Raw genomic sequence first — 288,358 nt, 5'->3', positions numbered from 1 at the left:
TCCTGTTGCCAAGGGTAGTAGAGCGAGACAGCAGGAACCTGTGGGGAAAAACAACTTCTCAGCATCAGCCACCAAGTTCCTCCTCAGGATACCTTCCGAAGGGCAGCTGCAGAGGAACTCAGAAGGACAAAGCAGCGATGGGACGGCCAGGCAAAACAAACAAACAAACAAAAGCTCAGCTTTATTGCTTTGTTCGTAGACAGCACAGGCAGCAAACTGCCTCCTAAAAGTTGCCATCCAAGGCAGCTACCTGCTTTTCTTATGCAGTGAAAGAGTATTGCATTGATTCTACCCCGTGTATCGCTGGTTGAACGGTATGACTTTTAAGTCATACCTAGGTTTTAAGATGTGCCACAACATTTCAATATTCCTTCATTCATTCGCACTCAGTCAGCTAGTTGGGAGAAAAAAAAATAAATGAATGTCCTCTCCTTTCTGATGCTCTCTCTCACAAAGTTTAATAAAATACCTTACTAAATCAAGGAAAAACATCCCAAAAGAAAACACAGACTTCAAAACTGCCCAATTTGATAGAGAATGGAAATAGCCAGATTGCAGGAAGGGGCAAACTTTCTAATTGTGGAAGGGAGGAATAAGAGTTGTTTATTTGCTTATTAGATTAAAACCAAAGTCACAGTGCTGGCATCGCACCATTCAGAATAGTTACCAAAGTAGGATAAGCTGTGTACATTGGTGGTATCACTAACATCACACATTCTAACTGTGTATGGCCTGGAGTAATTTTTTAAATTAAAAATGCCATGACTCAAACAGGATGTTCTTTTCCTTGCAGCTAATTCTATTGCTCCTGCAATATCCTAGGCTACATAAGGAGGGACATCTTCAACCATTGCAGGGAGGGAAAAAGGTAAATAAAATACTGAGTTCCACTACATCTGACAGTAGGTACCGTTTTTCTGTGAATAGTTTTAAACCCTGCTGATGCTGAAGAATCAACACAGATGATGAAAGGTTACAGAATAATTCCTTTCATTTTGTGAAAGTAGTTATTTCCCTTGATTTTTTATGCTTCCTGCATCTATCTTAATCTACGATGATGAAGATGAGTAATGTTAGGGAAAAAATAGTGTCATTATAAATTCTAAAAACCGAAATTCTTCAAATGCTACTTATGTAAAAAAGGACCAGTTTAAATCAAATCATTAGCTTCTGCTTAAATGTTCAATTAGAAAAGTGTAATAATATGAATGTTTTATGTATTCACAGCTCTTGTCTTCAAATTTAATCTTTCTTCCAGTTTTGCTGTTATTTCTCCCTTTCATAAATGTTGGTTTAATTATTCCCATTTTCTCTTTAGAGGTGAATATACAATCACAGCTAGAAAATCTCCAGTATGTACTACAGTCTGGAACATGTAATAATCTCACAACTAATAGCTACCATCACATGTTTTAGCATCATGCCATAAATCAGAGATTGCCACATTTGAAGTGTAATTTTGTGCTGTTTTGCAAAATTTCTTGGCATTTTTGAAATATATTGGGTGGAAAATGCGTGCTCTAGCTATGTACAACCACAGATGAGGAAAGAAATGTCTTTCCCCAGTTACTAGAGTGCCCCAAAAAAGACCACAGGATACTAAAGGGCAGTGACACTGGTGCAGCTGATGGGATATCTGAGCTGCCTCTGGGATCCAAATGAGAATGCGTTGTTTGAGCAGACGTTGCGGTCCAAAGATTAAGAGAGATTAGGAGAGGGGGGAAAAAAACCAACCCATGGCACAAACTTGCAGAATGAGCAAGCCATTAGCAACAAGTGCTCTGTGGCTTTTTCAACATGGTTTGTTGTTTAAACCCTTGCAAGGGGGGTTGTGCTTGGGAGGGACTAAGCTGAGAGGAGGAGAGTGAGCATCTGCAGTGAAATCTGGAGGAACAATTCTGCCAGCTCATACAGCATCTCCCAGTACCTGTCCCAAGTGCTTCTGCAGCTGCTGACAGGTAAATGATGGACTCTCACACAAAATTAGGTGGACTTTTCTCCCAAAGCCTGATTCTGTTTGAAAAATAATGTTTTATTATTCATTCTGGTTTTGCTGTATATGCTTTAGGTACCATTTTAGCCCTTTCAGTGCAAACAAAAATTTGTAATGGAATCGGGGATAATTTCCTAGGAGTTCAAAATCCCTGAGTAATAGTTTAGATGCAGAGAGGGTCTTTTATCCTTTAATTAATGTTGAAGCTTTTTATAGACTAGATCTTGATATCCACACCTCCCCACTGGACTGCCACAACAGGCTTGCTGGGACCTGTTATGACCTGACATCTGGGCTCGCTCTGAAACGATCAGGAGAGTATCTTTGCTGGATACCTTTCCATGTGCAATGCAGCAGCCCAACACAGTGACTAATGTCTCATTTGCACCACCGGAGCTCTCCTGGTAATTTAATTAAAATTGCCGCCTCCCTCACACTGATTTGGTTTCTGCTAATCAAAACTCTGAATTTATTCTAGGCAAGTTTTATCGTCTTCTCAAATGGTACATATTCTGTAATGACATCTGGCTGCATTTGGCAACTTAATATAGACATCACAACTCTTTTTTGATTAAGAGAGCAATGTGTGGCACAGACTGCCCCAGGCTGCCAAAACCATCAACAAGGAGAAGTTATGGCAAAGTCTATGCAAGTACAGAAAACCTACGTGACCTCTTACACCTGCTGTTATTATTCAGACTGGAGGTTGTGCCATATAGAAACGCTACAGCCACCTGCTACTAGCCCAAGTAACCTTATTTCTTTAGAAAATAGGGTGGGAAGCTACAGTGTGGTGAAGAAAAGCTTTGGGAATGTGACTGTGAGGTATCCCAGGGAGAAGTGGTGGTACCCCAGCATGCAGGGATGATTCACTGGAGCTGGAGCTGCTTGGGTCACCCTCCCCTGCATCTGCTCCTCCTGATCTGCCTTGCTGCGTACCCAGGGCGGCCGAGTACAGTATAGCCCCCTGCACTGTCACCATCCGAATGCAGGCACTAGTATTATAGGTAAAAGCTATAGTATGGGTGAGATCTAAAATTTACACTGGGTCAGTGTGTTTTTATAGTTCAGGCCCCTGGATGCTACTCCCTAAGCAATGTTGAAGGGGCTTCCGTAATCATTCAGTGACACACTCTTTGGCTTCAAACATGCTTTTGCTGCTAGCGAAGCAGGAGTTTGTGGTGTGTCTACACTGAGATAATCAATTTGTCTTGAGCAAGATCCTATGCGATTATCCCAGTTATGTCCGGGATTAAACTTGCAATGTACTCACTGATTTGCTTGCACAAGCTGTAGCAATGTAGTAATGTGACTACATGACAAGTTTAAAAACAACTGTGAGGACTTACCTTTAGGTATAGCACCACTAATTTATGAAGGTGAGAACAACAGTGTAATGTAGACCCTGTGCACTGACTCGTAGCAACCTTTACCAGAATACGGCTGGGTACTTCCAAGATTTGCTGTGAGGAGTTTGAAAAGAGGAAACAAGGGTGTTGTAACTTCTCAGAGATTGCGCTGCCCTTGTCACTAGTTGTGCAAGTAAGTGAATAACAGAACTACTATAGGCTAGAAATTTCCATAGTTACATGCTTCATGGTGCAATTATCACCTATTGCTTTTGCTGTGTATTATTGCTGACTGGCTCAGTAATTGCTGTTGGGATGGACATAAGAAGGCAGGCTTGAGGAAAAAGAGATGCAGGAGACTATAATGGTAGTGGTATAGAATTAACAAAGGATTTATGGCTGTAGGGCTGTTAACAGGATTTAAATCAAGCCATTAATTCGAGACCATCTGCTAAGATTTGCACCTCTTTACTGTACTGAAAATATCCCAGTAGAGGGAACAGGACCAGGTCCTGCACTTGTGAGGTGCTTTCAGACCCTCAACAATAGCAGAGGCTCTGTAAATAGGGCACATTGGCCCCTGCCTCCTGTTTTTTCATCTTAGCACAGCCCATGAACAAAGTTACTTCTTAAAAACTGGCTTAGAGAAAAGGAAGCCTGACCTCTGTATTTTGTCCTATTCTTTTATATTTTTCTTTAGAACAAAAGGAGCATAAGGCTAAGGCCAAAACTGCTTTCAGATGCAAACCTACAGATTGCAGGTGTGGGCAGAGTTTAGCCTGAAATAACTGGAGGCAAAAGAAAGCAAAAAGCCGCTTAAAAATGTGATGTCAGCAGGAGAAAATAGGCTCTGTGGGGCACTGGTTTCCTAAAGCCTTGTTCTGTAATCAACACAGCTCATTACTGTAGCTGTGCATGATGTTGCAAATGGCATTTGGATGAACGCATTTTGTCTTTCCATCATGCTCGCTAGTTAACAAATTGTCTGCCCAAATTGCTGAACCATGCGTATTGTGTCAAAGAAGAGGAAAGCAGCAGATTCCCTTTGTCAGGCTGGACAGCCTGTGCCAAACCCTCGGTCAGTGTTTTTCAACCTTCTTCTGTTCAGACCTCTATGAATTCTCCTGGGGAGGTACAGGACTTTGTATAGATGCCTCTTCCCCCTGCAGTGATAATCATATTGCTTTCCTTTCCCTTCCAGCCTACAGCATACACCTGACTTTCAAAACGTTCAGGGGGAAATAAGACCTTGTAAGCCCTAAGCTGTTGTACAGGCCTTGTTTTGAGGGACAATGCAGGCTGAGGGTGCAGTCTTGCAGGCTGAAACTACATTGTGCCTTCTAGACATAAGAAGGTCTATGGGCCATTTTTGCCCCATTCTGATCGTGGGCTTTCCAGTATAATGCCACCTGTATTACAGCAGTCATTAGAGCAATAAATTAGATTGATCAGAAGTTGCGTTACTGCATACTTCTCTCAGACTTTTCAGCTGTTCAGCTCTATTCACTGTTCCATTCATTGGACTTCTCAAGGGAAATGAAAAGGGTCCCACATTACTTCTTATGTTCAGAAAATTCCACTTAACTGGCTGTGGGGCTGTTGCGTCTCCTTTCTGACATCCAGAAGCACAGAGAGGCCAAGGAGATGTTCAAATTTCACTTCAATCTCACTTGAGGATGAGGAAGAAATGAAAAACAGAATGAGATTATAAACGATATCCCAAACATAAAGGAAAAAGATGACTGAAAGAGGCCTGGCTTTAGGATTTGAATATCTTTTATTTAATATGTAATTTTTTGGTGGTCAGACGCTGTCACAAGTTGCCCAGAGAGGCTGTAGAGTCTCTATCCTCAGAGATATACAAAACTCAACTGGACACAATGCTGGATAACCTGCTCTGAGTGGACCTGCTGGAGCAGATGATTTGGACCAGAATATCTCTGGAGGTCCCTTCCAACCACAGTCACTCTGTGATTCTGTGGTTCTGTGATTTAGATGTTTATTTTTCCATTTTTCTCGAGGGAAGAATTAACTGGAAGAACAAAAGTGAAAGTTAACAAAAGCCTTCCCTTTTTCAGCCTAATAGCGTTAACTTCTACTAACTTTTCTAGCCGTTGCCAACCTTGTCAACGTGAGCAACCCCATTAGCTGGGCTGGATTTTATCAACACCAAAGGTAATTCTTCAGCACATCCAGGCTACCTCTGAGGTTTCCCTTAGTGTGGAAACAGGAGGGCAAGGAAGAAGCACTGATGCACATTCTGGTTCTGTCTCCCCACAGGGTCAGGATTTGGCCAAAGTGCACATCTCACCCAGGACCTAGGAAATGCTGCTGGGATGTTTTATGCAGATGCAGATTTTTCATGCATGAGTGAGGAAGATGTCGTGTACTCACTGAGAAATATGTGTGGGAAGAGGTTTAGTATCCATGCTGAACAGCTGCTCATATTTAAGAAAAAGACAGGACAAGGTTTTAAATGGAACCTGTGCATAATGCAGGTTAGCCCACACAGGAGGTACATATGTGCTTTTAAGGCTAGGATTTAGAAGTCCTGGGCCTCAGGCTCTTTGGCTACATCCGTGAATAGACACACTGCTTGCTCTATCATTTAAGGCACCCTGTTATCCAGTGCAATTTTCAGCATCAGGTTAGGCACCTGAAGATGACGTCCATAAGCAGAGCTGGCTCAAGGCACAGGCAAAATAGGCAAATGTCTGGGTTAGAGCTTGCTGGGGAACAGCTGGCCCCCTGCCATCTCTTTTTACCTGCCCGTGCCCTCCCAAAATTTCACAGAATACTACTAGCACAGCTCTCTCCCTCTGCTTGTGCTGCTAAATGTAATTTTGCGTTTCTGAGGCAATGAAACTCAGTTTTGCCTGACAGCTGAGAGTCCCTAACCCGGCTCTGGAGACAGGTTGGACTGGCTCAGAAAGGGGTCTGCTTAACATCAGCACTGGCATGAGGAGGAGAACTACATGTCCAGAGCCAGGAGTAGGGAGAGGATACAGCCTGAAACAAACCTTTCAGTAGTAGTTAGAGCCACTCAGATCAAAGTTTAACTTCACCTATAGATCCATGCTGATCTCTACCTGGTGAGTGCTTATTCGGGAGTTAGATAAGGCTTCACAAAATTGTTTAAGGCTAAGCTCGGTGAAGGGCTGAGGTTTCTAAAGTTTTAGGCAGCGCTTAAGCATGGAAGTGCAAGACTGCAGTTCTAAAAAGATTTGATACTTGGTTCCCTAATCCAGGAGGTTCCCAGGCTTCAGGCATACATTACTTTTTCACTTCAGAATTATTCAGTGGCCTCTACTCATGCTCTATTGAGGTCTGCTCCCTTCCGGAGGGGATGGGCAGGGATTCCTCACTCACTCTATTCTTGTAGTCCGAGATTCCGGCAGAAGCGAAATCCCTAAACCGGTGGTGGGAGAAGTGCCTCCTTTCTCAGAGAAAACACCCTTGCCTGAGATGCAGAAAACTGCTAGTAGAAATGATGGTGTCACATAGCAACTCATGCTGTTAAAACACTATTAAATGCCAAGAGCTGCCTTAATCCATTTTATGGTCTGATATTCTTATGGCACACGTTTCCCATGTCTGAATTGTGTGTGTTACAGAGGAGACAGATTTAGCGAAAGAAGGAAAAAAAAAAAAAAGGAAAAACAAAACACAAACAAACAAACAAAAGGTTGTTTAAGTTAAAATAGCCTTTGCCATCCTGGAGTCTAGTACTGGGTTGATCACCCTCCCATCCATGGCCTACTGTGGTCCCCCAAGGTCAGTTTGATGCACCCGGTGATGTCTTCTCTCCATGCTACCAAATGTAAGACACCCAAATCAATATATCAGTTTCTATCTGGTAATAAAACATCACATGTATCAGTTTTGCACATGACGTGCATGTGGCAGAAAAAGTCCTATCACAAGTGTACCAGCAGTTTGTAGTACAGTTAGTCAAAGGAAAGTTTAAAGTGAAGAAAAAGGAACATTTCCAGGCAGAGGAGGAAATGGGCTGGACAAGATGAACAAGAAAAAAGGCCTAATATTTCTTCCCCCACCCCAGACATACGTATATAAACAGAAAGAGAGTGATTTCCCCTGCTCGTTGGCTGCTACTCATTTGCTGCATCTCTCTGGGACCACACTCCAAGATGTGGGCAAAGGTACTGTCTTGTTTCTTTGCACTGTAAGATAAACTTTTCTGTTTAAGCTTTTGTATCCTCACTCCATATGTTTCAGTAGGCGTGTATCACACCATGGGATATGTGGTTCACCTGCTTTAAATTACTTCTATACCTCAAGATAATACTGCTTTAGTACAAAGCTGGGTGAGAGCTTACTTGAAATCACAGGTAAAGTTCCCGTCACCATGGCCAGAAAACAGAAATCAAATTGCAACAACGCAATGAAAAGCTACTGGCATAGTAGGAGTGAGCCTGTATCATAATTATAAAGGAGAGAGCAGCACAGTTTGTCGTGTTAACTTAGCAAAACGGAGACCAAGGGGAAATACCATCACTCTGTGTGGATATGCGCAGGGGAGCAGAGGAAGGGCAGGGATGAGGGTAAATGGAATGAGACAATTTCCAAAGAGAGAAAAGAGCTATATTCAGTAATGCAAATATTAAAAAAGCAAGTGTGTATATAGGCTGGTTGTAAATAACATGTGCCTCTACAGGGAGAAGTTTCTAGTGGTTGGAGAAACGAAGTTCTAGATTAGTTTCTGACAGAGATATTAACAGCAGCTAACAGCTCCAGCTAAGAAGCAGCAGTCTGAGTTTGCATAATGGGTCAATGCGCAATGGGAAAGCAAAAGAAAATTAGAGATATAATTCCCAGATCAGCAGGAGCCAGGAACGAGGAGTCACTGCTTTTCAAAGAGGTGAGATCTTGTCTTGGAGAAAAGCTGGGAGTCCAGCTGGTCATGAATTCAATGGGAGCTGGGAGCCAGGAGCAGCAAATGCAAGGTAGGGCTGCCAAGTCCCATCTCTCACTGTGCTCCAAGCTCAGCAAGGCTTGGGATGGTAATTCTGCTATTCGGGGAGATCAAATCTTGCCCCTTTGTGTGGTAGAGGCTGCACTGAATTGAAATGCCAATTCCCCATCGATTTCAATAGCAATGAGAAGGTGCTATAGAAAGCCAGATGTTTTTTGGTTCTATTTGTTTTATATGTGTGTGTGTCTAGATATAAGTATAGAGATATAGATATGATAGAGATAGAGATAGAGATAGATAGAGAGATAGAGACAGATAGAGAGATAGAGACAGATATGATAGAGAGATAGAGGGATGGATGGATAGATAGATAGACAGACAGACAGATATCTTGCAAAGTCACATCACCTGCAGTGCTTACCCTCAAAGATGCAAGTCAGGGAGGAAGCAGCAGAAATACAGAACAGACAAGGACACTGATGAAAGTATAAATAAACTATAAATAACACTGTGGCATTTCTGGGAATAAAAGAAGGAAGAAATCAAACCTTAGTTTTGCTGATGCAATTCGTGTAAGCAGGGGCAGGGCAGCAGAAATGGCCAGCATGCTAAGCAATAGCTCAAAACTGAAAGTAAAAAAACCAAAAACCAAAAAACAACCAAAAAAAACCCACACAGAAAAAAACACTAAAAAGGAAAAAAAAAATTTTTTTCTTTAAATAAAGAGAAATATGTACTTCTTCTTTTTTTTCTTTTTTTTCCCCCTCCCAGACAATTACAGGAAATTTTGCCAATGTGATTCATGGTTTGAATGCAAACCACTTGACAGACCAAGTCATTCAGAGAAGCAAGCGAATGATTCTGGATACTCTTGGAGTGGGGCTTCTGGGTACCAGTACTGAGGTCTGCCACAAAGTGACACAGTACAGCAAGGTAAGGAGTCCACCATTCATAGCATACTCTAAGGTTTAGTTTTAAGAAAAGCAAGGGAAAAATTGCTGTATAAGGGGAAATTTTGTTATGGCAAAATTCTTTTGGGGCTGGGAAGAGAGACGCAGCATTCTTCCCATTGCAGACAGGGAAACTTCATTGCTCGAGTCACTTTTAACTCTGGATGGGCAAAAGTCTGTGTAACACACTGTATGCTAACATCCCCCAGTGCAAACACAATTAAGAATTCCTTCCTTACTTTCACCTACAAGATTTTATTAAAAACATCAGCAATGCAAATGCCATTTATCACTGGACTTCCAAAAATAAGGAACTGTTAAAGGGATGGAGAGTTCGTAGTGGGTTATTTCCAATCCATAAAACATAGTGGTTGTCTGAGGTACGTTGGTCATGTTTCTCCTCCAGTCATGTTCACCTTAAACTAGAGGAGTATTTGGCCTTGAGGAGAAGCCTTCCCAACACAGGAGCTCATCAATGAGGAGGAGCTCAGCCCACTGTTTTATCAGTCAGACCTGCCTAGTTTGACTCAAGCTTGAGAGCTCTGTGTGCCAATAAGTCTCTTCACACAGAGATCCTCCCTTCTCAAACTGTGGTAGTTTGTGCCCTTTTATTTAATTCTGTAAAGATCTCTTCATTGGCTAAAAGATCTGCACAGCAAGAGGAAAAGAGCAGAGCCTGTTACAACATGGGGATACCAGCATCAGGAGGCCATGTGTCATTTACCCAGGGCCTACTAAAATGTAGAAAATCAGAACTTTTAACGGGAGATCCTCCCCAACAAGGTGATGAGGTCATGAGGGAACTGCCGATGGGTGGTGAGAAGCGACATCGACAGTCAGATGTTGTGTGGAGGAACTGAATGGCCAGGTGGATGGTGTTGGTCTACTCCCTGAGGTCTGTTTGGGTGGAAAGGGACATAAACCAACAGGAAACAGAGTTTCTTGTCATACTTTCTGAAAGAACGATATTTTTCTGGTGAAAGGGAACAGTTGGGTCCTGAGAGCAGAAGATCTGAGCTTGGTTATATCAGAGATACAGCGCACATTTATCTTGGGTTCAGACTTCAAATTAATTGATGTCAATTTGTTTCAGATCTACAGCTCAGAGATATCCAGTACCATCTGGGGCCACTTGGATTTCCGACTGCCTCCTCTGTATGCAGCTTTTGTGAATGGAGTTGCTGTAAGGGATGCTCTTTTATTTGCTCTTAAATCACACAAATTGATGCCATTCTTTCTCTAGAGAGAACAGAATGCTCCTAAAATCTTAGTTTACTTTATTCTTCTGCCTGAAGCCTGCTATAAAACTTTCCTAGACTGTTCTCCTAATGTGCTTCAATTTTCTTCCAATGAGACCGAGCTCAAGGTGTAATATATATCTGATCCAACTCAACAGCACCCCTTATCTTTAATGTGGGATTTGGGACTGTTTTCAAAGTTCAGAACTCTACAACTTGTGACAACCTTTCTACAGCCACATTACAAAGAGATACTCTAGCTCTCACTGATTTCACTGGGATCCAAATTTCATGCCAACTGGCAAAGGATAGCTACAGAAAAACACAGACAGATGCACATACACATACGCATATAATATCACAAGGCAGTTTAATCTTCAGTTACACAGTTTGCAAAAGCCAGTTATATATTTTGGACACATACTTTCTCGTTAAAGCAATAACTGACTCCCCAGACATTTGTCTAAATTCAGATTGAGGCTGAAACCATTTGAAATTGAAAGATGCACAAGAGGTGGGGTAGACAAATTTGGCAATTATGCTAAACTAGGGAAGGTGACCAACCAAGGGAATGGTAATATTAAACCTATCTAAATTAGTGTGATGAGATCAGAGGTCCAATTTGACACCTCATTTCCAACGTAGAGAAAATTACCTTGGAAATGAGATCTGGTACCTCTCAGCTCCTAGCAGCCCCCCATGTGATATTCAAATCTGGCTGTCAGCATGTATATGACCATTTCAGTTTACATCCTGGTCACAGGTCAGTTCTAAGTGCTTATTGAAGACGCCAGGAATGCAGCCTACTGGGTATCAGCAACAATTTTCCTTATCCTGCACTACAGGGCATCTTCCCAGCTGGCAGCAAAGTTTTTCAAGGCAGGGACTGAGTTTTCTTCTCTCTATTCAGAAGCGCAGCCCTCAGAAGTGCATATTCCCAGTATTACGAGGCAAGACCTGAGCGCTAGGGAGCCTGACCACCTTCTCAGTTTGCTCTGAAGTAAGACACAGGTTAACAGGTGTGAAAGTTCAGCTTTTCAGGCATTATTATGTTATTAAAAATGCTGTTTGTGGTGCTCTCAAGTCCTTTGGGGTTCTCAAAACTTTGGGGGGGGGTCCAGCAAGCAATACATTGCAAAAACTGACGGCATCGCTGGGAGCAGTTTGCTTCTAGAACATCAGCTGTATGCCATGCTGGAACAGCCCAAAATATTCCCAAGCAGCTGGGCTCTGGGCATGAGAAAGAGGAGGCACCTCTCTCGATGCTCCCAAGGGCTAAGCAGCTCATCTCAATTTTAAGAGTTTGGCTTTGCCCTACTCCCAGCAAGCCCAGGGAGTCTGGTTCCTCATGTGTTCCAATGTGCTGAAAATTCAGGCTAAAGACTTGTATACATTTGCAGGCCTGTGTCTGTGGATGGTTGCACTAGGGAAGTTGTTCTGATGATATAACTTTCAGTTAGCAGTATGGATCCTACAGCTTTAAGGGTGTGAGCCCTAACAGCAGCATCAGGTGCTGCACTGGAGAAGTAATTTCATTATGTTTATACACCGGTTTGGGCGAAGTGAAAACTCACTGTTCATATGGTAGACCTAGAACTGCTGCTTTAATCATACCAGTCTACTTAGATAAGCAAAAGCCTACTGTAGGAAAGAAGAATCACTGTCATACTGGTTTTAGACTGGTGCAACTTGAACTAGAGTTGTATTCCTTTGAAGCAAGATTTGTATTGCATAGCCACTTCTCACGGATCCTTATTGGTAGTAAAGGTCTTTAAAAGAAACGCCTAAAGTTTTGCTTTCTAAGGAAAATCCAGTTCTTCAGTCCTTTTTTATACGAGTTATAGTAGTTTCATTTGACTGAGCCAATCTTGCCAAGTCAGAGTTTATTTCTGATGACAAGTCTGGTTTTCTCTTTCCATTAGGTACACTCCATGGATTTTGACGACACGTGGCACCCAGCCACACACCCATCCGGGGCTGTGCTCCCTGCCGTGATTGCACTCTCGGAGGCCTTTCCCCAGAAGAAAAAAATCTCAGGTCTCGATCTGCTCTTAGCTTTCAACGTGGGAATTGAAGTGCAAGGCAGGCTGCTGCGCTTCTCGGGTGAAGCCAGGAATATTCCAAAAAGGTATACAGAAATGCTTCAAGTAGAAAGTTGTGTGGAAGGTTTTATTTCTCAGTGTTAATACACTTAATTAAATGCAAGGTAAAATACAGCTGGCCACAATCAATCATATTTGCTGTTGTACATCTGGAAATTTAGGAAAGGTTCATCTTAAACATGAAAACACTTACATGACTCCTTACGGCTTAGCTAATAGTGTATGTAGGGAATTCATGTGACTTTTTGAAATATAATAATCAAGAGATCTTGTTTTCTCAGGTTTCACCCACCGACTGTGGTTGGTACGATGGGGAGTGCAGCAGCTTGTGCTAAACTGCTCGCTCTTGACCGGCTGAAATGTAAGAACGCCTTGGCTATTGCTGCCTCCTATGCAGGTGCCCCACTGGCTAACGCAGCAACCCAAACGAAGCCCCTCCACGTTGGCAATGCTGCCAAGCATGGCCTGGAAGCAGCCTGCTTAGCATCCCAGGGCCTTCAAGGAAACAAACAGATCTTGGACATGGAGTCGGGGATAGGTGCCTTTTATACAGATTACAACCCACAGACTCTACCAACCTTGCAGTCCTATCCCTGGCTGTTGGACCAACAAGACGTGGCCATCAAACGCTTTCCTGCTCATCTTGGAACGCACTGGGTGGCTGATGCTGCATCTTCTGTTAGGAGGAAGCTTGTGGAGAGCAGTGGCAACTTGCTCCCCCTTGATAAAATTGAGAAAGTCATTCTCAAAGTCCCAGAGGTCAAATATGTGAACAGACCCAGCCCTACCTCAGAGCATGAGGCTCGACACTCCTTCCAGTTTGTTGCATGCTCTGCTTTGCTGGATGGCAGCATGTCAGTCCAGTCTTTCACCAGTAAGAACATTCACCGTCCAGCTTTACGGGAGCTCCTTTGCAAAACTCAGCTGGAGCACCCCATTGATAACGCACCCAGCTTTGAGAGCCTTTACTGCGAAGTGAGTGTCACGCTTCAGGATGGCAACACCATCAGCGACCGCTGCGACACATTCTATGGACACTGGAGGAAACCTCTGAAAAAGGAGGACTTGGAGGAAAAGTTCCAGTCCAATGCCTCCAGCGTCCTGCCTGCAGAAGCCACAGAAGCCATCATAGAGACCGTGTACAATCTGGAAAAAGTAGAGGACTGTTCAGTATTAAGCATGTTTTTATCAGGACAATCAGCTAGAGTGCTTTCAGAAAAGCTGCGCTTCCTTTGAATGTTCCAACTGACAGCTGCTCACAAAGCAAACACAAAATTCAGGACAAACTCCTATTTAGTGACTCAAGCACTTTTAAATTGGACTCCTGTAACAGAAGAGCCATGCTCAGTCCAATATTGTGTTTTTTGGCTAAGTAAATAATTTAGCGATTACGTGCATGGCTCAGTCAGGCTCAACAGAAGATCCTCTGCTGGAACAGTTGACTTCAATTATCTTTGTACCTCTAGAGGCAGAGCACTGCTTGCGTGTGACACAAAAATTACCCTGCTCTTCTGCCAAAAGAAGTCTGTATGTTCTGCTTCTGCTAAATAACTCCATAAAGGAAATCCAGATTCTGGAGGAGTATGGAAATGCTGTCTCTGTGAGAAACATTGCTGTGAGAAGGACAGAGAACAAAAGCTTTTAAATATGCGTTTCTGTAGATTTAGTTCTAAAGCCTCCTTGAAGAGGCCACTTGCTACGTCAGAGCTTTGACGTTTGTGCTAAAATAAACACGGCATACATACAGAGCAGTAGCACTTGATACTCTGTGAGATGTGAGGCTTTGCTGCAAGGACTGGTCTTGCATTGACAAGGTAAAATAAACCTTAGTGCCCGTCCTGGTCACTCCAGCTGCAGAGCAAGAGGGACAACTCACCACTCCTCATCATAAAAGCGCAATATTTCTCAGTTCCATCTTCTGGCTGCTCTGTGGTATAGGTTTATTCCTGCCGTATTCCTGCTCCAGTTACAAGGTGCTCACTCAACAAGACATGATTAGAGCTAATTAACGATGACAGGTTCAGATTACTTCAAGCACTGCAAAGCATGGGCTACAGTGTTACGACTGACAGAGACCTGTGAGCTCCAGAACGCTTCTTATGCTGAGACAATTAAGTCCATACTATCAACTTACCTTGGTAACGAATTCTGGGAATTTTTAGTTCCTTTAGCAGAACAAAACCTGACCAGATTGTGCTTCTATGAGAGGCTGACGACCTTTGCTCACACTTGAAAGATCCAAGCACATGTTCTAACATATATAAAATGTACCTTCCTTAGGGCATTAACATACGTACGCAAAAAAAAAAAAAAAAAAATCACAAAGTTAATTCATTTTACTAAACCTCAAATTATTTATTAGAGAAAAAGTTGTGTCTTTCCCACAATGTGTTCATTTGCACTTAAGCCTCTTGACTCTTGGTTTATGAAGTCAGTTTATCTAGGGGGCTCTGCAGTAATTTCAGAAGGCCATTAGTTATACTTGCTTAGAGACTTACAAAGGAAGAAAAAAAAAAAAGACATTATTTTATTTTTCCCTTCTGATTAGAAAGCAGAATTTAATTACTCACCTATACTGAAGGTATACAGACTCATTTACAGCTATTTCACCTGCAGCTAGGTAATATTAATAACAAATGTGAATTACTGATAATCATTAGTGATGTGATAAAATCTCATTGGACGAGGAGGGCTCCTGCTATTGCCAGACAGACCAAAAGACCTGACCATGAGGCCTACTAGAAAGTTAATATTAGACCAATAATAGATATCTAGCAGTAATTAACTTTCAATTGTAGAAAAAAACCTATCCTGGAATTGAGAAATCAACCATGGACAGTTGATTATCTAGTGACTATTGCCAAATTTTGTGGATGTGCTTAACCTAAAGCAAACTTTGCTCATTATAATATCATTTTAATCCAAAACCACACCTCCTTGTCAAAGGCTACTCGCCTGCAGGAGAATACCCCTACTCACTGAGCATGCATACTAAGAATAATGTTATATAACTTGTATGTAAATATTGTAACCAATTAGCCCTACAGGAATGCCCTGAGGGCGTGTGTATAGGAATAAGATTTTAAGTGATTGAGACTTTTGTATTGCTGGTATCCTAGTTTTGTCCAGCATCCAGGCTTGTACAACTCTGTAATAAAACCAGTATCTCATCTCTGTGTGAAGAATTTGGCTCCTTTGCACGCACACTGGGTAAAGAACCATATTTTAGGGACAACACTATCTTATCTTATCAAGACTGAATACATTCAGATTCATGAGAAAAAAGGGGTAAAAAAACCCACCGCTACAAGCAACAACTGTCAACGTGTACTTTCTACATTAAAAGAGAAATAAATAGGATACACTTTGCAATAACCATTTGATGTATCGCAGATTAAAACAAACAAAAAAACTCACCAAGAACTGTAAAGATTAATAGTTGCAGTATTTTATTAATACAACCAAAAGAAGCTAATTGCTTATGCTTAGCTGAATTATTTCCCTGCAGAAGTCTGCACTTCCAGTCAGGCAAGTTTCAGGACTTCTTGTACCATTGTTCCAATTCCATCAAAGATTTCATGCAGAGGCGCCTTGCACATGAAAGCACAGGTAGTAACAATTTTATTGGCTTTATCCACGTGGGATTCATTTACGTTTTTGCAAACGTGCTTACATCCAAGCTCTGCTATAGCAGATGCTGTTTCAGCATCAGGAAACCTGTAAATAAAAATATTGTAATTAACATAAAGAGATGAAAAAACTATGAAGTTCTGCCTACAAAACTTGAACGAGATATTTAATAATATTTAAGTGAGTCTCTAGTTGATGATAAGGGAGTCAGACTGCCAGTGCCAGCTTCTCCCCACCCTTACGGACACAAGTGATCTGATTTTTTGAAAACAACATCTGAAATGCAGAGCCACAGTATGTCAGAAGGCACAATTCTGTTTTTTACAATATTTCAATAAGTTTACAGGATGATACCAAATGCAGCCATAACTGATTCTCAAAAGAATGAGAGATGCCAGCTGAACTTGCAGTCATGTTAAGACCTTCATGTAAGGTCACTCCACAGGGATTCTGCAGGGGTTTTTTGCTTGTTTAGGGTGTTTTTTTGCGTGTGTGTTTGTTGGTTTTTCCTGAGGATAAGGGAGGGACAGTGGCAATCCCCCACTACTGCTACTGATATGAAATTCCATTCAGAAGTTTTATCAGAAGTTGACAGTTCTCAAAGCAGCACCGACTTCTACCAGGCCCGGCTCTCATCCGCCTCCCCTAAACTGGCACCAAACCACTATCACCAGAAAAACTTTATTAAAATGGCCACTCGAATTACCACAGGGTACCAAATTTTTTAATGCCAGCTGGCCAGATGCCCAATCTTTATTTGCACATTTGCAATACGAATCATGGTGTTCAAAGTCACTGGTTAAGCAAATTCTGTATCTCAATATGAGCTAAAATCTATCACTATTACCATGAATGTAACGCGAAAAAATAACTTGACACCCTTAGTCACCTGCGGTTTTGCGCAGCTACGCTTCTATAAAAGTCACTTTGTTTTGTCACTTTTAAGATTGACAGATGCGCCATCCAGTGATTCATTAGCACCCACACTGCACAGCGAAGCCAGTGCAGGAGCCTCTGATACCTTCGGTGGCTCACAGACTGATGGCTTAGGCAAGAGATAAGGCCTCCTAGAGTTTTCATACTATTAATTGTAATGTGTCTGTGCATGTTGATATCGTGGATCACAGACCAACGTATTTCTGAATTTAGGGATAAATTTTTCCAACATTGCAGTGCACAAGTCACCTGACCTCACAGATTCAGTCTGTGTGTTCTGTGCCTACTGTTACTATGCAAGTGAAAATTTGAAATTAAATTACACAACGGTTACTGGCACCAGAGATCTCAGACTTTTGCACAGAAGACTGCCTATTTCTTAATCCTAATTCCCACGTAAAATATCTCCATCCACTTCCTTCTTACCTTCCATCTACATTTTTATCTTGGCCAACTGTAACCTCACAACCAGGGAAGACTTTAGCTGCCAGGACTGGCGATATACAGCACAAACCAATGGGCTTTTTAGCACTGTGGAAAGCTTGGAGTGTGGAGTTCACGTGCTCATTGACAGTACAGTCCTTGCCATCTACAGCCCAGGAACACAGGTTCTTTGCTACACCAAAACCACCTAAAGAAAAAAGAAAAAAAGCTCAAATGTTAGGCACTGCTAAAAGCCATTAAATATACCAGAAAGAAGTTCTCCTTTTTTACAGTACAATCATGGCATGTGTAGCACTGTTAAGTTATCATACTGAAAGCTTTCAGCACATGAAACATGATGGGTTTAAAATGTTAAAAGTTTAACTGCAGCATTTTTATACTACGTATGTTATGCAGGCCAGAAAGCTTAATTTTGCTTCAATAAGTAACAAATGGATAAATACAAAACCTCACATTCATTTGCTAGTGACTGGAAAAGCTGCACCATCTGATACACACCCCTTGATAAGCAAGATAGAGATCAGAAGAAAGACCAATTATAGTTAAAAGTAGAAAGTGCAGTTCACGAGAATAATACAAACAGCAGTTTGACTCTACAGCAACTTCACTCTCATGTTTTAGTTCAATACTTAAACAAATATAGGGGAGCTTTTTTCCCACCTAGAATTCTTTTTGGACTTAAAAAAAATAAAGGCTAACATAATAAAAACAAAACAGATATCAGACAAAAAGGAATTGATAACATATGATATTCTGAGACGTATCACTTGTGAATGATAGAAAAATTCAGCATTATTCTTAATAGGAAATTATTTTTTCTAGAAATAGGTTTTAACAATCCTTTACTTGCAATTAATCTTCATTTAATTGTACGAGCAGATTATATTTCATGGCACCTTCATTTGCTGGCTTGATAACCACCAGAATAATCAAAGAAAGAAGGTTACTAGTAAGCGTAACCATCCATTACATTTGATTCCTTATGGAATGTGCACAGCATTAACTTTTCTACAATAAACAAAAAGAAAATTCCATGAGTATTTAAATGGACAACATCAAGTAGCTTTGCATTTTTAATATTTTCCCTTCACCCTTTGCTCACTTTCGAGTGTTATCTGGAATCTCTGAGGCAAGATTTTAATTTTCAAACTTAATAGGGTTTATTTCCCTCTAACAGTTATTACAGCAGCCCCACTGAGCCTGGGTTATAATAGCATGAAATTAACGTGGAAAATATTTGCTAGCCTCTACTCCCTGATAAGTCCTGAAGTCAGCCACTCGTTTTAGCGCTGGAAGTCTGCTTCTCTGCGTTATACACACACTCCCTCTGCTGGCCTTACATCAGAAGACAGCGTAACAACTTCAAAATTAACTGTTAGGCACAGTCGTGAAGGCAATATTTAACAGTACTACGAATACTCTGGCAAGTGATCGTCAGCAAGTCATAATTTCCTCGTGACGCCTTGGTTTCTTCATTTCTAGGATGATTACAATTACCTCCGTCTGAAAGGCAATTTTGTGGTCTATAAATAAAAAACCATCCATAAGCATGTTTAGTATAACTTTATCAGCAGCAGACCAGATACACAATTAAAACAAAATGTACTCATATCTGACAGGGAATATAATCTACTTATCAACCTGCTTGCTTGCCAATAATTTTAGAGGCCCTAAAATTAAAGCATTGCCCTGTAATGTCAAGTTCCAGCCTTAACTTTTCTATTCCGGCCAGTGTTCTTGTCCACAAGTAGGTACTAAAGTTTTCACAATCTTTAGAAAGAAGGAAGGAACGGTGCGATGTATAACTTAACAAAAGAACACTCTGACATTTTAAATTACTGAACTATAAATTAATAAATGAACTGAGATGGCTTGGCAGCCCATGAGAGCTTGCTAAAACATCTTCTCATCCTCAAAAGAAAATAAGTAAAGAGAAAAAAATACATACCTCTCAAATTCAAGAGTGTAATTTATTCTCTAAATGGATTTAAAAACAAAAAGTAATGAAGGCAAAGCAATTATTTGCAACCACGAATGATTTTCTTTTAAAAAACACCTACCAGGGAAAATGACCGCATCGAACTCATTAGCTTTCAGTTCAGCCAAATCCTGAATGTTTCCTCTTGCCAATCTGGCACTTTCAACTAAAACATTTCTCTTCTCTTGCGCTGGACTTCCTTTTAGGTGATCAACTACATCCCTTTGCTCAATATTTGGGGCAAATATCTTCACCTAGAACACAGAGATGAAGCATTGTTTTGAACGTAAACAGAGCTTACAGGTACTGGTGACAATAAAGATCTTTTAATGAAAACAGTCTTTGTTCCTGAAGTCTCTTATCCAAGGGAAGTGGACTCCACAGGATGGATCTATCGCATTAAATATCTAAAGTGACAGATGACATATTAGGATGGGTACACTCAGCCACTCTCCACATCCTGTTCCTGCAGCTTTTTGACAGGAGCACATTCTTACAGCAACGTTAAGCTTGCTGATTTTGCCAGGGCCTGCAGATATCTCCTCCACAGACAACCTCAAGGACAAACAGAGCACCACAATTTATACCAGCAGCCTGGCTGGACACACAGCTGAGCCTGCAGAAAGGCTGCTCTTAACTGTGACAGGATCAGGGTGTTAAAACATGTTTAAAAAAAAAAGTTTAAAAGATAAAGATGTAAACTTTATAAGCATTTCTAGTGCACACAAGTTACTTGTAGCATTATGTTACTACAGTAGCAGGAAGGAAAAACAAAACATAGGAGAACATATTTTGGTTAAGCACAAATGGGGAAAGCTGCGTGAAAAACACATAGCTCTGTGAAAGGTGTTACCGCAGAGGCTGATTTCGCTTCTTTGTTCTGACGCTTGCCTTGCAGACTTCTCAGACCTTGCCGCTTTGGTTAACTTTAGAGAGGACAATTTTGCGGTAAACACGCAGTGTGGTTTTTTTTGTTCATGTGGTGCTGTTGTTACCACCAGACAGCTGAGCGTGGCTACCCACAGACAGAAGGTGACCACCTCCGGCCACCTGCAGCCACCACATCCCGCTCCGGGCTTCTCCGAGGAACCCCCAGTTACCCCAAAAAGCCCAGCGACAGCCAGCAGTAAACAAGGAGGCGAACCCGAGTGAGGGCTGTGGGGAATGGGGAGCAGGGCAGGGCCTCCTGCCTCTCCCCGGTTCAGTGTGTGACCGCTGCTCCTGTCAGGGGGGCACACATGTCTTCGAGGAGAGGGGTGAAAACAAGGAGGGAGGGCTAAGATACGGAGGAGGGTTATGGCTGAATAGGCTTTGTAGTGTGTAGTTTTGGAGGAGAGCGCATCTGGAGTATTGTGTCCAGTTCTGGGCCCCTCAGTTCAAGAAGGACAGGGAACTGCTGGAGAGAGTCCAGCGCAGGGCCACAAAGATGATGAAGGGAGTGGAGCATCTCCCTTATGAGGAAAGGCTGAGGGAGCTGGGGCTCTTTAGCTTGGAGAAGAGGAGACTGAGGGGTGACCTCGCTAACGCTTATAAATATGTAAAAGGTGAGTGTCACCAGGACGGAGCCAGGCTCTTCTCGGTGACAACCAATGACAGGACAAGGGGTAATGGGTTCAAACTGGAACACAGGAGGTTCCACTTAAATTTGAGAAGAAACTTCTTCTCAGTGAGGGTGCCAGAGCACTGGAACAGGCTGCCCAGGGAGGTTGTGGAGTCTCCTTCTCTGGAGACATTCAAAACCCGCCTGGACGCCTTCCTGTGTAACCTCATCTGGGTGTTCCTGCTCCGGCGGGGGGATTGGACTAGATGATCTTTTGAGGTCCCTTCCAATCCCTGACATTCTGTGAAAGCCCACCGTGACGCAGGAGAAGCTCCTATCCCACAAACAGCAGGAGCCGCTGCGGGGCTCGAAGAGACGGGGAAACCCTGTCTCCCCCCCCGGCCCCGCGGAGCCCCTCACGGGCAGCTCCACACACCCCCGGCGCGGGTGCCGGGCAGCGGGGCCCCGCCTCTCCCCGCCGCCCCCCGCTACCTCCGCGCCGCCGCGGCTCAGGTGCACCAGCGCCGCCGAGGCCTCGTGAATCTCGCTGCCGTCGAAGACGCCGCAGCCGGCGAGCACCACGGCTACCCGCTTGCCCATGGCGGCCGCCCCTCAGGCCCGAACACAGGCTGCTCAAGCCGCCGAGCCCGCGCCCCGCCTCCTCCCGCTGCGCCTGCGCCGAGGGGCTGCGGCTCGGCCTCCATCTTGGAGGTTTCCGCGGGGAAGCTGTTCCTCACGGGCGGTTTTTCACCAAGTGAGGGGTTGGACTAGGTGATCTTTTGAGGTCCCTTCCAGTCCTTAACATTCTGTGATTCTGTGTGCTCTCCCCTCCTGCCTACAAAATGTAGGTGGGGACGAAAAACACGGCAAAAAAAAAAAAAAGCTCCTAATTTCCTTTCGAAGTGGGACGGGCCGTATTTTAGGCCTGATTTGTTTTCTGGCGTGCTTACTGCGGCAGAGCAGTGATGCAGAGAAGGTGCTGCTCGGTGGCCCCTGCGATGTTGTCACACATCTGTATTTCTGCAACTCGCCTTAAAGTTGCTCTGCTGCCAGTAGGACCTTGCGAAGGCTCGGCAGGGTACGTGAGAAGAAACTTCTTCTCAGTGAGGGTGCCAGAGCACTGGAACAGGCTGCCCAGGGAGGTTGTGGAGTCTCCTTCTCTGGAGACATTCAAAACCCGCCTGGACGCCTTCCTGTGTAACCTCATCTGGGTGTTCCTGCTCCGGCAGGGGGATTGGACTAGATGACCTTTTGAGGTCCCTTCCAATCCCTGACATTCTGTGATTCTGTGACTATAATGGTGTAATGAATATAGTGCTTTGAAAGACAAAAAAAGAGTGGCATTTGAGTAGAGGCCAGCAGTACTGCTGGGTCCCCGTGCTGTTTGTTTCAACTCGTCAGACACACATACCCCTTTTGGCTCCCATAACCTTGTATTGGCCTCTCGGGAGTGACCACATTTCACCAGGAAAACCAAAGACGTTATTTGGAAAACCAAAACTACCTTCTAGCACCTACTCCCAGCTTATTTGTTAAGGCATCACCCTCAAGAACCAAAGGTCTTCCTTGAGGCAAGGCAGAAGTTCATGCCTAGTCTTTTCTTTAGGACAGAGCACACGAATGCCACACAGAAGACCAGATGTACTTAATTTTAGCAAGGTCCCTTAGCTCTTTAGTCCTTCATTTTTCATCAACTGCTTCTTTTATAAAGTAAGAACCTTGGCCTTACTAATGAAAATCTACACTTTTAGTGGAACAGAAGGATGAAAGGGTAGATCTTCCAGAAAAATGAGAGTGTCTTCCAAAAATTTGGAGTATAGGAATTCTGCAGGGGACACAACAGTGCACAGGCTGGGAAGAGCAAAAATGGCATATGAAAGCAAAGTCTCTTGCTGCAGCAGAATGCATTCAGCTGTATACTGCAAGGTGAGGAGTCTGTGTGGGATGATGTATAGGGAGATTCTTCAACAGAAAAGGGCCAGGATAGGGAAACTCCCTACATAAGAGCAGACTGCTGCCTGCTGGGCAATGCTTTGCTCCAAATAAATGCAGGGCTACAGCAATAATTCCACCACAGCCCATACTCCACCTCCCAACATCGAGCAGGACTGCAGTGCAGCTTCAACTCAGAAAGTCCTTGATTGCCTGACCACCTAATCCACAACCATATGGAAGAAGATCCTTCTCAACTCAAAACACTGGTGGAATTAGAGCTCTGTACAGCACCAAACACCTTATTCTCCAGGCTAAGCAGGACCCCAGAGAAATTCCAGTGGAGCCATCTCAACCCAGAGAAATATGAAATATGTTTGGTGGGAGCGGAGTGGCAGTTCAACGTGCTTTCTGGCACGGGACTCCCTGGGCTCAGCTGCAGGAAAACAGAAAGTTTGATTAGGTTTGGGGATAGGGGAGACGAGAGTCTCCAGAGCTGCAATCCTCCCCACACCTGAGAGGTAGGAAGGGGCTGCTGTGTGGATGGAGTTTAAGTTCAATGCATGTTTGGAGATACGAATGGGTTCCCAAACTCTCCTGTGTGTTAGGGCCAGGGTTAACATTATAGCTGGGGAACTGAGTGCCTTCAGAGCTGGAATTCTCTGCTCCTTTCTGTCCTGACTTACTGACGCCTTCCTGGATGGACCCTGGACCTGAATTGTTGGTAGCCTCATCTCCAGTATTGTTTCTGGCCCTGCCTCTTGAGTGCCTCACATTAGAGGTAGCCTTTTTTCATGGATGGATCTTGGACTCGATTGTGATATGATGTTCCCATTCTACTCAGGTCCCGCTTGTCACACCCCTGTTCCAGCTCCATAACTGCCCTGGCTCTGTGCCATGGTCTAGCTCTAACTTGCTCATGCCATGTCCCTTTCCCAGCTCTCCGACCCTGTGATGGTCCTCTGTGTCTGTCTTAGATCCATGTTTTCATCCCAGCTCATGGCATGTCCCTGCCCTGGCTCTGCATCACCATGCAACAGCACGTGATGACTACTCTCTGGCCTGAGGCCACAGCAACAAATAACAACAAAAGCATTTCACAAGCAGTACAGTTCTGCAGACAGATCGTTGTAAGGTGTGAGGACTCACCTTGATGGGAGAAGAAACTACTGCCAGGGCCCTGAGTGCATTAATAGCCCTTAATTACCTTGGCCAGCCTCAGCTGGGGCCTCCACCCACACTCCCTCTGGCCACTCACCCATGGGCTCCATGTAAACTTAGGCCTGGACATCCAGACATGGCCTGAGCTGTGCTGTTGGTGTATGTGTCCAGTCCTGTCTCTTGTTGTCCAGACATACAGGCTGGTCTTCCTGCACAGACTGTGAGCCTCTGCCACAGGAAGCTTCATCTTCAGTCCTGCCTCCTGGATGGACGTTGGATGCATAGGTAGTCCTGTCTCTTGGCTGGACCCTGGGCTTGACTCTACCTTGCTGTGTCTGGGGCTGCTGGTGGACCCAGCCTACATACCTATTCCCACTCAGAAACTTCAGGACTACATTGTGGTCATTGAGGTCACTGCCCTTGCCTGCACCATGGTCGCCTCTGCTTCTGGCTTGTCCTCCATGCAAAGCAGCCCTACTCCTGCTGTTCCCTGACACCCCTAGAGCTAAGCATAAATGACAAAAGTTGTTATCTGACTTCAGATAAACATGTATTTGAAGTGGGAAAGAGGATTCGCTGCTCTGCTATGTGGCAGCATCCCCAGGAAAGCAGTGGGGAGCCCCTGCTAAGCTGTCTCAGCAGAGCTGTTTGGGAGAGCCCAGGCAGGAGCAGTTTCTGACTTTCTTCACAGTTCTTATCAGACCTTGAGCAACCAGCTACACAATGTGAAGGGGAGAGCACGCCCTGGGCCTTGACATCCTGTGTCCTTCAGGCTTCAACTTGTTGAATTACATTTCTGCCCTGGACCCCAACGCTGTTCTTACTGCTCAGGATTTAAGAAAGATGTTTTCTCTACTGGAAATCGTGCTCTGAAGGCCCTTAGTTGCCTAACAACAGATTTTCAGATTAGCTTAAATTTGCCTTGGATGGCTCTTTGTATTTCACAGACTGCATCCAGTTGACTCATCAATTCACTTATCCCTATGCTGCAGCACATCCCAGAGAGTCTCTCTCAGCTGAAAACTTGTGATGAACTTCATCTGCATCCTTGTCCTGAGCACAGCCCTCATCTTGGCCCTCAGGGTTGAGGAGGACACCTGGGGGAACCCTTAGCCTTACCTTACACAGTCAAAAGGCCCAGCTATTCTCTTTTCCCATAGAAAAAGACATGGCCTTCTCCCACCCCAGTGCACAGTTCAGTTTGCATCTCAGGCTACGTAGCAGAGTAGAGGTGCAGAGGAGTCCTGTATCTGGCTCCTTTTCTCAAGACTTCTCTCACACCCCTCAAAGGTGGGGAGGGTGGACCTCACGTTGATGAACTCCTGTCTTTCAGACTGGCTTCAATGTGACTTCAGGTACTGTGTGTATTTCTTAGTGTGCATCCAGCTGACTCGATAGCTAACATATACCAGGGTAAGTATAAAAAAAACCTGTGAGCAGTAAAACTGCTGGCTGTGTAGTTTTGTCTACTGTCATCTATATATATAATCATAACTTACTTTGGCAGATGTGCAGTTGAGGGTGTAACCACCAGCCAGAGAAGCCCATTTTCATGAGACAGGAGCTGTTACTTCAGGTTCAACAGCCTCTTTGCTGTGACTGTTACAGTGTGATGACTCATACAGATGTTCAGAACCAAACTAGCTGTTCAAAAGCACGACTTTTGGCTGCAGCAGTAGGATTTGTTTTCCCCTTTCTCTCTGTTCCTTCCATCCTGTCACTCTCAAGGGCAGAGCTGGAGAAGACACTGTTCTATAATGGGAAATCACCAAGAGTCTTCTTCATTGTTTCAGGAAATTGTTCCGTTTTCACTAATCAAAAGAAAATGCTTCGAGAAGTAAGAAAAATTTAGGAATCCTGTCAACTCCGGAAGTTGATCTTTGTAGCCATTCTCAAGCTTGCTAGTGGACAAAGATGTAGATCAGCTCTGTGGGTTTATAAATGGCAGTTTGACATGTTTCTGGATAGTAAACGAGACAGCTGCTGAGTCAGAAATTGCTGATGTGAGCTTTTTAGCTCAAGCATGTTTATTCACAAATGTATTAGTTATTTATTTTCTATGTTAAAATACAGTTCACCAGAAAACTTTGATTGTGCGAGAAGAAAAAAAGAGTACTGTGCTGCAAAAGTTTCCCACAGGATGCAATGAAGTGAGATATATAAATGCTACTAAAATGAAAAAAATAAACAAAAACAAAAACAAAACAGTATGCCATATTAGTGATTTTACCTGAAACCTTCAGCAACCACAGCAGTGCCTGAATAGTCTTAGTAGTCCAAACTGCAAACGTATGCTGAGCCAGGGCTAAGAACCAGTCCATACAGTATTTCTAGTTTGGCTAATGAGTAGCTATGGCACCTTCATTATGTCATTTCACTTCCCTGCATCCCAGTTTCATAGAAGGGATAAATTATCCTTCCCTTATTTCAGAAAGTATTTCTGGAGTTACACGTCAAATTCTCTAAAACTAGGAATTACGGCCATATTCCGCACAAACATGTATCTTTTTGAACAGATGAAAGAGCTGGCATTCTGTACTACCCTTATGAGTAATAGCACATTTTATTTTATAAAGAATAAAATCAGAGCTTTACTTTAAAGCAGACACAAATAACATGCATGAGATTGAAATGATATATGGAAATATAGGTAAGTATAGATTATGTATACATGCATGAAAATAATGTATAGTGCTGAATGGCATGGATTTTAAAGATAGGTGTTACAGAATCAGGCAGCAATGAAGTGAGATACAGAAATGTTGCTGAAATTAAGATTTTAATAGCTGCACCATCTTACGGTTTTCGGAACACTTTTAGTATCTCCAGCATTACTGAAACTGATATTCAGCAGCCTATCCTGCATTTTTATGTAAGGCGCAGGGTTTTCCACCTCCAATTTTGTTCGAATATAGTCTAGCGCGGTGCTGACTAGAGAACTGATTGTTCTTTAGGGGCTCATATGCAGTAAGCAGGGATATTTCTCTGCTGCCTGATAGTCAAAAGTCCACAGCACAGTTATTTACCCAGTGAATAGCACACACCAGCGCTTTCACTGCTGATGCCAACTACCAAACTTAGCCTCCTGGACTCCGATGCCAGCATAGCTGGTTTTGAACTCCACAGAGCTGGAAAAAGCTGTGTTTACTGCAGGGCTGCTGGCAGCAAACCTGTCCTCACTGTTTATCTTAGCCGGAGTTCATTTTAAAGATAGTGCTTGCTATCGTTGTAAAAACAAGAGAATAAACTCCTATATAATCACTGTAATGTAAGTTACAACCTGAATAAGTGTTCTGAAATAGGTGATGGGTATACAAAGTTAGCCTGAAGCCCTGAATGGCTTCAGACAAGACCTCTGGGCAGCCAGAAGAGGCTCAGGGCTGTGCGGTTTATCACAGCAGTTTGGTGAGGCCTCATCTTATGGGTACAAACTGGAACACAGGAGGTTCCACTTAAATATGAGAAGAAACTTCTTCACAGTGAGGGTAACAGAACACTGGAACAGGGAGGTTGTGGAGTCTCCTTCTCTGGAGACATTCAAAACCCGCCTGGACGCCTTCCTGTGTAACCTCATCTGAGTGTTCCTGCTCCAGCAGAGGGATTGGACTAGATGATCTTCCGAGGTCCCTTCCAATCCCTGACATTCTGTGATTCTGTGATTCTGTGATCTCATCGTGCTGGGTCCAGGCCCAGAGGTCATCCCTCGTGGTAGATTCTGGTTGTAAGGATGGGCGTTTGATGTGTGTTTTAGATCAGCTCCAAAGCAATGCTTGAAACAACATACCACGCTGTTAAGTAGTACATTAGCTAAATGACAAGAATGCATAGTCATCCGGATCTCCAGAAAACTGAAATTGTAGTTCAATCAAGTTCGGCCCAGAAGGCCAATTGTATCCTGGGCTGCATCAAAAGGAACGTGACCAGCAGGTCAAGGGAGGGGGTTCTGCCCCTTTTCTCTGCTCTGGTGAGACCCCACCTGGAGTCCTGCGTCCAGCTCTGGAGCCCTCAAGACAGCAAAGACATGGGCCTGTTGGAGAGGGGCCAGAGGAGGCCACCAAGATGGTCAGAGGGCTGGAACACCTCTGCTGTGGGGACAGGCTGAGAGAGATGGGGTTGTTCAGCCTGGAGAAGAGAAGGCTCCGTGAAGACCTTATTGCGGTCTTTCGGTATCTAAAAGGGCCTGTAAGAAAGATGGGGACAGACTTTTTAACAGGGCCTGTTGCGATAGGACAAGGGGTAATGGTTTTAAACTCAGGGGAGATTCAGACTAGACATGAGGAAGAAATTTTTTACACTGAGGGTGGTGAAACACTGGTCCACGTTGCCCAGAGAGGTGGGAGATGCCCCATCCCTGGAGACATTCCAGGCCAGGCTGGACGGGGCTCTGAGCAACCTGGTCTAGTTGAAGATGTCCCTGCTCATTGCAGGGGCGTTAGACTAGGTGACCTTTGAAGGTCCCTTCCAACCCAAACTGTTCTATGATTCCAAGAGACGTTTTTAAGGGGTGGTTCAACACACGGTTGGTTTTCCTCTAGAGAAGGAAAACAACCTGCGTTGGGTCCCGTAGCGCGCCGTCACCCTCCCGTCCCACGCCCTGCCGCCCGGGCCCTCCGCGGGCACCACCGGCCGCCCCGGGCCGGGTGGGCGGGCGCGGGGGCGGCTCCTTCCCGCCCAGCCTCCCGCCGCTCTGCCGCCTGCCGGCACCGCCGCGGCCCGGCCCGCAGCCCTGCAGGCCGCGCCGCCATGGGCGCCGCCCGCCACTGCCGCCGGCTGCTGCTGCTGCTGTCGCTGCTGCTGGCGGCGGCTTGGGGGGCATGTTTCTCGGAGGGGCTCCGCTCCCGGCGCTGGCCGGTGCCCTACAGGTGAGTGAGGCGGGGACGGGGCCCGGCGGCCGGGGCGGGGGGTCAGGCACGGCCCTGCGGCTGCCTGCCCCCGCTCGCCTCCTCGGCCCGTCAGCTTCCCGTTTGCTTTGTTTATGTAATTTTTAGACTATAAAGGTCGTGAATAGTTTCCCCTTTTTAATCACGGGGGTATTTTTCGTCTGTTTAGCTCACAGGTATAAGGGAACGGCTGTCGCGTCCCTGGCTCGGAGCCGCGCTCGGCCTGTCAGCAGCGGGACCGCCGCCCCCGGGCTCTCTGCCCTTGCTTCAAAAATGCTCCTGTAATTCCTGTTTTAGCCGCAAGTTGCGATGAGGAAGTCAGGCTATTATTTTATTTATTTATTTAATTTTTAAATTTGACTTTACTTCATGTTCACGGTAAATGACATCGTATAAAATCCGGTTCGCTGCTCCGGAGCTGCCTTGGCTCTAGGAGGAGGCCTGGGGTGCTGCTGGGGAACGCAGGACAGTGCTCGTTACCGCATTTTATTGAAGCAAGTGGCTCCGGCTTTGGCTATGCTGAGGAAATAAGGCTCTTCAGGAGAAGTGTTACGCTTCTGTGTGTATTTTGTGTGGCCTTGCTGTTTGTGAAGTGAGGCGTTGTAGTTTGAACTGCTCTCTAATGCACGCCTGAAGTTTTGCAAGCCTGTTGGGTAATTTCTGGCACTTCAGTTTGTATCGGGTGATGCCTGAAGGAGCTGATCTTGCAGTCACAAGGCACTGGGGCTATCTGGCAAGTTCAGGAGTTGAAAGGCTGGGTCTTGAGATGGTCAAACTTGGAGTACAAGCCTGTCAGTGTGAGACACTCAGAACTGTGGTATTTTAATGTTTTTTAACATGCTTGCTTGTTACCTTCTTGTCAGATGCAAAGTGCAGTGGGAGAGGAAGTTGAAAATTTGAGGTGTGCAGTCTAAAACCAAGACTTAAATGAGTGGCTGGCGTAAGTCTTTGTTTTCTAGCCCTCTGTTCTTTTTCCAGCCGTATTTTGTTACTATTATTGTTTTTTTCCCCTGAATAAAATGAAGGCAGACATGCTTGGAGAAGAAGTCCACAGGGAAGATCAGTGGTGTCTCAGCAGGGCTAATGGCCTTGCTATGGCTCAGAAAGTCTCATGTCCTTGACTCATCTCATGGCTGGGGTATTTGTGCCATTCAGTAGCCCTGGGCGACTGAGTGTGTTAGACTCTCAGGCTGTGGCCTGGGCAAGCTGTGTGCTCCAGTCTGTCTTGGTAACAGGAATATAGGAACCTTGTTTGAAGTGAAATACAGCAAGTGAATTTGAAAGCAATTGGGAAAGGAAGACTTATCAGAAAGGGGTTTTTTTTGCTGTTTGTATATAGTGTGATATGTAACCAGATTCGGTCTTTAGTTCTTGAGATTTAATAGGAATGATGAATGGAAACAGTGATGGTAGGTTCTTAGAGTTCTTTATCTAAATTAGCATAAAGGAATAGAATATTTATTTCTGATATTGGCAAAATTCTAAAGTAAAAATAGCTCTATCTGGGGAGCTCTTACTATAGGGTAGTTTCCCAGAGCAAACTGGTCAGTCCCTGGGTAGACAAACTGTTAGGAGAATGTTTTTGAGGCAGATCTCAAACCATCCTTTATGTGTCGCTACTTTGTGAGTATGTCACCCTTTGTAATCTGCATCATGTCCACTCCTTAGCTACCAGCACTGTGTACAACATGATTTGCATTCACAAGTCTTAAGTCCTGTTTCTGCAGACATGCACCTCAGCAGCCTTATGAACTTGTGTGCTCCAAGTGTTGCAGTGTCTGGATCACAAAATCTGTCTTTGGGGGTAGCTGTGTGCTTGGGCTTTCCCACTCAGGCCCTTGGGAAGCCGTGACACAGTTACTTCAGCCGTGACATTCTGTGTGCTTTTCTTTCTCAACACAGGCGCTTTGATTACCGCCCAAAACCTGATCCATACTGCCAAGCTCGTTACACCTTCTGTCCCACTGGCTCTGCCATTCCAGTTATGAAAGAGGAGGATGTCATTGAAGTATATCGATTACAGACTCCAGTATGGGAGTTCAAATATGGGGACCTACTAGGACATTTGGTAAGGTGATGTTTTTGTTTAACAAAGTTACAGTGGCAAATCCAGCTGAATTCAACTGCAAGTGTCAAGAGTGGGAGCTGTAAGGTTGGGATATACTTGTATGGAAGAGTATTGGAGCACACAGGCTAGGCTATCTATAGGAAAGATACCCAAAGATCAGTGAGTTTCAAACAGAATTCAACTCAGCTAAAGAAAAGAGCGTGACTGATACTGTCGCTGGGTTTGCATGTGTTCCCCCACAGAGCTGCGTATTGAGAATGTTTTGTATACACACATACCATTACATTTTGGGTGTCTTTTTTTCTGTGCTAGCACTGCATCAGGAAAATACATTTATCTGTCGCTTTATGTCAGATGAAATGCTTGCTTAGTGGACAGCTATAGTATCAATAGCTTGTCAGAATGGCTGGTTGCTTTTATGGTTCTGTCTTGGGTGTTGTGATCAGTATTTAATTAAAGTCTGAATTCATGGAGTCATGCAAATATGAAAAAAATCACAGCTTTGATGACATTTATAGCTTTAGCAGTAGCATAATTCAGCTTCAAAGCATGATCCCTAACAAATAAAGAAATACTAGTGAACATGAAATAGCAACATCAAAACCAGGCACGCAGGGTCATAAATGGAAATAGCTTCAAATTTCATTATATTAGTTGTTAAACTAAACTTGAATTTATGTATTTACAGCTTCTAAAATAAATGTTAATCTCATTCCTTTTGTGACTTTCATTTGTAACATCTGTTTTTGGTAGCTCTGTTCTGCTCTTTATTTCTTTCGTACCCTCGTGAGGTTAAGGATTCAAAAGTAAGCTTGAGTTTTGATGATGAGCTCCCACTGAGCATCTGCCTCCAAATAACGAATTTACAATAGATGGATAGACAAGCACTGAGACAGTGTGTCTCTGTAGTAAAAGTATATGCGTGATACAGTCTAGTATGTTGTGCATCGATGCTACTGAATCCAAGATGTTATAGGAACCCTTTCCCCACTTCTCATCCTGTTACACTACAGCTCCCAAGCATCTTAGCTTCTGTACAGGTCAAGCTGGAGTTGGTTTTATGTTAAAATTTTGGCTTTTGGGGCTTTTTTTGTTTGCTTTTCCAGAAAATTATGCATGATGCTGTGGGTTTCAAGAGCTCTCTAACGGGCAAAAACTACACGATGGAGTGGTATGAGCTCTTCCAGCTTGGGAACTGCACATTTCCACATCTCCGGCCTGGCATGGACGCACCATTCTGGTGTAACCAGGGAGCTGCCTGCTTTTATGAAGGAATAGATGATGCGCACTGGAAGGAAAATGGAACTTTAGTTCTCATGACCACAATATCAGGTAGATCTCAGATGCTTTGGATGGTGCTAATATAGTAGAATATTGAGTCAGCCTTGTCTTCATGTAAAGCAGCATCTTTTAATTTATGTTTTGTAGGTTATTCGCAATATTAGTCACCAATGCTAATTTCAAACTGAAATGCTACTTTTATACAAAAAGTGGTATGAGGTTGCTGCCTTTTGAACAACTCACACCGAAGGGTTGTTAAATGAGAATCATTTGGTGTTGCTGTACAAAAACACTTGAGTCTCTTGAGTGTAAAAATAGCAAAACAGCTGATATAGAACCATTATGGACTCTTTTCACATGGCTTCACCAAAACAAAGCCTTCTATTGTGAGGTAGCAGATGACTGACTGCTGAGATAGAAAATCTGGTGAAAATGTGTACATTACTGAGCAAACAAATAGGGCATATTTAGAAATAGTCTCAAAAAAAGAAACCCTTAATTTCCATCTGTCTCATTATGGGTCATAAAAACTGTGCAAATGTCCTCAGTAATAGGTCTCTGTCATATGTTGTAGAACAAAACCAGAATTTAGACCTCTACAGACATCAATGATCACCAAAATAGCTTCCTGGTATATAATGAACCCGCAAATTCTAAAATAAAAAGGTCATTTAAATAAATCTGGGTGGTTACTGTAGTCATACAGTGAATGACTTACAAGCAAAGTTCCCTGAAGAGCTGGAGAGTTGCATTTTGTGTGAACAAAACCACGTATTCTCCTAAATTAGCACAGTGTACAGGGCCCAGCGGAGAGTCAGATTACAGCCAGTGTGGTGCTTTATGTTTGCCCACTTCTACCTTTAGCAGCTTTACTGGACTCAGTCTCTAGATCCAGCGGTGCTAGGAAATTCTAGGCTGTTCTTTAAACAGTGAAATACGCGGAGCTGCTTTCCTGTGAGTTTGTAGCTCATGGCCGAAGTCCTTGATGCCCAATATAGTTGGATTCTTTCGTATGAATACCAAGTTAAATATTTTTTTTCATACAGTTGTGAAACTTGTAATGCTTCCTGCCCATGTGGGTTATGTGATGCCTTAGAAGGGTACGGTTATGCTGGTGTCTTGTGGAGGTGATGTTACGGTCCTCCTTGTTTCTCTTGCTTCACGTTTCCACGAAACTTTTAGGAAGGTAGCATCTCTGAGAGTTTTGAATTGTCTGAATTTGACTAGGAGTCTGAGAGTTACTGTGGAAGGGGGTGAGTGGATGCAAGCACAGATGGACAGCAGCATCATGAGCCAAACTTGCTACCTTCAGAGAGCAGGCAAAAAGCATCCCATCTCTTGGGAGAGGGCTTCAACATCTGGACTGTTTTTGTGAGATCCTGAGGAGCTGTTTGTCAGCGGTGTCAGAGACCACACTGAAGCATTCTCATTTTCTTTTAAAGCCCATCAGCCAGGTTAATGTTACTTAGGGGTATGATTATTTTCTGGAAATAGGGCAGGAATATCCAAAGTCTGTTTTTTGACTGTTCAGGCATCTTCCAACAGATCATAATGGAGCCATGCATTAACCTGTTATATCTTTGTTTAATTTAAGAGGTTAGGGCCAGAACGTCATACTAAGTCCATCTTGGTCTTGTTAGGAGAGGTGAATCCTTTTCAATAACATGCCTTGCAGAATACACACTAGAAAGCTAATCTGGTAGGAATTAGAGATGATAGAAGGGAGTTTCAAGCCCATGTACAGTGTATAGTAAGTACAGTTCTTGATACAGATTAAATGACTTGGTGTTTGATTAAAGTAATGGGCAATTAAAAAAGAAAGTATCCAACACTTTCACTAAACAGAATTATGTGTACTTTGAAGCCCAAAAGCTCTCAAGTGTGGAGTGAAGAGCAGTTACAATGGGGTGGCCTAGAAGGTGAAAGTGCAGAGCTCTAGTTACTCCAAGGTAGTAGCTTTGCACACATCATACCTTAGGGTAAGCGTGAGATGTATTTACTCTGTGATGAAGAGTAGACCCATCAGTCTGACCTTTGCATCTTGGTTTGGAGGGAGATGTGTGTGGCATGCAGTGCTCTGCATTGGCCTGCTGGAACACAACATTGCAGTGAACTCAGACGTGATGCGAGAGGCTGGTTGTTGTGTGCAGGGTGGTGTTGGTGACACAGTTCTGTGCGATGGCTATCACCTCGGTCTCTTGACCTTGCAACAGTCCTGCCTATCTTTCAGCAGGTACCAAGCACAGTTACTGTACCCCCAGCAGTGACACTTGCAGCTGAAGAGAGGTCGTGGCTTGGAACACTGTTGTGATTGCAAGCTGTCATCTGACTGCATCTTCTGATTTATCGCACAAAAAGAATCTGCAAAATTTGGCCGTGCTGTGAGTGTGAGGTGCTAGAGGGATCTGAGTCATAGATGGTTGTACTCTGTGCCCTGACTGAGGAAAGGGAGGGAGGGAAGGGCTAGGCTGAGGTGCAGTGCTGGGACTACGGGAAAAACAAAAGGAAAATTAACCCTGTGCTTCAGCTCAGTTTTGGGGAGGCAGATGCATCACATGTAAGGAGCCACTGGAGGGATGAGCTGAGTTAGAGGTGTCTCACTCATTCCAGTTGTGAAATCATCAAACCACTCCAAACATATTCTAACCAAAAAAATGTTCCACAAGGTGTTTAAGTTTACTGGTTTTCACATCCAACTCATATAATTTGGCTTAGTTCAACTTTGCTGACTGAGGAGCTACTAAAACAGCAGGATGTCTCAGTCTAAGGTTACATAGTCTTCTGTTGTGGAAAGATAAAACTTCTGCCCTGAATTGCTGAATTTAGTTAAAACTTGAGGAACTGCAGAAACACCTTTTGCACTGGTGAGCACATTGTCAACATCTCTTGTAGACTGTACTACCTGCCATGTTTGTCTATGTGGATAAAACAAAATGAGAATTGTTGTGGTTCCCTGATGTTTGGATGTTCTGGCACAGTAGCAGAAAATAGGGCAGAAAAGGGAAATAGAATTTAAATAACTTAGATGTAAATGTAGTTTATTTAGTGGGGTATCACTTCTCCCTCCAATGTGAGCCTTTTGTCTTTGTATGGCTAGCTAAGTTCTAGGTAAACTTTTGCAGGGGAGGGAGGCGAACCTTGAAATAGATGGAAAATATTTTGAGTCATATTTATTACCTTGTTTCTGTAATACTTATTTTTATTTCTTACAGGAACCATGTTTAATGAAATGGCAAAATGGGTAAAATATGACAATGAGACCGGGATTTACTATGAGACCTGGAAAGTTCAAGCAAGTCCTGACAACCAGTCAACAGTATGGTTTGACTCTTACGAATGCTCTAAATTTATACAGAGGACATACCAGAAGCTGGCTGACTTAGGAGCTGTATTTAGGAAGATACAAGCAAACTATACCAGCATAATTTTATTCAGTGGAGAACCTGTTTATTTGGGAAATGAAACATCTATTTTTGGATCTCGAGGAAACAAGACATTGGCAGGAGCTATAAGAGACTTTTACTATCCATTCAAACCTCACCGGACAGTTGGAGAGTTTTTTGTGGATCTTTTAAGAATAATTGATCGTGTCATCTTGAATGGCCAGTTTTACCTCTTCTACAACTTGGAATACTGGTTTTTACCTATGAAGTACCCTTATCTCAAAATAATTTATGAAGAGGTCCCTTTACCTGTTGGAAGCAAAACATCCTTTGATGTGTAATTGCTTACTAAAGAGCCAAACTTGCCCTTATGCCAGGATATCCTAAAGGATTTTGGAGCGCAACCATGAAGGTATTTAAGTGTTGTATGTTTCACTGCTGACTGTCAAAGTGGTGTTGGGAAGGCTTTGCCAGACCACATGAAAGACAACGCCTTTTTTTTCTTAGTACTTGTGTAATATGTTCATGGACACTAAAGCATCTCTGCTTCTGTGTAACCATGGACACCTGCTGCCTGGCTGATGTGGCTCCTATTGGTTCAACTCTACCAGATAGCACCTGGCCACCAACAGAGATGGGACACAAGTCTTACAAGGACCTTCTGGTCTGACCAACTCAACTAATCCATGTGTTGGAGCTAACAAACCTGAGTGCCTAGATGTGTCATTTCCCACAACATGTGCCATAGTTCGGTGTTTCTGTATTTCTTTTGTTTGTCCACCTGGAAACTATGAGCTGCTTTCTGGTTCATGAAGCAGGTGTGCAGCAGGGTGGGAAGGGACAGTGAATCTCTTAGAAGATGGCAGGAGGGGTATCTTGTCACCACTTTGCTTCCTTCACCTGCACTGTAAACACAATACAGATGGCTCTTCCTAAGATTTGTGTTGGAGTTTTCCAGCACAGAAAGAAGGCAAACAGCCTGTTTTGATTTCAACGTTGATGCATAACTGAAGTGTTCTAGCAGTCTCCTGTCTTAAAGTCTACTTGAGGCTTCAGTTAGGTCAGTTGCATAGAAGTAATGTTTATATTCCTTTTATACTTCTTTAAAAAGTATGGAATCCTTAAAATGAAAGCAGCAATGAACTTTGTGGTGTGTCACAGTCATGATTAAAAATAAGCAAGTGTCATGGATTTGCCTATAAAAAGTATGTGCAGCCTCTTACTGGCAGTGATGCTGTGGTGTCCTTGGGTCCTGTTCCTCGTTATGCCTAGAACAGCTTAGCAGCTCGTGCCCTCTAAACCCAGCTGACCAAAGCCAAGGGCAACACTGGCTTTCTGGAGAGCAACAAGGAGCCTGTACGCACAAAAAATACACCTGCAGCAGCATAATCATCTCTGAGTGTACACTGCTTGCCTTGTTTCTCTAAATCAGTTGCAGAATGAGTAGCACTCCTGCAGAGGTTATTACTGCATCATGGCCAGGTAGTTAGTAACACAGGAACCCAGCGCTACAGTTTGATTTGGCTTGAGCTGAATTAATAGTCTGCTCCAACCAAAGAGGGGAGTACACAGTGATTTGATTCAAATCATAAAAATGGCAGAAAATTTAGCTTGTGTTAAAAAAGTCACTAATTAGTTGAATTGTATTGTCACATAAACGGGATGAGCATGAGAGCTTGATTGAGAGGAATGAGGTGATGAGCACACCTCTGTTCTGCAGGGGAAAGCTACTAATTAGTTCTACTCTTATGTGAAACTTCATCTTCTACCTCAGCTTGAAAGATTCTTTGCAGCCAAAGTCACAAGCCTGCACTTCAACCAGCAGAGCTTCAGATGACCCACCAAGAAGGTTATGCAGGAGGCGCTAGGGAAGATAAAGGGGAGCCACAAGCCTGTCTACGGAAGGTGTGTTCTTGTCAATGCATGTTTTTATGACTTTGAACCCCTCAGTAATTGTGAGCTCACATTTATCCTTTCAGGAAAAAACTTCAACCTCAGAAACAGTGTCCCAAGCTCTGAAGGGAAAATAGCATCATGGAACCAAGCTGGTAGAAGCCCCAAAAGCAGCTTCTCTAGCATTTGCTAAAAAGCATTGTAGCATTGATGCAGCTAAGGAGACCTTTTGGACCCTGAAGCAGATGCCACGTTGGGGAGGGTTGTGCTCTCTCCTAGTCAGTAAGAGTCTCTGCTCAGCCTGACAGTGCTGTTCCTTCACTGGACAGCACCACTTGATCTTCGTACAGGACCTAGGGAGCTGAGACACCAAAGTAATTCTTTTCCCCAAATAGTTGAGGTATGTGAAAGCCCCGGAGAGCTGAAAATGGCAAATCTTGAAATACACAGGTAACAGTAGCTGAGTCCTGCATATCAAAGCTGCCTTGTGCAGCTCCTAACAAAGAGATGGGTGTTTGTGGACTGGTAATATCTAGAGAAATTATACAATGACAACTTGATATAGCTGAGTGGTTACAAGAAGTAAAAACCTTCATTTTAAAAAAAGTTGATCAGAACCAATTGATGTCTATATGAAAAAAGTGATAGCTTTTCATGGCTGTGGTCAAATGTAATGTCTTCTGTCAGTACAAGTTTATATCCCTGACTTTTTGTAACTAGATAATGGCCCCTCTCACTTTCCCAATTTAACCTGTGCAATCTACTTAATTTTGCATGTTTTACTCTAATACTCCGGATGGTATAGGGAGCCGCTTCAAGGGGAACAAGTTACATCCCGGCATGTATTAGTTGCAAATTAGAGGAGGTAAATTTCAGGCAACAAAAAAAAGATTAACTGAAAAACGGAACAGTTATTTGTCAAGTCCACTGCATCCCTTCCAGTCAGAAGCAGAAAGCAGCAAGTATTTAAGACAAAATCCGTGAGTATATCCAGCAATAGATCATACTGATGATCATTTGATTCCTTTATGCAGCCACGTGTGTATACAAACCTGCGTCTTGCTCTGAAAGGAAGAGGAACCCTATCTTCAGTATTAAGGTACAAAGTATCAATGTAGTAGTTGTTTTTTAACTTAACAGTTCCTTCTGAGGCCAGTATTTATTCCTTCCATAGGCACAACATTTGAAGAGAGGAATCTTCACTTTCTTTGATTTTCTCAATTTGCGTGTTCTAAGGTTCTGAACAAGGAGCCAACTGTTCAGACTGAACGCACAGCCAGACGGAAATAAACTCCACCAGCACCAACTGCCTTTCTGTAAGAGGTGTTGTTGAAGTTGACTAATTGTCACACTGAAAATATTAATAGTTTCACTAACATTTAGATAACAGCGAGTGCAGTGCTCTCTTGTAGGCAGAATCCAGAATCCCTGAACTAGGCCTCTAGAGACAGATCCAAAGTAACACCGAGGTGATGCGTAGGCTACTTCTGGGAAGTTTAGACAAGCCCAGAATAGATCCATAAAGATGACACTTTTGTCACTTAAAAAGCAAGTGTTAGCAACATCTAACTGGAGAAGGCTTCTGCTCTTCCACTTATGATGGAGTCTAAATTGTAAATCTAAAGCATAAACCCTCCCCCCCCATTAGCTGCTGATTGCAAATTCGCAAAATTATATAGTGAAAATAGACTTCACCAGCCATCATGTTTTCAGCCCAGGGAGAACTGATAGAACTAAAATCATTGAGTCATAGAATGTCCTGAATCGGAAGGGACCCACAAGGATCATCGAGTCCAACTCCTGTCCCTGCATGTGACAACCCCACAGTTCACACCATGTGTCTGAGGGTGTTGTCCAGTCTCTTCTTGAACACTGTCAGGCTTGGGGCCGTGACACCTCCCTGGGGAGTCTGTTCCAGTGCTCCACCACCCTCTGGGTGAAGTGAAGAACCTTTTCCTGATGTCCAACCTAAACCTCACCTGGCACATCTTCCTGACATTCCCTTGGTTTCTGTCATTGGTCACCAGAGAGATTAGCACCTGCCCCTCCTCCTCCCCTTGGGCAGCCATGAGGTCTCCTCTCAGTCTCCTCCAGGCTGAGCAAACCAAGTGACTTCAGCTGTTCCTCATACAGCTTCCCCTCCAAACCCTTCACCAACTTTGTGGCCCTCTTCTGGACACTCCCCAGTAGCTTTGTATCCTTTTTATCCTGTGGCACCCAGAACTGCACACAGTGCTCCAGGTGAGGCTGCAAAAGAATTATTATCTCCAATGTCATGTCACAGTTCAGTTTAGTATTAATGGTAGACTCAGTCATTTGGGTTCTGTGATTAAAAGCTATTACGATGACTGAGACTCCTGTAAGGAATTTTCCAATTGATACCATGCCATCTAAAGTAATATAAAAAAATGGCTATTAAACAGGGAGCATCATCTCCTGGAACAGTCTAACTTGGAGGGCTCAGCTCATGTCACCACTAAGATTCAAGATCCTGTGAAGGGCTCGATGCTGCAGGCCATGGGAGAAGGGACTGTTGTAAAGCCTTCCTCCTTCCTGCTGCATCCAGGCTGTTCCAGAGTGCAGAGAAAAGCTTTTGGGTGCCCCAGCCTTCGAGGGGAAAAAGGAGCCAGCCAACAGGTAGGTCTAACAGGACTTCCAACCCAGATGCTCTGTTAATATCAGAGATTTCAGCTACAGAATTAGGAAATCAACCATTTTCCTCCTTTCCCCCCTTCCAGCCTTTGTTTGGGGGAGGGTTCAGGGATGGCACTTTCTCTCTTAAATCTTGCTCCTTGGGGATAAAGCAGCAAACCTGGTATGCTACATCCACCAAAGTTCTTGCCTTACTAATGTTTAAATCAGGTTTTGACATCCAGGCTGCCCTCTCGCCAGTTTGTTGACTGAAGTTTAGATTACACAGTTCTTTATGTTCTATCCATACAAGACGATACAACATAAAAAGTACAATACAAGGAATCACAAGAATATTTACTCACATAACAAACAATGACAGCTGATCTTTGTGCAGGATTGTGCTAAAATGGGAAACTATGAGTTTTCTGTCATGCTGCAAGACTGGAAGGAACAGGTATTTTCCTCTGAAAGGTCCAAAACTGTCACAGTTTCTCAGCATCTTGCAAGGAAATGCCATCTTATAAAAGCTGAGGTGGAGGACAGAGCAGAAAGCACACCACAGTCTCTCTTTCAAAGCACATGAACTACAACCACCAGTAAGAAAGAAGAAAAACCCAACAAAAACAATGAACAGACGAAGGTTAATCTAAGGCTAATTGTGGTTTCACTGTCCTAGTTTTGATACTATTAAAGTTCAGTCAGATCTCCAATGAACTAGTTTGTACAGTACCTGCATTTTAGAAAAATTAATTTACAGTTTGTAGTCTGAAGTTCTGAGTCCATTTAAGATTTCACAGATTTCCTCATTAAATCAATGCTCCAGTTTTAGGTACAGCAGCAGCACCACTTAACTCTTGCCATTCCGTGTGCAACCAACTAGACCAGCCAAAGATCAAGACAGATCTCTCTGAAGTAGCATAACAAAGTTTAGGTTGTAGTCGGGCCTACTCCAAATATAGAGGCCCAGATGAAGCCAGCTTTACATTCACAGGAAATTAACTTGGTGCACATCAAACCGCAATTGAAAAGATACAGCTAATTTATACCTATGTAGTTAGATCAGTTTGTACATTATTAGTGAAAGTTTCTGCCTAAAAATCCCTCAAAAAAAACCCCACTTAAACAAGTTTGTAGCTTTAGGTAAATCGCAGGAAACTAGAGAGTTAAACAGCTGCTCTTAAATTACTCAACTTTCCACTTTTGATACAATCTCTTATTGTAAACTTGCACAGCTGGCCAGGATTACCCCAGCTGTTCAGCATCAACAGCTTTCAGGAGTAATTTTATATCCAAATACAGAAGTGAGGTAGCACTTGTGTTCAGAGATAAGACTTACCACTGCACACAACTCCTACCCAAAACTGTGTTATCTTCTTCTGAAAACAACAAGAAATAAAGGTGAACCCAGTGAACATTATTTTATACAGCTATAAGACACCTGTGTTTCACAGTATCACAGAATGTTAGGGATTGGAAGGGACCTCGAAAGATCATCTAGTCCAATCCTCCTGCCAGGGCAGGAACACCTAGGTGAGGTTACACAGGAAGGCGTCCAGGCAGGTTTTGAATGTCTCCAGAGAAGGAAACTCCACAACCTCTCTGGGCAGCCTGTTCCAGTGTTTTGTCACCCTCACTGAGAAGAAGTTTCTTCTCAAATTTAAGTGGAACCTCTTGTGTTCCAGCTTGAACCCATTACCCCTTGTCTTACTGTTGGTTGTCACCGAGAAGAGCCTGGCTCCATCCTCGTGACACCCACCCTTTATATATTTATAAACATTGATGAGGTCACCCCTCAGTCTCCTCTTCTCCAAGCTAAAGAGACCCAGCTCCCTCAGCCTTTCCTCATAAGGGAGATGCTCCACTCCCTTAATCATCTTTGTGGCCCTGCGCTGGACTCTGTCCAGCAGTTCCCTGTCCTTCTTGAACTGAGGGGCCCAGAACTGGACACAATATTCCAGATGAGGTCTCACCAGGGCAGAGTAGAGGGGAAGGAGAACCTCTCTGGACCTACTAACCACCCCCCTTCTAATACACCCCAGGATGCCATTGGCCTTCTTGGCCACAAGGGCACAGTGCTGGCTCATGGTCATCCTGCTGTCCACCAGGACCCCCAGGTCCCTTTCCCCTACACTGCTCCCTAATAGGTCATTCCCCAACCTATACTGGAACCTGGGGTTGTTCCTGCCCAGATGCAAGACTCTACACTTTCCCTTGCTATATTTCATTAAATTTTTCCCCGCCCAACTCTCCAGCCTGTCCAGATCTCACTGGATGGCAGCACAGTCCTCTGGCGTGTCAGCCACTCCTCCCAGCTTGGTGTTTATGTTTCTAGTAAACTTTGTGATAGTCTGTGGTACTTGTTATTACTCATATCATGGATTACTTCTTTATTATTCATTTTTTCCAACATGTAGAAGGCAAAGTAAGAATGGTATGAGATATACTAAAAAGGAGCATTGTCACTTTTCCTGAAGATACGTAGAATATAGGCTTGCCTGGGAAGTTTGTTTTATAGCCAAATTATTTGAGCTAAGGATGCTGTAACTGGTGGAAAAAACTGCAGACCTTCAGTGGAAGAGAGAGACAACTGCTTTCAAGTGGTTTTCTTATCCTTAGGACATTCTGGTAATTGTTGCAATACTGTGTCGCATCTGTGAAAGACTTTTTGAAGTCTATGCAAGAAGACAGAGCAGTTCCACTACAACTATGCATAAAGCCTTCAACTACTAACGTGTTCCCCACCTCGGTACCTGACAGAGGTCTCTCTGCAAGCAGCAGAATGCTGAGCCTCTAACACTGAGGGAACTCGGGTACTTTGGTTGCGTCTTGCTTTTTAGTTATTGCCACCACCACATCAGTGAGCAACAGACCGAGTTACCTTGCCAACGTCAGGACACCAGCAGTCAGGGTCCAAAGAGGTTTTAGCTGCGTTACTAATGAGATTGCTTCGCATGTTAGTTTAGTGAAGGCATGTCCTCTTCATCAGATTAGTAGTGTTACTCCACCTTTACCACGCAGGCAATTCCAAGAGTCAGAATATAAAAAAACGCTGAGCTTTTTTACTTTTGTGGACTAAGTATATTGACACCTTTTATACAAATAAAAGCAAATTATGGTATTACATTAATTTAGCAAATTCTAATACAAAAAAAAGCATATTTCATAAAATGCAATTTTAAAGCTCTACAGAAACATACAGCTCCCCTATAAAGATGTCCAGTCTGCTGAGCAATGTTTGCTCAAAATATAGTTATGAACTTAAATAGGCTCATAAGTGTATTACACTTGAACTATACATTTGGAGAAACATTACTGAAATCAGAAATGAAGACAATCTACTTATATTACCAGCACTAGCTGAACAGCTCAGGTGAGAAGCAGCCACCAGGTAAGTGCGACACAGCCCACAGCTGGCACAGCTCTGCCTTGCCAGTGGCTGACCGCGCCTTTCCAACACATTCAGCAGTCGCATGAATACTTTAGTGTTACTGATGAATAATGTAAACCAAAATAACATAACTGTTGGCAGTAAAAAAATGAAGTCACAAGCCACATCCAGATCACAGGCAAAATGTTGCCTACACCACCTACAGATGAAAAACTTTCTTCAATAAAACTGATTTACCAAATATTGAAAACAATTTTTTGTCTATTGCTCTACTTCACGCAAGTTTACTTCTTTTAGGTTTTTAAATATTATGAAATGATTCAACTAGCTGAAGTAAAGGTATACAAATGATCATCTATCATTCACTTTATACATAAACATTTCTGAAACAGATTTACACTATACAATTAGTTTATACAGCTTAAGCAACTGTTACAATGTCATTTCTCTCAAATTGAAAGCAGCCAAAAGGCCTAAGATTTTCGTTAAAAGGTTCTTGCTCACCATTCAGATTTTAACTTCCTTGTCTCACACTGCTCACATCCATGTCATCACATTTAGCACTGCAGGGTTCATTTAATTACCTATACATTATTCCATCTAACAGTATGCTGCAAAACTGGTTAACGTGCAAGAAAAGCTCATCAGCTCCAATGTATTTTTAAATACAACGTATCTACATTTTTCCCCAGAATGCTTTCGCTTCCTGAGCTAGACATAAAATACCTTAAAACAGGTTTAGATGCAGATCTGAAACCCCGTAAACAAACTACGTTAAAACGCATAGAGGGGACCAAAAAACCAAAAAAAACAACCACCACAAAAGAAACCACACCACTTCTGGTAGCTTGCACTACTATTTCTTTGCACTATAATACATTTTAGATGGATCTAATAATCTGTTCAATAAGGTAGTAAACTTATAGTTTAGACAATTAAAATATTATTATTGCATATTGCTCTTGCCTTTTATATATAAGAATGTGTATATTTCACAGCCTACTAAATACTCCTTTTAATCTGGCCTTCTAGGTGGCTGGATTTAGAAATGCTACAGTCTACAACAGAAGTATGCCATTTCAGTGGGGTTTTTTAAGACCAAATCTAATCATGTTCAATACCAGTATCTAAGTCAAAGAAGGGCAGCATATTAAAACTGATATTTTGCAGGTACATTTCAATATTTTAAATACATTTTTTATTTCCATAAAAGTCTGAGGTCATGGTCAATAAAAAAGAACAAATCTAGAATAGAAAACAGATTTGTGCATGGATGAAAGTGGGTTTTGGCGTTATTTCTATTTTTGACTCTGGAGTTCATAAATCGTTTTGGAATGAAAAATTAATTTTCTAATCAAACAATGAAGTAAATTACAGTAAAAACTGTAGTATTAAATAAGCGTATACAGTAAATTGCAATACGGTCAGCTTGGGTTTAAGGTGCTATTCCATCTGCCTGGAAGTCTTTTAAGGACTTTACCACGTGGGCATCATGTCCGGGAACCAGACTCTACCGAGATGCTTTGAAACTTCCCAATGAATCTGCTCTAAGCTGTATTTCTGATCAGGAATCAAAACTTCCTCCATAATAGAAAGCTGAGAGAGACGACCGCCACACATCTTTACAAACTCAACAAAGGCACTGCAAGAGACTTCACACTCTCCTAGGCCAACGGCTGACAGATACTTGCAACGTTCCGCAATACGGATCAGCTCCTCGTCCAGCGGCCGCAATCCGTTGGCGCACACCACCAGTTCAACTAGCCGAGGACAAGTCATCCCAACGCGGCCAAGCACGTCTTTGCTTACCGATCTTCCAAAGTACAGGTGAGTGACAGGTATTTCGTAACGAAAGAACGGGTCAAACTCTTCTTCATACAAGAAAAAATACATTACTAAATTTACTTTAGGAGAGTGCTTGATGAAAGCATCCCAGCTGCTCTTCTGAATTGTGTGGAACTGAGTCTGTCCAGGATTTTCACTGACAGCATCAATGCGCAAGTGTTCTAACCTGACGTGTTTTTCAGAAGACAAAGCAAGCAGTAGCTCATCACTCAGCAGATGGTAGTTCAGCGCCAATTCACGTAAACCATGACACTGGTCAGCCACGCAAAGGATACCTGGGAAAAGAGAACAGTATGGAAAGGGTTACACAGATACATATACTAGTAACTGAACAAGAAACATTAAGAGTGAGTTTGTTTTGTGTGTCAAGAGCGTGCAAAGACCACGTATTTCAACATGCAATCAAGACCTGACTTCAAAACAAAATTGTACTGGGAAACCAGAACATGAATCTTTTTCACATAAGCATGGTCTTGTGACTTCTTTGCATATGTATCTTACCCTGTAGGTACACTATGCGATGACATCGCTATTTTGCTAGGGAAACATAAAGAAGTTAACACATTGCATTGTATACTTTCCCGTGGGAGTTGATTCTCATGTGACCAATATATAAATAGCATACTCTTGACTGTTCTGCCCTGTTGTAAGAGCACATATACTTGACTTCATGTTTGTAAAAGGGGCTTACTCATAATAAAAGTATTTCCCTAGCCTGGTCTAGAAGAACTGCTGTCCTCCTCTGTGGCTGACAAAAGAACCAGGAATGAAATCTGTCACCTGAGAAAGGCAAACATCAAATGAATGCTAGATTTTAATTAAATACAGAAGTTGCTGCTGTCAGTATTTGTTCTTTCTAGCAAAGTATAAATATTGAAATTTGGAAAAGCAACAGCAAAACAGAGCGAAAACACTAAAAATTGGAAGTAGTAATTCCTAGAACAGCCATTTTCAGACTCTTTAATGACTCAGTATAACCTGCTGCTCACAGAAGACAAAGACATTAACAAAAATAATTCAGTTCAGTCTATAAGGTTTCCACTCATCATATTTGCAGCTACAAGCCACGGTACCATACTGCTAACAGTACTTAAAAAAAAAAACCCAGACAAACCACAAACACAAAAACCACCCCAAACAAACAAAAAAACCCAACAACAAACCCCAACCACAACAAACAAAAAACCACAACAACCACCTACAAACAAACAAAAAACATCCCAAAAATAAAAAAGCACACAGGCCTCTGCATTTTCATGCGACCCAGAAAATTGTGTGAAATTCAGGATATGGTCTTTCCATTAATAAAGGAGATGAGAATGTAGCATTTAATATAAAACTGAAAAACCTGAGCTCAATACACTATAGCTTTGACGCAACGGGAAGAAATACAGAAAGACAGCAGTGATTTTAAGATGCAGTTATTAAACTTAAAAGAGAAGCCTATACAGAGCCTAAAAACATCTTCTCAAAAAAACCCCAAAACAACAAACTTGTAAAAATATTGCATGAACATATACATCAAAACAATGTATTTTCTACCTGAGGATCCTCTAGAACACATGCCTTTCTAATTATATCAAATACTGTCATTTCAAATATAAAAAGTTTGTTAGATGAATAAAAAAAGCAGTGTTTGGGTAAATAGAATTTTAACCCAACTCCTATTGCAACTATTTCCTGTAAAAACAGTTTAAATTTACAAGCATTCTCCTTGTTTCATTCAGGGGGCAGGGGATGGCATCCAAGATCAAGCAAAAATCCAGTTGTTGTGTATCTTCTACACATTCCAGAGATCATTTCCAGTCCTTAAATCATAACAGTTATTCTTACAGCAATACTCCACTCCTGCAACACATACTATGACCACTCCCTTTACGCAAACTCAGGCACGCTGCTTCATAATGGCTAGGCCTGTTGACACATAAAATACTTTAAAGAGAGTTTCAAGATTCATATTTTTGTTTCATCACTACACAGTTTCAGAAAACAACTTGCTACAAACTTAGCATCCAAACCAGCTTGTTGTCCAGACTGCCATCCTTCAACAAATAATCCTTGGTAACTGTCAGGGTACATTATTGTCTAGTGCAACACAACACGGGAAGAACGGGGGTTCAACTTGCTGCGGTTTTATATGGGTCTAAGATTGGATATCCACATCACATACTGTCAATGAAATTATGTATCCTGCATATAGAACTGACAACGAATACAGTGTAGACAGTTACTGGAGAGCCTGCCTGGAGCCTGTGCTGTTCACAGAACATCCCCTAAACCTTTGTGACACTGAGAGGTAAATCGCTCTGCCACCACACAGCACAGATTTGCATTAAAAAAAAAACCACACAAAAAAACCCCCCTTGACTAAACTGCTGATGCAGACACACCCCACATGCACCCTTCTCTCCTACCTCCCCATTCAAAGGGAAGCAACCCTCCTACTCTCAAAGCAGAGCAGAAACACAGGCCTTACAGAAACACTTTCAGTTCCCTCTGTTCCGATAGCTAACACTTCAGGTAATAACAGCACATCAATGTGGATTTTAAAAATAACCATTATTTTGTTTCACAAAGTACTGTTGCAGTTCTAATGCGAGTTACGGTTCATATGGTAAACAGCAAGCAGAAGAAACTACCGATATGCTCACAAAGATCAGAAATATATTTGCCTCTGTTTCTCCAGTCCAAGCCCAAATGTGCCTCTTTATTATTGTACAGTAATTTAGGGATTATTTAGAGCATCTTTTGTAAGCAATTCACAGTTTAATATGAATCCTTTTTCTTTATTCCTGCAGTAGTAGAGTCTCTCTTGCACTACTTGCATTAGTCTTCCCTGTCCTTCACTAACACATTTCTTAAGCACTAAACTAGTAACAAGCATTTCCCACCCCCCAACTGCAATTTGAAGGCCTGTTTTACTGTTTTAAGTGCATTGATAAGTAATTAGTTCTCCATAACTCATGGCCCTTTTGGTTCAACTGAAGTTTTTCCACATTTATAGCAGCCTGCTAATTATAATATTCCCTTCAGAAAAAAATCCAAGTCTCAGTGCTCATAGTTTCTCATTTTCCTTCAAGAGTGCCATTTTTTGCAGTCTGCATGCTCCACAGCCAACTATCCACACACTGGCTCATTTAGTTTGTTCCACTTTTTTCTCCATCACAGGGCACACCCATACCCAAAGTAAGCAATCAAGTTCTCCTGCCTTTTGCTGAGCATTCTCAGGATTATTTTCTTTTCCTAGCTAAAAATTACTGCTGAAGGAGCCTGTTCCTCCTGAAGGACATAGTATGGCTCCTGTACTTCTCAGACACAAGGATTCTCAAAATTTAAATCAGAAAAACAGTCTCTCAAGCTAACAATCCCCTATCTACAATCACAAAGCTTTGAAGGAAATAACATTCCAGTTAACACACTGGTGAACACATTGCTGAACAGATCTGCTGCAAAACAAACCAGCATTTTTAGGACTTTTTTATACAAAACCAAACACGAGGTTTTGTTTGAGAGCTACAACTGCCAAAGGTTTTAAGTTCATGCTTTGTTTGTTATCACTAGAGGAACATGCTCTCTGCTACAGTATCATTTTCCACACATATTAGGAGTCCTGCTGGTGACTTTTACATGTGTTTCTACTTATCCTCAGAAGAGGAATTTTACGAAGTTGCCAGCATCTCATTTACAATTCCTCTTCCGCTTCTCAGTGAAAAACTGTTAAGTACTAAGTTGATGGTCTATGAATCAATCTTAAACTTGCTGTGCATTGCATGAATCTTCCAAAAATTCTAATTCCATGAACTTCAACAATCTGAGCGCTTTCCTTCTGATACAAGCTGACTTCATTCTTGCTACAAACACACTCAGAGTGTTAATGAAGTACATTGGGTAACAGCAGAAGTTCTGCACAACTCAGTCTAATCTGCACTTACTCTCCAGCGAAAGATTGAACTGCTTTCTTTCAGGAAGACTAAACCATAATCCAGGACATTGCAACACTCAAAACCCATACATAATGAACTGCAGAAGAGGAACTCTAGTTCCAAATGGCTTAATGATACCGGAATACTTAAATAGTCACTGCAGAAGTAGTGCACTATCAAGTCAATACCTATACTTTTAAGTTCCACAAGAGGTTCGTTTTTTGTTCAGAATGGACATGCGCTATTTATTGTTAGCTCAGAAGTCACAAGGCAAGTGGTGGGATGGATGGACTGAAAAACAGTTGGATTAATATTTTGTCCAGTGGCAGTTGCTGTAGATACCACATTCATCTTCACTCTTACCTCACCCCTGTTTTTTCAGGGCTTTACTGGTTTTAGACAGAATTTAATGCATAAATTAAAAAACCAAAACATACACACCACAAACAAAAAAAGAATCCAAACAAACAAAACACAGTGGCTTACCAGCTGGAGAAACATGAGGACAACTGCTCATTTTCAACAGTTTGAGTGTGTCACTGTTGTTAGCCACCAGCACTTTGAGAGATGGATCATCTACTGGTGTATCGTCAATCTTCAGTGACGAGAGGGATTTGGAGTTTACAAACACCACTGTCAGTGCAGAAATAAAGTGAGACTGGAAAAAAAAAGTTTAAATGAAACAGTAGTATCTGAAATAACAATCTCAATGTTTTTACACTGTACACAACAGTTTCGTAAGTGGTCTATTTAAAAAAAAAATCTATCACTGCTGGTCCTGTATGTCAGTGACAAAATTATTGGAGTGGTAAAGGTCAAAAGGCAAATTATGACTAGAGTTGATTTTGGTTCATTTTGAATATGTGTTTTAAAGGCTACATGTGAATCTATTAGGAACAATAAAAGGAAGCCTGTATTTTAGAAGCTTTGAGGCTGAATAAGACAATAGCATGAATGACCACAAATAATTATTCAGCAAGATGAACAGGACCATAACATACCCCTCCAGTGAAAACCAAGAGAGCTAAAACAGCATTTAGATTAAGAAATAAAACAATATGCAAGAGCTGAAAGGACAAAGTATTTCTAACACACTTAGACTGTGGATTGTTTTCACTATGTTCAGGTTTGCTTACAGTCAAATCCCAAAGCACATCAAAGAAGGAAAAGACGACATATGAAGACTAGTTAAAGATGTGGAAAGCCTCTTTGAAAATTAAGGATTAAAAAGGCATATTCAAGGGAACTACATGACGTGGCTGTGATCACTGCCAAGGATAATTGATAATCCTTCTGTAGCTAACCTTGCTCAAATCCTATAGCCTACTTCCTTTCCTGAGGCTGTCCCGAGTTCTGTGTTGTCCACGTTGTCATCATCAGCAATGACATCACTCAGATCCAGCTAATCGTCTAGTTGTATCTGGCCCTTCTCATACGAGTGGACTGGATTCCAGTATTAGGGCTGCGAGACATCCGAAATGTCACTGCCATAGAACAAGCAGCCCAGGTTACCCCAGCCACTCTTCTGCTCCTCAGCAACAGTAAACTTCTACCTCACTAGCAGGAATTATTGTTTAGAAGCACATGTAAAACATTTGTTGTCTTCTAGACTAGATGCCTTCTAACAAAATCTTATTTTCAGTAAACATGCAAGGTAAAAATCTGACAGAAAATTTCAGAAGCACAGTGCACTTTGCCTAAGGATCTGATATGTGACCGCTTGACAAAGTATTGAAAATCATGATCTGACTGCTTTCTAAAGACAGCTCATTGTTGATACAATCCCTACAGCAAGTCCCATGGATAAAACTCTACCACTCTTTCGATTATAACTGCCTCCTAAAGAGTACCCACAGTCCCACAACACAACTACACAGACATGAATCGTCTGGCCTCCTGACTTGCATCATGTTGCTCACTGTTACATTGAGGTCAATAGACAGGAGGATTTAGAAGAACAAGGTCAGGACTACGTTCTCACATGATGCAGAGAATGAGTGAAACCTTAGTCATCCATCTTAGTACATCATCTCAGTCCTTCCCTTTAATAGAGTCCAGTAATAAAGTTTTCCTTACCAAAGATTCATATTCTTACAATAAAACTTTTTATAAAGTCATAGAAATACTGTATGAACAACTGCCATACTTCGCTATAGAAAAATTTACATACTAAATTACCTTTGGTAAATCCATGAAGCTTGGCCGGGCAGTTGAAATTAGCCCAAGTGTTTTCAGAGAGCAATTCACAAGCTGTGATAAAATATCACAAGCTGCTTCTGCAGACTCCTTGCTACTGTCCACCTTAAAACAAAACAGATTTATTGGTTTAGAAAACACTGCATCGAACATAGTCTTCATGAAAAAGCAGAGTAGGGCAGATGTACTTTTACTTTTTTTTTTTCACTTTACCTTCTGAAATGTGATGTCATAAAAACCCACAAAACACTTCATTGGGAATGCACCAATGTAATTTTCCCGCCCCCCCCCCCAAAAAAGTACATACCAAAACTCCAAGATTATTTGCTACAAATTTGTCACTCTCCTAAATACTCTGGTAAAATTCAGCATGGTGAGAGGGCAACTAAACAGTTTGTTCCAAGACATTTCATCCACATCAAATAATAAGCAATTGGAGGTTCATTTGGGTCAAGAGCCTACCCTAGCTCCTCTTTACACTGTTCCTTATAAAAATGTGGGAATTCTATAAATCCTTTACTGTGTGAAAAAGCTGATTCCTTTTACGATGACTCAGCTCATAACGTAGAGCTGCTGGAGAGTTAAGTGCATTATCAGATGAACCTATAGGATAGGGCCTTCATCATTAATACCACAACAGGTATACAATGGATATCCTGAAAAAAAACCAAACCACTTCACTAGTCAGCTTGTTACACAATTGAATCACATAATGTGCCTCCAGTGGATTTCCCACAACACTCAGATGTTCTTTACAACCTCTTACATACGCTAGGCATGACAGCTTTGCAAACCTATAGAACCATGAAAAGCTTGATCGCAAGATCAATTTTAAGTCTACCATAACCCATGCCACCTTGTCAGCAGTTGATCTAAGTCCAATGAATCTTAACTTTCTGCTTGAACACAAGCTGAAAAACTTAAATTTTCAACAACCAAATCTTTCCTTGCCTACATAAAAAAATCTCAAGTTTTCAGCTTCTTCCTTGTGATTATCCCTGCAACATTCTGCAACACTGTGAAGGGGCACGTGTAAGAAATGACATGGGTATCACCCTACCAGTGAAAAGCATCTGAAATCCTTCAGAAACATTTGGTGCAAAGCAACGTAGGCTGGAGACAGACACAGGAAGGCAACTCCAATACCACGACAAATTTTCTTTATTCAGATACTGATAAAACCCTGCAAACCTTATGATAACCAGTTTACATCTCATATCGCATTAAGTAGTACTGACACACATGATCAGGCAGAGCTGCCCTAGCTACCAACACGCAGATGATTCCTACACTAAAACTGCCAGATCTCAGAACTACTCATCCGTCCACCTTGCTACAAAGTCATTTCCTTTCCAAATTTGTCACATAGCTGATGCATACATAGTCATGACTGTTTCACAGCACCCTTCCAAAACAGTGACATGTAAGCCAATATTAAAGGTTTTCATCTGCTGAAGATAATTCCATGACATTAACAAAGCCAGCTCTGACCGAACCATATTTCTCAGCCAAGTACAATCAGTAGATACCCCATCCTGTGCAAATACCATGTACTTTTTCAGTTAACTGAAATATAGCTGTGTCAAGTACATGCCATGCGTGGAATATCTCATACAATTCAGTACTAAAACTGCTAGCTGCTTACTAGTAAGTACTTAAGTCACTCTTCCTGCATTAGAGGTTTTCTAACCATGAATATTAGATAAAAGTCCCTACAGGATGTGAAACAGGGAAATGTCCGATTTATGTATCCTAATCAAACTTAATTCTGAGGCAGGGACCCACTAGTATTGGAACTGGAGTACATCTGCCCACCCACTGAGGCAGAATTCTAAGCAACCAAGATGCTTCAAGAAAATAAAAAAAAAAAAAGCAGCACCAAATAAAAAATCCCAAGTTAATGGAATTAAGGCAATGAAAATATATGTTCAGAACTGTTATTCCAAGTTTTGGTCCTGAAAATATATTCAAATAAATAAACCTCTAAGCAGATAACCTCTATGCTCATAAGCCCATTTAGAAAACCCATTTCTTCAACATACTAGGCCTGAGAACAAGGCGTACCCCACTGAGAGCTGCCATATTTCTTTTTAAATAACTGGCAATCCTAACCACAAAAATAACACTGTAAGCCTTTCCTAACATTTAGTGATGTTCTTTTCAGCATGTTAAAATCTTTTGATCACAATTGTCAACCACCACTTATCAGTATTTCAATTGCTGACATTAATTAAACCACAGTTCTCATGCTTTGATATTTATACAGATGAACCATCAAAACCGCCTCAAAAGTATCAGAGATATTTCCTTAAAACATTCTAAATAAAATGCCGGAAAAAAGAAAAGAAAAAGAAAAAAGAGCCAAGTTTAACAAATGCTTTTATTTTTATAGGATTACTTTTAAAAAGCCTCCAAAATACACTACCTTGAAGCTTACATACTGCAGGTGATTGGAATGCCTCTTTATTATTTGCTTGATGAGTTCAGGATGTGTAGCCCTCAAATAAGACGTAGCTGGTTGATTCAGTTCAAACTCAAAACACCTCCAGAGATCAGGCATATGAAACACCTGGTTCCAGCTTCGGCAGACCTGAGATGCATGAGCACGATCCAGAAGGGGCAAGTACTGAAATATCTGCAGAATAATGTCTTGAAGCAGGTTTGCCCAGTCGGGACTCTGTGCAGCTACGGTTTTCTCATCTATGACCTTGTGTCTCTTGGATTCTTTCTCAGTTGTCTCCTCAGATGAACTGCTGTTGGCCTCATTAGTTTTCCTTCCTCGTTTCATTCTACAAAAATAATTTTTAAAAAGTTCTATATCTTTTGTAAATGTAGAAGAGCTGGCAACAACAATATTAATAGAAAACTGTGGAGCTGAAAAAGCATGTTTTCCTGTAACCACACTTTCGCAGTTTTTCTTCTCCCCTATATGAAGGACAAAACCTCAAGTAACAATGAATCTGAAGTGGTAATCTAAAAATAACATTACCATCTGAACAGATATCTTTAATATTACTTATTTAATCATTAACAGTGCCAATCCACTTATGAGTCACTCTCCTTCCAGTGCTTCACTTTTGTGTTTGAGAGGACTTTGGACCTAACTTATTTTACTGTTTTGTTGATTATCGCTCTACTTTCCTACTAATGGAAAGATACTTTCTAAACGATTTTGTGAAGACTGACACTGATACTGCTGCCCCAGTCCTATTCACCAGAAACAACATTTGAAACTGTGGATGGTAAAAGACAAGAAAGTAAATAATGAGTGTATACACGTTTGTAGGCATTGCATCTTGCAGATGTTGTGTCTGTCCAATTTATTTTTATTCCCAGAAAGGAAGAAGCTTTTTTTTTTTTTAACTTATTTTTTAAAAGGTTACTTCAACACGCATCTATTTTAAATTAGTATCCTTAAAAATATATTTCATCAAGAATTTTGGTATGCTTTCATTTTTCCAACTAGCTAGCAAACAGGGATTATGAAAGATTTCCAGTAACAGTCTGCAAGTTTAAAAAAAAAAGTTTACAGAAGAGTCAGCAAACCTTCTTCAAAATAATATTAAATTCAGCAAGTCTGAGACAAAAGGTTCTCTCATTAGCAGTAGCATATACTTCTGCCACAGTGGTCACACACACATTCTACCTTATATTACATTATTAAAGAGGAAAAAAACCTCACCACTACATACAGCTGAAATAAATCTAGTGCTGGGTTTTGATCAAAAAGTGTTCTTTTGTACACGCCATCTTACAATTGAACTTAGCATCCAATCATTTATTTTTAAACACCTCAATGCGATGCACATCATGTCCTAAAGGATCCACAAGACCTCACACTAAACAACAAAACACTCACTCTAGTCTCTAAAAAGCTAAGAGAGGTGGGCTGGGCTTGATATGTCTAAGCACCTCCCAGCCCCAGTGATTTCTATAAGATAAACACGGGCTTCATACACAGCGAAATCATTCTGGTTTAACACTCAAATACAATTACACATATAAGATTATCATATGCCCAGTTAATTTGGGAGCTGGACAATTAAGTTTCCCTGCTATGTACCTCAACTAAGTAAAAGTGTAGAAGTCCTTTTTAAAACAAAGTGTAATACGCTAGATATACAAGTGAAAAATTATACTGTTTATCCTCCAATGCATCATACATTATTTTCTCAAAACCAGCACCTCCTTACCTATTTTTAAAACAGTTTAATCCTACCTACTCACATGACAAAAGCAAAGTATTACTTACGGTCTGAAGCTATTCATCAAATGATGTAAACAAACCTGAACATGAAAGACCGAAAAAACAGAATTTGTCTTTTGATTTTTTTCAACTTCATTTTTTAATCCCAGTAGCACCTGAGGGCAAGCAAAAGATGAAAACACTACTGGGCAAAAATCTCTAATTGCTTCCTGAGAACTATTTACTGCGACTCACAGCTCATGACTACGAGACTAAGCAAAACACGACTCCTGTGCTGAAACAAGCTTTACACCAGAGACAGCGACCTGTTGCTGAGCCAGTAACTTCACTGGTAGAGAAGAAAAGCAAGAAATCTGCACAGTGACTTAGAACCATCTGCAACTAACAAAAACAGGAAGGAACTGGATTTTGCAACTGTGAAAACTGAATAATTAAAAAAAACAAATCAAGAAATAGATTAGCAAATCCACTGCAAATCTATAATGTTTGTGTTTGAGATAACTGCTAAGCATAGTTCAAGAATATTATTTGTAATAAGCTAGTCTGAAATGCAGTATTCCTTTAAACTTCAGGCTAAACAGATAGTTCAAACAACTAGGTCATAATGAGCAATTACCATATGCAAGCTATTCACTTGCCAAATTTGGGATTACATGTTTGATATCTTTAAGTCTTTCCAAAGCCATCTTTTGCTCATCTGTAAAAAAATACACAAGGCAACTGTTAGACTGGGCTCTCCAAGTTTTCCTCTACAGAGATCCTGCCTCATCTTTCACTAATGAGGTAATACATGTGCCTAAGTTTTCTAGTATATGTATGCTACTTTTATCACTGCATTAGGGGGTCAAGTTCTGGATTTTCTCCCTTATCACATTATAGGGGCTATTGTGCAGGTACAGTAGAGCTGATTCACATAGACAGCACATATATTATAACTGATCTTTCCAGAAACACAAGCACTAGATCTGACACTTCACTTTTTTTTTTTCTTTTTTTCCTCCTGTTTTAGGAAAAAAAACCTCAGGAGTGAGCTGCCACTGACAAAACTGTATGAATTTTTCAGCTGGAAAAATAACCTCTGTGGCTGGTAGAAGTTGACAAGATCATCAACAGCCAACTTACAAGTTGCACTTCTGAGCTAACTTCGATAAGTTCTAAGTAGTTAATATATGCTAGTTACAGATCAAAACCCACTCCTGAAGTTGTGGGTACTATCTGAGGTTTTTATAGACAGCCAGTGAAGAAAAGAGATGACATGGCCATCACTAGAGCTATAGTGATGATGAATTCCAGGTAAAGTCTTCCAAGAAAATAAGACGCTATATATTCTAAGTGCCATGGCTTGAAAAGTAGGGGATGGGAAAAGACAATTCCAGATAACTTTTTTTTTGTTACTGACATCTTGGATGCTCCTGTAATTGAAAAGAGAGAGTAATCATAAGTTTTCAAAAATATTGCTGTGTGGAACTTTTTCAAAACAGGAAAAAAAAAGCCTAAGCTCAAGACTAAAACCTGATTTTAACAATTACATTACTGTTTTGTCATCTGATTTCTAATTAATTTGTTCAACTAACTTTTGTTATCTTGCTTCAGCTTTTTAAAAACAGAACTGGTTTCAACCTCTTAACATGCCTAACAATAAAACAAATACAAAATTTAAAGAATGCATATTTGTCTACAGAAGTCTGCAGAATAATCTAAAAATTATGTATATAAAAAGGCCACTTAAAAGAGTAAACCTTTCTGCGAATTTAATATAGAAACAGAGAAATGCAATTAGGCAGTTCAGTTCACTCTGTTTTATTTATCTGATAGTCTAAAGCTCTAACCATATTAAATCCAAGGCCCATGGAAATAACTTTTCAACGAGGAAGACACTGATGTGAAATTCCATGTTTATGTATTAGTGTATAGGTAAAACCTATTTTTCAATCAATGATTGTTTATCACTTCTTTAAATACTTGAACCATCAATCTTGCTTTTAACTCCCTCTGGCATACTCAGGACAGACTTATCGTTGATCGTTTTTTCCAAATTGCTGCAACTTTGCTTTAAAAATCTAAGATCTTGACAGAAAGGAGAAAAAAACAAACCAAACAAAATCTCCCAAAATAAAACCAAACCAATTAAACAAAAAAAACCCCAAACAACACTCCCCTCCCCACCCCCAAACCCAAACAAATAGAAAATCAAAACCAACCCCCAAAACAGCCCACAACCCTACTAGGACAGAAAGATGTGCGAAATCGGGATGCCTGACTCCTTAAGATTTTCCAGGTGAATTTCTCAACCTATTATAATAGCTTGTTTCTGAACTCCGCATCTGGGCACAACCCACGCCCCCTTGTTTGCAATACTGTCACGTTCAACCATAACCACATATAGTTCAGTCACCAAGGAGGAGCCAAGCACACGCTTAACGCTGTTTCTACTGCTGAAGAAGGTGCAGACCTTATTCAGAACACAACAGCCGTTAAAAAAACCCAACCAACCAACAACTAAAAACAACCGTTCACGGCTGTTTATACGCCGCTGATAACGCCGGATCACGAACACGCGTAGCTGTGCTCGCTGCGTTGCTTACACCTCAAGTAAGGCTGTTCCTGAAATAAAAGGAGTGCGTGCGCTGATGGGAGGAACGCTCTGAACGAGGGGGGGACCCCCACACAAACCTAATCCCCAATCGCCACGAACGGCCGGCCCTGCTGAAAACAACGCGGGGTTTACAACTTATTACTGTTATGACGGGAAGGCTGCGAGGCAGCCATGCCCTGTGGATGCGGAGGGTGAGTTTTAAGCCCCGCTCCTCCCCGAGAGGCTTCAGCTCGGGGGCGGCTCCTCCCGGCCCAGCCCCAGCTCTGACAGCCCCGAGCCCTGCCGCCCTCACCGCTCCGACCTCCTTCTCCTCCCTGCGTCGGCAGCTCAGCCGGAGTCCGGAGGAAAGTCCCGCCGCGCCGCGCCGCCCACCCCCGCCCAGTCCCTTCACCTGGCGGCTCCCCTGCTGCGCTTCGCATTAACCGGGACTCGGGCCGCGCTGGCGCCTCCGCTCCGGCCACATCAGCTCCCTCCGCCGAAGCCGACCCCAGCGCCTCCTCCGCCCGGCTGTCCCTCCCGTCCCGTCCCACCCGTGTCGATGCTCCTTCCCCTCCCTCCCCCTCGCTCTGTTTACTTCCAGCGGCGGAAGCGACGCAAAGCGGCCAAGATGGCGGCGGGCGCGCCGGGTGACGCGGCGCGCCCCCTCCCTCGCGCTGCAGGCCCGGGCGGGAGGCGGCGCGAGCGAGGCGGGAAGGGGGTGCGCGCGCCTCGGGGGGGCGGGGCTGCCTGTCCCAACGGCCGCTCCGCTGCCGTTATAGGGGCGCACTCACAGAATGGTCGGGGTTGGAAGGGACCTCTGGAGATCGTCTAGTCCAACCCACCTGTAAAGCAGGGTCACCCAGAGCAGATCGCACAGGAGTGTGTCCAGGTGGGTTTTGAATGTCTCCAGAGAAGGAGACTCCACCACCTCTCTGGGCAGCTTGTTCCAGGGCTCTGGCATCCTCAAAGTAAAGAAATTTCTCCTCGTGTTCAGAGGGAACCTCCCGTGCTTCAGTCTGTGCCCGTTGCCCCTCATGCTGTTGTTGGGCACCACTGAAAAGAGCCTGGTCCCATCCTCTTGACAGTCACGCTTGAGATATTTATAAGCATCGATAAGGTACCCTCTCAGTCTTCTCTTCTCCAGGCTGAACAGACCCAGCTCTCTCAGTCTCTGCTCATAAGAAAGGTGCCCCAGACCCCTGATCTGGAGCATCTTTCTGTTATGCGGAACTGGGGCGCCCGCTCCCACTGAGGGCAGCGGCTGCTGGGTGAAAGCTGGCTTGTTCTCTCGTCCTCTTCCTGCCTCCCTGGCTCGGCCAAGACTCTAACCGCTAACCGCCTCCTACCTCAGTGTACGTCCCATCACCAGGCCGCCATTGCTTTGCCTGGCTACTGCACTGCAGGGTGGCAAGGCCCAGGCTGCCTGGAGGCATCCTAGTCAGGTGCTCGCTGGCCAGGAAAGGGAGGAGTGAAATCTAGAAAAAAACAGTAATACTGACAGACGTGCTGGATCTTCATCACCGATAGAGCCAATTGTCTCAGTAATTTGAAAGCCCCATGTCAGGCTAGCCTTTGGAATAAGAGCATAAGTTTTATGAGCACAAGTCTGATGAGGAGCGGTTGAGGGAGCTGAGGCTGTTTGGCCTGGAGAAAAGGAGGCTGAGGGGAGACCTTATCGCTGTCTACAACTACCTGAAAGGAGGTTGTAGCATGGAGGGTGTTGGTCTCTTCTCCCAAGTATCAAGTGATGGGACAAGAGGAAATGGCCTCAAGTTGCACCAGGGGATGTTGAGATTGGATATTAGGAAAAATTTATTCACGGAAAGGGTTGTCAGGCATTGGAACGGGCTGCCCGGCATTGGAACGGGCTGCCCAGGGAAGCGGTGGAGTCACCATCCCCGGGTGTGTTTAAAAGGCCTTTAGACGAGGTTCTTAGGGACATGGTTTAGTGCCAGAGTTAGGTTAGGTTACAGTTGGACTCGATGATCCTGAGGGTCTCTTCCGACGGAAATGATTCTAAATGTAACGGAGAAAGCAAACAGTCAATGTGTCGTCATCACTTAAAAGAGTAAATCCTGCCTGCAATTGCTAACCTAAAGATATATAAATCCTTTCAGTTTTAGGTCAGTCTGCTAGTATAACAAGGAGTGACTTGCAAAAAAACCTGATCATGAACTGCAGACACTACTGATGTTGCAGCCCTAAACATTTTGAAGCCCGCACAATTAGTTGAGTCTTGCTTTAAGACGTATCTCAAGACTGTTAGATAAAGTGTCCTTTAGCTGAGTGTTGCTCATTATATGCTAAAAGGATTGTGTAATGCAATACGCAAATGTGTAACCAATTGGCTCTTTAGGGTGTGAACGTAGTGATAAGATTTTCTATGTAATGCCTTTTACTTTTCTTGCTGGCATGCTGGCTTTATTCCAGCATCCAGATTTGCACATCTCTATAATAAATATCTCATCTCTGTGTGCTAAATTTGGCTCATATGTATGTACACCAGGTAAAGAACCCTGTTTTGGGGACAACAAATGTTTAGTGGGTCCAGTGGGCACTGGGAATGAAGTATTTGATATGCTGCCAGGCAAAGAAGAAAAAGTGACGTGTGACAATTTGCTTGGGTTGCAGATGCCTTATGATGTGTTGTCCCCGTAGATGTGGTGCCTCACGTATAGTTCGTATTTCAGTCCTGTACGTGACTGAAATTTTTAAAGTCGTTAGGATTCCCAAAACTTTATTTTTTTTTGCAAGCTTGAGTAAATTACTGCCTGAATTTTTAGTTTTGGGCTGGTAGGTTACGATCCCAGTTCCTATCATTAAGTTTATTGGAAACAGCCAGATGTGATCCAGTGTTCTCCCCAGTCTTGAAATGGCTTAGAAACAAAGTAACAGTTCTTCAGTGCTCTCTCAAATGCCACCATCCCAGAGTCCTTTGAGAAGCACTTTATAAAAAAAAATTCTTCAAAAGCATTTTCTTGCATACTTAAGTCTTTTAAAAATGAAACTTTTTTTTTTCTTTCAGTTCTTTGAGATTATTTGGGGGAGGGAGGGGGGAAAGACTTGCATAGTAACAGCAGTGATTTTCCTTGAGAAATGTTAGTTTTTATTTTGAATTTCTGTGACAGAATAATATCTTTTCTGGAATTCAGAATGTCTTGAGACATTTACTACAGCTCAGCCATTACAGTTCTGTGTGTTTATAAATCTACATCCAGCCTTCAGCTTTTGAGGAAATGCAACAAAAATCTGGAAATAAAAGGTGGGTTATCACCTCACCTTGAGCAGATTAATGAGCATCTCAGACATGCTTGTAATAGCATGTAATAGCAAATATGTGACTGTGTGACTAATTCAGTTGTACAGAACCTTGGTAGATAATGAGGTGTACTTATGGCTGAAGCCAATACTGGAAAGAAAACCGAAAAAACTGTTTTGCTGTCCCCACCTATAAATGTTTTGTGGCTTCCATTCTCACTGTTGAAGAAGTCTCCTTTCAGCCCCATGTTCTATTCATAACGGCTGGTTCTCTAAAGGTGGGAAGGAAAGAGCCCCTGATAATAGTTTCTGGTAATTACGAGTCATATTTGCAAGGATCTAACTTGCAAGCTGCAGGAGATGCAGGAGAAGAAGGTGGACTGTGACTGCAAGGGGCTGACCTGGACCAGGGGAGAAGGATCTCTTGCTTATCAATGATGCAGAGCGAGCGGCTGAGGCTTCTGGTCATCTCCCTTATTTTTTTCCGGCAACGTTATGCTGATGACCTGATGTGGCTGATCCATGTCATGTGTGGTCAGCTGAAATATCTTTTCTATCTTTTCACCAAGATTCATGGTCTGATAAAATTTTGGTGTCTGCTGAAAGAAAAAAAAAAGGAACATCTTGTGGCAAAAAAATAAATAAATAAAAAAAGCTGGGTCCATTTAGAAGTCTCGGGAGATGTAACAGGGTTGCAATTTCATTATTTTGAGGTAACATTATTTTAAAACCCCTAATGTGTTGTCTGAGTTTAGATGTGTTGACTTACTGGTGGAGACTTATTGCAGTGCCTTGCAGTTCTGTTTTGCTGCCTGATATTTGGAGTAAAGAAAGCTTGCTTCAATGCTTGTGCGTTTATTTGCATTGTTGTAATTGCTTGTGTATTTAGGCATGCTAAGTGTGGGAGAAGAGGACAAGTGCAGAAAGAGCTCTCTGCATCATACCAGGTGGGGTGTAGCAGCCAAAATGAGCAAGAAAGGCAGCTGCAGCCAAATCAGGCCCTGGCCATGGTGCAGAGCACTGCCAGCAGTGTATGTGGGCAAAGCACGATAACTGAGGAGTTTACCACAATTTAATAAAAGAAAACCTATGGGCAGCTGGTGGTGTGGGCACCCTCTCTTGGCAACTGGTGAGCCCCTTGTGGCTCACTCTTGCTTAGCAGGTGGGCAAAGCCATGCTGTTTGTAGAGGCCTTGGACTCTGAGGTAGCTGGAGCTGAGAGAGGTGGCAGCAGGTTAAGAAAGGTCCAAGTAGCAAAGGTCCAAAGACAACATTCAGAGGTTTGGGCTACTCTGTGGAAGAGCTATGTCATTGCCAGCTGTGGCAGGGGACCTGGAAGCTTTAGTTAGTAATCTGAAAATCTTTAACAGATGTGTTTTCAGTATGTGGTTTCTCTGCCTTACTTGTCACTTAACTAAAAACAGATGAGTTTTTGAGAGAGCAGTATTATAATTTAAAAGGTGAAGTTATTTTTATTTGCGTACACTTTTAATAGTATGAGAAAAAGTCCTGGTATGCAGAAACAAGTCTATTGAGGAAACTGTAATTTCCTCAATAGGAAATTTTTTATTTTTCTAGAAAAGAAGGGGAAGCTCTCTGAAGTTTCAGTCTTTCTGGTTGGAGACTCTGCTGGTTTTGTTGAGATAGTTAATTTTATTCATAGTAGTTAGAATATTTTCTTTTTAGTAGCTAGTATGGTCTTTTGTTTTGGATTTAGTGTGAGAATAACGTGATAACACACTGAACTTCCCTGGGACAGAGTAAATGTTTTTGTTCCAGTAGCTAAGCTGTGTTTTGGAGTTGGTTTGAAAAAAATGTGAGAACTCACTGATGTTTTGGCTGTTGCCAAGATCAAGGACTTTTTTAACTTTCAGGCTGCAGGTGCACATGGCAGCAGTGTTAAAGCAGATTGGAGTCATTATTTGGTTTAACTATTATTGGTTTAATAGATGCTGTTCACAATGTCACCTTTATTTGCTCTCAAAATTGTGTTCTGTGATACCTTACTTTTTTTTTTTGTGGGCACATTTATCAGTATGTGCAGTTCATCACCTCTATATGTTGGTTTAAAGTAATTGTTTTGTTGTGCTGCATAGCACTGGCTTACATATGCGTATTAAAGCTGATGGGGTACCTGTATTTGACATTGCCATACCTAGGGAGCCCTCCAGTGGAAACTAAAGAAAATTGCACTTTTTTTTTTTTTAAATTTCAATTGGAAGAGCCGACGTGTAGAAGAGCTCTCTGAGTACACCTTCCCCCTTTTGTTGGGCAAATTACAGATGGTTTTGAGAATTTCGAATATCCTTGAGATGTTGAATATAGCATGTTGGTATTGCTAGGTCTTCTGAATGTGTGTCAGTTCTCCTTCGGTGCCTTGATACCAAGGCCAATCCTAATACAAATGCCAGTGCCCTCTCAGCAATAAGCCTGTTTGGGGTTTTAACTTTATCACTGCTTGCTTGCTAATCATGTTAACTCCTTACGCGCTGGCAGAGACAGCTGAACAGATTTGCAGAGAGACCTACAGAACACGGAGAAAATTCCTATAAACCCAAAAGTTCCTCTACCGAGATGGTGTCAGGTCAACCTATCAATGAGATGGTGCTAACCCTTTCCAGCAGTGTTGTTCTCCTGACAGCTGGTGATCCACGGTCCACGCCATGGAAACGCTCAGTTCTTGTCTGCACTGCCGTTTGCGCAGCTCAGCACGTTCAGCCTGTTTGTATGGAACTCCTAGCCAAAGCCAGGCTATGATACTCCTCTATCAGAGATGCTTCAATAAAAGGCATTTTTTATTGTGTTATCTTATGAAATATAGCAGAGTGATAGGATAGTTTTTACAAATGAAGAAGCCACTTGAGGCATTCATCATCTGGAAAAAAATGTTACATCCAAAGTGACTGAATTTCAACTAGCAGCAGACAGCTTACATGAAACTTTGTGGCAGCAGCACAGAGCAACCATCTCAGGTGCCCCCTCAATCCCAGCAGACTGTGGAGGTGGCCATTACCTGGGAAAACTCCCGGACTAGCTGGTGGGGGACATCTTTGGGTGATTATCGATGACTTGTGATGCCCCATTACACCCGATTGCTGTGCTATTGATTGTAATCAGTTTGTTGTTCTGTATTTGGGTGCATCTATGTATGTGCACCTGGTGGAGATCCTGCCACCTGGAACGCTTGGTAGCACAAGTTCATCACTCCTAGACACCAGCAGTGAGAACACAGGGTGTGACAGCACAACATTTCCAGTATGCCTTGCACTGAAGGATGCTGGGAATCCGTGTTACTACTACTGCACTCTCTGTCACCTGCAATGTCTGGCATGGGTTAAGGAGAGGGCTGTGGTAAAATCCTAGAAGTTTGAGTTGTACCTTGAATAACTGGGTGGTCCTGAAGCTCCCTAGCTAGCCTCTCCTTAGGCGAAACAATGAAATAACTTAGTACGATGTGATTAATGAAAACTGTTTCGCAAGGACCAAGATTATCAGGCCCTGATGGTAACTGGTTAATTGTCTGTGCCTTATTAACTTTTACTGTTCATTTTGTGCTCAGTGGGTGGATACACCCATGACAGTTCAAGCCATTTGTAAACTAATGATTTATGAGCTGAGTAGGAGTAGCGTGGCCCTCGCCTTGGCTAGGAGCTGAGTTTGGTACAAATTAGCTGAACGTGGTGAGCTGTGGCAAACAGGGTGGTGCAAGCAAGAACTGAGTATTTGCATTGCGTGGGCTGTGGCTCAACAGCTGACGGAACAAGCACGTGAGACTGCTGGAGAAGCACACAGCAATCTTGTTGTGGACTGATCTGATTAGTGACCTGTGCTGGCATCTGTCTGTGAATGTCGTGGATGTGACGTGAATGTCTGACACAGCGTAGGAGCAGAGTGTCTGAGGTGCAGCCATTTGGGGAGCTGTGCCGTCTCCCTGAAGTAGCAGTTGGGGACGGTCAGTTGTGCACGTGCGAAACATTTCCCTGACATTGCCTGTCCCTCACTTAGCTCACTTAAAAAACTGAATGTAGCAGTGTCATGTCCTTTCCTCACTGTAATTGTAATTTCCTAAACTAGTTCTCATATTAATCTAAAGTGAAAGAGCTGGAAAACTAAAAAATAGAATTAACTTGTAACTATGGTGCTACATGCAGAAACTTTCTAAAAGGATAGTGGGTCACACACCACAGATTTGCCTGCTGTAAGTAATTTTTCCAGAATTTAAGACCCACAGCGACCTATGTCAAGAACCTATGTAAACCACTTCATATTATGTGTGTTAGTCTTCCACTGTAGTTAATTTGCCTGACTCGGGCACTGCTCCTCCTGCTGCCCCTGTACACTGGGGTGCAGGAAGAAGCTCCTAAAATGGAGAAACAGGAGCCAGGAAGCAATGGAAGAAGATAAGGGGCTTGTCTGTGGTGGATTAGGACAGAAATCAGAACCTGAGAGTCCTGGTGAAGAGCAGCGGGGCAGTGACATGAGGCTTTGAGTATAGATAAGGAGTAGGGGGTGAGGAGGGTGCAGAGTGGTGAAGGAGTGACGTGTCTGAATACTACAACAGGGAGATCCTTAATGAATAGACTGTGTTCTGCTTTCATCCAGCTTCTGGCCTGTCAACACCCTCTCGTACTCTAATCACTGCTTTAATACCACTGATATAATCCAAGTTTACTGCAGTACCTCCCAACACCTATATTCATTCTGATAACCCTATAGCACATTTCTTGTGTAATGAGCAGCGTCCTTAGAACATCATTCTGCACCTTTTACTCTACACGTACCATGCTGAAGTGACTTAGGGTGTGTCCAATATGAGTTCATGGGTTGGAGATACAGGATTGTCAAGTACTGAGTAAGGAACTGACATTTTCAAAAAGACACATAAATCTTTTTAAGGTCTATAGTAGGTCTCTAGGAAATAGCTGGCAATATTAAAACACAAACTGTCAAACCTCAGGCCCTAATGTCTACACTTCACCCATCAGAACGTGGAGCGCTAGGCCAATGGAAGGGCCAAAGATCTTTTTACAAAAACCCATCTTAACTAAGGAACATGGAGCCACAAACCTGGAATAACACTTTGAACCTTGACCTTTCACCCTTCATGTCTTGACATCCTCTCAAAAAAAACCCAAACAAACTGCCTTGGTGCTGAAGATTGTGATGTGATGGGTCCAAAACATTGCTTGTACTTGAGACTGCAAAGTAGGTGATTGTCATGGAGGTGTCCCAAATATAAGTTTAGGTGGACTAGCACTCCGATAACCTAAGATAAAGGTTCGGATATTAGGTTAGGAAATTATTTGGGGTGCAGCAGAATAAGAATGAGGATCCACAGCGTGCATATACGCACTCACAAGAAAACAAGCCAGAGCCCTCTCTGCCCCGTTTTGCCCATAACAGATAAACACTAGCCTACTGCGGCCAGGACTTACACTTGTCTGCCCCAGACGAGGAAGGTACACTTGCCTACCAGGTAAGGACTTACTAAAGCATATATTCAGTAACTTATCACTCACCCACATGCGGAAGTGAGGCGCTCCCAATCCCAGGAGGTTACCTTAGACGGCTTCTCTGTCTAAGGGGAGGGACTCCGGCAGCATGGCAGACCCGCAGCTCCGAGGAGACCACACAAAGGGGAGTCGCCGGCGGGAACCCCATTTATAGTCTGATCAGATCTGGCTGTGGGCATTCCAGAAGATTCTCGGCTTCTCTACACCCCGCCCCCTCGAGTGCAGGCCTTCGAGAAGCTTCTCAGCTTCTCTGGGCTGTGGGTGCTCTTGGCCCCTCCTCTGCTAACGACCCTGTCCACTGACTCTGGGTCTCCACAAAGAGCTATTAGCTGCCCCATTGAAGGCCCCAGTTCTGAGAGTGGGATGGGCAGCTACCAGTGCAACTGCCACACCAGTTCTCAGGGCATGTGGGGGAGGAAAGTGCAACTGCCAACACAGTGATGATGACTTTAACTAACTTTAAAAATGCATGTTGTAGTAGGCATCTACATCTAAGCTATTCAGGTGGCTCCTGTTTTATATCGAGATCAAATGAACCACATCCTGTTCCTCTCCACTGAAGATGACTACAGCTGAAGTAAACATCTATAGTATGGACATAATTTGGACAGGTGAAATCATGCTCTGTTTCTATAAGTGAAGTACAATGTTGGAAGAATCTTGACTCTTCAAGATGCTGAATACAAATCACCACCCCACTGGCTTCCTCCTGATATTCAATTAGAGGGTTTAATGTGGTTTGAAGCTGTCAATGGATTTTTTTGTGGAACGAAGTCCCTCATCATTGCAGGTACATGACCAATCTTTTTCTTGCCTACTTGTTATTCTTTACATCCATTGCAAATTAAGGTTTTTCCTGTACCTTTCCCTCCTGCTATTCATCTGTAGTAATTTGATTTGGTTTCCATTTTTTTTTCTTTCCCCTTTTTCAATATATAATTCCAAACTTGGCCAAGCTGACTGCTTAATACAAGTCATATCCTCTGTTTGCACTAGGATAGCTGCAGATCGTGACGTTAGTCTAGTTGGTTGTTCTAAAGAAAACGTCAACTCCCCTTAAACAAGTTGTTTTTTTTCTTTGCACTTGATTCCCACAGGATCTTACCTAAGACTTCTGCCAATTTACTGTAGATAATTTTCTTTATCTTGTCTTTTCCTTTCAGAATAATGAATGTTGTCACTTTGTACTTGTTTTCATTTGAACTACCTCTCAGTCAGAATAAAATCTAGTAAAGCCAACCTTTTAGTTGCTTTCTCTACTTAGTAGTTTCTTCTACTACATTTGACAACCTTTGTCTGTATGCCGGCAACCTCTCCCACCCCCTGGTCGTTACTGGGCACTCTATACCCTCTCTCAATGAGGGTCACAGGAATTCTTGCATTAAATATCCATTATACCAATAATATAAAATACATTTGATTATAGACTTAAAAATTCCAGCTTCTATTTACTGATACTACTTGCACTAATATTCACATACCTAGGACTGAACCACAATACGCTGCTTCTGTAATTAAGAGAAATTGTACTCCCAAGGTGAGTGTTCTTCCCCAGCTATTCTAACCTGCAGACAGACACATACCTTACAGATGTCTGAAATAAGGTGAGGTGGATCCCACAGTTCCCAGTCTGATAAAAGTCCGCTGACATGTCTGGATGCCATCTACCAATATCTTAACTGTGAGAGCAGTTGTTCATGTCTGCCAGTAAAGCACATTTCATCAAGACAGAAATACTAGAAAAAAGTTCTCATAGAATCACAGAACATCTTGAGGTGGAGAGGACCCATAAGGATCACTAGAGATCTGAAGGGAGAATCTTACAGGAAAAAGTTCTTACTTGAAGTTATATTTTGCTCTCACTATAGAGGAGCAAAGGACTTGGGACTCTTATTAAATGGAATTAATGGCAAAAGACTATTTGTCCTAAAGGTGGGGATGATATATTGCTGAAGATTCTTAATAACTGATCAAAATAATTTATAATTAAGTCTGTTGTGTCTTAAAACATTGTCAGAAACTGAAATGGAATATGAATGTTAGTATGTTTACCCAGCTTTTCTTTAGAAGATGATTTAAGCCGCACTTTTAATGTCTTAAGTACTTGCATAACCACCAGTTTAGCTAATAAACTTTCCTATTTTTTAAAAGAACTTGCTGAAATAATTATGACACCACTCCCACTTTAAAAAACACTTCTGAAAACAGAGGCTTGTACATTCATTAGACTTTCACTGTATAAAAATGTACAGTGGCTTTATTGACATGTACATTCCATTATGTTTACAGCTGCAAGATATGAGGCACACTCAGTATTGCACTTCATTAAAATTTCAGGCTCAAACATAACCCAGAAGTTTAAATGAAACTGCTGTTGTAATTTAATAATTCTTATACAGGACAAACATTGATACCTTTATATACAGCGTGATACTTGTTACATTTATGCCTTCCTAACACAATTTTTTTATAACAGTCTAGGAAATAAACCAGAATATTCCTCTTTCCCATCCCCACTTGTGATGCGTTACAATTGTACAAGATTACAAAAAGTCAGTATACAATAATCAATATTTTTTTCTTTCTTTCTCCTGAAAGCCGGCATTATTCATAGTCCACAGACACACAGATCCTTTAATAGCAATTATTTATTTGTAAATGTCCAATGTTTCCTAGCCGATGACTGTAATGGCCACATGCAAACACCTCACAAGTTTTGATGTCTCGGTTCAAAAAACGTCAATATCTTATAGCAAGAATTATGTACATGGTATTTGGCATCCTTCTTGCACTGTAAATTGTTCCTTTTACCTGGGTTATGAAATGGTCCCGTCCTCATCCCAGCTGGACTTTATTTTCAGGACACTTGAGGGATGAGGGCACCTGTTTTGCTCTGGTTAAAAAAAAAAATGCTAGTCTAAAAAGTGTGAGCATTTCTGCAAACCCCACAACCCAGAGCAAATTCTTCACCAGTGGGTGGATGGACAACATGAAGCGGACATTCCGTTCCTTCAAGTTGTTTGCCTTTGGGACCTACAGTGAATTTAAGAGTGAGGGAAAAAAAAGAGAAGAGATTAAGGCTCGCAGACTCGATGTAAATAAACGTATGTTACATTTCCTCAAAAAACATGCTAAGTGAATGTAATATTATACGAATTTTTAAGGAATATATTAATATATAAAAATAATTTATAAGGAATCAAAAATGGAGGTTTAAAAAACAGCAGATAGAAAGGTGCTTTCACTTAGTTAAATTCAAGCAAACCATCTAAAGGCTTAATAGGCCAAGAGAAAAAAATATCAATTAGATCTCACAAAACATGATCAAAACCTGTTAGCTCCTTAAAACAGTTACATCAAACATTGAAATGGTATTTGAAGAAAAAAGCGAAATGATAAAACCCCACGTAATTATAATAAGTCATATTCAAACTAAAAAAGGCAAAAAGCTTATAAGGAGAATCACTAAAAATAAGTTTCATCTCATTAATCCTGTGGAAGAAATTTGCACATCTAAAAGCAAAACCAACAAATAGGAACAAGAGTTACACTCTGCAGTAACCAATAATTCTAAGGTTATACCAGGAATCGTATTTTTATTTCTTTCATGTAAATATCTTAATAAAAAAAGATCTCACTTTTTTTTTCAACAGCAAGGTAAATAATATGATTGACTGAGATCAAATCAATGGCATATGAAGTTGGAAAGTAAGGCACTGAGGCAACAGTTTGTGCATGACAGGTACCTGAGTACAGGTATATCATTTAATAGTAGTGTGTTAATTTTTTCAGTATAGTTTTGACACATCATTACACATCTGTAATCTGAACTGGTGTAGGTAATTAAAATGTCTTTCCATATCAAAGTAGCTAATGTTTAAAGGATCAGTGTGATGACATTGCCTGTAGTATTGCCAGAAAAGCAAAAAATCAAAAGCATGCATAGAACAAACCCATTCCAATATTATACAAGATAATGAATTTAAAATTTGCATGACTAGCCCTGTGGTTTTGCTAAAAAAAAAAAAACAAACCAAAAAACATCAGCAAGAATCTATAAGAATATCAATTAGAACTGATTACTAATCTCAGAATTCAGTGTGGTAAATTTGCTTTACTAAAATACTACCTGCAGGACAGTGTGGGAGTTCTTCTTTAGGGATGCTTGTCATTCTTTGGAAATCATCATGGCAAGCATTGCAAAAATGCGTTGTCCCAAAACAGAAAAAGACAGCAACGGAACAGCAGTAGCGACATTTGTACTCTAAGAAATCTGTACCGTGTTTGGGACACATCTAAACAGAAAGAAACAAATGCCAATAAACAACGTAGCCACATTGTAACAATCCAAACAACACATTTCTACATTCTGTAATACATTTTAATATTATACAATACATAAAATTACAAATGGGTGTGAATTATTTATTGTACAGCTCAGGTACTCAGAGCTTCAGAACGAACTAAAAACATGAATACAAAGTTCTTTGCTTACCTGAGCCCTTGAAACATCAGAGCATGCACCACAAATAAGCTCTCTTGGATCATAGTCATCTCCTTGTCCAGCTTCAGCATCACAACGAGCTTCGCCACCAAAATATGCCTTAATTTTATATAGAAATGATTGGACATTAAGCCAGAGACAGCTATTATTTTAACAAAGTCAATTTGTAAGGGGGAAATAATGAATAGCAGCCATTACAGTAGTCTCCACTCTGACTCTAGATACATGCTTTTGAGGCACTAAGACAATGTCTCTCAATCTCAGGATAAACGTCAGCAAAAATTGTGCAAGGTACTAGGGTCTACGCAAGTGACTGTAAGGCTTTTGAAACATCATCTGGATGCTCTATAAACTGTGTGTAAGACAGACAAGACTGAGGCTGAGGGCAGCAGAGAAACATTCTACCAGAAGGGATTTTTACTAGCTGAAAGAGTACCAGTTTTTATGCTCATGTGGAATCCCTTATAATTACAATGTTGCTGTTTTCTACAAATTCATGCCACTTTCTCGTCTTATTCTACCAGGACACACTGGGCATAAAAATACACCAAGAAAGACTGACAACTCTGACACATTTCCTCATATACTGACGTGTTTTCACATGGAGTGGTGAGACGAGGCAATGAGTCTCTTCCTTCCTTACCATCTTATTAACTAATTAGACAATGCATAGAATTCTTGCTCTTGGCAATTCTCACCTTTTTTTGCAGTGACTGGGACACAGGGAAAGTGTTCTCAAGGCAATTATGAACAAGGAAAAATTTAAGCAGCCCACCTTCCCCCAAACTCCGCAGAGTAAAACAAAAGGGAAAGCCCTAAAGAATGTAAGTCAGGGAATTAGGTAGCACTTTGAGGTGAACAGGTGCTGGAGGAAGGAAAGAAGTCAGACATTAGCTAGTTGAATGCTGCTATTCAGACATATAGACACAGTACGAAAGGGAATAATGAGATACAAGGGAAGGAATAAAAAGAGGGAAATAAGGACACTGAAATAACTGAGTATTAAGTATTGGAAAGAAAGCGTAATGAAAAACAGGGACAGGAATAAAAACTGGAGAAAGTAATAAAAAGTGTTTTTGTAAGGGAGGCAAAAAAGGGACTAGGCAAGTTGCTTAAGGATAAGGAGTAAAAATTGGTTAACTGTGGGAGGCAGGAACAAAAGTGGACTGAGTAACTGTGTAGTAATGATTCATTACTCCTCTAGCATATGGAAATCAATCCTTTCTCCTCTTATTTTCAAATTATGCACTTAAGATAAAACATGTGCATTGAACATTAAAATTATTGGGATTGCCCTTGAAAGCTATCATGAGATTGCCTTATTCCATTCACTCCTAAAAGAAAATGATGTGATCAAGATGGGCACTAAAAATCAGCTTCAGATGAAAGAAGCAATGGGAGGGATTCAATCATTATCCAAAATTTCTCTAACCACAGTCTCTAGCCATAGATAAAGAACGTTTGTGTCTTCTCCGATGGTGGGGAAATCAGGGATTTTTGTCTTCTGGTCAAGTTTCATATTCTCTACCTGAAGAAATCTGCATATATGAACTAGAGTCCAGCAGGCTGGACCACACATTTCCTCTTTCTTCTTTTTCATTCTTCTAACACACCCGGCCATCATCTCCATAGTTGCTGCACTTCAAAGGCACTCAAGATGCTGACATCTGAACTTGGGCATGATCGGTTATCCTTATCCTCATTCTGAACAACTGCGCTATCACGAATCAAAATTAGAGAAGGCTCTTCCCATCTTTTGAGACTATCACTGGGGAAAACCACAGCAACAGGCTTGCAGTAGTGGGGATTCTTCTGCCCCAGAGCCAGTTTACTGCACTTTCCACCAACTCCCACTTGGGTAAAAGTAATATTTAGGTGGAAACATAGTGAGGAACCCTCCATGTCAAAGAGTCAGAATGAAACCTATGGTTATACTGTTTTAATGTTCATGTAAAGTATGAGCTGGAAGTGGGACAAAAGGATGCTTGGTGTTCTAATGCAGTATCATCTGCACATTCTTCTAAGGTGGCCAGCACCTCAATATGCTTTTGGTTTCTGAGCTGCACTGTAGATACTTTTGAGCTTTACAAGACAAGACACTATGTACATCTAATTTGCTCAACACTTTTTTTGTAATTACCATTTAACGACAATTTCTTTTCCTGCTCCATACACTATATATTAAATATACGTTCCATTCTTTAAGAAATTACTTTTGAAACAATAACATTCATTTAATTTCACAAAGTACTAATTGTCATACCTTTTTGCACTTGTAGCAAACATAATAAGCATATCTGTTCATAGCGTAGCCAGCTGGGTCATTATAAAATCTAACGCCTGGTGTTGTGATGGCCTCACTCTTGTGCAGCCCTTCATACTCCAATCTCATTAGTGCTTTTCTCCTTACATCTTCATAGAGTTCTTTGATTGGATCGAGCAAATCTTTTAATACTGTATGATTGATTTTGTTCTGAAATAAAAAAAATGATTAAAATATCTTGCATCTTTAATACAACAGCTGTGATAATTTGTATTATCATCAAACACAGTGTAATGGATGTCATAAAAACCTAAGAGCTCAGACAATGGTCATTTCAAAAAACAGCTGATATACATGCTTTATTTGCTGCAAAAATAGTAACCAGGAATGCTTTTTATATGGCCTTTTATTGTGTGAAATCATGAATCCTTACAACAGACTGTAACAACCACAGAGGGATGATAAAGGGTACACAAAATATTCGCCACAGCACAGGAATGTTCTGACTGTATCCCTTCTCTGCTTTTGGTCCTTTTTGAGTTCTTGCTTAGCAATTAAGAATAATGACCGACAGTCCTCAATGCCAGGTCTTTATCATTTTATAGTCACAAGCTATTGCCATAAATTATCAAAATAGAGCATGAAGGAAGAAAGACAACATGCAGAAATGGCTGACCTTTCACACATTTCATATTCCTGGGGTTCTAAGGTTCTCTCCTTCCCAGCAGCCACCATATGCTTTTGCTTACAGCAATTATGATTTTGTAGAGTGCAAGAGGCATTTTTAGTAATTTAAGCTGAACTAAGTACCTATATTCTTCAGCTCTGTCCTCATACTGAAAACCCAAGCAGCTTTAAAAGAGGTTAGGAAAAACAGACAAGCCAAGTTTTCTGCTTTAAATAATGTGCATTAAGATTATTTCTTCCCTGTCGGCTGTACTCAAATATTGGGAAATTACAAGCTGATGGAGCTAAGAATAAAACAGCATTAAGATAATGTCTGCATAATGCTTTCTTTCGAAGAGGATCCTTACTTCAGGGAACAGTAGGGGAAGGTAAAAAGATGGATCAATGATACCGTTTCTTCAGTGACATGAGAAATTAAGGAAACAAGTGACGTATACCTAATTTATATTGTAACAAGCAATATAAAATTTAAAAAAAAAGGAAACAAAGCATTAGATAACTTGTTTGACCTAGGCAAGTAAACACATCGCTCATTTACCTTGCAAATAGGACAGGACATAAATCCAAAAGTTATCCTTGGCCCAAGCCATCTGTTTTCTAGGACGCGTTGACAGCATTGCAAATGGAAAACGTGGCTGCAGTCCAGCTTTAGAAAAGAATACATGTCAGGGAACACTGAAGTCATATTAACCACTAAAACAGAAGCAGTTATTTGCTTTTAAGTGGCAACACACGCCAATTCCAAAATTAATTTACTTAAAATCCCAGAAGACCCCTATTTTCTTCTTAAAAAAGAGGAAGAATATAAAATGGTCATTAAAATCATAACCTTTCTACTCCAAAACCACCAGTGGATACATGAAATATATATGAGGTATATCCCTTAATTACCTCAGTTGTTTTTCTCCTTCGTAAAATACCATATATTTTAAATAAAGTAAACTAAATTGACACAATCTGCTTTCTTGAAACAGCAGTAATACCAGAAAAAAAGAAAGCATTTTAAGGAACTTATGTACTGGTTTGGTGTCTGTTTTAAAATTTTTAAGAGCATAATTTGAGGGACTTCATATTTTAACTTATAGCACGCTTAACATTACAACCATAATATTATTCTTAGAAGGGAGGAAAAAAAAAATGAACCTGGATAGCTGGTGCTGCTGAAAGTGCTTCAGTAAAGCAGATCATGCACATGTCATCAGCATCTTGTTTAAGAGTCGTAGCGTTCTTATCGCAGCCGTGCAAGCACGGCAGACAGTGCTCTTCGTTCTTAACGCCTCCGCAGGGATGACCACAGGGCTGTGTCTTGCTGCAGGCAATTTTAGCGTACTCCTATTAAAAGTAAATAATTAATCATTCTTTTTTGCCCCTCCACTGGACAGTTTGATATAGTGTCGCTTTTGGAAGGCTTGCCAGTTTGTGCAATAAGCTGAGATGAAAGAATCACGATTCGTGTTGTCTGCTGCTACAGAAGACTTGGGCAAAACAGCACATTCTGTGTACTTGAAGTAAAACATACTTTCGTTACTTAGGTTACTCCTGAGTAGCAATGGCATAATGAAACCATTATTTTAAGATTTTAATATTGAATTTTGATATAAAGAGAAATATTCTTTAATCCTCCACTTGTACTTTGTATATTAACTGCCTCCTGTGTAAACACTGCTTGCCCTGCATTAACAGCCTTTAAGATATCTGCAGATTTCCATCCTTCAGGAAAGGTATGAAGTAACCCACTCTTAACACATTATCAGCTGATCATTAACCAGCATAAGCACTTTTGGAAGTGATATTATAACCACTTCTAATTCCTATCCCTTGTAAGTAGAAAACTTATAAAAGTTGCCCAGAAGCTAACAATTTAAGCAAATTAATATAACAATAATATAATATATCCAATAGGCTGAGAGACAAAAAAAAACCAAAAAAGGACAAATTTGTGACACAAACAGAAATAAACAGGGTGGGATAAGAAACTGGTCACTCTGCCAATTGTACCAGTAGTGTAGGGCACAAAACCACTCAGGACACATGGATACAGTTGAACAAACCCGCCAAGCCTTAAAGGGTCTGTGCTCACATAATAAACAGGCTGTTACGCAAACTTCTTTCTTCAGGCTTTCTAGTAAACCAGACTTTATGTTGGCAGCCCATATTTTACTTTATACTTGGAACACTAGTGTGAAAACTTGGGATACTTCTGAAGATAATAACGAAACTACCCGGTTTTTTTGGTTGACTATTTGTGTTTGTAGCCTGTAATTAAACCAAACATTTACAAACTTGAAAGTATTTGAATTACAATATAATATTCGAACCTTTTCATATGAGGGGTCTGATTTAAAATGGACCACAGGGATGAACAAGCTTTACTCAAAATAAGGAATCGATTTGATCCTGCAGTCTCTCCTATTTATGTAATTGATGATTGATACTTGTTAACACACACCTGGCAATCTGTGTCAGAACAAACGCTTCCCACTGCTGATAATTCTGTTCCACTCCTACAGCCACAGAAGCGACACGCTTCAGAACTGCTGGTGGTCGGTTTGCCTAAGTCCGCAAAAGTAAGCAAAAAAGAAAATTGTTGTAATGAAACATAAGTGATTGATGTCCTAATAACAATCACAGAAAACAACCAAAAAACCCAGCAATTGTTACACAGACAAACTATTTTATTAACAAACAATTAAAAGCATTGCCCTAAAGCAGGTGAAAACCTCAACTTATTTATTTACTTATTTTTGACAAATGCTCATGGTAAAAGGTAAAAATAATCAGGATAAAGAGCAAGTACTAACAGCTGTGTTTTACCTGTCTGTTCTCTAAACTCCACCATAGCTTTCATAGTTTTAGAATCTGCTAATGCCATCAGCCAGAAAAGTTTGGTCCTACCACAACCCTCGTGGAGATCAACTTTGATAGCTTCTTCTTCTTCTTTAAATACCTGTCGGGTTAACCAAATAGATAATAAATAGCATATCTCTATGTTATTTTAGTCACTGTCTCTCTGGATTTTCATCAGATGTTTTATAGATTCTGCAGAGTTTGCCTACTGCAAGCTATGATTTTTATGCATTCTGTAATTTGTACATATTGCAGAATGGATAAAAGGCTTTGTGTTTTTAAAAGCAAAAATATATAAAATTAACACTGGAGCTAACATGTCTGGGGAACAACAGGGCAACAGTGATCAGAAGAGAGCCACATAACATTTTTTCTAATTTAAAAATATACGGAGCTTGGACTTCATTACTACTATTCAACTCATCCACTAGGCCACAGTATATTAAAAGCACAAGATAACATTAGAAGTCATTACAAATATCTTCACATAAACATGCCAGGTCAGGCTGGACGGGGCTCTGAGCAACCTGATCTAGTTGCAGATGTCCCTGCTCATTGCAGGGGGGTTGGACTAGATGCCCTTTGAGGGTCCTTTCCAACCCAAACTATCCTGTGATTTTATGGCAGTAGTTTATCAAAGCAACATTGATAATTATGGTCTTAATAATATGTACTATATAATAACCATTATATAAGTGTGTAATGTTAATATTTTCAACTTTCATATAAACACACAGTGGATACTCTCAGCTACAATAAGGAAAATGTAAATTTTTTGCAAAATAAAAAAAAGGGCATTAAATGCTTAGGGGACTTTTATACAGTCTCTTTTTTCTCCTAAGTTTTGAAGTCAGTTCCGTTTTCATTCATTCCACCCGCAATGTAATAAAAGTTAGAATTTGCCTTGGTATGGATGTATACACTCAATTTAAACTTTGTTTTAATTCGTACTAGAATCAGGAAAAAAAAGCCATAATTGCTTCACAAAGGAGTTGCGTAAGCAGGTCACAGTAACTTACAGGCTGTCCTTTCTTAGAGGGAGAGAAAACACATTAAAGAGCTGTGTATGACAGAAGTTGGATAAAAACCAGGAAGCTAACAGAAAACAGGAGCCAGGGAACGTGACAATTTAAAATTTAAATTTAGGGGATTAACATTAGAGGTGTAAAGGTGGTGAATAAAGAGTAGAAGTTTAAACATGCTTTCAGAAGTAAATAGGAAAATCTGATAAGTAGCTATTTTGGACAGATTAAGGAGAGATATAAGGATTTCGATAAGAACTTACTTTTTATCAACTGTAATCTGAACAGGCTATATAGGAGAAATCAGAAAAACAAATGAGACTAAACTGTGCTCTGCCATGACAGAAGAACAGACATAGAAAATCATCATCTTAGGATGAGAAAACAGGACAATTTCAAAGGGAATTGCAAAGATTCTGGGTAAGAAAAAGAAGATAACAGATCCACGTGGAACTTCCAGGCTGAGACTACGTTGCAAAAGCTGAGGCACCAAGAAGGAGATCTGCAGAGTGGAACTTGGTGCCAGTGATCTGGAGTTTCCATCATGTGTGCTCTAGACTAGCTGATCCCCTGCGCTGAATGGCCATTACCAGCGTGTCCCTGCATCTATCGTTTTTTTGTTATTTTTATTTTCACCTGAAAGGAGACCAGTTCATGCACCCCAAGGCTGCTCTATGACACAAATCAAAGCACAGTAAGGAAAGAAGGAGATCTGCTTCAAAAGCCTATTCCTGATGCTTACTAAAAAGCAAATGTAGATGCACTCTATGAGAGGGAGAAGAGGAACAATTTTCTTTGAATTATCTTTATTAATGAGGTCTATTGTTTTAGCCTTTGTACAACCATAAGTAGTCAGAGAGAAGGAGGAAAATACAGGACCACAAAAAACAAAAGAAAAATAGTGTCAAGAAAGAGGAAATGTTCAGTAGTTTCAGAAGTAAAGGCATCCTCAACATTCATTTCAATAAGAGAAATAAATATGCCAAGAATAATGCAGTTTCAGGTTTAGAGATGAAGAGGATAAGAAAACAATGCAAAAGAACACTAATTAGCACAGTAAAAAGCAATGTGTAAAAACTCATCTAGGTAAGTCAAAGAGGAAAGACATTTCAGTCCTAAAAACAAAACCAAAAGAAATCAGGAAGTGTTCAAGCTTATGGCTATGACAACGTATTTCTCTGTGAAAAGACAGTGAGAGCTGGAGGAATATTGAAAAGTAAGAGAAGGCTGACATCCCTGGCAGTGTTCAAGGCCAGGCTGGATGGGGTTTGGAGCAGCCTGGTCCAGTCGATGGTGCCCCTGCCCATCGCAGGGAGGTTGGAACTAGATGATCTTTAAGGTCCCCTCCAACCCAAACCATTCTATGATTTGGTAACCAGTAGGAATATTTGCTGTCAAGTGGTCTTCCTGGATATTAAAAAAATGTATATATATTAAAAATGAAGGGGTTGACAAGCACTGACGTGTATGATAGAAGTAGCAAAGGACATATAATTTAACAGGAATAAAGAACCAATGTATACTTAAGAAAGTCTATACAGTTCCTAGGTTTTCCTAAAAATTGTTCCTAAACAATGTCAGAACAAGAAAGAAGAAAGCTGATGTAGCATAAGAGTAAGAATTAGGGACTGCTACAAGATTTTCCAATTTTCTTCAAAAGACAAGGGAGAAGAGAATTTAACTAAAAACAACTAAAAAGAATTAAATGGAAACTAACCTATACCATCTCAAACATAAAAGAAAATACTTTTTCAGATTTGGCTCTTGCTACAGCCTTTTGCTTATGTATTAATTGAGGAAATGCACACCACGTATGCAGTTGCAAACAACATGATGTCACGTATACTCTACCTGTCGCTGGTGAGTTTTTGTTCGCCGATGGAGATGAAGGAATCGGTCACAATCTGTACACAAATTCCCGCAGACGTTACATAAAATGATCGCAGCAGTTTCACCATCATCATGGTTATCACACATTGGCTGAAAAAAATTAAGAAAAAATATGAAATAATTATTTATTAAATCCCTTGATTCCTTTCAGCAGTTTTTTTTATTCTCCAGTCATCTCCCTCAAATTAATAAGGAGGGATAAAGAGCTTGTTTAGACTATATTAGTTGTATTTTTAGAATAATCAGTATATAAACAATTATTCCTGGACACAAGAAGCCTGCATTAGCTATATGATTTCTTCTGATATTCTTCGTCTTATATTTTGCGTGATGCAGCAAAAATGCATTTTTGAACAATATAGTTAAGACATCATTTTCAACTAGTGTGAGAAAAGATTTATGTGGTAACAATGAGTTATGCGAACGTTAACAGAAAAGTTCAGAGATATGAATGCTCAAGTCAGTCAACATGCACGATATTTACTCTTAATTACTTTTATACGGTATGTTTACTCTGCTCAAACATCTAGTCAAAGCTGTAGGTCATCTATAACTTAGAGAATACAGTTGAAGTAACAATCAAAATCCACCATGAAATTAAGTTGCTCTACTGATAAAATTTTTTTTTTAAAAAATCAACACAGTTCTGTTTTGCGGTTCAAAGTATCCGTACAAATAAAATTCAATGACTGATTTTGATTATTCATAGGGATATGTCTGAGAACAAGTTTCCATCATACTTCCATGATATTGCTCATGCAACCTCGAACAGAATCCTTTCAACAGCGCTCTTGGTTCGCAGGGGGACAGTTCACCTCAAAATTTGAATATCCCAGTATAAAGCAGAATTGGGGGAATTTCAGGCTGGGTTCAGTAGCTTGTATCCCTGCTTGATGGTGTCTTGGCTACTCTCCTGACATTTCCAAAGCTCTGAAGAAGCCCCTTGTCTTTTTTAATCACCTCGGAAACCTTTGTGTCTGCTTCCTCCTCTCAGCAGAGCTTTAGTCCTTGCTGCTGCTGAAGTCCTTTCTCTCCTGCATTCTCTTTCTGCTTACACTAAACTGCTTTGGAGGCTCCTTCGCACAAAGCATCCGCACAATATTCCCTTGTCTCCCACAGGGACTTGCCTAACCAAGTTATAAAGAGAACAGCTTCATTATTTTGCTCTTTCCAGATTTGTATATAAAAAAACCATAAGCTTTTTGTGAAACTGAAAAATAGAGATGCAAACTCAATTAATTCATCATATTCTATATTAAATTTGTAAATCCTCTGCGTAAATGGTAGCTATACTGTAATTCAGTTAGAAAGAGTTTGTTTCTCTTTGGAGTAATCGCTCTCTACCAAGATGGGGAACAGGAAGCTATATTATGGAGAAGTTATTATCGAGGAACACGAAAAAATTGACTTTACTATGAGACATGGATCCAGATAGAAACAAAATAGCTCTGAGAGAGAGTGTAGTATTAACTGAGCCAATGGACTCTCAAAAATCCATCCTACAGGTGCTAGGAAGGCCTTGCTCCATCCTGAATGCCAGCAGAATTGCCACCTTATTGTTTTAAGATGGAATATTTGTTTTCTGAGTAGTGCTTGTCTAGAACACAAACATTTCAACCATGTATGCGCAATCTCCATTAGGAACAACAGGAAGGAATAAGGTTAGGCCAAGTCTACCTTTCCCTATCATTACTATAAATTCTTTGACTACTTAACATATCGAAATAAGCACAAAAATAAATTATTTTCCATCTCACCATCTGTTTTTGTTGTCCATCCTTTCCCATCCATCTTCCTGAGGATAGTCTATCAACATGATCCTGATCAAGCACACACAGGGATGCTAAGGCCAGCCATAGCTATTGAAAGACAAGGTAGAATTAAATATTTTAGGAAAAAAATCCTAAATACTAAAATTATACATGTTGGCAGGCAAGAATGTCACTGTTATCTGCAAACTGCATCATAGTTAGCTGAAGCCTGCCCATACAACACAAGCTTTTTCTTTTCCCAAAAGAAATCAAGCCCACAATAAAACTTATTGAACTTTTGGGAACTACCTTCTTTCTTTCAGGTATGTCACTTTATGGTCATAAATACAGTACTTAGCATACGAGACAGAGAAACAGTGAAAAAAGATCAACCAGAGTATATCACAGAGAAATACGGCAAATACAGGCTTGCATATCACTACCAAACATTATGGGATTTGTAGGAGAAGAAGAAATTGAACAACACACACAAAAAAAAGACCCAAACTAACAAAGCTTTAGCTCATTGAGATTGGTTTCCCTGAGTTCTCTCCTCACTGAATGGGGCATTTGAGATTACCTAGAAAAGGGTTCTGAGCTGACTGTTCTTCAGAGGAAGCTTTTCTCTCTTCCTCTCTATTGACTACAGTGAAATCCTAAAGAGATAAGATACATAAAGATAATTTGTTTGCCTGCAGCCCAAGCTCAAAGGCACTTGACAACTGCATTTTGCAATAGTTTTTGATCAAAAGTTTAATTTGAACAAAATGGCTTTTGTTGAAAAAGCTCTATTGGACTACTAACACAGTGACAGCAGGAGCTGGTGGTGCTCCGAGACAGTGTCTTCCAAAGAGCAGAGAATATGTAAGGGGATGAAACGACAACTGGCACAGCCTTGTAAGATGGAAAACAACATGAGCGCCAAATTCTCATAACCATTGCAAACCTTTTCTTTCGCATGTAGTTGTAATGCTTGAGAAGCCAAAATCTGCACTCCCTAAGACAGTAGGAATGTCATAATTTACAAGGATGCTTTTCATGGTATTTCAGGAGATCTATTCATGTTAAGTTAGCCCAAGTTTCTATAAGAGAGTCAAGGAAGAGGCAAAGACAAAGATAAAAAACCACCCCAGGTAAATAATAAAGGGCTCAGCAAATGATTTTCCATTTTGAGACTAACACACAGGTGAGGGTTAGCTTAATTGTCATAGAGAATGTTTGTTATTATTTTCATGATAGCCTTGAGATGTGGCAGCTGATGACTTACAAGTCAAACCACTTAAAATAATCACGCAGGGAACTGGAAAAAGACAGCCGATACCTATTGTGCAATTTTCCACACAGATGATCTCATAAATTTAGTAAAACGCCAGTATCACAAACTTAAAGCAGAATTACCTCAAGGATAAAACCCCAAATGCATAAGCATAACACTTATTCTTCATTACTTGGGACGTACCCAAGACACATACTGAATCAAAATTCCGTTTCTACTGGTGTATTTCTGCCACAAAGAAGAAAACTCAAATCTGCTGTGACAGAGAGAAAGCAAGACTTTTATTCGCATTAACGGTCATTGCTTTAGTTAGGATACCTGTCCATTATGCACACAGCTAGATTTGGAGAATATAAACTGTATGCTGTATGCATTGTTTCCTGAAACAACCTGTAAAAAGAAGTTTTTTCTAAAATACAGGAAGGCTCTTGGATGTGCTCCTACTGCACGGTTACAATGAACTGATGCTAAGTTTAGTAAAGTGCTTACTCTGGTTGTTGCAATGCACCTCACTGGCGATCGGTATTCTTCCTCCATTTTAGTCAGGGCTATGATGGTTTCAGCAATAGCATTCTTTGTCACACGGGACCAAGCTTCCGACAGATGACCCTGTTGAAGAGGAAACTTAATTTATTACAGCTTTTATTAATATTAAGAACAACTAAAACTGTAATTAGACCTACTACATGCAGCATCAGGTTAGGATCTCAAGTTAGAACAGGGAAAGAAGTAATCAGGGATGACTTTGACAAAATCAAGTGTTTTCAAATCAGACAGATCTGGTAACTATTAGCCCTTAAATACCCAGGTGACTGACTGAGGTAGTCTCTGAGCAACTATTGGAATAACTAACTTGGAAGAGGTAGAGGCCATATGATTTGAAGAATGAAAGGGCACAGACCAGCACTGCTGAGGGACGAGAAACACTTTAATTGTAACTCTTAACTAAAGATGGGTCGTGAGATTCTGAAATCTTGCGGCCAAAATCAACAGTAGCAATTGCAGAGAATTCCCATCCAGCTTCAGCAACTTGGAGAAGGGTTCCCCTTAATCTAAGCACAGGGAATGGTTCAGAAAATAGGACTCCAAAGCTGAACATACAGAAACAGCTTTCAAAGGGTAATCACAGAGGAAAATCTGGGTCATTTAGAACATCACACTGAAATAGGTACAGAATTAACGTAAACAAAAACAACCTCCCAGTTAAACTCCTTTCCCCTACACGTATACAAAACCAATTTTTTTTGCCAGTATTGTTTCTGGGAAATAAATGAATCACTTTTTCATCAAAAACACTTTGCCTGAAGCAGATACAACTATGGAAAATTTCAGCCCAGATGGTTAAACAGCTATAAATGTAGATTTCAGCAAGACTGACAGACGTCAATCTTAACACGCAGTCTTAACCAGAAACTCCACGTGTAAAATCTACATACAGTTACGTGAAAACAACACTATTATCTTGCTCCACAGACACTTTTTAGTTTTCAGTTGGAGTTCCGAGTGCTTAAGACTTAAAAATCAGGCTTCTAAGTTTATAATGTAGAAAATTACACACAATTATTGTTTACTTCTTAAACTTCTGGTACAAGCGACTTACTTAAAAGCTTAATTCAATAGTGGATTTCTGTTTAGCAGAATCAGAACTTGGTTCTTACTGCTCCTAGGCTGAGACTCTACCCAGAAGACTACAGCTTTTTCTTCTTGAGATCAACTCACATTTAACAGCTCAACCCAATAACAACTCTAATAGAAAGTAATGAAAAAATCTACTCTTCATTATCAGAAATATTTGAATATCCTCCACACATTTAAAGCATAGAAACTTACTGCTGCCATGTCTTTAATGAGTTTAATAATGATCTCTGAAATCTGTGTAGGTGTTGAACCCTTCATCCACCAGTGGCTTTCACCTCGCCTAATGTAGCTGCAAAAGACATATGGTAATACATGAAATTAACCTAAGTAATTAGTTACTATTTGTCAAAATCTACCATGAAGAAATAGTGCAAATATTCAGCATATAGTAGGTTGTGGGGGTTTTTATTATTATAATTTTTTAAAAATTAAACTCATAACATGACTCAGACTGTCAAAGTGTTATACAATTTTTCCCATTTCTAAATCAAAGTTCATAAAAGACAACATACCAACTTCAAATAATGTAATTATCTTGTGCCTTTAACTTGAGATTATATACATATTTTTAAACGAACCTGGAATTGAAGATCATTGGAAGTGTGACTGTAGTAACTCCTTTGCCTGCAGTAGTGCCAGCTGTCCCTGTTATAGTAGTTCCTTTGGCTTTCAGCTGTACAGTGAGAGCTTTGGCAATGCAGCCCAAAAACATGTCTAAGATACCTAGTTTATTCCAATCTCCTTTTTCTGTGGAGTGAATGATATCACTTATATCTGCTGGTGGAAGAGACTTCACTCCTATAATACTAGCCAGGCGACTCGGGGTTACCTCAGGCAAAACACGTCTTAGTAACGATGTTACCTGGAGAAAAAAATCAGATCACAATTCTTACCAAGACAGCTGGAGTTTTCAAGGAAAATCAAATGAAGTCTTACTTCTTCTGCACAGGTTATTTCAGTAAAAATCTACTTTTTGTACTTAAATCACACCTGTAAGAAATTCTGTAAGGTTTCGATCTTGCTTTTAAGTGTTTATTAATCTACGCAGTGAGACAAGGCTGAAGAGTCCAGAACCAATCTCACTCAAACAATACTTAGTCTTCATATAATAATAAAAATATGTTGATACTGGACTTATCATAACAGTGATACAGATGTTTGTACAACTCTAATTTGCTTGCATGTTGCAGACACGTTACCCACTTGACATAAATTTCATACGTCAGAAACTCCATGGTAGAACCATTAGAGACACTTTAGACTTCTGAAAACAAATACTTGTCTCAGCTACTGAGAATCATGATACTATTCTCCCCTCCTTTAGTTTTTCTTGTGATATCATAACTGGGATATTTTGAAAAGGACAACTGTGCCAATTGCTCTTGATCTAACAGGAGCTGTCTTGAAATTATATGTTCCAACCTTACCAGCTGGTGGAACTGGGAATGAAATTGGCTATAGGATGCAAAATTTGGTCCAAATCAGGATGTATGAAAGCTTAAGGAGTTAACTTTTTATTTCTGATTCCTCAGGCCTCCAATGTTGTCTAGAAAACTGTTTCCATTTTAAGGATGTAAAGGATCCTGCTAGTCACAAGGCAGTGCCAACTTCAGAATCTGAACTTTCATCTTAAAAAAGAGAATTCTTAGTCATTGCGGAAACACCTGACAAACTGAACATACGTAACAGGACATGGATGAATCTGTTGAAAACATGAACTACTGTGAAGAAGCAAGATCCACTGAACGCCGTCAAGTTCAGATTCACTGAAGAATCCTTTGCGATATCGCTCCAAAATGAAGGCCGTGTGCTTACATACAAGACCCCCATTAGGACCCACAAAATGACTAATTGCTCTTGTCCATCCTCCTTCATTTCAGCAACAATCCCCGCCAAGCAAACCGTACGACCCTTTGATGTATGGTTGGAGAAAGCGACTTATCCTGCCCTACTCAAAATCCTTCAGAATAAAGACAAGAAAGGCGAAGAGTAATAATACTCAAAGGCACTTCAGAAGAGTTTGCTGATTTAGGTTCATGATGACATAAGTGTTAATTAAGCAATTTTGGGTTCCTACACCTCTGTCATACTTCTTGGAGACAAAGCATAAAACACTTATGAAAAAGTGAGTTTATTTTAATTTCATAACTGTAGCCTTCATTGACTTCAACACTGTACTTCCTGCAAATAGTTTTATACAATCAAATTGTGGTGGTGCTGGAGTATATATGTATTGATATATCAAACAGTAAAACTTTATCATTTTAACCCCATTCAAAAACAGGGAAAAAAACCTCAAACCTGACATTCAAATTCCAAAAAGAGACACTCTAATTTGCTTTTAAATGGCTCATAAATTTCTATTTGCCCTGTGCTCTTGATTGCAATAAGAAAATGGGTTGCTTTATTTACAGTTCTTCCCTACTTGGAATATAGGGATGATCCGACTATGATTGGGAAAACATTTTTGAAGCGAAAACACAAAATTACATTTCACAAAAAAAAAAAAGTTCCAATATGTATTATACTGTCACGCACACAATTATAGGATTTTAAGGACTTTTTTCTAGGAACACCAAGGTAGAGAAGGAAGCGTTAGCACTCACCTGTCTCTGCACCCTGGGAGAAGCCGTGTGTAGTAACGAGAAGAGATCCTGGAGCAGAGTCAGCTGCTGAGCCAGGTACTGCCGCCCGACGTTGGAGCCACTCAACGCCAGAACCATCGAGAGCAGCTCGAAGCAATAAGCGTCGGACGCCGCGTCTTCGTCGCTGGGCTGGGAGTTGGCGTTCTCCTTGCTGGAGATAGCGTGTTCCCACTCCTCGCGCACCCGCGTCGCTTCCATCCGTATGGCCTGGACTATGTGAGCGCATACCTGTCCAAGCAGAGGCCAAGCACACCAGGAACACTCAAAAACTTTTCAAAAGGGAAAGAGATCATGTTTTATGTACCTCCACAACCGTGTCTTAACATGGAAAGCCTGGTGAAATTTGGCCTGTGCCTAAATTACTTTTCAACATGAATTCATATTGAAGAATAAAATTGAGATTTAAATTCAGAGTAAAGATTAGATAAAATTCTTTAGTATTAAGATGTAAATTTAATACTGAATTTGCTCATCTTCATTCTGGAACATTTCATTGAAGTAAGTCTTTTTTAATTGTAGTTCCTGCCTTTTAATTTGCTTTTCACATAGAAATCAGGTTAAAAAAAAAAAAAAAAAAATCACAGAAAAAACTCCATTTGCTCAACACCCACAAAAGAAAAGGGCTTAGGACTTATTAAAAGACTTATTCTCTTGTTTAGTTTACTATTGATGAAGCTTAAAAAAATTTAGAAACCATGTTTTCATTTTACCAGTAGCTTGTTAAAAAGCGTATGTAAGAGTTTTAAAGTTTGCTAAGATAGGTGACAAAAAAGTAGATTCTGCATGACTTTGTAATCTAACAAGCTTCAAAATGAATCTCATATCTCTTCGATTACTACAAAAATCTTTACAGCAATATTTGTCCCATGATAGGTGTAACAAAGATAATATAATATAGAAGATGCTTTTGTTGGTATATTTAAAGAAATTAAGTATTCAAAAGAAAAATCATATTCTAACTACTGTTTCATGTTAAGAAAAACAAAGATAATTAAGAAAACCACAAACTCAAACCTTCATTGACTGCAGGAGAGAATAATTTAAAGATTTATGCTCTTATTACCTTTTTAGTATTCAGTTTTATCAAACTTAAATACTTTTTGATGACACGAATGGGGAGAAAATGTGCAAAACTAAGAATACAAACCCTGTCAATGAATCTCTCCTGGAAAATTGAGAAGTTCTCCTATTATGCTATTATTATCAGCAAACTTGATTAAGTATCATTTACAACTCAATTCTAAAACTTTTCTTTTTAAATTTACTCTAATAGTTTAAGGTTTTTTTATCATATTAAAATGGATATTTTCTGCGTCAATTTTAGCAGATTTTTCTTATTAAATACACACAATTTAAAATGTAAACTAAAATTCGATTATAAAGAACAACAGGACTGAAAGTGTCCAGTAAAAGGTACTATATTCACTGAAAATGAGCATATTTATTACAACACACAAACATTTAATCCTCAAAGCATTTCAGAATGAACAAACCTGCTTCTGCAAATTTGTCAGTTTGCTCCGGCTGAATATGATCCCTACCATGTGCTCCTTCAGGTCTGCATCTGACGTTGCCTTCATAAAAAGCATATTGAATATTAGATCAAGAGTTTAAACAACATTTCCTAATTACAGTAGCAATTAACAAGAAAAATCAACACATTTGTTCTAAAAGTTTGTAGCTTTTTGTTACAGAGAAGTAATATAAATAGGCAAGATCAACTTAACTATGGTTAATAAATACCTCTTAGATGTATTTAGTTTCTTTTTCTTAATAAGAGGAAATTTGAGCACGAAAGAAAATAATCAATAAGCAAAACAAGTGGAGTATAATCATCTGAGATTCAGCCTCTTCACATAGCTTAATAGAATCACTGATTAGGTCTTTGTAAAGTAGTGCACCGAATGTACTTTTTCTGTTTATATTTTTCACAATAAGAGAAACAGGGAACACACAATTAAGTTACCACACAGCAGGTGCGAGAGAAATACACTTTTACAAAATGAATAATTCAGTTATGGATTCAAGGTACTGGGTAGAGCAAATCTATAGATCATCTGCAAAATGAAATTACTTTCATCGAGGACAGTCCAATTTTGGCTATTAAACATGACAGTCCAGATACAGTGAACTTTTCAGGAACACTTCTTAAACTAACCCTCACTAGAAGACAGGAAAGTATACGAGGTAAAAGGAAACGATTGTGGTTTCTTAATGCTTTTTCTCTAAACATCAACAGAGCCCCTCTTAAGGCATAGGATAACAGGCAAGAAGGACTTTCAGGCTGACCATTACTGCAGGTGTTAAGTACTTCTGTAATTGCAGGCATAATTTGCACCACCATTGCTACAATGCCTCCATTAAATGCATATGCTCCAATTATAATTTATTAATAAAAAAAAACAACAATAATTTTTAAAAAATAAGCAATTGTGACTCATTACTTCTGCTGTGATCTGAAAATTAGGTAGCGTAAGACATACGAAAAAATACTGAAAATCATCCTGGATCATATTTTCAGCAAAGTATTATTGACAGAATACAAATAAATACATTGTGTACTTTTTCTTCTCCTTCTGGGGAAGACAACAGTGCTTTTTCTTCTTGTTCTGGGGTTGGCTCAGCATCTCCAGAGATGAGCTTTCCAAATACCTGGAGGAAAGACAGTGACAATTCGCTTATCTCAAAGCCAAACTTGTGAAAATGTGACATTTTACATTAAAACATAAAGCACTGAAAGTCTACGATTTATAGTAACTTTCACCATATAACACATCATTAAAATCCCACCTGGGATGTAATTAGTCGGAATACTCGCAGCGTCTCAGATTCACAGTTTCTTTGCTGAGCTACACTTGCAGAAATCTGTCCTGCTATCTTAATGCTTTCACCATCTTTCCATCCAAGAATTTTCACTTGTCGAACTCTTAGTGTGTTCTCTGGGCCCTTCAATTCAATTTTGATGATGTGATTATCACCTCCAGGAAGTTCACTTGTCACCCAGCCAATATGTCTTGAATCCAAGTCTACCTATTAAACAGAAATATAACAATGGGAACTGACATTACATCAAACAAAAAGTCACCTACCTCTAAAAAAACTCAATCATACATCACTAGAACCAATACAGTGCTATGATATTTTCATCCTGAGCAGTAAGATTATCATGTTTAATTATAAGAATATTCCACCTCATGAATTCAGATTTAAAAAGTCTCAAAAAAATTATATAAAGCCATTAATTTTTTGTCTTTAAAGCCTATTAGAAAGAGTGGCCTATCGATCCCTTTTATCCTCTAAGCAGTGGTTCACATATTCAAAAAACACTTTGAACTAATATTTACTCACTACTTCTAATTTAAAAAAAAAAAGCCACCATAATTTAACTAAAAATATAACACAGAATTATCAGTAGTTAAGTTATTCATCCCTATTCACATAAACCCCTGCCAAGGAAATTTCAACTGTGGAAGTCAATGTCTGATACTCTTATCAAGAGATGTAGGACTTCATTGTAAAAAAGACAGATGAACTGTAACAAATAAGTTTATTTTAGAATTTTTTTTTAAAAGAATGTAAATTATGTTATGATTTAAAGTGTGATGTCACTAGTGGAAGCCAAAACCCGAGAGGGTGCACAGTGCCTGACATCATCGCTCAGAGCAACCCGAGTGGGCCGAAGTGACACTTGGACCTGAATGAAGTGAGCCCTCTCAATGACAGAACCTGAGGGATTGGTGGGAAGATGTGCCAGGGGAGATTTAGGTTGGACATCAGGAAAAGGTTCTTCACCCAGAGGGTGGTGGAGCACTGGAACAGGCTCCCCAGGGAGGTGTCACAGCCCTGAGCCTGACAGTGTTCAAGAAGAGACTGGACGAGGCCCTCAGACACATGGTGTGAATTCTGTCACATGCAGGGACAGGAGTTGGACTCGCTGATCCTTGTGGGTCCCTTCCAACTCAGGACATTCTATGATTCTCTCTCATTCTCTCTCATATCCACAGGCTCACTTAAAATCAAGCTAATTATTGTTCTTTCCCATTTCTGTGTTAATTCTCAGTGTCTGCATTGAACTGTGATGCAGCAGACAGACTTTTTTTAATACCATGAGACAGGGTATGCATGAGTTGGGGTATAGTACGTGGGTGTGTTTCAAGATCAAAATCCTGTTGGAGAAGTGTCAGAGGACTGTTCAGCCGAGAAGAAGCAAAGCTGAACCAAGTCCCAGCTGTCTCCTGGGAGTGAAACATCCCTGGAGAAGTGCCTGGGCACCGTGTTTGCACAGACAGACCCAAGGCCAGGGACCAAGCCAACGAGCTGTGTGAAAGATCACAACTCCAGTGCCTGAGCTCTGCTGTGGCCACCTTTTATTTAGCTGGGTAGCCAGGCATAGCAAGTCAGTCTTCTCACAAAAAAACAATCCTTCAAGCAGGGGGGGATGTGTGCCCATCTATATTTTGGGTCTACATGTATAGATTCACAGAGAAATACGCACAAACTTTTATCTGTCTATGTATATACGCACACTCATACTTCACTGTTTAGTATGAGCCCACTGTACCACTGTTGTTTCTTCACATTTGTAACATTTTTTGGAGCTGTATCTTTGCTTTAAATGCTCTCTGAGGATAAGAGGTAGAGCAAAGCAAACCTTCTCTCTGTAATAAGACAATGCTGCTTCTTGAAGAATTTTACCACTGACTGCCAATAATCTGAATCATAAAGTTTGGAGCCCAAAATGCTAACTGCCTGCTTGAAACCTTAAATAACTTTGATGGGTCACATCAGTGTCGCAATACAAAACATTGTTCTCTGTGTAAAAAACGTGCATTGATCCCTTCCAATCCCTAACATTCTGTGATTCTGTGATTTGGCTTAGCAACAGAAGTACAAAGACTGAAACGGTTCTGAACTTGAGCCTCTGGACAGAAGTCTTCAGCTACCTGAAGCTGAGAACTAAAATGGCAGGGTAAAATCTGTGCTATAAACGTGTGTATTAGATCATGTAACTAGAACAACTTGTGTTGAGGGTAAATTATTTATCTTCTCCTTTCTCACGGCGTTCTTCTGCTAACTCTTAAGCAGCATTTATCTAATGAAAAATGATTCCATGAAGAAGATAAAAGGCAATGACAATGCAATACTAAGAAGCCAGGCAGCAGAATATCTAACTGTGTAATACTACTTCATTTCAGATATATTCAAACATAAAAGAACATGAAGAGCTTGTTGGACCTTATAAAACACAACCTAAACAGTCTTTTTTGGAAACTTTTGGCATGATCACTTATCCTTTCAGCTGCAGTAATTAAGAAGAAAAAAAATCTAAGGAACTCTTTATATTACCCTGTTCTGTTTTAGTAAAATCTTGATCAATACTTAGTATATATATGACTGAATTCTGTCATTAATAATACAGTACTTCCAAGAATATTATAAAGCCTGATGTTTGTAAAATAATTTATCTGCCATAAGAAATGGAAACTGTTTAGAAAACCTCTGCTATATGCAGCCAAAAAACGATGGCAATTTTTCAGTGTCAACTGTTAAAATGTTTACCTGCTTTATTCTGCAGAGATCTTCCACTACCTTGCCAGTTAGGAAGGTCATTGAAGTCACTTTGTTCTGCAATAGACAAAATAAGAACAAAACACTTGAACTGAGGACCATTCTGACTATTTCTTTTGTATTAAGAGAGTGCACACATAAAAGAGACAAGTTGTTTCATTACGAATGAAAATTTATAAAGTGATCAAAGCTAAGGACAGAGAATTCCAAAGCACAGCTCTCAAAATACATAACTTGCTCCCTGTATTAAAAGCTGTAGCTCAAGTATATTTGTAACGTTACTGTAGAGATCAATAAACACGAACGGAGCAAGCCTAAGAAATAGTTTGGATTTTATGAAAACTAATTTGAGCGCTTCTACAGAAATTGTGAGGAGGAAAAGTAACTTATGAAATAATTAAATGCTTGAAAATGCATCTGAAATTGAACATCCCACTGAGAATTAAGTTTCGCAGTCTCAAGTTCATGTGAACTGCAAGTTTGGTTGGATTGGCCTCATCATATCAGGTACCGCTTTCAAAACCACAGGAACTGGAAACTTCACTTTGAAACGTGAGCTTCTGAATTAGAATTCAAACTGAACTGGACAAAGAAAACGGTGGTTCTTGACTGATAAAAATATACAACTTTGACTATGCGCCTTCAACGAGCGACTTTTTATTACATTTTCCTCTTACCCCAAGATCTCTGGAATTGTCTACATGAACACACACATAACGTGCATTGATTCCTTTCACACAGTTAATCGTGATGTTTTTAGTTTTGTTTTTGTCTTCGTCTCCTGACTCCCAGAACGTTTCTGTAGACCCATCTGTTAAACTGCCGATCATGGCAGGTCGGCTTGATGTTTTAATGTCAACAATGCTGGTTAGGTCTTTTAGACAAACAACTATACACAGTTCCTGTGAAAAGAAATGAAAATATTTAAAATATCTGAAAGTAAGCCCAAATACAGACATTATTTACAATTTTTAGAACCATACAGACATTTCTGTTCTGAGGAATATGCACTCTGAAGGAATTTGTAATTAATTTGTTTTCAAATTATTCATCCCTTTAAACCAAAGGAAATGTTAATAGTTAACAGCTGAATATATCGGTAAATGCCTTAATGTATTAGTAAATGGATGAAAACACTTCAAGGTATTTAGCAGGAGTATTAATTTGTGGTGCTCAGAATAACAGAAGAAAAAAAAACAGATATAAGCAAGGATTGGAAGGACCTACTCAATGAACCTAATTAACTAACTGAATGAGCTCTAAGAGATTCCCAAACACTGTACTTGCAAATAAGCACTTACAAACACTGATTCAAAATTTAGGTTTGAGTGATATACAGGCTAAGGGTCAATATTTGAACCTCTAAAGCTAAATATGAGAACCTGAATACCAGCAACGAGATCCCAAATTGAGATACACTCAAGGAACAGGACATTACAATAATGTTTTAATTCAAGCAGAACCATCATAGGAAGCACAGGCTGTTCACGACTGATCGCTGCTTGAGAGAGAGGTGTAATACTTGCCTGATTCATGACTTCAAATCCAGACTGGATACTGATACTAAAACTCTCTTCACTATCTCCATCATCAGATTTGGACAAAATATTGTTGATATGATGAAAAACATTGCTCTGGTGCAGGAACTGGTGATCAGATTGTTTGAATTTGAGACTCCAGCACCTGAAAACACATTTAATGGACTCTGAAATTTTGAATATTGTTTAAAGGACATAACCTACCAGTGAAACTATTAATTACATTTTTGATTCTCAAAATATTTTCTATAAACCTTTAACTTCAACTTTTTGCAGGATCTTAAATGTTTCTATGCCCCATTTTGAGGAAGGCAGAAGTAAACTCTTCTTAAAATTTCAACAGTGAATAGAAACATTACTATTCTATTTGTATCTTTGAGACAGATACGCAGGAAAAATGTCAAACAGTTCAAGGATACTATTCAGATGACAGATTTCTGAGCAAAAGGTATTACACTGCCATATGTGCGCACACAGATACTACGGTATTATTCAATAATATGTTTTTTCATAGTGGATGCAGTACAGGATTTAAAAGCAAATACATTTTTCTCTTCAAGGTCTTTTGTAGTATTATTTATATGGAGAAACTCATACATGTGTCTTTTACATATATCCTTCCTATGCATAAGGATAGACATGCTCCTTTTCACACAGGCACATAAAGTCGTTTCACACTTCCTACCTACATTGCAAAATCTTTTCATCTATAATGTTACAACATTTCCAGCCTTTTAAGAACATTCTTAATTCGTGCTTACCTTAAGGCCATTTGCTGTAAAGCACTACCGCTGGGCAGAGACATCATAAGGTCAGAGATTGTCTGGAGAAGGCGATGAAAAGTGTGGGGTAATGGGTGAGCTGCTTCGCCAGCAATTACTATATCTGACAGAGGATGTTCACATACTCTGGTGTCTTTTTCCTAAGATGCAAAACAATTTTATGTTGTTAACAGACTTCCAGAGGAAAAAAAAAGGTTAAATAAATAGAAAGAAGAGCATTTATGATAATTGGTTTAAGAGTAACCGCAACAATCTTTCAAAGCAGTTCCTCTCAGAGAAGTTTTACAATAACGAGATATACATGAACACTAAACAAGGAATTTGGGAAGTATACTGTATACTACCACATATTTCTCATGATTTAAAGATGTGACATTGCATTAATTCGGAAACAAACAAGAAAAAAATAACATATTCCAGCTGTTGATAACTTTTTTGAGCAGCAAAACCTAGCCATAACAAGCTTGCTAATTAAGGTATGGTTATCAGCTGCTTAATTTCATTGGGGCTGTGAAAATTGTGATTCTTGTTCAGGTGTGTCAGTACCAGAGCAGCTGCACACTGGGAGCCACGTTCCACTGGGCAGTGGGTAGGAAGGCAGTGGCAGAGGACCAAAGAGGATGGGGGCCAGTGAGGTGTGTGATGGGGAAGAGTAAAAGAAGAATGAGAAGGAGGTTCTGGTCACCATTTCCTATTTCAGAAGGCAGGGGAAGACTCATCCGTGAAGGACACAAACAGTTTCCCCCTTTTAAAAGAAAATCCGATCCTGCTTGAAGCACAGAACACAGCTGCGTGCCCCAAACATACTGTCATCCAAAGCCAGATTCAAACTTATTTTAAACACATTAAATTATGTATGTATATTCCTGCATGTAGATCTCCCACAGATCTTAACTGCTTGAATGCCTAGAAATGCTATGCTATTGTTTGAAATGAATTTTCGGCATGTGTTTACCTAGACAAGAAGCATCAAACCAGATATTTCTCTGTATTTTCCTGGAGGGTGTAATGTGGTAAAGGCTACACAGCGTATGAAGTAGGAAGCATGAGACTGATTTCTACGCTAAATGTAATCAGAAAATGTTCAAGGCCTAGGTATCTTCCTTCCCCGCAAGGATCCTGTCTACACAGACATCATCCTGCTCCCCAGGTCTCCTCAACAGCTTAGGAATTCTTGCATTTTGTTTTGCTTTAGCAAGGACATTGCCCTTGAACCTGCATCTTATGCGTTAAACCACTTACGGTTCTAGATCTTCATCCCCTGTTTTTACAGAATTCATCACTGGGATTTCTCCCAGTATATTAAAAGAATACGTAAAAATATTTCACATAAGGAAATGAATCCCAGTTGTGAAAAAGCACCAAACTGCCTTGCATTTGTTCCATTGTGTACATGTATTTACATGGATATTTTTAGCATGTGATCAGACTACTGAAGGAAGATGTGATTTGAATATACAACACCTGAGTGATATTTAAGAACTAGCTGAGAACTGTTGCCAGTTTCTTGTATGCAATAAAATGATTCATCCTAGATAAGTGACCAAGGGGAATATTTTTTAAGTGCCCCTTTTATTATATCGAAAGAGAAGCAACATTGCTACCAGAGCAGAAGTGGTATACTTTAACATTCCCTTTTAATGTCCCGTATCTTTCAGTTAGTAATTATCCAAACTACAGCTAAGATAATATTTGTTTATGCTTTTATATAGTAAAGGTTCTCATTTTGGAGGCTGACCAGCATAAGGACCATCAGGAACACATCTCCCTCACTCACATAGTGCTTTTGATGTAGCAGTTGAAATTATTACAAGGCAGAAAATTGTTGGAGCCAAGCACAGAAAGAGATTGTATGAAGATAACGTATCACTCTTCCAAAAGGTAAGACTACACCATTTTACATGCTACATTTTCAGAACTAACTGTACATTTATGTCAAATCACTAAATTAACTATATCTTGTGTATATATAATTACTTATATTATTTTTATATATCTACATATAGAATTACTATAATTAACTTCAGAATTACCCATAGACTTTTCTTAAAGCACTGATAGACACAGCAGACTGAACAACAAAACTCCTCTGAAAAATATTTTCTCATTTCTCTTTTTTTTTGGGGGGGGGGGAGGGGCGGTAAGGAAAAATAAAAAACGGTAAAAAGCAAAAAAAAAAAGAAGGAGATTTTTGTTTATTTTGCTTTGTTTGTGTTTGTTTTTGCCTTTTTTTTTGGTCCATGAACACTCAAAAAATGATGCATTAAAGGACTATAATTCATCAGCACTCAAAACTTGGCAATTTTAGAAGAAAAATTAATTTATCTATGACTGTCAAAAGAGTTCAACTACAATTTAAGGCTAAGAATTTTCATTCTATAATTAAGATTCTGTTTCACAGAGAGAGGATTAACTTTTTTTTGTTACACACAAGAATAGTTCTAAATTGACTGCAAGTATCAACAAATACTGTAATTACGAAAGGAATGCTAAATCTCACTTACTTGTTCTGCATTTTCTTTATTTGATTTATTTTCTTCATCCTCCTCTTCTTCAGGCTCTACAGGTGCAGGAGTCAGGGAAGCCACAAAATGCCATAAAATATCATGAAGAGAAGTTGTTTGAATGACATTACAAAGAAGCCAGTTGAAAGCCTAAAATAAAATACACACACGAGTAGTTACAAATTGGTTAAGCAAACTTGCAGTAAAACCATTTATGCAAGGAGGTGCACTGATGCTTTTGGACAGGAAAATAGTAATGCAGAGGTCTCCAAGTAAGACACATCGCTCTAGCTAAAATGGCTTATTAAAATGACAACTACATTACAGGGGACATAGCAAAGTAATTCACAAGCACCATAGAGAAAAACAAGTTATTTGAAAAAAGCTTTAAAGATGAAAAAGCAAATTTCATATATATTTTCAGAGATTATTATAGGATGAGGTGGTAGCACTCATTATTCAAATTGGTTAACAAAGCAAAGATGCTTTTCCATTTAGAACTCTGCAGGCTGAGATTTGGTTTCTTTATTTGGTCTCTGCCATTGACTGAATTAATCAAAACAATTCAGCTACTTCCAGAAAAAAAAAAAAAAGAAAAAAAAATCAACATAGTGGAGGGAAAAAAGGTTTTTCAAAACTGTAACATTCGTACATTTTTCTAAAATCTGCAATCCTTCTGCACACTGACGTTTGGAAATTTGACGTGTGGTAATTAACAGTAGAGGTGTGTTTTTTACTTTATCTGAGAAAATCCACCCGTATTTTCACATTACAAATGTTTGAAAAATACCCATGATACTGTATTCAAGTTCAGAAGAAACTTCACTAAAGCTTAGTTGAAAATAAAAAACAGCCTCAATGAGGATGCATCTTGAAGCTTTTATTGAAGCAACTGAATGAATGAATTAACGAATCTTTTGGTTACTCAGTCACTATCTACACAACATGGGTAGCATTCATCCATCTCAGAAGGAAGTTGCAAAATATCTATTAATAGATATAACCAGCACAGAAACCATTCTAAAGAAAGAATACTCAGGCCAAGATTTGAAAAAATAATGGCAAGTAAGACCAGGAAGACGCTGAGCAAATGAGAAGACGACAGTATTTTTATAATTTACTTTTGCAGTCTTAATAAAATTCTTTTATCAGACATTTTCTACACAACAGATATGCTATTGAAGAAGGTTTACAGGCAGTATTTTTGTATTCATAACTTAGAGTTAACAATACAAGTGAACTTTTAGAACAGGTTTACTGCACATCACAAAATAATTTTTTTTAATCTATGTAAAAATTCTTTAAATTCTGAGACAGAATTTACAAATGTCTTATTTTAATCCATTAGCAAATCAATACCTCCATGGCAAAGACTCGGCAAGCAGATTTCCGTAAGGCTTGTTTCATTGCTATTTCAAGTCCTTCCAGATCATGATGCTGGATTACAAAAGCCAATACTGGCCACTGGAAATTTCTCTCTCCTTTGGAAAGAGAGCTGTGGGCGGAGATTAACCGAGAAAGTTCAGGAGATGGATGTCTCAGGAGAGAGGACCCCACTTCTATTCAAAAGCATAAAAATATGTAGACATTAGATTCTTCGTGCATTTCGATTTTATAGCAACAGTAAAAATAGAAAGCAACGGAGCAATTTTAGAATTGATATTTTTGTTCTTTTTTTCCTGAGAAACATGTGTTAAAAAAAGCAATGCGGAAAAACAATGCTTTAACTGAGAAAGAAAATACCACTTTAACTTTTAAATCAAGCACAAAAGATGCAGCACAAATTTCAGAACCATAGTAACTCCTAAACTAATCCTATGTGAATTAACAAATAGCTAATGTTTATTAATAAATAGAAATAAAAACCATTACATGGCTTTATAAAAAAATTACATTTGCCTGCAGTTTCCAAGAAGAACTGCAAATCCAACACCATATCTTTGAATATTTTTTCACTGCTTTTGACGATGCTCTTACCTGCATCTCCACTGTTGACTCGTCTCCTAGGGATTGCCTTTACACGTGCTGGCAAAATCGAGTGCTGCTTGTCATATTCCGATGCAACAACTGAATATGATCTTTGAAAGACTGTACGCTTTGCAAGATCTGTATCTGTTATCGGACTGGTTTCCAAACTACAAAGAAATCAGTGACGTTATAGGCCCATTACTGAATATATAGAGTATACGTGAATTACACATAAATACTTAAGTAAAGACACATGCATTTCATAATGACAATGCTACTATATTGTATGAAAGTTTGTCTTATGTACCTAATAACTGTTTAAATGCTGGAAAAGAAGGAACACATATTAGAATTACACATGCTGAAAAAGCATGCAAGTGTTTTATAAACAAATGTAATGATGCACATGGTAAGTTCAAAGAATTTAGGTATTTTTTAGAGAGAATACAAACATTCAGATCATGCCTGAATTGAAGTTTCAGACCAAATTTGCCCTGAGAATGCACGTGAAAACATCTATGGAGTAAATTTTTCATATGCAAGCCAACTGAAATTTAGAACTTTATGTGAAGTAAAAGTTTCTAATATCATTAGCCTTAAAGCCAATTTTCAGTTGCTACGGCTACGCCTCTGACGTGTTTTCCGCCTTACCTTCAGTGGACTTCTTACAGTCTGCAGAAGAACTCCCAGCTTATGCTGCCCCTATAGGCCTCAGGAGACCATGGTGTCCACAGTTTTAATAAAGGAATATACCAATACGAACGATGCACTCTTAAGGAGTTTTGTTAGAAAAGTTCTATCTCTGAAAAGACTACAATTGTAGATTGTAGTATTCCAATAAACTGTTTTTGCAGTCAGTATAAAATATAACAGATGGAAATAAAAACAGATTAAACGCAAGTTTTCTCTTCATTACATCCTCATTATCATATGAGGAATCACTGCTTGACACCTGAGAATACCAATCATCTAAGTTGATTTCGGACTATTATTAAAGTAACAGTAAAAGCCTTTTTTCACCCTGGCAAAACAAAATTCTGTATTTGCTTGAATTCTATCATAGCAAACTTAATGAGATAAGAAACTGGCTTAGCCTGACAGAAACCATCTAGTGCTCTTGGTCCCACACAGCATTAAGTTGTCATTTCTTCAGTGACATTTTTGCTTCCCACAGAAAGAAGCAACAACATTTGCTTCGAAAAATGTAAGGTAACAAAATTCCCTCCTGTTCAAACTTCCCTTCAGAATGAAATCCTGAAAGAAGGATAACAGCTACTGCTTTTGCAAAAGGCCATTAATCTGCACTACAGTCATTGTGTCAAAGAAAAGAAATACAGGGAAACAAATCACTACATTTTCAAGGAGTTTGCATCAGCTACGGTCCTTGGACCATTGCTCTTTAAATCACTTCTTCAGTTCTGGAGATTCTGGAAAAACTGTCTCTACAGGGAAATAATCAGGCCTGGAGTAAGGACTATTGATAAATTTTCCTGAGGTATGCTAAGACTCCTTATCAATTTCTGAACAAACTTTTTTCATATTTAGTTGGTAAATGCAAGACCATTCTAGAGAGAAGCAATTAGTTCGCATTACAGTTAAAAGTTTCAAATTCTATTTGCAAACTTGCATTGCCAGTGGTTGAAAGTATACCTGATATGCTATGATTCACTGGAGATATTTTTCTGTGCCTAGCTTCATAAGATTTTAGCTTTTTTGCTGCCATATCAGAGATTGATCTGGGCTAATCTGATACTTCAGCTACTTTAACTATAGCATTTTTTTTTTTTTTAAATTGGTGTTATCCTAATGCTTTAGCATTTGTATGTAGTACCTAGAATTGCAAGGAAGTACCTTGGGGGCATAGATTTCATGTTACTCTCTGGCTCTTCGAAGACATTAGGGCTTGCATCAGGAGTGACTGAGATGTACGGTGCAGGTACTGAAGTTGAGCGCAGGTACCTCATCTCATCCTGGAAAAGGTTGTCATCCTGGTACCCCACAAAGTTTTCATGATGATGCCTACATCAAATCAGGTTTTTAAATTAGGATTTAGAATTACAAGCTCCCGAAAGACACACACGCACCTAAATCTTTCGCCAACACATTTAGCCAGCCAACGCTATTCATTTATTTTTCACCGAGTACATTTAAGCTGGTTGTGACTTATGAGTGTTAGTGGAAAATATAATGGCATTTTCAAGCAACAGGGAGTGGGGACCACTATCTTTTAGTATTTTTATTAGGTATTTCCATTATGTATTTTAGACAGAAATGTCTATCCATCATAAACATGAGACACTACAGAGAAATCTACTTAGAAATACCAAGTAAGCACAAGTCTCTGGTTTCCTTTTTACTGCTTTTTTTTTTTTTTAACTGTGATGAGAGAAAAGTAGCACGTATGTCTGCTACTAACACACCAAGTTAAACTCTTCAGGAAATTCTAAATTCTTCGGACAGAAACTAAAATGCTGTTAAAAAATATTTAGCATCCAAAAGCTACTCTGGGTATGTCTGACCTTTGGAGCAAATACAGTCTAAGAAATTGAACAAGATCACGGAAAGGGAAGAGGAAGAACAAAGATCATAACGAATGAGGAAAATATGTGTTTTTCTACCTAAGTTTCCATTTAGTTTATACACACGTTTTTTATCCAACAGCATAAATACGTGAGTATTAAAATCAACATTCATAAGTTTCCTTTAATTACCTTGCTAAAGTCTGTAGATAGAGACAAGGCATTTTAATGGGAAAGTCTTCAGAAATTCCTTCCTTGACACTGGGAAGCTGGGACTGGAATGTTTTTGCAGGGTGGTAGCAGAGGATACTGGGCTCAGCAGCGCTACTCAGCGACAGTAAATACAGTGCATTGGCTTTAATCACTTGATGAGCTTCCATAGTTGGCAAGGCACGAGGAGTCTTAACTTGCATTGGTTTTCTCCTAGATTGTTTAATCTAGAAAAAGTTTTAAAAAGCTATATCTAAATTATACTTCTTCACAGGAAAAACTAACAGTGTCACTTACACTGAGGTTGCTTGATTCATCCTGTTATGAAATCTGTTCTATTACTAAATGGCACTTCTATTGCATTCATAAATTTGCAAACTTTTAATGAACAGCTGCAAGTTTTGCAGGCAAAATTCATCCTGAGGCAAACATCAAAAAGCTTCAACAAATTCAGTTTCAAAAATAAAGTTAAATTAGCATTTTTCTGCTTATATTAAAACTTTAACATATTTGGACACTTTAAGCAAGAATTTTAAAAGGGTCATGGAAGACCAATATATGAAGAATTCGTGCTATTCCCATTAAAAACGGCTCTATATTGCCCAGTGTCTGGCATCTCTATCCAATGAGCTGGATGATTAAGATCATTAAAGAAACTATAAACTTAAAAAGTATAAAACAGTACTCGTATTTCAGTAAACAAATAAAACAGAATTCAAAGTTAAATAAACTGAGATGTACTTTTGAAAAAATAGGTACTACATTCAATGCTGCAGTTCTATTGCGATAAAAATAAAATGACTTTATACATTTGAAAACACTACTGTCTGAAGGGAAGATATCAGGTTAGAGGTAATGAGCGATGTTTCTCTCCTATTATTTTAAACCTACCAATGACATAAGTGGATATTCCAAAGCCTTCCAGTCTGAAATTCCAAATTTTTTATACTGGCCCTACCTTATTTTCAAGTTGTGAACACAGTGCTATTAGGCAGACAGACAGCTAAAAATATGAGAAACAGACGAAAATACCTTCTCTCTTGCTGCTGCTTGCTTTTCACGGAGATATTTTTCTCTGCATCGATCGCAAACCAAATACCAAGTGCTTCCTCCAATACCACCATCGCCACAATTACCAGCCCATCCTCCACAAAAGTGCCCGATGCTGTTATAACCTTGACCACCTGCGTAACGCCCACAACCTGCATCGGGGGAAAAGATGAAAAAAAGTTATGTCAAAGAAGGATCATTATTATATATTATATTACTTATTACTGTAAAAGAGGGATGGAGGGGGGAAGGAAGATGCTTGTTTTTTCCTGGCCTAATTTTCTCTTTTTCTGTATCTCTGAACTGACTAAAGAACAAAGTGCCTGTCCATGTGTCCCACCAGTATCCAAAGAATATAAATGCACTGCACTTTTCAAGTTTTTATTATGAACTTGTCCAAAGCATCAACAGCTTTGATTCAGACAGCTAAGTAATAGTACCGTCAGTACTATACATTAGTCAACATCATAATTTAACAAATGTAAAAAAGCTACCCCTATCTAACAAAGCTTAAAAGGGAAAGAAGTGCGTTCCTTTGCTGGTTACTGTTTCTTGGAAAGAATAGAATAGAATCATTTCAGTTGGAACAGACCCTCAGGATCATCGATCATCCATAACCTAACTCTAGCACTATAAGGCCATTGATAATTGCTGAATAATAAAGGACTTTAATTTTGTTTTAACTTCCCATCCAGTGCTAAAATGAGTAGATACAACATCAGCCTGAACTTCACTAACTAGCAAAATAAGTACTTATGTTTACAACCTAGAAAACACATAAATCATTTTGTCGTTAACATGGCTACTTATTACTAGCTATATTGTAGCTAATCCCTTCTATTAGTGACCCCTTTTGTAAAGAAAACACAATTTATATATCTTTTAAATTCAGTTGACTAGCTAAAACAATGGCAAGCTATCACTGATACACCTTATTTCCCTAAAATTAAACAAACTCCTGAAAAAAATTCAGGGACTCACATAGAGAGACAAAATACCAGACTTGGGTTGTATTTGACAATACCAATTGTTTAGAGACTTGAACTGGGTTTTTTTTTTTTTAAGATACATTTTAAACCAAAAAGTTATTGATACCCATTGCTGACACAGCAGATAAATAAAAGTTTTCTACTATTCATAATAGAATAGTAGTAAGAAACTTTTGGCAACACAGAAACTCTAATTAAACAATATCATATTTTAAATTTTACTTCCAATTTTCTCAACACAGCTTCAAGTCCTAAAGTGTAACAAATGGCATGTTTCTGAAGAGCTACTGTAAAGTCAGCTCATTATTTTGGCCTTGTTTCAAACAACTTTCTTCAGCATCTTTGAAAGCCTAGACCCATAACTACTTAAAATTACGTACACAGACATGTAAATAATTTGTAAGTACGTGTATTTGTAATTTCAGTTATATAGTGAACTGTGTTAAAATGTTAGACAAAACTGCCTGACACATTTTCATAACTAATACCAAAAATGTGTGTGTGCAATATATCTTACAGATGGACACAGGAATTCAAAACCATGCAATCTTACCTGGATGAGCTTGTCTCATGTGGTAAGTCACTGGATATGGGTGGGATTCTCCACACAACTCGCAGATGGTGTCTTTTTCGGGTCCTCCCACTGCAAGCTGGGCCATTTCACCAAAAAGATTTCCCCTTGGCCTAGTCTCAACCTTTTCTTTTTTCTTTTTCTCCTTTTTGGTTTTCTTGTTATCTTTGTCACTTTCCTTCTTCTTCAACACCGCACAAGAACCAGGGCTTGGAAAAATCATGTTTTGAGAAGCTGCTTTAATAGTTGCTAAAGAAATATCTTCCCAGAAAGCTACCAAGTGCTGCAGTGTTAATGGCAGAGGAGACTTGGATTTCATTGTGTGATGACTGGATGTTTCAAAGGAGGTAGTTTCAGTTTTGCCATCCTCACACTTTTCATGCAGAGGAGGTTCTTTTAACATTGAGAGGACTTTGTTTTTATTGATGCTACCCATTTTAGATATATCTGGTCCGTGAGGCGAGATGTTGAACATATTAAGGGCAGATGATATTTCCAATGAATGTCTATTTTTCAACTTGGTTTCTTTTTCCTCTGCAGGTTGTTGAGTAAGACTGCTTCGTATTGGCGCATGCTCTTTGGACAGTTCTGGATTAAACTTCAAAAAAGACGAACAAGCCATAGCATCATGAACTATTCCTTCATGCCAAAGAAACGCAGCAAACACAGCTCTAGCACATTCTGCAACAGAAGGTGACATTGCTTGCTTGGCAGGCTCTACAGGCTTGGAGCCATCTCCTTTGAAAAGAAAGCTGGATTTTTCCTTTTTCGGTCTTATGTGCCTACCAGCGCATTTACGGCTCACTTTTGGAGATGCTCTCATGTCCTGCTCATCTTTCAACGGTGCTTTTCCTATGCTGAAATGAACTTTATTAGAACTGTCATCCAGACTTCTGAATTCTGTGTTGTCTTCACAGGTGGTATCTGTAATGCTGTTAGTCTTCAGAGTACTCGACGTACATACTTCGACTACCTCACTGTGAAGATTTTCTTGTACAACATGAGGGGAAGGAGCTCTGTTTTCAGTTTCTGTAACAGGTTTTCCATCTTTTGCAATAATTTTTGGTTTGGGCGAAGTGGACCTCCCCCTTAGGGGTTCTGTTAGGGGTACTTTCTTTTTGCGAAGGGCGTCTGGATCTAACGTGTAAGAATCTGATTTGGAGCGTTCTCGAGGAGGATCAAGCTTTGTTTTTACAGGGGATGAAGCTTTCTGAGGTAGAGTTTTGTCATGGGGTGATGAGGATCGTGGAGAACTAGCACCAGATCTAACAGTTGTAAGTGTCTTTGTCTTCGGAGAAGACGACCGGGTTCCTGGCCCTGGAGATTCAGCTCTCAGACCAGTAGTTGTTCTTCCATCGGTTTTTAGTGTTTGCAAAGTGTTATGATTTGGAGACAAAGACCTGCTGTGAGAGTCTGACCGCAATTTTGCGGCATCTGATTTCAGCATAAGAGACTCACTGGCAGATAATCCTTCTGTACTCCTAGATTTCTTCTGGTCAGCAGTAACTCTATTCATTCGCGCATCAAGCTTAGGTGACCTGCTGTCAGCTCTGTGTTTTGATGACATGTCTGATTTTCCTGCTGGAGAAATCGGTCTAGCAGCTCCCGTGAAATTCATTCGGTCACCTGTTTAGTATATTTTATAATTAAATTATTATATTTTGACAACGATACCTTTAATAATACAGAGCAAAGATTAAAGACCTGAACACAAGATAAAAATCAAACACATGCTTCTGTTCACATCAAAATGAAAGGAAATATACAGAGAATTTTTCCCCCTAGAATGTTTCCAATACGTTTCTTTTCCCAAAGATGTATACAAACGAGTGTTAGGAAATATTTACAGAGAAAATGCTACTACCGAGGTATCAAAAGGCACAGTTCACTATTTCCACAAAACACTAGTAGAGGAAGCAAATGTCAGGAGTTAACTAAATTTACCACAGCTGCAACAGAAACCAGGGATTATTTATTTTCTCTATACATATCAGACTGCAACGTGAAGACTTGCAGAAAGATCAAATGTATTACCAGATTTCTTTAATTCTCAAAAGTCAGGAAACATAAGAAATAAATGCAGCTATAAGGCAAATTGGGTAAGAGGCTTACAAACATGCTTAAAATGATTCACATTGATAACCTGAGGTATCCACCTTTTTAAGATTACAAACTATCAATGTTCTGCTACCTCAGGACAACCTCCTAACAAACCCCACCTTTTTCAACCACTAAGCTAAACCATCAACTTGTCTATGATGTTCTCTTATCTTCATGCATTAATTTATTGTTCCTGTGCACATTGACTTCGTACATATATTGATCTACAGAACTACAGGTAGCTTAATATAAATACATAAAAACCAAGTATATGCAAATAAGTAGCTCATTAAAGCAATCTGCTTCTAATAATTCTGTGAAGACACTCAGTTTTCTCTTGTAGAATTGCATTTTGAAAATTAGGACAAACAATGCTGAAATCACTGGCAAGCAATGGAGTAGTTGTGAATTAAATGTGTCTCTCCACAAAGCATTACGCTGCAAAGTCTTGAATGTATAGTTAAGTCCTTCTGATTCGAATGGGTTTTCATTAGTTATATATGAAGAAGTTTCTCTAGTAAAGTTTGTAGAATTAGGTCGCAGCACTTCAGATTATTTTACTTTTCTAGACACTAAAAGGTTATTTCCACTCATCTGGGGCCATTTTTGGGGAAACAACTATTTGTTACAAAATAAAGTTTCAATTAATGAAAGAATATTTGCATTTGTGGACCTTGATTACTAATGGGAACAGAGAGGATAGGCAGTCCTCTTTTATCTAGTACCTTCAGTATTTAGCTAGAATGTGGGTGTTTATTTCCTTCTCCATAATGGGACCTGAACCAACTTGCATTACGGCATCTGAACCAACTTCTTCCAGTTCTCAATCATGAAGCCTTATCCCTATGCTAAAAAACATACGAGCATGGAGTGATCTCATTTTTTGCTACTGTTACCTCTCACAATACAAAACCAAATGCATTTTCTTGAGCGAAATCTAGGAACCCAGATGTCGCTTCAGGTTACAAAACAATTCTTATTTTGCTACCTACATATTTAAGTAGCTTGCAATAAAACAAACAGCAACAGGCAAAAGTGAAGGATACCTATAATAGAATATTCAACAAGCTTTAAATTTAGGGTACTCTCCTGGCTTTCTAGGACATACGACATGGTAGGAGTTCATACTTCTCCAGGCAGAGAAGAAATATTTTGTCTATCCTCAGGAACAATATGCCAAATGTAAATAGTAGAATATAATAAGAACAGCTCAAACATCATCATAATCAATTTTGAGAGTATAATCTGTCTTTATTCTTTTTTCTTATGTGTTCTATAATATTCTTTTTTTTTTGTGGGGGCGGTGGGGAGGGTGAAGAGGAAGGGAAGAAATAGCATGGCACATCATGGTTTATAAAATGATTGATTGTGCTAAAAGAAAAAAACCTAAAGTTTCTTGAATATCAGTCCAAGCATTTTGCTCATGCCAGCTCAGTTACTCATCAGTTCTACTGATGAGCTATTTTGTGATGTCTACTTTGTGATATATGAATTCATAAATGTAAATTATCATTACTTTAAACACACTTTTCCCAGATGCAAACAAAAAGATGAATGTTAAGGTCTGCCAGATGAGAAAATAATTCAGACAGATCCTTTTACAGAATTCCTCAAAAAGGAAAAAGCAGTGAAAACACAACAATAGCCATCTTAGAGGACATAAGCCACTGCAAGCCATTCAGCAATGTATCAAAGTATATGCATGACTAGAGAATATCAAGCAGGAAAACATTCTAGAGCAAATCTGCTTATGAAAGGCATAGCTTAGCAGTAGCATCCAGCAATAAAAAAATCTAATGTTTTTTTAAAACAATGGTTTGGATTTGCACATATATGGTAAACAATCCTAATTAGCATTCTAGACTATCAGCACACACAAAAAAGAATCCCCAGAATGAAAAACTGCCTAATCATGTGGCAAACTGTTTAATTCATAAACAAAAAAACCCTCAAACCTCTCCATATATTTATCTTTCTTCTTCAATATTTCATTTGCCTACTGTTTAAAAACAGGTGTTATTAGATTAACAGTCCCCCTTCTGTTCGCAAAGCAGAAAGAGTTACACCATGTATCATGAAATTGCTGCAACTCGGGAAGGTAACACTGCCTGGTTACATCAAACAAGCTCCCAACAAATACCAAACTTGAACGTTTACTTTGAAAACGTCATTTTATGAAACGAATGAAATGGAAAGGAATGGAAGGAGCAAAAAAAAAAAAAAAAGTTGAATGCAAAAATCTGAATAACCTTGCTACGTTGGCATGCATACCCACCCTTCAGTTTGTGAGAGAGAGATGAAAGAGCAGAGGCAGGCCCAGCTACATCACTAGTTTTGTAAATACGCTCACGAGAAGCGAGGCAGCAGGATGGAGTTTCTACAGTGGAAAACATTGCACAGAAGCAGCACAGATTCAATGGAAAAAGCAGTAAAGATAAAAACAAGCATTTCAAATGATATGCATCTCCTCTGTTACATGTTCTGAATTCATCGTTTAGACTCCTACGTTAGTTTTGAATGAGAAACGGTTACTTCAAAATGCTTTCCCTGAACTAAATTTTAAAAGAATAAAATATCTCCCTGTGACTTCAGTATTAGTTTCTAGGATCTAAAAATGTAATATGTGTAGATTAGCCAATGAGATTTATGGTTGATTATAAAAACCAGCAGTATCTAGTTTTTAATTGACCTTTGGTTTGAAATGTGAACTTTTAATCAGTAAATTCAGAGATGAATTATTTAAAACTTCCTTCTAGATGACCAATTTCCTCATTCTTTTGAGAAAATGAGTGAACTTTCCAACACAGACATCTAGATGTCTCACCAACCACTGGAAAGAATGAAGAAAATTTACATTAAACCCATCAAAACTATCTGTTTCCAAATCCGAATGCACCTCAGTGTAATATTTCAAAAAACTTCACATATGTAACATGAACAATAGCGTCTCAACACTATTAAGAGCCAAGAGACACAACTAGCAGTAAAAGAGTTTCTATCAAACAGTATAGATACGGAACCAAATCTGTATCAACCCTTAAAATTAATTTTGCCTTAAAAAACAAAACAAAACAAACAAACCCAAACTAAACCAAAGTGAAATTCTGATGTAATCCAAGATAATTTCAGTAGAGAGTCTAGTGACACCAAATCTGTTGGAGGTGCAGCTCCAAATTAAACTTGGAGGATGGTAACAGCAGGGCATTTTAATTTCAAGTCTATCATTTTACTTTCCTATAATGTTGTTTTTAATTCTAACTCCAATTCTTATTCCTTCCTTTAGGAAAAAAAAAAAAAGTCAAAATCTTACTGCATTGATAATTTTGAAGAGAATTTGTATGTTAGAAGATACACTGTTTTAGAGAGATCCTTTTGTACAAATGGAATGAGACAAGTATATCAAAAATAAGTTATTTCAGTTCCTGCACTGCTTAAGATATTGTTTTGTCTGGTACTGCATTTACTAACTTGAACACATAAATATACTAAACCTCTATCTTATGTGATGGGCTATAGTTCTGTAGATTCTACAATGAGAAGGTGTTCATATGTTTAGAAGTAAGAATTTCATTCTTTAAAACAACAGAATATTTTTTATTTTCTCAATCCAGTATTAGCATAAAGAACAGTATTACCTACTTTGACGCCTACAAACGATTTAGAGAGATCCAATACTAACTATGTAGCTTCTGAGTAACAGGATGTCACTCCACCAATTTGTAAAGGTAAAATGCAGAAACAGACATTAGGAGCACAAAGTAGCAGTAGAAGCAATGCTAAAAATGTCAAGTTGATACACTAGCATTTCACTCTACAAATACTTAAATGAAAATTTTACTAAATCCACTTTCAGGAATGCACATTTACACTTTCATTCTATGTCTGAGAATACTTAACACATTTCATATTATTGTAATCTAGTTTACGTTGAACAATGTGCTACTACTCAATCATTTCAAGTGGACTGTGGGTCAAAGAGAACGAGTTTCCCACATAATCTCTTTGCTGCTTTGGCAAACAAGGTATGTCTATTCAGGATAACTGGTCAGTCACAAGGACCAGCTTTTGGTCAGGATTCCTTCTTTTTGAATCATCCTCAAAGACTATAAAGACTTGAAATACCAGGTAGGCAAGGTCCATCTCATGTCACATTTGAATGCAGCAGCATATCTTTAGTCAAGCTCTTTTCTTCAACATGGAAATAGCTCCAGCTTGAAAAGCTACATAACATAGAGACATAAAGGGCATTTCCCTCCCTATGGCAGGATGAAGTCTTCTAACAGTCATGCCTGTTTCCTCTGAGGAAATGCTGGTAAACCAATCCAGGAGGCATGATATACCACCAAGTGGTCCACGTTAGACTTTTTAACTGGTAAAATGCCTCTTTAGAATGGAAATAAGTTAAAGTTTCTTCTGAAATGCTATCACTTTTCTGCGTGGTGATGAACAAAAGCAATGGCCTGCTCTTGCCCTTTTGCCTAGCAATGGATGCCCATTTAAAAAGAATGCATTGCTCTCGTTTGCTGTTACTGATATGGAACCTACAATATGGCTGAATTTCCTCAAGCACTGCAATGTATCTTTTTTCATATCTTGAAAATACCAAATGCCATAGTGGAAGTCGGACGAGGACTTTTTTTTTTTCTCAACGACTAAAAGAATATACTGAAGTCAACAAATGTATGAATATTAAATATTAAAAAGGGAGAAAAGTATTAGATATTGTTATAGTAGGGGAATGAACGAGCGAATGAAAGAAAAAGCTGAAACGCAGTATCATTAGAAAAATATTAGCAATGTTCTTTACCCAAAGTTAGGGTTTGGAGCACCAACACTTGAGCCACTTAAGTTTAATAACTGAAAGAAGCATTCCTGCGCTAGTAGAAAATATAAAAATGATTTTATAATTCGATAGTTTCTAACTACATTTTTTGAAGATGTGATAAGTCAAATTTATTTCTAAAATAAAGCTTGACACAATTTGTGCTCTTCCTCTGAACTTCACCATACCAGTCCCCCAGGGATGGTTTAGGATTGACCTGGACAAATGTATGCTTCATACATACCTTTGATTACCAAATCTGTAAAGCCTAGGGTATGCAACCGTTTAACTTATTAGCTCAGTTTTTCAGGAATGATGCTTCAGCAACACACAGTATCTGAAAAAAAACAGTTAAACCAATACCCTCTAGCTGCTTTACATGATATGGATATGGAAGAGATCAGCCTGCTTGGTTAAGAATATTCTTTCCCTTCATTTTCCTGAAACACTGCCAAGAAGAGTTATGTGCTTCGGATGCGTGCTGGTCTTTTGTCCTCCCTCCGCATTTTAGAGAATGCGGATAGAAGCACGGCAGACAAAGCTAGTGGTTCTAAATGCTCTGTAACTAGCACTTAGAAAGGAACAAAACCAAAAAGAAAGTGGTAGAGCAATACTGAAGGGATGTATCAAGGAACTCCTAACACAAATAGTAGGGGCTGATTGTATATGGTGGGACCATATGCTGGATTGCAGCTCCACAGTATGGACTGGGAAGGAAGCAGCCTGTGAATGTACTGAGCAGCAGCTCAGCACTGCAGCTTCTGCCTGGACTGAGATAAGTCAGGAGCAACAGCTGTGCAGTTGCTCCATGAGCTCCTGGGGCTGCAATGGAAGAGGGACAATGTGACAAGAACATGTTAAGAACCGGATAAAATTCAAGAAGGGCAAGTGTAGGGTCCTGCACCTGGGGAGGAACAACCTCAGGCACCGGTTCAGGTTAGGGTGGGCCTGCTGGAAAGCAGCTTTGCAGAGAAGGACCTGGGAGTTCTGGTTGACAACAGGTTGACCATGAGTCAACAATGTGCCCTTGTGGCCAAGAAGGCCAACGGTATCCTGGGAGGCATTAGGAAAACTGTGACCAGAAGGTCAAGGGAAGTTCTCCTCCCCCTCTACTCTGCCCTGGTGAGGCCATATCTGGAGTAAGAAAGACAAGGAATTACTAGAGACAGTCTAGTGGAGAGCTAGCTACAAAGATGATTAGGGATCTGGAGCATCTTTCTTATGAGGAGAGGCTGAGAAAGCTGGGCCTGGAGAAGAGAAGGCTGAGAGGGCATCTCATGAATGTTTATAAATATCTGAAGGGTATGTATCAGGAGGACGGGACCAGACTCCTTTCAGTGGTGCCCAATGATAGGATGAGGGGCAACAGGCACAGACTGAAGCACAGGAGGTTCCATCTGAACATGAGAAGAAGCTTCTTTGAGGGTGCCAGGGCCCTGGAACAGGCTGCCCAGAGAAGTTGTGGAGTCTCCTCCTCTGGGGACATTCATAATCAGCCTGGACACATTCCTGTGCGATCTGCTCTGGGTGACCCTGCTTTAGCAGGTGGGTTGGACTAGATGGTCTCCAGAGGTCCCTTCCAACCCCAACCACTCTGTGATTCTGTGACAGAAGAGGCTAATAAGGGGGGGTCCCAAAACCTCTTCAGCCTAAAAATCCATTCTTCATTTGCAATAGCAACTTGGATGTGAGAAACATGGCATAAAGGTCTAACATTGGTGACTGCAAGTTCTCACACTTCCCACCCCAAGTTCAGAGTCCAACAGCCAATTGTGAAATTTTGATAACTGATGCTGGACAGCATGGCAAGGTCCTGTCTCCCTGAGTTGTCATGTCTAAGGAGTTTTATGACCCAGCACACACTGCAGTCCTGAGCAAATCTGATACTGACAATCTTCAACTTCTCAGAAGCAAGCATAATCAGGCTGGAGTAATTATAGACTATTTTGTTGAAAAAATCAAGGAAGCAACATAGACAAACTAGCGCTCTTTCTGGGGAGGAAAAAAAATATCCTTATTAAGGTTCCAAGTCACAATACAGCTGTTCCTGAACTCCAGGTAGGTTATGCCATCTCCTAGCATTTTTTGACTTTTAGCTGCGTAGAAGACTGACAAGGAATTAAAATATATAAGAGCATCTTAATTTTGTCTGTCTCTGTGAAAAAGAAAATCTCTCAGCTTTTTCCCCTTGTGTCATGTGTGAAAATTAGCAAAGGAACTAAGTAGGGACAGAACAATCAGCCCTTCAGAGAGTTCTAGCAAATAACACAAAACTTAGTGACACAGTTCCCCCTTCTTTTGTATAATATACCTTCTGTAACAAATTCCTTGACAAAGCACACAGGACTCTTTATTAATTTACCTATTTATGACGTGAAAAGAATAACAGAGACACTTCTCTTTTTTTCAAGCATTATATCTGAGGAAGTGGTTGTCCAAAATGCTAGTATTTCCACGAAACCAGATGCTGGTTGAGATAAGCCCTTTCTCTCTTCCTTACATGAATTTGGAAACCAAACCAAAGCCAAGCACAGAAACCATTCCTCAGAAAGAACAGCTAGCAACAAAAACTCTTCTAAAGAAAAGCTACAACCTGTCACTGGCACAGAGTATGTTTTATAATCAGATTAACAATTTTCTTCCCATTATAAAAACTTAAATTAAGGAAATAATTCTAGAGGACATTCAGCATGATCTTAACTTTCCTCAGAATCATGCTTCCAATAAAACTTCTCCCCAGGAAGACAGATATCTGAGGAAGAACAGAAAATGTAAGTGGTAGACTAAACTTTTTAGGCAGGCTTTCAGTCTAAACTGGTATTTAGTATACAACATCTGTAGCCACAGAAATATAGGCTGGCACAACTTCTTTCAACTATTAGACTATTATTAGTCCCTTTAATATAGCAGTTATTGACTGTAAACATTCATTTGAACTTTTAGAACTTAAGGACAGAGCACATCATTTGAAACTAAAACCAAGACTGTCTAGGGCAAAAATCCAAGTGACTTGATATGGAGCCTTGGGACACATTGTTTAATGGACTTCTAGTTATGTATTTGGTAACAGGAGGCTAATAAAGTGCTATGGAAATAATGAATCAAATCTGTGCACTTAAAAAGAGTTTGTTGCAGTTCTATTACAGAACACATTAAAAACCACAGAGCGGAATTCAACCTGAACAGAACTTTTCTGTCTAAATATTTTTGTTGTGTATATGTCCTGTTACTCTAATTAATCTTATATTGCAAATTAATCCATTACTTCCTAATATGTAAAGCTTCAAGAAATATTGTAGTAACAGGATAATTGCTTAAAATAAAATGTTTAATCTAGAGAGTCTTATTTAAGTTTCAAATACCTCTGATGATTTCCTTGACTATTGAATGAACAACTATACGAATACAGTCTTACAGGCCTCCCTGACAATATTCTGAATGTGGATGTACTTACAATAGAGGATTAGCAAAATTGCAGAAGACTAAGGAAGTTCAAATAGGAAATTTTTCCCTCATCATTCTTAAATTTTGACAGTGAAAAATGTTAATATTTTTCTCCTTTAAGCATAATTTACATTATTTGCATAAAATCTTAAATGAGATAGTAAACTGTTTGGAAGAAAGTCCTTATGTCAAATCACAGTTAGTGCAACACTATAGCAGTTCTGGTTGACGATTTTTGCCCTGCTGATAGGGCAAATAACCACAGTGGTTGTAATCTTCTACTAGGCTAAGATCCCAAATCAGACACAAACTTGAAAAATTTTTCTGGTTTTGTTATTATTTTATTTGGCAGAATACCAGTGCCCCCTCTATCCAACAAAAAAGGCTTCCTTTTGAAACAGGGATCCTTATTAAAACACAAACCATGGATGTAGCTTACTGATACAGTTTACGTGCATCTGTTGTACAGTACAGGTAAATCCATTGAGCAAGATCTTGTTGGGCAGCCAATTAAAAATGTTGACAGTTGCTTTTTTTTCCATACAAGACAGATGTCAACGTTAAAGGACAATCACCTCAAATTTAAAATAAGACAAAAAGCGTTATTTTTGATGCAAAGTTGAATAAGAAACTCTGAGTTTACTACTCTGAACAAGAGAAGAAAACTAAAAGCATTGGGAAAGAATATACAGTTGACAAATTCTAAATGATGGCACTCTGATGTGACTGGCAATCAGCAGCTTTATCTAAGTTTTAGAATACGCTGCTTTCAGGTGTGAGTTTAAGTCCAGCGTAAGTACAGAAGATCACTATCGGAATATTTCCGATAGCCTTTATAAAAGTGAATTAGAGATTTTAATCTAGTTCACACATGAAACACTTCACTGTCACTTCAATATGCTGAGTGGGACAGATCCAGGACTGCACACAGAGACTGAACTGACTGACAGGGTCCCACATGAAGGAACTGAAGCGCTTCTGAAGGACAGTTTGTGGGCGACAGGAGAAGACAAGTATTCCATGACCTCTGCTATACCTGTTCTGTGTACTTACTGCAATATCTGCTATCCATCATGAACATCAAGCTTTTATTTTTCATTAATCAAAAGCTAAACAGTTTCCTGTCCTCCCGTCAGTAACCAGGTTAACTGCTATTGATCTCTAGGTACAAACTTCCGTGTCCATGCCAATCTTATGAGCACCCAACAGGAGACACCAAAGCCTCCCTTATGAGAAGTGCCAAGTTGTCCCAACTTTCCAGCTACATCCCTGAAGTTAGAAGCGATGACAAAAATAGGAATTTAGGAGGCAAGAAAATGTAATAACTATAAATTTACTGCAGTCTGGTTTTGATGTTAAAAAATTACCAACATTTTGTACCATATAAAATATTTACTTTAATTAAAAAATGCAGAGTTGCATACAATATTGGAAATGCACTTTCATGACTTACCTACACTACAGAACACATACAAAAGCAAAATGCTGTCAGTATGGAAATTAAAAGTTGAACAAGCATATTTCTTTAGGAGCGTTACCTCACATGCTTCTGAATCATGAAAAACTCAGCGAAACAAAACCAGAGAGATGCACGGAGGGATGATTAGTAGCTGGTAAAGCAACTGAGAACGGCAATGTCAAAGCTGCAGAAATGGACTGATGAGGCAGGTAAGGCTGACAAACTTACTCTGAAGCTGTGGCTGAGGCTGCTGGAAGGAAAGGGGCTGTCCGAACACAAATGGACTGTGGACTAGGGAAGAGGGAGGTTTTGCAGCTTGATCAAAGATGGAAGGAGCTGGGAGGTTTGGCCGTGACTGAATGGAATTCAGTATGGCACTCAGTTGGTCACCTGTAGTGGGCAAAACAGTCAAAACTACAACCTGTTACTTGTCATTGTCCAGAAAGGCAGAGTAAAATGGTGCTCGATTAAAGTTTAAATGATGATAACAGAGAAAGCTCATAAATCTTATTTAGCCACAAACAACTCTGGTTGTGGCTAAAGGTAAAGATCTCACCCCGTACATGGCAATAATATTACTGAAAAGTACAAGCAGGGTTCTTAAGGATCATGGATAATTTACTGCAATTATTTAAAACATTTCAAAACAGAGATTCATATTTGCCTTGCTAAAAAATGAAGAGCAGCCATAGAAAAAACCAGAAATCCCTAGCATTTACAATAATAGAAACATGCAACAGAACATGCAGAAAAAGATTAGAAAAAATGATGAGAAGGGAGAGATAACATGGATTTAGGCTTTGGCAAGTATATTTCTGTGCCAAGGCTTTGATAAATATTTGCTTGTTTTTGCAAATATTTTTAAAAGTATTCTGCCATGCTGTTTTTCAAGATCAGATTTAAGATAATTTTTAAAAAATAAGTACCACTTAGGAACTGAAACTGGTTTTCTGAAGAACTACACATGTTTGTGTGAGGCAAATAAAGGCCTCCAAAAATTAGCTTGTTACAAACAGTTTTAATTTTTGAATGCCCATTCTCCAAAAACTATGTGAGCATTAGAAATACATGAAGCCTACAGAGTAAAAAAGCAGAGTTTATCGCACCATGTTATAACTTGAAGTATACTTAGTAATATGAGCTGGGAGACACCAGCAGTTTGAGAACATCTCCAATTTGGACCATCACCAAGCAAATCCTAACAGCATCACTTTTTTCTGCAAATTCATATCATTCGGACAGCATTCTAGAAATCCTAATAGAAAAATTAGCAGCTAATACAGACTTTTAACTCACTGATTTTACAACATTTTTAGGCAATGACCAAATGTCATTTCATGGAGAGAAAGACTGGTAGGTGTATTGAATCCTGTATTGCCTAAGAACTCCAAAATTAAATTTTGTGCTTATTTTCTTGATATTCTGGTTTCAAAAATACCAGAAAATAGCTAGAAAGTCTTTCTAAATAATCATCCACAGCTATTAATAAAACAATTTTATTCCACTGTTTGGGAAATAGTATACCTAAAAAAATATTGGAATCAGCAGTTGGGCAGCAATCATTCCTACCTGAATAACCCAGAAGTGATTGACGTTTGACAAAGCACTATTATTCTTAAATACAAACGCCTATTTCCTAAAATGTGCAATTATTTTAAAGGGAAGAACACCTAAGAAGAGGTTGAAAGTCATCTGCCCACAATAATTAACTATGGAGATGGGTAAGGCCATTCATGAGGAATAATAAAGATTTGCCTGCAATGTAGAAGGGCTGGAATAGGGATCACATAGCTAAATCAAACTGAACGATTGTGGGAGTTATGTCTTCTGCCTCAGAGGTTATACCGTAAACACAAACTTATTAAACAAGGATCTTTACATTTTACCAGGAGTTTGAAATGCTCATAGATGGTGACTGAATTTTCATGGAAACTAGTACACCCCTACAGAAGTTCTCTTAACAAACAAGCACCTCCAAAAGATCTGCCTCATTCAGAAATTCCCCAACAGATCGTGCTTGTGCCTTCAGTTTTTTATTTTCCACAAAATTCGAAGCTTCTTGGGCCTCAGAATGCAAAAAGACTGTATATAAAGCAATTATATAGCTGAAGAATTCTATTTCTGGGAAAGTAATTATGATTATTTTTTCAATGTAGTTGCCAACAAATTTCCACTCTTGGGCAATTCAGAAGGAATTACAGGACATGGAATGAATAGTCATCTTGCTGAGTCGCTCACTTGCACTAAACATCACAGCTTGAGGGTATGTCAAGAGAATAATGCACATAAAATGATATGGAATTCAATGTCAGGAGTAGCTTCCAAATTTTCTGTAACTGTTGTATCCCAAATAAACACCTTAGAAACTGTTTAAGATAGGATATAGTAAAAAGAATCACAGTGTCTTCAGAAACTAGAGTGCCTGTTAATGTAGCATATTCATCTCCAAGTATCTTTGGACAACATAGGAAAAAAATTATTTTCCTAATATGCTTCTGCAGAAAAATAATAGATGATACTGCTGCACTATTACACAGTTGACATTGAGAGCCAAGCTGTAATACTGCCTCACACGTTGAATGTCTCAAACACTTCTACTTTTGTGATGCGGCCATTACTTCGAAATGAGTATGGCTGAAGTGGGAAAAGCAGTTCCGTATAAAGCGCTATAAAACAAAAGGGAAAAAAGAAAAGGAAAACACTGACTTTTCCAGCCTTTGTTCAAAAAAAAGAGTTTCCTGTAACAAGGCATGGACAACTATTAACTGCTTCTTTACTCAGTAAAACACTGTGAAATACTATAAAACTATTCCATATTATGAAAATAACAGACTGGAACATTTAAGAATAATTTTTTCCTCATCCTTTCCCCTTTAAAACAAGTCTTAAATCAAGTTATTCTATTTAGGAGACCGCTAAGAATATATGCTGGTGTTAAAAACACATAGCACACCTTACGCCCATGTTCACAGTGACACGGACAGAGTACAGCGATGCAAGAGCAGAATAACTAAACTCTGTGTTTCAAATAATTTTTCGCAATAACATCTGCCTCAGCAAAAGTCACTTCGATATTATTCAGTCTTCTTGATCTAATTAATGAATGAACAGAAGGCACGCAGTTTGAGTTCTTTATGATGGCTTATATATATTCATATCTTGCCAAAAAAATAAACCATGGTTAAAAGAAACAAATATTTTATTGACAGTAAAATTATCAGGGTTTTATTTATTTCCATGCATTTGTAACTGGCATATGTGATTCAACGGTAACTTCAGTTTTACAACTTAAATCTCAAATAGTATCCTTTTACCTCATCACCCTATTAAAGGCACTTAATGTCAAGACAGTGAGAAGTGAGAAATGTTTACAAATGTTTCTCATAATTTTAAAGCCCCTGCTTTCTAAATCAAATAATTTTCATATCTTGTTTTACAAGTATCTGTTTTTCATTTCTGCATTATGCATTACAGTTTTTTTGCCTACCACTATAGAACACCTCAACTATAATTTAAAAATTTTTGATAATCCTTTTTATATGGAGTACTCAGACTGAAAGTGAAGCAGAGAAAAAAGTAGTTACAAAATTTACTACACGTTTTGTAAAACACCTTGCAATTCATCGTACTACTGCTTACGCCTTTTGAAGAACATCAGATAGTGCCTAAAAGAGTAGGAAATGAGTAACAAAAGCATAAGCAAAGTTAAGAAAAACATCATTATTTAAAATGTGAGTGTAAAAACATACCTTTGTTATTTCCAAGGCCGTAATCAAACCCTTGTCCATTACTACAGCTTGTTCCCTTACTGAAAGCTTGTATTGAAAAAGGACTTGGGGGAGGAGTCTGAACATTTTGATCTAGAAGGACTTGCTCTGTAAAAAAACACATCACTTCAGAATTAGACCTTCTTAGCAACCGATTTACATTGGAAAGATGAGTCGCAAGACAAAGGAACAACATTTTTTTTCCACAGATAGCACTCTACCACTCAATTCTCTTCAGAAAGAGAAGCATACCTCTCTTCTTTAGAGCTCTAAAAGTAAAAAGACAGAAGGAAGACTTAATAGTACACCAACTGTTCTATGTTTGACTGAGTTGTTGCCGGCTTTGCCATCATCTGCCACTTAGGAACAGACCTGACACTTTGTTTCTCAGTAACATCACGGCATTCACTGTTTATTCTTTGGACAGCAACTGTTAAATTCATTTGACAATGCAGAGTGACAAACACATAGCAAATAAACTTTTAGTCTTGGCTATCCCCTTTAATAGCTCATGGGACACAAGACATTTTTTCCCCCTGACAGATTCATTAATCAACCGAAACCAGTCTGGTGTCTTGGAGAATATCCACAACTAAACAGCCAAGATAAATGAGAGACAGAATCCACTTGACTGTTTAGAATCTAAACTTTAGATTTAGATAGACATTACCGACTTCATGTGGTCAGAAATAGCATTCCAAGCGATGATCTATAAGAAATAATTCACATGAAATCTTCCAAATGCAGGTTAAAAGCTCAGGTAGGCAACTTGAACAACTTTTTGTTTGTAACTACTAAAATTAATGTTGATTCAATTAAAAAAAAAAAATCACAACTTCTCTAAGAACCATTTATAGAAAATTGCATTTCAGGTCAAAACTGCATTTTGGAGTATAAACTTTTACACAACGCACTCAAACAATAATAAGAAATATAATAAAAATAATTATCAGGGAGCAGGTTGGAAATGGCAACTCTGTTTAAAAAATAAAAGATCTGTAATTTTCTCAATTAGAAGCAACTCTAGATCTTGCTGTAGTGTTTTGGATACCTGCCTACAGACTTGGGCATTCAGTATGACTTGTCTCTGACAGAAAAGCTACTTCTTTCTGAGAATTTCACTATCATTTTATTAAACAAAGAAAATACAAAAGCAACCTGAAAGATTGTATTATTTGTGGATAAAAATATAGACAGTTGCAAATCTAGTTGGAGCTCCTCCAAATCCTAATTATTTCCCTCTAGCAAAAGCATTGAAGCTGATGACAAAGAGTATGCATAATCCATTTCATGGCAAATAAAAGGAATTAGTTTAAATACTTTTCTAGATGTGGCTTAAGTGCATTAGTTTTACTTGGTGCTGAGATGGACTAGGGTCATTGAATACATTGAAATATCTCAGTAATTACACTGATAACTACTTGAATGGCTTTAGCTAGATGCACAAGAGAGCTCTATCTTCACCCTACTTGTAAAATTACAGACTTATCTAGAAAATAATAAAACCAGGCATGTCGAGGCATAGGAGAACTCCTTCAGGTGAGCTGAGACTATCTGTTAAAGAAATAACAGTTTCAGAATACCTCTAGGTAGGCATATGAAGCATTCAGGGTAAAAATAAAGATATTTTAGATCAGTCGTGACAGCCTGTTTGGAAAGAGATCAACAGAAAGGATGACTGACAGTGTGGTGGAAGCAATCAAAAGCTTTGTGTTCTAACATTTTGTTTATGTTTTCGTCTATGATTTCTAGGTCTCACCCAATCTGAACATGAATTATCAGGACAGAAATTCTGCAGTTCAAGAGAATGCAATCATAGTTTGCTAACTAGGGTAATTAACTAACTTGATGTTAATTTTAAATACAGTGTTAAAAAACATGTTAACAGGCTTTTATCAGGATGCTCTGTGACAGAACTAACAAACTTAACAAAATCAAAAGGGACATAAATAACTCATTCTGCTTGGCTTTTCAGAGAGACACAAAATAGACCGAAGAAAGCTAAGAAAAATGCACAACTCCTTATGTAAAAATGAACCCCACAGCTAAAAGAAGACCAGTTAAAATTATGAAACTGATAGAGAAGAAAACATGGGGAAATATTTTAACTGTTCTTTTAAAAAACATTTAAAGAATGTTTATAAACAACTTTGAAGTCCAACTGCATAAAGTAACTCAAACGAAAAAGTGTAAATTAATGTTATACCTGTTTAAAACTCAGTTGCTTCTTTATTTATTTGTCTTGTTTAGATTGCTTATGTTTTTCTAAGTTAATTTAAAAACCAAAACAAAACAACCACTTGCCATCTTCGTGTCGCAGGTACTGGTTTCCACCTCTGTCTCTAGCTAATGACCACGCCTCGCCTTCATCACTTTCACAGAACTCTACCATGCTGTTCTTATCCATCTGCACCCATGTACCTTCTGAATTAGTCACCTGATGCACACACATAAGAAAGCACAATATATTGACTTTTCAGATGATTCAGTAGCTTGCTTCAGCAACTCATTATAGTATCTGAAAAATACACTCATTTTAAAACACACTCATTTCAATCTTTGTATTGCAAAGCAAATGTTAAAAAAAAAGTTTCTTAAATTAAGGCCACAGGCTGAGGCAGATTGAAGGACCAAATCTATTTATGGCACATTCATGGTTAGGAGTATTTCTAAAATATTAGACCTGTTTAAGTTCAGAAGAAGCAAAACACCAACACCACAACTTTAGAACATCCAAACAAGCCTAAATAAAAACTTGAAGGAGGTATTCACAGAAATATGCCTTTCTATTGGTGGCTGCAACAGTAGAATTATAATACCAAGTTATATATGAAAAGTTTGTACAAGTACTAATTTTGTTCCTGACAATATATTTAGGAAATAGCATGACACACTTCATCCTTAAGCCCTTCTTAACCATAAAATACCACAGCTGGACAACTGGGAACAGTAACAACAGTTCAGCAACTGAACAAATGAATACAATCAATACAGAGAAAGAGAATAATTTGTTAATTCGTTGGGTCCTAGAAAAACATTTTTTCAATGAAACAAAATTCTTTCAAAGAATATGACAAAAAAGTAAAACAAGAATCATCATTTTATAAGGAATACTGTAACAGAAATGTATAAGCAAGCATAGGTAACTGCAGTACAATTTTAACATTATTTCAATCAATGCACACATCTAAAAGGCAAAAGACACAATTGCATTAGTATTTATAACATAAACCAAGTTCAAAGGTTAGTGTTTATCACGAGGGTTGGAAAAGCAAACCTGTACAGGGGCAGATTCTTTTGTTGAGTTTATTACTGTTATATACCGGTATCTATGAAGACATGAACTGAAGCTACAAGGATTCGTACCTCGCCCACTGCCTTGACTTTGTTTCCCAGAACTAACATTCCAATTGGGATACCTCTAAGGTTTGGGCAGCTTCTGATGTTGTGACCTGATGGGCCAGTCTTCACTACCTTGTACACTCCAGGTCCACCTCGAAGGAACGGGACATCTTGTTCTTGCATCACTGCTTCCTGTGGGCAGTGTGAATTTAGGTCTTTGAAAAAATCATCAGTATTAGACCTAGATTCCTGAGAAATTTAAGAAAAAGGCAAAACAGAACAGAATAAAACCTATTAATAATACCTTTGAACTCTTTAGATAAGAAATACTTATTTCAAGGCTATAATAGCTACATTTCAGAGCTAAAAGAGATACTAGTTACATTGGTAATTTTAGCATGCAAGAATAAACAACTAACTACTAGTAAATAGCACTGTAACTCTTGAAACAGAAGTAGTATAAACAGAAACCATTTATGTAAAAGGGATATCTCATATCTACAACTAGAGACATTATTTACTCTAACCACTGTCACTAAACTTTGTTTCATACTGACATTTATCAGGATACACACTCATTCCTCCTGCTGAATTTGTGAAAAAGCCTGGGGCTATGTAAAAGGGAATTTGAATATTATCTCTTTCCAAATGATGTGTTTCTTTTTCCATTTCACATTTAGAATATGTTGTTAGTTTAGAGTAGGGGTAAAATTATGACAAAGAGTAACAGCAACACCATAGATTCTTAAACGCACATATAAATATTAGTGCATATTTATTACTTTCATTATGACAATAAGAACGGCCTGCAAATTTATTTCACCTGGTTCCAGTTACAGATGAAATATATACCCAAATCTGAAATGAGAAAACACTTTTTGAGTTTCCTACCAAGAAAAATTGGTAGTTACTAAAAGACAAATATTAGTATAGATTTTTCAGCCAGCCATAGCTTAATAAAAAGGCTATTGTACAGAAAATATGAGGGCGAGAAATAACGCAGTGCACATTTATATCAGAAAAAAGCAAGTGAGAAGGAGGAGTGAGCTTTATTAGGCTTATAATGCAAGTCACAGGTGCTTTTAAAAGACGACCTGAAAGTTAAGAACTAAGTAATGCCCTGTGGGATGAAGCCTGTTCCTATAATTTTATATTTTTTTTAAAAAAAGATCAAGAATAGGCTGAGTATTAATTAAATATTTGTGGCTTTACCCACAAAACTATCATCTTATTAGATGCTGCAACTTACTGTGTACCCTCTAGTAACAGAAAAAAAAATTACGAGTACATTCTTCATCAAAAAGAGAATAAAAGCCTTTGTTATATTACTAGGCCACATCTCTGAAATTCTAATTTGGTTCGTTAAAAAGAAGAGTGCTATTTATGAGTTAATGAAAATGTAATAATCTGCTCTGTTTGGTTTTCTTTTTTTTTTCCTCTCTTCCTAAAGAAAGAGACACAGATACAGCATTGTATGCAAATCTGTAAAAATAATTCAAAGTAAAACAGACGCTAAAGAATATTTAATGTGAAGTTGAGTCATAAGTTACGATCTGAAAACATGAGATACAGTGTGACTGTTCCTGTCATTTAACTCACCTTAGGGGGTAAAGCTTTGGAAGTCCATGAAAAAAAGTCCAAATCCCTTACTCCTTGGCTAGCATTAAAGACATTCTGAGCAACAAAGTTTAAAAAAAAAAAAAAGACATATCAACAAGGAAATGGGAACAAAGAAACATTGGAGGAAGAAGCTCAAAGTACTATAATGCAAACTTTCTCCACAAGTAAATTGACTGGTAGAATGTTTTACAAAATGGGAAAGTTTTGTTTTCCTGACCAAGCCACCTGAGTGCATTGCTCACCATGGCAAATCGTCCATTAAACAAAAACAGTTTAGTATGTCAAAAGCTCAAAATGGATGTAGTGTGTCATGCCATTTACTGAAATTTAGAGCCAGACATTTCTTATAAAGCTTGAGACTTCCTGCAGAGAAAAATCCCACTTTTCTGTTACAATGAAACAGTAGTTGGTCCCACCACAAACCACAGTTTTATAGCAAGGGAGTCTGCTGTTCTGAAAGATAATTTCAGTTATTGCAGGAAAACTGCACATGGACTTTTAGTCACCCAGTCAGAACTGAAAAGACAGAGAAGGGCTAAGCTCACTATTGCTGAAAGCAATTCACTTGCACGGAATGATTTCACCAGCTTGCACAGCAAAATCGCACCCTTCGCCAGAGCCAAAAATTTCAAAGTGCTGTAAGGAGGAGTGCTAAGATTTCATCAGTTTTATAAAATATACAATGCATTTCTAGTTTATTATGAATCATCATAAAGCAAATAGAGCTGCCAGAGAGAGTTCACTAATTTTATAAGCAATTGCCTGTGCTCCAGAAATGAGTGCTGCTGTTCTGTGTATTTGTTCCTCCCACAAAACAGCTAAAATAACATTTTTAAACACTGCAAAACATGAAAAAACACCATCTTTTCTCCATTAACTGGTTTCTACTCATTTTAAAGAAATTTTTACTGTTCCTGTCAAATGAAAGAAATTAATAGTACATAGATAGTAGCATTAATAATCAGTATTTATGACAGAAACCCTTTGGCAAAGCCACCATTTTATCTATATGAACAGAGGTATCAAAATCTTATTTCCTATCCCCATCCTGATAGGGGAACGAAATGAACCCCCTGGACAGCAGTCATATTAAAATGTAACAGTAGTTAAAGAAAAGAGAATGGATCTCTTTAAGCAGGAACAAGCATATAACGCCCTTGGCATGACTCCTCTGTATTCCTTGAAAAAACATTAACGTGTTAAAAGTAAGTAAATCCAAGCTTTATCTCATGATAGAAGTAAATAACCTAGATATACACTGTTTGCACGACTACTGCTTACATCAAGCTGCAGCAATACAAACAATTTGCAATTTTGACAAAAAACAGGGAAATTGTCAAACACCAGCATTTCTTTAGAATTTAGTACCTCTACCCAAAATTATAAGAGGTACCAATGCACTAGTGATATATGTTTTGGGGCCCTGAGGAAGGTGAGGAGGATGTTAGGTAGGCACACTGGCAGAGTAAAGGCTTTACAATTCAACATAAAGCTACGACAACTATAAAAAGCCTACATTTGCTTAATAAGAGTGTACCTCATTGGCATCCAATGTAGTTAAACAGACTAATTATATGACTTTGCAGCGTATCTCATATTTTGTGATGGACATCTATTGTACAGAGAAACATACACTATCCATACCTAAAATATTTAAGTGTATCTCAAAGATTATTTTTGTATCTTATAAAGCCGTATGTATAAAACATGCAAGAGAAACCAATAGCAGTGAAGTGGGACCACACTGGCTTAGCAACACCGAGAAGACCAAACTAGAAGCTCTCCTTTGTCCTGGGAGCTTCGGAGCTTCCTGGCTGTTAGCACACTGTATGCCAGTTTAGATGAATAGATCAGATGTGTAGCACTGCCCTAAGAACCTCATCTACACATCTTTTAAACACCTCCAAGGATGGTGACTCCACCACTTCCCTGGGCAGCGTGTTCAATGTCTGACAACCCTTTCCATGAAGAATTTTTTCCTAATATCCAATCTAAACCTCTCCTGGTGCAACTTGAGGTTACTTCCTCTTGTCCTATCACTTGCTGCTTGGCAGAAGAGACCAACACCCTCCACGCTACAACCTCCTTTCAGGTAGTTGTAGACAGCAATAAGGTCTCCTCTCAGCCTCCTTTTCTCCAGGCTAAACAGCCCCAGCTCCCTCAGCTGCTCTTCATGTCACAAGACAGAAGGAAAAGTAACAACCAGAGAAGGAAGCGGAATATCCAAAATCATAATCTATTAAGACTTATACTCTTCTCCAAAATCACCATCTATTAAATTGACAGTCCCATGATCATATTACCTACAATGGATCGGATGCTCAATTTCAGATCAATGGCTACGTAGCAGCTCCTCGTGAATAGATTTGACTATACAGCTTTTCTTAAGATGATAAATGACCACAGCTCAAACAAATAGTTTGGCAACTACAATGGATCTCTGCTTTCCTATGAACATTTCTCTTCAAATATAATAGCTTTGATCAAAATATACAGAAACAGCATTTTAGGAGATCTAAGATACTCAATATTTGCTGGATCTTAAAATATATGGTAATGTCTACAAAGAAACATAATATGTAAATACAATATATACGCAAGGAAGACATGAGGCTGAAATTAACACTGCTGAAATATTCTAATTTTTCTTTGTTCACTGTTCTATTAATACAAACAGAAAATTCAAGCTTTCTTTAAAAAAATATCCCCAAAGTATATTTTACAAAATGTATCGAGAGATTTTATTTACTTAAGGGATAATTAGAAAAAGCTTGTATGTTTAAATGTGACATGGTTATGTAATCAGAGATGCCAAGTCTGCACACTCATGAGTTGAATAAAAATTTAGTCAAATAAAAGTAATGTGACATTCATTTGAACAGGGAATACGACTCATTCAGCCACTTGGTTTTTCATTTGTAAGAGACTTCCAGTCTGCTCCCTTCTTCTGAAACCAATACTGGTAGAATAGCTTTGGATTCCAAAAATCTTGTATATAAACAGATTATTTTACTATATTCTGCTCACTGTGTCATTCAGTTATCCAAATCAATACAAAAGGATGAGCAGATGTGGAGTATTCCACAATTTAATCTACAGAACCTTTGGTATTTATTACTTAATGGAACATCTTTTGCCACATGAGTCATTCACCTCTAGAGGACTGCAGTGATCAAATCTGACAACTTACAAATACAATTCTTGGACAATTCAGATTAAAGAGAGACATATTTGTGAATATTCTCAACTTCCTTATCACCTTAAAAGAGATTTTATTTCAAAACTTTCTATCAAGAAAGCAGTATCACTTTATGTCATCAGGCTTTAGCAGGAAAAAAAATTAAGATGAGCTACAAAATTCAGGAGCTTAAAAAAGTTTATCAAATTTCATAAAGTTGTGTGATGTATAACACTAAAATAGCATGCAGTGAAGACCAAGGCATTCAAAAGTAAGCCACTGAACCTTGACTTTTGTTTTGTGGCCTTTAAGAAAGAAAATGTTAGTGAACATTTTTTTCCTTTTTCCTCTTATTATTATGAATCAAACGAACAAATCTTAATGCTTAAATATGGTCAGAATGAAATTAAATATTTTCAGGACATGCTAAGTCCTTTCAAAAATTTGAAAATACAAGAGAGAGACAAAAACCTTCAACTTGAAACTCGCTCAAAAAGACTTCTCTTATTATACAGAGCTATATAGTTATAATAGTTGCTTTTGTAAGACTTTTGCTATGTTGGCCACTGGCTGCTTACTAATTTGAAGGTAAGAAAGCATGTGACTTCTACCTTGTGTCATTAAAGACGTAATGTAACTGGTTAGTTAAAAGAAAACTAGGCATATCTACCAGCTCCTAATAGTCTAAAGGGGATCAAAACTAATTCACAGCACCGTTTAAGAAAAAAAATTGATAATATTTTATCTGAACTTCACAGAAGTATGATAATTAGACGTCGTTTTTCACATTTCATTGTACCTGACCTATTTATTCAAATTTGAACTATCAAGATTATATTATCAAGACTGAGTGTTTAGTTATTTATGATAGCCGTTTCCTTTCAGGTTTTTCCCAGGGAGCAGAGTGTATGTTACTCTCTAGAACTAAATGTGTACTAGAGCCATTTGAGATAAGCCAACCAGTAAGTTCTTGATGTACATGACTGCTGATATCAAAACTGTTCCCCTTTCAGCAAGCAAAAAAGTATTAAAAACAGTTAAACTAAGAAACAAAACAAAAATCTAACAGAATATAATATCCATCCAGACTTACACTATTTCCTGAAGTTAACTACTTAGTCAAGGTGAATTTACTATTATCATGGGTGAACATGTAAAATTCAACCGCTGCATACAAGTATTGTCTTGTGAAAATATAATACAGTCATTTTCTACTGAGTATCAATTTCTAAGGCAAAAAATACAAGCAAGATTTTAAGCAAATCTTTTTTCCACGTTTTCATATATTCTACAACAAAATAGATAAATATGCCTGTCGTCACAGTGTTTGAGTGACCGATGGCTGAGGACAGAAATGATTTGCTTCCCAAATGCAATATTGAAGTAATTCCAAAAATAAGAATTTTACTAAAAGAAATCACCAAATAGAATTATGTCAACAAATAATTTGCAGACAAGAAGATGAACAGGAAGGAGATTTGGTCACATCATATAATGCTGTTTGTCAGAACAGGGAATTTCTGAACTGCCAGATGTGGCTCCTACCAAACAACCCAGTTTTACTGTAACTGGGAATATCTCAGTTCTTTTATGAGTGGAAAAATAAACAAGATGACATTGCTGGCTGCAGGTGTTTAATTTGGCCAAATATTTCTGAGCTGTCTCCAACTGCAGCAACGGGTCACTCATGTCAGAAGACAATCCAATCTAAATAGCTGTTTCTGCAATCAGATCTGGTTCTCACATTTTGCCCTGAAGAAATCAAGGTACTGTCTACGCTGACAAATGTAGAAAAACAGACGAGCCAGAAAGGCCTGCATTTTCATAACATTTTTGAGAAACACTGGTTTGACTAATATATTTTTTTCTGTCCTTTTCTTAAAATAAACAAAACTAAAACCCAAACTGTATCTTGTTTCCAGAAAAAATATAACATTTCAATTGTACTGATGGTGATCACCATTAAACTTATCCAGATAAATCACGCTTACTCTTATTACAAATTCCTTTTTTTACTCAGTCTTGATGCTCTGGGATTCTTTGATTAGCAAACAAATAGATAAGAAGGATTCAGGTGTAAAACTCAAAAAATATACACAAAACCCAACAGAGCCTGAAGAACTTTGAGTTTTTAAAAATCCTTCCATTACATTGATTCACTGCAGGGTGCAAGCCTCTTCTGAAATCACAGCATCAGTGGATCATTTTACGGACAATGACATTTTGCATCAGAAACACCTGGTGCAGACAACAATCTTATATAATTATATTTTTGTTATAGCAGTCCTTGAACTTTTGTTTCTTTTCTAGGAGCAGAGGCTTCAACATAAAAAGCCTCGCACCTTTCTACACTCCACCCTCATTACACAATAGCCCTCAAAAATGCAAACACATAAGACAGTATTTAGTAATTACAATATTGTTTACCTCAGTACTCATTTGCAGCCTTAATTAAAGAAAGTCTTGTAATGAGGATAGAGTGTACTTTTGGATATTTTTCAAAGGCACCTTTTACTTACGTCAACAGGTACCAGAAGGCTCTTGCCAAGATGTTGGTTAAAAGAGAGACACCAGGCTTCTGTGTAACCATTCATGTTAGGAACATACTTCTTTATTGTCTCATCATTCAGCCTCAGCCAAACACCATCATCATTATGGATCTATGGGAAACAAGCAACAAAAACGAGCCGTGCCCTCCTGTAACTGTTGCGTAGCTAGTAAGGATTAACAGTCGTCAAACAGACAATAGTAGCAAGGAAGTCATGATCTTCACTACACTGACAGAATGTAAGAAGAGGCAAAGAGGAATATCGACAAAATCAGAATTTCAAAGCAATGGGAGGCATATCTTTTTAGAGGGCAAAGTGCAAAGATAAATTTAAATCAGATCATGCAATAGTAAGAGTAGCTTTGAGAGAAAAGACAAAAGCAAGCCAAGCCTTCATAAATTCCCCACTTGCCATTTTCCACTGCTGATATAACTTAGTAAATTGCATCTGAATTTTTGTGTAGAGTTGAAATAGTAAGTCATGAACAGCTAAATCCTCAGAGAGATTATTGTGAGATTAACTCTAGGAATTTCATTTCCTCATTATCAGTCTTAAAAAGTTTGTTACACAGGTTTTCAAGTAAGTAGATTAAAAGGAAATGACAGCTTGGAAAGCTAAGTTAGTAAACATTTAGATTTTTGCTACTTAAACTCTTATGTTCTTAAGCTGTGTATGTCAACACCTAAACATGAAAAAAACATTATTTGCATGAATTAACTTTACATCTTAGCCCAATTTTCAACAGAAATGTCTAATTAATTACCTCGTCAATGAAAGTGATGGATCCATTGACTTTCACTATGCCTATTTGCTCACTTTGAAGGGAAGGGTGGCTACGAATACGAAGCCCTGCACTGTCCTTGGCCACAAATTTGCGAACCTAAGAGAAGCAAAGGAAGACAGTAAAGTAAGGAAGAAAAAAATTGGAACAGAGCTCTCAAAGAGTAAAAAGAAATAGGTTTAACAGATTCTGAAATGCTAGTGACGAGATGGCAGTCTCAGAGTTACAGTTTGTTGCTAGTTTCCCACGGCTGCTGTGTATAATTCCACTTTTTTACTATAACCAATAAAATATTAAGGTTCAAAAAAGTGCATTGATTCAGTCTTGGAAACATTTCTGTTATACCACACAATATTCAGTAGAAACTTCTGATTCTTTTAACTGCAACCCGCCTCCCTCCCCATTTTGTTCATTCTTGCAAGTTTCAAGGGTTTTGCCTTTTCAAAATCAGTATTTCCAGTAACTAATGAACCTGGGATTACCAGTTCTCATTTGTGCTACCATACCATTCTGTTTAGTCAGCTTTTTGCCCAAAATTTGGATATTTTCTTTAACTAAAGAATTTAAATAGCCATTTAAAAATAGAAAAAGAACAGTTCTACTCTTTATTTTATTTTTTCAACTAGCTATTTCAATAGTTTCTCCCTTTTTCACAGAAAGGTTAGATCAGATGCTCCTTGTTACTAGTTTAATTCACTACAACCCCCAAGATCTCACAGTTTTTCCTCACTATCATTTTTTTCACTGTTCAAACACATTATCAGGCACCTGTCCCATAGAGAACAAACTTAAGCCATCCATTTGGTTTCTGATTTTAAGAAGTGCATATATTCTATGCATGCAGTATAAAAATATTTTTCTTGGAAGGATATTTTCAAACTCCACACATAACACTGAAAAAAGTACCAAGTGAAGTATGGACTTAACATAAAGCACAGAACGATATGGAAAGAATAAACTCAAGAGAAAGTAATGAAAGGTGACAGCAAAATGCATGAATTATTTTTTTCCTAAAGAAATTATTCATTTTAAGAAATAGTATTTATTTTAAGGCGATTAAAAAGGGCAAACAACCAAAAAAATCACCACAGAACCATGTAAAGAATTTCAAATGCAACTTACTCCAAAATGTGCAAGGTTTTGCTTACTAGCAATCCTGTTACTCCTAGGATTTAGATTTCCCTCAACAGGCAAAACTAAGACTTCCAAGGTCCTTGTAAATATATAAGGCTGAATGACTGCTGACAGCATTCTCAACATAGACAAGCCTATAAACAAAGCCTTGTGAATTAGGGATCCCTGCACCATAACCCTCAAATGTCACTTCAGATCAGTTTGCTAGAACTTAGATTAACAACTCGAATTTACAGGAGGAAGAACTCACACTCAAGCTGTGGATACACACAGGCCTGGAAAAAGCATTCTTCCCCTTAGCAGCAGCTAAGTAGTTAATAGAAAACTTGAAGCTGTAACTACAAACTGTTTAGGGATCAGATCCACTGACAGACAATACACTAAAAAACAGATGAAAAATTATCTTATGCTCATTTCTGACCATCATAAAAAGCTTAATTGTCTGAGTTTTCTTTCTGATACAGCACCTCTTTGCTTGGAATATTTCTCGACGGCACAATGATTCAGTAACTGCCCTGTAACACCCCCAGAGTCAGTTCTTCCATGGAGCATACACAAACTGGACCCCGACTAGAAGTGACTAATGCAGAAAGGCACAGCAATTAATAATAATAAAAATCACAGAGTGGTTAGGGTTGGAAGGGAACTCTGGAGATCACCTAGTCCAACCCACCTGCTAAAGCAGGTTTACCCAGAGCAGATCGCACAGGAATGTGTCCAGGCGGGTTCTGAATGTTTCCAGAGAAGGAGACTCTACAACCTCTCTGGGCAGCCTGTTCCAGGGCTCTGGCACCTTCAAAGTAAAGAAGTTTCTCCTTATGTCTAGATGGAGCCTCCTGTGCTTCAGTCTGTGCCCATTGCCCCTCATCCTATTGTTGGGCACCATGGAAAAGAGTCTGGTCCCATCCTCTTGACACCCACCCTTGAGATATTTATAAACATTGATAAGATCTCCTCTCAGTCTTCTCTTCTCCAGGCTGAACAGATCCAGCTCTCTCAGTCTCTGCTCATAAGAAAGGTGCTCCAGATCCCTAATCATCTTTCTAGCTCTCCGCTGGACTCCCTCAAGTAGTTCCTTGTCCTTCTTAAACTGGCAAGCCCAGGACCAGGCACAGTACTCCAGATGCAGCCTCACCAGCCTGTGTAACTCCCTTACAGTGCACAGCAGTTCTCAAGAGCTTTGCTGCTGTGCCTTCTTATTTGGTGAATCTGAAAACAGGTACACCTCTCAGCACAGAAAAGTGCATTGTATAGGATAAAGCAACCTTAACAAGAGAGTTAACAAATTAGGGGATGCAAAAAACCACCCCCTGTCCAGAGCTCTTGGGTTTGGTGTCTTTTTTTGTTTGTTTGGTTTGTTGGTTTTTTTGCAATTGCTACTAGCTACTTGTTCAGTCACATGAGGACAGTAGAAGCAGTCAAAACATGTTAGTGACCAGCCATGCTAGAACCAGTCTTCCCCCTTCCAATGCAGCTAAATTAGGATTGCTTTCTTCTAGTTGGTTCCAACTACCTTCGAATTACACTACCTAGCTTGAAAGACAATGTTTCCCTCAATAGGATGTGGAATAGTATTTCCTGCACATTAATCCAAGTTTCACAGCCAATGAGGGTGAATACAGATCACTATCGATAATCTCCTTTATCAACTTGGATGGATGGGAAAATCAGATTTTCATCTGATTTCAAATAACAGAGAACAAAAAAATACAAAAAATCAATGTATAGTATCCGATACAAATATCATAATATAGTATCCATTTTCACCTTGTGATTCAAGTAAGGTTTGACTACAAAATTGTGATGTTCCACTGTCTCAATGAAAATACTTTGGTGTTTCTACTTGAGAACAGATCACCACTGAGAATGCACTGTTAGCATCCTTTGGCTATAACTATCTGAAATTCAGGGCTGCCAAAGAAGAGGAAGAAGTGCTTAGAGCTCAACTAACCCCTTTTTCTCAGCTAGACACGATTTGATGTATTGGACTGTCTCTGACCAATACGTGTCTAATGGGCATTCTTGGCTTCAGCAGCACTGAGCACGGTGCAATAATTACCTTTCTGTATTATTTATAATACTGCTGTTCATACACAAAGAATTACTCTAAACTGGCTTGTTATGGGATTTCTTATGGCACAGAAGAAAGACGACTAAAAAAAAGGATCTATCATGAAAGGTCTAGTTTATTTTTGCAACAGGCTCTACAGGAAAACGGCTCCTTTTTCACAGAGACTACGCTTGGAACGAGAAGCAAGACACGCAAGCGGAACAACACAGGGAGATGATTAAACACTAGCTAATGCCTCAGAACACCAGTGGCCTAACTTTTGCCAAGTATTTTTAGCTGTCATGAAGACTGTTACGTGATAAAACATAGCAATTATGCATTAACCAGTCGCCTCAGTTCCCATTGTAATAACTGAAAAGAAAGACAGCACATCCATCCAGCGATTTATCTCAATTTAGACGGGTTGTGCCTCTCACTTTGGTGAAGGCAAACAAAACATATGATGATCAGCTTGGACAGAGATATCATTAAGTTCTGCAAGATCAATCTTGTCTGCTAGGATCTGGGAGTTTTAACTAAGATAATGAAGTAACCGGGAAGTCCTTCCTTCCAAAAGAAGGGAGAAAGCCTACAGGTATTATTTTGGGGAGGGGGAAAAAAAAAAAAGGCAATGAAGGATAAAAGATTCTGTGGAAACTAAAGGTAAATTTATTATTATTATTTTGAGGTGTGGATGTAAGGGAAAAGAACCTTGTTAGTGGAAGAAGCAGACACTGGATGCATTTACAGACTGGGGAACCATACAACAAAGTTACTGTCTTGAGATTATTCAGAAAGTTGGAAAACAAATCAGGATGCGCTACATAGGTAATAAGTCGGAAAACACCTGATCCATTTTGTAATCATGTATTTCTTAGCTGCCTTTGCAGTTGTAATAAGTGAGGGAAGCATAACATCCTTGTGTTATTTCAGGATTCCACATCTTTTAATATAGGTTTATTCCACAAAAAAAAAAGGTTCAGTGCCTTGCTTAATATCCCTTCCTGCTCATCTATGAGGAACTGGAAGACAGTTCCCTCATCTGGGCATTTTCCTTACAGCACTGTCACACTCTTTCAGCTTTCCTCCATTATTTGTGTCTACTTTAGTCCTTCAGGATAGAATGATAAGGTGAAATGGGGAAATCAAAATCTTCAGAAAGGATTTTTAAAATGATTTTTAAAATAAAATAATGATATTCTAAGAAAGGAAGATATCTCTAAAGAAATGAATTTTGGATTTTTTATTGACTGAACATCCTCATCATAAAACAAATGAAATCTTTGTAAAGCCCTTTGTACAAATGGTTTCATAGTACAGTATCAAAGAAAAAGAACTAATAAGAGTGCAGAATGCAGTCTGTGGCTTTCATAAGGGTTCCACAACATTTGTGTGACAAGCCAAGACTAAGGCAGCTCCTGTAAAGTGTCTAACAGTTTTGTTAGTGACAGAAAGAAAAAGGAGTTAGTATCTTTCATTTTATCCAGTATATTGATTTCATTCAGCACCTTAAAGCATTTTGAAAATATCCCTAAGTCCCACACCACTATAACATGATAAAGTATGTATTAAACAACAACAAAATCCCACCCAAATATATATATAAAAAATTATTTTTTCTCCAGTTCTCCAAACCTTGTTTGGCTGAGGTTCTGCTTTTGGTTTAATAAGTTGAGTTCCAGGAGGTATCATTCCCTTTGGAGGATCTTTTACTTTCACTTCCAGTCCAGCATCTATAAACAAACAAAGACTAAGCTTAAAAAAACATATAAGGGGATATATCAGTCAAAAAGCAACTACAGTTTCTTTGCTACAACTCAAAGCAGGCAAAATAACCATTTGCCCAGCTGTCTGCCATAAATAACATTTGCAGTTGCTTCATGGTGCAAATTTCTACTTTCTCAACATTTGTATCTTCTTATACATTACAGTTAGACTTGATGATCTTAAAAGGCCTTTTACAACCTAAATGATTCTACGATTCTATATGTGGAAATTTTCAGACACATAATTTCATGTTGTTATCAGATCATACCTTGTGTTTAGAGCACTATTATGTAATTTTGTGTCCTAGTAGTGTCTGTAGGGGTACATTTCCAGGAATGGTGAATACAGAAGGGGTTAATGTTTGAGGGGTGCAAGTAAAAGCTCCCAGAGAGGAAACAGCCTATGCATGCTGTACTGCTGCAGATGCTAATTGCAAGATGTTGAGAAATAGGTAAGAACCTTAAAAGTAAAATTACACAACCAGAACAAGCCTATAATGTAAACAGCATCTTTCATTACCAAGACTATTATAAAAACAGAAGGTACTGGAAAATATCTCACCACAGTAACATTCTCTGTGAAGAAAGATACATGTAAAGAAACAATTCAAACTTAAGTAATAGATGGATATAACTTTGAGTAATAATCTTAAAAGAAATCGTCTCAAAAAACACTGTTAAAGCCAAACTAGAAGTTAATGGCCTCAGCAGATCTTTTCAGCTTTTTTGTTTCATTTTACAGAGTGACCCTTTGAAGAGTAACAACTTGAAAAGAAGCAGCCAGACCTAGCAATAAAACTGTTGGTTTCGGTAACTTTCTTTTAAACAAGCGTGGAAATAACAGAAGGAATCTAGAAGTATCAAGAACATAAAAGGTTTGAAACAGAGAAGAAACTAAGTGCTATCAGTACTTACGCAGTTAAAAGCTTAGAGAATTATGGGTCAAGCATGGGTACACAAAAGCTTGAGAGGGGACAGTAAGATATTATGATTGAATCAGAACAGGAGTTACACTGAAGAAAAATGGCATAGGTAAGTATAGAGTATACTCACATCTGTTTAATAACCAAGGTTAACAACTGTATTCTGGGATTTCTAAAAGTTAACCCTACACAATGAATGAGGATGGTAGAATCCATGTAAAAATATAACAGCAGTTGTATTTGAACTACAATGTAAAGTTTGTCTCCAGGGATGGCAGACTGGAAAAAATATAAATTGAGCGAACTGCCACCTCCTATGAAGGAAAATCTTACTGTTTGAGGAACAAAGACAAACATTAATAACAATCTTTCACAAATCTTCTGCAGGTAACACACAAAACTGAGTAACCCATTCCAATCCCACGTGAATGATGTGTATTTTTATTTATGAGTGCCATCTGATTTATTTACAAAAGGTGCTGTTCAGTACTGGGAAAGAGGAATGGCTGGTGCTGGTGACCTCACTTCAACCCTCCTACGAGATCTGGGGTTAACAGCAACACCTTCAGAACCTCCACTACCATCTCCACCATACCGCCAGTAAGACTAACAAGAGACTATTTGAGACAGAGACTCTTTTTCAGAGGGGGATCTTTCCACTGTGTGCTATATCATCTCATAGTATAGCCCCTAGGACCAGCAAGACAACGAAAAGATTTTCAACAAGGAAGAAACTCAAAGCTTTTAAAAATTAGTCCAAATAATTGAGACTTGGGGTAGAGTCTCACTTTAAGACCACACTTTCTCAGTTTTTCACAGAAGACATTATTTACATCTGCACAGTCAGGAACAAAATAAAAACCACACTGAAGAACATAAGAAAAGGAGAAGTTCTCCTTTTCTTATGTTCTTCAGTGTGGTTTTTATTTTGTGTGTGTGCTGCTGCTTTTTTTTTTCCTTCCATCCTCCTTTAACTATATCTCTCTCTCTCAGCTGAAATGACAGATTTTTCTTCCAATGTTGAGAATAGATAATCAGATACTCTATTAATCTGGTAGTCTGACCACATTAAATACATGCTTTGCCACATATTTCTCTATTCCCATGAGAGAATAGCTGTTGTCGTTTTTTCTTTTGAGAAAGAGGGAATTAGATAGAAGGCTTCTGAACTAAAACTTGGGTAACATGTTTTGCTATTAACTTTAATAATAAATCTTATGAGCACCAAGACATATTTAGCAGTATACAAAGTGGATACAATATAGATTTCTGCTTAAAAATAGTGAAAATTACCTACCTATTTCAATTCCATCTATAGTAACGTGAATGGTATAGAGACCAACAGCTCCAGGAGTCCAGTTTGCACAGTATGTACCATCATTATTGACTCTGATCAACATATTTTCACTGGGCCTAGGCATAAAGAAAACAATGGAAATCATTAAACACTTATTGTCTTCTTGAAAATAATCTGTAATACTTAGTTTGGAACTTTTATTTTATTTTTTTTTCGGTCAGATTATCTAAATATAATTTTTCTCTGTTCAGTGTATTAAAAGCATATTTATTATGAATTCATAGCCCCCAGTGATACATTTATTTATAGCAAATGATGAAAGAAGACGTTCAGAGAGTAGGTAGTACAGATAAAGAATCAGTATTAGAACAAATAAGAACAAAGAATTTTAAATGGAATCTCTAAACTTAAAAAAAAAAAATTATAATACATGATTCTTGTAGTGTTTCTACCCTTAAGATTACCTGGTGGTCAAGGCTGTGAGTCTAAGCAAAGTGACAGGACATGGTAATTCCAGTCCCTGTTAATAAGTAATTTTTAACGTTTACCTCTTTGGTGTTGGTGAAGCAAAGCGTAGCTCTTCAAAAGAATAATTTTCATATGCCTATAAACAGATTAAATTCAAACAAACAAAAATCAAGAGTTATCAGATACTACAGTCACAAATAAAAAAAGCAGAGTATTTTCTCAAAGAATGCATTAGTCTGACTTTACTTTCACCAGAGGCATTGATCAGGGAACCAGAAACCAATTCCAAGACACAGAATGAGAAACACAGACACATATACATACATGAAAAAAGTGTCTTCACTTTCTCTTTAAATTGCCATTATTTAGATAATAAAGAGAGCTATTGCTAACAAAAATCTTTGTTTGCAGTCAAGTCTTTGAATCTCTTCTAATTTAGCTTGTATAAAAAGCCTCTGAATACTGGTATTTCATTGCAGACCATGTGAGGATAGGAAAGTAAATATGTTGCAGGTCAAAACACAGTTTTGGGTATCAGTCCCCCAAACATGTCATAATTAATTGTCATGAAGTGAGCAGCTGGACTTTCTAATCATATTTGGACGTTTCTATCAAGTACTGATACAACATGCTCCACCATCAGTCACTCCAGAATATCTAATGCCTTGCAAGGTGTGCCACCATTAACAGTTGTGTAAGCAGAGTTGATACCTATTACTTGAAAAGAAGCAGCAGGTACCTGTGGACAACGGTTGTCAGAAATCTCATCTGGGTTCCAGCTTTGAATAAATAATGTACTCCCTCCCGCCCCGGCACCAGTCACTGGTAAAATTACCAAGCAGCATCAAGCCAAGAGGTCATCTTTGCAGTACCCCCAAAAAATCCAAAAACAAACAAAAAAACCCCAGACAACAAAACCCAACTAAAACGAGCAAAGAAAACCAAAAACCAAACCACAAACCAACCAAAAAAACCCAACAACAAACAAGCCAATCATACTCATCTCCTTGATATACATTCCCTGGTTGTAAATATCTTTTCAGATATGTGATTTAACATTTTTTTTAAAACCATCTCTTGTACACCATATTGATTTCATGGTTCTATCATTGACCCATTAAGACACCATTTAGTAGCCAGCTTCACTATTTACACACAGCTACTGTAGCACTATCCTCCGCAGAAGATAACCCTATACCCTCTAAAAGATGTTAGTTTGATAATTTTTTCTGTCTAGAAGATACTAGTGTCCTGATTTTCCAGGTCCGTAAATCCTTACTGATTATACTAAGTGTTGTCCCTCTCTATCTCCTGATCAATCACGTCTTATTAAGTTGTCCAACTGCTAGTTATAGACGTTACATCTCTTAACTGAGTCAATATGCTACAGATATGTAAATTTGTTGCAGGTGCTAAAAGATACTCAAATCAATACTAACTGTTCAGTTCTGGGAAAGTCTCTTAAGTTGATCCATTTGACAATGGCTAATTTCAAAAGATGATGCTCAATATTTACGCATTGATACTAAATCATTTTATGACCTCTTCACTATTCTGAGCTCTGATTTTTTTCTTATGTTCATCAGTTATAGTTTTTAATAGAGATTCTCTGCAACACTCCAACCCTATATGGATACATAGATTTGATTCCTTTCCCCCGTTTCAAGAGCTGTTTTCATTTCTCCTCAGACTAGTTTGTTAACCAGTGTAATCAAAATGAAGACAACTTTTATTTTTAAACTCTAATCCAGTTCATAACTGCTTTACAGTTCAGGTAATCGCTCCTTCTGATGTACCTAGTTTTCTGCTGAACTTGAATATAATCAAAGTAATTTGTAAGTAACTCATTTTTAGCTTGTGATCATACTGAAATACACTTTTTTCCTTCTCCTTTGCACACTTTGAATGCTGAGTTTCACAGTTATATTGCTAAAATGATAGTAATTTACCTTCATCATTGTAATAGCAATATATCGAGCTTCTTTTACTATCATTGGCTCGTAGGATGAATCAAGCTTGGGTGAAGGAAGTCCTCCAAAAGTCATATCACCGCTAGGGGAAGCAGCTGTTGCGGGACTCCCAGGTATCCGTTGCACTTTTTTTACTTGTTCTTGTTGCAAAGATGTTTTTTTCTGAGAAACAGGAATAGCTTTGACTTCTACCTGCAATAAGACATGGAATACAAAAGATGATTTAAGGAGAAAACACACACATATCATTTTAGAACTGATAAGGTACAGTGACAAAGAGCTTCAAGTATCACGATCAGAGAGTGGTTGCGGTTGGAAGGGACCTCTGGAGATCATCTAGTCCAACCCACCTGCTAAAGCAGTTTCACCCAGAGCAGATCGCACAGGAATGTGTCCAGGCGGGTTTTGAATGTCTCCAGAGAAGGAGACTCTACAACCTCTCTGGGCAGCCTGTTCCAGGGCTCTGGTACCCTCAAAGAAGTTTCTCCTCGTGTTTAGATGGAACCTCCTGTGCTTCAGTCTGCGCCTGTTGCCCCTCATCCTGTTGATGGGCACCACTGAAGAGAGTCTGGTCCCATCCTCCTGACACCCACACTTGAGATATTTATAAGCATTGATAAGATCCCCTCTCAGCCTTCTCTTCTCCAGGCTGAACAGACCCAGCTCTCTCAGCCTTTCCTCATACGAGTACTGACTACAAATCCAGCTGTGTCAAAAACTCACATGTCCACATTTAACACTTTGCAAAGCCAAGCACAGCATCTCTGAAAAATGTAAATGTAGAGGACAGGAGCACTCAAGTGCCTTGGCACACAATCAGAAGGGCCAGCGTCAGTTCCGGAAGTCCCAGAGCAATCCCTGGGAAGCAGACTGTAGTCCAGTATGACTGGCTAAGGTTTTCAACAACAGAAAATGCCACAAAGTAGAGAAGAGAGCCTTACAAATGAGTGCACAGGTTTCAGAGTGAGTCATCAGGGCCTGCTAGATCTGGATCAGCGGTGGCCAGGCTGGATCTCGGCTGGCTCTGCTACCCTACTGTATCAGTACCGTGCAAGTCAGCTGTACTTAGTTTTGTGAGGAAGAACATAACATCTGGAAAATAAGTTTACTCACTACTCATCTTAAAACTGCAGTAAAGTGCATTGAATTGCTGCAGATTTCAAGTGCTGTTTTAATTTACTGGAAGCTATATCAGCACATTGCACACTGAGTCCAACAAAATGATTAAACTGAATTAAGATTTCTGTTACTTTAATACATTCATGATGAAAAATAGTAATTGAACAAGAAATCCAGCAACAATTTTGATGTGTGTATTTTGACATATCCTTTTCCTGATTGGTAGAGAAAAAACACTATTTAAAAAGTTTTTTACTTTCTTTGTCATACAGTTAAGTCAGTAATCACACACTTAAATTTCAATCATGCTGTGTTCGTGATTGATTCTTGTGTTATTGTTGTAGACTCACAGTCCATGAATGCATTTACGGCTTACTATAACTCTCAATTATTGCAATCTATACAAAGAATAGATCTGAGAGTTCCTATCACAGAAATTATGCTTTTGTACAAGGTACTTCGCTTGCTTTTAGGCTTGAATAAAAGCAAGTCTTGAAAATATTTGTACTACTCCAGAGTAAGTAGACTTTAAAATGCAGACATAACCTAACTTATAAAAGCAACGTCATAAAAAAAAAATTTGTGTTCAGTTTGTTTTGAGTGCTTTGCTACTTCAAATCAAGCAGCCAACTTTTATACATATCCTGTAGATTTTAGTCCAAAGCCTGAAAGGGTTTTCTAATTCTACCTGCGGCTGTCAAAAGAAAAAAAAGAGACTACAGGAACCTCCAAATATTTGAAGCAGAAAAGGGGGAAGTGCTGTCCTAAGCTAAAATAAAGTGACCATAAAATGGTCCGTCAATGTGCTTATGATTCTTTTTTCCATCACATTTATTCAGTTTAAAATTTACAATACTCTTTCCTGGCTTAACATTTTTAAAATAGATTCTTGTCACCTTACACATCATCATGAAACACTGCCTACAACTGATCATTTTCACAACTACACATGTGTAGATCATTACAGACAAGCTACAAATTACATGAAATGGTGTTGGCATAACACAGAATTTGATAATTTTGTGGATTTAGAGGCAAGAAAGTCTGACTAGACTGAACTTAAAAATGCCGCTACCTGCCCTATACAGGAGTATTCTGTGGAATATCTACAACAAATACTAAAAGCAGTCATGATGAAGAATAGCCAAGATGACAATAATTACCTTCATATTAGGAACATGAACAACATCCCCATATTGGTCTTTTGTTTGTACTGTAATAACAGTCGGCCAACCGCATCGAATGTCATCCTTATTCAAAAGCAGTGATGTTTTTTGAGGATCAGCATATGAATCTGGCTGAAGCCACCTACAGAAAAGACAAATACTTAATCTTAGAATCTCTTACAGGCCTCCAGAAGATAAATTCTTACTCTGTACGAACATGACTTCCAGCTAAGAAAGCATGCAGAAGGTCTTAATATTTAAATGCTTTTACCTAATATATTAATAGAAACAATATGGTCCAATGGTTTTACTTAACTAATATTTGATGCAGCTATCAAAGTTCTACAGCTAATTGTATAGAAAAGCAACAGCACGCAGGTTTTGAAATTTAACACATAACTAAACGTCTTCTATTTTGTTGCAAAACTTAAACATTTCACTATAAAGTAATGGCTTTATTCATGCAGCACATCAATTTTTTACCTTGCAAGTCGACCACCACTTGATCCTGGTACACAAGCAATGAAATCCTCCAGAAATGACTGCTCATTGCTTTGTACCTGCAGTGGAAGATTTCCTTCAAGAGCTTCCAAAATGGTTGGTGAGTGAGATAGCGCCAAGCCTTTCCCCAGAATGCCGGAGTGAGATTTGCACACCTTTTTTTTTTTTTTGTTGGGGATGAAAGGACGGAGACAAAATAGATTTTCAGTATCTTATATGTAGACACTCACCCATAATACTGGCACAGATATTTAGGGATTGAAAACTATTCAAGTAGGAGCAGAGGGGATAAACTTTACTGTGATGAAAGCTAAAAAATAAGTCAGTTCGGTCTATAAAACAATAATTAATATCAAATGAGATTAAATGATCTTGAGTTGAGAGATAATTTCTAGAAGAAGGAATAAGGTAACATGAACTTCCATGTTAAGAGTATCCTAAACTGCTGAACTGTGAGCAGAAGAATAATGAAGAAAGTCGTTCTGAAAATGTGACCAATGAGTATATTCCAAAAGAAAGTAAAAGGCTAGAGATGTAACTTAGAGAAAGACAGATCTCTTAAAAAAGATATTTTTGAGTGAGACAAAGCAAAAGAAATCTCTTCTTTGCAAGAAGGGAAGGTGGAAAGATGCATAAAATACTTAACAGACAAGACCAAAAGCAACAATGAATCAATTACTCGCATGCACGCTCGTAGTTCACTTTTTGGACTAGAACACAGTGGTTCCAAGAATAGATTGTTGAAAAAGTATTTCTTAAAAGGAACATCTGATTCCTCCTAGACAGTTTCTGTTTACTGTTCTGTCATCTAAGGCCACTGTGACCACTAAATTTCAAAACAGTTGCCCTGAAGATAATTAGAGAGACAGACAAAATGTGAAAACTCCTGTTTCACTGGGTATCATCAATTAGGGGCTATAGTTAGGGAGCTACTGATCAGCACTAGCTCCCAGCATAACAAATAAAATATATCATTAATCTAGAACAACTACAATTATATTATTTGGGACAATAATGGGACTTGACAAATGTTGCTGTTCAAGTGAAAAAGTGATTTTATTTCTGCAATTAAAATGAAATGTGGACGATTAATTTTGGTAACATCTAAAATTTGTTAAATCATGCAACCTAAGCCAGACACCTGATATTTTGAAATGGATTTGGTCATCTAACTTCCTCTGATATTTTATGTATTTTTTTTCTAAGCATATTTATTAAAAAATATTTAATGCAAATACTAAACTTCTGTAAGACTTTCTTAACCTGTTCTATAACAATCCAGTTTCCCTCCTGTTGTAAAACCCTTACAAGTGATTTTCTTCCATAGCAGTCAAAAAGTTGCAATGTAATTATGTGCTGAACTATGTTGTAATGGGAAAAAAAGCTGTGGTATACCTGTAAAGCAGCCTCTTCAAGAATCTCAAGGTCTTCTTCAAATTCATTACCTGCTGTAAAAATACAACTTATTTTCATAGGAAAAAATAAACTAGTTTTTCATATCAATAATATTGACATTTATCTACATAGGATGGAATGTGAAATTCAATTCTGCTTAGTGAAGCCTTTTATATTACAAAATATAAGTTTGCAAGATGATGTGTAGCATTTTTTAACCAGCAGTTGAAAAATTAATACTTTCAAGTAACATAGCAAACATGCAGTACTGTGTAGTTCAGTGCACAAGCAAATAAACAATATATGTTACACCAAACAAAAATTTGGTACTTGTCTTATCTCCAAGAGAGTATGTATGGCAAATCTTCAGAGCGACTAGGTACTTTCAGAAACGGATTTTGGAAAGTCATGATGGTTTCTGGGAAGCAGTACGGACAAGTATGCACCAGTTGCTCCCTTTTAAGAACTTACCCTGTTAACAGTATTGGAAAACCTGATAAACTCTGCACAATTTTTGTAAATTATGATTCTTCGCAAAACATAAAATTTAAATACATTCTATTATGAAATATGTCTTTCTCACAAATGCAACTCAGAAGTCCGATTCCAGAGTGACCAGAATTGCCAAACACAGTCTTTGAACAGAAAACTAAACTAGATAATACTACTACCATATTTCTACTCTCTCTCAAAAACATATCAGGCAATTCTACTCAAAAGAAGAGAGAGAAAAGAGAAAAAATTTGAGACATTTTTAAAATTCAAAGAAATAAAGATATATAAAATCTCTGCTCTCAGAAATAACTTCTACCAAATTTGAAACAATTAGGTAAGTAATAACATTAAATACACCAGTCAATACCACTTGGTCACAGACTAGATCTCCCTCTTGGGAAGAAGTATCTTAATTGGAGGCTTGGAGAACTGACAAGGAGGAAGTTGTGATCTTTTGAGCATCGTTAACTCAAATAGTATTTGGGTATACTTTCAAAGATAGAGTTTTCATAATACATGAAGGAATCACTGCCTGGTCCATCTTCCTTCAGAGCAAAACCAGCTAAAGCCTTCTTGATGTCCTTTCAAAACACTCTTTCCTAATGGTTCTAGAGGAATATATCCACAAGTATTTGGGTACTAGTATACAGAACATACCCATTACAACAATTATTAAAAGATCCTCATGAAGAACAACCTCCTTAAGTCAAAAGACCAAAATAAAATCATGCGAATAAAGATAAAGATGGAAGGGTCCTACGAGGATGTAACTAACAACTACTAACTGTGTACTGAAGTCAGTTCGATCATTCTGTTTTCCCTGAGAGAAAGTTTCCAGACAAGCTTTTTTGTTGTTGTTGTTTATTTTTTTTTCCACTTTATTCTTATGATGCCCTTTTCACAACCTCCCACAAATGTACCCGCTGAGGATAACTTTCAAGCATGTGTTTCCTGTTCCCTTTTCTTAAGAAACTTTGTGAACATGGCAGAATTTTATTATCTTCATTAAAATCACTGGGTTTTAAGAGAACTTATTTGGATCCAGAGATCTAAAGAGCAGCTGGGAAATGGAGCAGAATTTACTTCTCCTACTTAGCGTCAGTAAAGCATGGAGATAATGAGCTCAGACTTAAGAATTACTAGATATCTTTATAGCAAATGGAGGACAAACAGGCTCTTCCCTTGGCTGATTAATTTCATTTTTCTTACATCTTCGAATGACATGAACAATCCTCTGAAGATGTCTACATTAATGCTAAAAGAAGGTAGAGCTACTATCTTAGATCTAGATGCCCAACTTCTGTATGACAAAGTTCAGGCACTATAAGTTAAGTTGCCAATACTTTTCTGGAATGAACCTTTTTCTTATTTTACTTTCTTCTGTCTGTGTACATCAACACAAGGAACAAGGGTAAAATTGTAGAAATTATGAAATAAAGCGTGAAAAGTCTAATACAAAGGGCCTTCTTGTGTATATGCATTATGAGACAGTCTTTTATATGATTGTACAAGTTTTTCCTAAAGGACACTCCATTCCACCAATAAGATGATATTGCTCTGCAGATAAGCAATAGTAGTAATACGGTATTTTTTAAGACACCATTCACTTGTAGCAAAAGGTAGAAGATAAGCAATCTACAATACAGAAAAAGGAAAATTACACTCATACTAAGTAATTTAAATGTTGCTCTAGAAAACCACATTTTACCTCTTTTCCAGCCACAGTGTTTTTCTGAGACATGAAGTAAAACACTTGAAACAAAACAACAGACAACCAAAACCCATCTTAAAAAGGCTACACAGCGGTTTACATCAGCAAACGCTGCCACTGCTGCCTATAATTCATAGCTTTGTTTAGTCACAGGGTCCAGTGGTCTTGTAGAGAAACAACACACACGCACGATGCCTGTTTGTCATTAGCTTTGTAATATCATCAGCAACACTAACAGACTTGGCTGAACTCCTTGAGCTGGTGTGAGGTAAACGGTCAGATGAATCCATTGTAATTATGTCAGAAATCAGGAAACTCTTTATAGGCAATGCACCCATCTCTCCTCTCTTGTGGATCACACACAACCACTTTTGTAGGTGGCTGACACTGCATAGTTAATTTAACTTCATGTTTGTTTTTTGTTGTTTTTTTTTTTTCCAATTCCTTCTATCTGAAAGCATACAAAGCCAATTTATGTACCACCTACTTTCCCTTCTTGTTTTAGACATTGAAAATTAGAAAAAAACCAACACACCTCTGTAGAGAAAAGTATAAAGTATTAGAAAACGTGGGAAATTAAGTTAGAAGCATTTCCATTTCAGCTTCTTTTTTGCAAAGGGGAACAGCAGGATAAATGGGTGCTAGGAAAGTCAGCAACACTAATGAGTTAATGCAGCTATTTGGAGGATAAGACGGCTCTGTTTAAACTGTAGAATTGCCTGTACTTTTGAGAGAGAAATACACATCTACCAGTGCAACTGCGGTGCCTATTTACAACATAAAGTAAGAAATTTGCACATTCACATCAAGCAAAAATACTAGGTTAAAAAATTCAAATTAGGTTTTGTGATTATAACTGCACACTGATCAGTGCCCTCCTGCTCATTATTACACACTTCCAGTCTCATTAACAATATTTTAGCTTCTTCGTGCTCCGAAATTAAAATGACCAAAAAAGATACCCTATTATAGATCACGAGCCTATTTTTCCTATACACTAATATTAACTAAGAAAAGTGCTAATAGACAGAATATGGCTGCATCATTAGAAAGCTCTAGTTCAATCTCCATATCCATTAATTTTCATAAACTTATATTTTATCTTACATTTTAAATTACATTTGGGTTACTGTAAGCTTTTATTCGCTGCATCTGCTGTAAAAGTACGTGGGGTTTCTTTTAGTAATAATTGTAAACATGAAAAATATAGCAGAAATATTTTAGGTTATAAGGTCCAGAGATGCAATGGTCACTTTCAATTTTAAACAAGTAATTTTAAATTTTGTAATATTTTTCATTCAGAGACGTGTAGAGTGCAGGGAGGAAAAAAAAAGCAGTGAAATAGAAATACAAATAAGATACCTGCACACTTGTGAAGTACCACACGGAAACTGTAGGACATAGCGCGTACACTGATAAACTACCTGCGGATGGGGTGAGTTGGTTCAGATTTAAATGAACAGGTTTCCCTCCTCCTCATATACATATGAAGGGAACAGTGTAAGCAGAAAGTAAGACCACTTTATTATCTTGTTTGATTAATTCAGTTTTAAGAATAATTTTTGTATGACCATCTCTAACTAAAAGCAACATCAAGACTTAAAGGTAGTATTCATTCAGAAAACCTAAAAAAATACTGAAATAACAAAGCATGTTCTTTGAGTAGGACTTACCAATAGGAAGCGCTAGATCTTTCTTCATCAAAGCTGCTGCACATGATCCTCCTAAATTGGCCAATTCTTTCTCCAGCTGAATAATACCCTTCAAATTGAAACAAATTTTAAAACAAAATTAGTGTTTCAGAAAATAGGGCAATGAATGCATTTCCCTGACCCTGCTTTATCCTAAGAGATAATAATTATGTGTTCCAGTTTGATGTTTCTCAGTGATATTCTTCCTACCAAACAGCTTGACTGTTAAGTTTTGCTGTGACATGGGCCAGAGTACCAAATTTTCAGAACAATTTCAATTAGGTAAGAGTCTTAATAAATGGGTTACCATGCTTCTGGTAACCTAGTCAGAACATCTGAAAATGATAATTGCCTTTGTCTGTAATGTGAATGAGAAAGGGAACTTCCCAATACAAAAACCACACCAATACATACTTGGATTGCAAAGCAACACCTCTTCTAAGCTGTACATATATACATAACTCACAAGCTCACATTTCCATCTGGTTTAATGTTAGTACTCTTTTTCCCCTCTTCCCTTTCTCTAGCTGTAGAGGAAAGGATGGGAAAAAGTTTCCCTAATTTCCCTTTATTATAAATCCTGAGCAATGCCCTTGACAGTTTCTGCCTTCTAGCTGCCCTGGAAAGTCATTTCTTCCCATTGACACTGCTGTTCTAGGAAATAAGACGACTTCCCCACTCCCAGAATTGTCACTGGAAACAAAAATTTCTCTCCAACAGTATCTTTCAACTCTGTTTGCAAGAAAAAAAAAGAAAAAAAAAAAAGAACATACAGTTTTCACACAGTTTTCAAATACCTGGAGGGAAGGAGGCTGGGTGCAGGGAATGAGGGGAGAGCAGTACAGCTACGGAGGTTGTAGCTACTTTTTAAACCATAAAGAAAGGTATTTGATATTTTCCCTTCAACTTGTCCCAGCTAAATGCAGATGCAGCCTCTTTAACTTTGCTTACAAAAAGGTGTTGACACTAACAACAATTTTAAAGAAATCTGCGTGTGGCTCAGCACACCTCTGACAGGTGCCTCTCGTGGAGTTAAAAAAACCCCACACACCGAAGAACCGTGGGGGAGTTGGAAAACCTCCATCTGACCGATTTTCTAGGCAGACTGGCAATATATAAAATAGGTAAAAAAAAAAAAACCCAAACCTTGATTTGGAAGGTCTCCAAAATCAGAAACCCTTGACTTGCCTTGTATTCTCAGAGACTCTCAACCAGAATGAAAAATCTCCAAAATGCATTTTAAAGTAAACTCTTGATAAACTGCATCTTTAGGACTCAGACCAGCAGGTTCTGCCCTAGCTAGTAGGTAAAGATGTGAAGTGTGGATGAAATCACCAGACAGTTCCCTGCTGTGTGAACACTCTGTTGCTGAAGGTAGTTTTTGCAAATACTTCGTAGATTTAATAGTGACCAACAAAAGCCTTCCTTTTCATTCATCAAAGCATAAGTATACAATATTCGCAAAAATCCTAGTTTTCAATGAAGTTCAATAGTTCAAATACATCTGATTCCTTGAGGCACTTGCTCACACCCAATGACATCTTTCAGTGTTTGCAGAGACTTCCCTAACCATGAATGTCATCCAATATACTATAGTGAAGTAACTGTACCAGAAGCTTGTCCTTTGGAAGGAGAGAGAATCAGATGTGCAAAAATTAATGCCACTGACTTGAATTAGGTCTTACTGATACTAAAATATGTATAGATGAGGTTCTTAGGGACATGGTTTGGTGCTAGAGTTAGTTTATAGTTGGACTTCATGATCTTAAGTATCTCTTCCAACCAAAATGATCCTATGATACTTTGTTCCTTTAAGCTACAGAAAACACAGTGGTCACCAGAACACACGCTTCTTTTTCTACCAGTGGCAATTGTCATCACAAAGTTCTCAAAAGAACAAGAACTTGCATTGTGTGTCCAATTAATTAATTTCAGTTACTTATGGAGGCTTTAGTCATGAGATGCAAGATAGCTTAAACACTGTAAAACTTGCTTTTCTGTTTACAGAACTTTAAATTAGAGTGTTTGGGCTATAAAAAGGTATGTTTGAAAACAACTACTTGCAACTTTTCTTTAGGTGATATAGTTCACATATTTTAGCCCTAGTGCTAAAACCTGCCAGCAGCTTTGTTTGTAAATGCTTTTTGAAAATTGACGTATACCAATCTGTATAATTTTTTCTGCCTAAGCAAAAATTATTATTACTCAAACATAGACTAGTTAGATTATAGGATTTATAAATCTGGTTTGCTGCAAGCCAATGAGACCACCACAGTTAATGATTTTACAGTACATTTTCTTATCTGATACGTTACGAAATTCCAAAGAATCTCACTTTTTGAAAACCTGAGGACATGATTTAGCTTGAGCAGAATCCAGGAATAAGATGAAGTAAATCTTTTGTGATGGCTGTAGTGTAGGCAAGATGCAGACTTTATGAAGTTCATGTGAAACAATCAGCCCAAAGACTCCCAAGATAAGGGAAGGGCTATTTTTCTGGAACTGTTATAAAGCATATTAAGTATTTTCAGTAATCTCTTAAAATAAGCCAAAATAAAGCACTGGTCCAAGGACATGAAATTTTATCTTGTCATTGCAAACAGCTATGGAAATGACTGAAGTCCTTAAAGGCAAGATGAAGTGACCACTGTGCAAAATCACAGGCAGCATAAATGAGCACAACCTTTCCAGGGAGTCAGAGTTCTGATATGAGTGAACGCTGGAAAAAAAAATGCAAGTTTATCATCCTGTAATTGGCAGTAAAATACTAATCACTGTGTAGCTGAAAGCCCCAATTCTTTGGATTTATGGTGGAAGACTAGGTCAGAATTGCAGGAAATTTAATATCTCATTGACGTACTAGTCTTGCTATGTATTTTTCAGGCTGTCCCAGTTATTAGAAAAAGACATTCCAATAATATTCAGATTTAGGAATTCCAAACAAATAATGTCTGTAACAGAAAATTTAAACTTACATGAAACTTACGTTAAACTTACGTGAAATTAATACTAAAATATTTTGCTCATGTTATTTAGTCAGAAATGGAGATATAGATATTGTTACCAAAACAGAAAAAAAAAAAAAAGGCCTTATAGGAGAAAAATTAATAGTTGATGCAATTGTAGCCATTTCACTCTTTCCTTACCTCATCGGATCCTGGACTGAATTCATATCCAATTGCATAACATTTGAAACCATAAAAACAGGCCTTTTCATCTTTTACATAGTCTGACGCAGTCTCCAGAGAAAACAGAGCTTCATTTCCTTATAGGAAGTAAATGGATACATAAATTAAAAAAAAAAAAAAAATCTCTCCTCTTTTTGTATGTTTCTTCTACATGAACATATATGAAACCTAGTCTTTATATGTAACATGTAAAATAAAACCCTGTATAACACTCAGATCAACATTTCAAACAAGAAACCTAATACAAACATAATCAACTGATATACAACCAATGGCTGATAATGAACTCTTCCCAGCTTGGATGAAGACACTTTTTCAACTTTGTTTTCTAAGATAATTTTGCAGAAAAATCAAACTTTCTTTCATTATTTTAATAATTCACATTACTATAAATTATTGCAGTATCTATTCATTACCTGGCAATACTAGTACCATGGTAGGCCATCCTGAAGATCCAGAGAATTTTTTCAGTTCTATCCATGAATTAAGGTTTTCATGAACAGAAGCATGCTTTGGTCCGAAGCCCAGACTCTGTGCAATTCTGACAGGAATTAGTAAACGAAGAACATCCTCTGATTGAGCAGTGCCACACTGAGTGTCAAATTCTATTGTTATCCACCTGACACATTCAGGAAAAGTCACCTAAAAAAAATAGTCCAATTATGTGCAAGTTTTGATTTTTTTTATTTGCTTTTGTTTTACATTCATTTCTTCATGTCCATTTGGTTTCAACTCTTTAGGCTATGAAAGTGATTCAATTATGTAATTCTGTACAGGGGGTTTTTTAATACGCTTTAGAATAATATTAACCTAATGTATTCTTTGCAAATCAGATATACCTGAAATGCTTCGTACCTTGTTGAATTAAAATAATGTATTATAATTTAAGTTCAGATTAAGTATTTGCACTTACGATACCATTCGCAATTGTTTTCAAGAACTCTGCACAGGATCGTTAAACAAAACCACCACAGACTACCACTACAAACATTTAACTCTCAAATACCTTTTTAAATGCAAACTTCAAACACACACATTCAATATCTGTTTTGTGCAATCCTAGAAAAGTATATAGCAGTTGAATTGCACTCGTAAATATGGCTTGCAGTACAATAGCATATAGCTACACAAAAATTCAAAAGCATAACAACTAAATCTAGGGCTTCAGATGAGCTCCATAATTTTTTAGAACAATAACAAGGATCATTGCTTCAGAAAGATCATATGACAACCACATTTTTTGCAGTGGATGTCTTGCTGTATCACAGGACAAGCAAGTAGAACAGTAATTAATGACCTCCAGCTCTTACTTGATTCCAGGTTTGCTGCCTCTGGAGTTACAGTCATGGAATCAATGTGACTGCAGAACTCACTACTTCAAGAACTGAAATATGGGATATATTTCTCAGGCTTGTAATTTATGCCTCAGCCCTTTACTCAGCTAGAAAAAAAACCCATCCTTTCTCTATTGACATTGAGGAAAGTTTAAGTTTTATTGCAACAGTCATCCATTAAGGTGGAATGAATCCTACTCAGAGTGACCTAACACACTTAGGAGGGCTTCAGAGACTTCTGCAATGCTGAATCATGGTCCAAGTGAAAATAGTTAATGAAGAATTTAAATTGGCAGAGCAGCAATAGCCAGCATAGGGATCTCTACACTGTAACACATATTAATATGACTAGAATTATGTTAGGTATTTTCACAAAGCATTGTTTTAGCATTAGGTAAGAAAGTCTAAGACATGATTAGACTTCCAACTTCTACAATCTGTATAGTTAGAGCAAAGAAACTGTCCACGACAGCAGGAAAATCTAAGACCAAGTTTTGAGGACTTCGAGTAGATCCCTGCATTAAGATGTTAAAAACTACACTAGTTTCCACTACAATTTCTACTATACGTACTGGAAAAACAGAGTTTTCTCCAGAAAGTTGAACAGTAACAAACTGTCTCCTATATTAGACCATATCAATTATCACCCATGGCAACAATTTTTCAGACCGTAAACGTTGACAAAACAAAACTTATGGGCAAAAAGCTTTTAAGAAACGGCATGCGCACTTAGCAATTGTGCTTACCTTATAGTGCGTAACACAGGCAGGTTTATAGGGATGCTCACTTTCCACAACAGCGTAGTGATTGGAGGTAGTACAAGCTGAAAGCCCTTGCTCTGGCTGGTTCCCGGTGGTGCTGTCTGTAGACTGATTTGGGTTAAAAGCTGGAGGGGCGTATTTCTGATTCAGAACCGCCACAGAAGGCAGTAACTGTTGTACCAGGCCAAAGATCTCAACAGCAACCTGTAATGTAACACCATACACAATAAAGCATTATTTATGACTGCAAGAAAACAACAGCCACAAACTTAGCATCTCTCTACAATGGTTGTTTTGGATATTCTCAGAAGGTCACTACCACGGGGCTCTGAGTAACCTGATCTAGCTGAAGATGTCCCTGTTCATTGCAGGGGGGTTGGACTAGATGGCCTTTGAAGGTCCCTTCCAACCCAAACTATTCTATGACTCTCTGATTCTACAATTCATTCAGTCATTTTCCAATTCTGTATCTACACAATCCTGACAGAAAAAGCATCGCTCAATTAATCTCAAATACTCCTCTTGGCTGCTTGCCAAAGTTGAAACAAAAATCTGTACACAACTGCAATATACCTTCACTAAAACATTTTCTACTAAAAACCCGTAACATTAGCAAACAAAAAGCATGAGCTGACAGAAAGCAAATACCACACTAAAGTCATAATCCATTTTATAACAACATTAATATTGTTCTTATCAAATATTCAATGCATTTTAATGCACATAGTGTTAAGCATCACATTGTTCTCTGTAATCTTGATGACATTTTCAAGTAAGAGGAACACTCCTAAAGCAAAAGGCTTGGTTCTAAACACCAGTTCATTACAGTAACAAGGTAACTGAAATTTGAAACTATTTTAATTGAAATGAAACTGCTGGATTTTAAGTGGCCAGTCCTCTCTCCTCCTCCTTTAAAGAGAAGTCAGAAGAGAGCTTACAGTTCATGAAAAAGCAATAAAAGGCAATAGTGTCTACCAGCTGAGCTTTAATGACATTTGTAAATCTAACAACAGATTTCAAAACTGTTCCAGACCAGGCACATAGAAGAATGCTATGCCACAGAAAAGTAAGGTTGTTCTTATTTGTAGCGGACATATTCCCGTCTCTAAATTTGACAGAAATAATCTTGATTTAATGAGCAGCTATCACTACTTTGGATTTTTACTGTAAAAATAAATTGATATAATATAAATAAAAACCATTTAATCCCACCAATACTCATCAATGAGTCATGAACGCAGATCCTTCTAACTTCTTGTGTTTTCTTACAGTTAAAACCTGTCATCTTTTCCTCTGCTTAAGGTATTTTTTTCATCATGTCTTCAATTTAATTTAAAAAAAAAGTAATTTTTAAAACATGACATGTTTTTAAAATTCTTAACTCCTGGAAAATTTGTAATAAGTCACACGGTCAAATATAAAGTACGAATTCTTAAAATTATAAGAAATCAAGATGCCCAGATTTTCACAGTAAACCTTTTCCTTGCATAATATTCTTAAAATTCATCAGTAATTTCTATTGAGGATCATACCTTGGGAATAGCTGCTGCTACTGGTCCTATGTAGGCTATTATGAGGGGAAGCAGCATTGAAAACAGACTGGAAGAGCTGAGTAGTTCTGGAATGTCTTCAGCTAAACAAAAATAATTCCAATACAGGTATTATTAATAAATGTACCATAGTTCAAAACACATCTTATGGTTTTGCTTTGCTTCTTATGTTAGAGTTTCTACAATAGTTTTCACTTAAAATTATTTTCATTATCTAAGCATTGTCAAATTATAAAACTGCAAAGCTCCCCTGAGATAAACATGCTATTATATACAGTTCTCTGTTAAAAAATTTCCTCCTTTTAGAGCGTAATTTTATTGCATTCTTTGCCATTTTGTGAAACTGTGTTCATACTTTCTATAGTATAAAAGCTAGCACAATAAGCTCCTTCCAGCCCTCCAAATCAATTTTCTATAGCAGTACGTAATATTCTGGACACTTTGACTAGAATGGCTGAAGACAGTAGCTTTAAACCGTTCAGTTTTAATGTCTACATTTCTCAAAAACTGATGTTTAAGTGCTTATAAACACACCACATTCAGTCTTCCTGATTACCACCACTGTGCAAAACATGCAGTAACATTTGGAACTGAGCCATCCCAGCATATCTTTTGGTAACAAAGAAACCTACCAGCTTTCATACGATACTTGCTAAATTGATGAGCAAAATTATATGAGGTATCTGCCTATGACATCTCAAGCCCAACTCAATGCCTAGAAAGTTACTCACAGTTTGATACCTACAGCAATGACAGGTAAGAAAAATATTCTTTGGAAAGCAAAAGAGAAATATCACCATTTTTGTATCACTAATATTGTACTATTACCTCTTGCTATCAGAGAAATTTTGAAAAGTAAATATTGAAAGTCAATCTTCAAAAGCCTTACCATCTACAGCAAGAGCCCTGTGCAACAGGTCCTTGGCTGCTCGTACGACAGCACTCACAACAGAAAGAGCCCTGCTACAATTTTTATCTTCTTCATTAGCTTTGTTCAAAAGCTGTGATTGCAGATCTCCATCATACTCACTCCTGCGTGGTGGATTAAGTAAAGTAAGTTCACAAAATATAAAATTATATTTAAAAACCATAAGTGACTTATCCTTGACAAAGAATAAATAAAACAAATAATTTATGATAAAGTAATAAAACGAACAATCAAAGAAACCACAGAGAATGTTTTGGAGGCAATACCTCAGTGTTAGCCCTTGCAATCATTTTGTTTTTATTTGGCAGACAATAAGGAAAGCATGTTTCTGAAATGTTTATGTTTCTTTTGACTAGATGCCTTTCAAACCACAGAAATGTATTAATTTCTATACTCATCCAAGCCCGACCACCTATCTTGATAAAAAGAGAGTAATACTAAACGCATCACAGAAATAAGTAACACCTTCAATAGATATTTCTGCAGTATCATAACAGGGAAGAAGTTTTTCCCCCCCTATTCTAAAGATTTTGGTTTTGAAATATAATCTTAGACTTACCCTCGACAAGTTTTTTCTTTTAAATCCACTCTGTATGTCAAATCAGATTCTCCTAAACAACATTATGTACAAAACTATCTCAATAAGGTAGATGAAGGATCTGGTTTGATTTGCCTTTTCAAAGCAGTTGAATGATAATTACAAACTAATCCAAGCCCTCAATATGATAGTGATTCAGCCTTGGCATAGACAACCAAAATCAGTTAGTCAACATGCAAAGCAAAATTTCCCATTCTCTTTTGGATTTCTTTGTTGTTCAGAAAGACCTGATCTTTCAAAACATCATTCTAAGAACATCGATTCCAGGACTGACACCTTGGAATACTCAAAAACTTTACTTGGAGCAGTTCAGTGCACAAAGATACCTATCCTGCTCTATGACTTAAATTAACCATTCTTACAAAAAGATTTTTTTTTTTGTCACCGTGAGTAAAAGGTGCGATACATTTTTTTTGATGTATAGATAAAGGTAGTAATGCATATATTCAGGTGCTGTCACATTTTAAAAATCATGTTTTCATAGATATCAGGATAAGCTCCTCAAAAATGAAGGAAACGCTTTCTGCAAAAGCATTACCTTAAGTGAATTCCTACTAGCACCTTGAAAGACTAAAATAAAGTTTCCCTGCAGGACAGTCAGGTGTTTCAGTTCTTTTTCTTCGGGCAGTTGCAATGTATATTTTTATAACTTAGAACTCTACAGTAAGAAAGGAGACGGTTCCTATATAAACAGACTTTGCTTCATTACATGATGCAATCCTTTCTCACAACAGAGGAAGGAACTGAATGAAATCAGAGGATTATCATGCCAGTGAGTAGTCTGTCAAAAATCTCTTAGGTTATAAAAAAACCCAGAGACTGAAGTAGTGCATCATACCAGTCTCCAATATGACAGCTTTAAAGCACTGGGCAATGGACCTTGTAAGAGAGGTCAACCATCAACCATTATTTGCCTAGTCAAAAAAAAAAAAAGACAATCTAACACAACTGGAAGAGGCAACAGTACAACTTTGTCCCAAAATCTGTCTTCGCTAAACAACTTAAGCCTCAAACCACACTGGATGAACACAATATTGCTGTTAGAGAAGCTCTTTACTCCAACACGTTCCAGATGTATTTATTTCTGTTACTTCTCAAAAATAGATATGGTATAATAGCACTACGATGGTTTTATTCACTTTTCTTAGAAATGGATCATGACAACACACAAACCTGTAATAGAGGATCTGTGGAATTTGTCCTCGCGTTTGGTTTGTGCCATTACTGCTCAGACTACATGTACTAAATGTAAATGTGACACCATCTGGACACTGAACTGTCGTCATTCCTCCATCTCCGTTGGCAGTTCGGCTTCCATAGTTCCTCAAACGAACAGCGTATTTCACATTTTCCTTAGAAAAGAGAGCCAATATGCAATATAAACCAAGTATATAAGTTAGACTTCATGGTATTATGAAATCCGTTATTTTACATTAATACTGAAGAGTCTGAAAAGTCCTTCAAAGCATTGTGCAAATGAAGTTAACTGAAAAAGATCCAGCATTTAACAAAAGCCAGAGCTGTTCTGTGTTCCCAAACTATGGACCATAAGTAAAATATCACTTATTACTCAAAGAGTGACCAGGCACCCATGAAAATTAGCTACCAAATTGCACACAAAAAAGTTGCCCATTCAAGAATATTCTAAGTTACTAAGAAATTACAATCTATTTGATGCTATTATAAAAATTACAATTTAATTTCTTTCAGATGCCTGGATTTGAACTTTTCAGTTACAGGGTGAAACTGAGGATTTATAAAGCAAACTTATAAAGATTAATTTGTAAATGCATACACAAAAAAACCCAATTTACATTGAATATTCTGATTTTTGTTACCTAAAGAAGTAATACGAAAACTACAGATGCACACTTCTTTCATTTACCTTCAGTGGCACAACTTTATCAAGTCTGATTTCAGCAATGTCACTGGGAGAATCATCTGTGGTGTAAGTCCCTTTAACCAACTCTAAAGATGTCCATCTATGAGAATGAGTTGAATCTCCAGTATGATCGCTCTGATTCAAAGAAACAAAGCCACTTCAATACATTTTTAATGTAAGTATTATAAAATGACATATTCATGCAATTGCACAAGTCGTGTTCTCATGTATAAATTGTTACACACAGCATTACAAACTAGAACAAACCTGGAAAACCTGTTCAGAATCAAAAATAAAGCCTTTCTGCTAAAAAGGAATGTATTGAAATCTCCCATAGCAACCTACGCTTGCCCTTTGGAAGAGATTAGGACAGTCGGTTGAAGTGAAGAACTGGGTGCAAAAGAACAGAGGTGTATCTTCGTTACAAGAACACAGAGTGAAGTTTCATGTTTCTTTTAAGACAGTACTTCAACAGCACACAACACTGTAGCTATAGCCCGACCATGCTGGTAAGCTAGCCCTTTCTTCAAATTTTGGTTCAAAATGTTTTATCTTGGTCTGTTTTATTTTGTATTTTCCTTAGTAGTTTGCTGAGAGGTAACTGGTGCTAATGCACATTTAGCTCTAGGAAGTGAAAAGTCCAGTATACTTCAAATTTTACTTGTAATAAAATAAGATTTCAAAACCATAAGGAAGAAAAGGACCCCACTAGATATGGTATGTGGCTTGCCATACCAACAAAACCACCACCACAAGCAAACAAAAAAACCCCACTACCATACTGTTGCACTGGTAGCCTAGACTGTATAAGAATGCAAAAATATTACACTGTAAAACATATTATGAAAAACTATGACTTTACTTTTGTTCAAACTGGTTTTTCAAATGCAGTACTTACATCATCAACTAGTACTTCTAACTCGTACTCATGAATTCCTCCTCCACCATAAACAGAAAATCCTACAACAACTACACCGGGTTTGTCGACAGAGAAACATATTGCATCAGGGGACCCATTCCCAGTATTCCAGCTTCTTCCCTGGCTTGTTTTAGTGAATCGGTTTGGAGTGGACTTGACAGAATGGAGAGAGTTCAGCCCATCAACCTGTAGAAGGTTACATGCAAGAAACAGAAAGAGGTAATGGCTGAGGACTAGATAATTTTAATAAAGCAAAGTTAAGTGAATTAAATTACTAGATTTTCAACTGGGTGAATTTTAACCATCACCTGATAAAACATAAAAGATGTCACTACTGGGGCTTCTAGTCAACATAGACTAAAAAGAAAACATAACTTCTGGTAATTAGGAATCAACCAGGAACAATTAGGAATCTGATTCCTAGTTTTTTCAAGTATTTAAATATGCGTTTCATAGGATGACTTGGCAGGAAAGATAGCTTAACTGTATCGTACTTCAAGAAGATGACTTACATATTTTTATCCTAGGTAAGGCCATGATCATAGGAAAGATACAGATCTTGCATAACAGGAAAAACATCTTAAATCAAGGTCTTATCAAAAGTTGAGTTCTGCTGATAGTATGCAGGCTGTGACGTGCCTTTAATAAAATCAATGTTGTTAAATAATAGAAATTTATTTCAAGCGTCATAAAAGGGAATGTCTGTGATTATGAATCTCTGGATTTTAAACAGTTGAACTCAGTACCACTCTCAACTTTTGAATAAAAAGCAAATAAACCAGAAAAAACTCTAACAAAGCCTTGTAAAACTATAATACATACATTATATAACATTTAATATATAAAGAAAGAGATGTGTAAGGAATACCTTACATATACGGGAGGAAGACACAATGCATAAACAAATTCTGACAGATAATCAAAAGCAGATAGGCTTGGAACTCATGAGGCACTCAGGATACCAGAGGCACACAGATGTTCAGGGATGTGGCACTGCCACCAGTGAGCACTGAATAAATACATTTTGAATGTACACATGCAGAGATATGCATACAAGAAGTGAGGAACCCCAAAGAAAACTGACATTTTTTAAACAATTCACAGTATTCTTCAGCCATAATGAAATAGCTAACTAGCAACAGTACTTCCCTAATACAGTGTACATGTGCTTTTAAAACTATGTTAAACATCTGAAGCTACAAGAACTGAGAATTCCAGCATCTACGAAAGCTCTGCATACCTATATAATTGCTGTCACAACCCATATCACATTCAAAATATACTTGTTCTGAAAGACTTCTAGTCATGATTTTATAGCAGCTTTACCTCAGATCCTAACGCCGATGCTGTAAGCTCACTCACAATACTAGCAAGCAACCCACAGGTATTAGAAACCAGATGTGAAGAGAAAAGTTCATTTTCTCTTCTAAGGCTGTTCCGTACTGGCAAAACAACAATGACCAACATCTTTTCCAGCACTTCCCGAAAGCTCGTCATCCCTGAAACATTTTCTTCACTCTGCATTATGAAGAGAAAAATGACAAATGACATTGCTCTTCCTTAAAAAAAAACCCACACACACAGTGATTTTCACATACTATAAGCATTAGGTAATAGAAAAATTCATGACTACTTAAAAATAAGAAATGTCTAGGTTAAAAAAAAACATTCCCAAATCTATCGTAGTATGTATTCCTTTGTAGAAAAACCTGATTAATAGCCTTAATTTCCAGAATGAAGTGGCGTTGACTTTGCTTATTGCATTGGAAAGATATATAGGTGTCTTTCTCAGGAGAGGTCCTTATAACCCTCCTTGCCGTACTATCTATAACCATACATTAAAAAACAACAGATATATATTACCATCTATGGAACTCTTCATATCATTGTCTTCCCCATGTCTAAAGGAAACTGAGAAGCTTTTTGGTTTGGTGTTGGCAGAGAGAATCTTCTGTGCAAGCAGGTAAGATAAAACCAGTGGCGAGATGCTTATAAAAACAGTTGTCACTTCACTGAAGGAAGACTGTCAAACAAATCTAAGCTTCAGCATTTACTGTGTCTTCTACCCAGCAGTGACATCCACTGTTGTTCAGAACAGTTATCCATACTGGAAGTCATGCCCAATAAGAAAAAATAAAATCAGGTCTACAGATGGAAATTAGAGGTTTGTCTTTTTCACCATTTTGTCTCCCAAAAATATCTAAGTAGTGAACAGATAGGGAAGACAATCAGGTCAAGCAAACCTGCACAGAACTCATTCTATTGTTGACAGTCAAGAGGCAGCTGTACCCAAGATGGAAATATTATCTTTGCATTTAATAGCTTTTGGTGATTTTTTTTTTCTTCTTCATTACGTTGTGCAGGTGCTTTCTAAGCCTGTGAACACGTTTAGCATAAAAATGGCCTATAGCAAGATGTTGCACAGCTTAACTGTTTGTTTGATGAAGAGCAGCTACCTTTTGAACTTTTTTGCTAAGGTTTCTGGTTGCTTGAATTTTTTGGCAATGGAAGACTCAACAATCATCCTTTATTTACTTTCCTATATCATTCATAATTTCCTAAAATCTTACCCCTCTTGTCTTCTAAAGAGAAGAACACTAGTAGTCCCGTATCTTTGGTTATCATCTTTACCCTTTTCATTACCGGAAACCTATTTTAGAATAACAGAACTACAAATATACAGTGTTCCGGAGCCCTTGATTAGGAAATTGTTTAATAACCTTTCATAGAAGTATATGAACAGGGCTTCCTTTGTCCACCTGCTTGTTGACTCCTTTAAAAACTCCAGTTTGAGACATGAATTATTACCAAAGCTGTGTTGATTCTTCCTCAAAACACTGAATCTATCCACATGTTCATTCTTGTGATCACATTAAAAAGCTGAAAAACTGTTGCAGAAAATACTACTCAATGGAAGACAACTCTACACTATATCTCTGCAATTAGATATTTCAAAATAAGTAAGAAGAGTTTTTGCTTAGACATTCTCCAAACAAGAAATAATTGGGATATTTCAGACCAAAAGATGAAAATTGGGTAAAATAGCAAGGTTCTGAAAGCAGCGTTTTAGAAGACACTCCAGCAAATTCAGCTTATAAAGCTAAAACTTCAACTTACGTGACTGTTTTTTGTTGCAAAGTAAACCAAGTAGTTAAATTTTTAGAATATATCCTAACCTGACTAAGTTTTTCCATGTGTGCAACCAAAAGAGGAAAACGATGGGCCAGAGCAGAGTCATTCTCAGTGCTGACTTGTTTGACCATTGATCGCAGCAACGCCTCTCCATCATAAGCGATCGGAAAGATCGAGGTCAGTTTTACTGACGTGTGGCAGAGAGCAGACATAACGGCAGCAAGGAGTCGGCTACTGGAGGTTTTGAAGTTTGCTTCTTGGATGTCCTAAAAACATTAAAATAAATGAATACAGTGGCACCGTTGTATTCAAAGTAAATGACAGAGAACCTACTTTTGAAAGAAACTTTCCAGTTTTACAGTAATTATAAAAATAATCTAGATGAAGAATATCACGTTCTGCTAGCCTTCCTGTGAATTTATCTTCTCTTGTAAGCTTCCATTTAGATCCCTCAAATTCGAGTAATTAAAATTTGTTGGTTGAAATATTTTAAAACAAACAATCCATTTAAAATTACTTTTGAAATGATGGCACCCATTGAAGACAAATCACTACAGTTAATCAATTTAATTACAATTATCTACTAAAGAACTGATTTTCCTTTTATTTTTCTATGTTAAATGAATTTTCATGCAAAGAAGCAAATTGCTTATAATCTCACTGTCATCAATGCAAGCAAGCAACTACGTTTATACGTGGGACGCTCATTCACAATAAGCAGGATACTTAGGAAAAAGCTGTTGATTATAGGATAATATTGCCAGCCTCTTGTGTACTTTGCTGGATCAGAGCACTGTTGTAACATTTAACAATGAGAAGTTACTCAAGTATTACTGATGAGCATAAAAAATGCCACATGTATGCTCCTAAGCAACATGCAGCAAGAGTAATCACAGACGAGGCATGGTCTCAATGCTGGAAAAGCAGGTGCCAACAGTTACCAGCACCATGAATTTTTTTCACTGTCTCAGGGAGAATTTTACTGCTAAGGGAGGCAGAAGTTCCTAGGCCCTTGTTGAACTTGGACACATTTTACAAAAAAACCCCACCCAAACTAACAAAAAAAGAAAAAAAAGAATAAAGCTAATCCAAACCCAAACTAACAATTCTTAAAAAAAACCAAACCACAGCAGAATTCAAGTTGCAAACCAGGATAAACACAAAAAAGGAGTAAAGGTTAGGCCCTTAGCGAAAGGGCCAACTAAGTTGTAATATTTACTTGTGCCACTTTAATGTACCTGGTCTAAACAATTCAGCAAGTCACAGAGACATGCCCACTGGAGAGCTGGCGTTGGATAAAAGGAATGAAAGCAAGCTGTGAATGTATTATGGCATTCCTGAAGAACAGCTTCTAAAAGACTGAGGGGCTGACTGAGATATCCTTGTGGATCGTTGTCCAGCTTCACCATGCAATGATCAACTCCTTCAGATAGAATTTTTCTCAGCAAGGTCCTTGTTTTTCCAATGCAATCTGCTAGTTTGCTGGTTTCTTCTACAACCGCCTTAGCTGTAGCTAGAACATTATATAAAAAGCATTGAATGTCCAATAAATGAAACATTTTCATATTCAAATGTATATTTTACATGCAAATATAACAACTAGAATTCAGCAACATTGATGAATCTACATTCGGAGAAGTTAATTTCAAAAGGAAAACAGTGGAGGGTGTTAAACTACATCGAAGAAACCTGAATATCAGAAGCTTCCAATTTTCCAGTCTTTCATAATATATGCTGCATTTAAATGTGAGTGTTGTTAAACTACAGGCATGAAACACAGATACTGTCTTTCAAATTTAAATTGTGCTTACTACCAAAGTAGCTACTATGCAGAGAAACAGGAAAAAAAAAAGATACAAATAGTCCAAAAGGACTCAACTGTGAAGTGAAACAAGAAATTAACTTTAAAATACACACGAGTTACAGTAAAAAGTGTGGTGTTGGATGCTTGGTTATGCAGATAATTGCAAATATCCTATTACTGACAGCAAGTCTCTTAATTGCTCCAACAAAACCAACTGTATAAGCAATTTCATCTTATAGCATATCCTAAAGGAATAATTAGATCAAATTTTGAAATTCCTGGAGATTATTATTTGCTGATAAATATGAAACAAGTGAATTAAGCAGAATACCTGATATTGGATATATTTCACAGGTATAGACCCTCAGCAACCTCAGGCAGCAAGTGCCCACAAAACGCAACCTTTCCAAGTCCAGAAGTGTAGCAGTGTATTGGAAACCTTTAAGTCCACGAAGTTCTTCAACTCCCAGTACCAGTGTTGTCCAGCTCCAGTGAAGAATGCTCAATAAAGATTCAAAGCATTCCTATTTCAGGGTATGAAGGACACAGAAGGCAGATTTTGTGTTAAAAACAAGGAGTGACCATTCAGCATCAGAAGATGAAAAGCAAATAGCATCTACATCCATGTTTATTACGAAAATGTGTTTATGTCTAAACACATCTACCATACAACACATAAATCCTATTTGCTTGAGAATACAAAAGAGCACTGAGGATGCAGAGACTAATATCATGCTAAAACCAATTTATAACATATGTTATAATACCATTGTGTGTGGAATTCTCATGGTTATTTAAGAACTAACAATCGTATGTATTCACTTGTAACACAGATTTTTCAGTAAATTTTACTCACTTCATCTGCATATGAATAGTGTAATACCTGCTTTTAACAGAATACATTCTTGTCATAACAGTAAAGACTTAACAGGGCTGTCTTTACTCTGCTTTAAACAGTTATGATCTGCAGGACCATGGGAACTATATCACATTTACACTACTTGAAAGTTTAACAGAAGCACATGATAATCCACAAGAAATTTGAGGATTTAAGAAATTGATAGCTTCATAAAGTTGTATCTCAGAAGGCAAACTACAAGTGATTTGGTATTGAATACCTTCAAGCTGCAGGTATACCTTTTAGCTGCAACAATCAAGCTGATTATTCAAAGTTAGTTATAAAATGCCTAACGCTCCAGAAATCCAAAACTTTCCTCTTATCTCAGTTCACATCTGTGGTGAGGGATAACAGCAGCAAGATAATGAAGAGGAAGTACACAGCGCAAAGTATTAAAAGCCACAGGAGTTCATAGCTTAAAGCAAATATTTTTAAGCAAACATATATTAAGAGTAGCTATTAATAGGTCAATAAGATTATTACTAAAAATGCAAATTTTGTAGATAATACATTTCTAGAAGAAAACTAGATAAGATCACCCTGATCATTAGAGAATACTGAAGAAATAGAGAATACATAAACAAGAGAAAGCAAGCTGGTTAAGAAAACTGAACTACGAGTGTCCATATGGAGGCAATAACTTCAGCGTAATTGTCAGTTGAGAATACTGACAGTATCTGTAATGCAGTATAAAATATAAACCAGGATGGAACTGAAAATAATCATTGCTTGTAACAGATAAGGAAGGGACTGTACTTCAAAAACAAAGACTGGATTTGCCTTATCTTGCATAATACTGCATTTCGACTTAATGCAGTATTCCTCAAAATGTGACTAACCTCCTTGTATGTGAAGAACTGCAAAGTATCATCTTTTAATGGCTGCAGTTCACTGTGCCTATTAACACCCATTTCCTCAGCCTACCGAAGTTTAATTAAATGCTATCTGATCCTCAGTGTGCATCAGAATGCATCCAATAGGAAGATGAATGTCACCAATGGGTAATAAATGCCAGTAACTTAAAAGCCACAGAAGAAAGCATATAGTAAAGCTCCCTCAAACTCTAAGAAGCCTGCTATTAATAATATTCATGTCTAGGCAGGGAGTAAGGCTCATACATTACATACAACCAGTAAGTATGCATTCAACCCCACACCTTCCCAAAAAACCCCAAACTAAATAGCTCACACATGAAAAGCAAACTAAACCTTGTAAACAAATACATTTCTAAGCTCTCATCCTCAGGTCAATACCAAGCTTAGTTTAGATTCAAGTTTACATCTGAAATCTTCAGAAAAAAAGTAAAGAAAATACAACGTTCTACATATCAGTGTACCTAACTCCTGCTTGATAAAGCAGACAGAAGAAATCATTAGTTATTTCCACATGTATGTCTTTCAGTTTTCTAAATATGAATGAACTTGCAGGAAATACAGAAGATTCTTGATAATACTCACTGCTGAGACAGTTCTGGCAAAAGATCTTTTTAAAATATGCACAGGTTCACTGGTCTGCTGTTTTCCTTTGGATGCACTGCCATCACTTGTTGGTAGCCTGGAAGAACAATTTAAGAACTAACTTGAAACCTGCACCAAGTTTTTCCTGTTTGTATTGTTCAAGTGGAACGAAGAGGGAAGTTTAATGTAATTATCAAAAAATGTTCAATTTCAGCATAATTCCCTCCCCAATCCTTCAAAAACCAGCAATCAAGTATCTTAAAATCTGTTCAACTGGCAGAATTGTGACAACTGATAAAGTTGAGATCTAATTATGCATGAAATTATTAGAAGTATTTACTGTATTTCTTCAGATGACATTAAGACTAGAAATGTTATTCTAGAAAAGAAAACCGATTTTGTGGAGGCAAAATATATGTATAGGTAAAAAACACAGGCAGCACTTGTTACTGCAGCACATTTCCTTTTGTGCCACTCGTGGTTCTTCAGCCATAACCTTCCTTCAGATGCCCCAAACCTTGTTCATCTTTGGCTACAGCCATCTCTCCATAGAAGTTACCCAAGCGATTAATATGTTTTGCCAGAACTTGATGTGCATCAGTCAAAATGAAACTTTCCTCTGGAGAGATGGGTGTCTATGGACACAAAACTTAACCACAAAAGTGAGCTGTTCTGGTAAGGGACCCTGAAAAGGACACGCTTAGGAAGGACAAAGCAAGAGAACTGGTATGAAGAACTTCCAAGTTCCAGAATCAATGTGGGGGCAGGGGAGAATATATATATAATATAAAAATGTGTCTTGTATATATTGGAAGGAATCTGAAAAATAAAGAGTTGTTGCTTTTTAAAACAGTTACATAACATTTATGGAATAATGGAATGGAATAATGGAATGGAATAATAAATTTATGGTAACTATTGTAAAGAACAATTTGGTTTTGTGTTGTGGGTGTTTCTTGTTGTTTTTAATTAAAACCATCTGTTTGATAGTATACTACTCTTAAACTGAGGCCTACTTAATAGAATACTTCCCAACCAGAAAAAAACTGAAGCATGTTAGATGAAGTCACGAGACTCTACTGAACTAAATTTAAGTCTCAGAACATAATGTGTGAGGAATAACCTTTTAAAGAAAAACTGCAAAGAAATAAACAGTGGTATAATGGATTTATTACTTTTCTCAAAGACATCAGGTTTTCCTCAAATTTTTCAGATATTGATATCCTTAGTTTAATAATTTCATGAAGCCTACACTTACTTTAACAGGGCCTCTGTTTAAAACCATGTCAATAAATTGTTCTAAATAGAGATCAAAATATTACCTGTATAGTAACTGCGGGATCTGCCCTGCATTAACATCTGTACCATTATTTGATTTCTTGGAACTTTTAAACTGGAATACAACACTGAAAGAGGAAGAATCCAATTATTATTCAAGGAATATTAGGTCTCTTATTTTGTATTAGAAGATATAGGAAAAAAATATACCCATCGTCTGTAGTAATAGAGGCCTGTCCATGAGATCCACAATCACTGCTCGGTCCTGATACTCTTGCCCAGGCCACATACCACCAGCCAGCTTGCAGGAGTACTGGTTCATCAAACATCATTGCATACTTCTCCCTGGGAAAAGTAAATTTTGAAAAATATATAGGTGAATTAGTTTTTAGATTAATCTTTAATGAATTACCTGCCACTTACAAAATAAAATTGAAAATTAATGGAATTAATTTATTAATCTAAAGTATCTATTTATATTCAACATTAAAAATATTTCATTAGAAAATATTGTAGTAATTTTTAAAAATAATAATACAGAAGGACCTACAAATGCCTCAATCTACCCTGATCTTGCATTTTGAAACAATCAGAAATCAAATGCCAAATAGAGTGAGGACAGAGTAAGTTAAATTAGCACACACAAACCCAATTACATTTAAGGCATAGTACTGCAAGTGAAGTATTAATCATATTCTTTTATTTCAGAAAATTCTGGCTAAACTTTTGTAAGTGATAGGAGCTTATACATGAATTCCTAGGAATAACACATGAATATTTAAGAAAGTAATAGCATATGGGTATTTAAATAAATAGCATTTATGGGTATTGATACATAAGAATTAAACCTAAAAGAATTAGCCATGGATTATCTGAATGTTAAATTATTTCATAACAGGGAATGAAAAAGCAGCTAAAATGTGGCTAACACCATTCACAGGCACAAATCTTTAATGCAATAACTGCTTTATTCTAATGAGCTGAAGCGCAATAACCCTTCTTTTAGGCATGATAATTTCATATTACAATAAGTTTAATGAGGAGTTGTTTAATACAAATACCCGTTTGCGCTTGAAAGCATCCTTTTGATAGAAGCATTCAAAAGAGCTGCTGCGACGTTTTGTTTGTCTTCTTCTCATCATAGGAATTTGGGATTTGGCTTTGATTTATACAATAGCAAGTGTGAGATGATTTTTCCTTTTAATTTAGTACCATAATGGCTTGGTGAGGTATTTGGTGTTTTACTATTTTACCCAACACACTGTGTCTGAGTGTTTCACATTACTCGCTACAAACTTCTAATGATGTAGATCATACCTCTGTTGATATTTAGTATTATTTTAATATGTATATGAAGAAATTAAGAACAAATATCAAGAAGTAGGTAAGGAAAACATCTTACCTAGCAGCACAATCATATGCTAAGACATCTGTTTCAGCAAGAAGGTCTCCATCAGTCTCATGGTCTCCCCCATCTGGACCCAATTCAAACAACTGGTGGAGAAAGAAAAAAGGTAAAAATATGTCTTAGCTATTAGAAACCTTATAACAGCACTTTTCCTGTCTAGAGTTCTGGAAATTGTTTACAACTACTCTTTCCCCTTCCCAAAAGTAACCCCTTGTTACTACCACTAACAGGCAAATTCCTATCTGGAACTCAGAATTTCATAACGTCATTAACTTTTAAAAAATAGCAACTGACACTGATCTCACAGTCCTATGCCCAGATACATTCTTAAGTGGAGAAACTCCCTAAATCTTGCAGGCAAGTCAAATGCAGAGCATCTGAAAAAGGCAAAGTTGGGCAGAAGGTGCAGACCTTCCGCCATAGATTGAAATGCATAGAAGATATAACTCAACTTCTCCAGAAAGGGGCAGCTTGACTGTTAGCGGAGGTGGTCAACAGTGTTATAAACAGGTGGTGAAAAAGAACATTTTTCTTACTCAGTCAAAAACCACTTCTAGAGTTTGATTAGTTTGAAAAAGGACCACAATAAAAGTCCATGTCATCGCTTGCAAACGCCTGTTTAATAGACAGTTTGTCTGTGGTAGGACTGGCAAATCTTATCTTGGCTATAACCTAATCCTAGACAACCAGAAACAAATTGAAAAAAATAATACTAGAGTGCTTTCACAGGTTTACTACTTCTAGTATGAACATTAGTCATGCCTTTTTTTTTTTTTTGTTAAGTTTCTTGACTAGAATGAAATATAACTACTTATTTTGGATCTCCTGTTGTCTTATGCAAATGTTACTACTAAGCACATACCATCCATTTCCCTAAAACAAACTTCAATACCTATTCACCTGAAAACAGAAAATCAATAACCCACTAAACAACAAGTAACATATTCTGAACATACACATACAATACAGATCTCAGACAAATATTAGATCCTTCCTTTACAACATTTTTGGGGAGTTTCTGAAAATTCTATTAAATGCAGGAACAGAAGCTAATTGTGAGAAACCAGCGCTCTGTCATCACATTGTCTATGTGAGCTTTTTTATCCAAAGCCAGCTTTATTTATTTATTTTAAAATCAGCACACATGCTCCAGCCCTCATCATCCTTTTACTTGGGACAAAGCAGACTTAAATATGTTTGGTGACAGTCACACTCTGTTGAAGAATCCCAGCTGAGAAGTTATCCAGAGAGAAATCTGAGAAAGACATGGCAGGGACAGCAGGAAGCAATGGCTCAGCTGGTACTGAAGGAATTCCAGCTACTGGTAAACGCTGTTTTTCTGTTGTTGAGAAGCAGTCCCTCGTGTTTTCTGACATATGACATGATTCTAACCTGAAGTTCGTAACACCAGTTTTCTGCAGGTGGACCTCTGAGCCTTGTGTAAATAGATCACAGAACCACTGCCATATCTGCTCAAGACATCTGTATGATGGCATTTAGTGAAGGTGAGAATGGGCTAATTCTTGACAACTACGAATAGTAATCCTCAGCTCTCTACTTCGCCTACCTTACCTGCATAAGGTTCATTACTCCTCACTGAGAAGCCTTCTCTAGTTCTATTACTAATGCTTTTAATATACTGTAAGCCACTCATTCATCAAAAATAAAATTACAGTTTTAGGTAGTATTTCTAAAGTTCTGATTTTAAAACATAATATTGTTTAAAATAAAACACACAAACTTACCTTTATTTTAGCAGTGTATTCACCTCTACCTCCAAAAAGACCAAGACCACCTAACAAAATATCCGTATCTGCACAGAAACGGATGGCTTCTACTGAGTGGGCTGAATAACCCCAGCCTCCTCCATGACCTGCAGAAAAAAAACCACACAACAAAAATATATTTAATCTATTTTAGTATTTTATTCTAGAAGCCTGATCAGCTTGTGCTATAAAATTTTACTGTGCACATACTTTCAAATCTGTTCACAACACTGTAGTCTTCTTTAGAATAAACTTTCATTACTGCTTGAGTCTCTTCCTCCGTATTTGCTACACCCATTTTTAAGTCCTGCATAGCAGCCAAAGTATCAAGACAACCTAAAAGAAAGCAAACCAAGAAGAAATCAAAATTTCTTACTGTTGATTATAATCAGTGAAATGGAAATTAATATTAGTTAAAAGACCAAAGCAACCTAACTGCTTTGTCCCTAAACCATACATATGCTACTGAATATCGTTATAGCTTTTTGACTAGATCAAGAGTCACTGCTGTAGAACTTCAATGTGGTAACTGAAGATCAATTTCATTTAATTTATTCATTTTCCAGAATAACCAAGAAATGTGATTAAATCTGCTTTGCAACTTTTCTAATGTTAAAGAAATTGCCAGCAACACATTCATTTTTTTTTCTTTTATACATTTCCCATATTACCAAAAAGGAGTTGAAGTATCAGAATTATGGGCAGATTTGAGAATCGTCAGAGAATTAATTTTGTTTCACATACATGGGTACCTAATGTGCCTTACTCTGACTCAGACACAAAAAAGTACCATTCAAGTTAAAGTTTCACACTTCTCTAACACACAATGGAGCAGAAGGAGGAACTGATCACTCATCACGATCAGTAAGTGAGCTAAAAAATAAACCACAAAGCTGTGCTTTGAAGCACTGAGTATGTTGCATATGGTCAGTTTATACACTAACAGAATACAATTATTTTTGGTAGGTTTTTTTAGACTACAAAAGGAAATTACTCCTAGTGCCCCATGATACAAAACTGCAAAGACTAAATTCTAATTTTAGATATTTCATTTACTTTAAAACAAAAATAGATTATTTAAGAGTACTTTTTTTTCCGTCTTTTGGAGACTGCAGGTTAATTTAATAGTACTGCCTTTATCCTGTAGAATGTCCAAAAAGATCATCTAGGAAGGTTTCTTAATTTATTCTGCTGACCTCTAGTAGCAGGTTCCATCAGAACTCTAAAATCCTCTAGCATCATTAAGATAACAGAAGATAACTATTTTGATTAAAACAATGCATATCAGCCAGATTGTAGGTGTTAAGAGCTATGGTGAAAGATTACAAAGTGAAATTTTCACTCACAAAAGTCAGAAAGCTGTTAGATTACAACTCATTTATACATTAAGTAATGCCTCTATTACATCCAAGTTTCTGACTCAGCTTAAATGTATACCTAGAATGTGCAAAGCTGCATGAGATCTGGTGGTTAGAGCTTTGGAACCTGTTGGTAGAGCAAGTTCTGGACTCAAAATACTACACCGGGATTGCATGTCGGGAGCTGAGGGAAGTCTGGAATCGGCAACTACTGCATTGTAACTCCACAGTTCCCTAGCATTTGGTCGAAACCTAGAGCAAAACAAAACAGAGTAAAACAAAAACCCTTTCCCCGACTAAAAAAAATAGAAAAACCTAAGTTATAATTAAATTTTATAAGCTATTGAATGTAAAATGTAGATCTGCTAGTACAAACTCTTCAAACTGAAAATCATTACACCAAATACGTATACACTTTATTAGCTTAACACATTAGCAAATAGACAAAAAAAGGCATTGCATTGTACTTCAAGTCAAAGTCATATTATGGATTTACAAATTTCAGATGATGTTAAGACACTTTTCAAAATTAATAAGTATTAAAATGGCATAATCTATTAAGAAGCATGAAATAACTAGCAAAGTACTAGATATAATGGCAGATGTGCTCAAAAACGATAAAGATGCCAAGCGAAAGTGAAAGGGTTACTCACCTTCAAATAAGAGTAAAAAGATCTTGAGAAATCCAACATATTTTGTTTGGGCTTTTTTTAATGGATAACATCATCTTATGACTTTTTAAGGGATTATAGAAAAGGGCAAAACAAACAAGAGAATACAAAGACTTTCTATACTACAGATTATCATGGAGAAAAATAAAATTAATAAAGTCTTTGATATCACTATGTAAAAGGAAGAAACAGTTACAAAAGGAATTTTCACTTAGTACACTCTTCTAAAAATCCAAATAGGTCTAAGATGGTCTAACTAACAGAAAGAAATAGTTTTAACTAAAAATATTATAAGACACCATATGTATTCAGAACTTTAATGAGCAATGTGCAAGCTTATACATACACGTATATACATATGAAATTATTTAACTGCTTGAATTTCACTACTAACTGAAAAAGTCACAAAGCTGTGAAAAAAATCTTTAAAAATCTATGTAAGCAAGAATCCTGTCTCTCTGTAAAGAGAAACTGCTCCCTTCTTTTAAATTGGCATGAATAAAAATGCCTAGGGATAACAACTAATATATCAAATATTTCACTACTAATAGGCATATTCGTTCATGTGTCTCTTTAGACATTTAATATTTTCTATTAAACAAGAATGGGATAGAACACAGATAAATCTGCAGAGACTCCAATAATCCATTCTTCAGTTAAGCATTTAAGCTCTCCCTTTAGTTCTACAGTCCCTGAAATTCTGCAAGACAATAAAATGCCTCAACACATGCTTACCCACAATAATATCTTTACCATGTGAATTTGAACTTCCTCAAGCTGAATAATCATTTTAGTGTACTACATCAAATTGAGAGGCATCACCTTTTCTCCCCTGAAACTTGCCGCTTTACCAAAGTCATCGATAACTACGTTTTTCATAAACTGAGTTGTTCAGCATGTTTTAAGCACATGGATAATATGACCGAGACCTTTAAGGGATGTGGGTGCTACTCTTCCTTGTTTCAAATCCCAGTATAATTTAATTAAGAACTGGCACTTAGCTAATGAGATCCAAACAATGCTAGGGGTGTGCATTATGCAGGACTACAAATGTCATAAGGGAACATGCCTAGCAAATATGCATGCTTCAATGTTAAGTGGCTATTAAGTTCTTGAATCTCAGTTTGGGATGAAAACATTGAAAATAGGATGCAAGTAGCCTAGGGATACAATGATCTTTTAAAGATATGATCCTACATGATACTGTCTTTTCCAGATGAATGCAGACTAGCTGGCTCCCTGATTTATTCTGTGATTATTTCTGTTTTTCTAAATCTTCAAACAGTTTAAACATCATCCATCACTTGCAGTCACACGACAGCTTTTAAATTACTGTAAAAGCACTGGATGTTATGATTCTGTTTTGGAACAAGGGCTTATGATCTATGCCTGCTCAAAGATACCACTGAAAGCAACCACCTCCCAGACAGTGAAACAAATACAACCATAATTTGAATGTCTATGCCATTGAAATAAGTATCTTTATTTTGACGTCTCAAAATGTCGGAAGTGAAAAGAATACAATTACTCCACTCCTCCTTCTCCTATTAGAGTCTTAACCACTAATGCCTGAGAGAAGGATAAAGATCTAAGACACAAGGTTGTGGAGGCTGGGTATGGCAAGAAAATGAAAATATTCAGTTAAGTGCTAAGGAGATGAATGAAAGTAAGAGAAGAATAGAAAGATTGAATAAGTGGAATAGTTTTGGGCCACCTAAGCATCATGAAACTGGAATGAGAATGATGCAAAAAAAAAGAAAAGAAATTTTAAAAATTCAGTCAAAAGAAGGTGCTTGTTTTGGGCTTACTTGAAGAAATTGTTGCAAAACTGTGAAAAAAGATACATGGAAGACAAAAAACTGATTCACTTACTAGGGAAATGAGCATAATAAAATCTCCAGCTTCCAAAAATATTTTTTAAAGGATTTCTACACTATGACTTCAATAGCTATAATCCACACTTGCCTCCAAATAACATCATAGACAGGATCCAGACACACACCAGAACCTTGAAGATCTTCCTGTTCAGAATCATTGAATGTTTTGCAACTGCCATCTACTTTGTTTATCAGAAGACATTTAAAAGGAGGAGGTTCTGATATTGAAGCTGGTACCAAACCTAGATTAGGGAGCAAACAGAGCAGAAAAACATGAAGACTCCGCTCATTACATGGCATTTTCTATGCATGAAGCATCAATGTAATGTAGTAGGGAAGAACAGATATACTGCTAGAGCAAAAAATAAACCATAGTAAGATTTAAGTGCAAAAGTTTGGACTTTTACATTCTTATTTAATAGAATTAATTTCAAAAGGAGCTAGGATCACTATGTGCAGTATAACTAGAAAGCCTCCATTCACAGTTTTGACTTGTTGCTCCTCTATTGTTCACATGACCAAAGGTATTTTTTCTCTAATATTTCTATAAGCATTTAAAATATTCAAGAAGAGTTCTTGCCTATTATATGCCTGCTGGCAAATATCTCTGATGTAGCAAGCACATGAGAATTAATGAGAGCTTCGTCGATCCGGAGAAAAGTCTGGTCTCCACTCGCTCCAATCCACGTTGCTTTGCGTCCGTATTTAGAGCCTATATTAGGCATAGGTGCTGGCTTTGCATTCCAGTAGGGCATATCCAGAATCGGTCTACCAAGCTGACCTTTCTACAGGGAGAATGCAAGAATTAGTAAGTAACAGTAACAACAAATCTCAAAGATGAACAAGTTACTTCAATAGTTTCAACATACAAAGTTAGTAAACTGGAAGAGATAGTTTATCACAAAATTACTTTCAAAAAGCAATGGTTAGTGAAGTATTACACATTTAAATACAAGGAACAAGTTATGGACAGATAGGCTCCTCTCTATTCGGTTAGGTATTTGAGGTAACTTTTTTTAAAGGCAACTCAAACTCTCCATGATGGATAACACTCCGTTCCATCTTCTGAATCAAACAGAAAAGTATTTATTCTCCTTCAATACTCAATAGCTGAATAACTTTAGTGCTAAACAAAGAACCAATTAATAGGACAGGAAAAAAAAACAACCAAAAAAACCCAAAACCAAACAAACAAAACCCCAGAAAGAACCAACCAAACAAAAAACAACCACCAAAAAAACCAACCCAAAACCCATGCAGATTCAGTCTAAATTCCATTCAATTCCAAACTTACGTGGACTGTAAGACTTACAGTCCACGTATGTCTCAAAAATACCTAGAAATCGATTAGCATATCAAACTTGAGCTAAAAAGAGCATGCTCATTAACATCCACACCTGGAGATCCAGGGCCTTATTTCTTATCTACAGCTAGTTACTGATAGACCAACACTTCTTATGCCGTACCTAAGTATGTAGTAAGAACTGCTGCAATAAACCTGTTCAGACTCCATCTACCTCACTCAGAGAAAGGAAATTCATTGCAGCCTGGTGAAGTCAAGGTAATTTTTTTTTTTAAATGGTAAGGGAGAAGAAGCATACCCGCACAGCAAATACCCTTTTTTTTCTAACACATGCAAATAGACAAATAATAGAATATGCAATAGATATTTATATGCAATGGAACTTGCAATAAGAGTCTGAAAGAACTCGTGCACCTTATAAAATAACCCAGTTTTAAATCACCATCTTCACTAAAATGTAAAAAACACCAAAAGTTTCTGGCACCATGCTGTTCTAACCACAATAATATTAGAAGCCACATTTTTAAACATAACAGACACAAAAAGACATGCAGAAGTCTTGAGTAGTTCTATAAAAGCAACCGTTTTGAAAAGGTCTTTGAACAATACACTAACTACTAGCTTATTTCCATAAGTAAATATTATTTCCTTACTGAGAAACTTCCAAATGTGAAAACCTGGCCATCCATTAAGAGAATAGCTGTATGGTTGCTCCCAGCAGTAACTTGTGTACTAGGACCTGGTAATGCTTGCACCAAAGTTGGACATCCCCTATATCAAAATAAATTAATTTTGTATCAATACATGCTTGTGCAACATTTAACACATACATTAGTATTATAAGGCTTTCAATCACTGTGAAATACATTCGCTATGTTCACATACTATAAGGAACTAGAGTCAAGCAACATCTTACATATTAAATGAAGAAAGGTTTGACTGTACTGAATATTTAAGTTTATGCCTTCTTTGTTACAGAGAACCAGATCAAGTACCCTCTCTTCCATTTAACTCAGAAATTAGCATAGTACATAACTGTAGGATTACACTAAAGTTACTGTAGTTACACTTATACGTCTGCATGTATATGTATTTATATAAAATATATTGCAATGAACCATAGCAGTAAAAAAATTCTGTACTGAGGACACTAGTTAAGCACCAATTAATAATTTTTTTTCATTATGAAGCAAAGTCTTATGTGGTTGGTACTCTAGTACAATTATGGAAAGCAATATTGATATGGCCCTCCTGAAACCACTGTCTAGGGAATTATAAAATAAAGAGAAGGTCTACCCACCTCCATCAACTTTCTAATGGAGAATAAGATATTTAAAACTGCTTTCCACCAAACTCAAACTCAGGAAAGAACAAACCTCTCCAAACTGTTTCCCAGAAAGATCTGAAAAATTCTAATCTGTTTCTCTCCCAAATATGGACAGGTATAAGAAAACAGATTTCTCATTACAGTAAAAATAAAGAAAAAAAACTCCCCCCACACACAAAGCAAAAAACAATAGAATGATCAAGAAGCAAAGAAAGAAAACCTGAAGTGATGACTTAGAATAGAAACAAGAAAGAAGATCAAAGTATAAGATACTAAAAATTAATTTTTATCTCAATCTCAAAAAAGTGAACAGGAGCCTACAAGAACTGTACCAGACTTTGAATCCCATAATGAATGTCTACCAAGACTTCAAATTTATTGTGGACTTAGAAAGATTGTGAATTTGAAGAACAAGTTATTCCCAAATAACACTTATATTTGGGAACTCTGACCCCAGAGAACAGTAGCACTATTTAAACTTACTTTTAAGCACACACTTTAAAGAGCAGGTTAATCTAAAATAAGAACAAGTTGTCTTACACTGGAACAAAAATTTTTAGTCCACGGTTACCTAGCAATTGTTTAGCAGCTGATGTGTATAAAGATGGCTTATCCGCCTGTTCTGGTTTTGGCTGAAACGCAGGTAAAACAGAACTCAAGAAAGTAAGAGGAAGGAGGTGCGTTGTGTGTTCAGCAGGGAAGAGGAAAGGGTAGATGGGAAGATGTGAACATATGGAAGTGTGGAACAGAGGAAGGCAAAATGAAGCTAAGTTGATGACATGAAGGAGAGGGAACACAGTTATACAGAAAGAAATTATTCCTTTGTCGTGAATGCAGCTTCCAGTGGGTGATGCTAGTGGAGATGGAGAGACTGAAGGGCAGCATAAAATTTGGTAGGGGATGCACAACATGACATTCATAACTTTAGAAGCCTTTGTTGGCTTATAGGCACATGGGTTTGGGCAACAGTAAGATGACACAAAGACACAGAGATCAAAGTTCAGCAGCACCAATGGTGAAACATTTTAAAAACAGAAGAAATGTTACATTTGCCTTCCATTAACTTTAAGGAAGCCTGAAAAGGCACTGAAGCAGGAACAAAACATAATTAAGAACTAATCCAAAAGCATTCCCGTTAAAGGGAAATATTTTGATTAATTTTTTTTTTCCTCTACCTCAAAACTATGGTAGCTGCAGGCATGGAATTATCAACTTCATGCTTTAAAGAAGAAAAAAGTTAATGTTTCATCTATTTGATACATAAAAGTCAAGCTATTAACACCAAAGCTATTTATCTGTTTTGCCAATAAAATCTATCTAACAATGTTATCTGAATGCTGCATATGATATTCCCTTGGCAGCAGCAGAGCAAAACCAGACAAGCAACTAATGTAGAAAGATGTATGTTCTACTCTTACATAGCTCTTTTGTTAAGGTCACTCAGCTTTTGGAATGGCCAACTACAGTGTATCAACTAAAGAAGTGAACAGTGAAAAACCTAAGTACATCACCAAATTAAGTAAAATTACAGAAAAATAGTTTTCACTTCATAAAATGATGAGTTATTTGGAAAAATACAATAAGCCAGTTTGATAGATGTATACAGAATTTAAAACCTGTGATACTACAGCGTACTTCCCTGTCCCTCTGGAACTCAACACAGGAAAGCTCAGCATAGACACTTAAGAGTCTGAGAGACTTTTTGGACAGAGTTTTGACAAGCAGGGTTTTTCCATTTGAATGGGAGAAAGCAAGAAGTATTCTTCTGTGACGGAGCTGAATGTCACATTGGTGTCAAACACTCACAGATTCTTTGGCTTTTGGATACGACACAGGTACTTAAGACAGATCAACCACAAAAGACCAACCCACAACTATACAGAGAGTAACCTTTGGGAAAATATAAGATTGCTGAATGGAAAGCAGCAGATACACATACAGCAGCTAACTCAGGATCTTGCAGAAGGTCCAAGCGCATTTTGGCAGCCCACACGCAAACCCTCATCCATCCTGAGGGGTCAGCGCTTCCGGGAGCACATGCACTCCTGGAAAACTCGTCCTGCGTTAACTGATGGGACGATCGCTGTCCATGGTACTGATCCAGGCAAGAGCTGCCCACCAGGGCCAGTACAAGAATGTCACTTGGGGCAGCTAACCCTGGTGCTGTAAACTCAGGTTCACTACGTGCTGGTACCACGCAGTGCGTAAAAGGAAACAAGTAGTAACTCCTGTCAACTGCAGACAGAGTTGGTGAACAAAAAAACCCCCAAACAAAAACCAACAACAACGAAAAACCCCAAACAAAAAAGTGTGTGTCCCTCAATCCCCCGCAAAAAGACAAAAAACCCAACAACCAAGTATTTTACATTTTTGAGTAATTGGAAGGTTGGTGAAAAGATATAAATATGACCTACACTCCAACGCTGAAGATAATCATACAACGCACCTAGAAACATGGTCCTATCAAACAGAGATGATGGAACACACTTTTTTATTTCCTAGAGATATTAGCAGGACACAGTTTCTACACTTTGTCTTCAAATAGAACACAGTTGACTGTCCGCAGTAGGTCTGTTCATTTTCTTCCACATTATCCTTGAACCTTCAGAAACAAGACTTCATGAGGATTGTCTTACTTCAGTTGTCCCATTTCTGGAGCTTGACCACCAGATCAAGTGCTTGCTAATGTAGTGCTGACACCAACAGTTCGTACAAGAAATGCAGGCAAATTTTGAGTAATAACAGAAAGACTCTGGAGTTTTAAGTCCCAGCTTATGAAGAGAAGCATCAGCAAACAGGCCTTTGCTTACCCAAATACAACACATACTATTTTTCATCAAGACTAGATACTGCAAGGCATTTCTTGCTTCCATTGAGTTTCTAGCCACCAGCATCTAATTTGAGAAGAAAACAAGCAGAGAGTGACAAATCCTTCATGTGGTGAATAGCTCATCAACATCCATCACTTTGGATTTTACAACAGAAGGTCTATGCAGACTAGTTTAATGGCTCCAGCATACTGATATGGAAAAAATAGCCTCTGAGGAACCAGATCACTTGCATTTTTACATGGTCCATCTGTGAATGGCTGAAGTCTTTGCTGGAGAAAAAAATACCACCACCTTGTGCATATTCCTTGTTCCTCCACAAGATTTCAGTTCTATTCATGGTTTATTGAGAAGCACATTGTCCTGTTCATCTGCTGTTTTGTTTGCTTGTGTGTATAAAAGATAATCCTGAAGCTCTTCTAGGGCATGTAACCTGCCTCATTCCTACTGAAGTGGAGAGGCAGAATTTGTGGTGCTAACCATATTCTCACAGAGGAGTCCAGAATCCCCTTAATTAAGGAGAAAGACAAGTCTAAACAAGCATGTGGAATTCAAAATAGGTAAGCATTTTCAAAACTTTAAAAAAATACAGTCTCACTACTAAATCTTTACACTGTAAGACAGAAGTCTCTGAAAGGATAAGTCATCAGTTGCTGCCCAGGAACTTCCATCATTGCTTCATCTGGCAATGAAGACAGCTCCCTCAGATGAAAACGAGAATTGCTGCATTGTCCCTGACAGTTCTTGCTTTCAGGGGCCCCCATATTTAGTTATACTAGCTATGCTGCCTAAATTGTGCTTCCTTTTTTTTTTTCCTCCTCTCCCTCTCTCCTGGAAACACAGTAGATTATTAGTTCCTGGATTCAGAAGATGATGGTCTTCCTGAGGTCGATACAGGCAATGTGACACACTGCATGACTGACATACCACTGACCTGGCTGGAGCTGGCCATCTGAGCACCACTGCATCCCAAATGAGGTGGAAACTCTGCATAAGGATTCCCTGTTTCCTTCTCTGAGTCCCTTACTGTGAGGACAGAGGAGAGATCTCTACTTAAAGCTGGAAAAAGAAGTACATCAATGAGGAAATTACCATGTGAATGACGGTGCTAAACAGCAACATAGTACTACAGCCAGTTCTCATGCACAGGACATACTCCAAATTTCTTCAAGGCTTTTTTTTTTTTTTCAGACACTGTCTAGGGTCTGCTATAGAACAATTTCAAGGTCAGTGCCAAGTTGCTTGTACCTCCTCATCTTGTAGGCCTGGTCAAGCACTATCCTTTGGCACAGGATGTTCCGTGTTCTCTTCTAGGATTTCACTTGGAACCATATACGGTTTCCATCCAGTTTCTGCCTACATAAGCAACAGATGTGGGGTTTACTGCCTGAAATTCTGACAGATACAGCAGATAGCGCCGATGCCTTCAGTAAAGCCAAGGGATTTCGTAAAAGTTGGAAACAGGAGACAGTAAGTTACCAGTACAAATGTCACTGCTGTTTGTATCTCTTCAGTCTTTAAGACAGAAACTAGTCTTATTCTGCTAGTGACTTGAATTGCCAGCTGATGCAGTTGTAGCTTAGAACAAGCAACCAAGAATTTCCAGGACTGAAAAATGAAGTACTTGTCTGATACAGCTCTGTCATAGGCAGAAACACAGATTGCATTCACCAGTCCAATGCAAACAGTTTAGAGACTACCATTAGGCACAGCAGTCAATGAAAAGTAACATTTCCAGTAAACTTTCTTTCTTCTTTCACTGTGCCCCTTTTGTTTAGTGAATCCAACAAAAGTGTTAAGATGATGAAGATTTCTTCAGAAACTTGATGAAAGAAATGATTTGGAAGTCTCCAAAGGACAGATGTTCAGTAATTTTGATCTTACTGCTACAAGACAAATGGCAGAACTAAAGACACATCATGGATGTTCCACTCTATATGCCTTTTACATAAGGATACACACTCAAAGCCTCACTGATTCCTGCTACTCAAAATTCCACGTCTTACATGTAAATAATATATGCGCATGCCCAAAGAACAACATTATTACATTTGCTTTTATGGCAGGACACTAATTGTCTACTTGAGTGAACAAATGAGATACCAAGGGTGAGACTGAGCTTCACATTAAAGACATCTATATTCAGTTGTCTATGTTTTCATTGTAGTCAACGGAGATCAAGAAAATAGTTTACAGAGCTATTGAGCATACCTAAAGGAGATAAATAGCAGCTGGCTAGTCAAATATCTCTCTGGACTCTGTTGACTTCTTTATTATATTTGACCAGAAAGAAAACAAACAGGTCACTCTCATGCTGACATCTAAAGTACATGTACGCAAAATACAGCTGAGACCCAAGCTTAGTGATTTAATTCTGGAGATCAACAATAAACAAAAGAGATTTTATCATAACTGAACTGCTGCCAGTAACGTAACAGCAGGTTAATCTAAGTTAATAATATAATATCTGAGTTATTGCATATGTAGTATTTCGTAGAAAAAATGAAATCCTAATGAGATGTCAATGTCATTCTCTCACATAGGCAAAGAGAAGTGAAGAGACAAACATTTTATACTCAATTAAAGCTACACTAATAACTTTGCACAGAAGCCTTCACATATTAAACAAAATACCTATAGAGTATGAGTACAGTTACTGTTAAAAGTGCATCTATGCAGGGAGTTTATATGGAATAAGTGCAGAATGAGAGCGTATCAACTTAATTTGGACAATATCTGAGTTTTTCCACTTGCTAGCTATAGAAAAGCAAAAAACTTAGTCACTTTTTATCCAGCAGTATAGTAATCAAGAATCACATCCTTTGATTACCAGCTTACCTGGAATTAACATCACCGTGTCCAAGTTGCCCATGCTGCCCATATCCAAATGTGTAAACATCACCATTCTCCATCAAAACCACTGAAAAACAAACAAAAAAGAACATTTTTCTGACATGCACACATGTGAACACGGTACAGCACCAGTGCTGCTTAGCCTTTCTGAGCAGCACAATCAACAGTCCCTACTCAAACACTAAAAGACCTATACCAGATTCCACAACCTATCTCAGCTGGCATCCCCATACAGGGCTAGAGCTGTGCCATGCACATGTTGCCAAATGGTGACAAAAATTGCTTAAAAGCTCTGACGTAATTCAATATACAATATTTATAGTCCTTTTCATTGTTGACGGCCAACATAGTAGGCTACCACATAATATAACCTTTTCAACCTTTAATGCTCCCATATACATCTTTATGGAAAATTAAATAGAAAGCAGTGAAAACACATATGACAACATTAAAAAAAAAGCTACACTATAATTCACACTTATTTATTTGTTTTTACCTGAATGGTGAAATCCGCAGCTGACTTGTACAGCTCGCAGTTCGCAGTCAAAGCGGACAGCCCCGGGTGGATAGGTTGTGATTTTGCTGGCATCCTTCTCACCTCTTTCTCCACTTCCATCTATAAACAAACCTTAAAATTATATCCCATGTCTTCTAAAGAGTTATATTAGAAGAATGAATAGAACAAGAATAGTAAATAACTCCCCACCCCACCATTTGTAAGGTAGGAGAAGGAACTCACAGAACAGTAAGAGAGACAGCTCAAAATGGGGCATCAAAGTAGATATGAAAGACGACAGAAACTCTATATCTAAAAAGCCTACTACAAAGTCACACACTGGAAAATATCACATCCTCTAAAGCAGAAAACTTCTGAAGAGTAGACAAAAATGCCCAGCAAAAAAAGAAATTCAAAGTACTTCAGAAGTTTTGCTTCATAACCATCACTTTCATTCTTCAATAACATAGCATTATGAAGTAGACAGAAAGCACTGTAATTAGACTGAACAGGAATAGCCTGGTCTAATTTCTTTTCCCCATTTACTACTTGTTATGGATTTTTTTTTTTATTCCAACTTGGCCACATAGTCATTGTTTTACATAACTACCAATTGCTTATGCAGCTGATTTTTAACAATGCTGACATACTCGCTACTAGTGCATTTCCTGCCCATTTAAGATGCATTTTTAGACATTGTTTCTGCGATTTCTTCTAGTCTGAAGTGCCTTTTTAGTTCCTAAGTTCACATTGCCCTTGCATCAGATAAAAATCACTGAAGTGACAAATAAAGTGTATTATTTATGAACATCCTTAAAGATACAATCTTCTCAAGAAATCAGAATGTTTAAGTCATCTAACAATTAGACTATAATTAAACTATATGGTCACAGGGTCACAAAGGCAAGTGGTTTCATAATACTAGCAGGAAACCAACGTGACAGAAAAACAGTTGTGCTCATCACCATTAACACCCCTCCATCTGTGTACAAAGCTGGCAAAGAAAGATCTACAGGAAGTTCATTTTCACAATGAAAAATTTAATCTATGACTTCAGTCACACTATCTCTAGCATAGAGAAATGAAAGAAAACACATGAAGTGAAAAGTAACTGCATACAGGCGATTCCGCACTCCATCTGTGAAAATTACTGCTTTGTTAACAAAAATTGATACGGGGAAACAATTGCTGCCCAAAGCATCCAAGGTGTTATTAATTTAGGTCTACATTTATTACTTCTACACGTTTTCCTGAATCATCATTAGTGGAGGTCTGAACTCTGAGACTTCATTATTCATTGTGTGCAGCATAGCTCTTACAGACTTACAAGTCTTCTAGACTTCAAATATAATTCTGTTTTTATATATGTTGCTCAAACTTTCTTTCCTTTTTATTGCATGGAAACTGCTGATACAGTAATTTCAGCACTTCTATCACAAACTATTTTAACAAATCTTACTGGTCTGGAAATAAAGCTATTTTCTAGTGATGAATGAGTACAGAAATTATATTAATCTCCATGTAGTTTACATCTGTAAAGGAACAGTGTGTATAGGTATTAAGTAATGCTTTTGAAGAATTAGGTTTAATAGCATAGGTACTTATTTGAAAATATGGGTACCCTTCATCAAAAAGAGTTATACTAAGACTATAAGTTGGATATGTGTGAAATGGAGACATTGTAAAGGAATTGTCAGGCTCTCAATTGCCATGAGATTTTTGAGGTTCTTCCAACAGCGTCCATTGTGTACTACCAGACTGTATGCAGATTAGAAGAAATGTTTCCCCGAACTGGGAGGAGCGGCAGACATGCCAGAAGGCTGTGCTGCCATCCAGCGAGATCTGGACAGGCTGGAGAGTTGGGCAGGGAAAAAATTAATGAAATATAACAAGGGAAAGTGTAGAGTCTTGCATCTGGGTAGGAACAACCTCAGGTTCCAGTATAAGTTGAGGAATGACCTATTAGGGAGCGGTGTAGGGGAAAGGGACCTGGGAGTCCTGGTGGACAGCAGGATGACCATGAGCCAGCACTGTGCCCTTGCGGCCAAGAAGGCCAATGGCATCCTGGGGTGTATTAGAATGAGGGTGGTTAGTAGGTCGAGAGAGGTTCTCCTTCCCCTCTACTCTGCCCTGGTGAGACCTCATCTGGAATATTGTGTCCAGTTCTGGGCCCCTCAGTTCAAGAAGGACAGGGAACTGCTGGAGAGAGTCCAGCGCAGGGCCACAAAGATGATTAAGGGAGTGGAGCATCACCCTTATGAGGAAAGGCTGAGGGAGCTGGGGCTCTTTATCTTGGAAAAGAGGAGACTGAGGGGTGACCTCATTAACGTTTACAAATATATAAAGGGTGAGTGTCACGAGGATGGAGCCAGGCTCTTCTCGGTGACAACCAATTATAGGACAAGGGGCAATGGGTTCAAGCTGGAACACAAGAGGTTCCACTTAAATATGAGAAGAAACTTCTTCTCAGTGAGGGTGATGGAACACTGGAACAGGCTGCCGAGGGAGGTTTTGGAGTCTCCTTCTCTGGAGACATTCAAAACCCGCCTGGACGCCTTCCTGTGTAACCTCATCTGGGTGTTCCTGCTCCGGCAGGGGGGTTGGACTAGATGATCTTTTGAGGTCCCTTCCAATCCCTAAGACTCTGTGATTCTGTGATCTGTCTGCAGCTTCTTATGTATGAACAAAAGCAAATATGAAAAGACAAATTATTAACAACAAAAACCCCTTGAAAATATAGAATTTTTCCTCCTAGTCATGTAATTCAGCCTTAAAAGGCTTCTAGTATTTTACGTAACAATTTCGCTATTTCTCAAATACAGCATCTTTGAACTTTTTATGGCTACTTTTGCATTAAAGTCTACATGCCAAGGCAATCAAGAGATGGTTCTAAGGGCTAATAGTGTCACCAGAATTATTTATTCAGCAAGCAGCCTACTTACAACTTCCCTCTTTCACACAAGCTTTTCAGACAGGAGCAGAAAAAACGCTAATTGTTCTGGAAGTCTACCTGCGGCCCCTGTCCCCCCCTCCTCTCTCAGTCACTGATGGATGTAGTGAAAGAGGGAAGCTCTCCCACTGTGTAAATGCACTTGGACAGTCACCAGCCAGGAACGCAGTTGTCCATAAGTATGTGTCATGGCTACACGCACTTCCTATGATCAAACAAACTCAACGCATAGCAACCATGTCACCTTGTGAACTGCCATATTAACAGAATTTAGCAGAAGTTGTATTCTGGTCCTGTAACAGTGGCGTATCAAGTGATCTGCAGACACCTGAACAGGTGTATGTGCATTTCCTGCCTCATTGTAAGGAAAACATACTGCTCTGAAGTGTTTCAACAACTACTAATATATAGTTTAGGACTGCTGTTTTCTCAAATGACAGATATGTGCTCCTGCCTTTAAATGTAAGATGATTCTAGATACTTGCTCATTTTTTCCAAAGTTGCAAATGAAAACATAAAACCATATTACCCTCAAGGAAACACTAAATACTATTGTGCAAGATGTAGAGAGAAGAACATTCACAGGAAACAAATTTTACAATTCCTTATCCGAGAAATAAATTCATTTTAAACAAAGAAGTTTTACAGAGTTGGCATTTTCAAATTCCAAAGCTAAATTCTCAAGGCATTTGAGAATGCAAGAATGGAGGCAACTGACTTCCATACATAAAGTATGAAGTTTGCAAACTGAAAATGGAATTCCTGTCTGCCTCCTTTGAGTGGTTAGTAACTGTCTCGTGTTTTCAATCGGCTGGATCTTCAGAACTTGATAAGCACCCTAAAATAATTTATGTGCAGTAAGTACAAAACCTTTGTAACTAAAAAAACTAAGATTCAGCTAGTCTTGTTTAAGGAAAAAGATGTCTTTTGACTAAAATATACAAAATTAAATGAAGTATCACCATCTACTTTTAGAGCAAAACTTCTGTTCTATATTGTTCATCTGAGTATTCTATCACATGGCCAATACATATAATATTTTTCTAGCAGCACTGGCCAGGAGAACCAAGTTCTACAAGATCTTACACTTAGAGATAAGGCTGCAAATAAATTGGGTCATCCCCTTTCAGTACTTTGACTAAGTCAATTTTTTTTTTTTTTTTTTTTTTTTTTTAGATCTGTAAGTGAAAGGTGGATGCAGAAAGCTTATTTACATGTGTCTCAAGGAATAATTTTAACTGTGGAGACACACAATTGCTTTTCTTCAAACAATTGTGCACATATTCATTTCATTAGAAGTAGTATCAAATCAACTGTTCCTAAAAGAGAAGTATAGAAAGACTACTGAACCAGAGACTCTTCTGGTCGAATGAATGGAACCTTGTAAGCAGAGCAATTAGTCCTTCCAGTGCTATCCAACTGGGCTACCACTGAACAGAAACTTTGACTCTTTCATCTCTCTGATAAGAAAAGGACCAAGGAAAAGCTTTGAGTTCTTTCTGCTGTCAACACTGAAGGATGGGCTGCATGAACGACTTCACAGTGATGGGTTTTCATCTTGGTTATCTTACACAGTTGGGGAAGGAAAGCGAGATAACCAGAAATACAACCAACCAACTCCCCTCACCCCCTGCATCACTCCACTTTCCTTAGAAAATTTTTAACTTCTGAAGACAATTTTTCCCTCTGTGAAACATGCTAAGAAGTTATCTTAGCTGATATCACTACTACCAAAAAAACCCTGCTTTCCAGGAACAAAGAAAACCTCATTATTTCAGCAGCAAGGGAAGACTTGCAATAAGTCAAGCAATTTATAAGCAATAAAGGAGAGTTATGTTGGCAAAAAAACCCCACCCCAACACATTGGTACAGAATGGCATCTTGGACCCTTGGTCCAGACCCGAAGAAAAAGCATTTTATTGGTGTTCCTCAGCTGCAGTAAGGGTGATGATATTTCTTTTCTCACTGACCATTTCTGGAGGAGGGAAAAAGCACTTGTAAAGATGTTAAGTGCATTTCTTCTTCCCACAGATTAAAAGCTTCAATGCAATATGACCGTACACAAAAAATTCTTAGAATAACTGTCTCTTTATACTACAACATTTGCCAACATATATTTGTTCAGTTCAGCAGTGCTTACCCAAATAAAGCATATCACTCAAGTTACTGGTCAGTATCTGTGATGTTCAACTCCCACAGGGTGTTCTGAATACCTTAGTATCATCTATAGGCTTTATATACAACATTACTTGAACAGATCAGCCTGTGACTGTAGCTTCTTGTCTGTCCATTACAGGCTTCAGCTGAAATACCTGTAACCAATATTATAGCTACAGCGCAGGGGGAAAAGAAACCTACCTCTGGTTTTGAAAATCTTATGAGGGCAGAAGAAAAACAAGTCCATTGGATGCTTGAAAGGTTGCTACAGAGCTTACTTGAGCTCATAGGTGAAATCTGATATGCAGAACCACAAGTGCTTAACACTTATGATAATATGATAATAAATTTACACTGAAATTAAAAACTCAGTAATAACTGTGTCCTGAATTTTTGTACCAGTATTGGCTTACCTGTTTAGTTCAGCCAAAAAGTAAAAGCAAACATGAATTTACTGCCCAAATACTTTATTCCATTATGTGACTTGGATGTAAGTAAAATTTTAATACTGAGCAATGGCAAAGTACATCCATCACATCCATGTACTTATTTTTCTATGCTATACAGAAACCAAATGAAGTGTACTTGATCGAGAGTGTGAATTCTTAGGTATTTTCTGTGACCTGGATAGCCCGACAAATAGAAATGTATGTTTTGGAGGAGTGGAGATCCACCTCTAGCCTCTTTCCAACAGAGGACAGAAACTAGGGAAGCTATTTTTGATGTTGTCTTCTTGAATTGGTTATTCAGTTTAAATTTACAGGTGGACAAAAAAGTACACATTTATGAGCTATCTTGTTCTCCACAGATATCAAATGACCTTAGAAAATGACAAGAATAACTTTTCAAATAATTTAACAAGTGTAACTTCTAGAGTAAGTCATTTCAGTGGTGAGTTTCTTTGAGACAGAAGGAAACAGCAAAAATTTCTGAACTCTAGAGAATGAATCAAAGCTCATAGCAATGCTATACTTCATCCACTGATTCAGTAGAGGGAATTTCTTCAGCAGTTTGTCAGCCACTGGTGGTCCTGCTTTATGATTTCCAATGGATCATAGGCATAAGTCTCCATTTGCAGTATACGACATGAAGAGTTATCCCTAACCTCTTCAAAATTCAGGTAACTTCATCTAATATAATATAACTCTTCAGTAACAATTACTGAATGGTTGGGAAAAGATGGACTGGTATGAAAGATGATAAGGATGTCTGACTAGAGAGACAGACTCATAATAGCAGAAAAAGTATGTTAAAGAGTAAGTAAACTTTGTTATTAATAACTGTTATTAACAAATTAACATTTGTTGTCATGATAACACATGACAAGAGCTGGTGATTATATGTGCCTGTGAGGTTTGACATACTCTGGCATTCTTCAAGTCTCAAATTCCAAGCAAGTCCCTGTCTAAAGTGTCTCCTTATTAATGGCAGTGTGTAAAAACCTAGTAAAGAAAAGGCAGCTCTGAAACATTTTTGGTGTAACTTTTATCTTCTTAAAGTGCAAAAGTCTTAGGCAACCTGTCTTCAGTTGTGTTTTGAACTTCTTTAGGAACACTTAACACATGAAAACAAGACTGTCAGACTACAGAAATGTCAATACGTAACATATAAAGATAGCTAATAATTTACTTCTATTAAGTCTTAGATATAGGTTTTCACAGTCGGCTTTCTCCAATGAGTGCTTTAAACTACCCTGCAGACCGTGTATTTTACAGTTAACAAGTAAATTACAAGTAAATTTTCCTGAACATTTGATAATTTGGTATTAGCATTTGCAAAATGATTGACATATAGCTTGTCCCATCCAAGCAGGTTCAGCTTCATACTGCCTTTTGTCTGAGGGTATTTGGTTTCATACTGTTTAGAACATGTTTTGATTTCCACTGCTCCTAAATACAGGAGAAAGGTGGCACTTGCTTGCAGAACCTTAATTGACTCAAGGAGCTTCCTCGGTTTCTAATTGCTACTCCGTTCATCTCTACAACTGAGAAAATTCTACAGACTTCTGTTCATCTTTTTTACTCAGATCTCCAGTGATGTAGTCCATGGGGACTGGAGACTCAGACTGGGAATTCACTGCCTCATTAAAGACTGTGGATGAAGCAGCAGCTCATATTTCTTCTTAGTGTCAAAACATTCCATGAAAACCAAGAAGGCGGTACCTACTCCTTTCTGTCTATACTTGTGATGGAGACACAGACGTAGATCAGAAAGATTATGACTATGCCTAGCATGTATTTTTTGTAATAACTAGGATTGTGATACGCAGACCGTAAAAAGGTGAAATGAGCAAATGACAAGCTTTCCAGAAAATGGGTATTTTGATAAAGTTAAAGGTGCTTTCAACTGGAAAATTCAACAGAAGAATTCCACAAGTGAAAAACATGTAGATTTGATAATACATACAAGTGCATATCAAATATACTTTTTAAATTAGGCCGTAACTGTCAGTCCTGAAGAAGCTGTTTCACATTTAAGTTTAAATATCAAGAGAAGTTCTGCAGCTACAAGCAGAGAAACAGGAAAAGGTACCAGCAAGTTTGGTACTGGCTTCATCAGTACTACCAGTTGAAATAAGTTCTCCTTGCCCAAAAATCCTCAAGGACTGGTTGGTGTGAAGAGTTCAGAAACCTCTGAAGTAAGAATGCTGGTTTGGAAAGCATTACATTCAAAAGTAAAACAAAAGAACATGATTATTTCAGTGTTATAATGTCCTTTTACTGAAGTCAACATCCTTGCCTCACACTAATTATTGTTTTTACATTCTACGTGTAGTAAAAGAGGCATGCCTTTGAAGATGAGATATACTTATCTTCTTCATAATTCCCACCTTCCCTATTACTTTTATAACAATTCACTGGTATTTCTTTTTCCCTTGGAAGCTCTTCTAGAAGTTATGGGCCATTTCTACTGGAATTTATAATCATCTGTTGAGAAGCAATCTTCTGAGGCAGAGAAGGCTCTCAAAGTTTACTTATAAAGACATCACAATCTTCCTTATCTGTTTTGCATCAGGTACAAAGAACTAAAAGAAACTGAATGTTTCTTTGCATATAGGCCTCCTCAAGGAAAAATAAATGCTTGGTTCTACAGAGCATATCTGACAACATCTTTCAGCACAATACAAATGTTTGCATAGTCCTTACAACTCCAAAAACCAATGTAGACCTCAAACTGACACTAATGAATATACCTCTTGTAAGGAGATACTTGAGCTGAAGTGAGCTCCAACTACTAAAACATGCCCTAAAAGTACAGATGTAGGTAGAATGAACATACTCCTTTACACACATGCCTATGAGGTCAAGGGCTTGCGAGCAGTACAACTAGCAGAAGTATCCAGCCCAAGAATACTGGTCATCAGCAAACTGTCACTCAAATGACAGCATTTACGTTCTGTATGTTTTGTCTTCCAGTATCCCATCTCTCCCAGGGAGATCATGACAGGTTACTCTATTTAATCCATCATGACTTAAAGCTCAGATAATATGTTTTCCAAATACATGGAATATATGTTATGCAAATACCAAGGACCAGATTCTGCTTCCACTTCCATAAAATAAACTTAAGGTGATTTCCTGATCCAATATGTTCATAACTAGGTAGGGTCTATCACCCATATACACCAAAATCATATCCTAAAAGGCTTGAAACTATCATACAATTTGCTGGCATACATGCCAAATTCTATCACTAACTTCCATTAATTCACCTGAAATGCCATTCTAACAATTCATATTTAGCAATTCTTTAAAAAATAGCTGAAGTGTTCTGGGCCCTCACCAGGAGGAGCAGAAGCTTTCTACTTATTTCGACCATGTCTCTAATCCACACTTTACTTATTTATCTTTCATATATAAATACATTTGTACAGATATATCTATATACAGATATATACAAACGGTGATCAGATTTGATACAGGTCAACTTAAATACATTCGGCTGAAATTTTTAGCAATACACTACCTCTTCCTGAAACCAAAACAGAACACTTATCTGAACAAGTTACACATTTAGAAATTCAAGGTATAGTCAAGTAGCCTTCCAGACACACAAAAACATCTGAAATAAAGATACCTCCTTACTTAGATTCTGCAAAAGAACATTTCACTCAAGAATATTGCAGCATGAAACCTGTGCTTTGATTTGTACTCTCCTCATTTAAAACTAGTAAAAAATGCGCATGTTGTTTACATTATTTTACATATTTCATTTCTAAAAAAATGACTGTTAAAAGATAACACACCTATGAAAAATTATATGCTAGAATTAAGAAGTCTGGAATTGATATGTTAAAGAGATGACCCCAGATACACAACAAAGAGGTTCAAAAAAACCAACGCAAATGCAATGTAGTAGTCTGAATCACTGGAAGGTGTTAAAGTTTCCTACAGTAAAATTAAAGAACCTTAGGAATGAGACAGCATTAGAAATGAGAAAAGACACATAGAAAGACAATGCATATTTCATTAAAAAAAAAAAAAGGAAAGAAAAGAAAAACAAACTTGATACAGACTACCAAACATTTACACTCTTAAAAAAGGTCAACATTTAATTGCATTTTCTTTCTCCTCAGGTAACAAGATACTAACAAGAAGAACGGTAGAACCCATTTTGTGCAGTTCTTTGGAAAGACAGATTCAGTGCACAGAAGAAGTGACGGTGAGGATGGGCTTATTTCCACCCCGGCCAATAAGGAAGACTAAATACCTTTGTGCTTGTCCCGTTTATGCTTTAGCTGTGCTGGATGGGGTCTGATTCTGGCTAGAGCCTGTTCTCGATGGTTCATAAAAATAGGACCAGGAAATACAAGGGGGCCTGAGGAGAAACATTTTGCACATGCATAGGAAAACTCACAAAATGGAAACAGTGTGTTGTTAAACAAAATTCAAATTAAAAGCAATGAAAAAAAATAATAATACTTATATAATAATCCTGTTTTCCTAAATTCAAAAGGCCTTAAATAAAAAAAAAAGTTGCCATTTCTTGATAATAAGACCAAAACATTATGCAAAGGAACAACAGATATCCCACAGTGACGGTTTTACCTGAACTTGTAAGTATGCAATGTACTCCAAGCCAATGGAAACACAGACCAACACTGGAGTAAAACTTGATAGCAAATATCCATTACTGTCTTTAATAGTTAAAAAGATTAATTATCACTTCTTGCATACTACAATATTACATTCGAAATCCTAATTTGGAACAATATCATCATATCAATGCTAAATATAGAAACCACAACAACTGCTATTTGTCATATTTAAAATGAAGAGTTGTCACTTATAAAGAAAACAGCTATCCAAAAACACCTGTTCCATGAAGAAAATTATTCAAATCATGATTTTTTTTCCTATCTACTTACTAATTTTGAAATCTATTGAAGTTATTTTTAAAATATTTCCCATCTATGTAAAGGTCTTCAAGAAAATAATTGTATTTGAAGAAAGCAATGATGCCTGTATTTAAAGTTTTCTCCACACTACTTTTTCTTCCTAAAATCTGGACCCAAGCAGTGCTGTATTAAGTTTAATTGAGGCTGATTATATGTAGATCATGGACCAGTAATTTGTTCCTCAAAACTCTATTTTTCCTCTATTTTAAAGGTTAAACATGCCACCAAGAGTTTCTTTGGAGGTATCTTCTTCCAGAAGTCTCACATTCAATGAAAATAATGAATCAGAAGCAGCTAATCCTGCTAAGGGCAAGGTCTTAGTCCCTACACTGACTTTCAGAACAAAAAACCAAAACAAACCAAAACAAAAAACCCCCAAAAAACCCAAACCAAAACAAAAAAAAGCACACACCACCAAACAAACAAACAAACCACCCCAAAATGAAAACCCCCTGAAATTAGGCTTTGTGTCATGTTATAAACAGCTTACTTTGAAAACAATTATTCCTTCCCCAAAATCACTGATACTCTATTTCCGTAGCTGAACGTTATTGACAACTTAGTGTAGGCTAAGTTTTCATAAATGCCCATTGTCTCAGGTTTCCTGCTGTCAGCTTTATTCCATCAGTTCCTTTGCTAATAGTAAACAGTACAGAAAGAAACTTAAGTAGAAGTTGGGCCAAATCTTTCTAGCTCTAGAACTTTCAGATGAAGAAACTTGTCTTCATACAAAGAAACTCCCAAATTTTAGCATTAAGTTAAAAAAAGAAAATTAAAAGTGTTTTAAATATCCATTACTGCCTTTCCCTCTAGCTTCGAGATTCATACATGTGTTAGGTAATACAAAGGCCAAAAATCTCATTAACCATGTATGATTCTACACACAGCACAGATTTTTTTGTTTTGGTTCTACTGTATTTATCTGGACTCTCTTTATTACAGATTGGGTCCCTTTGTTAATTAAGAACTCCTGATGATCAAGGATCAGAATTTGGTTTTGCTTTACCTTCATCTTGGAGATTCTTCCTATAGTTGTCTTGCTATTGCTCCTACTTTTCACAGTCTTCTCTCAGCTGGAGCTTCCATTTAATAGATAAATTTTTGGTAAAGACTACTTTCTGCCAGGCCACTTACTGTGTTTAATATACTACTTCCCACTGTTTAGACTTAAAGAAAAAGTTATACTACACTTTCCTTTCTTCCAAGTTGGAGAGGAGATACTGAGGAGTCTACTGAGGCAGACCAGCAAAAAGCAAGAAAGGGGAGAGACAAATGACAAGCAGAGTATGAAAGCTAACAACATCTGAAGGACAAAAGATACAGAGGAAAGCTGGATGAAGAACAGAAGACAAGAAACAAAGAAGAAAAAAAAAGAAAAAAGTAATTGGACTTGCTTACTGAGAAGTTTCTAATGAAATGAAAAACCCAACAAAGAGGGAATGGACGTGACAATATGACAGAAGTTAAACTCAGAGATGCAAAAAGAGATGCAAAGACTGCAAATTCTGGTTTGAAGTGTGTGGATCTAAGATATTTGCGAATGATCAAACAGAAGATGTGAAGACGTGTCTCTAGATAACTTAGGCAAAAAATTCTGAAGTTCTAGAAAACGCCCATACAACAAACAGACCAATGGACGAGACACAGCTCTGAAAGGCATTTGGCATTTTATGTTAAGAGTAAAGATAGCAAAAAAAAAAAAAAAGAGAATTTCAGGAAGACAGAAGGAAGTGAGGTACATTAGGGTGAGTAACAGAACTACAAGAGATTTGGGAGATAGAGAACATTTAGGAAGCATAAAAGGCCACCGGTGCCAGCACATGGATGCCTACAGTAGCCAGGCCACTCATCTGAATGACACTGCCCCAGTCAAGATGACAATTCTGTAACATTAGAAAGATAGAATCATTTCAGTTGGAAGAGACCCTCAGGATCATTGAGTCCAACCATAACCTAACCTGACTCTAGCTCTAAACCATGTTCCTAAGAACCTTGTCTAAATGCCTTTTAAACACCTCTAGGGATGGTGACTCCACCACTTCCCTGGGCAGCCTGTTCCAATGCCTGACAACCCCTTCTGTGAATAAATTTTTCATAATATCCAATCTAGACCTCCCCTGGCACAACTTGAGGCCATTTCCTCTTGTCCTATCACTTGCTACTTGGGAGAAGAGACCAACATGCTCCACGCTACAACCTCCTTTCAGGTAGTTGTAGACAGTGATAAGGTCTCCCCTCAGCCTCCTTTTCTCCAGGTTAACAACCCCAGTTCCCTCAATCACTCCTCAATCAGACTTGTGCTCCAGGCCCCTCACCAGCTTTGTCGCCTCCTCTGCACTCTCTCTAGTACCTCAATGTCCTTCTTATGATGAGGGGCCCGAAACTGAACACAGGATTCAAAGTGGGGGCGCACCAGTGCTGAGTACAGTGGCACAATCACTTCCCTAGTCCTGCTGGCCACACTATTTCTGATCCAAGCCAGGATGCTGTTGGCCTTTTTGGCCACCTGGGCACACTGCTGCCTGACGTTCAGCCACCTGTCGACCAACACCTCCAGATCCTTTTCCGCCAGGCAGCTTTCCAGCCACTCTTCCCCAAGCCTGTAGTGCTGCCTGGGGTTGTTGTGACTCAAGTGCAGGACCCGGCACTTGGCCTTGTTGAACCTCATACAATTGGCCTCAGCCCAACAATCCAGCCAGTTCAGTTCCCTCTGTATAGCCTTCCTACCCTCCAGCAGATCAACACTCCCACCCAACTTGGTGTCATCTGCAAACTTACTGAGGGTGCACTCAATCCCTTCATCCAGATCGCTGACAGAGATTAAACCGAACTGGCCCGAATACTGAGCCCTGGGGAACACCACTCGTGACCGGCCACCAACTGGATTTGGCTCCGTTCACCACAACTCTTTGGGTGGGGCCCTCCAGTCAGTTCTTTATCCATTGAAGAGTATACCCATCCAGGCCATGAGTATTAAATCCTGCTTCTGTCAGAAGGTTAATCTTCGCTCCTGGATATTCCTATATATTCTACGTTCCCACCCACTGTGTGAAGAACGTGAATCCAACATAAAAGTTAAATGCAATATACCCCCATTTCATAATCATTTGTATCCAATCCATGCAACAGGGTGTGCAAGTCTGTCATCCTCTTTGGCTTTTTATGCATGCAAAATGTCTAACGTTATCATAACGTGCAAGGAAATATCTACATTTTGATAACATTACGATGCCTGAATGTTCAGTCATGTGCTGGCACGATATAAGGTACCTAAAGTACCTCCTCTCCCTCTAAAATAAAACCACAGGAAATAAAACACTAGAACAACTCATACAGGCCGTATTTGCTCTCTGCTTACATCTGAGTTTGCCTGTATAAAAGGAGCAGAGTTTAGGTACTATGGAACAATAGCAGTGGAACAATTCAGCCATGCATTAGACACCTCCTCTATTTTGTTAAATAAATGCCTTCAGAGTACTATTTGAAAAAGTCCGCTAACATATCTACATGGGGAATAACAACCTACTACTATTCTCAGTTATTTTAGTGGCTCAGGTTGCAGAGATAAGCAAAAGAGAGTCACTGGTAGACTGTAATGCTGCTATTTTACATTAGTTGCTATAGGGTGCAAAATGCCATTCACTCTCTCCCTTTATTTTTTACAGAATGCTTTTCCCTGGCTAAACTGCAAGGTTAAATATCACTAGCCTAGGAAATGCAAAGATTAGCTTTTCTTTCTTGGTCCTGCAGGATCCAGGCCTTTCACAATAGGCTTTGTCTGGCAGTGAATTGAGAGTGCAAAGGAGAAAAACATCTATCCACAGAAATAATTTCATTTTCTAACAAATTAGAATGCTTTCATTAAATAAGGCAATGGACTATAGGAAAACTTACACAATTAATAATTATTCCACAGGTACTTATGGGCTTTTGCAATCTTGGCCATCTAAGCACTTAGGCAGAGCTATCAAAGAGTTTACTGTTTGATTTGAATTTATACTACACATATTTTGATTTCTTCTAGTACCTTTCTCTAAACAGCTCCTATTTGGCAAGCCATGATTACAGAAGACTGAAATCAATGATCTCAAGTGGTGACGCCTTCACCAGTGCACTGAATGTAGGAGGCTACCTGAAAAAATGGTACATGACCAGACAAATGAAAATTACATCATGAAAAACATACAAAAATAGTATAAATTAAGGTTGCAAAAGCAAGTCCTAGGTTGGATGGGACTTCATGTTATAAAACCCTAATTTTGGCTTCTTGAAAGAGAAAAGACAGGTGGTGTTTTTGTGGTTTTTTTGTGGTTTTGGTTTTTGTTTGGTTTTGCTTTGTGTTTGTTTTCTTTTGTTTAAAATAATAAAATAGGGAGGCAAGACCCTAATACAGAAAAACAGTTAGCTAATAGGTCAAGAGGAGGTAAATTTTAAAGACAAAATATTTCAGAAAATGAAACTGGGGACAAATGCTTAGTTTCAGTCCACTAAAAGTGGAAAACATACTGAGATAACATCTCATCTCTGTAGCCTTAAGGGAAACAAAAATTAACATTCCTATGAGGCAAGAATAATAGTTAAGGTGCATGTACTTTAAAATAGTATTTTTCAGACCATGAGTAGCAATTTACTATTATGGTAGAAATATTCACAGAAAATGTCACTGTGCCATGTGGGCAATTAAAATTAATTGTAGTTTGCTTCTTTTGTTCAAAACAGTGAAAGTAAAAACAGGCTACATGCCTCTTCTCATGTTCTTGAAGTTCTTTTCTACTGACACTGATCGTACGAATCAGATGTGTAAGAAAAATTATTAGGGCTTTTTTATAAGGGAAGGAGATGCAGGCTAGCAGATACAAGCACACAGGGCAATTTGGGTGTGATAGAGAAGAAGATGGAAGTAAGATTTACGATAATCGTAATTTTGACACTTTCTTCTAAATAGTTTACTTTGTATATACTGTTAAACAAATCTCAAAGATGCATTTCTGTATATAAACACATAAGGTAAACTAAACCACTAAGTATAAACTAAAAATGTTCTCACTGACTCTACTGCAAATCTAAGGCTATAGTAGAAACTAATATTTCTACTTTAAAAATAATTTTATTAACAATAAACACCCCTTTCTGATAGAAATCACAAACTCAAGCATAACCATTTAATTTCACAGAACCATACCTGCTGGTCATCAAGGACAAAAGCTTACAGCTTTCTCTTGAAAGCATTCTTAAACAGAAAGTCAGGTATGGGTCTGATATTCTGTCAAGTAAAAAGGTATTTTTGTTTGGTTGGTTTTGTTTTGTTTAAGAAACTTAGAAACAAATATAACCTCTAGATCCCCAAAGGATCAAAATAAATATTTAAATAAAACTATAGAAAAAAGCTGCACTAATAATTAAAGATATTGGATATGAATATAGTTCTGCTGTGTGTTTAGGCACATGTTCAGCAATGAACAAAGACTAGTATTACTGACAAACTGATTTCAAGCTCATAGCGGCTTGGGCAGATGTTAAACAGGTTTATATGATACTCAGCCTACTACAGTATTAACTGAATCAGTTCCACTTAAGGGAAAAAAAAAAAAGAATTGCCCAAATACAGGCAGCCTCAGATAATATTCCCCCAATAGACAGGAGCTTTAACTAAAATTAATCAATTTCCTGTGGGTTTTTTTGTTGTTCCAAGTATAGTAAGATTGAAGGAAAATAATCTTCCCTTTCTACAAGGGTATCAAAAACTAAACCTTGGTTAATTAGACAGTAAATCTGTAGCTCAGCCGTGAACATCTAAAGGTTTTTACATCATAGGCTGAGAAACAGAAGTAGTGAAATACCAGTGAAGAAAGAGACCATTTATTATCTCCATGTTAAGAGTTATTTCTGTATTTTTAGAGTATTAGTTAAATATAATTAGTTTAAAAAGCTATTTCCACATTCTCACAGCCTTCTGAAAAAAAAAAAAATTACCTTTAAGCAATAAAACTGAAATCTTAGACTGCTTCTAAATTCTATTACTTCAAATATTGATCTGAAAAAGTTGCAGGAACAGCTTTCAAGGTTGGTTCGCCCAGTAAGTGGTAATCTTAGCTTTACTGCATTAATTGTACAACATGGCCCAGGGATTTCTGTAATCCATCAAGGCATAACTTAATGCTCCCAAGACTAAAAAAACCAAACAACTGGTGTTTGACAGGAAAGGAAAAGTAATCTATGCTCTGAACATTTTAACATACAAAACTTCCTCATTACTACAGAAAATAATAAAGTGCAGCTACTCCTATACTCACCTCCCACTACTCCCATCAAGCTCTAAACCAGCTTGAAAAACAACAAACATTTATTTCTATGGTACATCAGCTCCTTCACTTCTTACCAGAACTTGAAAGACAGTGAAAGATCAATCAACAATTATGTTGGGAAAATTACGATTTAGCATAGAAGCTGTGATGAATACAGCTGGCTTTATTTCTCAAGAGGTCATACACCAGACTCAAAAACGTTGAATTGATTTTGAGCCCTCTTCACTGCTCTTGCAACAGCCATTAAGCCAGAAGCAGAAAGAAGCAGCTGAGTGAAGTGGCTCTACCGCCGTCACAGAAAAGGAGCAAAACTGGTCACCTGAACATACTGTATGTACTTGTTGCACTGAAAAGAGCAAAGAAATATAATCAATATTAAGAAACTCTTAAGTTTTTGTAAATAATAGATTTATAATCCCAAACTGAAACTTCTTTCCACTGGTAATTTTAAGGATCTAATTTGTCACTAAAATAAAATTTCTTTCTTGAGTGAAGCAACACGAATAACTGATTCTAAACATAAAAAAAATATTTACTGGTTACAATTCTGTCATAGCATGTATAATTTAATCTGTTGTGACTGCCACTTCAAGATAAAAACCAGAGAAATCATCATAAGCATCTAAAATTTCTGAAGTTACTTACCACTCAGCTTAGAGCTGCTGAACAGCATATACACAGGTCCCTTACAACACTAGCAGGTTACTTTGACTTGGAAGATGTTTGAGATTAGTTAACTGCTCTTGATTGACAATATAACATTTAACTAGGCCCCTGATATTGTAACCGTTCGTGACAACTACTTCTCCTTCCCAGAACACTGAAATTCGTTGCTTTATATTTGCAGAAAAAATGCATATAAAGATGAGCATACTCATCTTCCATAGAAGAAACCACAACTGACCTTGTGAAGGAGTTAAATGATTGTCAAACCTGTAGACATAACCATCATTTTCTCCCTTAATTCAAGTGGATCACAAGAACATATTTTAAACCAGATGTCACTGTAACAGGACTAAATTTGGAGGTTTGGTAAAGAAGCACAAACAATTAGACCACTTAAAAACCTGCAGTGTGGAAACCAGTGTACTTCTGGCACTTGTGCTCTTGTACCTTTGTCCTAAACTTTATTCCTGTTTAAACATATTCAGTGGGAAAATGAGTGAGAGCTTTCTTTGTGATTTTTTGTTTGTTTGCTTGCTTGTTTTAGGCATGAAATATTCCCATGTTTCCTTAAAAATCTTTCATAGTCCTCTTGTTTATAGAACATTCCAGATCTACTGAAAACAGCTGTATTAAATAAAGGTCATCTTGTAACTAAAGAGTGATCAGCAACATTCAGTAATGGATCCTGTTCCTGACTATCAAAAACTACACATGCTTTGTTTTGCACTGATCTGGCATGAAAAATAGAAGCCACAGATTAGCACACTACAACCCAAAAATTGTAACCCTAACAAACAGAACACTGTGTACCTGAAAGACCCCAACAGGGTCAGTCTGGCCTTTGACTAATGTCATCATTACCTTTCTGGGCTGAACGGCTGCAGCTTTCAAAAATATCTAGGTATTCAATGCAGATTTAAGAAAAAAATGATTGTTAACTGTAACTAATATTTGTGAGCAGTATGCAATGCAGCTCCAACATGACCTAGACAAAAGAAAAAAAAAAAAAAGGCTTCCCCTCTCTACCTCACAACTAAAATTAACCACGAAGCCCCAAAGAAAAATAATATCCCATCCTTTTCCGCATGGATAGGAAACTATCAGCTTTCTCTCCCTTGTTGTTCCTTATTTGTGGTAAGACCAGTAATTTCTTACAAGCAAGTGAAATAAAGCCACAATTTTCCCCACAAGATTCACTGGCATGGAGTCTAGGAACTAAGTATGATCAAAATGCATATTTTCTGAGTAAAAACAGTATCTAATTCCTAAAAGGAACACAGCAGGAACCTGAAGAGCATAAAATTCCAATAAAATTGTTTCTCTTAACACAAAATAATCTTACCAAGCAAATCACAATGCTTCACTAAAATATTATGATTCATATCAGCCCAAATCTTTTAACTTTCATTATTTAAAAGTTTAAGACACAGAGGTATTAAAAAACAAGAGGAGTACTGGAAACCTGTTAAAGTACATACTGTTTGTGTGGAAAATCAACAGTAAGTCCTGAAGTAGATAATATACAGGGCAAGAAAACTTAAATGATGCAGTGTTTTGTTTCTGGTTTTAATTCAGTGTATCAATTTTTTCATGATATTTAACTAGTCAAAAGTTCATTTTATAAAACAAATTCTCTTAACAGTATACAAGAGGAACTCAATAGTTTATAATAGTAATAAAATAATTCATGTTATAGGTAACTAGCACTGAATGGGCTTGCTGTCATTTCAAGTTTTCATACAAAAAGGCATATAAACTCTTCATATAAACAATGTTTTAGCATTTACATTTTTTAAAACTATTATTCAACCAGGAAACAGCAAAATATGAGAACTGACTATATTTAAGTGATATAAATCACTACTCTCCACCATTAAAATTCTGATTCTTATGAGCAGACTTTAAACATGCAACAGACGTTAAACATGCAATTTTTCACAAATTTCCAAAAGCAGCATAAACGGCATAAACTGGCTATTCAGGTTCTGAATTTTGTTTGGTTACTGTATTAGCTCACTGGAGCAAAACTAACTAATTCCCACTCTTAGAAAACAGACCAAGAAGTTTGTTTAAAATATTCAAGCCTCTCACCAGTAAGAAAGCCACTTACCCCTTCCTTCTTCCAATCTATGTCTCCTATTCACACGTTGCCGCTTTTCTTCTTGACGTAACTGAAGGTGTTCTTCAATATTAACTCCAGGAACAGGGACAGCTACATAGATTAAGAAAATAAAATACATAAAACTGTATTTAAAAATTGGTATGATGGTAATAAACTGTAGAAGTGAAGTAAATAAAAACTGAAGCCTACTTAGTGCCTGCTCTTTACATGAATCTGACATGGTATCTGGAAATAAAGAAAGGCATTGAGCAAATTTAGAAAAGAGTTTTAGGCCTTATATCTGAGTTTCCTAGTTTTCATTAATCTGCCACCATTTGAACATCACTGAATAGTATTTAGTACCTTCTTTCTATTAGGCATATACATATTTATATTCAGTTACGCGATGTCATGTTTATCTCAATTTTGCCCCAAAAAGTTTCAGAAAGGATTATTATTAAAACAAGCATAATACCTTATATTTTAAAAACATTTAAAATAGATTAGATATTTTTTAGTTTAAGAATGCTTTACCACTATGTCTTCCGTGCTTACTAAGGAGCATGCAATTACTTTCATGTACACAAATCTGACTTATTTACCAAACTAGCTAATGTAATAGGAATTTGACACAAACTGATACACACCTTTTTAAACAGAAAACATGACTTGAATGAGCGTGACAATAAAACTACTGTAAGCACTACCTTTTTCCAATATTTTTTTCAGCAAACGGCAACAATGTAAAAAAAAAATACCTTGCCTCCAGCATCAAATAAAAACTCCACCTGGAGGCACTGTCACTTTTCTGCAAACAAATGTGGGCAATGCCCTCACCTCACACTGCCAAGCCCAACACAGTGCCAAGAGCTGTTCTCTGTCCTGCTAGGAGAGGAGTTAGCAAAGCAGATATTAGCACAAAAACCAGAACTCCTCCCTGGTCATGCATAAGAATAGAGCTATGCAGCTGAGCTGCTAATGCCATGGTCACCATCAGTATAAACCTACTTCTGTGATAGCCATATATAAGCAAACCACATTTAGAAATATCTGTATGGAAGTATCAGGACCGCACGGTGAGGTTATTTGGGGTCCTTAGTGTTAATTTATCAAGAGAACCTACTAGTTTCTATTTAACTTTTGCTTGGGGAAAAAAATGCCACACACACGTATATCTAATTTTTTATTATTATTATTCCCTCCTCCCCAGTTGGTGAGATGTATAAATATCTTAAAGTCACGCATCTGACTATTTTATGGTACTATTCTATATCAGATACTATATACATGCAGGATTAAGGACTCTATGTAAATCTAAATATAAAAAAAAAAATGAAGGAAAAAGTCTGATCTCTCAAAACTTGTAATTGCCCAGTTGTAAATACAGAGAATACAATATTAAAAATGCTGTGACAACAGATCTTACAAGGCAAGATCCCCAAACGTATTTTCCAATAAACACACCAGTTGGTGTTTTTCCCCTAAGGTGGGTATTTTTCATGAGGTGAAGGGGTGGGAGGTGTTTTGTTTTGGTTTTTTAAAAAGTAATTTCCACATTCCTAGCAGCTCTTTCTCTCTGATAATTTCTGAGAGGAAAAAGAAAAAAGTTTTCAAGAAACAGTATTCTGTGTATTTTATGCGACTGCAAAAAACCCAGCTGATAGAAAGATTATAGAAAAATATTCAGGCTATCAAAAAAGGACAAGATCAACTTTGTAGTATCAGCATTAGTGTAGGTCAAAATGGCACACATGTCTACAGTAAAGGCAAGTTTAAAATATTTCACTTACCAGAATGAATTTCACTTTGCTATATCACCAATAAATAAATGTGCCTGCTATGCAACATTTCATCCGTTTTAACAGTAGTATACTAAAATTGTCCTTTAAGTCTAAAAGTTCAGTAATTTGATTAGAAAGAAAAAACTGCATTACTTAAGATAGAGTTTTACCATACAGAAGAATCAAAATACTAACTGAAATATTAACTGAAAAGAACAAACCTATTTCTAAACTAATCTGTTATGCCAACTCAAGTTTCAAAAGTCAACTGCAGGATTGAGTTTATTGAAGAGTATAAACAGATGTGCTGAGAAAAAAAAAAAAGTGCAGTAAACAAGAAAACTGCAAGCCATCTTGCTAAGTGGATACCACTTACCCAGCAAGAGATCTAAAGGTATCATCTCTTTTACAGCATCGAGGATTCCTCTTTGCCTTGCCTCCTGGCCATCCAGTTCTCTAGCACACGCCTTGCAGCAGCCACATACAGCGCAGCCCGACTCACCTGAGCCACAGCCACAGATTCTGCAGCAAACAGAGTTGCTTTATCACTACCTTTTATTTTCATGCGTTACTGATGCCTTGGTAATTAAAATATACATTGTTAGTTTGTTCTGTCTATGGACATGTAATTTTTCCCTGAGATAAAGAAAAAGTATAGCTAGTTTAAATCTTAGCTGCTGTTGCGTGGTGACAGGGAGCATATGCTGACCACACATATCTGAACTGATTTCTAAGCATTAACTTTTCATCATTTAATTGAACATACACCACATGAAAACATGAACAAGAAAACAATGAGCACATGCAATGCTGGAGAAATAGTAACAGCAATATGTAAAGAAAGCGGTGGCCCTTTGTGTGGCTGAACCCTGAAGTAATAGATAAAAGCAACTGGAACAGCAAGATAAACTTGCACCACAGTAAGAAGAAAGGTTATCCCAGAGCCAGCAGCTCTGTCAGGAGACAGATTAGTGTTCACATTCAACAGCTTCTATCTAGTAAAGAACTATATGCTAAAGAAATTAAAGGAAAAAGCATTTATAACTAAATCATCTGCAACCACCACAAGCTATTTACAGAAATTTTAACCTACTTCCGATTTCAGAAGCACAGACTCTTTTTAGATGGAATATTACCTTAGATTGAAGTTTAAGAACATATCAAGATCAGTTTACATTCAACATATGCTTTAGCCATTCGACACCCTGTAGCAAGCGTATTTCCAGATGTTTCCTTACCCCCCAGGTACTCTGTCAGGACGCCCACTGCTGACACAGCTTGCTCCATAGCCTGTGCAATCTCCACATACGGTGCACACCATACACTGCTCCAGCTTCCATTTATGCATGCCTGGAGGACACATCATGGACTTCTCATCTTTTTCATCCAGTTCCTCCTCTAGATCTTCATCCATTGCTGTTGCCATGTTCTCAACTCCAAAACCTAATTAAGATATTGAAACAAGAAATAGCTGTTTTCTGAGGCCAACAGTGGCTACTGAGGTAGCTCTGAAGAATACTCGTAGATCAGAGTTTTATTCATTTTGAAGAAAAGCTTCTTCACCAACAAAAGTATTTGAGATTTATTTATTTATTACATAACTAAGTTTGTTAATATGTGCAGAACACTGAATACCTGACAGTTGAAATGAAAGCATCCATGCTTGGTTGGTTTTTTAAAGTGTGTTTTATGTACATAAGTTTTAGCATTGGAATTATATTTTATAATAAAATGCTTAGCTATGCTTTCACTTGTGATATTTTCCAGCACACAAAACAAAAGGAAAAATGTAGGTCCCTCACCTTTTCCTCCCTGGCTCATGGAGCCTGTGTCTCGTCCACACTGTCCTTTATTATTTACACCAAATGTCCAAACTTCTCCATTCTTCATCAACACACAGGTGTGAGCTTTGCCCATGGCTACTTGAGTCACAAAATGGCCCTTCAAATCTGTTACTAAACCTATAAAACATAAAACAGTTGAGTGGTAAATTGCACCTTCTACCTGACAGCGATATAACAGAACTGCTAGTGGAGAGTGACAATTTTTAGATTAATGGCAAGAGAGAAAAACAGCAGATATAGAAAAGTGTTCGAATAAGAAGTGACAGAAGAATTAGGCCTAGGCTGTTTGTCCTGCAAAGAAAGGAAAGCCAAAACCAAGTCAAACACTGCTGCAAATCACTTGTCCTGAAAAACAATTCTAAAGGAGTCATAATGACATTGGGGTTTATTTCTTTTATATTTTATTGAAATTGAGATGTACTGGATCACCTGCAAACTCAAAACAGGTTTTCTTGTGAGCAAAGAAACATATAAGGCCTGGTTTCCTGCAGCCTTTATTCATTTAAAAACATGTCTAATTTCTGTGACTTTTCTCTGCATGGCCTTCTAGTGTCAGATTAATACAACAAATGATTTTTTTTTCTTTTTCTAAGTGAAAGCATTCATTCAGGTATTTGTTACCAGTGCTGCAACACACTTTTACAGAATTTAAGGAAACCTGTCTTCTCTATCCTTCTGTCATATTTGTCTGAATCAGCAGAAATTCAGAAATCTATTAGAAGAGTAAGAAACACACAAACATCATTTCCACAGGCTAAAAAACTTACAGACTAACTACAATTATCCTGCTTGAGAAATCACTTAGAAGACAAACATTAACTTACTTGTACTATCAGAGTAAATGGCATCTTTTCCAAACATGTAGAGCTCTCCATCTTTTGAAATTACAGAACTGCTTCCATTATTGCACGCTGTAGATATGACAATCTTTCCTTCCATTTTTATAATTTTTTTAGGCTTATACGGTTTTGATTGCCGTCTGCTTTTAGCTGTAAATAAATAAATACATTGTAAGTCATTCTATCAAAAAACATTCAAAGGCACAATAACATTTGTTTTATAACAAGGGGTTAGTTTTCAGACCTCTACTGAAAAAAATAATCTGTATGATCTGGTCTACTTTTTATTGGATTACACTGGATTCTCTCAAAAATTCAGTGGTAAACAAAGTCATGATTAGATATGTATCTTTCAGTAATGATTCTCCAAGTTTTTCTTTTACATATATATTGAACTAATTTTATGAACTTTACAAAGCAGGACATAGTAAAAAAATGTCCTCATTGTCATCTGAGAAGAATATATATGTGTATATATGTATGCAAATAAGTTCACAGTGAAAACAACTAAATTCTCTATCTATTAAAACCATGTTTAGAAAGCCTTTAAGTCACAACAGATTCCCAAAGGGGAAAAACTGAAGAAAAAGTACTTAAAAAACAAACAAACAAAAGCATTGTTTGCAATCTGTCCTCAAACAAAACAGTTACAATGTAGCTAAAGACTGTATAAAACAACTAACAGCTACCATTACTGTCTGAATTTTCATCCAAGCCAGAGAACTGCCAGGTACTTTCACTTGTTGACGATTACCAGCTTTCTACAGAGAACACACACACGTACCCTGCTGACAGAAACCCAGTCTCTCTGCCCAGGTTTAAAAGAGATCAAGAGGAAAAAAAAGAAAAAAAGGAAAAAAAAAACCCACAACCTATGCACATCCACTCTAAGTCAAATTACAGTGTCAAAGAACCACATGAATCCGAAGAGAGCTGAACTTATAAAAACTCAGAAAGACCTTGATCAGCAAATTCTTCACAATGAAGATCCAGTAAGCACTGAATTTTCTCACCTGAAGTTTGACTGTTTAAACTAAAGAAGCAACAGCAATTTACTGCAAAGTGCTAAACTTCTGTTTCACCTGAAATTGTAGATTAATTGAATATACAACAAAAAGAATCAGTTTAATTTTATTTTGGATAATTTCCAAATAACTGGGCAAACAAATCTTGAAATCTGTGCTTTTAAAAGTATTGCCTGAAATATTTTTCATTGAATCTCTTAAATTTACTCTACATTTACTGGAGTAGTATGATTTCGTCCTACGCAGTTTTCAGCAGATTTGCATTTATGAAGACTCTACAAAGTTACTATAGCACATACCGAGTTTGTCATCCAGACTTTTATACAGGAGTACTACTATTAACTTCTCCCCTGAACACATTCAAGAATCCAATCTGTTTGCATTATCAAACCTTAAAATAAATTCTTGCTTGTATTTTAGTTATATTACATGGGAAAATCTACAGATTCTTGAGGAATACTGTCAGTGTAGTTCATTCTTTCACAGGAACAATAAGTTAAATATGCTTTGTTTCTGCTTGAGCTATGCTATGCCTCACATAAGCAGCCTACTGAGTTTTTGTTAACAACTCCCTTGAAAGGTGAAATTCCTAAGCAGTTGATTGAGACAAAGCTGGACTCTACGGCTGCTATCAAGATTTTAAATCTATTTTAAAATTGTATTTTAAGTAAATTTTGAAATTCTAATCATCTACTACTACCAATAGACTTGAATTTCATACAAACGTGTTATTTATCATATTTCTAACTGAACTGCACTGAGGCACAAAAACAGTCTAATTAAATCTGTCTTCAAATTCTGTGGCGAGCAGACCGAGCTTTTCCACAACCCTGCTTTGTGAAAAATATATTAATTTTAATGGTAACATCAAATGACAATATTAGAAAATTATTGAGAGATCAATTTGAATTTGAGTTAGGTTTCAACACCGTATGAAAATGCTATCTGTGAAATATACATTACCCTATGAAAATGTACACATCATGAGGCTGACAACTCGCTGGTTGTCAGGACCTGTGGCTGGCATAAAATTTAAACCCAATGCCATGCTTGCATGTTCTTGGAAAATGTTAAAACTCTGCTTTTCAAATTAAAATAGTTAATAGGCTTTTATCAATCACTGATCGAGCAAGCATAATACGTACTTGATTCACCATCCTCTCCTTTACTCGCAGAACCTGTGAAGAATATGCTTCCATCCTCAGCAACAAGTAAGGCATGTGAGCCATCATGTCCAACAGAGAACTGAATAATCTTTGGAGATTTTGTGATTGGGAGTTCAACCCACTTTCCTGCTGAAGGACCACCTTGTTTGATTCCAAGGCTCTGATATTTGCCAGTGTAATAAATCTAGAAGAAAACAGTTTATCATTTTCAGTTATGCCACGGCACTTTAAGCCTGCATAATTTTTACAGCTGCATTGTTTTTAAATCCTGTAATTTCAAACCATATAGAAATTTTCCTGACACTCTTTACGCCGTTTCTATATCTCTGTCCTAAACCCATTAATTTTGACTTAATCAGAGAAACATTCTGATTAGATTCTGCTTGTTTTGAAATATGATTTCTACTGTGCCACAGAGTTAGTTTTCATATATAATTGTTTGGCTAGATGAATTGAACACACAAGAAAGAACTCTTCAGAAGAAACTATTCAGATGAAACTAAGCATTTAAAACACTTAAGAGAAATGTCTGGTCTGTGTAAAAACAAGACTGTATCATAGCAATAAAAGTAATTAAAAATACCAAATTACTGCAAATTTTGATATGCTTTGACAAATTTTAAAAACTTATTTTCAGTACATGTACAAGGGCCACATAATAGGTAAACAGTAACAGATTAAAATACTGCACATGAACAAACAAAACTACTGATTAGGACTAAGAAGTCTCCTCTAGAACCATGCTACTCAACAGTACTATGAATTGGGTGTGTTAACCTATATGGGCCCCTAAAGTCATCTTTCACCATCTTATAAGGTGTATTTCAACCTAAAACCACAACTTCAGATATCAAAACTGGGAAATTTGTTAATTTTATATTGAAGAGGCATTTAACCTGAAGGTCAAGTTAACCTCTAAATTCTGTTCCACACTATTAAATTTTATTAAGAAAAAAGTTAAACTTACTAACATTTTGACCAATCTGTTTTGTTAGAAGCAAAGCAAGGCCTTCATTCCAAGAAAGCAACACAATTCTGAACACATGAAAACAAAAAACTATGCTTATACAATTATTATAATTATTTCTTCATTTAAGTGAAGATGCCAATACCTCTGAAAAACAGTCTCCACTGAGCAGAAACAACATAGCAAATCATTAAGAATAGGTTTAAAGAAATCAGTTGAAAACTTTGCATAGGGGAAGCCAATAATTCTCTGAAAGATCAGAAAAATCAAGTAGGGATTTAAATAAATGACTATGGTCAGACTGTCATGGAAAGTCATGAGGTAAAAAAATTTCGCAAGTGTGCTAATATATCATTTGTAAACAAAAGGTAATTTTGTCCCCCAAATCTAAAATGAAGACCCACGTCTCTAAGTTAGAATGAGAGCAGAATATCCTATAAACTCAAGCCACAGACTTCTCAGTGATTCCAACACCATCTGCTTATGTTTTCAAAAAACCGTTTTCCTTTTTCCCTTTAAAGTGGGCTCTGAAAATGTATTTAAATACAGTCATCTAAATTCATTCTAACACACTAAATAGAACTGTGGAAAATAATAATTAAATTTAAAAACACACAGAAATATATTGATGCAATTTGCTATTTACTACAAAACACTTTCAGTACCTTTCCACTAGCAGTTTTCATTAGTGCAAACTCTCTTCCAGCACCAAGCACAGCCGATTCCTCATCAAACCCTGTACCTGTGTGAGCAAGACTGTGTTAACCGGACAGTTTAACCAGGCAGTTTCACAGACCAGTTTACAGACCTAACTCTGCCAGGGAGTTTATCATACCAAAGGTTCTTAGAAAGTTAAAACTGAAACAAAGTTTTGATACCGCAAGAAGGATCAGTGGGCTACACCTGGCAGAGTTGTTCAAAGAGGAAAAAAAGCACTAGGATAAGAGCAACTGCACTTGGTCAGACAAAAGGTACACATAGCCAAATATGCTTTTGTTCTGATAGTGCCAAAAGCAGACATCTAACCAAGCAAAAAAAACCCCAAAGCAAATGCCAAATTTCTCCAAAACACCTTTGTAGACACCAACAATTTTGCATCTCAAATTCTGATGCAAAGGTAGTTGCCAAGTATTTAGTATCTTTCAATACATTTATTTTGCACTAATCCAGCCAGCAGTTCTTTTAACTTTCATTAACTTTCACTCACAGCAAGGAATTCTATAACTTAACTACATTACACAAGCACTATTATGAAGTTCAAGCTTCAAACAATTATATATTTATTATATAACTAGAGGAAAATACTGGAAAACCATGGATAGTGCTACAGACAGCAAGATGGTTCAAAATTAGCGTATGGATTATGCTTAAGCAGTTTCAAACCCCTTGTACTTCTCCATGTGTTAATAATGCAGCTATACATTCCTGCACATAATAAAGGCAAACAAAGGGAAGGGTAGTGTTTCAGTATTATTATTTGAATTACTAGCTTGTTATTAACCTTCAAAGAAGAGGACTTACTGATAATGTGCAAGTCTTTCTCCAGATCAAACAATGAGATGCCACAGGCATGTAAGCATTTTCTTGCAAGCTTAAGCTGCAGTTCTTGTTGCAGTACTGGCTCAGTACTTGTTGCAAATATTCGCACTACAAAGCCATCCTGAAATAAATTTTAAAAAATCTTTACACTGTATAATAAATGCAATCATTTTCTTTTCATAGTCTGAGTGCATTCATATAATATTATTTCAGAGTAAATTATCAGAGGACACATTGATAAAGTAACATTTATTACAGAGGAGAAGAGACGAAAGTGCCAAACAGGATGAGCTAAAGATAAGCATCTGATAGACCTTAAACATACAATGAATTCTATGAAAACACTATGAAAATAGTGCTTGGCATAGAATTAACTCTGAAACTTACTATAGAAATCTTGCTTTTTTAACTATTTAAATCTATTTTTTTTAAGCCCTCAACAACTTCTGATTGAAACCCCAAAATTTTGCATGCAGTTTAAGAGCGACTGCTTTAAAGAGCAGCTAAAATCGGTTTCTGTTTACAAGCGCAGATGAAGTATCTTCATCTGGCCACATTTAAAAAAAAAAGCTGTTCCATTATCAGGAAAACAGATCTGGCATCTCTTGTCAACCCTGTCTCACCCCCACTCCTGCGCCATCCTTGTTTTACAGCTTTCTCACTGTCAAAAAACAGTGACCAGCCCAGAACTAAGAATGTAATAACTCTCTGTTGAACAAAACATAGAACAGCTAGAACTGGTTTGCCCCTAGCAGAAGTTCACACAGCTTTGGCCAATAGGCCATTTTCATATATAAATCTATTGCAATGTAGTAACTTTCATACCTCTTCTATTAGATCTGTCTGAAATTCCCCAGCAAGTACTAAAGCAATTACACAAAATTAAATTAGAAAAAATAAACTATAATCAAGCTCTAAGAATCTTATCCCCCAGAGATCCTGTAAAATAACATGTTAAAAAGCCATTATTCCATGCATAAGATTTATTTTCCTCAGAAAAAGTTTTTCTTAACACTTGTCTCAAAAAAAAAAAAATCAAAACCACCTGAAAAATCCATCACAAATCAAAATTGTATGAATAAATACCAAAATACTGCTCCTTTATGCCTAAAGGCCACAGTTTCTCATTATCTCTAGTTATATTAATTTCTTCCTTAGTTGTATTAGTGAAGAAAAAGCCAAACATGAAGCAAAACGGAAGCTATAAACGTTGTAAAATAAAACAATGTAGTTGAGAGAAAAATAGTTTACCTATCATATGTAACACTTACATCTCTAGATGCTGCTATTTGATTAATATATTCTCCATCAGTGAAGAGGATATTTTGCCCTTCAGTATGACAATCTGTGAAAGATGAAGTGCACAGCATCAGTTTATATTAACATACATACACTATTCTCTGTTTCTGTCTAATTCATTCTCACTACAACCACACTATGAGAATTCTAGTTTGTCTAAAGAGAGGTCACACTGTTCTGATAACACATTATGTTAGGTCCTCCTCTCTCACCAAAAGCATATGATACTCCTCTGTTCCTTTAAGAGTTATTACAGCACTTTCCATTGAATGAAATGTAAGGGGTTACTCCAATATTTAACTACAAAAGCATTTAGTATTCACCTGTGAGAAGTATTTTAAATTATTACCACACAACTAAACTTTAATTTTCTGAGTGTGTCAGTCTCTCTCCTTTCCCAAAGATTTTAAAAGGGGTTAAAAAAAAAAAGGCCACTATCTTTAAAGAAAAGTTTTCTCAGGTCCAGCATATAAACCTACAGAAATGAATGAAACAGAAACAAACTTGTCATTGTTCATCTCGTTTTTCCATTGTTTATAAATTTTGCCAAACTATTGCCTGAAAATCCAGGTTTTGGGGAAACTATAAAGCATATACTTGAATGCATTTCACATTTATTGAAAACAGGTCAGCTTTTTTCCAAACAAAAAAAGTTCGGGAAAGAATTCTGCCCATTTTAGGGGAAAAAAATAAAAAGATCACTTTACAAGTATGCCCCTACACCATCTCTTCTTCCCTTCCTGCTCTGCCGATGGAGCCACTAACAAAGAAACTGATATTATATGGCTTAAAGGGGCTTGTTTCATTGATTACACACATGAGAGAGACCTTTTCAAGAAATACTACAGGACAGCTACTTTACACTCTAAATATCTGCTTCGTAACCTGAACAAAAATGCAGCGTCAGTCATTTTATCTAAGAATTTTAATGCTAAATGAAGCACACATAATATCCTTCCAGCATAACCAGCAAGTTTGCTATTTTTTGCTAGCTAGGTGGAGAGTTTTATTAAAAAATAATACAGCTGATAAAAAACACACATTATTCACAAACCCATAAACTTGTTTGCTTTTTCCTGTTACACTGCCCAGTCCAATGCAGTATCTTACAAGGAACAGAATATGCATTAGGTGGCCTCCTTCAGTTCTCGGATCTTGAATCAACAGACCTAAAGTTGACAACCTCCCCCTTTGAGCACACACAGGTATGAACCACAAAGAGGGTGAGTGGCAAGCAGGATGGAGAAGGGCAGACACACTGAAGTTCGAAATATTGTTCTCTCAAAAATAACCTTGGATTTAATGACCCAAATCAGTTCACCTTACTAATTTTCCCTATGCTGCAAAGTGATATTAGCGATCAAGACAAGAGAGTTGTCAATAACTTGAAGAGGAGTTAAAAAAATCATCTAAATGACATTTCTGAAAGGTTAAGGAACTTAGCGAGTATTGAGATCCCCTGAACAGCTGAAAACTACATGTTCACATAAGCATAACTGGCAAGGAAACAGGATATTCTTGCTACCATTGGGTCCGTATTATGCTTTTGGCCTATTTCTTGAGTCATTTCAAGAAGAGGTAAGCCTCCCAGTAATATTTTTGGGGGTTGGTTTTATGTTTGGTAGGTGTGTTCATAGAGGAAATCTGGAACAGGGATGCCCTTCTTTTCAATATTCATTCTTCAGAAGAATTCCTAAAAATTAGCACTTGATTAGATAACATTCAGGTCCAGCATGAGATATCAAATTAATGGGGAGAGTAGAAAATGGAGGGCAAATGGAACATCTGCAAAAAGGGGGATTCTAGTGTCTCAGTTAGCAAGGAGCTCTTAGGATCAACTGCAGTCTTGCTCAATCTGACTTTGCAAATTATTCTGGGGACAAAGATATCCAAGGTTTCTGTCTGGGGATTACTATAGCAGAAAGATCTTACAAACTACAGACACCTGTTAATCACTGCTTCCTTAGAGGCTTCAAGAGATGGTGACTTTAAACATCACCTGTTTTAATATAGTGCATCCTCTGCCTGCTAATGAGTACTCGAGCTCATCTAGGTACCCTCAGCAGTACTTTTCAGATTGACTGAATAGTCCTGAGCTCCAAGATACATGTAATTTCAAACGACAATGAAACCATATACCATATAACTTCAACCTCTTCAGCTGAACACAGCAACCTTTTTTAAGGTATAAGATGTAGTCAGCATTACTTTTAAAGAAACAGTCAAGATGAAAACCACTTCTGTAAATTCAGGTCCAATCAACCAGAAAATCTCATAGAATTCAGGGATTCCTTTATGATATTTGGACTGAAAAGACAGATCTACAACTCAGGGACAGTGTATGAAGTTTGGCAAAGACATGAGATACCAGAACGCTGACACAGTCTGGTAGTTGCAGATACATTGTCAGATTTGCTAGATCATCTGCCAGAACAGAAGGACTGCCCTTTGCAATAGAAGTTTATGGTTTCAAGAAGCTGGGGGATCCTACTGTCTGAGAAAGGAGAAGATAATGTTCCATAGCTCACCAAGTTTTCTAAGGTCACATGACTTCTGGCTAGGACCAACTCCTAATCTCCTACACATCCCTGTACGAATAAACACGAATACCTTATTTAAACATATCACCAACCCAGGCATTTCAAAGATGTTAACTCCAGATAGAGGTCTGCCTGAAAACCACACCAACTAGGAGGAAACAGTTGGAGTCATAGAGTTCAGGTGTTCGCAAGGTTACAGCCCTCTAGTTCTATCCAGTGTGGTTTTTCAGACCTATAACATGCTGCAAGTTACTATTAAAATTACAGTGAAGCAGCCATTACTATTTACAGTTACATACCTACTCAGGTTTCCTCAGGATAAGTCACATACCCTCCCCTCACCTTCATTTCTTTCCTTTTAATGGGAAACAGAAATAACCAGAAGTGGACCCCTTTGAATTTGTCCTAGCGAAAAGAATAAGGCCATATTTGCTCACAATATAATAGAGATAAATGTGTAGGAGTGCAGAAAATAAAACAGGGGCCAAAATACAGAAGATGATAGTTATGAAGAACACCTAGCATCTGCTTTGACACCATCACAAACCATATGAAATGCAATAGTGTGAAATAGTTTGAGGGGTTTCTGAATGGGTATTCCCACAGTGAAAATATTTGCTTTTGCATGAAATGCTTAATACCTTTTTGTTTAAAAGGCATGCTCTTGTTTAATTTGTGTCTTTTTATAGTATAAACATAAGGCTGTCTTGGAGAATGACACTTGTCACTGAGATTTGCAAAAGAAAGCCATAGCAGCTCAGAAGTGTAGACTTCAAACTGCTCAAGTGTCTCTCAAGATTTGCAGGAAGAACGCTGATTTGTTTAGTAATGGTAACGTAATTAAGGATCTCAAAGGACCCTACTGGTTGAAGAAGCTGCCTTGAGGTGAATGAAATAGAAAAAACAATCCTACAGGGCAATTTGTCAGGTCCTTGAAGGTGCTCTCACTCAAATTTCTCATATAGCCCCACAAAGATCAAACAGCTTAAAGAGACATCCACATTCCAAGGACTTGCAGATAGTTGCATAGACTAAATTCTACATTCACAGTTTGTTTAAAATTTCCTCTTTATGTCTGAAACACAGAAAGCCTAGAGAATTCTTCTGATGTTTCAAGTCAGTGCCTTCTTATTTATGTCAGGATGCAACACAAAAATCTTTCTCCTGATATATAGAATAAGCCCATCATTGTTTAGTCAAAAGATATTCTGTGCCCTTCTTCTGTTTCCGTGACTGGCTAAGAACAGATGTGTTTCACCAGGAGGCCATTAAAGCGTGTTCCAGGAACACCCTCATTTTCTAAACAGAGAGGCAAGTTATAATGCACTTCCGCCCCCGCCCCCCCCCCCCCCCCCCAAAAAAAAGCCACAAACAGAAACACACACCCTCCTCCCCCCTCCCCAACAAAACTACAAATAAATACCAAAACAAATTAACAACAGCCCCCACAAATTTAAACATCAGAACCATGGCTCATCAATCTATATTAAAAACCATGTGGTTTTGGTCATAGTTTGTAACTACCTACACGTAAAAAATACTGGAAACAAAGTCATATCTGAGCCAAATGCTCAAAGTTCAAATGAAGAAGAAATAAAAGCTCTTAAAGAAGGAAGTTAAGCTCTTGGGAGTCTTTAAATTAAGATGACCGTATGTTCTAAAATGTTGCAATACGTTTCCTCTTCTAGCACTTGGAGTAAGATGCAAGACCTCTGAATGAAATACTGCAGCTCATCTAATGCAGCAAACCAAAGTCATAAAAAAGCAGTCTCTTTGTGATCTCAAAAATCTCTCTCAATTTCTCTTCTGCTTACCTGAAAATACATAGCATGTAAAAAGTAAACTATAACCATCTTCTCATATCTGGAGGTTCATACCTGGCAAAGCAACTGTACCGTCTTGTTCCAAAGTTTCAGGGTTTATTCTTATGGCTGTCATACTGTGACTATTTGCATCTCTATATAATAAATAACCCTGGTAAGAATAAGAATACATATTTGTATGAAAATACTCTGAAATACATCAAAGGTTACTGTTAAAAGTGAAAAATATGCAATCATTATTTTAGTTATTGTTTAGAAGTTTTGGAAACCTTTTACATCAAATTTGCTTCATTTTGATAATCAACTTTTCTTTCACTAATCAAATTCTGCAATAAAAACTGGAAATTTGAGCCACTTCCTCCACACTTTCTACATGCTGAAGATCAGCGTGCTGATGCTCGTATACAGCTCTTGAAGCCACACATGGTAGTTCTGTTCTTCGTGTATGTATACAATTACAGTTAAAAGCCACAGCAAAAACCATGTTTCTGTCCCCACTTTCCTAAACAACAAAAGATCCAGGAAGCAGATACATATATTGCCCCATATAAAAGAGTGATCATTAATTAATATTAATATAGGCATTAAAAACTTGAGAATTTTTTAAAAAATATTAATTAACTACTTCGACTCCCACACTAACAAGATTCCATGCACTTATTCTTTCTGAGCTCTTCATTAAAGAAATTCCTGCAAAGTACATGCTGATTTTGGTGACAGCAGCCATGACACAATGTTACATCCAATGAGTCCTTACACTGCTCACTTCCCAACTCCTCACCAGACCTAGAGGAAGGGTGATACTCAGGACTAATGATTTCCTCTTTCTGTTTCTCCACATGCAGAATATCTTCATATCCCCAGAATTACCTGTTCTGATCAGAAGCCCACACCGAGAAGTTGCCTTTGGTATACCAAAATAGTCTCTTCTCTCTGTTCATGTGTATGTATTTTTTTCAAGGTTTGATTTGGTCCCTAGTTTAGAATGTTTCTCAGTAAAAAGATTTACCTGCCTGAAACTCACATTTGAGGTTTATTCTATAACTTTGAGTGTACTTTTAAACAAACACAGTGAATTAAGTTTTGCTTTACCTTAAACTAGATAGGTTGCATAAGGCCCCATGTTTGCATAATGTGCACAGATCCAGAATAGATGCAATATGGCAACGTTGCTCTCATATCTTTTTCGATTCTACAATGACTGTGAACCCTTCACAGGTTTTGAGGGAGCAGGGTAGAAACTCAGTTGGGGGATTTGCACTTAGAAAGCACTTCTGCTATAAAAGCTACAGGAAAGGAAAGATTCCTTAAGGGCCCTTGTGAACATACTCATTCAAGGTCACTGAGGCCAAGCAAAGTAGCATTCACCTACGGGAGGGTTGCAGAGGTCAATATGAATAATGGCTCAGTAACGATTCTGACAAGAGCAGCATCATCTCAGGAGATATGACAACGGTTTGCAATTGCTTGAAGCATGATTGGCCTCAGGTGGAGATTCTACACATCTAAGAATGGTTGCATTTCATGGGGAGGTCACCAAGGCTTAACCTCAGAATACTGTAATTTGTTCAAGAGTCAGAAACCCTAATTACAATCATTTAACAATAACAGAAAAATCCAACTGAGCCTTTTCCTTCCATCTAAACTACCTACCTTTTCCTGGATAAATCAACCTCTACAAAATGAGGAAAAACAAACCCACATAAACTTGGAAGAATAAGTAAAGAGCATTAAAGTACACAGAAAAGCTTCAATCTAAAATAACTTGTATAATGAAGAAAAATCATCTGAATTTGAGCTGACTTAAGCAAGCACCTGAAGGGAAATGAGGCTGAGGGCACATCTTACCTCTTTTACAGACATACACTTAGCAATAAACACAACTTACACATCTCTCTATAAATATAGCCCAGAGCGACACTTTTCCAACTAGCAGTACCTTTGGGTACAGTCGCTGTGTGATTACATACACCTGTACAAGCCTCAAAGAACATCAAATGTATTTATATCTATATCTATGTACAGAACATTCAAACGTATAACTCTGTACAGTGAACTGTATGGATCCTATTCCTTTCCAAACTGATAAAACAGGCTCCTGAATGAATGCATCTGCACCACTATACCTTTTGGTGATCTATCCATTTTAATACTGAACAAAACCAGATTGTGTGTATAAATATGATAACTGTAATAACTGAATACATATTTGTAATGAACAATTTTGCTTCAAAAGTATAGAAAGGAGTACACTTATTTTCACACAGAGAATGAAATCACTTAATTATTAATAATTGGAAATATAAAATAAAAATTGCTCAGTAGTTAAAAATGAAGCAAATTCATTCTTCTCTGAAATTTAACTTTCAGAGGTTTGTTTTGTTTTGGTGGGGTTTTGGGGGGTTTTTGTTTGTTCGGGGTTTGGTTTTTTTGTTGTTTTGGTTTTTGTTTGTTCTGTTTTGGTTTTTTGAGAGAGAGAGCACTCAGCAATAACAACAGGATTCTCAAAACCACACTATTTTTATAACAGCAAAGGTATATGAAAAGGGGGTTGATATTCCAGAAACTGACTAACCCTAAGAAAACAACAAAACATCCAAATACAGTTCTCTCTGCAGTAGAAACATCAACAATTCTCTTTACTTATGGTTTACACACTCTCAATCCTACCCCAGCCAAAACAGTACTTCCTTATTTTATTGCAAATGTTTCAAAATCATTTTTCATAAATAGATATTTCAAGTGGTTTTTTACACTATTTTGTTGCAACAGCACATTTTTACATCCACCAGCTTCATTAAGAAGCACATATCAATTGACTGTACAATTCACAAATTTACAGGTTAAACCACCATATTGAGAAAGCCTTACAGTCACAACACAAATCAGTGACACTTTTCATTACTCCTTTCCATATGCCAGTACCATCACCTGTTCCTCTTCTTCCAGAATTTAAAAGTCAGTACCAAAAAATTGATTTTATAACTAAAGTCAAAGGAACAATACAGTATCTGTGTAAGCTTGCTCTAAGACAAGGTCTACTTAAATTACTTAGGAGAGATGCTGTGTAGGGTGCACATTTTATATTTTAAGTATTCACCTACCTGAGCATAGCCTAACCAAGACTTTTTTTCCTTTCTGTTTTTGATGCGGGATGTAGAATTGTATATATGGCCCTGAAAAGCAAAAAGCTCCAATCATTTAACAAATACCAATTCCACACATAATCATTTACCATCTAAATAATTTCTTCAGCCATATTGAGAAAATTGTGAGAAAATGCTGTAAAATTCTCACAGAAATCAGAAAAATTTAGACAAAGTGCGAAAGAACTGATCATTAGTAAGCTACAAAAGATTCTCAGTTGAAATAAGACTTTGTAAAAGTTAAAATATTAACTGTCATTCATTAGACAAGAAATCACATTACCCTCACTGTCCCACTATATCCAGAGCCGATTTTGTAAAGTCCATCTTTACATAAGAGATAGAGGAAAAAACCATCACTCTGAAGTAGGCACTGGTCATCTTCATCTACAGATATTTCTTTCAATGGCCATTTGTGCATCAAGGCTGCCTTCTTTATCCCATTACTGAACCAGTCCTGGATTTGGATTTTGCCCACCAGAACTGCCTGTACACTCCGCTGAAGAGAGTTTAAAATGGTTGGCACCTAAACAGTAAAACAGTGAGTGAAAAACATGATTATTTTTTAAATGCTGTATTTTCTGTTCTATCCCCAACTCAAGAGAGAGAAAAAAATACATACCCTTATCTCACAAATAGTGAGGGGAAAACAGCTAACTGAATTTACACAATAGATCTCAGAACTCATGTACACATCATTTATACAGATACAGAGAAGTATTAGTGCGAGACCTGAATAGTCTGACAAGCATGGCTGCCATTATTGGTGAGGATCGCGGAGACCGCTTGCAACGTTCTTCCCGTCTCTCCCCATGCAGCTACCAAACTGAAGAGGCAAGCGCAGGAAAGTGCTGTCAAGGACTGTCCAGTACTGTCGTTCATTCCTGTGCTACGGACAGTTATTTCCAGAAGAAGCTGGAAGAGGGATTCTGCAGATAAAACACAGCAATTACATGGAAAAGTCACAAAATCATAGCAAGAAATTTGCCAGTCAATGCAAAATTAAACTTACAAAATAAATTATATATCTTTTTTTCAGCCAATAAGTTCAGCCCTATTTCCAGACAGAAAAGCATCCCATTTAAATAGGCCTAGGACATCCTTAACTCTTCATTCTTTTTCAGCCAGAAAACATCGAGTCTTGATTATCACAATGGCCAGAGAACAAGAAAAACTAAGTCCTTTTGTTACAGTGGAACACATTAAGAAGAAATGGGCCAGGAGTTACTTTACCTGCCTATTCAGTCTGCCTCATCACTGAGATGATGTGTAGGTCTTAATCAACCTTGTCTAATCTTTATGACCATTACCCATGTTGAAGCACTTCCTACTTCTCAGAGGAGAAGAAAAAAAAAAAAATCAAAGCTTGAAAATTATTTTGATCGTATGCCTCTTTTCAAGCACTGTTTACAGCTGAACATCTGTAACAACCACGGTGTGAACAAAAATCCACCTCATTTTTTGGACAGTATATACCAGGGGTGTCAAACTCATTTTCACCAGGGGCCACATCAGCCTCGCTGTTGCCTTCAAAGGGCCAAATGTAATTTCAGGACTGTATAAATGTCACTACTCCTGATATATACCAAGAATCACTGAGGCACTAATCACAACAAAGCCACCTTTGTAGCCTTCTAATACTCATCAATGCAAAATAAGAGCTTTCTGTAGCAAATTACTATTCATATTTGGAAATAGAATACTGTTAAGCCATGTCATATGAAAACATACACAGAAAGTCCTAAGATATATTTTATTTTTAAGCAACAGATGCTGCAGCCTAGCCTTCCTTGCAGTTCTGTGAATCGTAAAAACCATGAATTAATAAAAGATAATTGTATTTTAAATTAAAGGACATAATCCATCATACGCTCCAAGACATCAGGAGTTGAAGTTTTATTTTCAGTATCATTAAAAGAAAAATGCGTTTTCAGGCAAACCTTTGGACAGCTGGAAGAAACAAAAGCAAGAATTCTGACACTTCATTTATCAGCTTTATATAAATTATAGCATTAAGTATCTAAGCTGTAGATTACAACAACAGATCACAAGAGAATTTCACTTTTCCAATAAGAACAAGTATTTTATAGTTTCAGTGAGACAAATGAATCACAATTTGTAAGGTGTACTATATTTCAGTGAAACTCTGCACTACACAGCAACAAAAAAATTACTTTTTTATATATATAAACACCTTTCCATGACAACACTCTTGTTCTACAAAAGATTAATGCTGAGAAAGTACTGATAACATATATCATAAAGAGTTTACACTCCAGAATAAAGTCAGTCTGTTGAGAACAAGCATTTCACTATCTCACAAATACCTGCTAGGAACCGTTTCCTTCTGTCCAATACAATAATATATTAATACAAATGTAGTAACAAATGAGAGATTACCTAGGACTTCAGGAGGCTCTGACTGCAGGCCTTCTGGTTGCTGGCCCTGGAGCACATTAAGAAGGGCTTGTAGGCTCCTGAGGCACAAGGATGGATGAGAAAATCTTGTCTCCTTAATCAGTTCAAAGACTTCACATAATCCAACTTCAATGATCTAAAGAAGTACAGATATTTCAGAATAACTGTTAATATAATACTTTTGGATCTTCAAAGGTATATCCCACTGTTCACAGAACAAGACAGTTATTTGAATAACAGAAACGTTATACAGAATATTAATTCAAAAAATAATCAAAATCAAGAACCCACCTACACAACTGTACCAGCAAATATTACACAGAAGTAATGTCATTATATGAAAGAGTATATTTAAGCAGAGTAATAAGTCCCTGAAACAAATAAAGAAACTTAAAAATTTTTGGACAGTGTAAGACAAACTACTGCTGAGCCCTTGTAATTTCTATCAACTTCACAGTTTGACAGAGCTCTTTTTCCTTGCTCATTAATGCAAACCAGCAAGCCAGAATTGGTTTGCGACATGACTTCCCAACTGGAGTAATGATGCATGTGACAGCTGATGCTGGTAGCACTAGTACTTTCCCCTCCAAAGTCTCAGAGATTGTACTTGTGATGGTATTAAAAAAAAATTAATTACTTGTTACTAAAACTGCATACATGCTCATCAGACATGCATTATGCCAACTAATACAACAACTGTAAGAGTACTATTACAGCCACTCCTAACTTTCAGCATTCCTAATATTCCGAGATTACAATTATGCTTCTCTCCACTGACTGTTCCTTTCGCATCCTTCTCCAACTCAGAATGTAATAATTATGAGGATGAAAGAAAAATGAACAGAGTTAACTCATTACAAATAAGTAATCATATCTTCAAAACTTCATAATGTGTTTCTATCAGGAGCAGAGTCCCAAAGCTTACTGTGTTTAATATAGATTCACCCCTGAGCAAAACCTAAGGAAGAAGACTGAAATGTGAAAATAAATAGAATTGTTAATGGAACTGCTCACGCTATAAACAGGTCTATTCTGACAGTCAGCTATAAGTTCTACTGGATGCTTTGTAACTGTCTTTGCTGTCATTCAATTATTTTGATTCCTGTCTTTCAGAAGTTATTCTACTACCCGTTTGATTTTTGGAGGAAGAATAGAAACATAATCAAATCAAATTTTCAAAGTGCAACAGCAATTTTCCCACAAATTACACCTTCCATTTCATACCTTCAGTAGAATGCGGGGGATTGCATTCATGGATTCTACAGGGAAAAAACCCACCAACAAAATAACAGTACAGATAATTTTTCCAGGATCTATAACTCGGCATCATCTTGTAGGCTAAAGAATAAAATAGACCGCAGTACATTTTTAGAAATACCCTTTCTTTTCAGTGATGGTATTCCTGAGAAAAACTGAGAAGTTAATTCCTCCCAATCTTGAGACAAAAATCTTCATCTAGGAGCTGACAGAAGCAGCTGGAGAAAGCAGAGAACCTAACAGAGTGGAGAAAATAATTTGCTGAACTTCTGCTACAGCAGGAATCAACAATGGATAGCTCTGCTGGGATTTTTCTGCACAGGTTTTAGTTTGGGGTTTTTTTTTTAGTATCCGAGATCAGCAGACTGGGTAGGCTTCTTAAAACAGGTCTCTTCACCTTCATAAAACCACAGAATGGTTGGGGTTGGAAGTGACCTCTGGGGAACATTTAGTCCAACCCACCTGCTAAAGTAGGTTCACCTAGAGCAGATCACACAAGAAATATATACATGTAAGCCTTAATATATATGTACATATATTATATATACACGTATATATAGAATCATAGAATAATTTTGGTTGGAATAGACCTTTAAGATCATCAAGTCCAACTGTTAACCTAGCACTGCCAAGTCCACCACTAAACCATGTCCATAAGAACTGCATCTAAACGCCTTTCAAACACCTCCAGGGATGGTGACTCCACCGCTTCCCCGGGCAGCCTGTTCCAATGCCTGACAACCCTTTCCCGTGAAGAAATTTTTCCTAATATCCAATCTAAACCATTTCCTCTTGTCCTATTGCTTGTTACTTGGCAGAAGAGACCAACATCCTCCATGCTACAACCTCCTTTCAGGTAGTTGTAGAGGGGGATAAGGTCTCCCCTCAGCCTCCTTTTCTCCAGGCTAAACAGTTCCCTCAGCTGCTCCTCATCAGGCTTGTGCTCCAGACCCCTCACCAGCTTCATTGCCCTTCTCTGAACTCTCTCCAGCACCTCAGGGTCTTTCCTGTAGTGAGGGGCCCAAAGCTGAACACAGGATTCGAGGTGCAGCCTCACCAGTGCTGAGTACAGTGGAACAATCACTTTCCTGGACCTGCTGGCCACACTATTTCTGATCCAAGCCAGGATGCTGTTGGCCTTTTTGGCCACCTGGGCACACCGCTGGCTCATGTTCAGCCGGCTGTCAATACAAAAGCGTGTATCTCTCTCTCTGTCTCACAGCTGCTCCAAACTGTGCACTGAAGAACAAAATAAGCAAACAGTTCTTTTCAAGACATCTCAAGCTTGTTGTAGCTGCTTTCTGAAGGGTCTCTTTGCCGATACAAGCCCTGCTGTAGCCTCAGCCTCTGTCTCACAGCAAGTTACTAAACTGTCTAAATGCGACCAAAATACAAACTTCATTGTGCTAATATCTGAAGATAAGGAAGTTCTGTCTCTGTGTCTCTTTTACCAATTGTTAAAAACAATTGTTCTCAATCTTAATATAGAAATTGCACAGGACTTAGATTTCTGAAATGTGTTCTAAACAAAAGCTCTAACAAACCTGACTTCTTTAAGTTTTTTGAAAAAGAATACTTCAATACAACATCTAAATTGCATAAAAATTAGAATGTTTTTAACTTATTCTCAATCAAATGAACAATTTTCACAAACAAGAAGAAACATACCAAGGACTAACTTCACCAGTATAACTGTGGAGAATCTGGAAAAGCACAAATCCTGGTTACGACTTTTTCTGGATCTGACTGTCACCTCACCAAACTGAAAAGGCATCAGTATTTTTTTTTAATAAGCTAATGATTACTTTCAGAAACTGGTCTAGTAAATATTGTAAGCCTTAGAAACTTCAATAACTTTATATTTAACAAACTAGGCCCAACCCGATATAGCTCATGATACATATGAACCAGACCATAATACACACAAAGCACGAGACAGACACAGATATTCAGGACATAAAGACATTTACATAGTTAGCTGCTAAAGTTTTTACTACCTGTGAGACAGCTCCAAATGGATGCCTTTTTCAATGTATGGATGCAAGTAAAATTAATAATAAAAGGTTTCTTATCTTAGAGGGACTTAAGAAATCCAATATTAGCTAGATAGTTATTAAAAATATTGAGGTTGCACCAAGCATCTAAGCCATTGTTGAATCAGTAAAAAAAAAAAAAAATCCTGAACTCTCTGATATTTTCTAGATTGTTTGCTAAAAATGAATAGTTTGAAAACATACTGATTTTCATAAATTTTATATTTGCTGTATTAAATTTAACAGAATAGCTCACCCATTTCCTACTTTGAGAAAGGAAAAGTAAAGTTTCCTATCTAGGGTTTCCATACGATTTTTTCTAAGCCACCCGTCTTTTTAAACTGCACCATTTTCCAAGTCTCTTTTTGATAATCTCTCCAACAGCTTTAACAATATCAATGTTTTAGTTTCTACATGCAACTGTTCTGTCCATAACACTAGTAAATCTCATCCGTTTCTGAGCCTCTTTTAATTTCAAAATCTCTTTAAAGTGTCATTCTATTCTTTGTAAATAGTAATAGCTACAGTGCCTTTTACATAAAATTTCAAATTAAGCACCTAACAGGCACTTGCTGATTCATTTAATATAATCCACAAGGAGTCAGATGCAGTTCATGAACTATGCTAACTTTATTTCTGCTGACTGCACTTTATTTTGCAACTATCAACCATGAAATTTCAGTTACCAAGTTACCGGACTTGGTTATGTTCCTCTGCAATTCTCCGCTGTTATTTTCAGAGTGATAATACTACCTAAATGCAACCATCTGTAAAATTCTAATTTTCTAAGCAACTAGAACATTCTACATAATCACTGCTGCAACAACATTTTAAATTCAGTATTTGTACTGTTTTTAGACCACATATAAATAAGCTACTCTGAATATGCTTTTTAGACTGAAAACAATAACGAAAGAAAGGAAAATTCGTACCATTAATAAGCTAGCAATGAACAAAACCGAATGCACAGCAGTTACATAGTACAAAACAAGTGAATCAGCAAATTAAAATAATTAAGAGGCTATAGGTTATTTTCAAGTACCAGTACTCATAAAGGAGCGCAAGCTGAATGTTTACTTGACATTTGATTGGTACAATTTTAAATCTATGTACAGCAGGTACATAGATCTTCCTAATTCATCAAATCAAACGATTCTGGACTAGATGAACTACAGATAAAACTGTAGCTATTTTCTGAGCAACCGGCTTAAAATGCTGTTCTTTATTCCCCAGAAAGAACAAACCAACTTCAGATCACGTATGTGAAACATATTAAACAGTATCCAGTTACTTGCCTTTGGAAGTTTAACAGGTGGCTCTTTGGATTCCTCTTCTTCATCACTGTCCGAATCCCCACTCTGTACACTGTTCCTTGAAGCCAAAGATACAGATGCTTCCTTTTTCTGCCACTCCAACACACAGTGGCGGACATTGCAGTAAACATTAAAAGCTGAAGGGTTGCTATGTAATCTGATATCTGGTATGGTTATTGTACTCTCTAGGTTTTCAGTCTGAAAAACAAGATTAGTTTTAAGGTTATCAGAAGTTTCAAGCTTTGTTAAATACAAGTCATTTCAACAGTCTCAATAATTTTGGCCAACCAAATGATTCTCCAATTGGAGACTGAACTTTCTTGTTGAAGTACTGATTATATTTCAGGCAGTGAAGAAAGGAAGAAGAGGAAGAAATTTCAATATATTCCATCTGTCTTTAGTCTCTACCTCTCACAACTTGATGAGGACACTGGCATGGAAAATGAAAGCAGCTCAAGCTACAGAATGGTACAAACCCGTGCCACAGTCAGAAGACTGGCAGAATTCAGGATTTCTCTTCTTAACAGGGGTCAATTGTGGGTTTTTTTAAAATTATTATTATTGAATTTTTAAATGCACAGTTAATTATTCTAGTTATTAATTTAAATCTATTGGTAAATAATAAAAATTTAAGCTGTTTGCTAAATGCATATTAGAAATTAAAAATACCATTAGTTGTTTTTTTCATTAAATGAAAACAGATGGCAAGTTCAAAAACTCTCCCAGCAAGATGCTGTGGATAATAATTTTGTGGATAATAAAAACCTAATGAAGAAACTACTGAATAAAAAAAAAAACACACACAACCCCCCCCCCACACACATCCCACACAAAAAAACCCTCGCACTTTCTATCAAGACCTATGAAACAACAGGACACCATCCTGTTTTCAGAAGCCCTGAGCCACAATGTCAGAGTTGGGAGTTGTTCTGAGAAGCAAGCACTACCCGAGTCCTTACCCTACCACTACCCTGCCCCACCCTTTCCTTGACATCTACTACTGGTATATTAGTGTCAGCCACTGCTGTGACACAGAAGAACCTGCGGGAGGCTGTTATTAGAATCGGAAAAATATTAAGAAAAAAACCCACATTTTTGGAAAAAAAAAAAAATCTTTTAAATTCTGCCCCATACTCTCTTCCTTTTCTGCAACAGTAAGATGGGACAGGAAGAATGGCAGAGTTTAAAACAAACAAACAAACAACCCCCAAACACAAATAAACAAAAAAAACCCCACCCCACCAACCAAAAACCAAACAAACAACAAAAAAACCCAACACACAAAACAGAACACCACAACCCAGGCAGGGTTATACAATTCCCTATAATACCTCAGTATAGACAGAGGGCACAGGGGCTACATAAGCAGAGAAGGCCCAGGTAGGTGAAGAGCAGAGGACAAATTTGCTTGAACATGCAAGGCAAAATTTGCAGACTAGACTGAGTCAGGGACATGAACAACTTCACAAAGTTATTTTGGTTTGCATTTTATATTCCTGGGGGGTGGTGATGGTGGATGTTTTTGGTCTTTCTTTTTTTTCATTTTATTTAAGAGAGACAGATATTGTGAATGACCATGTTCATTTGGCAGGAATGAACTATATTACAGTGTTTTGGAACAGATCAGAGTGAAAATACTCATATAAGTGTGAGAGCAGTGATGGGAAAGAGGACTTTAAACTAGCAGAAAAGAGGGGAAAACTCATTTGAGAAACAGTGAACTGGATAACGTTTTAATGGGGTGATCTATTTTTCTACGATATGTTAGCCACAACTTTGTATATCAAAATACAGCAATGGTTCACAACACATTTTTAGCTGCACTTACCTTATTATTATTACCAGAAATAACATGGGCTTCTAAGTTAGACTATTTAACACCATACGTTACAAAACTTAAAAAATTCAAAGTAATTTCAAAATATTTAATAATTTACACATCTCCTTTTAATTTTAACTATAGTATCATTCTAACTGTACTGGTACATATTTGCCTATCTTCCTTTCCATTATTACTACAAAATTATTGCAAGCTAAAACATTGAGAAGCAATGGTTTACTCTGTAGCCTATTTTATCCATCACAGAAAGTGTGTTAATTTTTCTAACCCATATCAGTGTTAGCAATAGGCACAAAAATATAGATAATGAAAAAAAAAAATTTTTGAAAAGGTTCCCTACACACATACTGAAAGTTTGGTTCTTTTTCCTTTTTTTTTTTTTTTTTTAAGCACAACAGAACTTCTGCCATTAGGGATTGAAAGACAACATAAGTTTAGTTCTTGTTCAACACGAGTATCTTGAAAAGAACAGAGCTGCTGCTAAAAACCCACAATGTTACCCAGTGCAAGAACTCAAGATACAACCTCATATGTTACTCCAGTATCAAATTGCATCAAGATAGATTTGGACTCATACCAGTGATAATGAACTACTACATACTTCAAAATGTATTTGGCACCAGAAAACTAAACGGTTATAACATGTGACTCATCTGTATGTCAAATACCCACACACATACCCCAAGAGTTTTGCAGCTGCTGTTAAGGCAAACACACAATATCAGTTTCCAGATTTAAAGCAAACTCAGTTGAACCACACACATTTAAAAATTTAGTAAGTTTACTATGCATTTCCTAGTTTACTGACAGTTGCAGGAGGAGAAAAATATCTGGATCGTCTGAAATATCGCTATCTGAAGTTCAGTTATTAGAATCATGTATTGTAACTATAACTTCTGTGAAGAGCTTCCATTCCAGTTCTCTCTTGTCAGCAGTTCAGCTTAGTCTTTGTTCCAGAATATTCTAAGTTCTGTAGCTCATGTAGCCTCTTTTGAAAGAGGTTGGACAAATTGTTCAATCAGCACAGATAATTTTAGACATTACAGTGCTAAGTAAAATATAAATGTATGCTTTCTTGACTATAAATAATAAGCTGACTAATTTTCAGAAATAAACTCCTTCCTCATTCTCAATAATTTACAACTACTAAGAAGTCCCTAACCTAATCCTTTAGCTTTTAAACAGTAAGTACTTTAACCATTTTGTGTTTAGTGTCTATCCTCTACAACAGTGCACAAACTAGAGTTATATACAATAATCTCCTAACCAGACTCCAGTACAGCACAACATTCTCCAGAATCTCTGCTCTATCCGAACAGTATAGCACTAGAATCTATAATACAACTCAGAACTAGTGTTTAATTCCTAGCTGTGATGTTAACCCACTGTTTAAATTTCTTAGTTCATACCTTCACATTCCCTTCACAATATCTTGTCTCTGAGAATTGTAAATTCTTTGAAAATAAAAGTATCTTATACTCCGTTCTGTCAAACACTTTACAAATATAGTAGCAATCCAAATAATGTCCCTTGAGAAAAATTTTGAAATTCACTACCTGGTTTTGTCAGTTTAAAACAACTGGCCTTATGACTACTAAATGAATCTATTTATGACTAATAAGTTGTTGGGTTGTAAAAATAGGTTAAAACTTAAGGATAATTATGACTTTCACTGTTTACTGTCTTTCTGTTGAGGGAAAAAAAACCCCAATTGAATTAACATTAAATGTATAAACATACAAATACTCAGCATGTCTCAAGGCAAAAGAAATGTGCTGAATGACATTTCTGGTTGGAGAGTAGGAAAGTAGGAAAGGAACATCTGATCATCACATTGTTCTCTCTCTCCCACTACAAACTTCAAGGTAAAAACCACAGACAATTTATCCATGATCAATTTGCTCAAGTCTCTGAAAGGCTTTAACTATAATATTTATAGTTTACAGGTTTTCAAAGCAAACATCTAGTTCAAAAGGGGAGGTATATGACCAGGTTGTATAAACATCATTTCTCAAATTTCTTTTACAAAAGGCAGAGATGGAGCTGAATAAAGAGGGACCTGGGAAAGGACCGGGAAAACTTTCTGCCCCTCTAATGCAAATGGCTCATTCAGTAAGCAGATTTTTTTTTCCTCTCCTTTTTTCTTTTCTTCAACTGTGGTAGTGGAAAGTATTCAAAACAGGTATCAGAAGCTTTTTCCATATGAGGCAAGTTTTTACCTTTCTCGATTACAACAGATTCCTAACTTCACTGAGGTCAGATGCACTGATCAAGTTCAGAAACTGGGATTTAAGTTCATTCCATCAGCAACTGGAAGTTTCCTTTCCTGCAACTAATGAGAGCCATGGCACTGGGTCACTCTTCTACACAGCCAAACAAACTTCCAGTAGTTTGAGGCTCATGCTACCACCAGCACAATCTTGTTACTGGCTCATGGATTTTGAGGTCAACCAGATCCCTATGAAAATCTAGCCACTAACTGTGCCTACAAAACACCACTTAGTAACTCTTATATCAAACTAATAAAGTCTATTTTAAGACACAATAATTCTCTTAATGATACTGCATTTCATGTTGACACAAAATACTTCTACACTGCCAAGGAAAACAGTGAAACCTTAAGCCAAAATGTTAATCAACTTCTAAGAACTCAGTGAAGCAACTTATTAATTTTGCACGGATTTAGGATTATTAATAAGGCAATCAGACTGCTCTTGTGCTATGGGATTCATTATTTCAAGAAAAAACCCAGAGAACCTGTAAAGGCAATAAACCTAATTAAATCCCTTACAAAAGAAGAACAATTCAATTCTGAACTACAGAGTAATGAAATCTAAATGCAAGTCTGAGAAATTACAACACCAATGTAAGAATCATGAACATAGTTTTAATATAAGCTAAAATTTTATTTCTTGTGTGTTGTTTTTTTTCCTAAGATAAGATGCTATCTTATGAGAAAGAACGAAGTGCAGACGCCCATACCCTGATGCATGACTTGCCCTTGTCCCTGCTTTATGGAAGGAGGCATTACATATGAGAGGTTAAATGGCAGAGGTTTAGTTCATAAAATAGAGCAACCAGACTCACAAGTGCTCTTATCAGTCAGCCTTTTGTGATGTTCCAGTACACACAAGGGAAAAAGTGGAAAAAACAAAAACCCTCTGGTCTCCTTTATAGTTGTCTCACACTTAAACTTTTTTCCATCTGTTTTCCCAAAAATTTAAATCCATACATAGCTAATTTTCTGACCAATTTACCTCCTTCCTCTTGAACCAGATGACTGCAGTAATGGTTTGTTCTCAGATGTGATGGAACTAGACTATAATTTAGGGAAGTTAATCTGTTGTTAAAGATAGGTAATGCTGTAATAACCATCTGATCTAACCTGCGTGTAACACGGAGCACAGAACCTTACCAAAGTCTTCTTTGAAGAGTTCAAATACCTCTTAGGACGGGATGACCTCTTGAGGTTGAAACACCAAATAATACAAAAGCCATTGAAAACACTGACAAATTATTTGAGAAGCTATGCAAGTTTTTGATGAAACAAACATTTATTCCAGCTGATTCACCTTATACATCTAATCAATAGCTTACAATAAATTTGTCTACTACATGAACTGACCTTTCCCAAAGCTTTTTTCCTTCCATTTGTATAAAGCTAAAAAAGCAATAGTTTAAAGCTTCTGCATAAACTCAACAGGTGGATGCCGATCACTGGAAGTACATTCTCTGGCAGACTCAAATTTTTCAGTATTCTTCAAATAACACTATGAGAACAGAAGATGGTGAAATGATGGTTTTCCACCCAGTCTCTCAGCTAAGTGCCCCAAGCAACACTCTTGTGATTTAACAGTAAAGTGGGAAAACTCCAGGAGGTGAAAAGGGGGGAGGGAAGCAGCAATATTCATAGGGTTAAGTTAAACTGTCTACAATTCTCTAGTGATAATTGTTGTCAAAAATAAAAGGGAGGGGGTGGGGCAGGAATCCAAGGTGCTAGAACCATGTCTAATAATTACATGTTTGGTTTCTATGTAAAAGTCGTTCTATTTGGCAATTAATTTCTAAATCCAAAACACGCTGCCCCCACATAGAAAATATCTATACCTCATATAATGATACTAAACCACACAACCAAAAGTTTACAGCAGTCTAAATCCAAGTGACCATAACATGACCCCAGCTTAGAAACAGAATAAGGCTCAAACTACTGGGCTGCACTAAACACCAATTAATGTTTTATACTTAAAATGTTATAACATTTAATCCTTAAATGGTAGAAATATTTTTCCTCCAGCTGCTCAACAATGGTTTTTTTAAAATGTTCTCTCCCCTTCAATTACTCAATTATCATTTTAAGAAAGTGCAGCATATCAACAACAAATTTTTAGATTTGGTCAGTTTATTCTTAATTTAAGGCCCTCCCTGCCTCTACCAAGCATATTAAGAGAAAGCTCCCATCTCTGTTCAGACTAAAAGACCCTGGTTCTTAAAAAATAAACTGATGGACATAAGCCCAGAATGTCCAGTAGTGATGGGCTTTTCAATCTGCCCCATTATAAAGCGTCAAATGGAAACTCACATTTTCCTGACAATATACACACCTTGTTTTCAGACACTCCAGTGCAAAGATGACCATTGTGTTTATTCTGCACTACTAAGCACAGGGATGCATTGAAAAGCATATGGCAGGAAAAAAAAAAACAAACAACACACAACACACAACCAAAAAAGGTAACACTGCAACAATAACAAAAAAAACCCACTTCACTTTGTCAGTAAATAAAGTTTGATAACCTAAAGATATGAAGCTGATTTTATCTTTCCTTTTTCAGCTACATTTGCACCAAACACCAATGATCAGCTAGCCAGCCCTGGTCTGCCTCAAAGACTGTCTAGGATAGAGGCATCAGTAAAAGACAGGCAAAAACCCATTATGCCTTTCAAAGGCAGATAAACGCCATTTAATGCTTCAAGTAGAACTTATTTTAAATTCAAGAAAAATCTTGAAAACAAGCCTCCATAGGCATGAGGTGCAGAGATGATCAGTTAGTGACAAATCTACAACTACTGACAAGAACCAGTCTTTAATATGCTCATGTTGCCTTTGGCCATTCAGAAGGGATCCTGCCAATCCATTTATCCAAAGCAACTAAATCCAAAGCAGCACATTTGACTGTCGACCCTGTGAAGAACAGCAGGTCTGGATTTAGCTTCCTACCTGGCAGTTCAACTAGGGCACCACTATCTGGAAAGATAAGGTGGTTCTTATATAGTAGCAATGATCAAAGCAGAAGAGTTATCTTATTTTAAAAGCACGAGTTTATGTTGCCAGACAGAACACAGAAAGACTAACTACATTCTGCAAAATTTCTTCCAATTTCTGTGTTGACAGTGGCTCTGATAAAATCATGAAGGGAATAGGGGTAAAAAAATATCATAGCAACTGAAAAATTCAGTTTGGACCAGAAATATTTCACTGTAATGAGAACAGAAGCGAAGATAAGCCCCTTCTATACCATAGTCAGGAACTGCACTACTTGAGATAAGCAGAACAATCTGGTAAGTATCCAAGAAGGCAACACCAAGTGAAGTGATATGGGGCTTGCTTTGCCCTCCCAAAGTCATCTGTCTTGAGATAGAGTAACTACATGAGCTTTGGCAAACAGAGATAAGATGGCCAATTTGATCTACAGTGCATTTTTATTATAAGGACATTCAAATGACTATAAAGTCTTTTCACTGGATATATTTCAGTGGTTCTGTCCTTCAGAGCCATTCCAGAAACGAGCTACTTTCTCCTTACTGACTACAAAGGGAACATGGGAAGAAGCCTCCGTGCTTGCAGTGAGCCTTCATGAAAATCTCTCCAAGACTCTAGTTTAAACAGAGAAATAATAGCTCACTAATACAGAAAGAATGCAGCAGAGTAGCATTTTACAATACTCTTACTTCTGCCTAGATTTCTTCTTTGCAACAAGTAAACATGTAAACATTTTAATGAAGTTCACCGTACTGCTCTCATGCATTTAAAGTGATGAGGGCAGGGGTTACATAGTGAGAAAATATTAATAGAAATAGATAAGTATCATCTGTTCCATTTTGGATACATTTTCAGAGATAACTTTGGAATCCTTAGACATTGAATGCTCCCTTCCTCCTTTAGCCAATATGGACAGAACTCTTTGCAGCAGTAATCTCTAACTGTTGGCTAGATGTTAATCTCTTAAAATTTAACCATAAGACCAACATGTTTAGCTACATTTACAGTATAGAAACTGGAGAACCAAAAATGCGGTTCATATTTTTTCATGCCGAATGTTAGTAGCAAACACAGTTGAATAAGGTTAACATTGTTATCATAGTCACGCAGAATACAGTAAACAGACAAACCATACTGGTCTATTATTACTTTTTCTTAAAAAATAAACTGTTAGTTACACTATTTTTTCCTTGTATTTCTCTCAATCGAAATTAATTTCATTTTTGAGTCAAAACTTTACCACTCACCTTGTTGCGTGTTTTTACTTTTAATTTAGTCTTCTGTTTCCTTTTCAATTTTTTCTTGCTAAAAAGTTTCTTACTTCTGAAAAAGATGAGAAAAGCCATGAGAACAAAGGAATTAGACTCCCTTCCATATCCCATGGTAAGCAGCAGCACCAGCAGAGGAAAAAACGTCAGAAGTCCCCAATTTTTTTCTCCTAAGCAAAGGGAACCAACACAGGCAGAATTTCAGAGTATAAATCAGAATATAAAGTACTTAAAATGATGCTTTCCTAATGTTCCACTGAATTAAGGGCCTTTACTCTCATTAATTTAAGCAGAATATATGCCAGGACAGACAAAAAAATCCCTACGTTTTAAAATGTTTTACCCTACTGTTCCTATTTCAAGTCTGTTAGTGCCATATCAATGTTAGAAGCAAAAATTGATGATTCTCAGTAATATAACTTGTTAGTAGAGCACATGCATATTTTGTGAAGTCTTAACCAAACAAAGATTCAAAGCCTTCCAAGACAAAAAAGGAAACTTTCAAAATGTATCATTTGGCGGAAAACTCAGTTGGTGGAAGGAACTGCAACTTCTGCACACAGCCTTTTTAATTTTCACCTGGATTTTTGCCACCCTCCGTTTACAGACTTTTCATTTCCACCCTTTTACATTACGGTTCTAGCAAACACACCCTCCTCTAACCCTCTTCTGCCCACACCTCATTCCTATCACATTCTTTCTCTCCATTTTACTACCCAGTTAAAAAAGTAAAACACCATAGGAAAAAAGACACTACACACACACACGTGCTTGTTTTGTCACCATCACTGAGATTACTCTGAGATGCTTGCTTTTTAACCTACATTTTTCTGGTCTGTTCAGATTACAAGCCCTCCACAAAAAAATGCTGATGTTATCTGTGGAGCATACAGCTCGTCCTATACAGGACTTCAAACAACAGCTACTAACGTTCCTCTGTGCCACTTAAACATTACTCAAATATTTTACAGTTCAGATTAGTTGGAAAATAAAACTATGGAATCTGAAAAATCACACACAGTAAGAAGTTGCACTTCCAGGTACCAAACTGGAAACATATCGAGAATCAGGAGAACACTAATATTTTATTCAAACAACTTTATTCTAAATAAAATTTTTGAGAGACTGAAAACGGCTCCTGTACAGCTTTCAGACTGCAAGAGTACGCACATCCCATGGTACAGCAGTCAAAAGCTGGAAACTAAAATTTGACCATTGGCCACCAGTCAGAAAACAAGCTCAAACAAAGAACCCATGCAAAGTATCCCAAGAAAGCTTCCTGCTAGAAATTTCATCACCATTCCAATCTTCACCTGTTAACAAAGAAGGAGGCACATTCTTTATCAAGACACCCCCTGCAGAAACAAATCAGCTCACCACTTTTCTTATTAGGAACCACTACCATTATCCTGGAGGTAAGAGAAGTGACTCAGTGATGGGGAACCTCCCCAGTAAATTAAAGCTTATAAAGAGAAGCAAGATGACCTAAGGTTCCTTCAACAATGATGTTTCAATATATAACAGTATACAATCTATTTAAGAAGTGGGATGGGAAGAAATTTCATACAAACTTTAAGGTCCAAATTGTTATAATCAAGTCCATTTCACTATTTAATTTTTCTTACATTGGGCAAGTTTTTCTTCCTTATTAGAGTATACTGCAATTAATTCTTATCCTGCTGTTAAACATCAAGAACAGTGCAGTCCTTTCCATTCTGTAGCCATTTGATCTTCTTCTCTCATCCAAATAACCCTTTCATGAAACTCTTGCTCTAACTTTAAGTGTAAAAGTTCTGATTTATTTTGGACTTCTGGGCTCTCTCAGTCCATACCACAAGTAAACCACATTGACCAAAACTGAAAACAGTATTTATTATTTGCTGTTGAGAAGAGCAAAAATAATTGCCTCATATGCCAAGGTCAGACTTTTAACTGTATTCCAGGTATTGTTTGGCAGCTTCACAGCAATATGGCATAGCACATCTATGTAACCCAGAGTAACCTGAAAACATTTTCCTGCAAACCTCCAAACTGAGTTTCCAATACTCTTTATCTAGTTGTGCTGGTAATTATGCCTTTTAAACACAGTACAATTTTCCCCTACTAGAGACAACTCAATAAGCATTGCTTGTTTTTTTTTGTTTTTTTTTTTTTTTAAAAAAAAGGACACTAACTCAAGTTGCCAAGACATTTCAAATTTAATCCTGCCTGCCAAAACCCTTGGAAACTCTAAATTTGTTAGAGTCTGCACACACTATAAGCACTTTTCCATCTTGTAAATATTTCAGAGGACCAGTCCCTGTATTTTGGTATGTATTTCTCTGTGTGCATGTTTACATCTAGAAACTCCCCAAATTAAGCCTCTCCCCTCCCTCTGATAAGACTGGACTCATTTCCAAAGCAACAAAACCCCCAACATTTTACAGACTAACTCCATTTGTCAATGATACCTAGACAATGTTTTCTCTAACCAGCAAATGGGAAAGATCAGCAATGGGCTTACTGTCTCTTTCAGATTCCAAGTGGTGGTGCTCTGACCTCCTTCACTCATACAACAACCATTCAAGATGCTGCAAGTATAAAGTTTTCCCAGTCACTCCGCTGCAGCAGTCACTATCTAAAACAAGTTTAGGCTTGAACAATTTTTTACATGGAAACAACCTGCATATAGAAATGCCATGTTGAGAATCCACACATATCTCCCTGTTTTTTCTTAAAATAAAATCTCAAGGATACTGAAATCCCAATGTTTTTTGTTGGGAGGTATACTTTCCCTCTGTATCCAAACGAAACTTCAGAACTAAGTGATTTTAAAAAACCAACAACAACAACCCCGACATACAAAACAACACAACAAAAACAAACACCAAACTAATTTTATAAACAGTTCTGAGTAACCTATCATTGCTATCATTGCATAATTCTAATACTAATATATTTCTAATGTATCTGCCTATAATATATAAAGACTATCCAGAGTTCTACTGTTATATACCATTATGCCAAGAAGTTTTAATATTCAGATAGAAAGGATAAAATATGGGCAAGTATATTCACAAAAAACAACGTTAAGCAGATGAGTAATTTCCTGTTGGAAACCACATGTGTTAATTATATGCCTGAGTCTTCTACTGCCTGAAGATTAACAAGACCTGATATGGCTCGGTTGGACTTGTTAGTGAAATTATTAATTATGTTTTTGGTTAATAATCATAAATTGCCTTAAGATGTCATTTATAAAGGTACTGAAACTCTGCTGACAATCTGCTTCCAGCAGCAGAAGGCCTTTAGCCTTTAACTCTGCTGTTGATTCCGTTTAGTTCACACAAACCAAATACTGAATATCAGCAACACTTGGGCACATTTTCTGTAAAATGCTTCAAACCAGTGTAACATTTAAGACTAAGTAAGCAGTTTTGAATTGGACCACAAAGGAAGTACAAACCAAATGAGTGAAGATACCTTGACAAGAAAATACTTGTGGCAGATGGACCCAAAGAAAGAGTGAACAGTGCTATTACAGCCTTCACAGAAAAATCTGTTGAGAGTAAAAGCCAAGATCTGAAATGTTCAACCCTGGAATACAGAACAATTGTCTCAAACCAAGAGAGGGTAAGGGTGGGTGAGAAACAACCAATTGCTGGAAAATTTAAAATAGGTAAAATAGCTGTTACATGACATGATTGCGAATTCTACTCAGCTCTCTGGCAAGGAAATAAAAGCATGCTTAGTTCATTTATTTTCAAACCAGAAGCAGCATTAGCTAGTACCTGGAATATGGGCTGCTTTACTAGGGGGATGCTCCTCAGTTGTCTCAACGCCATTGCTCTTACTCGGTTCAAATGAGCTGAGGAAATGCAAACAGCGCAACCTTCCCTCAAAATCACAGTAAGCTTGAATTGCAATTCATAAGCTTAGATTTGAGAAGGAAGCTTTGTGTCGAGTGTGTCCCCCCTCCCACTCAATGTTGTTACTGAATTAGTCAAGACTGTTTAACATTGTGTTAACCTTATGTCAAGTGTCACACCTGCATAAACGCCTCTAGGCTGTATGTTACACCAAAGGTGTCACTGATGAGTGAAAAAAAATAACATTCTGTCCCCTCTGCTGAAGCAGAATAGGAGGAACAGAAGTGTTACATTTTGTCTGACCTAAAACCTTTACTTCTACCTGAAATGTGTTACCGAAGGTCACAGTACCTAGTACAGCACGAGACCCTGTCATTCTACTGTTGATTAAGTCTTTGAGTACATTTTTTTTTTTAAATGAGTGTGTTAAGCCGCATGATGGCACATGCTAAAATTTCTAAATCTCACAACTGATGTATAAATATAAATATAAATATATGATGTATAAATATAAAATTTCTAAATCTCACAACTCAGTGTATTTGCCTAAACTTGCTTGCTCTAGTTCGATCGATGGCTAAGCATCTTTGGGAAGAGATACAATGCTGACAAGAGAGGTCTATCAAAGTCATGCTGTGTCCACACAAATGACAAATATACTGCATTAATTTGTTTCCATAGGTGCTTACTCTGCACAGTTAGTTTAAGCATTCAAAGGCTAGTCTAAGTGTTCTTAAAAGGCAGTCACCACTCAGTGACACTGAAATGAAGCAGTCATATTTGTGATATCAAATAATTCTTTTGTTCCCTCCAGTTACTGTTGCTGCTGGTGGTCAATTTGGTTGAACAAGCTGCAGCAAGCATTTGCTTCTGAACAGCCCAAAGTGAAATCCCAAACTAAAATTGCCAAGTAGCCCACCAAATGCAAGCTATTATCACTCATGTAGTCATCATCGCGTCTCTGGGTCTTTCGTCACAGCACTGAGTTCCTTAAAAGCTCTAAATCTACCAACACACTTTACTCAAGGGCAGTGAAATGTGCATACTGACCGAAAAGCAGTGGAGGAAGGATCAGTTTACATTGTGTTCCTCAGCTGCCCCATACTGAATAACAGTGCAAGATCAGCAATACACATGTTTTATGTGCAGAAATCACATAATACTCAGTGCTGTTTGGCAGCTTTCTTCATACAGGTATATTAATGCCATAAAGGATCTACGAATTACAAAACACATTATCCAGAGGCTGTGACTACATGATGGAATATCATGTTTGCCATATAGGCAGTGGGACTACAGGATGAATAATTGGTCCATAGGAATTAAAACATCAGCCACGGTGCATCATCTTATCTACCTTCTGTTCTGCCCAAAAAACTGTCAAAGTAGTATCTGGTCTGCAGAAGTCCACATGCCTTTGTGATTTTCTTTTTGAATAAATGTAATATAATATCTGATTGCCACAACTTTTTCAAAGACTTTTCTTTACAGTCACGTGATGGCACACCCAAAGAAGCACCATTACTCCTAAGTAACCACTGGAGAAGTGCAGTACTACAGACTTATTTACCAAAGGGAAATGGGGAAGAAAAGACTATTTGGAGTAAACAGAGCTATATCAACATAGAATGACTGCAGAGAAAATGCGATGACTTCATTACTCTCTGGGAGGTACAAACTATACTTCAAGGAAAGTAGCAAACACTTTCTACCATTTAGTTTGATGGTTTTCCTTTACCTTCCCACATCCATACTTCACCAGAACGTTTACCACAGTTGCTGCAGAAGACCAACTGGATTGTCCTTTCTGTGATCCAAACAGAACACGAAATAACTGATGATGAGCCAATTGAGAGCTTTAGGATTAGAGAGCAGACCAATATGACCAATATCATTTTGGGTGTCTGCTACACACAGCCTGATCAGGAAGAAGTACATGAGGCCTGCAAGAAACCTCACATTCACAGGCCCTTGTCTTTATGGGGGATGTTAACCATACCAATTTCTGCTGGAAGGGAACACAACAGGGCACAAGCAACGCAGGAGGTTTCTGGAGTGCATGGATGATAATTTCACGACACGGGTGACTGAGGAGTCAATGAAGGAAGGCACTTTGCTGTCCCTGGCACTTAAAAGGGAAGAATCAGGTGCATGAAGGCTGGGAGCAGTCATGGATGCAGTCACAATATAGGTGAAGTTCAGGAACCTGAAAGAAGGGAACAAGGCAAAAGCAGGATCACAACCTTAGACTTCAGATGAACAGACTTTGGCCTGTTCAGTGACCTACTTTGAAGAGTCTCATGGGATACAGTCGCCTGAAGAGAAAGGAGTGCAGGAGAGCGGGCTGATTTTCAAGGATCACTTCCACACATGCAGGAAATCAAGCAAAAGAGACAGGTCTGCACAGATGAGAAAGGAACTTCTGACAAAACTCAACCATAAAAAGGAAGCATACAAGAGGTGGAAGAAGGGTCATGTCACCCAGGAGAAATAGAGGCACTGAGTCTTCAGGGATCAGTTCAGAAAAGCCAAAGCCCACCTGCAGTTCAATCTGGCAAGAGACCTGAAGGACAAGACTGACTTCTACAGGTATATCAGTAGCAAAATGAAAACTAAGGAAAAATGTGAGCCCAATGCTGAATGAGTAAAAGCCTGATCACAAGGGACACTGGTCACCTACATGTTTACTGGTAAAACTAGCCTCCAGCAATGCCACATCCCTGAGAACAGAGAGAAAGTCTGAGTAATCATTACTTACCCTCAGGAATCATGACTTGCCCTCAGTGAAGGAAGTTCAGGTCAGGCAACATTTAAATAAGTCAACAGGACCTGACAGAATGCACCCACAAGTGCTGAGGTGGCCAATGAAACTGTAAGGCCACTCTCAGTCTTTGAAAGGTCACAGCAATGAGCACAGGCTCCTGAGAACTGGAAGAAAAAAAATGTCACTCCTATTTTCAAGAAGGGCAAGGGGGAAGATCAGGTGATCCAAACACAAAAAGGACAAGACAGTGAAAATGAATAGTCAGCTTGGATTTATGAAAAGGAAATCATGCTTGCCCAACCTAGTAGTCTTCTACAATGAGAAGGCTGGCTTAGTGTGTGACTGGAGAGCAGGGGATTTTGTTTATTTCAACTTTAGTAAGACTTTTGACACCATCAGTCACAACATCCCCATACACAAACTGGCCAAGTACAAGCTACATAAACGTGGACTAAAAACAGGCCAAATTGCTAGAGTCAGGGAGTTGTGAATGATGGAACAGAATGCACCTTCAAACCAGTTCGCAGGTATTACAGAACTTCAAGGCATGGTTGATAAACCAGAGGGACCTCAACAAACTGAAGAAATGGACCACCAGTAAGCTCATCAAGTTTAACAAATGGAAATGCAAAGTCCTGCATGTGGGGAGGAGTAACCTCAGACACCTGTACAAACTGTCAGCCAACTGACTGAAAAGCAGTTTTAGAGAAAAAGACCTACGGGTCCTTACAGTGGGTATATTGAACATGAACCACTAACACCGCCCCTGAAGCAAAGAAAGCACACAGCCTCCAGAGTTGAGTTAGGAAAAGCTGGCAGGTTGAGGGACTTGGCTTTTATGCTCTACACAGCACTGGAAACACCACCTCTGGGGTACCCTGACAAGTTTTGGGGTTCCCAGTACAAGAGAAAATTGCTTACCGGAACAAGTCCTGAGAAGGGCCACCACAATGCTAAGGGACTGGAGCATCTGCCATATAAGAAGAAACTCAGCAAGAAGAGCTAAAGCTAGAAAAAGAGAAAACTTGGGGAAGGGGAGTGGAATTTTCTCAATGTTGATAAATACCTGATGGGAAAGGGTAAAGACAACTGAGCCAGGCTCTTCTGAGTAATATCTAGTTACAGACCAAGATACAATGGGAAAAAAGTGAAATACAGGAAGTTCCATTTAACCATAAGAACTGTTAGATGGTCAAACACTGGAACAAGGTTGCCCTGAGAAGCTATAGATTCTCCATCCTTGAAAATATTCAAAATCCAACTGGACAATGTCCAGAGCAACCTACTCTGATTGATCCTACTTTAAGCAGGAAGGTTGAACTAGACAGTCTCCAGAGGTCCCTTCCAATCTCAACTATTCTGTGATCCTCACTGTTTGTTTACATACTTAAGTAAAATGTGACTGCACAATAAATGTGCTTGTACATTGTAGAAAGAGTACATTTTTTTTTCTTATTCTGAGTTTAGCATTTTTCCTGGTGCCATGCCACATTTCTGATTATGCTTCCAAGGAGAGACGTACTGAGCTTTTCATCTGTTCACTGTCTGCATCAGCAAACATACAGCAAATTCAGGCATAAGAGCAGACTTCTATGGGAATTAGTCAGCATAATCAAGCCTACCATATCATGCAAAGCTAACAAGAGAACAAGGGATGAAAACCACTTTATCACACTTAAAATATATGCCTGCATTAAGACAAGCCAGTCACTTGAATCAATGAACACTTTCTTGGATATAACTGATGTCCAAGGGTATACCAAAAAGTGCATGAAAAAGAACATGCTTACATGCAATGAGAGTTTATTTCTGCAGATGGATCAACGTGGATACTGTGTCCAAGATCTTTAACAAGACTTTTCTAAACTTCAGTGGTACAGAAAACTTGTGCATGTCCCCAGGCAATCTAAAATATAGTTAGACAGATGGACAGTACTCTAGAAACATAAAAAACAGTGTCTGGAAAGGGTCCCAAAAGGTTAGTCATTCCATTCTCTGGTCTAGCACAGGAATAGTCAGATTCCACTTTATTCCTGACAGGTGTTTTCCCTCTGGAGATACTAAACACTGCCCATGACCAGACTTCCTCCATGTCCTAAGTAATCCTACTAGAAAGCTCTTTGTGAGGTCTTTTCTAAATCACTCTTATGGCAAATATATGCTATTTTTTATGTCTTTATTGTAGAAAAGTCAGTTAATTTTCCTCTTTTTCCACAGCTAGTTTGAATTGATTTCAAGTCTGACAAGACATAAGTCTTCAGTCAATTAAGCAGTCTCAGTTCCTTCAGCCTAAACCACAAATCATTTACACCACTGACATCTAATTTCACTATTCTCTCATACTCATAACAAGTCCTTTTCATTGAGAAAACAAAAACAACAACAACAACAAAAGAGAGACAAAATAAGCCCCACAATCCTGAAGTGCAACAAAGAAAAGGTCAAGAAGTATTTCAGGTTTCCTACATAGAAGAATGTCTCATGCATTTTGAAAAACAAACCCCAACACAACAAAACTCTCCAACAGCATGACACTGCTGACTCATATCCACTTTATAATTCTAAACAATGTGTAGAACCTGTCATGAAGAGCTTCTACCTTACCTTTTATTCACTTTTTATTTTACATTTTTGCTTACTGATTTTTTTTAATGCTAAGCATTTGTGGAGGCTGTTCTCTTCAGAGTACCTGCAATCTTTCCCATCTTTGCATCCTCTATGAACTTTTTCATCAACAATCTCAATTCCAACACGAACTGTGTCTGACGAGACTGCACAGTTCAGGACCTCGGACAGATCTAGAAGGCAGCACAGGAGCTGCCACCTCTTCTCACACGCTTCCCTCAACGACCACCCCTTGGAATCACAGAATGTCCTCAGTTAGAAGGTACCCACAAGGAGCATCAAGTCCAACTTCTGTCCCTGCATATGACAACTCCACAGTTCACACCATGTGTCTGCCGGCATTATCCAGTCTCTTCATGAACACTGTCAGGCTTGGGGCCGTGACACTTCCCTGGGGAGCCTGTTCCAGTGCTGCACCACCCTCTGGGTGAAGAATCTTTTCCCAATGTCCAACCTTCCACAGCAGCTCTCTAGGGTGGTCTTCTGGGTAGTTCTGAACCCACCTTAGAGCAGTTCCATCTAGAAGAGGAGCAGCCAAATTGACAGGTGGAAGGCAACACACCCAAAAAATCCTCTTGAGAAAAGCTACAGTCTGGCCAATGAGATAACAAGGGCAACAGCAGCTTTTCTCACATCGGCTTGAAGATCAGCACATGCTTCTTCATGAAGGCCCAAGGCTAGAAGTACAGCTCTGGTATGCTCCCAGCTGATCTGCTATAACAAGATATTCTAAGGTCTGGTTCAGTTCAGACCAAGCTCTGAGTTGAAGTATAGACTACATGGCACTGGGTCCAAACTCAATTATCTAACTTTAGAAAAAGCTTAGCATTTAAAATTAAGATTTCTTTCAGTGAAATGCTAATTATTTTCCATATTTTTTTAAAAATTAGTTTTAAACAACTGTTAATAGTGGCTAAATATTAAATTTCCAAGATAGGGCTCATCATAAACCCATTTTGTGCCTAATTTATCACTACTATTTATATAACAGAATTTTTCAAGTACTTTTAGAAATGTAGTCAACAAAAACTGTTCTAGAGTACCTGGAGTCCTTCTTTATCCATTTTTTAGTCAGGCACGGTTCACTAATTTGCTTTATACTAGTCTTCTAGAACTCTATATATTTTCTGTGAATTCTCCAAAGTAATTCCTCTGAAATTGCCTCAGCCAGTTTTTTCAGCCACTCTATGGGGGAATTTCATCATACTTGTGAAAATACCCAACTACTTTCTAGCTTCTTCCTTCTCTTCATCAGCGATTGCAATTGTTTTAACTCACTATAAGGCAAAGCTACTTTTTCTATCAGATCTGCATCAGAGTTTTCAGCCATGGAGGTTCTCTTCTGATGAACTACAACGTGTATTTTGAGGATTTTTTTTTTCCCTCTTCTTCTGTAAGCAGTTAATCTGACATGAGATCACACAAATAAAGGGCAGAGCCATTGAGCGACATTAAAGCAATCACAGCCTCTGCTGGGCTTGCCTGTCTCCCATGCCCATTTTCTCCATCCTCCAAAGTGCTCCCAAACAGCTGTTAATTTGTATCCTAGCTTCAAGGCATCTGAATATGAAATACAACAACGAAGAACCACAGCTGATAAACACCAGCCCACTTGTCAGCAAGAAACTTACTATTCACTGTTTCATTGCTACAGAAGTCCAACTATAAGGGCTTCAAAATATAGGAAAGGGAATACTAAAGAAAAATGGTTATCAACACTGACCAGAAAATCTGGAGAGATCTCAAAGTTGTGGGACCATATTCCCTCCCTTATTGCAAGAAATAAATTGGTTTTTAATTGTATTTTACTGGCATCCAGATTTGCTGTTAACGACTGAAAAGCATCTGGCAAACATAAAGCCAAAGGAAAAACAAAGGAAAGAGAAGGTTCAACAGAAGCCTGGGACAAATGAGCAATGGCTCACATGAGGGAGTTGCCAATGATAAGAAACAAAACAAAGGAAGAGGGCAGAGCTTTAATGGCTTAATCGATAGCTGTAGAAGAGGTTTTATGACCAGAGAACTAAATAGCAAGGAAAATATGTGGAGTCCGGATGTTGGCAAGGAGATGAAGATGTACCAGTGACAAAATGCAAACACTGAATATTGTTGTAAAACAAAGTTGCTGCTTGTCTTGCATACTCCCAATTTTGGCACATCACCACATCTACAGAAGCTACAACCTTCAGCAGCCTTACTTCCACTTGAAAACAACTACTTTCTCTTAAGAGCCTCCATGTATAAAACCTCTTATATTTAGCTATGCATTAAGTGTCATTCCAATGAAAATCTCCTTTGATTTCCCCAACCTCAATGCGATCTCTGCACTACTTTTACTTCAGCTGCCAAGAATCCTAAGTATCTACAATGAGAAATTGCCTTACAATGTGCCCCATAAAGCAACTCAAAGTAAACAACTCATGTAATCAAAACGCTGTATACCTTCTACAAAGTTGGCATACAGAATGTGTCACCTAAGAGTAGGTGCCTTAAGATTGCATCGATAACTGTTAAATAAGAGATGCTCAGAAAATGGCTCAAGTACTAGGTCAAATCTGTACTACTTAACTCCTAGTTTCTGTCCTTGGCTCACTTGTGGGTTATTCCATTTAACTCCCTCCAACACAAATCTACCAATTAGTGTGAAAGTTGTTCAAGCCAACTGGACACAGCAAATGTTCACCATGTTTAGATGTTCCCCTAAGGTACCCTACTGAACTTTCCTCAGGCTTTCCTTGCTTTACTTTTTGCCTTTGCAGATATCTCCCTTTGATGACTAAGTAGCCACAACTAATCATTCCTTCTACCACTGAAATATCCAACATGCTTTCAACCAAGGGGACAGTGTCAATAGACTGCACGAATAAAGAAAGGAAATAAATACCACCCAAAAAACCCAATCTGCTCTTGTCATGATAAACATCTGCTTACAAGCCATAGTTCCAAAAGCTTTTTAATGCTTCATTTTTCGTATCACCTACAATACTACTAATCAAGGTTCCAAAATGACTTGCCATAATATAGTTAGCAGGCAACAAAATACACATATACAAACTGAAACCTGGCACACAAATGTGTGTTATACAAATACACATAAACTCTGTGTAATGCAAAACTAAGTATTAACAAGCTTTATGAAATATACATCCACACAGAGTATATATTACACCATATAGTTTTATCACAAACTGACTCAAAATTTTACTTTACCACAAGTAGAAAAAAATCCAAGAATGTACATTTCTGAAGAAATAAACTCAGAATACCTGTGACGAGGCAACACCTGCTCTGTGAAGTACTTCATGAAAACTACCTCCATGAAGCAGTAGCTTGACCTTCCCTTCCTCTATGCACAGCTGCAGGCAGGGTAGGAAAAATAAGTTACTGCTGCTGCCAAAATCACAGCCAAAGTAGCTCACTTGTACAGCAGTTGGCTCACAGACTGTATTTTTGCCTGTTGTGATGCATTAGGATTTTGAATATGATATCTGCTAGCAAAACAAAAAACAAAACAAAAAGTGGAAGGCAAGTTGCAGAAGAGGAAAGCTAGGGCTTATGGAGTAATATCCCCAAAAGAGGGACTAATTGCCACTAGATAGCCACCCACTTCAGCAAGACTGATAAACAAAAGACCTTAATATAGCTTAAAAATACTCTAAGTAATAAATGACTTACATTTGGATCTTGTTACCATGCAGCTTTACCTACAAGAATATTAGCACAAACAGGTAGCTTTAACTTATTTAAATGTACAACTGTTGCTACCTTTTCAGTTCCTCTCATATTCCCTTTACTTCCACTGAGCTATAGCATGGAGGTCCAATACATGTTTCCAGTAACATGATGACCACATCTTGCAACACAGCTCTGCTGCAAGAACTAATTGTTCAGCATTCCACATCTGCTCCCTGTGACATCTCCTGTCAGAAGACAGACAAGTAAACTTCATACAGATCCCTTCTCTTTGTTGTCTCTTTTCCTAGGAATTACAAAAATCACAGAATCATTCAGGTTAAAGGAAACTCTTAGGATAACACTTTTTCTATGGTGAGGGTTGCCCAGAGTGGTTGTGGAGTTTCCATCCTTTGTGATATTCAAAAGCCACCTGGACATGGTGCTGAGTGGCCGTGCTTGAGCAGAAGGGGGTAGACCAGATGGCTTCCAGAGGTCCCTTCCAACCTCAATGATTCTGTAATTCTGTGACCAATTCTATGAACCTCTCTGCTCAAGCAGAGCCAGTCACAGTAGGTTGTCCAGTACCATGTGCAGGTGGATTTTGAAGATATCCAAGCACGGAGACTTCACAACCACCCTGAACAACCTGTTCCAGTGCTTGATCACCCCCACAGTAAAAAAAAAAAAGTGCTTTCTTGTGTTCAGATAGAATTTCATTATTTGTAATTTGTGCCCATTGCCTTCTGTCCTGTTGATGGGCACTACTTAGAAGAGTCTAGCTCCCTCTTCTTCTTCCTCTCCCTATATTGATAAGATCTGGTCTGATCCTTTTCTTTTCCAGGCTGAACAGTCCCAGCTCTCAGCCCTTCCCCACAAGATACACATTCCAGACCCTTAATCACCTTTGTGGCCCTGCACTGTACTCTCTCCAGTATGCCTGTCTTTCTCTTGTACTGGGAAGCCCAGAGCTCAACACTCTACATGCAGCCTCACCAGTGCTGAGGAGAGAACACCTCATCCAACCTGCTGACCCACGGACAACTTGTTGTCCACCAGTATGCAAAGCCTCTTCCCTGCAGAGCTGCCTTCCAGCTGGTCAGTCCCCTCTGGGGTTATTCCTCCTCTCATGCAGGATTCTGCATTTCTCCTTGTTGCACTTAATGAAATTCCTCTTAGCCCAATTCTCCAGCCTGTCCAGGTCCCTGCGAATGGAAACACAACCACGGGATGTAGGAGCAACTCTTCTCAGTTTTGTACTACCTATGAACTCACTAGGAGTGCACTCTGTCCCAGCATCCAGGTCATAAAACTGGTCCCAGTACCTAAGACTGGTCCCAGTACCAGCTCCTAGGGTTCATTACTGATGACTTGCCTCCAGCTGGACTTCATGTCATTCACTGATCACAAAGCTCCAGGCCCACTCATTTAGTCAGTTCTCCATCTTCTTCACGGTCCACTTACCCAACTTGTACTTCATCAGTTCTGGGATTCTATGGAAGACAGCGTCAAAATCTTTACTCAAGTTGAGGTAGTGAACATCCACTGCTCTCCCTGCCCTTAAGGTATCTATAGATTATCTACTGCTACTGAAAACTACTGGGAGTACTATTATTTTTCATCAAGGGCTACAGATTTTTAAGGAACTCAGCAGTGAGAATCACTGAAGGGGAAAACTGCTCATCTTGAAAGGCAGATCTCAAAACACTAGAGAGCACAATCAACTTCTTCCCCAAATAATAAAAGTCTGGTATTTTTTGATTGACAACAACAATATTATGCTCAGATGACCTCAAATACTTAAAATTATTGATATCATCTTCATTTAGTAAGCCTGAAATCTAACGCTTGAGGAACCCAAATTTTCAGTAAAGCCAGCAGTAGCTCAACTGTCATTCTAACAGCCACGTGTACACACTCCAAACCATTACCAGCTCATGCATTATCTTCTTTGCATTATTAATCAAGCATTCTGACGTGAATTTTCACCCATGCCAATACAAAGATAAGTCAGGACTTAAGCAGTGTATCTACTAATGGAAAAATCATCAAAATCTTGTCACCTAAAACCATAAATCAGGGTAAGGAACATCAACTGCAATCCAATTAAGACACAGAGGAAAACAGACAGTCTAGTAAGACAGGCTATATTGGGCTTCTAAGGCATCTGAAAAGGTTAAGAAAACTCAAAACAGAAGGAAATCGATGGATTTGAGAAGACACTGCCTAGGGTGGAACATAGAGCTACACACAGTTAAGACATATATATACCTGGAAGATGGGTAAGACTAACAGCCCCATTACTATGTTCTGGAATTTCCTCCTGCTCATTCTGATCCAGAAGAAAAAGCCCACCTTGCTACTTGATCGTTTAGTTGGGAATTCAATGTGCTACTGTTTGTAAGCTGAAATTGCACATCTTTTTAATCATGAGTTTAGTTTTTTGTAACTCAGAACTATTTTTCAAGACTATGACATCAATCTGTACCTTCTTTACTATCACATTAACTTCTTAAAACAACTAGCTTTTTTTTTTCCCCTCAAAGCTGAAATTTTGAAGGCTTAAGAAAAAAGGGAATTATTCCAGTTTCTTGAATATTCTAAGGCCTCTCCAATACAATCTGGAACATAAATACAGCAGGCTCTACAAATGAAATTAAAAGCCAACTGGACAATTAAAATGGATCTGAGTTTCATTTAGCCATGACAAAAGTGCAAAAGTACAAAACAGTATCTGGATCCCTTTTATAACTGAAAAGGCTTCCAAAACAGCATAAATCTCTCTCATCTAAACAAAGAGAACACACAAGAAAGAACCCCCTACAAAGTGTTCTCCACACAGAGAATGGTCTCTCAGTACAACCACTGACAGCTGTAATTTCTTTTCTGTAATTATCTCATTTTTCTTTATTCACTATAATATTATCTATGAAATTACATCTGTAAGAACACATGCAAGGAAAATATTCTACCTCAAGTTTTTTCAGTGTAAAGTATTTCTATATCTCTTAACCTTAACAAACATTTTTAGGACTTTTTTAAATAAAAATGACATTCAACCACAAAAAAGATGACAATATCCACGCTTTTGGTCACTTTCCTATCTAAATGCAAACACCAAAACCAAAGTGCATAGAGAGCTATCTTACATAGAATTATATCAGCAAAATTTTAATTTAGTGAAAATGCTCCGTTAAGTTTAGGAAGAATTGTACTTATTAAGAAAAAGCACATTACCAGTAGTTAATGACAGTTTACAGCTGTCAATGTTCAACCTTGTATAACAGTATATTCTAGAAATAAAATGGAATAGAGAATTGACTGGTTTGAAGAGAAATGGAAGAGAGACATGACTAGTCTGAAAACATACTAGCATAATGAAGACGTATGAGTGCATCTGTTAAAAAGCATAGTGCATTGGCTAGTAGGAGAGAAACGAAAGGCAAAACCAGATAAGAAGTGAGTCATAAATAACTATACACAACTCATAAACCAGTCAAAATAAGAAGAGGCTGAAATAATAAAAAATAGGATATTTCTGTAAGAACAAGTTCATGTCAATGTAATGTAAATGACTGGCTGCAGATCTGCATAAAGACATTCATTGGCTTAAAGGCTCAGCAACAGAAGAGTGATGTTATCAACTGCAACAAGGACAATGCTGCAGAAGTAAACTGAGGAGTTCAGGCTTTGACCTTGTTAAGGCTGAAACTCTTATCTAGACATTCTTCCAGACTGACAGAGATCATGACCAAAATCATCTAAACACTATGGCACTGCAGCACAAGTTAGAGAAGAGACTTCTAACTATTTTCATTTGCAAACTCATGGAATTTTTCAGAAGCGGTTTGGATGATTCCCATGAATTTAAACTATAAACAGTCTTATACTTTCTGACCTTATCTTTCTTTCTCTTTCTACTGGCTTCAGCTAGGACAGAGTTAATTTTCTTCAGAGAAGCTTGCATGGTGCTTGTGTGTTCTAGATTTGTGATGGAAACAGAGCTGATAACGCATGTGTGCTTTAGCTGTTGCTGAGCAGGGCTCACACAGAGTCAAGGCTCTTTCTTTCTGCTCCTCACACCTCCCCACCAGCAAGTGGGCTGGGGGAGCACAAGAAGTTGGGAGGGGACACAGCTGGGACAGCTGACCCCAACTGACCAAAGGGATATTCCATACCACATGATGTCATGCTTAATATATAAAGCTGAGGGGAGGAAGAGGAAGGGGGGAATATTCACAGTTACGGAGCTTGTCTTCCCAAGTAACCATAATGCATGATAGTGCCCTGCTTTCCTGGAGCTGGCGAAACACTGGCCTGCTGATGTGAATGAACTCCTTATTTTGCACACAGCTTTTGCTTTACCTATTAGTCTTTATCTCCACTCACAAGTTTTTGCACTTTTATCCCTCCAACTGTCTCTCCCATCCCACTGCAGGGAGAGTGACTGACCAGCTTGTGGTGCTGAGCTGCCTACTGGGGTTAAACCACTATGCCCTTTCATGGAATCTATAAAGTATTTTCCAAGAGTTCAAAAGCCTCAGTTCAAAAACCATTGCCTTAGACAATTATGCATGGGAATGCAAGTCAAGGAAAGTTAAGGGAAGAAAATGAAAATAAAGAATGGCACTAAACTAACCACAGGGCTCCAGTTATATGTAGGGACAAGGAAGCTGAATTTTTGTTTCTTTTCTAAGGTGTACAACTGGTATAGATTTAGATTTATTAAATTAATAACAAAAGAAAAATCCTCAAAGTATTCTCAGGCCAAAGTAGTCACAGATATACCAGATGCAAAGAAAGAAGTTTAAATCAGTTACAACAAAAAAACCTAATTAAGTCCATCAACACATTCATCAGTCTGAACGGAGGCAGTGAGCTATAACATGTTATTTACTATGATATACTTGATACTAAGAAAAAAGCATATTAAGCATAGTAATATGCTTCATAACACATGAAACATTAAATCTAAATGTACAGAAACCATATACCTTAATGCAGCCACTTACAGCACAGGGAGGCCATTCATCTGTGCCAATTTCTAGTATTCATCCTTGGGAGAGGCACAATGGTAGGAATTGGCTGTGAAAGACCACTGGGAAATATTAGCTGTGGAAGAGTATATTTAGAATATAAAAACTTCAGTTAGTCAGAAGACTACTATTCCAACCAGCACCTCAGTGTGAAAGCAGTGTTTAGGGCAAGCAATGTAAAAAAGAAAAATACATTGTTGCACTTTTGTCTTAAGAAATGCTGCAAGTGATAAAGTTTCCAAAGTAAACAAACAATGTGGAAAACAGTTTGCATGAAGAACTTCAGCACCAAAGACTGTATTACTGATATGTCATATGTGCCTTCTATAAAGACATAAATAGTCTTTAAATTGTGGGCTGGGTGAAACATACACGGTCATATGTCAGGAGAAGAATTCACTAAAGAAATATCTTCAGAATATTTTGGCCAGGAGGAAGATCATAACATGGGAGGAAAAACAAAACCAACTCCCCACAGCTGGTGGTTAACATAGCAGAAGCACAAAGTCAACATCAAGCTTTTAAGTATGCAGGAAGCACTTCTTAAATTGCACCAGCTCCAGCCTAACTTTAACTGCTTATCTTTGCCACCTACCAGACCATCAGCATGCCCAAGCAGACCGCGTAATTGAAACTGAAACTTTAACCTGCATTTCCTCCCAGTTTAAAAACAAAATAAAAAGAACATGCAAAAAACCCACCACAAACCGACAACGTAAAAGGAAAAATAAAAAATAGAACATACACACAAATGGTTTCAAATCACTAGGTGTAAGAATCCCAGGGACACACAGATTAGAAAGTCAGAAGATTGCTGAGTACAGGATGACTTAATATGAAAATTGCCAAGAGAACTCAAACGCCTTTGAAAAAATGGAAGCGAAGTCCAATTTCAGTTAAGCAAAAATAATTCCTTCATTATTCCTCAAATTGCCAGCTGTAGCCATTTTGAAATAAATCAGAAAATATAAACAGTAGCTGGTTAAAATAGTAAGCAGAATAAACCACAATAGTTGAAAATCTAATATGCTGATTCCTCTCCTATCCCACTTAAGAATTATATTTACTTACATTTGCATAATAAAATTCCTAATTCTTGTGAATGTTAGCAGAATGGTCAAGCAATGTTTGCTGGATCAAAGTGGAAGAAACTTCAAAATCCACAGGAAAAAAAAAATCACGCAATGACCTCATACAGATTTAATTACTAAAACTATAATGCTAATATTTGAGCCAGATGAGCTGCCACTGTTAAGAACTTTGCAATTGTACAGACACCAACACCTACAACCTTATTCCCACAAATATTCTCATCTGTAATCCCCAACCTGACATTCAGAAAGGATAAGTTGTTTTAAAAGTTTAAAACACATAAAATACGTTCTTTTGGAACATGCCTGAGCAGCCAAGATCCTCAAAAGCGGCAACAATACCAAGAGATCATCAAACATCAAGGATTAACCTAGCAATAAAGGAAAACAATGTAAGTTCTTCCCTATGCTTGAAAAGCATCTACAAGGATGCCTAAACCTAAGAACAGGTAATGAGAATTGAAAAAGAGGCAATAACCTGCTGTCATTATTATTTACCTTAGTAAAAAAAAAAAAAACACCACACTTCCTGAGACAATTAGCATGTGAACACTAAAAAGGCTCAACCAATAATGACCAAAATATTACAGCTGAATAGTTAGGTATCCAATACACATGATTCAGTAACAAATTGATTATGCGGAGAACACATCAATCTCTCCACAGGTGAACGTTCAGGATGTCACTACTCAACAGCACAAACACTGTAGCTGCTGCTATTCATACTTGACACACTCTCACACAAGCACATTCCCAAAGCTAAAAAATAAAAAAATAGCTTAACAGTTTTTTGTAACTTCTGTTCAATTCCAGTTTGGCCTATAACTGAACTTTTAACTGAACAGGAAAAGGTTCCACAGTGTTATTTTGTAACCCAAAACAAACAAACAAACAAACAACAACATCACACAGTGTGCTTCTATCACATGCACTAACTCCTTTGCAAACTGTGCATTTTCCTTCCAAGGGAAGGAACAGAAAGATGCACAACTACGAAAGACAAAGTTGTCTTTTAGCAACAGTAGACTTCTAAGGCTGTCTCAGCCTCTATTTTTGCGAAAAGGACACACGTTTCTATCAACCCACAAAACCTGAATATTCTCCTGGATTCCAGGTTTTTTAATTTTTCAAATATTTTATATAAATTATGGTGTATATATATATACACACACACGCGCTAATAAAATAAACATCTTAAGCCTCTCAACATCCTATTATTAGCTTCTTTCCAGCTTCCATTATTATGCTTTCTACCCTAACACCAATACAGTGTTAGACAAAGCAACCACTACAGCATTTTTAAAAGAACTACTGTTTTCCTTATCAAAATATAAAGTAAAAATACACAGTTTAGTCACTAGTTAATCCCTATCAACCAACAGCGCAATATTTTACCATACTGCAGCTAAAAAGCCTACAGCACACAGCAACTCTTATCAGCTTTTCTAATGCACAGGTTAGCTTAATGTAAGACTCAACAGCACATCGATTTTCCAATTAAATAAAGTTTTAAGTTTACATAAGGACTTATTTAACTTTTTTTTGGTAAAAATGACATTTACAAAAATAAGAATTGAAAAAAAAAAAAGAATAGAATAGACTAGAATATTCCAGTTGGAAGGGAGCTACAGAGCAAACCTTTCGACAGGAATAAGCAGGAAAATATAATATGGAATGGATAGTACTTCACGAGAAACACCTCTACCATTTTGTTACTCTTTATGTATTTAATCTTTATTTTTTCCATCAAATGAATGCTTCCAAACTTTCTGCAATTATAGTTTGGTTTTGGTTTTTTTAAAATAAAAGCATCAAGTCCCAAACAAAAAACAGCTTCCAACTTTTGTAAAGGCTTTAGATCTGAAGAAATCAAGGCTTTCTAGTGCACCAACAATCAAATTAACACAAATTTCACATATCTAAATTTATTAAACATGGTTTTTGCAAATTCTTTAATAACTTGGCAGTGCAAAGATTAAGTGTTTCAGTAGCATTTCTCCAATAAACTTTGAAAAAAATATACTTAAAATCTCACAGGGCCAAATAAGCATTGCATTACTGGGCATTAGAAGGGGCATATGGGAAGACTTTGTGTTAACTTCGAAAAGCCTGAAGACTAACCTATGGATCAATTTGCTCCAGAGGATGTATATCATCTAGTAGAAAGAATCATCGTAAAATGAAAGTAAGTTGTCTGCCTCTTCTTCAGCCAAAATGGGTGGAAAAACATCCATCTGATTTCTGGTCAACAGCAGAAATCTTACATTCCAGTCATCACTGAAACTCTCCTTAATCTCAATCAAGCCTCTTCACAACATGAGATTTGTTTGGGGGTTTTGTCCCCACAACACAAATAGAAGCTTTTCTCCTCTGAAAGATTTAAGTTAAATGAGGCAACTAGCAACGAAGTAATGGACAAAAAAAGTAACCCCCAAAAAGCATTTGTATTTTCAAGTGGCTGATGGTTTTAACTTGAATGATAGAATGTTTCTACTGAAATTTATGCAGCAAACAAATTAAGCACCTGACAAGTTCAAAAATAATGTCTCCCTTTAGTAAGGAGCGTTAGAAATTTTCAATATTGTATATTATTCAATAAATACTGCTGAATCTCTGATATTTAATGTTACTACAGAAATCCAGACACAGTTCTCTCAAGTAATTTAAAGTGCCAATGGAACCAAAGAAGAACCTATTCATAAATGACTCTTGGATCTGCATGATGTCACTTTCACAGTGCCTGAGTTGACCTGCTACAGAAAAAAGAAAAAAAAAAATCTTTTTGGTAAAGATCACTTGACAAGCTGTAAAACAGATGAAACCACTTTGACCTGATTATGAAGTTACTGCCATTTTAGAGTATATTGCCATTGTAATACTGCAATTTTAATTTAGTCAAAGTTATGTAGTGAACATCTTCATTACAAAAGAGTCCACACTAAAGCCATTACGAATTTGTATATATCTCCATCTTTGACAAAGAGTCTCAAAGAACACACAGATACTAACTGGTACTTCTGGTAGTACATACATAGGAAAAAGAAGAATAAATGGACTGACACTTCAGGGAAAACCCTGAGATGCATAATAGATAACAGCAGCAATTCAGATGGGTGAGGATGCCTAAGATTAAGTAATACAACAAAAAAAGTGTATATTTGAAGACAGCAAAAATGTGAAAAATCAGCAATAGCAGTTTACTACCTTACTTTGCAAATTCAAAGCTTCAGGACTGAAAGCAGTTAACAACTTATATTACTTTAATAACAAAAAGTAGGCTTCCAGTTTCATCCACTCAGAACCCAGCATATGAGACCACACTCCAACAGCACTAAGTTTTTACTTGCCCTCTGAAGAGGCTCATACTTCCTAGTACTGTTTTACACTTTCATGGCTACACTAGCCATTACGCCATTACTTAGTCATTTTCATATCTTTCAGTAGCCACAAAGCAGAGACTACAAATTAAGCACACTCAGAGTAGATTTATCTTCCAAACCAATCTTGATTTCCCACTGCTAGCAGTAGTGTGATTCTCAACACTGTTATTTGAGCAAAGACAGTTGTATGTTACATTGCAGGACTAGCTATTTTTTTCTGCTTCCTTTCATGAAATTATTAGACTGGCACTAGCAAGCAAGCAGCTTCTCTGCTCCTCTCTGCACACAGATCTTTGTGCAGCCCGTCACCCCACGGTGTCACAAGCAAAATCACAAGGTGAGCCAGATCAGGGAATTAGTCTGGATTACAACCAGCCATTTTTGCCAAGTTAATTTTAACCCAGAGCAAGTCTCTAATCTGTGACTGCAAGAGACTATATAAATAATTATGTCAACGTGGCAGGGGGAACAAGCGCAGCGGCCAAACCACCTCCTTTGGAGACCAGTGTTCACGACATAGCAGCCAGTATCACATGAGGAAATGCAAAGCGCCACTAGTTCTGTTTCAAAGCCAATTACCGCATCCTACCCAACACATGATATTCATCACTTTCAGATGACAGCCAGCACAAACACCTTGCAAATGTGAAATTAATCTCACTTGTGACTTTCAGATAATCTCCAAAATGTTTAATTTCCTTGTCTACATTTTCATACTGCTTTCCAGTTCTTCATCAAGTCAGATTTGGAATAAAAGCACTCGCTGAGGCAGGTGCTGGTCACACCACGTGAAGCACGAAGTACAGTTCTGCAGACTTGAAGCAAAAATTCTATGTCAAAACATTACAAGCAGGTTGTATTATCATTCTTCAAATCGGAGTCTTCTCTAAGCACAGGAAGAATTTTGTTAATGCTAATAAACCAATTTAGTTAGGTTTTTTTAAGCTACTTCAAGATATTTTTCTAGTCACACTCTTAGTGGCAGATTAATAGGCTTCAGATTTTCCATACAGATAAAAACCACTATCAACTATATTATCATAACCTCCAATTACTTTATCTGGCACTGTTATCTACTGTTGCAACTAGATGCAGTCACAAATTACTTCATAGCATCTCTTCAGAAAATGTTTGGGATTTTTACCACTTTTGTAAAAAGCATTTTTGCCCATTCTGTTTAAGACTACCAGGTGACTGAAGTCCTCAAACCCTAAATTGGAACGTGACTCTAATATGGACGGTGGAGACCACGAGCAGCACACTGGCTGCCATCAGCCTGATACACAAGATGTTGAGGGTGAGCACCAAGAGATAGAGCATGCAACTAGCTGATTATTGAAAATTACTCCTCTCAAACATCCTGCAACACACATTGGCTGTACCTACCAGTGTTAACTGCCATTTACTTGCCAATAGCTTAATATAACCTGTTTCCTCTGTATCAGGAGTCTGGCTCCTTTGATTTACCATGAGGTGATAGAAGGTAGCCAAGATATATGACTAAAACTAGCTTTCAAGAATAATAACAGAGTAACCACAAATGTCATCTGTTCTTTTAACTGGAATTCTCATAAGAACCTGCTAATAAGAAACGGAACCCAAAACAATGCAATCTATGGTATCTTGTAGTTAACAGTAATTATTTTAAGAACAAGAAACATTAACATTTACACCCAGCAAAAGTTATTATTTTATACAACTGTAAGTACAAGAGATGCCAGCTGAATTATCCTGAAATCAAGAAACATGGAGGACACGACAAATGCAAAAGTACAGCTTTAAAAAATACAGACGCATTGAGGCAAAACTCAGACAAATATCTGAACACTACGGGGCAGTTGCATGGCTGATTTCCTCACATTTAGTAGTTTCCTTACACTTAGCACTTGCAGTCCCAGGATTATATGATGTAAAGCTCAAAAGTAGGAAGAGAAGCTTTAAAGGGAAAAGCATGAGCACTGAACTAAGGAATATATGGAGTAAGAAAATACAGGTCTACACAAGGAAAAAACAAAACAAACAAAAACCAACAAAAAATATAGCTTCCCTGTCATACACTGTAAAAATAACTCAGTAATTGCAAATATGTCAAATGCCAACGTTAAGAGTCCACGTTTCCAGGATTTGCCATAAGCAAATGGGGCAAGTTATGTTATTCTTTTAGTTCCTTATGTTCATTCCACTCCCAGACACAGCCTTTCTGTGTGGGGGAAATAAGCCCTGCTGTTCCAGTCAGACTGAGAAATACAGCCCCAAAACCGAAGAAGCCAACTACCTAATGCTTTGCAACCGTTTACAAACTTAAAACGCGGGTGACTCGAAGCTCTCCTTACGATCGGGCCACCCACACCACAGCTTAAGGCCAGCAGAGGCTGAGAACACAGGAAGGTGCCGGTTTTCGTGTCATCCGCATCCTCAGCGACCTCCAGAGGGAAACAATGGGGAGCGCCCGGGCACCAGGGGGGAACCCGCCCCTCGTCCCCCTCACACCGAGCAGCCGCCAGGCCGGGGGCTCTGGCCGGGCACCCCGCCCTCGCCTCCGCCGCCGGGAGGGGCCGGCCGGGCTGGGGGCCGCGGCGGGAGGGGCGGCGGGCGTCGCGCTTTGCCGCCACGGCCCCTCATGGCTCCAGCCCGCAGCCTCCGCCCCGCCGCCAGCCGGCACCGTACGGCGCCCCCCGGCCCGGCCCGTCTGTCAGGCACTCAGGTCGAGGGGAGCTAAACGCGGCAGGAGCAACAGGCAACCCTGCTGCGGCCCGGGGACGGAGCCCGAGGGCCGGCTGGCAGGACGAGCAGCTGCCGGCGGAATGGAAGCCCCGAGGGGCACGATCCCCTCCTGGACGCCTTTCTGTGTAACCTCATCTGGGTGTTCCTGCTCCAGCAGGGGGATTGGACTCGATGATCTTTCGAGGTCCCTTCCAATCCCTAACATTCTGTGATTCTGTGATCCTCCGGGGGGTAACTCGGGAACCGGGTGGGTGCGGCGCATTCCTCCCCAGCCCCTCCAGGCTCCCCGTGGACGCAGCCTCTCTTCAGACACCGGGGGCACCGACAAGGCGGCAGAGGAAGAGATCACCGAAAAAAGGAGGAAAAATAAGGCAGGGCAGCTGAAGGCTGCTCCAACACACGGCAAAGCACCAAGGTCCCGCTAGCGGGATCCGCGGGTGCCCTGCCCGGCGGGCGGCGCCGCGTCTCGGTACAGAACACGGGGTTCAGCCCGCCCCAGTGACACGACAGGGCCCGGCTGGAGCGAGCTCTGCCCGAGGTCTCAACATGAGAGAGAGAAAACGCTCTATCCTCCCAGGCGGCCGCAGAAGGCCGGGCGCAGCGGGACTTCACACCGCTACCCTCCGCAAGGGCGTGACGGAGCCCCCGGCCTCGGCGCTGGGGGAGGGGAGCGGGCACAGGTAACTGCCCCCCCCGTCCGGGTCCCGGGAGGGGGCGGCAGCGCCATCTGCACCGTAACGCCGGCCAAACTAGTGGCAGGGCCCGGGTGGCGGGCAAGGGGTGGCACCTGGGCAGTCACCGGGCTACATCACCACCCCCCTCCGTCCCCCGGGGCCCGGCGGGGGCCACATGGCAGAGGCAGCGGGAGCAACCGCGCTGTCTGACAAGAGGGCGAGGAGGGAGGATGAGGGCGGCGGCCGGGAGCGGAGCGGCGTGTGCTGCCGTGAACGCACGGGGCCGGGGGGAGGGCCGCTCCCAGCCGGCGATGGGAGGGGTGGCGGCGGCCGTCGGGGCTGCCCGTCTCGCCCGGGAGGGAACTCGGCGTGCGTTACCTGCCCGGGTGGCTCCCCAGCTCCCGGTCGCTCAGTGCCGCCGTGTAAATCTTCCGGTATCGGTCGGCCAGGGCCTTCCCGGAGAGCAGCAGCTGGTAGCGGCTCCGGCAGCCGAGCGACGGCGGCGCCAGGGCGCCTGGCAGGGCTCCCAGCCCGCCGGCTGAGCTCTCTTCGGGCCCCATGGGCCCCGCCGGACCAGCGCCGCTGGAAAAGAAGAAGCCGCCCTCGGCCCCGGTGCAGGCGGCGACGGCGGCTCCCGCAGAGGCGGCTGCGGCGCTCATCCCCCTCCCCGCCCGCCCCCTGCTGGCTGCGCTGCCTCCCGGCGCGACGCGGGCACAGGCGGCTCCCGCTGCCTTCACCGCCGGGGCCCAGCCATGGAGAGGCCGCAAAAGCCGCCGCCGCCGCCCTGAAGGCTGCTCATCCACCCGGGCCGGGCCGGGGGTGGGGGAACACCCCTCTCCTCCCCTCGAGCGGCAGCTCGGCGTCCCGGCTGCCCGCCCACTCGCCCTCCGCCGTGGGCGCAGCGCCGGCCGCCGCTCCCTCCCGCCGGCGGGCGCGCCGGGCTCTAGGCAAGACCGTGTGCCTCCGGAACGGCGGGGAGAAACGAGGAGGGCCCGGCCGCTCTTTTCCCCCTTCCCGCTACAGGGGCGGGGGCCGGCGGCTGCCGCTTCTCCACCGGAGTTCCCCCTCAGCGGCGCCGCCGCCCTCTCCGCGCAGCCGCCCCGGCCCCACCTCCCTCCCGCCGCCAGCCCGGCCGGCGGGCGCATGCGCCGCCCCGCCCCCTGCGCGGCCCCCGGGAAATCCGGGGCCGGCCGGGAGCCCGCACCTGCTGCGTGGGGCCGGACGCAGCGGGCGGCTCCCGCGGAGGGGCCCGAAGTCGTTCCCGCTCGGGCTTCCCGGGGCCTGTAGGTCGTCGCACGGAGCTTATCCTTCGCCCTGTTGAGGGTGCGTGTCTGTCTGCCTGTCAGTCTTATTTAGGCGTGCAGCTGTAGTTGGACAAGACTCAGGAACTCCCGGTTGTCGGTGCAGCCGTGTTGCGTCGCCGTGAGCCCCTGCACCAGAGCATCGGCTTATGGCCTGGGTGCAAGAAGTCTGGTGTGACCAGTGCAGCATCTGAGCCCTGATGCACCGATGCCCTGCACCCTGTTAATTTGGTTTGTAATGCTCGCGAGGCAGGAGCTTTTCTAGGAGCAACAGCCCTGCTTTTTCTTACTTAATGCAGGGGTTCCTAAATGCAATCACATTAGGCCAAGATTGTAAGTTGTCTTCCCTGGCTCCGGGATACCTTACCTGCTTTCAGAAGACAAGGGGGGTAGGGCAGTAGACACAGTGCATCTTGTTATATTACCTCCTGTCACCCAGATTACTTTTTTATCTTCATGTCTCTTACATTATTACTTTATCTGTTAGAACTGTAGGTCTACACTTTTGCCACACTTTCTGCTGCTTTATGCAGATGGTAACTTCAGGTGTACGGGCCAGAGTACATATAAAAAACAAACAAAAAAAGTCTGCAAGCCAAATGTGGCTTGGATCCTAGTCTGCAGAAAAGCATCATCCAAAGAAGGTGCATGGTGTCATATTTCCTTGGGTTTTTTCTTCACCCCATTGAAAGAGAGCCTAAATAAAGGCTGGAATTTTGCTGATTCTGCATACAGATAAGTATTTTTTGCAAACAATTCCTTTCTGCGTAACAGCACATATAAGAGAACTATGCAACTGTCATCTTAAACCTGTCTTATCACCCACTGACGCTTGAGAATTCGTGCCAAATTTCAAGTACTGTTTTTTACAGAGATCTGAGTATGTCAAAACCAATAAATTCATATGGTTTTTCTCAAACGTAGCTGTCCAGGTAGCAGAAAGACAGCCAGATTAGCGCCATCACTGAAAAAAAAGCTACTTTCTGAACACAGAGGCACCAGAGACCATCCAAGAAGTACTTAAAATACTAATTAGATAAAAAGCTTTCAATTGTAATTCTTACGATGTAGTGGACATGGGGAAAAAAAAAAAAAAAGAAGAAAAAAAAAAAAAAAGAAGAAAAAAGAAAAAAAAATCCAGCAGTGGTAGAAGGAGCTACAACAAAATAAGCACTGTGTCTTGTGGTGCTAACCACCACCAAATGGCATTCCCTTTGGGAATCAGAGTAATAAGTCTTTCTAGCTCTTCTTTTGGGATTACCTAAAATCATTCCTACAAGGAAGAACAAGAAAAACAAACAAACCCAAAGACACCACACAACACCTTTTAGCTCATTTTTGTGTTTTGTTGTAAGCTACTGCTTTATATCCACAGGTAATTTTTCTTTCACCAAACACTTGATGCTTGACAAAGGGACTATCTTCTGGTGTAGCACTTGTCACATCCCAAAATTATTCTTCTGCACGAATACTGTTGTAGCCATCTTAACGTGCATACCATAAAAGCAAAGTGCTGGCAAACTTTTGTGAAAGTGATGCAATTTATTGCAATTCTTGCATATTGCTCCAAACTGGAGAATTTGTCTGGGCTTGTGTTGTACAGAGCCACACGCAGTGTGATGAACATTACTGTTTGCAAGCTACAACTGCTACTTCACATCTCTTTTTATCTCAAGCCTTTTTGCTTTCAGGAGGAGTCTTGCGAAGAGTCCACCTTCCATAAGCTTCAGTCTGGGATGAACAATAGTGTCTGACAACATAATTAGGATTTGCCAAGCAAGAATAACTCTGGGCCATCTTATAGTCCACCTCCGAGCTCTCTTTACTCGCGAAGCTGTTAATGGCACTAATTGGGAGCTGGATGTTCAGTCCTCATTCACAGCCATATTTTCACGTCTTGTTTGTTTTGTTTGTTCCCCAGGAGAAGCCACCTTTTTTTTTTTTTCTATAGTATGACTGTGATACTTGTATTTCATAGTCTTCCTCTGGGAGTGGTTCTGAGCAGCAATACCAGTACTGTGCCATATAAGAACATTCAGGAATACAAATTTCATCTGAACCAGCCTTATGCTAGCACTGGTATTGACTACACTCCTTTAGTTATAAAAAAATTATTAAAATTATTACAGGTTCAAATTTGGCATTTTGTTTTATTTTAAAAAAAAAGTAGTTGTATATTGTTGGAGACTCTGTTTGCACCAGATTAGCCTTTTGCTTTGTATAACTGCAGAGCTTTTGGTCTAGCAGTACCTGTTTGAAAGATGGATTTATTATACCATCAAAACAAACTCAGTCAACTGAAAGCTACTATTAAGTGCTTTGCAACCAGAATGTGTCTTACTCCTGACAATACTCAACCCTTTTCCCATTTGCTAACATCTATGTGCTGTTACAGAATGAACCACTTTGACAGTCAGCCTCTCCCTTTTACTTTAAGGTGGGGTTTTCAGCAGTTGCGTTCATTCGCTTGGCACCTTTATAAATAAGTTTTAGTAGAACAAATTGTTCAGAAGTCATCCAGAATTAGAGTCCGACAGTCTGTCTTGTTCACTGTCACTGCTCACATGGATCAGCACTGTTCAAAAGTGAATTTCAACACAGCAGAATTTCCACCAGGTAATTTGAAAGCTCTCATATCCTGCATGACTGGATGTAAAGGAGAAAGTTCCATGATTTCATAAGGTAACCTTCATACTTCTCAATTATATTTTGAGGGAGTTATGAACTACATAATTCAGTATTTCTGCAATAAAACTTACAATTTACTACAATCAGATGATGCTAGGTTCTTTGTTCACCTGAAGCAATTAGCTCGTACCATCACATTTTTCTAATAGGACTTAAACCGGTAATAATGAAGGGAAAAAAAAGTTAAATTTCTTTGTCACTAAGCTTCTGTCACTGTCAAGATGTGTTGTGAGGCTGTTAACAGATTAATCAAAGGGACCGTTTTTCATCACATAATTCCAGCAAAGCTAAAATCTATTTTGGCATTCTGACTCCATAATGTACATCTATCTTTATTTCAAGTCAACAACTTTTATTTTGGGACTTCATTATTATGGTGGGCAGGGAGCAAAACCACAAAACTTTGTAACATAATTCTTGCCCTGTGCTTTTGTATCATGAAGAGTTTTTCAATGACAAAAAGCACAGGCCAGGCATGTACTACCTCCATATTAGAGACAAGGCGGTGTTCTCCATTCCTACAATGGAGATGCTTGTTCTTCTTGATCCATTTTTTTTCCAGGTGAAATAGTAACAACAATTTACACTTATTCATGTTTAGTTTCCATATACAGCACAAATGAAGGAAAACAAGGCTTACTCATTCACAATTTTTTTTTTTTTAAATAAAAGGAACAACTTACCTCCAAATTATTTGCTTTGTCATGTTTTTTGCAAGTCATGTTTTCCTAGTCTTAATTGCAGAGACATACTAAAGGAAAATAAATTAAAAAATAAAAAAGCCAACCAACCATTTTATTTTTTATGCCAGTTGTCACAAATCCCAAAGAGCTTTCTAACCAAAAGATCCCTCTGTGCATCCCTTCACCCACTTGTATCTTTATACTTTCTATTGTGCTAATGTTTAGACTTTAATACTACCTCAATCAAACTGCTGTCTCCTTTAAATTCTTTCTTTAAAACCCACTTTGTACACACACAAAAAGTGTGCAAAGTAAAAGCTTACAGCACTAGTGTTTCACAATGCTGAACCACACGTATCAGCTCTGAGGGTAATGAGCTGTTTTTAGCTGGGGAAATCAAGAAAACCCCAACAACTTCTGCCATGTTGATGTGACTGGCATTAGAATAAATAAAAATTGATACACGTTCAAGGAAATGTATTCATGAGTGACTTTTTTCCTTTCAAGACTGTAGTGATTAATTATTTAACAGTATTCTAACAGATTTCCGCTTACATAGAAATATAGACTTTTTTTCTACATATATTTGTCTAAACCATCTGCACATTACATGAAGACAAACACCACTGAAGAAATATTACCAGGGCATAATCTGCAACCACCTCAAAGAGCAAGAAGAATTATCAGAACATTTTAACCAACAGCACTGTAGCGTGCAAACAAAGTGGAAAATGTTCAAAGAACCAAAGAAAAGTATTAGAAACCCACAAAGAAGACATAATAGCAATGTTTTATAAGATATTATTGCTTTTAAAAATATTATATCGGCTTAAAGGAAGATATGGTGCAGTTTGATATTGAAATCTACATATGCCAGTAAGCTTTGAAATCAGACCTTGGACTGAAACTGGACTGAAACTTGGAAACCTCAAGTCTTCTCCAGTATAACATGTGGAATAATGTTTATTGGGTTGTCACATAGGATGAAGAAATAAAATACAGATTAGGATGCAATCCCATTGAAGAGTCCTGCTATAGAAACATTGGATGGGAAAAATCCGCTTGGGGCATCAAGACCAGTCTTCTGCCAGAAATGATGCAATATACGTGACAACTATAAATCGCGCATCCTTTACAGGGTGTGAAAAAGCTGATCTGTATTGGAAACTAGATTGACTTGGCAGAAAAAAAAACCCACTAGCAGTCCAGACATACTAATCTGCAAGCAATAATCTTGTGTATCCCAAAAAGAAAAATGGGATGAGGTTATATTTCCATTTCTCCCATGTTTTCATACAAGACTGAAATTACATTATTGAGACTTCTCCGATTAATTTAAAATTGACCTGTTTTATCCAAATTCCAGAGTCAGGGCAGGATCCCAGGGATATAGGGTAACTGAATTGTTGCTGAAAGCTTTGGAAGTCTAGCTAGGAAACTGAAGGCATTGGGCTGTGATCACAGGGAAAAAAAAAAAAAAAAAGCAGTCTAAGGTACAACTGCTTACAAACCCACACAGTTATCCATGGACATATTTTTAGTAACTGTAAGTTACTTAAAACAGTTTTCTTGAGAAACTGTAAATTGCATTAAGTCCTTTCAGGCTTTGCGTTGTTTTTAAAATGCGGAGTCGCAGGGTTCAGTTAAACTAATAGCTCAGTGTGCTTTCTCAGCTCTAAGTTCAAACACACAGAGACTTCCTACACACGAATCGTCACATTGCATTTACTCAACTCTGAGGGCAACATATATACCTGTTGCTGCACTAGCCACGTCATTCCTTGAGGGATTATTTTTTGTCATGTAGACTTATAATTACTAAGGACTACTACATTAGTCACTTGACATGGTTTTCTTACTAACATGTATCAGTAGGGCAGCCATAAGGAACTTCCCATTTCAACTAGTCCCGAGAACATGCACTTTTTCTGATATTTCTAGGAGCATATAGTAAACAGATAAACCAAGAGGCAAGCATGCAACCCACAATTTATTATTCTTCTTAGATTTTAACACCCTTCAAAGCATATGGACAAAGTCTACTTGGCCATTGTTTGTGGGACATTCTCCATCTCTACTGCTTCCCATGCTAGACTCTGCATCTGCAGGTGTCGATTTTGCCTGTTCTGCTATGGGGTACTACGGTTTCTCATATAGTGTAGTAACATGCTTATAGTACATTGGGAGTTGGGTCTTTGTCTGGAAGCTTTTGACTGACCTGGTAAGACAGGGAATGGATCTTACTCAACTGGCTTCCTCAATCTTTCCTCTCCCTTCTGCTTCCATTCTTCTAACTCAGAATTAGGAGTCCATTTAATTCTCATCTATTACTCCCCAAGATTCTTTTGCTCCAAGTGGCGTTGCTCTACTGTATTTAGAAGCATCAGATGATTTGCCTACAGCAGTTTCGATGGCTTTGTTTTGAAGCATTTCCCTCAGATCACCATCTGCTATAAATTAATCCAAGTCCTATTGCTGTTGTACATTTCCCTTGTTTCCTTTTATTTGCTTCTTCATAAAGCTTTAGCATGATTTATATAGAGGCATAACTTCTGGAGACTCTGAAATCTCAGATATTATGGTTTAATGTAATTTGACATCTACAGGTGCAGGATCCATGAACGGTTTATAACATGTAGAATCTGCTGTGGATTATCAAGATCTCTTCCTTTAGTTCGAAAATTAGGGGGAGAAAAATGTGGGTATTCTCACAGTGTGGTACGTGATCTCTCAAAGTTTATCAGGAAAGCTTCTGCAAAGTCACCTTCCTTCTGCAGGAGGTGCATTTCAAAGCTAGCAGTCTGAGTGCACAGTAACAAAACAGCTGCTTTCTTGCATCTTTGTTTTGTTGAATCAGAGTTTTCTTGTATTTCTTTGTCTCTGAAATGGAGCATAACTCCACCATTCCTAATTCATCTTCTTTGCTAACCTTTTTACAAAGCAAACAGGGCACGGATCCTCCTTGATAGAACTGCTGTCACATTTAATAACACATTAACTTTAGAGTTCACACTAAGAAAGTGTCTTCCCTCTCTTTACTGCCAGCTTAGGCTGAAGAAGAAAAAATTCTCTCCACTGGGAAGCCAGTCCTAGGTAATACAACTAAATTGGCCTCTGTGACTTATTAGGCCCAATCAAGGGGCCGAGTGAAATAGATAGGATTTTTCCCTTACTTCCCTCCATCACATTCAATGCACAGGAGTCAAAGGAGAGCTATGTGGCTCTGTAGCTTAGAAGCGGTGCAAGAATAAAGTTCACTCACATTAGGTGGAGATAATTTTTAAAGTTCTCTCACCTTTATAGGGAAAAAAACCCCTATGTTCTCAAAAGTAGTGTTTTGTTAGCCAGTCATTTGTAGCAGCATACAAAGAAACTGGTACAGCTTCACAAGGTTAGCTTAATGCTCATGCTCCCTGTGGATGAACTTGAGAACAGATCATCCGCATCCTCCACCACATTCTCCACTTCGCAGGAAACTGTTCTGGTCACGTTAAAGGAAAGGCTATCTTCATGTTTATTTGTTGCCTTTTCCTCTGATTTCCTGCTGAATTTGTTCCATTTTTTTCCATGGGCTATTTAAATGTATAGCCATGTGTGAGATGTGAGAGGGCAGGAGATTAAAAGAAATAATAAAAACCCAAAACAACAACAAAAAAACCCAAACTTCCACAGCCTCTTTATTCATCTGTTTGAAGAAATACAAGAAATATAAGCTCTTGGTTAAAATTGAGGATTTGAATCAGAGTGAATTTTAGTGTCCTTCAGTATTTCGTATTTGGAAGAATGCTATAATCACCAAGCTAGTGGATCCCTAATGAAGGGACATCTACACTGAGCTAGTCTGGGGCACACCATATTTCAGCATGTTGTAGTGTGACTAATGAAGTCATTATCAGAGGTAGAGTTAACAGATCAAGATATGTTTCTCTCCTTTTAACCCCATAGGAGTTTAGAACAACAGATGAGCAAGCAAAGAAACCACCTTCCATTCCCTACTCCCAAAACCTGCCAAATATCTACCTCATCAGTTCTTTCAAAAAAAAGTTCTCTATGGTAATATAAGAAAAGGAAGAAACACAAAAATACAAAGGGTGTGTACTGTAATGGGGAGGAAAAAAATAAAGAGGGATGAGAAGACAGTACTTCAGGATTCCAGTCTAGCTAGAATTCTCCTAGAAATTATTCTAACAGGATAGATTCAAACAAAAAAGTAGTCCCATTCACTTTCATACAGGTGTCATGCTAATAATATAACATAATAAAATAATAAAAAACACTAAAAGCACCCAACCCAAACAAAAAAATACCCCAAACTCTGGAGTCAAACAAATAGTTGGATTTTTTTTGTTGTTTTTCATGTAAAATTGTACGATCCGAAGCATTTGACTTCAGTTTCTCATGAGGAAGAACAGGGTAATCTATTTGAAGAATGTCCTGTTTTAAGGAAAAGTGCTTTTGGAAGTTACTAGATTCATCTGAGAAACCTAAGCGAGATTTTTTTTAAGCATTTATTAAAGAAATAAGAGTTCAGTCAGAGATGCTTTTGGAGGATCACGAAATCTCTAATTTGCGACCAGATTGTAATATGCATCAGAAACCATCAAAATAAAGAAGAAAACTCTCAGGATTCCCCATCAGACTTAGGGAAAGAGTTGACTTCAGTTATCCAAGCAAATCTATATCTTACATTACAAGCTCTGACAAGAAAATAAAGTGATATCATGTCACAGCAGACTGAGCTAGCAAACTACAAAGATACAAGCAGAGTTTAAGTGAAATTCGTAAACCAGGAGTGAAAAATAGAAAGAAAAACACCTTTGCAAGAAGTAGAGCATGTAATGTGAGAAGAAGCCAACCCAAACACCGTTCTGCATTTGAACAGAACTTCTGTACTTGGGAGAACCAAAGCCACATTGGAGAAATTTAGACAATGCCCTAAAGAAATCATGTATCTTCTTAGAATACATGAAGATCCTCTTTGGATCAGAGCTGTAGCTATAGCAAAAAATAAGTGGCTTTTTCAAGAAAAAGCTATAGTCAGTGACTGAAATGCAACTCTGAATGTGAATGAAACATGTCTGTCATTCTGATGGACATTTTGACATGTATTTCAAATGTCATTAAGCATTTTAAGATAAAGAATAATCATGAAAGCAGAGAGGTGATCAGTCTTTGGAAAGAATTATCCTAATTTGGACTTCTGAGAACTAAATAAAACTTCTTGACAAAGTGCCCTAACAGCAGTTACAAACTACTAAACTGTCCTTGGTTTTGCTATTCCATTTAAAATAGCTTCTGTTTCAGAGGGAGAAACACCTGAAGGTAGACTACCAAGAGATGGATGACGTAGGAAAGGAAAAACTAAAATTCCTGCAAATAGATAAAAATCACAAGGAATAAATAATAGTAAACAGAACTATGACAAACCAGAAAAAAATCAGGTCGAACCACAGCACGATAGTATACATGTATATACACTCAAAAAATGTCTGCATCTATCAACATTTCTTACTTATGCCTCAAATGCCACTGGCCCACCCACATAAAGTTATTTTATTGGAGTACTTACATTACTTTGAAGCAGCCACTTTTCATTCCATTAACACTTAAGACAGATGTTAGAAAGATCTACAGGACTAAGCTTTTAAAAACTACCTGATCATAGAGACAAGCCACAACAAGAACTCTAAAAGCCCTGGCTCAAGATTCAGAGACTATTTTCTGCCCCTTGCCCCTAGAACCGTCCTGGTACTTAAAGCTCTTTTAGCAGAAGAGAACCAGAACACTAAATTTGTGCTAGCATCAGAAATACAAAGAGAATGACAACATTAATTACTCTGTAATTATTTTAATGTCACTTCTTAGGTAACAGAAGGAACTGCAGTGCTAGACAACCAAAGATGAAATAGCATTAGTTATGCTCTTATAAAAAAGTAGGCCTCATTAAAGAAATCTTCTTCCTCTCTTTGACAGAGCTACAGGTATAGGTTTCCCGGTTAGTACTACACAATATTCCAACTCAGACATCAACATCACACAGACTATAAAATAAATTATTAACAAGTACTTCTTAAGACATATCAGTATATGTGCTTTATCCTTGAACAGAATTTGCTTCTACCACAAAGAATGGTTCTACCATTGACCAGATTCCAATTTCAGTCATCTGCTAGATAGTAACTGAAAAATTAGTGCTGTACACACAGAGGAATCACTCAAAAAATTCCCACAGGATACATAATGATTTCAGTTTACAATCAAGTTATTTAATAGGCTTTTCCCCAAAAGGCTATGCTTTTTAATACCAATATTAAAAAAAAAAAAAGACACACACAAAAAACCCAAACAAACCTCTATTATGCTTTTTTTCTAAAAAAAATTCCAACAAAACAAACATGCACAAAACACAAAAAAAAGCGCCCAGAGAAAAAAGACTACAAAATCAGTGGAGTTGTGGTAGCTTCCAGCCCTATACAACTACTGTGATTGAACAGACATGTTTCATTTTATAAACTCAAAAAGAAAGTGTTTTTCAGTTTATCAAGCAGACAAAAACCTTCTGCTAGCCTTCAGTTCATGCACTGTCTCTCGCCTTCTCTTCCTTCCTCTTCTCACCCCCAACAACATGATTATCTCTGAGCTTAGACTGCTTTTAAGGTTATCAGCTAGGAATCATATACCTTAGCTGAATCACAGCTGTGTGCTATTTTTTCACAAAGAGAGGCAGGATATTTTCTTAAGTCCTTAAAGTATCCATACTTTGTTACCATAGCCTCTAAGCACACTGTTGTATCAAAAAGGACTTAATGTAATCCTTGATTATAGAATGGAGGAGCGAAGAGGAGGAGAAGTGATTCTATCTCTATATACCATGTTATTGAGTTATGCCTATTCCTCTTGCCATTGTACTTAATTGAAGGACTCCTTACTGAGTTTAAATTGCCAGAAAACAGCTTGGACACCTGCTAACAAGATAGAAACATCCCTCAGATTGCAATACAAAGGTGCATAACTGGAACAAGGAATACGTGTGATCCCATCCTTTTTCTGTGCCTCAAATGTAAGACTTACAGGACCTTATAATATATATTTGTCAGTATATGAAAGCCACTATTCATATATATATTACTTACTTAAATAAGTATTTAGAAACAAATTATTCAACGGCAAGCATCAGTATCAGCAACTATTAGCTCTGGTCAAAAAATTTAAGGTTTTAAAAATAACAACTTTTAAAGTAACAACTGTGTAAGCTGCATTATAATGTTTGTTGCATTAATACGATTAGGGATCAGAGATGATGACTTCTCAGATATTCTGTGAAAAGGAGTGATAACTAAATTACATTCTTGTTATATTAATTTAATGCCAGGTTAATATTCTATGTTGTAGAAATCATTAGACATCAGGTGAAGGAGCAGCCATGCTTTTTAAGTAGAAACTTATCTGTTTGGGTTATGTCTGTATCTGTTTACACACTCTATATTTTTATAAGCCGAAGAGAAAAAAGTAAAATGAACTTATGAAGTTTAACATTGACATATTCCTCTTCTATATTTTTTTAACAAACTTCTTATTTTATCATTTATTGACTACTGAGTAGCTGTAGAGCAGGTGGATTACTAGCCAATTAGTTTAATTTTGGATTTTGAATGCTCTCCTTTTTAAAAACTGATGTAGCACATTTCCTAATTAAACAAAACCCAAAACAAAACAAAAAAAATCCCCCCAAAACAACGCCTTCAAAGAACAAAAGCACAAGAATGATATTAGTGAAGTTTTACCCAGAAATGAATCAATAGTTTTGTGAATGCTATATCCTTATGTCTATATAAAGACATACAGATACAGGCATTTGGAGCAATGTACAAAATAATGAGTCACACAGAGATGGACTTTCTCTACTGCTTTGTTCCAGAGCCACTTGTAGGTGATGTGACACTAGGACTGTTTGCAACAGAGTGCTCAGTGATAACCTGGAAGCACCATGTGTAACTGTTAAATTTAGAATAATCTGAAGAGCCTTTTAGCACCTCCCTCCATTCAAAAGAACTATTGGAATAATATTTTTAAAGCAATGAAGTATAATATAAATTTATTTAGCTACATTTTGATGAAGATTTCAAGTGTTTCCTGCTCAAAACATTCACGCTTGGAATAAGCTGGAAGCTGACTTGCAAACTCTTCTCCAGGGTAGTTGTTCCTGTCATAAAAAGAGAAGGCTGATTTTATCTGATTTTAGTCATCTAAAGGTTAAGTATCTCAGACCAATCTGGCTTGAAATTTAACCAAGTACATAACATACCTCAGTCTACCACTAGCAGCTAATAATCAATATCCTCTAGGCAGAACTCGCTCATTTTAACCACCTCTTCATGTATTAGCTGTGTTGCCTGCACTAGAAAGTTCTTCCCGTAGTAAATGAAAAGAGGCAAATATCTCCAAAGAGCAATTCATCCCACCTTAGGCATCTGTTTTTATGGTGGAACAAATTGCCCTCCAGAGGTGCCCACCATATTTTAATTAGAGCTTGAAACAGATAAATAGTACATAAAAGCATTAGACATGTTTTAATCAGGCAGTTATGATGCTTCTCCAGTTTCTTAACTCATCTTGATGCAATGCAAAGTAGCAAAATATGAAGGCAGATATGGCTCATGGTGCAAGTCTGTCTAGAATGCGGTGACAGAGCCATGCTTTTGACTTCTGCTGTTAGAAAGCCATTTTACTTTGATTGTGGGTGTGCACTGAATGCAATTGTACCCTTGGCTATACCTCTCCTCTGTTTTAAGAGCACATAAAATCAAAATATATTCATTCTTTTTAGTCCTTAAACTCTCAGTCATTTTCACTGCAAGTCTTCCTGCAAGCCCTACCAACCTCATTCCTTGACCTCTGCAACAGGAGAAGTTGTATTTCAAAGTTCAAGAATCTTGCTAACCAGCTACTGCCATTTTTTTTTCCACACCAGTTCATCTTTAGCTGAAGGTATATCCCAGTATAGTTTTCAAACCTTAATTATTAGAAAACTCCTAGCTGCAGCTCATCTTATTATTTCTTTCATATGTAGGAACTGCTTTTGGCTGCTGCTTTAGGTTGCTGGATCAGCTGATACTCTTAACCTAATCCTGCAGGTTCAGCAACAATTTCCCTTTTCTTCTAAATATAATTTTGGTTTTGCTAGATATTTTTCACCTCATGAATTTCCAGAATTTTACTTCTGCTATGTTCTGAGAAAAACAGAAAATAGAACTTGATTTATTCTTGTCTGGGCCTCAGTTAACATATTTGTGCTGATGCTGTAGGCCATATGCATGTAAACAAAATCTTAGCTTACAGCCAAATTTTAGAGCTTTAAACATTGTTTCTGGAAAGAGATGGATCAGCCATTACTACTCTCTGGAAAGGTAGGTCACAGGAAGCATAATAAGAAAAATAGATTTATGCCTTTTATTTTCTTAATTGACTTCCTTTTTGCTATACTAATAGCACTTAAGGCAATCTAAACTGTGGGGGCATGTGGAATGTGGGGGCCTGTCCCAATGTCTGGATTCAGCTCAAACACCAGCTGCATTCCAGCTTCATGTCAGATGGAAACCAAGTCCTCATCACCATCCCTTTCCCCCTCTTGTTTGTTTATGAAAACATACAGAACAGGAAATGACTTATTGGGGTATAAACCATGCAGCTAGTGCTCACAAATACTGAGATGTGGGAATTTTTTTTAGAAACCATTAAAACATGCCTTACAAGATAATTTATCAGGAGATAATAAGAAACAAGGACACTCAATAAGAAACAATGATTAAGAAGAGACAGAGAAACAGATTAGTAAAATGTTAAGAATATTAGCAAATTAAAGACAGATCAACCAGTCTGATAAAATTAACCAAAGAAATATAGTTGCAAACTAGATTGGCTCAACTGCCTTGGGGAAAACTTAAGGCAATTTTGTTAAAAAAAAAAAAAAAAGAAAGAGAGACATCCCAGTTAAGGTATTACTGTAAGATTGATGGTGATGACAGGAATGGAAAACTCTTTTAGGAGTGCTGAACTTGTAACAGTCCTTCATCTGACTATTTGGTTTCCTTATACAGAAGAAATATATTCCTGCTTTTTCCAGCTCTGCTTTCTGCTCTACAGATTGCAGTTCATTCTGTAAGAGTCAACAGTAGCTTAACCAGCCAGCATGTTGAAGCATTTTAGAGTCCAGTTTTTCCAAACTAATTTTAGGCAAATAACCAGAGATCCAATATTGGCAATGTAATTGCCTTTGACTTTCAACAGTCAGTGGGTGACTCAGATGATAGGTGGGCTAGTTTGCCATCTGGGGTTGCTATGGAGAGTACATGAGCACATGCACAAGTCTTCTATCTCTTCTCTCATGTCTTTAAATTGAGGCTGTGATGACCTAAATTACAAGTCTGGTATTAGATAGGGCAAATCCACAGACTTTTTCTGGTGTCATTCAGACTACAGGATCTTCTAAAAGTACTATAATGTTTCTTAGGTTTCAACAGTAGAAAGATACAATCTTAGGCTGGTGAGAGAGGCTTTTTAATTAGTACCACAAGAAAAATCATCTTCCCATGAAAGAAGGTTTCTTCCTGTCTTTCAAATCAGAGTTTGAGTTGAAGAAATCTGCATGATGAATCTATTTTTCAAAAATGGTTCTACACATGGGGAATTCTTGATGAAATGCACAATAATTGTTGCAACTGCATACAGCTCCTCACACCTTATATAAACTGGATTCAGCTACATCACTAAAGAGTCCTGTGATCTGGGCTTTGTAGTCCCATCAAGAGATGGAAAGACCAGGTTGTCCCCAGCACTGGTTTTTTGTGCCTAGTGCTCCATCTGGAGGGGATGAGTTCATCTCTGTCGCCTCTGTAAGAAACATGAGAGGAAACAGCAAAATCGTAAAACAATGAATGTGTTTTGTTCCGCATAGTCTCCTGAATCCTCCTTGTATTCTTCAGGATTTTGTCATGGTTTCAGCTTTAATATTAATTTATATGTTTGAAATGGTAACCTGAGATGCTACTGGCTCAAGACCTGGCTGGTGATCAGGCCTTCTGATGCAAAAGTAGTGAAAGAACTGACAGCCTTTGCTAGGATTGAGATTATCTCGCCCTGGTTTCATAGCAGGTACACTGAGTTATTGCCCAAATACAAGTGATAAGTGTCATTTGAGATGCCCTAGAGAATTCTGGATGCCTTTGATATCCTACACAGGGGACTAGCAGGTATGACACAAGTCCTGTGAGACACCTGCACCTTTCTTCAATGACAGCTTAGACACATGGAGGTACCCTCAGTGCCTTTGTTTAGGCAACTGAATCAGACCCATGGTGAGCATGGATATGAGTACACATTCAGGATGGATCTGAAATCAGTGGGCTGACATGGCAGATTTCTGTTATAAGCAGAAATGATCTCTTGAAATGCTTTCTTGACCCAGCAGATCATTCAGCATATGTCACAGGTGGGGAAGCTAAAGTCTGGCTGAATGGCTGAACTTGGGATAACTATGCTTCAGGTGATTCTCTCTGCAGCTGTCATCCCAAAGATGAGAGCAGACTGTGAGACAAGAAGCTTTAGTAATGTAGTTGGACTTAAGAACATGTATCCTCCACAGGTAAGAGAAAAACACAAGTTGCCTATGAAGTCCCAGAGCAGACGGCTTTAATGGATTTTGGTCAGCTAAAAATTGAAAGGTTAGACTAGTCGGATACTAATGATCTCATGACAGTCCTTTGTGGGGAAACTCTCTAGTCCTACGCAAGTTTAACACAGAATTTCTGAGACTCTGCTTGCACCTTCTGAAACTAGTAATCTCAGGACTGCTCAGTGGTTGGGTTTAGTCATCTGAAAGCAGTTTATGCAATACCTTAGTGGGCTAAAAAGGTCAATCTGATAATTTCACCACAGCTCAAATTGTGCAACAGCTGTGTAGGAATACAAAGAAGAAAGGGAACCACTGACTTTTCACTCCACATCCCCACAAAACCCCAGGTTGAGTTTGGTCATGTGGATGCATGTCCCGTGTCTACTTTGCCTGCTGTGTCAGGACGCTCAGTGGCAAGTCATGCATCTTCCAATAGCTGCGATCCAACTGTTCCTGCCTTGGCAATCATCTGCTTTGCTCTCCAACCCAGACAAACACCATGGAACTCAGCTCAGGGGTACAGTTCAAACTATCCCACTGGACTTTTTATTTCTACTCATATCATAAGGGAGATCCCACTGAAGGACTTGTAAAGTAGATCATTAAACTCTTAATAAAATAAATTATTATACTTATATCCTTGTTGCTTCTTTGACTGACCTTGATGGTTTCAGTAAAGTAATATAGAAGGGAGTCTACCACAAAGCCTTAAAAACATTTGAAACACTGTCCTGCCACATCTGTATATAGCTTTCCAAATTAATTTGTCTTACAGTAACTTCAGAGGTAGGGACCAGCATACATTATCTCAGAAGGTCAATGGAGAAGGGAATCTGACCTATTTGTGAGTCAGAGGCTGTTCCCATGGGAGAATATTTGCTGAAGGACTGTTTCACCATTAAATGGGAACAAAATTGGCATTTTTTTTTTTTACTGAACAAGATGTGAATTCTTACCCAAAATATCCTCTCCCTTTCCTGAAATGACCAAATGCAATCAGGACATTAATGACCAGATTATTAGGTGGTATTAGGACTGCAACTGGAAGCATACCAAATATTAGACATACAATTGCTCATAGAGTTGGAGACAGCTGTCAGACTATGTGGGCATTTCAAACAGGAGGGCAAGGAATGGTTTGGGCTCTGCAAGTAACCTAAAGAGCAGAGAGACTACAGACAACTACTATAACTACTGCTGTGCAATGCACCTATTCTCTGTGCCTGACTTGGAAGGCAGAATTAATGCCAGATAGCTGGAAGCGAGCTGGGAGCAAATAGCGATTTCTTCATAAGAATGTAAATAGAAGACAACAGGGTGATTGATGTAAATGTCTGTGAAAGCATGCACCTTTTGAGTCCAGTCTTTGTAAGTCTAGCTTGGCCTCAGTTCTATTCAGAAGCTGATCCTAAACTTGGAGATATAATTTAGATAATATGCATACTGTATAGGTCGAAGCCTAGTAGGTGGCTCTTCTTTCTGTAGTTGTCAAATGTTGACTCTGTACTTCCTATTTGGTCTAAGCTCCAGAAATCAAATAACATTTCAAGGACATTTACAAGTCAATACTTTGTAATAAATAAATAAATTTTTAAAAAGTCTGTGCATGATCAGAAATGACAACAAAAATGTTCTACATGTACAGGCTAAGAAATATTCTCTAAAAAAAGTTTCCCTTGTTCATTGAAAGATAAACTTCTTTAGGACAAGTTTCTCAGGATGGCAGGTTCTTTAGAGTTTGCCCTTTCCCTGTTTCCCTTTGGGATTCGTTAACTCACTGCTGCTGAAGATATCTCCCTCATGACTGGATTCCCTGGTAATACCTCCCAGAAAGACAAATAAACAACCACTGTCACTTTTTTTTTTTTTTTAAGAACAGGTCATATTTTTAAAATTTCTCTACAGCTTGGTTCCTGAAAAGAACCGTCAGGTAGATTTCATATTCTATTATGCCTGTTACATTTTTTTCCCATGAAAGTGACATCCTTTAGCCATAGAAAAATCACAGCTTTTGCTCTTAAAAGAAGACTGGTAAGAAACTGCTATGCTACAACTCTATTATATTTAAAACTAGCGAAAATGATGGAATAAATATAATGGGGTAGTTCAGTGACATTCACATTAACATATTATTCAGTTTATTTTAAAAATAAATGCAATTTTATGTTACTATGAGGGTAAATCAAGTGTGAAATAGGATATTTTATAGGTGGAGTGAACCTAGGTAAATATAGGGTCCTGTATAATTCTAATTTGCTATTTGTGAGAGAAGGTGCTTTTATCTTACATCTGTCAGTTGTCTTTCCTAAGGATTTCAGCAAAGTTTTTGCCTTGGAAAAAAGAGACAAATCCAGCCACCATCTGGAAACAAGCTGTAAGGAGATACCTTCTCCTTAAAAAAAAAATAGGAAACAAGAGGCCAATTGAACCCAAAGCCCACACCAAGCAGAAGTCTCATTTAAATCAAAAAGAAAGGCAAGTGAAAATTGTGCATGAGAAGGGACTGCAGGATGAAATGTAGAGATGTTTGTCCAGCATAATCGGTTGTAACCTGCAATTAACTTAGACTCCTGGGGACTGTAAACCTCTTCTAAAGAATAAAATACCCCAGGTAATTAACAAAGGTAGGACAATTATTTGACAGTGAGCTTAAATTGTTCTATATAGTCCCAAAAAATGGCTAAGCTTCCAGAGGTAGAAGAGGTTGAACAGCACATCTCTAGTACAGTAGCTTATAATTGTGGGAACATTTGAACTGATACTGTCCTCAGTGTAGCTGTATTCAGTTAGAAGGTCATCCTTTGACTATGAAGCCCTTTTATGAACTAGAATGCTCTGAGTTTATTCCGGGTATAGCTGTTGGTTTCAAAAACCAAAAACCAAAAACCAAAAAAACCAACCAACCAACCAAAAAAAGACATCTAATAGACTTGCAAGCATTAAAGTAAATCCAAGAAATTTTGAGCTTTAACTCTCAACCAAATATTTTTGAAACCTTTATGAGATTTTGAAAACTTTGAGAAAACATAACCACTAACTTGTGTCTGTTCTTGTGCACCTGCGTTGAAATAAAAGAGGGCCACAGAGTGATGTTGAGTATGCTATTTAACAGCTTAGTTGCTGTCTATGTTGGATTACCTCCACCCAAGACATTTCTGCTCATCAAGGGGCCAGGCCTGAGCCGTGCAGGTTTGAGCTGATTAGTGCCATTTGCTCTTGGCTTCCTGGCCCTTTATGTAAGTTAACATCATGGGCCAAGTTATTGTTTAAATATATTTATTTAAATGCTATTAGCAGCAGTGTTAAATGCTCTTCTGCCAGTGACCAGGCCAAAGACATTATATATATTTTGTGGCTTCTTTTATGGTTTCCATTATCTTGTCATTTCGTCAACTTGCGTCAAAATGTATTTAGCAGACTGACAGCTTACAGAGCAGCGCAGACTGCCTGAGAAAGCTTTTACCTGACAGTAAACACCAACAGTCTCTTCCTTAGAGAAATCAGCTGGGCTCACTCTTTTCTTTCATAGAATAACGTAATGGTTAGCACCGTTGCCAAGGAAATGAGAGACTTATATCCTATTGCCTGCTCTAGCTGAAAGGGCTGTAACCCAAAACTTCTCAGGAGAATATATCAAAAGACTGGATATGGGGATACTCTGCAAAATTACAGAGAAAAAGCTTTATCTTTCTTAAGGGCCATGTAAAAATAGCAGAAAGATATTTAATTTTGAAGCCTAGGGTCTAAGGCAGAATACCACAGTCCAAGTCACAGGTGAGGATTTCACTGATTCTATACGTGTCTTTTTTAATAGAACTGGCAGTTTGTGGATTTTTTTTCCTAAATTATTCCTAGAAGATATTGAACCTATGGAAAGAGTTTAGATAACTAAAAATTTATTCTTCAAGTTTTGCAGATATTGCCTAGGCCTCAAAATCCCATGATGTTTAATTTCTCTTGCTGTGATAATCTCTTGATTTTTTTGTCTCTTCGTTTCATGACTTGGGTGGAAAATGAGGACTTTGATGTGTTGCAGTCCATATGGGAAGTCAACCCACAGCCTCAAAGACCCAAATGATCCGGGCTTTCTGCACCTAAAATTCACTATTACAGTGACGAGTTACATAATGTCACATAATCCTGCTCCGGCAGGGGGATTGGACTAGATGAGCTTTTGAGGTCCCTTCCAATCCCTAACATTCTGTGATTCTGTGATTCTGTGATAATATCATAAACTTTTCATCAGTTATATTCAGTCTGACGCTGCAGAGTGTGTCCAGAACTCAGTAACTTGGGTCCGAAATAGCTAAGAGACTTGCTTTATCAGCGAGTAATATCTATCCTGTACTACTTACAAATAGTTATGAAGAAAATTGTCTGATAACTAGAAAAGACGACACTGACAATACTACAATGTTAACAGTTAACAGGAACATGTTTTCAGAGTATTTTTGTGATCCATATAATCGTGAACAATGGGAGTGAAGTCTTTGTTGCAAATATTGCTTAATTACAGTCCAATTTCATTCACATGCATTATATGCCCTAGATTCCAGTGAGTTTTAATTGAACAGATCATCTAGATATTGCAGGGAGTGTTTTTCATAAAATTTCTTGAAGGAATGCTGCTTTTGGAAAGGGTTTCTCTTTCCATAGTTCCAAGAGCACAAAATGCAAACTTTTTCTTAGGTAAAATGTCAGGTCTTTGCCCTTTTGGAACTAGAGAACAGTAGTGGAAAGAAGGAAATGGCTGTCTTTGCTAAAATAACCTCCATTTCACTCCCATTCAGTACAAAAGAACACAGAAATTCCCAAAGAATAGGTTCTTCAGTGAATTCATTGTCTGGGGGATATTTTTTCTCTATCCATGTTAAAGAAGAAACTAAATATATAAAAAAAGAAAGAAGTTGTCATCTGTACTATTTTATTTAGTTATTTAAATAATGCACAAGATTTCAGTGAATTTTAGCACCCTGGCAATTTCAAAGATCTTCTATTCTCTTGTTCATATCGTAGGAAATAAGAAAAGATGTAGCATAGGGTGCTATATTTCTTAGGTGACCCATTTGAAATAATTTTTTGTCCATAACAAACCACTCTCCTCACAGAAACTGTTAAGCTCAGAGTGAGCATTGCCATGGTGATAATGTATTGACTTTTTCTCGCAGAGCAAAGAAATGGAATCCCTCCTATGTCTGAAAAGATGCGTTTTTTGTTGCCTACCTGTGACTGGTGTCTTCAGTCCTTGCCAGAAAAGACTTTCAGTAATAGTAATGGTAACAGTAACAGTAATACATTTGTTTTCAGTATAGCAGAAGTTACATTAGAAACAAAGAAAACAGTATTACTATTCTGAATATTAAGGCCAAGCATAGCCATGAATAATGAAGCAGTACAAAATATCACTTAATTTTCCAGGTTCCACTGTGACTCATTTTTTAGGAAAAAAAAAAATACTGATATAGTTCATTTGGAGCTCAGGAGAAAATGGCTTTAAAAAAGACCAATGTAGCAGGGCAGAGGTGTCCATCGCGTAAATAGGAACTCAGCTGCTCTCCCTTTTCTTCATCAGGCATGTTTCTGTGTTGTATCAAAGTAATGAATCAACCCTATAATACAGAGAGGACACAGGTATGTGTGTATGCATCAAATTTGTTCTTGGCAGCTGCATGGCAAGATTTTTTAAATTATTTCCCAGCTTTGTTGAAGCCAGAGAGACACTTCAGTGTTCTACAGGAGAGGGGATGTGTAATTTGACAACTCAGTGGATATAGAGATGGGTATTTCTGCTCCTGGACCTTCCTACCATAAGCCTATGGCTGAAAAATGTTTTAGTAGAAATGAAGAATGCCCTACCAAAAAAACCCCAAGCAAGCAAACAAACAAGCTATGTTTTTGAAAGCTTAACTATTTTATTGAACTAAGTTGCCTCAGAAACTAATCTACCCGTAGTTCAGAGATTCCAATCTTGTGTTATGGATATGTGAAAGGATTTGCCAGTTTGCTGTTGAATATTGAGAGGAAAGAACTCTTCTGGTTCTTGCTAATTTCTGGCGTTAGAATTAAAGTTTGAGATTTTTCAAAGCATTTTAACTGTTTAGACCATTTTGGAAATTCTGGGTGGGCTTTTGTATTATTATGGAGGATATAGATGCAGGATGTTCCAAATATGCAGACAATTCTTCAGATGGCAGCTCTTTATCCAGTTTATCTTATCCGCAAGTGGGAGAATTAATTGAAAGTGGTGATCTCATATCAGTCTACTTCAATATCATACAAAATATGATACAGATTATTTCTTATATTATTGCCTTAGAAACTGCATGAGAGTAGAATGTTGGAAGAATAAACCATTGTAGACTTTGCTTCTACATCTTAAATAGTGAGGTTTTCTAAGGATCTCTTTATTGAATATGAAGATCTGTTTGAATTTAATTTTTGTTTGCAACTGGTAGTACATTTACAAATCCATGAAAGTAGTAACATCTGACATTAGCATGAAATACATTATAGTACAATGTAGATCATGCTAAAAATAACTGTCAAAACACTGAAATTTCTTCATAAATGCTCCCCAAACAATTTCTAACTAATAAATACAGTCAAAACCTAATTCCCTAAATTTAACTTTTGAAGCAGGTAAGAAGAGAAGAATTCAATGAAGAAGCACTTATCAGTAGCCATAATCAGGGAAGAATCAATAATATTATAAAGTGTAAGATAAATCGAACTTTCTTATTTGTCAGTATGAGTTTGATTTTAGTGTAAGCATTTTAAAATGCGTTGTCATACCCATTTACAAGAAGAGCTCAAGAGAAAACCCAGAAAACAACAGGCCCATTAGTCTTACTTCCATCCCTAGGAAAATAATGGAATTAGTCCTCCTAGCAATTATTGCTATCTACATGAAGCAGGTGATGGGAAACCAATCAAACAAAACACACCCAAAACAACAACAACAATAAAAAAGCCCCAAGACAGAGAGTGGAGAAGGGAACAAAAAGAGTGAGAAACAACAGGCAACAGCAAGATCAGAGGAGGGTAAGAAGTCCTCCAAGCACTAGAGCACAGCTCCCCTTCAGCCATGGAGGGGACTGTGATGGAGCAGGTAGATACTCCTGAGGGACTGAAGCCCTTGCAGAGTCCACACTGGATTAGGAGAAATGTGTGAGAGGGTGAAAGAGCAGCAGAAAGAAACCACCATGTGGTTTCATGACCATCCCACCACATGCCCTGCACTGCTCGGGGTGGGAGGAGGTATAGGTGTTGGAAAGGAATTTGGGCCTGAGAAAGGGAGGAGGAAAGGCTTAGCTTTAATGTTTGACCTGTTTTCTATCTGAGTCTATTTTAATTACCAATAAATTAAAGTAATTTTTCCCAGGTTGAGTCTGGTTTACCTATGACAGTAACTGGTAAGTGATCTCCCTGTCTCTATATCTTGACCCACG

At 38.2% G+C, this 288,358-nt stretch overlaps 5 protein-coding genes across 25 annotated transcripts; 2 read left to right on the top strand and 3 right to left on the bottom strand.

The window, feature by feature from the left end:
* The first annotated feature begins 7,360 nt into the window (after window positions 1-7,360).
* ACOD1 (aconitate decarboxylase 1) lies at window positions 7,361-13,801 on the top strand. The gene is given in 6 exon segments (XM_065658269.1): window positions 7,361-7,482; window positions 7,484-7,502; window positions 9,047-9,208; window positions 10,319-10,408; window positions 12,386-12,591; window positions 12,847-13,801. Coding segments are annotated over 6 exon segments (1,554 nt in total).
* A 2,190-nt stretch (window positions 13,802-15,991) lies between these two features.
* LOC135994286 (glutamine amidotransferase-like class 1 domain-containing protein 3, mitochondrial) lies at window positions 15,992-21,746 on the bottom strand. The gene is made up of 4 exons (XM_065644740.1): window positions 21,586-21,746; window positions 19,636-19,807; window positions 17,558-17,762; window positions 15,992-16,282 (listed from the first exon to the last, which is right to left on the bottom strand). The coding sequence occupies exons 1-4, from the start codon at window positions 21,691-21,693 to the stop codon at window positions 16,090-16,092; spliced, it is 678 nt and encodes a 225-aa protein (XP_065500812.1). The 5' UTR covers window positions 21,694-21,746; the 3' UTR covers window positions 15,992-16,089.
* Window positions 21,747-28,907: 7,161 nt separating this feature from the next.
* On the top strand, window positions 28,908-38,997 carry CLN5 (CLN5 intracellular trafficking protein). 4 transcript variants are annotated; one of them, XR_010607709.1, is made up of 6 exons: window positions 28,908-29,048; window positions 30,969-31,134; window positions 32,241-32,466; window positions 35,628-36,858; window positions 37,573-37,703; window positions 38,726-38,997. XR_010607709.1 is itself a non-coding variant. In XM_065653506.1 (4 exons), the coding sequence occupies exons 1-4, from the start codon at window positions 28,930-28,932 to the stop codon at window positions 36,137-36,139; spliced, it is 1,023 nt and encodes a 340-aa protein (XP_065509578.1). In that variant the 5' UTR covers window positions 28,908-28,929; the 3' UTR covers window positions 36,140-37,020. The 4 variants fall into 4 exon arrangements, 1 of the variants encoding a protein (XP_065509578.1); XR_010607710.1 differs by having other exon boundaries at window positions 37,573-38,790; window positions 38,866-38,997; XR_010607708.1 differs by having other exon boundaries at window positions 37,573-38,997.
* A 4,376-nt stretch (window positions 38,998-43,373) lies between these two features.
* On the bottom strand, window positions 43,374-59,111 carry FBXL3 (F-box and leucine rich repeat protein 3). 3 transcript variants are annotated; one of them, XM_065647918.1, is made up of 6 exons: window positions 58,872-58,989; window positions 56,501-56,581; window positions 54,103-54,466; window positions 51,660-51,782; window positions 49,968-50,139; window positions 43,374-45,833 (listed from the first exon to the last, which is right to left on the bottom strand). In XM_065647918.1, exons 3-6 carry the CDS (start codon window positions 54,463-54,465, stop codon window positions 45,190-45,192), a joined length of 1,302 nt encoding a protein of 433 aa, XP_065503990.1. In that variant the 5' UTR covers window position 54,466; window positions 56,501-56,581; window positions 58,872-58,989; the 3' UTR covers window positions 43,374-45,189. The 3 variants fall into 3 exon arrangements, with proteins under 3 accessions (XP_065503990.1, XP_065503999.1, XP_065503983.1); XM_065647927.1 differs by lacking the exons at window positions 56,501-56,581; window positions 58,872-58,989 and adding an exon at window positions 59,055-59,111; XM_065647911.1 differs by lacking the exon at window positions 56,501-56,581.
* A 10,350-nt stretch (window positions 59,112-69,461) lies between these two features.
* On the bottom strand, window positions 69,462-265,668 carry MYCBP2 (MYC binding protein 2). 16 transcript variants are annotated; one of them, XM_065653542.1, is made up of 86 exons: window positions 264,946-265,668; window positions 238,733-238,808; window positions 230,365-230,580; window positions 225,762-225,915; window positions 224,094-224,290; window positions 223,645-223,887; window positions 223,320-223,391; window positions 220,270-220,366; window positions 215,825-215,898; window positions 214,536-214,674; window positions 213,680-213,756; window positions 212,027-212,231; window positions 209,842-210,006; window positions 208,976-209,134; window positions 208,412-208,616; window positions 207,550-207,695; window positions 205,402-205,503; window positions 195,633-195,740; window positions 185,816-185,935; window positions 185,305-185,386; window positions 178,965-179,082; window positions 177,589-177,793; window positions 177,097-177,250; window positions 174,540-174,712; window positions 173,313-173,438; window positions 173,082-173,209; window positions 171,331-171,422; window positions 170,139-170,273; window positions 169,973-170,056; window positions 168,651-168,747; window positions 166,627-166,819; window positions 165,730-166,004; window positions 164,536-164,757; window positions 162,686-162,877; window positions 161,339-161,545; window positions 160,444-160,575; window positions 159,732-159,910; window positions 157,922-158,064; window positions 157,015-157,115; window positions 155,468-155,686; window positions 153,804-154,029; window positions 153,346-153,464; window positions 150,182-150,269; window positions 146,303-146,355; window positions 144,890-145,062; window positions 144,404-144,548; window positions 142,101-142,313; window positions 140,232-140,287; window positions 139,684-139,799; window positions 137,333-137,430; window positions 132,496-132,612; window positions 131,703-131,843; window positions 125,985-126,059; window positions 124,410-124,634; window positions 123,348-123,480; window positions 121,026-121,151; window positions 117,505-117,690; window positions 109,827-109,928; window positions 105,434-107,077; window positions 103,874-104,043; window positions 102,824-103,068; window positions 101,964-102,131; window positions 100,122-100,279; window positions 99,504-99,703; window positions 98,145-98,294; window positions 95,620-95,780; window positions 94,847-95,003; window positions 93,998-94,222; window positions 93,312-93,377; window positions 90,543-90,782; window positions 90,306-90,404; window positions 89,246-89,326; window positions 87,714-87,980; window positions 85,686-85,969; window positions 85,300-85,396; window positions 83,959-84,078; window positions 82,200-82,301; window positions 80,404-80,532; window positions 77,498-77,630; window positions 77,133-77,236; window positions 75,827-76,015; window positions 75,222-75,329; window positions 73,997-74,206; window positions 71,725-71,832; window positions 71,359-71,524; window positions 69,462-70,262 (listed from the first exon to the last, which is right to left on the bottom strand). In XM_065653542.1, exons 1-86 carry the CDS (start codon window positions 265,224-265,226, stop codon window positions 70,147-70,149), a joined length of 14,382 nt encoding a protein of 4,793 aa, XP_065509614.1. In that variant the 5' UTR covers window positions 265,227-265,668; the 3' UTR covers window positions 69,462-70,146. The 16 variants fall into 16 exon arrangements, with proteins under 16 accessions (XP_065509614.1, XP_065509632.1, XP_065509641.1 ...); XM_065653560.1 differs by having other exon boundaries at window positions 90,315-90,404; XM_065653569.1 differs by having other exon boundaries at window positions 117,505-117,666.
* Window positions 265,669-288,358: the final 22,690 nt, after the last annotated feature.

This window comes from Caloenas nicobarica, chromosome 1 (assembly GCF_036013445.1).
Source record: "Caloenas nicobarica isolate bCalNic1 chromosome 1, bCalNic1.hap1, whole genome shotgun sequence".
In the NCBI taxonomy this organism is placed as follows: domain Eukaryota; kingdom Metazoa; phylum Chordata; class Aves; order Columbiformes; family Columbidae; genus Caloenas; species Caloenas nicobarica.
This window is presented reverse-complemented; position numbering and strand designations above follow the sequence as displayed.

Excerpts from the sequence above, each read along its gene's own strand:
- FBXL3 (XM_065647927.1), bottom strand. The coding sequence starts at position 54,465 with ATGAAACGAGGAAGGAAAACTAATGAGGCCAACAGCAGTTCATCTGAG. Across the intron at positions 50,140-51,659 it reads GCTTCATGGATTTACCAAAG|TCTCACTTTATTTCTGCACT; the intron begins GTAATTTAGTAT and ends TTTTTTTTCCAG. Across the intron at positions 45,834-49,967 it reads TCCTCATGTTTCTCCAGCTG|GTATCCTTTGCGTGGCTGAC; the intron begins GTAAGCCACTGT and ends CTCTTTTCCCAG.
- MYCBP2 (XM_065653542.1), bottom strand. The coding sequence starts at position 265,226 with ATGAGCGCCGCAGCCGCCTCTGCGGGAGCCGCCGTCGCCGCCTGCACC. Across the intron at positions 164,758-165,729 it reads TGCTGAATTGTTTAGACCAG|GACATCCAAGAAGCAAACTT; the intron begins GTACATTAAAGT and ends TAATGTTTTTAG. Across the intron at positions 123,481-124,409 it reads AAGTCAAGGCAGTGGGCGAG|GTGACTAATTCAGAAGGTAC; the intron begins GTACGAATCCTT and ends TGTGTGCATCAG.
- LOC135994286 (XM_065644740.1), bottom strand. The coding sequence starts at position 21,693 with ATGGGCAAGCGGGTAGCCGTGGTGCTCGCCGGCTGCGGCGTCTTCGAC. Across the intron at positions 17,763-19,635 it reads CGATGCGGTCATTTTCCCTG|GTGGTTTTGGTGTAGCAAAG; the intron begins GTAGGTGTTTTT and ends TTTTTTCTTTAG. Across the intron at positions 16,283-17,557 it reads GATAAAAATGTAGATGGAAG|GTTTCCTGATGCTGAAACAG; the intron begins GTAAGAAGGAAG and ends TTTTATTTACAG.
- CLN5 (XM_065653506.1), top strand. The coding sequence starts at position 28,930 with ATGGGCGCCGCCCGCCACTGCCGCCGGCTGCTGCTGCTGCTGTCGCTG. Across the intron at positions 31,135-32,240 it reads GGGACCTACTAGGACATTTG|AAAATTATGCATGATGCTGT; the intron begins GTAAGGTGATGT and ends TTGCTTTTCCAG. Across the intron at positions 32,467-35,627 it reads TCTCATGACCACAATATCAG|GAACCATGTTTAATGAAATG; the intron begins GTAGATCTCAGA and ends TATTTCTTACAG.